Here is a 243,793-nt window from a genome sequence, read left to right as displayed (position 1 = left end):
TGTTGGAGATGGGTGAGAATCATTAATGTAACACTCATACTCGTCCCCATAAAGACCAAGTGTTGGAGAAGAGTGAGAAACATTAATGTAACACTCATACTCGTCCCCATAAAGAACAAGTGTTGGAAATACCTAAGAAGAGTAAGAATCATTACTGTCATTCTTATATTAGTCTCAGTGGAGGTATATAAGAAGAATGAGAATTATAATTGGAGCAGTCCTATTTATCCTAGTAAACAAAAGGATTGGGCATTGAGTAAGGAGAAAGTCTCAAGTTTGACTAACAAGGGAAGAACAGAAGTGTCCCAAGGAAAAGGGGAAATAAAAACAAATACGATTACAAGAGAACAGAATAAAAGGGAGAGGCAGAACCAGTGTGTGAAAGACGCTGTTGAAAGGATGAAGAGTGCAATATCTGAACTATACGACTTTATAAAAGTAGTTACAAAGAACTTCCTATGAATACTTTACTAAAGTGAACTTGCTGAGAAACCAGTACACAGGAGAAAGGAGTCATTCTCCTGTGCCTTAGTTTTTCTAGTGGCAGGGTGAGGTTATATTAGTTGGACAGTGGGCAGCTCTTCCTATTGGATTCACCGACAACTGATGAGTACCCTAGTAGGTTGGTTTGTTCTCCCTCAATATGCACGCTCACGTGTGTTCATCACTGCAAAATAGTTATGCATGGGGTGTTGCTAGGTCTGGAAAAGATCTGGGGCTAAGCTAATGTCGGGACTCAGGGCTAGCTAGCCTTTTGGTTGTAGCCCCTGAGCTTCTATCTGGGGCTACAACCAAAAGACCCGAGGCTATATCCTCCCCCAGACCCTGTACCAGCGCCTCTGATGTACGCCCCTCCAGAGAAAAAATCACATCGCCTCATTACTATTTGGCCTGCCTGATTACTGAGGGTTCATAGTCAGCACTTACTTGTGGACTCAAATATGCAGCTACAGTGGTTGTTGACACCATTTAATTGTCCTCAACTACTGTTGTTGCTACCTTTTAATTGCTCTCAAATTCAGTATTGGGTATAATGTAAAAGACGTTGTTCACCTCCTCTTCTGCAAAATCCAACAGCAATTTGTGCTGTAGAAATAGTAGTTTAGGAATAATAGCTGTAGCACCAGCCTGGGCCCTGATGACTATAGCGCCAACTGGCCTGAAAAGGAGGAGTTGAACTGCAAAATAGTTATGCATGGGGTGTTGCTAGGTCTGGAAAAGATCTGGGGCTAAGCTAATGTCGGGACTCAGGGCTAGCTAGCCTTTTGGTTGTAGCCCCTGAGCTTCTATCTGGGGCTACAACCAAAAGACCCGAGGCTATATCCTCCCCCAGACCCTGTACCAGCGCCTCTGATGTACGCCCCTCCAGAGAAAAAATCACATCGCCTCATTGCTATTTGGCCTGCCTGATTACTGAGGGTTCATAGTCAGCACTTACTTGTGGACTCAAATATGCAGCTACAGTGGTTGTTGACACCATTTAATTGTCCTCAACTACTGTTGTTGCTACCTTTTAATTGCTCTCAAATACAGTATTGGGTATAATGTAAAAGACGTTGTTCACCTCCTCTTCTGCAAAATCCAACAGCAATTTGTGCTGTAGAAATAGTAGTTTAGGAATAATAGCTGTAGCACCAGCCTGGGCCCTGATGACTATAGCGCCAACTGGCCTGAAAAGGAGGAGTTGAGCGTATGGCTACAGCTTGTAGCCGCCTTCTGGGGTTAACAGTGGCATCTGCTGTCTCATCCTGTGTCTGTACATTTGTCATTTTACTGCACCACACGCGTCAGATACCCCCTGCCGTTCTACCGGCCAGTGGATTGTAGCCGAGCCTCTTTATTAGCTATGGGGGGGGGGGGGGTGGCGAGAGAGAGTGCGTGTGTGGTGTGTGTGTGTGTATGTATATATATATATATATATATATACATATATATATCACAAAATCAACAACACTCCAGGTCATTCCAAAATACAGGTTTTTATACACATCTAAAACTAGCACCGTATTTTTTAGTATGCCACACAGCGATACATGCTGAACAATTAAAAGTGCGTTTACATCTTCCTCCTTGAATTCCACCTGTAACACAATTGTGTCACTTTTCAGAGCGCTAGAATCTGCAGATGGAGAATGCCATGAATGTTATTTTAATCTCTCAAGATACAAGGATGTAGACCCAGTCCTTCTAATTTGTGTTATTCGTGGAAAGGACATCTGCAATGCCAGCGCCCTGACTGTGCAATCTAAGCAGGATCAGACTGCAGCAGGCTGCCATAGAATAGAATAACCCCATCAACAGCAGTTGCACCAACTGACAAGCTAACAGCATGGGTGGCAGAAGGGGAAACATGCCCAAAGCAAACAAAGAAACTGCAGTTTCATGCTGACTCCCTCTAAAATATTCATACTTGTTGAAACACATGTTGGTAATGAGTTAAGTAAAATAGCTCAATGAGTTGAGCGCTCGCTGCTGTGATCTTTGTTTGTTCTGCAGGTAGCAGGTTCACATGCCAGCAAGGTCGACTCAGCCTTTCATCTTTCCGAGGCCGATAAAGTGGGTATCAATTTCGATTGTTGAAGTTATTATTTATGTGTGCACTGTTTCCATCGACTAGGGAAATTATTTAGTGGTAATCAGTTCTGGGGTTACAAATGAACTGTTGAATTGTTCTATCATCCAGCAATAGAGTCTCAATGTTAGTTTAAAGATCCAGTTTCCTTGAGATCAATAATTGAGGTGTGGGAAGGCTCGCATCAGAGGAATATTGTTATAACAATTTTAAAGTGTTGCTTAATAACCTTACCCTGTAACTGATGACCTGCTTCTCCCCTTCTGTACCATGATTCACGTTGGCAGTCTTGTTTTGTCTTGGGTGCTCCCTGAGACCTATGGGTGAGTGGCACATTAGACAAATTAAAATAAATAAATAAATGTATTTCATTTAGCTTCTTTGCCTGTCAGTTACCTATTTGAACAATGTATTACGTGCTAATTCAAAAGTGCATACATAATTAGACCAAATACTGACACAGAAGTAGCCTTTTGAGTTGATGCCCTATACCAACTTTGGCAGGTTGGAAGCAATGCAATATCCATTTCAGGAACACATTTTGTAATGTTAACTTTATGCTGGAGTTGCGACTACAATTCCAGAGTATATCTGCAACATGTATTGCCCCGGAGCAGTTGTTTTAATGGTGGTGGGGGAAAGGTGGGGTCCCGTTAACTCTTCCACTGTGTTTTCAAATAAATGCAGCGTCCATGAGATTTAGTAATCGAAGTTAAGACAATTAAAATGTAGCTCATTTTCAAAATAGATATTGCCCCTTTACAGTGAATGAAAATATGGTCTTGAAATGTATACTGAAGGGGAAAGTTAAATTTGAGATGGTGGACAGGGTTTTGGTGTCTTCCTGTTTCTGCCAACATTTGTGAGATCACTCTCAAAGTCCCAGGGCATAGGTGATCTGGCTTAATGTCAAAGAAAACTATAGTGACCCAGGAAACAATGCAAGCAAAAGCGCTTCTGAAAAAGCCACTGAGATGGCTGCAGTCTCACAGCTACCCTACATCCTGGTGGGGCTGAAGAAGCCATTTAGACTGCTGGAGTCTCACACCTGCTCTTCAACCTGAAAGGGTTGATGAAACCTGGAAGAATGTCAAACCATATATCTCCTAAAATGGGAGAGGGGGCTGTCATAAACCTGGAGATTAGTGACGCGTGCATTTGATAGAAGGGGAGAAGAGGCAGACATAAGCCTGCTAAAGACTGCTAAAACTCACAGAGCCCTGAACTAAGATGGGCTAACGAAAGCCTCTAGACAGTTTTGTCTCGCTAATAGCTTCAATGGCTGGAGAACATCTTAACCCATTGTAGTGTTCTAACAAACATTTTGAACAGATAATTCTCTTTATTTATTCTGTGATCTGCCAGTATCTCAATTATATATCTTGTCTTTACATGTTATGTATAGTTATACAATTCATATAATGTTCTTGTAAATTGTAATTGTTTGACCAACTTAATAAAAACCTTGGCAATGTCTGTATTTCCTGCTAACAAACCCCACACCTAAGCACGTGCTGCAGTGCAGTAAATTAGAACTGCACCATCAGTACCTGAAATCAAATATATGCAGGTGTTACCCAGACTCGAGGGCCCTGTATTAAAACATGCCGTTAATGTACTTATCAATACACTGATTATCCCTTCTATGTGGACAAACGGCATTATTGAACTGGTGTTTAAAAGCTGTGATAGCTCTTATCCATTTTGCTACCGGACGATTTTGTTGCTGGATATTCTAGGAAAGACTTTTACGAAACGGCTTGCATTAAGGTGCAGGCCTGGGCTGAATACAGAATTATTGCACTGGCGCAGACAGGTTTTGAGGTGGGGTTTTCTACAGTGGTCCACTGCATAGCTCTGTCCAATGTAATTAGCAAATATGCCCATATTAAGGGAGAAGATGTATGTGTTGCATTTTTGGACTTGACTCAGCCTTTTGACTCGATTCATAGAAATACTGTTTGCGGTACATTAAATAAGCCAAGAATGCCATCTGGTCTCTTGAGGTAAATGCAACTGGCATGTAGCGCCTTAACTGCTATTGTAAGATACGGTAAAGGGATTCTGGAGTAATTTGGCCCAGACAAAAGAGTACATCAGGGATGCTTATTTGCTCCTTTACTATTTATTTTTTATCTGTTGGATTTGCATATCGCATAAGACAAAAGCGTTGTCGCTCCCTCCTAAATTGAATGGCATCAATTATACCTCCCTGATTTATGCTGAGGGCACAGCTTTGTAGATCTAATGACACATGGTTTTCAGTCATGTCTGGGCAACCCCAAGGTATATTTTCTTGCACTTCAGTAAGAATTCAATTCAGTAAAAACCAAGGTTGTCCATGTTGCTAAAAGTACCTGTTCTTATAACTGAAACCTAAAAGAAATTCAGGTGGGCTTGGTTAAAAAGTATGATCACTTGGGTGTCCCTGGTTCCAAAAAAAGGACTTTGGTATGCGCAGAGGACTGACATTAAAAAAATCTATGCAACAACGCACACAAAGTTTATTACATTTTTACGCTAATTATGGTGCTCAGATCCCCATGCAGTGCAATGAGGTTTATAACATTAAAGTAACCTCTGCCCTGCTTTATGATGCAGAAATATGGGGGTTTGCGAGAAATGACGATCCAGAAGTATTGCAAAATACATTCTTACGTTCTGTTTTAGGAGTTTCCAGGGGACTACCTACCTATGGTCTACATTTGGAAACCAGTGTGCCCACTGGCCTTTCAGGCAGAGATTACAATTGTTGATTAAACGTACAAGAGGTTTTCACGTCAGCTAGCCAAACAAAAAACTATAAACATCTTCCCTGAGTTTTTGCAAAACAATCAAAGAGGTGACCTATCAATGACTTAAGTTATTGAAAGATACTATTAATAATTGAAGCCTCCACAGTTTTTCCCACAAACGTGTCAAGAGGGACTTGGCCGGATTAAAATGAAAAATATGCATTGAAGCTGACCAAATGTGGCAGTCTCAGGATTAGGAAAGAGCTTCTAAAATGAGCTCCTTAAACATGTATATTTAGAATAAATATCATTTTGTAATGCAAGAGTACCTAATTAATATAAATTCTTTGGCGTTAAAAATATTCACAATGCTTTGTCTGAATGTTTTCAGTATCGGTGAAAAAACTATGAATGGGGCATCTTCTGGCGACAGACTTTGTGACTATCTAATTGGGGTATGGACGATATCCCATATGTTTTGCTTGTCTCTGCTAAATACATACATCTCTGAATGCTGTGGCTTAGATGTATGTTGTTGAAATACAATGCAAATTCAAGGTCACCAGCAATGGTGAAGAAGAAATCAATGTATTCAGCATTATCTATTAACAATTAATATTACAACATAATAACCATACAAACAGCATTACCGTTTAAAACTTGACCCTATTTAAAACACCAATAAAATGCTCTAAAAAGATCTTACTAGCTTTTTAAAAGCTGCTTTTATGAACATATGGACAATGGAGCAATGGAGTTATTTTTGAAAGCTGAAAGTAGGGAGATAAATTATCAGCTTAGCACTTTTGTAAGCAAGACACTGTTATCAAGAGGAATTAACCTTTGCATTCCAGAATTTTGTGATTTTCAGCTGTTTTAATGGTTTTTATTGTATTTTGTATGTCATCAGTCTTTGCACTTTGTAATGGAAAAATCTGAAATAAATGTTACTACTCGTAGCAATAGCTCCATTATCTTTCGCTATGCCGGGCATAATGTACCTCTTTTCTATATATAAAAGTAGTCGTTTTTCATCAGCCATTTCTATGAGGTGAATGCTTTTTTGAGTTGTGCAGTATCACCGTCAGCCTTTTAACGCTTGCTTGTAAGGAGATTATTTCATCTCTCTGGCATTAGTGAAATATTGCAGGGAAGGACGGATATCCTCGACTGACTCCTGAAGAGCATAGTGAAGTATGTGCTGACTCAACACTCAAGTAGGTTTGAGTATTTATTGTGGATAAAAAGTCTTAAGACTACATAAGTAATAACTTATTACCCGCCGAGATTAGAGGTATCAAATCCCACCTGTGCTTCAGGAAAGCAATAAAAACGATGCTGTTTGTATAAACCCCTCTTGGGCCCTGTCAACTGTACAACCGATGTAATGTCTAACGTCCTTTTTTTTTCCCAGGCTAGGGGTAGATACGATCTTGATGTAACCTCCTCTATCTACCCCTCCTTGCACTGAAACTAAGTCATTATCTTGCAACAGCGCCCCGATGCCTCTGGGCTGTGTGGCGCTTTACAAATGTAAAATAAAATAAAATAAAATAAAATAAAAAGGAACCCCATGGACACCACTCCGTCAGCCTCAGTCTGCAGCAGAAACAACTGCTCACTTAACGGCTCCTTGAAACATAATATTCCAACTCTCATTCCATGACCTCATTCACACCCCCAAATTCTATGCCTGCTGCACATATGTCAGCTGGCTCCAGATGACAACCACTACACATCCTACCCCAAAAAACAATAAAAACATAGCAATAACAGGATAGAAAATATAATAAAACATACGAGAACAATCAATTATAGATAATAACAGAGACATATAATCTGTCGGAACACAGGATTATTTTTTGTGCACAACAAAATCTTTGAACTTTTTTGGTAAACTCTTAATCCTCACACTCTTCCTCACTTCATGAACTCCAGCATGACTTTGTACATTCAACAGTTTGCATTTTAGGATTACACCATCCCTATTGGTATGACCTCTATTAACATCACTTTCTTTCCACAATTAAAAATTCCAAGAATTCCATGTTCCTTCATTACTTTTAGATACTGCCTCACCCCTCCTGTATTTAACAACCCTACTGAGATTCCAAACCGGACCATCCTCCACCTTAACATCATGTCTAAAACACTGCATCACCCTTATGGGGCCAGAGAACTTAGATAAACCTTTTCTAGATTCTCTGCCCTTCTTCGCCTTAATAAAATCACCAACTAACACTGTTTCAATCACTTTACCTGTCCTGTTGATACTAGCTTGTAATTTTCTGTCGTTATACTCCTTGTTTTTCCTCTGCATTTTCAAACTTTTTTCCACCACAAAACCTTCATTTACCCTCTTGATGCCCAATCTCCCATTCATCCATGAAAGTGATAACTTACTATTGGGTTCGCTGCCTCTCATAAATCGGAAAGGTGACACACCAGTGGCACTATGGGGTGTCACCTGCATACTCCATAATAAGTCACTTAAACAATCCTTCCAGTTAAGACCATTAGCCAAGGCCAACTGCATACATTCACTTACCACCCTGTCCAGCCTTTCTACCATGCCATTAGTTTCTGGGTGATAAACAGATGAATGTTTCCAACAGAAACTCATTTTAGCAGCAAACTCCCTTATTTCTTTAGAATCAAATTGAGGACCATTGTCACTCAAAATGTCTTTAGGTACTCCTTTTAAAAAAAATCTTTCCCAGGAATTCTACTACCTTCCCTGATGTCACACTGTTCACCACAGCCACCGCGGGCCAACGTGTGTACCTATGAATACTTACAATCAAAAAACGACTTCCTGACCCAATCCTTCATATGGACCCAATAGAGAAATACTCAAATCCAACCACGGTCTTTCCGGTACAGGAATAGGCATCAAAGGTAACTTGCTAGATGTCATATTCTTATCACAGTCATTGCACGGCACACAATGTTGAAGAATTCTCTCAATTTGAATATCCATTGCTGGCCGCCAGAATTTCTCCCTCACTTTCTTTTTAGTTATCGTTGTACCTGGGTGACCTTCATGTGCCAATTCACAATTTGCACCCTCATTGTTTCTGGAGGTACTATCCTTAAACCACTTAAAATCCAATCATGCTGAATGGACAATTTGTTCCTGATTAAATAAAAACCAACCATCTTTTCCTCTGCTTGTTCTTTTTCCAGCCACCGACTGGCAATAAACTCCTTTACCATCCTTAACAAATCATCTTCCCTAACTTCCCTCTTCCATTCTTCTTCATTCAAGGCCATTGCTGCACCACACTTGTTCCTCTGCATCTTCAAGCTCCTCCCTAGGCATATGTTCCCTCCTCGGCATGCAAGACAGAAAATCAGCAACACAATTTGTCCTACCTGGCAAAGATTCAAATTCACAATTGTACTCAAACGTGCTATCCTCAGTGTGGCCCTTCTCATACCATTGACTGTCAAAACTTCTACTAATGGTTTGTGGACAGTTCTTATTAAGAATGTGTCACCCCATACATATTGCCTATAATGCTCTGCACCCCAACAACACGCTAACAACTCCCTTTCAATCACAGAATATCTCGCCTCAGTTTCCGTTACTGCTCTGGATGCAAACATCACTACCTTTTCTTGATCGCCATCCTTCTGTGATAATACCGCTCCTAACCTTTTACAACTTGCATCCACAGTGATTATCGATTTCCTACTAGCAACAAAACCTCCCAACAATGGACCCTCACATATGCATCTTTTCACACAGTCAACTGCATCTCTGTTTTCCAGCCATTCAAACGTGGCATTTTTCTTCAAAATGTTCTTAACAGGTATGTGATTTCTGCTTATTTCTCAATTAATTTTTGTTGTGGTATTCAGTGAATCCTAGAAATGAATGTAATTCTTCCTTCCACCCGGGTAATGTGCTTTTTCAATTGCTTCCATGGCTTTGAACCTGGGTTTATAACCGCCATTAGATAGAGCGTGCCCTAAGTAGTCTACTTCATTTTGTCCTAATTTGCAATTACTGTGTTCCACTGTTAAACCTTTTTCCCCAAGCCTTCCTAAAACCTTACATAATCTTTCATATGTTCATCCTCCCCAGACCATAGACCAAGATGTCATCCTGGAAAACCTGTACACTTGGTATACCTTCTAATAAATGCGTCATTACCCTTTGAAATACCACTGCCGCTTATGCTAAACCAAATGGCATGCGTAGGTAGCAGTATAATCCAAAAGGCGTTATAAATGTAGCATACTTCTTGGAATCAGGGTGCAACTATATCTGGTGATACGCTGCTGATAGATAAACTGTAGAGAACATATCAGCGTCACCCACTAGGTTCAATGTCTATGATATAACAGGTAAGGGGTATTTTTCCACCACACTTTGTTTAACTCTCTAAGGTCCATAGATATCCTGACTTTACCATTCTCCTTCCTTGCCACTACTATAGGAAAGATCCACTCTGAAGCATCCACCTATTCAATCACACCTTCCCTTCTTAACCTACATAGTTCTTCCACAACTTGTCCTCTCAAGGCAATAGGTATATGTCTCACATTGTGTATCATAAGTTTAGCGCCATGTCTGAGCTCAATCTTATTTGAGTACCCCTTTAATTTTCCAATGTTGTCTGTAAACACTCCAGGGAACATTTCTTTCTCCTTGCCTTGCACATATCCACTAGTATTGACTCTGTTAGGTAATACAATCGATACTGGTTCTATAATCCCTGACCTGAGTTTTATTTTTAATTTAGCTTGGTCTTCTCAACCTAAGACATTTACCCCTTTCCTAGCCACATACACCTTCACCTCAGCTAGTCTCTCCTTAAATGCAATGATCAAGTTAATTGTCAACCCTTCAAATGCTCCCGGATTCCTTATATCAGGCTTCATGAGTTCTGGCATTAATCCTTTCTTGCATAATTCTTCTAACTTTCTTTCGTGATGATGGTATATAGTGAACCTGAGTGTACCATTAATTCAGTGTTTATGCCGTCAATCTTAAAAAGTGCTTTTCTGAGTATTCCTTTTGTTGCTGCGAACAATTGTAACAACCTCCACTTCCTGTTCATTATTTTCATCATCTTCTTCTTCTTGAATCCATTTTATTTGACTTTCTTGCTTTTATTCCTACACACAACACCAAACTGACCCTTAATGCTGCAATTGGAGCATTTCTTACTCAAAGCTGGACAAAACTGGGAATTGGCATAATGTCCTTTCCTACTACAAGGATAGCACTTTCCATTGGTTATTCTTGTTTTTTCTATGTGTACAGTTTCTTCTGATTTTCCCCTCTAGTATAGTCTTTATTTTTGTGCTCCTTGTATTTCAGTGGTGTTTCCTTCACTTCTTTGGTCCTGATAGCTGTGACTTTATCGGATGTAGCCACCTTCTTGTCCTTCTCTTTCAAAGCTTTGGTGCAGATCATAGTTTGCTCCACCTTTTTCACTATTGCAATTGTCTCTTCATGTGAAGGATCTCCACACATCCATAATTTTTCCTGCACCACGTTACTATTTGTATGTATTATGATTTGATCTCTGATAAGATCTTCCTGTGTTAATCCCCTTTCAAAATTGGACGTCAGAGCCAACTTTTTTTTAACTCACTGACATAGTTATCAACTGTTTCATTTGTTTCTTGCTTTCTGGTGTAGAAATAATATCTATTTTCTGCCACATTAGTTTTGGGATGGTTGTATATGTCCAAACCTTTTGTTACTTGTTCATACTCATCAAAGCCATCCCCTTCTCCTATCCTCAATTGTGGTAGTTCTTTGACGATTCTATGTCCTTCAGGACCCAAAGAGTGTAAAAGTAACTTTTTCTTTTGAGCTGGTGTAATGTCTTCATGTTCAATTGTTCCAATATAGTTACCCCAATACTCTTTCCATTCTTTCGATGGAATTGGGGGATTTCCAGCTGAGCTAAAAAAAAGATTGAAGAGGGTGTATGTTTACACCTTACATTTCTCCCCAATATAGAGTGACCAAAGAAAGGCAAAACCAAAAAAAGTAAGCCTTCTAACTTAACCATGTGTATTGTGGATAATCAACAACTAGTGTTGTAGCTTTGCTGAGTAAATCCCTTGTTTGTATTGCAATCCACAATACGATCGTGTTGCTAGTTGAAAACTGTTTGCCACAGTAACCTTGTAATGCAACAAGTCCCAAGATGGCCGCTGCACGTACGCAATGTTGTACGGTGCCTTCTTCGATCCAGAGGAGTGCAGGGTTACTAGCGAACTGTAAACAATGATATGCAAAGGGCATGCGCATGCTCCGGTGCGCACGTGCGCTTCCCTTAATGTTAAAGGCCCAATGGAAAGTCTGAAATGTGGCCCAAACTCCACCCCCAACGCCCTACTTGTGCCGGCATAACGCATGGAACTGCAGCGCTAGTTCCCCCACACGGAGGCCCGTAATGACTTGTCCCTCACTTGCATGCACTGGCTTCTTCTCCGCCCTCAGCAGCTTCTCCCTCGTTTCTGCGCTGGCTTCTTCTCCGCTGGCAGTAGCTCACCCCTCACTTGTGTGCGCTGGCTTCTTTTCCCCGGGTCACCTTTTGAAGTCAGCCCGCTGGAACAGGATCGCCAATGTAGGCGCACACAGGGACACACACGATGAAGGGCAACGGTACGTGGGGTTCTGAGGAGATTAAGGGCATCCCATCCTCGTCGCCAAATGAAGTATGCACAGACTCAACACTCAAGTAGGTTAGAGTATTTAGTGTGGATAAAAAGTCTTAAGTCTACATATGTAATGAACCCCATGGACTCCACTCTGTCAGCCTCAGTCCGCTCCTTGAAAAATAACATTCCAATCTCACCGGAGCCTCACATTCATACACCCATGCAGTGTACTTGTGGATGTCCATACTAACCTATTGTTTCAGATTACGGGCCATGGTAAAGACACTTGCCCGACTGAAGAAGTTAGAAACATTCTAAATCACCTATTTTGTAGGAGCGTGCAGACCCTTTTTCCACAGATCTTTGTTAATAATTGAAATCCAGTTAATCAATGTTTTCTGGATGTTCTCAGTTTACTGTTTTTATAGAATGTGATTATTCTGATGTTTTTCACCCAAGTTCCAGGTAGGGAGTATGATATCACAATTTAGGTTGCCATTATGTGACTATTGATAAATAGACCCAGAATGTGTTTGGGACTGCCTGCTAAGGCAGTTTGTTTGTAGCTTGTCAGTGCCAGTTGATCTAACGCTCATAACCACCTTTCATCATTCGACATATGTGGCTGATCTCAGTTGTCTGGCGAGGTTACTCTTTTTAGGGAGAAGTTGTGGTATTTTTAGATTTTTGCAGACGCCTCAAATCTCACACATTGTCTGTCAGTAACCACACAACAAAGAGAGTATTCTCACTGTGGACTATTTGATGCACTTTCACATCTATGCATCATGTTCCGTTTATGGTAAATGATTGCCCAACACCCTTCCATTTTGACAGTTTTGGGAAAATGTAATTTTCTCTCTTTGGAAGATGTTTTTCATTTACAGTTCTGAGATGGGGCCCCTGTATTTTTCCCCCCAAAATATAGTGTAATGTACAGAGATCTTATACATCAACCATAGACACACATCCTACATGCACCTTAATATAGGCATTCAGATGCCTGCCACGCATTGCAGCTGCCAAAGCGCACCCTAAGCAATCAGCGCCATCTGTAGCAACAAGCTCTGCTCGCAGTGACACTTTTGCACCGTAGCCGATCTCACCTTACAGTCACGTGTCCATATAGGTAAACGGCATTAAAGGCACCAATTTAGGGTGACCAGACGTCCGGGTTTTCCCGGGACAGTCCGGGGAAATCACCCTCCGTCCCGGGGTCCCGAAAGTTTTTTCATTTTTGAAACCGCGTCCGGGGTTTGCATGTTTGGAGGGCTACGGTAATTAAAACCGTAATTATTTTTCACAAAAATAACAGAATTTTTTACTTGGAGGTTTGGCTCGAACCCCCAACCTCTCAGGTACCAGTCAGAACACTTACTTACTGTGCCACAGAGACTGGCTTGCAGATAACTGTACAGCAAGCCACATGATATCAATTAGAGCTAATGCTCGTTTTCAATTAACATGCTACGATTCACAGACAAAACTGCACAAATGAGATTATATACAGTTTATAGAAAGGAGAAGTGCTGGAAATATGGTTGGGGGGTGGTTGTGGGGGCGTGTTGGGAGAGGGGCGGTAATTGGTGGGCTGCAATGGGGTAGTCCCTCTTTTATGTTGTTGGCCGTCCCGGTTTTTTGTTTTGAAAATCTGGTCACCCTCACCATCCACCCAGACACTATAATCGAGCCTGTCGGACACCTGAGCTGTACAGTAACTGCATTTGAATACTAGGAACCAGCACTATGGAGTAGTGACAGCTGTACAATGCAACAAAGCACACTACTCTGTTGACAAGATAACGTCGTTTGCGTGTCGTTCCTTAACAAAAGAACTGCTTTAATGAAACACATTGGCTGTTGGTGGTGTGTTTTTACTAAGAAACCAAACATTCAGTCATTTATGCCTAGAACGTCTGGCATTTCATAAGAGAGGTGTCTAGAGAAAACCGCTCCAGATCGTTAAACCCAGGACAGTGGAAGGCACATAAACAGGGAAGTGAAAAGAGGGAAGGCCCTGGACCGCGACCGTCTTCTTTACTACGAGCTTCTTCACTGCGGAGTCAGAGACTCCGCTTTATAAATAACACCGCCGCTGAATGGCGTCTATGTTTTTTTTTTTTACTACACCGCCTGTACCCTTCAACCTACCCTGTCAAAAGCTTGCGGAGAAAAAAAACATCTGCGTGAAGAGAGAGAGGAGAGTGGGCTTGACTGAGCAGACTAGCCTCAGCCAATAGGATGAAGCGCTAGCGGGAGGCGAGCTGAGTGCCTGGGTGGATTGGAATGCCAATGCCAGCGGCAGCAAGTTAGGGTGCCTCCCCCTGGCGGCCGCACGCGCTGCTTCCGTTGGTAGGTACGTCACGTGTTGTTGCCGTGGAGCAGCCAAGGCGGTCGCTGCTGGCGGCGGCAGCGGCGCTCATGAGGGGACCGGGGTTGAGTGCACCCGGACCCGTGGCTTATTTTGTTACCTCAACAGCGAAAGAAGGGGACCCAGCGGCCTTGGTGACATTTCCACGCCCCCCTGCTTGGTTGTCAGCTTTATTTATTGCTCTTCTATTTATTGCCCCATTTTCCCCAAGTGGAAGCGCAGAGGGCCGCCCCCCGGTGGGTGTGCAGGGCTGTAAACGAAACATGGTGGCAGGATGCGGCTCCACGTGAATTAGTAGCCAGTACCTTTTCTCTGAAGTATTTCCAGAAGCATGGCCAGCCCCCCGGAACCCTCACCGCCCCCGGACGCTGGCGGTGGCTTCTCAGATGTACGCAAGGTGGGCTACCTGCGCAAACCGAAGAGCATGCACAAACGCTTCTTCGTGCTGCGCGGTTCCAGCGCTGCCGGACCCGCCCGCCTCGAGTACTATGAGAGCGAGAAGAAGTGGCGGCACAAGGCGGCTGCCCCGAAGCGCTGCATTCGCCTGGACGGCTGCTTGAACATACATAAACGCGCCGATGCAAAGCACAAGCATCTGCTGGCGCTCTACACACGCGAGGAGTGTTTTTCTCTAGCTGCCGAGACCCCCCAGGAGCAAGAGGGTTGGTACCGCAGCCTGCTGCAGGAACTGCGAGCTGGAAGTCCAGAGCCCGAACACCGTGGTGGTGCCACAACCGGCCCTGCCTTCCGCGAGGTCTGGCAGGTGATCCTTAAGCCTAAGGGGTTGGGGCAAAGTCGAAACTTGACGGGCGTGTATCGGCTGTGCTTGGGCCCGCGCACACTTAGCCTTGTTAAATTGCACGCTGAGGCGGCAGCGCTGGTACTGCAGCTCATGAACATCCGTCGCTGCGGACACTCGGAGGGCTTTTTTTTTGTGGAATTGGGTCGCTCGGCTTCAACAGGCCCCGGAGAGCTATGGATGCAGGTGGACGACGCGGTGGTAGCACAGAGTATGCACGAGACCATTTTGGAGGCCATGCGGGCCCTAAGCGATGAGTTTCGGCCTCGCAGCAAGAGCCAGAGTGCCAAGCTTTGCTCCAATCCCATATCTGTTCCTCTACGGCGCCCACAGCCACCTCCCAGTCAGTCTGGTCTAGGCCGTCAGACCAAGACCGGGCCGTTTAGAGTACGTGCATCCAGTGACGGGGAGGGTAGCCGCCCTGCTTCTGGAGATGGCAGTCCGGCAAGTCCTGGCAGGGCGCACTCCTCGGCATCATGCTGTCCACGGCCACAGCGCCTCCATCCACCCCTCAGCCACAGTCGCTCCATCCCGGCCTCAGCCTGCCGTTGCTCACCTTCTGCCGCCGCCAGCCCTGCCAGCCTGTCGTCCAGCAGCACTAGTGGCCACGGCTCTACTTCAGATGTGCTGTGCCCACGACGCTCTAGCGCCTCAGTGTCTGGTTCCCCCAGCGACGGCGGGTTCATCTCTTCGGACGAGTATGGCTCCAGCCCCAGCGACTTTCGTGGCTCATTTCGCAGTGCCACCCCTGACTCCCCTGGCCACACACCGCCTGCTGATGGATTGGCCTACATCTGCATGGGTCGCGGTCCCCCGTTGCACCGTCGTCCCCCTGCAGTCCAGGACCCAGGCTTCAGGAAGCGGACCCACTCTGCAGGAACCTCCCCACCACCTCCACTTGTTGGCCAGCTGCGCCCCTCGTGCCCATCCTGTGCAGAAGACTACACTACCATGATGCCCCCCTGTCGCCTGTCTGCCTTCTTGCCCCCTCACTGCTATCCTGAGGAGCGGTCACAGGATGACGGCTACATGCCCATGAGCCCCGGGGTGGCTCCTTCACCTGCCCGCCCCAATGATTACATGCCCATGAGTCCTACCAGTGTGTCTGCGCCACAGAAGATACTTCGACCCCGACGGCCCTGCACTGATCCAAGTGGCTATATGATGATGTCCCCAAGTGGCAGCTGCTCCCCAGAGGGATGTGGTGCCCAGCTGTCCCTGGAGAGCGGTGATGGAAAACTGCCCTGTGGGGATTACATGAACATGAGTCCAGCCAGTGGCTCCAGTACCAGCACCCCGCCAGATGGCTACATTCTCCCTGAAGAGGCATCCCAGCCTGCCTGCTCCTACTACTCCTTGCCGCGCTCCTTCAAGCACTTGCATCGGCCAGCGGGGGAGGACTCGTCTTCGTCAACAAGTAGTGACAGCTTGGGTGGCCAGGACCCTACTGGAAAACCTGATATGCCAGTCCCGACCACCACCACCCGCCTGCCTAGGCCCACACGCCTCTCCCTGGACAAGGCTAGCACTTTGCCTAGGGCCCGTGAACACCCTGAACCGAAGAGTCCTGGCGAGTATGTCAACATTGACTTCAACAGTTCCAACTCTCTTTACTCGCCCACCTACATTGAAGGCAGGGTTATCCCGCAGCGTGAGAGCCTGTCTGAGTACATGAACATGGAATTGGGTTCCCTGGGGGGCAGGGACTACATGAGTATGCAACCAGGTGCAGCCACCTCAGACTGTACAGCAATACCTCCTACCTCCAGGATGCAGCATGCTGACACTTCTGTGGGGGTAACTGCAGAATCAAGAAATAAAAATGAAAAATATATGCTGACTCCTACCTCCAGTACGCAAAGTATTAGCAACTTTGGGGCAGTCTTATCTGAATCAGTGACTGGAAATGGCAGCTGCTATTTGGAGATGCCTCCTACCTCCAATGTACAAAGTATTAACAATTGCAGTATGATCTCCGTTGATTCAAGAATTAAGAACTATGTACAGAGGCCCCCAGCTTCTAGGGTGTCGCGTATTGGCAACTATGGGGTAAAGTTGCCCAAATCCAGGTCTGATGCGAATGGTGACTATGTGGAGATGCCTGCTACCTCCAAGGTTGAAAGTATTGGCAACTATGCTGGACTTTCTGCTGACTCAAGGACTGAGAATGGTAGTGACTGTTTGGAGATGTCTTCTACTGCCAGGACACGATCTATAAGCAAAGATTCGGGGATCTCTGCTCAATCAAGAATGAATAAAAACCATGGGGTCTCGTCTCCCGAATTTAGGACTGAGAATGACAGCAACTATGTGGAGATGCCTCCTACATCTAGAGCACAGAGTATTACAAAGTTCGGTGGGATGTCTGCGGAATTGGGAGTTAACCATGACTATTTGGGACGTCCGCCTACCTCCAGGAGTCAAACTAAAAGTAACGTCAACCATCATGAGACCTCTGATTCAAGGAAAGAAAATGACCACAAATATGTGGAAGTGCCCCCCACCTTCAGGGTGCAGAGCATTAACAAATATGGAGTGATTTCTGTAGAGCCACGAATGCCGACTAACTACAACTATGCAGAGATTGCTTCTGTCTCCAGGTTGCAAAGTGCTGTCAATTGTTCTGAGAGCTCCTCTGAATCCAGAATGAAGATACAGAGTAACACCTACCTGGGAAGGCCTCCTCTTTCCCGGGTGCAGAAGGTCAACTCGCATGTTACTGTTGTACAAAGTATTGATTATGCGGAAATCCCAGAAAATATTGTCGACTCCTATGCAGAGCCTCCAAGAAGTCACTCCACTTGTTGCCCTGAGGTTCTCTCCAACCTGATTAATAGGAGCAATGCAGTGTCTGCCACGATATTGACTTGCAGTGATGTGCCCTCAGTGGACCATGCGCACAGCACATATGCAGAAATGGCCTGTGTGAGGGGTCCAGAGAAGGCGCTTTTCCCCAAGCCAACACCCACCCTGGACTTGTCGAGCCCTTCCACTCCTGCTCCGCTTCCTGGGCAAGGCTCAGGCCTAAGTGCATTCACTCGGGTCAACCTGAGCCCTGGTCACAGTACCAGGGTGGTGCGGGTAGACCCACAGGGCAGGCGGCGGCACAGCTCTGAGACTTTTTCCAGTACCCCCAGTGCAGCCCGTGGCCCGCCCTCACTACCCTACACGGAGGACAGCAAGCGGCACAGCTCAGCCTCCTTTGAGAACGTGAGTCTAAAGGCTGATTCAAGTAAGGAACTTTCTGGGGTTGCTCTTCTGACCATCCCCGTTGACACACTCCCTGGTCTCAACAACTCTGAAGATACATCCCTCAAGCTGAATTACATTGACCTGGATTTGGGCAGGGATCTGTCATCCCACCCCTCAAGGTCTCCTGGACAGTCTTGTGCTGCTAGCACCAGCGATGACCTGGGCCCTTATGCAAGGATCAGTTTCCAGAAGTCTGGAGACTTCAGAAGCACTTCTGCAAAAGAAGGTGAGTGTCACTAATGACGCACGAGGAGTATGCCAGTGTACGGGTGGTGACCAATTTGCTCTTTTTGCGCTGGCCTATTTGTTTGATCAAACGAATTTAGTCTATACTGCAGTATACTCGTGGCCATCTGGTGACACCGTATGGTACTTTGATTTGTTGGATACTTTGATCGGGTTTGTGCAGTCGAGAGCTGTCGTAGTTGGGTTGGATGTACTGCTGCTGGCTGCTTAAATAATCCTACGCGCTGAAATTGTGAATGATGTGTAGCATTTCGAAACACAGTAGATCTTTTCGCTCTCCACGTTCTTCTTTACTGCAAGATTTGATAGTTCACTTTTTTTAATGCTTCGTGCTTTATTTGTTTTTTTTAAATGTGTACGGGTAACATTGCTAAATAAGCCTAATAAACCATTGAGTATTCTCGGTCACCCAAAGGGGGTGCTGTAAACGGCTTTAAGAAAGTTCCCTAGATTGGCTGATGGTTTGGGCTTTAGAAGTTACCCCATTTCCATTGCAGAAATAACAGCCTTAATTACAGTCGCAGGACGAGTGAATGCGAATAATTATCGAACGTGTTCTTGTACGCCGTATATTCGTTTTAAGGGGACCTATTGAGCAGAGAGGAATTGAGAATACATTTGATTAAAAAACATTTTTAGTTTAGTCACATCCACCCATGATATTCGTTTTTGCTTCGTAGTATAGTAAATGATGCAGCTTATTCTTAACGCATGGAATGCATTCATAGAAAGGATGCTAAAGAGTTGTGCTACAATAATTCCATCTTGACTGTAAAGATTCCATGGGCAAAAGATACATTAAACTGCCGCACTTTTGTTCTCCGAGCAAAGACTTCCTTGGTGCAAAGATGAAGGAGCACAGCTTGCTATTTTCTTGACGTTTCTGCTTTCATTTACGTGTACAGACTGAAATAAACTGCAAGTACGATGGCTCGGCCCTAATTATCTAGAGGATGTGAAACCCAAAATCGTGAACCCAGCTCATAGATGTGGAGGACAAACTCCTTTCATTGAGACACTACTGAATGGGACTATAAAGCAGCCTGTACAAGGAGCAAGACCTGTTTTTTGCATGGGCATCTTTTTTCATGGTAGTAGTTTATCTTACACCGGTGGTATTCAACCGTTTTCATACAGATTTCCCCCCTCCTCCCTCGCTCCCCCCTTGAGTAAAAATAGTTTCTGCCCACGCCCCTGCCAATCACCCTTAGGGTGCCTCTCGGGGGTCGCCCTAGGCTCATTAAATATGCAGATTTTCCACTGCTTATGTTTTTAAAAACTGTCGCCTTAATCTTTTTTTAATACTAAAAACAGTCATCATTCCTTTTCAAAGTGTCTGGGAACCCTGGTGGGGTGGTGGTGGGGAGGGTAGCGGGGGGGCGGCCTCCCAGTTTGAAGACCACTGACCTAGAGTGGACATGTAGTGTAATATAGTTTTGCTGATACTTTGAAATTATTTCAAATCTCATGCTTTAAACCCACTTTTTGGCAATCGCTGTTGTAATGAGCGAACTTAAAAAGCCCAACTGTAGCCATGCTGCTTTGGTAAGTACAACGTCAAAAGCAAAACGATTGACATGGCAGTAGGGCGTTTGCGATTTGGATAGTTCAGATACGCTTATCTGGCAGACTTTACGGATTGCAAGGGCAATCACTAAGCATGCTAGAAGGAACAGTGCCATCGTGGTTGATATATTTTTAAACACGCCTACCTTTCGATTGGTGTTTGTCAACAATATGCCCACCGTTTGTTATTGGTACTGCAATGAACGGCATTGGTTTGGAACCAATGCTCGCTCCTTTGATGGCCTTGTATGCCAGAGAGCTGGTCTACTGTGAAAGAAATATTTCCATACTTAACGACTGTCTTGTTAATCCTAGTACAATACCATTTGTAAACTTAATGTGTAGTGTGTCATAATGACGCGTGTGCTTGTGGCTCAGTGAGGTCCCCATGGGTTCTGGCAAAATGCTGGTGTGGGGTGTGACGGTTGACAGTTCAGATTGGAAGTGGCTTCAAGGGGTGTGGGGATCCCGGTCCTGTGTTGTGTCCTATTTTCTTACCCAGAGAGTACTGAACCAAGCACAATAAAGTAACGTGGTACTTGCCAAGAGGCCTCGCCAGAACGGGCTCCCCACACCCCTTGAAGCTACTTCCAATCTCAACTGTCAACCGTCACACCACACACCTCTTGTGCTGCACACTTAATTCAACTAAAAAACAGGGACCAGCATCCACCTGTACGCCACACGCAAATGCATACACTGATGATTGCAACTGAACCAGCATGAATTACATATGGGTGATTCACGTTTTCCACCCAAATGTTCACGTAAACTCCGAAAAAAAAAAAAAAACCGTCCGTAATGTTCCGGGACCCCTGACGGAACATTGTCCTTAATGTTCTGTGACACCATAGGAACCCCGTTAAAGTTCCCCCAAACAGTTTCACACCCTGGAAAGTCCTGCAGACCTCGGCACCCCAGCTCCATTCCGGAACCCCGTAATATGTCGACAGTTACCTTCCAAATTTGGAAACCCCGACCCAATCTCCAGGTCCAGTCCATTAAACCCAACCCACCGAACCTGAAAACATTTAAAACATTACAAGCAATATAATTGCCATGAACCTAACATACGCGGCCACAACATACACACTCAGATCAAACGTGACAATGGCCGCCCAATACTAACACCCCCACGCAGGGACCAACGATCCTAACCCAACAAGATACGGGCCGCGAACAGCACAAACACACGCAATCACAAACATCCACACCCAACAGGCCCAAAACGACACCTACCTCCCCAAAGACACTTAAACATCACGTCCTCCTAGATCCTCAAACCTTTTCTGTTCCAAACAGCTTGTGTTGCTCTTCCTCTCCCACAAAATAAAATAGATGAACCCCATATATTCCTACATCCGTCCCCTTTCCTTCGTACTTGTGGGTTATTTCTTCCTTCGGGATGGGACCAGAGCTTTTTGTAGCACCATTCAAAAATGTTCTGTCCTGTTGGTCACGGTCCCGAGCACAGGCCTGGCCACAGGCTCTGCCACTCTGGGCCTCGCACCGCCGTCTTTTTCTCCGCACGGTTGGGCTGAACGTCTCGGCAGCCTAAAATCTTGGGTAAAAATGTAGAACCGACAAAAAGACATTCATCAAAAGGTAGGAAAAGTTAAAATTTACTTTTGCTATTAAAATAAACATTTAACTAGTGAAATTGGCATATGCAGCAATCAGTTCACGTGGGGCTGCATGCTGCCTGAGAGGGACCGATCCTGACCCCCATCCTTCTAGGCAAAACCAAAAAATAGAAAAAAGAGGAGATTGGGTTTTCGAGCACCATGTGTGTCCGATAGATATTACTAGACAGATGCACCTTTAGGATGTGCATTCAATTATTTTTGGATATACATTTGTTTACAATCTTTAAAATCGCTCTATTCTGATGGTCGAATGGAACTAATGTTCTGGACACCTGGCGAAATTCACTGTCCCATCACAAAAACTCTACGGCTCACAGTATGGTTAACCCCAGAGCAACACAGTGCAGTCTGGGGTCAATTGTTTTCCATAGCCGATCTCCCGGTGTCATAAAGTAATGAATCTTTGTTACATAGGCACTCACCCAGTGTAGACCAACGTTTCCTCGGTACCCTATGTCATTTGCTCAGTGTCGAAGCAAAATAACATTTCCTAGAGTCTTTTCAGGTTGATCACACAGTCAATGTGGTGTTTCGGTTTCCTCTGAGTTGGCGCTAAATGTTGCACGGCCACCTTCATCATCAAACCCGTCTTCTAGTTACTATGGAAACTAAGACTATATATCCCATTGCTTTCTGGGGTGGAATTTGCATTATCGTAGCTCATTGAATCGGGTTACTACATACATATACCCGACTTCATCAGTGTTTATTGCTAGCGGTCTCAAAACGTGACCAAAGACCCACCCCAGAAGAGCACAGCAAGGCAAAACTACTCTTCAGCTGATGAATTGCTGCACCCAGAGCATTGTCCCCATTCCTCACGCGGCCGAGAAATATAACCCCTTCCTCACAAGGAAAAGCCCTGCGCATTGAAGCAGCCTGAGCCTGCAAACCTCTGCAGCGCAACTGGGGCGAACAAGGCGAAATGAGTAGGTGGCGGTCAGAGGACTGCGAGAGCTCTGCATCTGCAGTCGCTTGAGCAGCCTGTTAGCGTGATTGTTTGACAACTCCATCAGCGTTCTCGGGGTAGCCGTCAGTCAGGATGCACCAAATCCAACAGCCCTGAGAGGACTTTCTCAGTCTTCCCAACATGACAGCATTGCAACGGCTAGAAGTTGTGCAAAAGGCAGACCAGCTCAGTGCAGGGTCTTGCATGTATCGTGGACACTTAACTGTCCACTACTGTGCCTGCTGCCTCTCGCTCCAGTCTCCTCAAGACCCCGGCTGGCACGCCTCCTGCTGTCGGATTCTGTAGCCCCATACCAACTCTGAGTCGCACCAGTTCCTCAGTGGCTTGGTGGGAGTCAGGATTATGCCTGCGTTTGGTGCGAGTGAACGGGCAAGAGGGTTGCTGATGCAGGGTGCTGATGTTGCGAAGGATGTTTATCTGGTATTAACGTCCTGCGCCTGCCAGGGATGGTGCTTTGCTTGAAAACCGAATACTCTGCAGTAGGGGTGTCACGGTATTAGTTTTATGACGGTATGATAACCTTCTTGCCAAATGACGGTATATCATGGTTATCGCGGTATAGCAGGTGGAGTTAACTAATCTTAACAAATATTTTCTAAAAGGTCATAAATTGTCAGATTTATCATCAGAAACAAAACCAGGAACCCAGGGCCAGAATTGGGCTTTTCAACATAATTTCCACTGAAATGCCACCCCTTGCTTCCACAAAACAACACAAACACATGTGTGGAAAGGACTACGGGTGAGGGGTGGGGGGGGGGCCTGCTGCGACTGGCAAAGCAAACTTAATAGCTTTTCTTAAGTGGTAATTTAGGCTTTTAGGTCCCCCACTGGCTGCTGGTGAAGATGAACATGTTGCCATCTTTATAACCTGCAAGCCACAGATCAATGGAGGCTGATGGTAGTATAAGCCTGTGCGCATACACACACACGCTCTTTGCGTTACAGCCTTTCGCAGTGTGACTTATTATATGTAAATTCAATGATGGAACCAGGGAAATCCCCCCCCCCCATTGTCATATGTTTAGCAAACATTATCCATTATAAATATATAAACCCAAAGCCGCCAACCCAAAGTAAACCCTTTTCTTTCTTGGCACTGTATTTATTCTTCCTATTGCTAACATATTGATTTTGTGTCAGGCACATGTGGTTTATGGAATGTAATTAAAAACTGCACCAACTGAAACTACTTCGCAGATGGCACATCCAACAGTACAAGACCAAGACTGCGCAGCACTTGCTTACTGCAGCCTTTCCAAATCAGATTAAAAAGCACACTTAACGGTATAAACGGTATACCGGTATAAACAATGTGACGGTTATTATTGTTCAATTGAGTGGTTCACGGTATTTTTAACTGTATACCGTTATACCGTTACATCCCTACTCTGCAGCAGACTAAACGTAGTCTGAAAGGAGTTTAAGTGCCTCAAAGCATTGGTGCATACAAATTAAAACAATAAGCGGCATATAGTTCTTGCAGTCATTTTGCTCCTACTTCGGAGCGTGCACAGCCTCCCAGCAACAGCAGCAGTCTGGCAGACGTGAGCGAGAGGGTCAAGGCCCAGATGGTGCTTTGGCCATTTCTACACCATGCACGGCAAGTTGCCATGACAACGGCATACACTGCTCCCGAAGTCCCCTTTCTTTCTTTATTTCATTTTTTTTACATTTGCATTACCAATGTTTTAGCGATTAGGTGGCTCATGCCACCATGCCAAAACCTCAACCTCAGTTATAGACTGTTGCAGACTGAGGAGGTCGTTCTATCTGCCTACTGGCAACCATCTTCTTCAGTTGCAGCGGTGATGTTTGTGAAGCAGTCATCTGCATCGTCAGCTTCTGCGTCCTAAGTGCTCGGCAATGAGAATCGTGTCCCGGAGGGCCTTGGCAAGAAGATGTTTGCTTGCCTCGGATGCAAGGCCGAGTTTGTAAACACCATGCTGCTGCTCGCAGCCACAAACCAACAACTGTGGAAAATTCATCCCTCAAAACCACTTGGACGAGTTCAATGGCAGTCTGGCAGACGCTAGAATGGTCATTCAGGACCTCGACGTGGCTGCAACGGTACTGGCGTTTGGTGGCGTCAGCCAACCCCCCTCTTTCTCATTCTTTCCTCTTTTCTCCCCGATGAGGTCGCTAGACAAGTCCGATCTATGAAAGCCTTGTCAAGACAGGTTTATCCCTGTTCCTCTAAAACCATCTAGGACCACATAGATGCCCTTGCCGATTTTTGCAACCTCTCCTTTGCCTCAGGATCCTTCCCCTCCCCTCTGAAGCACCACAGCTGATCCTTCCTGTCCGGCTAACTACAGCCCAATTTCCATTACTCCCTTTCTGGGTAAACTCCTGGAAAAGCTTGCCATCTCTCGGCTTAACCTTCATTCCGATTCTGTTGGCTCTCTCCATGACCACCAATCGGGCTTCAGAGCTGCCAGAAGCACGGAAGCTTCTCTCCTCAACATCGGTGCTCTCCAACCTAGATTTTGCAAGCTCTGTAGCACATCAACTCACTAGGACCCAGTTCCATAAACTGTTGCTGGCATTTTGTTTCTTTGAAGCTCAGAACAATTGCCATTTTCAAGAGCATGCATAGTCTCTTTTGGCTGCTTAATCCAGTTCACTTTTATATCACTTGTATGTATGTTTGTTTAATGCCCCCTGACTGACTAGTTAGTGGGTTTTCTTTGTCGATGATGCAGACTCTGATTTGTAAAAGTTAATCTTTGTCTCGTTGCCGTCTTCACAAACCTTTAATGTAGCAAGGAAGCCTGTTTGTTTAAATTTGTGAGATGCCTTTTTTCCTCCCACAGGTTCTTTATTCATGCTGATGCTCGGAAATGACAGGCAAATTAAGTTGTTTGTAATTCAAGTTTATGTAATTGTTTTTCTCTGCACATGCTGAAAACGTAGATCTAGAACCTTCTGGATGTAACTTTGAAAATGTGAGTTTCTTAGACTAGCGTAAACACAAATGACGTTCAATGATCTATATAACTTGAGCGTTTTTTTTTACTCTTGGCGTGCCATTGTTAAATTGTTCAAGGCTTTCGTTGACGGTGCTTTAAGCATCGTGGCATACACCTCAAACTTTAGCTTTTGAGGAGTATGGAGTATCTTTCAGAAGTGGTAATTGGTGTTGGATTCGATGTAACATTTTATGCGCTTATCAAGGTTTGAGATTGGGAGCTATTTAGCTCCTGCTTGTAGCCTAAAAGAGCCTAGTTAGCTTGACGCCAAGAGATGCCACAAGCTACTTTTGGCATCCCAGGCCAACTGATTCTGAAAAAACACACCTTTGTGAATTTAACACTGCATTTTGGACAAACTATAAATAAAAATGAGGGCACATTTATAACTATTTTAAGCATACAGGGTCATAAACCATGGACAAAATGATATTTTTGCATCTTATGTGGAAGTTAGATTTGCGGAACACTGTATTTGTTTATCGTCTCACTGTATTAGCTCCTGGTCTCATGTTGATGCGTTGATGCTGGATACCCAGTTGCTGCTTTTTGCTCCTGCTTATCCAGTTTTGATTTTGATCCCTGGACTTGTGTATGCCCTTGTTATTTTAGATCTCATGTTTAGTGCTGCATTTCATTAATGGCCAGTGTAGGCCCACACACTGCTTTCATGTTTGCAAGCATGTTTCGTTTAAAAAAAAAAAAAAAAAAAACAATTTGGCTTGGTATAGTCGCTGGATCCTTTGTGGTGTTCTGATCCTTTGTGGTGTTCTTGCCAGCCCTTCAGATAAGGGGTGTATCAGCCACTTTTACTCCCTAAAAATGGGCTAATACTACCACTAAAAGGACATGTAGAATCTTGCACCGCTGTTTTCACCCTCACAGCTTTGGACCAGTAGTGCATGTAGTACCACAGGAAGAAACTACTATTTTAAATACCCGATAGTGAGAAGTAAACATGTATCTTTTAATGTGCGTGAATAAACTAGTTGCAAAGAAATAATTACAGAAACATTTCTGTTTTTCAGTTAAAACACATTTGTACTTGCTTATTAAATACTCTCATTTGTAATTGGACTTACATTTTTACTCCCTAAAAATCATTCTACTCACAACTTTATAAAACTGGGAGTAAAATACTCCCACTTCATCTGGAGCACTGGTTCTTACTATATATGTTTGAGAGTAACTGGAATAAAGTGAGTAATAAAGTGAGGTGGTTTATTTTAAAAAAAATTATTATTATTTTTTTTTTTTGGTCTATTTTTTAGTAACCAGATCAAATATTGTGTTATGACTGGCGGAGGTCCAATTTGAAAAGCAATTGTGGTAATGTTTGTACTTATTAAAAGCAAAAATTTGGCATGAGTCTAATGTTGGCGAAATTTCAGCCTTTGAGAATATATATTTGGACTTCAATTACAGAAGGTTAATATCTAACCCAAACGTGATCACTGCTTAGGTTGCAATTTGTGGCTATGTGTTCCCACAGCCCGTTTCCCTCCTAGGCAACAGTAAACTCTGCCAAGTGTTGGTAAACGTTTTTATTTCTTTGAATATCAGCACTGTGGGTTTGCATCAAATGGCAAACATTTAGCTCAGTTTCAAAATGTGCATATGCTTGAAAGTTGTTGGGGGCACCAAGCCACTTGGACAAGACATATTAACAACATTTACTCGAATTCATTGAAAAGCCTGCCACATTAGTCCCCATATTTGCGCCATCTCAGGAAGAATGTGACAAAACCCATGTAGCATTCTCCAATAAGATCACTAAGCCAAGGGTATTGATAAGTGCCCAAATAAATAACGCCAAATTTAATCAACCCTCAAGAGCGAATACAGAAAACTAGGAAAATGTTAGCTTTAGGGAGATTACAACAGAAGATGTTAACCACACTGACCTCAATAATGCCCTTGTGTGCAGAGAATAAACTGCCTCCTAAAATAATCCTTGACAATGCTGACATCTTTGCATCATTACTCACAAAAATAGTTAATGCCTCCTTCCGTGATAGTGGTACTAAATAGCATTAAAAAGTTTATCATCACCCCATGCCATGATTCCTGCCCCTCATGTCACCAGCCCTCCAAGATGTCAGGCTGGAGCCAGTCCACGATCACATACATGACCCTCAAGGGCCTCTCCATCACTCCAAAGACCCACTTGGAGTCAGACTTGGCGCTTGTGGCACCAGACTCGCTCCCATAGGATAACATTGGGTATTGGACTTGTAGTGCATTGATGGGGACAAGATGGATGCCCCCACATATTCCGGTTCCCAGAACTGCATGTGCAGTCTAGTCTTTTGGGTGTGGTTCAGCCCAGAGACACCTTGGATACCCAGAGACTATTTAAGCCACACCCAGGCTGAGAAACATGCTTTGTGTTTTCTGCACCTGCAGCGCGACTCACCGTGTTCGGATCGGTCTCCAGTAGGCCTGCATCTTTGTTCTGCGCTCAGCTCCTACAAGGACACAGTTATGAACAGCCTTACCTTGCGGCGCTTCTGCCCATCCATCGCTCCTTCTGTTCTGCGGGCATCTTCGGCAGTGTCATTCCCATCCCGGCACGCCGCTTCCTAAGGAAAAGGGGAAAAGAACAGGAAAAAGGCATTAGTAAGCATTCAGCAAATCTTCGCTTATTTTCAAAGCCTGTACGAACTTCAAACTCTTACCTGAATCCCAGCCGCTCTGCGGGAACTCTGTCTCCGGAACTTTTCATCCATCTGCAAGAAGGAAAAGACACTCCAGGTTAGCATGGAAACACCTAGAGGTGCAGCATACCGCGCTTACTCACAGCATTTCTTCATAACCGGCATCCACGCTGAAAACGTTGCGGCACCTAAGAGACAGAAAAATAACTCAGTTCAATACAAATACTAAAGGGTCGCATCGCGCTCTCACTCACCAGCGCTACTCATCTCAGCAGCACGTCGCCATCCTCGGACGCCGGCCATTATCTAAGGAAGGAAAGGAACAAAGTTAGAGAACTGTTCAAAAGACTCATTATACTTACCTGTCGGACTCTTGCCAGTGAAGTAACTAGGCAGCAACGAGCCCGCATCAATCAACGTGCCCCTGCGCTGAAAGCAGGACGGAAAGCACACTTTCCAAGAAAACAAGGTGAGCTGTGGATCAAAGGGAAGGGTTGGACCCCGGGGAAGAAGGGGTTCAAGCACACAGACAATAGGGAGTTAAACTCTACCAATCCTGTGTTTCAGGCCCAGTCTCCAGTCAAGTAGACTCCAGGGAAGGGTTCGAGGTTGTAAGAGGTCAGAACAGGCTGAGTGATGTCCCCGTGGATACCAGGTGAGCGTTACACCCCGTTAGTGAAGAAGCCTAACCTCGACCAACGAGAGCCAGGGAATCTCAGGCCCATTACCAACTAACTTTACTCTCAAAGTAATGGGTAAGATTGCCACTGATCAATTGCAGTCGTTTGTAGAGACAAACGAGATTCTTTACCAACAACAATCTGGCTTCTGTGCTGCACACAGTACCGAGACTGCTATGCTCGACTTGCAGATACGCATGTTAGGCATAATTGACAAAGGTAAGACAGGACTCCTTGTCCTTCTTGACCTAAGTGCCGCCTTTGACCTCCTGAACCACCAACTACTCCAGTGTGCACTTGAAAAAGTATCTAATTGCTCCAAGGAGGCAATTAGCTGGCTGGCCTTGTTCCTTACTCACAAAGTCCAAGGTGTCCATTGGGGAGATAGTCTCCCATGAATCTGACATCTTTTGCAGTGTTCCGCAAGGAGCAAGTCTATCACCGCTATTGTTTAACTTGTACCTGAGGTTTCTCTGTGAAGTTCTGGACAGTATCAACGCTTAATTCTCTAACTACGTTGACGATACCCAGCTTGTAGTGGAGTTGAGCAGTGATTACGTAAAGGACAGCCAGACAGTAATGGATCTATACAACATCATAGAATCATGGCTGGACCATAACTGGATGTGTTTGAACGGTAATAAAACCGAGCTGATGGTTTTTGGATCGGGCAAAAATATTGCCCCAATATGAACGTTCATGATTAAAGACCCACATATCCAAGTGGTGAGTAAGGTTAAGACTTTAGGCATGACTCTGGAAGCCTCTGAAAGAGGCCCAGGCACTGTATGTGAGCAAGAATTGCTCATATTACCTCAGGCTCCTTGTAGCAAACAATCCTTTTCTAAATGAAGCGAACTGTGCAACTATAGCAAGAGCAACTATCTTCTCTCGCCTGGATTATGGGAATGCACTTTTGCTGGGTGCTAGCAAACAATGCATGGCCAAATACCAGCTAATTCAAAATAATGCTGTAAGGATAGTCGAGCAGAAATCCAAGACCGAGCACAATAGCAATGCCAGAAGGGAGTTACACTGTCTGACAAATACTTGAGTGCCTATATGGGAAAGCACCAGCCTAATTTAAATCGAAGATTGTTTGATTTACCTGCACGTGCACTGAGATCAGAAGCACTGGGACTAATCGTGGTTGAGCCCTACAAGAGAGCTAATGGTTTAGGTACAGCTTTTCTTACCTATGCAGCTTCCAATTGGAACAACCTACCACTGAACCTGAAACTAGAGCCCAAACACCTCATTTGCAGAATAAACTTGAAAACGTAACTGTTCAAATGAATAAAGTTACCCTTCAGATATCTAGAGAAATCCTCATTGTTTGGCTAAGCCAAGTGTCTTGTCTCCAAACATGTCTGTCTTTTTGTTGGGCGGAGATGCCTGCGGGCTTCCGGCTCCATATAAATAAACAAATAAAAATAAATAAATATTTACCCTTTTGGTCCTAATTTAATGGAGACCACGCCCCATCCCAGACCAAAATATGCATGTCCTAATTTTATGTTTGGTCTTGTGCTGTGTGCTTAATGGATTTGGAACAGAGGTTTGGTATAGACCAGGGTGGGAGGGTCGTTGAACATTGTGATTTGTTTTTCAGTCCTACATCAGTTTATGAATCTTGCTCTCCCATGATTTTGTAGCACTTGAATATGCAGTTAACAGCTGGAATACCAATATGGAATACTATTGGGCAGATATTTGTCAGCATGTAAAGCTGAAAGGAGATATGATTTACTGATTAATTGGTAAGCTTAACCTGTGTGCTGCTAGTCTGCATCTTGGTCTTCAATCTACGTTCCAATGCATGTTCGAAGTAGATATTTTGCTATGACCCCCTCATACACACAATTATCTTTTTATATGGATGTGTCTGCAGTGTACACAAAGGGAAGCCATATTTAATGTAAAGTAGTCCTGGTTGCTTTTCTACTCTGTAGACTCAACATCTTTGTCAAGCCTGTGACCTGGTCGACCCTTAAAACAAAATGTATATTGCAGATAATTGGCTTTAAACCATTGGGGTCTTTAGATATCAACATAAGTTGCCATGCGATTATGATGGTGTCGCCCGCCTGTGAAGGTACGGCGAAAGAGAAATGTCAATCTAATATCATTTATGAAAGACCAATGTGATGAGATAATTTGCTTAAATCCAATAGACATGGAGACTTTGAATTTAAGCTGGCCGATCCGTAATACATGAATTTATAATTTAAATTAATAAATTTGTGTTTGGTAAGGTTATTAGAACTAATGTCAGAAATTCTTAAAAAATTAAATCCACCTTGCAAGACCTTAAAATTAGAGAAAAGACTCCCCAGTATGGGCTGGCTAACTGATGCACGAATACATACTTTACCAACCCATTAATCTTTTGACTGCCAATAGCATTACAACCACTATTCTAGACACATAAATTACAATCCTGTAATGTTTAATTATTTTGTGACATTTTTAGTGAGTATGGGCATCAATACCGGTGATAGTAAGTAATGGACTAACGTTGCCATAGGAACACCAACACAACACGAGAGGAAATTAAAATGGAAGCGCGCCCGCAACAGAACGTTGCCGACGCTCGAAGATTGAATGTGAACTTTTGAGGTAAGCCCTAAACTGATCGCGGGCTGCTAATGTCATGCGAGCTCTAGTATCTGCAATACTTTGGTACACATTAGGAGCGTGTAAGATTACTGAGACATCAGTATTGTCAAGCTGAAAGATAGTTTGAAGCACGAACGCCGTGATCTTTAGCATCTGTAATGTCTCTGAAGCGCGCATTTTCACAGGAACATTGTTTTCAAACCAAATGACAGTCAGATGCGCGATCTCCGTGAATAGGAGTGTGCACACTTATCAAGGCACATTAAGAACAAATATTAATGTACAGTAACAAGGAACTAAGTTTTTAAGCGCCATGACTTGAATGAGGGAATGCAAGCCATGTCCTTAAATTAGGTTTTTACCATGGAAAAGTCGTAATGGGATACATAAAATTCAAAAGCTTCTAGAAAAAGTTATAGCGGTAATTTAATTGACTAGTAGAGCTACTGAGCACTCAAAATGAATATAATTAACATTGAAAAGACCACTTACCTTGTAAAATGACAGTACATTGTTTCTCAGGTGGGGTTCAACCTGTTATTTTTGTGCAACAACTACAGACAAAATTGTCAGAAACCTAACTGCTATTTGGTAAGAAATCTTTCTTTTTCAACTCATAACGTAGTGAAACAGGATTTAAAGGAATATTTTCCAAATATGACTAATATAAAATACTTCGTTTTTTCCCCTGTGCATGTGTAATTGTCTCTATTTCCTAAATATCCCCCCCTGTCTCTGTGACGAATACTCATGTGAAAATTATGTTATCATTTGATGTGGGACTTATATACTTATGTTTCTTTTTCTATGTGTTTTGATTTTGTGATGGAACAAATAGCCTTGATTGAAAAAGGCATAGAATTTGCCGAAACACGTCTCTCAAGGGCCATAAATATACATCAAATTAAACATCGAAACTTACTGATCACAATCTTGTTGAGAATTTACTGTGTGGCGCTGCTAAACAAGTGAAGGTCTGATTCCTTTTATTTAACTATATTTCAGATAACCACTTTAAACTGAGGTCTTGTCCACCGCTGCAGTAGTTCACATTACAATAATTTCATCAAGATCCAACTTATCTCAAAGCAGGGTGGAAGGCTCCCGCAACGCACTGAGAACATTCTGAATATCCTTGGGCCAACTGATGGTGAACAAACACGCCTTTGTGAATTTGACTCTTGAGTTTGGGACATTCTATAAATGCACATTAGGACTATATATATATATATATATATATATATATATATATATATATATATATATATATATATATATATATATATATCCTTTGTTCCTCAGTGGTAGCTCCTGGTCACTGATTTATTCTGGTTACCCACGAGCTGCTTTTTAGCTATTGCTTATCAAATCTTAATTCCGATTCCTGCCAGGAGCTTTTTGTTTTGCAAAATTGATTTCTTCTCCCCTTTTCCTATTTAGTTTTGGCAAATAGCTGGCAAAGTCACTATGGACTTTCAGATTACTATAAAGATTGTAATTTATTTTCTTTTCCCTTGCTGGCAGCTCTTCATCAAATTATCCAAAATTTGCCGGCCAGCAAAGTGAGACAATGTCTATTTCCACAGCTGTGTAGAAATGGGTCTGGAAACGGCATAGTATCCCAGTCCCAAAATGTTGATAACCCTCCACCCCTTCGCATAGAAGCCTCAGGGCTTTTATAATTATTTACCTGATAAACAGACTGCAGAAAGTCAGTCCCCTACATTTTAGTTGGTAACATTAACGGGGACATTCTTAATGATAAATCCTCTGGTCCTTGAGCTGTGGGCATGGCTATAAAGGACCATCTGGGCTTGGTACAATTTGTGTCAGACTAACCATGTGATAAAGATCACGTCCTCTAGCAGATCTTATACTTCGAGACCTAACCGCCTATTCAGCACTCGTGTGATCCCTGTTCTGCTTCTGAGGCAGCTAAACCCACCTTCATGACACATTGTGGGGCATAAGTGTGCCTCAAAGAGGCGCTTACATCATGTCTGCTCTGCCTTGTGGGCACTTGTGTGCTTGCCTGCCAATTCAACTCTTATCCAGCACCACCTCCCTGAACACTGCTGCGGTTACAGCGCCACTTGCCCCAGTAGTGGCTGTGATTCTGTCCTGTCGGAGGCTCATGTATGGCCACAGATTTATTTATTTTTTGGATTTGTAAAGCGCACTGCAGCCCTCTAGTCAACGAGGCGCTATAAGTATACTTAAGGAGGCTTGCTTGTGGGTTACAATAAGCGGCCCAATGTGTGAAGCTTAACAACATACAGTTAAATTACAGAGTACAATGTTCTACAGTATAGAGTGTGTCGAGTACAGATTATAACAGTGGTAGAAACATAATGTAAAAAGTTGAAAGGCTCTTTAGACAAAGAGCCTTGTCTTTAGGGCCTTGCGGAAGGCAGCATGGGACTCGATGGATCTAATTTGGTCTGGGAGTTTGTTCCAAAGAGTGGCGGCCATAGTTGGGAAGCTAGATCCTCCAGCACGCACTCTGCGTGAGTGAGGTACTGTGATGCGGTTAGCAAATGCAGTTCTTGCAGGTCTGGAGGCTGTTTGTCTGGAGATCCTTTGCGTAAGGTAACTGGGGGCGAGGCCGTGAATACATTTGTGGGTAAGGGCTAGTGTTTTGAATACGACCCTTTCCTTAATAGGTAGCCAGTGTGCCTGTCTTCTGATCGTGGAGATGTGTTCCCTGCGTGAAAGGCCAGTGGCTGCCCTTAAGGCGTTGTTCTGTGCTATCTGAAGTTTGGCCATGTTCTTTTGAGATGTGCCAATGAAGAGGGCATTGCAGTAATCAAGTCTAGAGCCGAAGAGTGCTCTAGCTATGGTGATACAGTTCTGTTGGGTAAGGAATGGTTTGACAGCGTTAACCAGTTTGGCGTGGTAAGCTGCAGGGGACGCAATGGCGTTGACCTGCCTGTCCATGGTGAGGTTTGGCTCAAGGTATACGCCTAGTGTTTTGATCGTTTGTGATACTGTGATGGGGATATTATCGATTGTGAATGTATGGTATTCTTTGGCAAGTTTATTTAGAGTGAAGGGGGATCCTATCAGCAGGAGTTCGGTTTTGTCACTGTTTAAGCAGAGCCAATTGTCTGCCATCCAAGATTGTATGGTGGAGTAGATGAGGTTGAGGGTGTTAGAGTCAGCTAGATAGTCTCCTGTGAGAAGAATGAGCACCTGGGTGGCATCTGCATAATTAGTATGAGATGCCCAAAGAGTCTAAAATTTTGAATAGGAGTCTGGTAAAAAGGTTATACAGCGTTGGGGCTATGCATGAGCCCTGTGGGACCCCACATTTGATGGGGCTTGGAGTGGCATTGGCCGATTCGGAAAAGACCTTCATTACTCTCTCCTGAAGGAAAGAGTTAATCCAGTCACAAGCCTTAGGAGAGAAGTTTGCCGTGGAAGTGAGATGGTGACATAAGGTTTTGTGCCCAACGAGGTCGAATGCAGCGGAGAGGTCTAGAAGCAGGAGGAGAGCAGGTTTGCCTACAAAGGTCATCTAGACTGGCGAAGTCCAAGAAGGTGATTGTCAAAGTATTTTTGAACTTGCAGATAGGCTGCTTTGCCCAGGATTTTCAATAGAAACGGAACCGTGGTGATGGGTCTGTAGTTCCCTGGTGTCATTGGATCGAGAGAGGGTTTCTTTAAGGGAAGTAGGCACATGAGCTGTTTGGAAGGACGAATTGATGAAAGCAGTAACAAATGGCGCAAGTGCTGGTGCACATTCTTTGATTATGTGAGCCGGGCATGCGTCCCCTTTGCAATTGGAAGGCTTAATGGATTTTATGAGGGCAGTGACCTCTGTCTCGTTCATGGCAGTGAATTCAAATTTGGGTGTCCGGTTGTCAGCATAGCACGTGGGGGGTGCTGTGTGGGAGGCTATGAGGGAGGCGAGGGCTTCTTGATGGGCAAGAATTTTGGTGTGCAAGGTGTCGAGTTCGTCAAGCATGGCAGATTGGATTTGGTTGCACCATGATTGATCTTTGATTGTGGTGGGTGGAGATGAGGGTGTTTCCAGTTCCTAAAAATCGCGAAGATTTCTTTGGTCCCTGATTGTGCATTGTTGATCCTAGTATTGTAGGAATCGGCTTTGGCATGAATGATGGCTGTTTTATGTTCTCTCGCGATCGTCTTAAATGCGGTTTTGTTCAGTTCAGTAGGGTTTCTTTTCCATGTGGAGAGTGATGGCCTTTTTTTTTTTTTTGCTCGGAGATCCATGAGAGCTTGGGAGAACCAGGCATTACTTGGTTTTCTTGGCTTTTTTGGGTGTAAGGGGGGCAATGATATCTACCGCAGTGGTAATCACTTGGTTGAAGGTGTTGGCTAGGATAACAGGATCATTTAGAAAGGGAGGTTGCAGAGCTAGAACTAGAAGGTGCGGTAGGAGTGTCTTTTGTCAGCTTCTTGGAGCTCCTAGAAAGAGTGGCAGGGAGAAGGATAGAGGGTTTGGCGGGAGCTGAAGACGTGTCAATGTGAAAGTTGATATAGAAATGGTCTGACCAAGGTAAGGGAGTGGTGGTGGAGAAAGGGATAGGACAGTTGTGATGTGCAACCCAGTCCAGTGTACGTCCTTTGATCTGAGTGGGCTTGGTGATGCTTTGGAGAAATCCAAGGGTGGCTAGTCCTTTCTGAAGTGTGGATGCACTGGCGTCATGGGGATCGCCTAGGCCAAGATTAAGGTCGCTGAGTAATACTACCTTGGATGTAGTTTTCAAATTGTGGGAGAGGGAGTGGAGATTTCTGCCGGCATCTACGAGTGCATGCCTCCAAGCTTGGTATATGCAACCTATCTTGCTTCTTTTTTTTTTTTTTTTTTTTTTTTTTAAAATATCACTGCCTTTTAGCCAAAACAATGCTAAAGATGATGGTGAAAAGAGAAAGTATGCAGAGAAGCAGACATTTTGGTTGGCATGGCAACTGGCAGTTATTTTGGATGCATCATACATTATGTTGCTTCTGCTCACCATTCTGTCTTTTAGCTATGTCTTAGTCCTGCTTTTTTCATAATTCCTTATGGCCCTTGTCATGTGACTTCTCAGACGATCTTCCTCGGTCTGCTAGCTATCTCTCGCCTTGCTGTTGCTTTCATTTTCTTGCTCTCAGTGGAATGTGGTGCCCATCGGTGGAAACGACACATAAGGAGCATATGAAAGAATTAAAGGCTGCATGGAGAGTTTTTAAGAGGCTGGTGACGGAAAGCCTACGATGTAATTCATGAGAATTAACCTCTGTTACGCTGAACCAAGCCTGCATATTGATCTCCTTGTGCTGTTTCTATAATTATGATGTTTTTCAACTGTCAGACTTGCTTGATCATATGGTAGCTTGAAATTTGCAGGCGAGGGCTGCATCAGCTGCTTCAGGTGTCTGAGGTAAATGGTAAGATGTGAATGCTGCTGAAATGTTTTGTTGCTAGAAATGGGCTTATGGCATTTCCTTGCTTATGGCATTTCCTTGCATCAGTTGTAACTAGCACGTTTACATCGATGATGCACTCTTTGCATGGGAATGGCTGACTGTTAAGCCTTGGTATGCATGAGCAAAGGTAGGCAAACTCTCTAAAGTATGTGTAGGGACTGAGAGTAACTGGAACTAAGAATACAAGGGATGTCCCTCAGATTGAATCCCTGTGTAACATATTAAATAATGGAAATGGATGGATCAGTGAGGTAAATGGGGGGGGGGGGATATTAGAAATGACTATTCGTTAGTCATTGAGCCACAAAAACAAAGCCATATAAGCAAATACATGTGTGGAACGAAGTTGGTTAAAACAATCGTACAAAGAATCGAACAACTTTGCAAAGCATTGCAAGAAAGCAACTGGACCAAGCCAACGCGTATGACCAGAATAATATGTAGTTGGGATTTGACCCATTACATACAACTTGTTTAAGAGGAAGTAATGACAACCTGTGTGGTCTTATTATAATTTCTGATAATGGAAAAACTTTGCATCTAGCCCTGATTTGAGAGGCCGGTGAGGGCCGACACGTGTTATCAAGAGGGCAATGTCCTGGACTTTCTTGCAATTCTTTGCAAAGTTGTTCTATGGTTTGACGGGTTTTCTTGGCTTACCGTCAACCCAGTGACCTGTGACTCTTTGGATTCTAAACGTGTGGAATTTAGGGGTTCCTGTTCCCATTCCGCATTGGATTATTACATTTATAGTAGCGCCCACATCAGAGACTCAATTGTGAAACACGAGTCGCCAAACAGACCAGCTGTACCAATAAGCCTGGCTTCATCTAAATCGTACAAAGAGAAGCTCACTTTCAAAAAACGTACATTAAATTGATCACATTTGAAATTTACAACTGTAAAAGTAAGTTAAAAAAAAAAAACGTTTAGGTTGATTCATGGTTGAAAAATATGATCGTAGACTCAGACATTTGTCTTCTAGGGTAGACAAAGCCCATCCTTCATTGGGACATAAGGTGAACACAAAATAAATAGCCTGTGCCAAATGTTTGTACTGTTTAGTGGCAAAAAGTTTGTTCTTCATGGATACGTCTGTTTTGAAATCGGTATAGGTCATCACGTAGGTCGGTCTAAACCGGTAAAGATGGCTAGTTAATGACATTGGAAGGCCCATCTCAATGTTCTTGGGAACACGTTTAAGGAAACGCATGGGAGTTGCTCAGATGGCCTGTTGTGTTTTTGGTCAGAGGCCAAAGAAACAAAGGCATCTGATTAGTGCAGTTAATGGGCACAAAATGTTTGGCGTCAAGGCATGGCCTAAGTCCTTTACGCTGAAAGCCCAGTCGCCTTTATATTTTGTTACACATTAATTAAATCTGAGGGATCTTTCGGGTCTTGGTATAGCACAGTGTATTCGCCTTGTTCCAAACCATGATTATGAAGCAACATATGCTTTGATGGGCATGGCTTCTTATCGTACATGTCTGTATTATATTGAAACATTCCTATGTTTTAACTCTGTACAAAACTGAAATTACACTGTTCTGTTTGATGTTTACAGTTGTGTAACATTGATGCCATTTTGGATGGTACAGAGATTAAAAGAATTGTATTGGCCTGTGCAGCCAACTGCTGTAAATCGGTCCGCAAACTACGAACTGCTCAGCTAATAGTCCTGTGATGACTGTCACTTATGCTTTTATGTCCTTCGTGGGACCAACACAACTTGAACGAGTGCAGAAATACAACTATTGATTTTGCCAACTTATTTTTGGAATTCTGTGGTGGGACACGATGGAACTCGTCAATCTTGCCATCGCCTAAATCAATATTGTAATACAGGAAATTACCAGGTGGGTTTAACATTTCTCAATCCTGAAAAAGTCTGTGCGCTCATTGTCTGGTACTCTTGTCAGGAAAGGGTTGAGATTTAGAATCCCGGAATCATCCAAACAATTCCATCAACTAGTATTGGTAAGTATTAAATATCCTTCTTGCTACATAGGTAATTATCTTGGCCTTCCACATCATGTGAATAACCCCCCCCCCCTTAACGTATTCCAAATAACCAAAACATTTCCAATATTCTACAGTCAAATCAAGCATCGATAACGCCCCCATGTCAAATTCACATGGGTCCTGTGTACGTTATAATAAATGGAGCATCCAAACAATGTACCTGAATCCCATCAAAACCCTCCTTTTGGCTCGACGTTAATCTGTGATTCTGAGATATCCAAATAGTGTCCTCCTAGATTATACATGCCTTAGTGGTTTTATGATTTAGCCTTCCACTAATTCTAAACTCGACTAATGTCCGTCTAACACATTCTCACCTTTCTCGAACTGTTCATTTCTGTGAATCGCTGATTCGATGTAGAGTGTGCTGCAAAAAGCTCATCTTAAAGACTTCAAGGACTGCCGGGTCTAACAATTAAAATGCAGAATGCATTGGTAATATAGAATGGCTAAAATAGCCCTAGCTCCAGAATCTATAGCCACGTCATAGTTCCATGTGTACACAATGATACACCGGGTAAGTAAACATGAGACTCGCCCCTGGGCTGAAAAAGCCGTTCCAGCTTATAAAGAACATTTTTCATGTGCACAGTCACATATGCAATTATGTATACTTGCTAATTAAACAGACACTTGTGTAGCACAGCTCACTATTTAAATTAGCCTGTTCAATGAAAGTACAGTTTACCCTGCATTTCTCTTGCCCTCAGGGATCTCGCCACCTTCTTTTCCCTGTTCCCTGCAAGTTCAAAGGGGCTAATCGAGACTGAGTGCAACAGTAATGATCTCCTCCACTCTTAATTGACCATACACACATGGTGGCTCTGTGTACTAATGGTGATGAATACCACTTGTGTGTGTAGAAGGCTGGAATGATGTGCTTGGTCCTGCCTGGCTTGAGGTTGAGGTTATTGGCGGCCCTGCCCTTCCCCCGAAAGTGCATCTAACCCTATATTGAAATTCATATCAATGACAGGCAAGGGACATCTTTTCCCCCTGAAGTTGGCAATTTAACTGCTTGCCGCAACCCTATACTACATACATAATCCCATGCTGTGGTTTTCTTTTAACATTGTGGACCTTTTGATTCATGAAACATCTAAACTTCTCTTTGCAGAGCAAATGATGGGTCAAGCATGTGAATCATACCATATAAAGGACACTGCCCTTTGCAAAAACGACTGGACCCAGCTGCACAGAGCCTTGCGCTGAAAAACTGTTTTCGTGGCCTTTATCACTTCTATTTGTCCATTCATATAGAAGATACTCATCTGACTAAGGTCTCACTTCAGCAGTACAAAAAATGCTGTATTGTTGGTCATTTTATGTCTTTGGGTACAAATAACTTCTGGCGACATTACAAATATTGGCTGAAACTTGCTAATCAAATGTTTAGTTACCAAACTCGTGTAGTAATTTTTTGATAACTAATGTATACCTTTCAGAAGCAATCAATTTAAACCTTCTATACATTGTTCCCCTTTCCCCCCGTTTTACAAATCTAGGATGTTCATCTGAAGCACATGCTAAATTAACATAATTTATTTGTACCAATAGTGTGAGGGCAAAGTAATTCTTTCCAGATCCTATCAAGTACTCGTGTGTTGTGCCAGTAGACCCTAGCTAGTCAAAATGGGAAAGATGCAGGGTAGCCCAGAAATGGATTGGCAAAGGAACAGATTGGTGTTATCTCTGCCAATCAAATGCTACCGCGTTCAAAAAATCCACTCCCTATTTTACACCCCATCCATATTAATAAAGCCCTTCCCTACACACCGATAAAGCCATCTGATGGATAAGATGCTTCCTATCTAGCAGTTTTTGAACGTATGTTTATGGATTGCCCCCTATTAAAAATATATATATTTGGGCTAGTTTTTCAAAAGCCATAACATTTTGCGGTATCAATCCCTCTTTGAAGACAATTCTTGGTCGATTTGACCAGTGATCACTAGAAGCTGCTTTCTTGCTTAAAACAATTGGCACTTCCTGAAAATTAATAGAAATTGGAAGAGCAGGGGAGAAAAGACCTTGGAAAAATAACTTTTGGTCTTTTTTTCCTCTAACATTTCCACCACAGGCTTTCGCCCCCAATCCATTCTATATAACAAGAGCTATAATCTTTATAACGTCCTACGACTGAGAAGAATTGCTAGAACTGTAAAGCAACCTTTCAGAAGCCATTGGGAGAGACTTTTAAGGACTATTGTCAAAGAATATCCCAAGACAGCTCTCGAGACACTGTGAGGTAGGCCAGGAGAAAGGGGGGAGTCATGACCATACCTGTTTTGTTAAATCCGAAAGTAGAGCAAAAAGAGACTGAGCCAGTTTACCAGGGTTTTCATTTGGATGCTGAACCCTTGCGTAGATTAGTGGTAGGGTTAGAGTATGTTTTTGCACAGAGGACAGACCTTTTCATTTGGACGCACATCCTGACGGCGAGCACCAGAGTTGATAGTTGTTAGTTAGAGATAACCCTTTAGAGATGGGTAGGACCTTTTTTTCCTTTTATTTAAAATAAAACTTGTTCATTGCACCCCTTAGACTCCACCTCACCACAGATGCCAAAGAGCTTTTTTCTTGGGGAATGAACGTTGGGTTTTTACTAAACGTTTAGAACTACATTTACATTGAGCTTGGTAGTCCATTCAGAGGACACCGCTGAGTCATTTTGTTTCTTTTTCCGTATAAATTGCCCCGTATCAGCAGCCCAAACATCAGATAGGAAAGATCTTTGTCCTTAAGAATCGACGTTTGTTCATAATAAATGGTGAGAAGAACTACATTTCCCAAGAGTCTAGTAGTTCATTGAGAGGAAGCTGACGTGAAATGGAGAGCAACGCCTGTAATTCTCTTTTAAGTGTGTGCAGTACGTGAACACACTTGTATTTCCTTCTGTAATTGGTAAGACACGGGGTGAAGCAGCCTGTAGTGCAACTCGGCTGCTGGATTAATTCCGCGCCGTTGGTTTGAATGGAGGGCCAGATCTGAATCATGTTCGGCCCAAATAAATAACCGTATAACCTCGACTTCTCCAAGTATCATGGTTTTCAGTGTTCCTTTTTAGACTATACATGATCTAATTGGGTGATGGCAAAAGGCGTCACCTTCTGGGCGTCGTCCTTCTAATCGTGAAGGTTTTGCAGTGCGCCCGTGTGGTCTCAAATAGCGATTAGGTGAGAATGGCATATGACTCATTTTTGATAGTTAAAAGGGAGACCATTCTCCCTTGTTGTACTACGCCTCTGGTGTATTTTACTGAATGTTTCATTAAAGGTGCTAGAAGAAGCACATTCGAATTACTGTAGGAATCGGGATTTGGTGGCAGGCAATTATATTTTCATCCGTACATATGCACATTTGTACGTATTCCTGCGCCAAGTATGAGTTTGTACAAGTGTTTCTGCTGTTGCTGTGCAGCTTTTGGGGATGAATAATTTAATGGTGCCATAATATTACAGAAGAATTTTTGATGGAAAGAACATTTTGAACCCCCTGCTGTTAATGTGTGTAAATTCCCCCTGCACTCAGGTACAGAAACATACGTATGTTTGGGGGGTTAATGAGTCCATAGGAGATAGACGTATGCTGTTTTGCAGAATACAGGAAATGGGGACAATGGATTTCTGTTCAGGATAAGAACGAAAGTAGAACCACTTAGTAATGTTCCACCAGTTCTTTGCAAGGTATACATTTTGTTTTTCTAAATTGCTTAGCAGATTTTGCACATTAAAATTGTGTCGATTAGCGAACACTTATTTGATTAGCAATTTGTAGTCATATTTTTAATGTCAACAGAGGTTAGTTATTTGTACCCAAGTCACAAAATGAGCACACGTACAGCATTTTTGTATAACTCTGTTGTAAGACATTAGTGAGACGAGTGTCTGTGAAATGTAAAGGTTAGCTGCATAAGTTGACACAAATTTGACGAAAAGGCTCTGGAAACAGTTTTCTGCGCAAGACTCTGTGTAGCTGGGTGCAGTTGGTGTTGCACAGAGCAATGTCCCATATAGTGTATGCTTGCCGCATGATTTGCTGTGAAAGGAGAAGTTTCATGAATCAAATAGTTCAGTGTTCAGGGAAAATCCTAGTTGGGGTCTGTGGTGTTCCAGCAAGCACGGTGATTGGCAAATTCAGGTAGACAAGATGGCCTTTGCCTGTCATTGATGGCATTGTTTCCAATATAGCATTAAACAACACTTGGGCGGGAGGGCAGTGCCGATCACAGCCCTCAAGCCCGAACTAGGAAGGCCCAAGTTCAGCCTTCCTGCCCTGCGTGCCCACGAAAGTGGTACTTATCGCTATTCTAATTTTTTTTTCCCGCCATTTCTTGGTGCGGATACCTTTTTGCTTGTTTTTAAGGGAACCAGGCTTTGCACAATTCATGCTTCCCTTGTATGGAAATTAGACAAGCCTGTGATTTGTAATGACTATTTCCTGAACGTGGGCCCGAAGGTGAGTGGGGCAGGCTGGAGGACTCTGATAGAGCCGGTGGATCGAGGAAAGCTACTTCAGTGTGCAACGCCTCCAAGGACAAGGCAAATTCTGGGCTCTGACGCAGCATGCCGGCATGAAATGCGGGTGGCTATTTGCGATTTCTGCTTGCATTCCCATCCTCCTGATTGGCCATCTCTCTGCTCCAGGTGCTAATATATAATTCAATCATATTTGTTGAAGAAGGCGAACTCCGAAGACTAACTGCACTGTATGGTATTTCAGTAGGTCTGTACATGTACAGAATGGATCGATCACTACTTTTCGTAGACATCTAGTTAGCTCTGTGTATTTACATTGGAGGAAAAATTAAGGGGCTAAGCAGAGATGGCGTAGCAGAGAACTGGGCAAATGTGGTGTAATATTGTAGTTAGCGGACCTCTCGCTTTCAGGGTAGCTGGTGTAAAGCAACATGATGATGAGCTAGAATGTCAAGGAGTTTGGGATCTGTTTAAGGGTTGAGCAAAAGTTGAACATACTTATGCAACCATCGACATAGGTATCCATCAAAAGCATTTGGTCGTCTGATCATGTAGATTTTCAAGTGTTCAATTGTCAATATGATGCATCTCTCTCTCCCCCCCCCCTCCCCCCATACAATAAAGTGCAGTGGACACTGAGATTTAGATACACTAACCTTAACATTACTAAAAAAGAGAATTCAGTGCTGTAATTGTGCATTATATAACTTTTGAGGAATCCAATTGCAGGAATTGGTTAGCTTAAAGGTATCATTGTGATTACTTCTGCTTTGCAAATATTTGAAATAGTAAGAACCTTCATTGGCTAGAACTCCCACACAGGCCGTTGGCACCTGTGGAGAAGGTGATTACTGCTGGACTCTTAACCCTTTTGAACGGAGAAAAGAGGGTGCAGGAGAGCCCCTAAAACCTGAGGAATGTAAGATGAGCTGTTTTGTCATTGAACAGGGTAAATTAAATAACCAGCTGTGCTGCACAAGTGTCAATTGGCAGACCTTTGAGTTTTAATAGGCCAGAGTGACTATTTCTCCCTTTCCTTTGCAGGTGCTATTTATGCTTCTGATGTATTACAAGTGAATATTATGAATCGGGCAGCATCTGCCAATAATAAAATATTAAAGAAATGGTCAATGGCAAATGCTGGAGTTATAGCAAATAGAATTTTATAACCAGAGGCAAGGCATAGAATAAGCAGTGTCCCATTGCGATTTGTTAATTCAATTGGCACTTGTGTAGCACAGCTAGCCATTTAAGTTACTCTGTTCAATGAAAGCACGGCTCACCCTGAATTCTGATTTTGCCTTTAGGGCGCTCTGATCTTTTCTCTGTAGCTTCAAATGGGCTAATGGAGAAGGAGTGCAGCAGTAATCCTCTCCTCCACTCTTTAATGTCAAGAGCCAGTGTGGGAGTGCTAGGCAAGAGCTTTTCTTCTAATAATTGCAAAACGCAAGTAATCTGGAGGATACTTTAAGCTAACTAAATCCTGTCTAGCAAAGATGGGTATGTGTGAACTTTATTATTCTTAAAAGGCAGTCATGCAATTCCATTCCTAAACATGTAAGTTAACATAATGCATAGTTACAGTATTGCTACTGTAAAACACTGCATTGCCTGCATGATTTCCGGTAAAGTTTAGGTTTGTGTGCACTATTTCATTTTTCTGGGGACGATGAGGAGTCAGCAGTTTTGATAATGTACATGACCAAATTCATGGATGGCAAGCCTAGTTCTGTGCATAAAACACTTGAGCTAATCCATACTCCTTGACATTCTGTCAACTTGTTTCTTTATACCAGTTACCCTGAAAGTGAGATGGAAGCAGACTAAAATGTTCCACCTTGTTTGCTCCGTTTTCTGCCTGCTACACCATCCACTCTGCTTAGTCTTACTTTCTTTCCTCTTACCTGAAGAATGCACAAAGCTAACTAGATGTTAACGCAAAGGAGTGATTAGTTACATCCAGTCTGTACATCTACAGATCTACTGCACTACCATACTCTGTAGTTCACCTCCAGAGCTCCCTTTGCTCTTTGTTAATTGCATTATATATTCGCACCTGTGGGAGGGAACTGACCAAACGTTTTTCAGAGCAGTTTTATCATATCTGTCTTTGTGTAAATTCATGCAGCTAACCTTTTACATACTCATCCAGAACTCGCAAAGTCCTTTCGGCCATTTGCATAGTCTAGAAGACTTTATGACGTGCAAGTAAAATTTCCATGGGTTGTTCGAAAACCTTTATTTAACATTTACTATGAAATTAATGATGTTAAATAAAAGCTTCACTCTGCATGGCTGGCACAGTGGGTTTGTGATGAAGCGCATTCGTTACCATGGGTTGAGTACATTTCCTTTAGGTTGAGTAGGTAAACTAAGTTACTTGACTTGCAGGTCTAGTGGAATTTTAAAGATTTGCAAGGCCCAACTCCTCTCGCTAATGTCTTAGTTCTGCGGTTCACTGTATTGTTGCTCATACTAAATAGCTAATCAAATGGGTTTTGCTAATCAAGAAAATGTTAATTAGCAAAATCTATGACTTTGAAAACTGATTTATAGCTTGAGGCTTAGACCATACTTGTATTTTTTTAGAACTACCAAATGTAATGTTCTGCTATATAACATCATTTTGACATAGGTTGTTGGCTCTTAAAGCTATTTCTCGTGGGGGGTTTAAAATAGTCTGCCTACAGTTAGAAATAATCGGTGCCAGCAGAATAATTGGGAAAGATTAAAGGAATAGTGTGCTAAAAAATATAATTGTCCCAAAAGATGGACAATCATCAAAAATCTGCATTAAACATAATTTTAAAGAAAGTTCCTATATAAACTTTTGAGCAAACGAGGCTCAAAGCGTTTACATGGGAGCATCCATTTTGCCATTTCAGGCAGCTTTCTCAGCTCATATTATGCTCTGCTCTGGTGGCACTAAACACGCAGCAAAAGCCCCCTACTAAGAGCTTTTGCTTACTGCAGCCAGAGCAGAGATGTAGATGAGCCAAGGAGGCAGCCTTCACCTTCATTTTACGTTTTCCGTGCTCCCCAAGCCCAGGGAAGCACAGAAAACATAAAATGAAAGGCAAAAGGCAAAGGCTGTGCAATTATAAATACAACCTTGTATTTGTGATTGCCGTGGTTGGAAAACCATGGCAATCACAAATACAAAACGTATTTCTGACTGCAGCGGCTTTCGCTTTGTCTCCTGGACTCCCCCAAAACAGGGCATTGGAGCAATACAGGAAAAATATGCCGAAAACCTAGTTCTTGCAAATGGGTGTGTACAATCACTAGAAAAAGCCCAAACTGATCTGGACTCTGCAGAGCAAAGGCTACAAAAGAGCTTGGAATCAGAAAATGAAACCAGGCAGTACCTGTTAAAAATAAAAGGAGATCTGGATATCCTGCAGCAGGAGAAGGTAGAGCAGGATACCAAAGTACTGGCGCTGCAAAAAGAGTGCCAAGAAAGTTTGGACTCCCTACTACGGAGCCAACAAAAGCTGGAGCAGCAATTGAACTACAATAGAGTATGTGCAGAGCAGATGGTCTATGCGGTTTTGCAGGGTGACTAAGTAAAAGAAGAAAATAATAAATTAATTCTCAAAGACCTTGACATCCAGTCAGAATTTGATGAAGAGTGCCAGAAAGCTGGTGAAATTCAAAAACAAAGGGACGACTTGGCTGCACATTGGGGTACTCTCATTCATGAAAGGGACACCTTAGGCCAGGAGGTCAGTTATATAAAAGCTCAAATGGAAGAAAATCACCTGGCCCTTCAGGGACTGGGTGAACTTCAAAAAGACCACGAAAAACTGTTAGAGCAGGCCAGGAGGGTGGAAGATGCTCTAGCAAAGAAGGACCAGGCCAGTAAGGACAGGAGTCGGGAGGTAACCCTCCTGCAGCAAAAATTGGCCCAATACTCCAAAATTACCCAGGAAGCACAGAGACACAATGAGGCTCTCTGTGAGAAAAATGGCAGGCTCCACAGACTGGTAGCTATGCAGGAACAACTAATAGAGACTAGTAAGGCATTGATGGAAGAGCAAAAGGGACAGGTTCTTGCATGGCAACAGGGAGCAGGGACTGAGAGAGATAAGGTCAGCTGGGAGAGGGAAACACATGAGCATAACCTCAGGACCCCGGGTACCAGAGACTCATCTCTTCAACTCCATGGACTCTGCCACCCCCATGTCCACTGGCGCACATGAGCCAAGGGCCACGGGGATGGCAGACTTCAATCCAATGACGAACATGGGGCTCATAGATCAGCACCTCCCAGGAATGGATGGGCGGGCATCTGTGTATGGGTTCCCAAGTGCTAGGGCCATCTTCTCTGATCAGGGAGACTCCACTGAGGGGGGGGGGGGGGGATCAGAGAAATGGATCCTCAAATATAATTTACCCAGAGACCAGATGGTAAAATTCGGTGGGGAACTCCATGAGAGTAGGCCCACTAAGGGCATCCTGAAAACTTCTTCCCAGCTAGGACAGTGGGGGGGGTGGGGTACTCAGCCAATCCTGGGAGCAAGGAAGAATCGGAAGACTCTTCTGAGCGCCACAGTACCCAAGGAACTAGGCCCCCACATTCTGCCAGCCATTCCCAAGCTCGCAGAATCCAGGATAGCCTAGAAGACAAGACCCTCTGGTAGCAGAGCCTCGGATTCCGAGGATGAGTGGACCAGGGTTACCCAAACTAAGCAAGCCAACAAGGTCAGGAGGGACTTGCTCAAGGATCCCCTAAAACAAACAAAAGCCATTAGGAGCGTTATCGCGCCCTATCACAAGAATGCAAAGTATTCGGTTTGGGAGCATCTTGAGCTATTTGAACAAATGATGGAAACTTTCCATTTGAAGGACAGCCAAAGCTGCATTCAATATGTAAAGTGGACCTTTTCTCCCGAGTACTCCAGCTTCTTTGCGGGCTGAAGGACCAGAATCATTCCAGATGGTCCACCTATAGGGCGGCCATCCTGAAACATTTTTCTATTCACAGGAATCCTCAGGAGGCTCGCAAGGCAGCCTATAATTTGCAATGTGGGGAAGATCAGGCCCCACAAGAATTTGTTCAAGAACGTGCCTTTGCGCAGACCACTAGGAGGGTGCGCACTGACAGCAAAGAGTTTGTAAACACTCACCTCCATGCTCTCCCTAAGTATATGATGACCCAGCTAGTGAGGGACTTTCATGAGAAAAGATCACTAGACTGGGTCATTGAACAAGCCGCGCGCATCTATGAGGTGCCTGCTGCTGCTAAAGTGGGGGAGGTGAAGGTTGCCCCCATTTTAGATTTAGAGATGGGGGGGGGGGGGTGTCCCAACTAGAGTGTCAGGTCCAGAACATGGCACAGGATCTGGGTTGCATGCTGAGGGCTCAACAGAACCCTCAGATGAGCATGGCAGTGCATAATGCCTGAAATCCAGGACCTGGTGCTCCAGAGCAATGACTGGGGAAGAACCCCAACAACCCTCCCCCGGTTCCCAGGGAGGAGGCACAAGGGGAAGGGGGGTGTAAAGCCTTGGAGGAAGCTTCCTTCCCCACTTGTAAAAAGCCCCTGAAAACTCAGGAACTGGAACCAAAATTGCCTGCCCCCGAGTCTGCAACCCAAGGAACGGGGGGCGGGGGGAGGGGTATAGGAGAAATAAAGAGCCCAAAAAGACACATTTTGATGAGGAGGTACAAATATTCCAGTTTGAAGGAGAGGGTTCCTCAGAGGATCCTGGGAAAAGGATCTTCTCCTTCAGAGATGGGGGGGGGGGGGTACCCCTCCCAAAGAAAAATGGGTCCCAAAGGATCCAAATCCAGACTGGTTAGATGTGGGGACTGAGTTAGCACCGCCCATCATCAAACACCAGAATCACCAGCATGAAAATCCCCTGGTTCAAACCCATCCTGGTGACTGCCTCCAAAAAGGGGGGGCAGCCCAGAATCGGAACCAGAGGAACCCAAAACCTCCCCCATATCTAGCTGTCACCTTTTTCTTTCAGATTCCCAAGACTCCAAACGGAATCCTGCCCAAATCACCTTCCTGTCAATGTCCAAAACCAAGAAACTAACCCACCAGTTGTCCAAAAATGTAAATTATCTTTGCCCCCTTGAAGAGAAGGAGGGAACATTCTATGCCCCTGTCCAAATACAGGGGCAATGTACAATTCTGGCACTGGTGGACACTGGATCCCAAGCTACCCTTCTGTCAAAAAGGGCCTTTGACCAACTGATTTGTAAAGGGGGGAGAAATACCAAATTCCTCTCACCCCTCTTCCTGGACAACTTCAGAACTTCGACGGGAAGGAAATTCCTGTTGAGGGGACTACGGATTTGGACATTAAAATTGGGCGACACAAGGGAATGTTTACTAGGGAATGACATCCTGCCTAGGTTGTCACCCTCATAGATTGTGTAAACAAGGTCCTCTGGGCCCAGACTAACCGACCAATATAGTTAAAACAGAGTGTCAACCAAGTTAGTTTAAACGGCACATGCCACATGGTTGAACAAAAATCTGACCAAATAGAATTTCATTTCCAGAATAATCAAATCCCAGACGTGACAGTAATTGCAGTAGGACAACAAACTGGTGATAGAGGTGCTCTCTATTTCTGAAAATTAACCTTCCTTCCAGTTTAAGGTGCCATTCCACACTGGAAGCAAACACTCTGAAATTCTTTACAAATTCACAATCAGAAAATCCCACTCCTTTAGTCCAGAAAGATGAGAAATCAGCTCAAAGCCTGGCTGATATTCAGAAAATTGGAGAGCAGTTGTTCATCCCTATTCAGTTAATGAGGGGAAGGACTCTGTTCTCGCCCGAGTGTGTTTGAACAATGGTAAGAGCTTCATCAGCGAGGCCATGTTCTGCAAACTCCCAAAAGATCCAGCCATTCCCACATTTAAACTGTTAAACAAATGGGAAATGGACCTGGAAACACCCACTTCCAAACATCTCCTTCCTAGCAGGTGTATGCTCAGAATTTCCATAGGCAACAAGAGCATAGTCCATAATTGTTGGGTTGTGCGAGATGTCCCTGCTGCATTTTACTTAGGCAGTGACATTCTCAATCGCTTTGCCATTAGTTTGGACCTAATAAACTTCAAAGCCTTGTCCCGATTAGCGGGTAATCCCATGAACTTTGATGACCCAGAGAAAGCATTTAGGTCAGCTCAACTGCTGCCTTATGCAGTTGAAATTCAGATTGGAGAGGAAGTCACCATCCCAGAACGGACCCGACAATTCTCACTGGAAGTGAAAGTTAAGAGGACAGAAACTGAAAAACCCTGACGCCTATATTCCGCTTATTGCCCACTCCCAACAGCAAGGGTTGGTGGTAAACCCAACACCACCAGTCAACATAGAACATGACACCATTCCAATAGAGGTGGATAACAGTGACCTAAAGAGTATCACTCTGGCCGCAGGCACCATTATTGGAATGATGGTTGATGACCAACATTTTTCCATAGATTTAGGTAATGAACTGTTAAGACCAATCCCCAAGGACTGTTTTGATAGTGATGATGACGCAACATCTTCACCCAGCATGGGGGGAATTTCCTGGTGTACACCTCCTGCCCTTATGGTAAGGAAGATGTGACCTGTGACTTCAGGAGGGATGAGGTGATCTTCCAAGTCCACGAGGACTGCCTTCCCCACCTGAAGCCATCGGTCCAAATCAGCACTCTGACCAGGGACTTCTCCACCCAGCTGGAGGAGTCCGCTGAGATAGCAAAACCGGAAGTCTTTCCAGGCTTCAGGCAGATGGTTGAAGAGTCAACCTGGCCGATGCATGCGAGACTCTGGAGCAAAAGTTGAAACAAGTTTTCTTAGATTTTCAAGATCTCTTTGCGGTGGACTCATGACTGTGGTCGCACCGACATCCACACAACAATAATTCCCACAGACCTTGGCATGACTCCAGTGTTTGTGAAGCAATATTGCTTGCCTCTCGCATCAATGGAGTCCCTTACTGAAATAATTAAGAACCTCGAGTCCCGTGGGATAATTCGTCCAGTCCACAGCACCTTCAATAATCCGGTGCTGGGGATTTTGAAGAAAACGGCCAGTGGAGTCTCTGTGCTGACCTAAGGGAGCTCAATGGGTCCATGCTTCCCGATGGCCTCTTCACTACATTGACCAAGGGCTGGTCCAGATCCAGGGGTCACAGGTATTCACTGCAAAAGACCTGACCAATGGGTACTGGACTGTACCTGTCAGTAGGGAGGACCAATACAAGCTGGCCTTTACCTTTTTGGGGGGGGGGGGTAGCAATACACATGGACCCGGACTCCCTTCGGATACATCAACTCCGGCAATGAATTCAACATTTTTCTACACAAGGCCATGCCCGACCTGGGTGAAAGGGGTAACCTGGCCTATGTAGATGATGTTTAGTCAAAAGCTCAACTGTGGCGGAACACATAGCAGAGATCCGTTATGTTCTGACACAGTTGAGGGCTGCCAAAGCAAAACTCTCCTTTCAACAGGCACAGTGGTGTAGAACCCGTGTCAATTTCTTGGGGCATGAGATTACTCCTCAGGGTCTCTGTCCCCAGGAAAAGAAAGTGGAGGCACTCCAGGAATTAAGACCCCATAACTCTGCGGGAACTAAGGAGCCTCCTTGGACTAATTACAGTAGACAGTTCATTGAGGATTACGCAGAGATCACAAGACCCCTGATTCATCTTTTGAAGGGGGGGTCAAGTGGAAGTGGGGTCCGGAACAAGCCGAGGTAGTAAGACAACGCAAAAGAAGCTTCTCACAAGTGGCTTGCCTAGCTTACCCTGTCAAAAACAAGGAGTTCTTCTTGGAGACAGGGTTCTCAAATACCTGCTTGACTGCAGTATTATATCAAAAGCATGACAAGGTCAATAAAGTAATTCCTATGCGAGTTAAACCTTATCCTCTGTGGAGGAAAAATGCAATGATTGTGAGAAGGCACTCCTGGCAACGGTGTGGGCATTGAAGAATTACCGCCCGTTTATCCAGGGGGAACACATCATAGTGGAGACTCCACACCAGCCTCTGCAATATCTCCAAAGTGATAGAATCCGGGCTGGAAATGTGAGTAATTCCTGAATTACTTCTGGATTCTGTCAATGCAAGGCTTTCCTGTGGAGGTTAGATATGGCCAAAACAAGGAGTCCCCTCGCGCAAGGTCTGGCTGACTTGAATGATTGTGCCAGAGAAAACTGTCTCGAGGACAAAAATCAAGGACAACATGGAGGCATACCTTAAATTCCCACAGTCTATGAAGACCAGTGTGAGGGAATGTCACTGTCTATGTGGATGGATGCTCCTACCATGTTGACATCAACGGAGAAAAAGAACTTGTGGCCGGCGTAGGGAATGCATGGGTGAATGATGCCCCAGAACCCTCCGCTGGGTACAAAATCGGTCCCCGAAGTAGTCAGGTGGCAGAGTTGATGGCTGTGCATCAAGCCATCCTCACTGCTCTCCAACACCAACTCCACGAACTGGTCATAATCGCAGATTCGGATTATCTATGGAACGGGTTCATGGAGCACCTGGTTAACTGGAAAACCAGAGGCATGCTATGTAAATAAACCATTGAAACATGTGAAATTAATCCAAAATATTGATGATCTGGTCACCTCGAATGGGATGACCATCTACTGGAAAAAGATCAAGGGTCATTCTAAAGTAGAGGGACCAGACAAAACTGGAAATGACCTAGCTGATCAGCTGGCCAAAATCGGAGCCATCCAAGGGGATCTACTTGAGATCGAGTCCCTGTTGGGGGATATCCAGGTCACTGCTATCACTAGGTCCCAGACAAATGCTCACAATGAAACCTCAACTGCACAATGGAGTAAGGAGACCCCAGATGCTGATTTGATTACAGCTCAATAAGGGGATCCAATAATAAACACATGAGGACCCTGAGAACTTTCCCCTGATGGATACCAATTACGTAGGGAAAGAGGACGTCAAAGTGCTGATGAAATGTTCTGAATCCTAGACGGTTTGTTGGTAAGGAGATCCCTAGCTGGCCATGACCAGTGGGTGGTCCCCACCTCATTCCGAAGCCTGATGCTAAGTCACGCCCATGATGCCAGCACAGCCGGTCATCGGGGGTTTCATACAACACTAGAAATCTTGAGAGGTTACATACAGGCAACATATTGGGCGGGCCTCGACCAATACCTGAAGGGGTGTTTTGTGTGTACACAATTTTAGCCAACATCACTCGCACACCGTGCTCCCCTCCAAAAGAGGGGGATGACACTGCCTTGGTCAGATTTACAAGGTGATTATCGGGCCCGTGATTCGCTCCTCTAGGGGGAACAAGTACATGTTGACCGTGACATGCTTGTTCACTAAATGGGTGGAATGTCTCCCAGCCCCAAATTGCAAGGCAGAAACACCAGCTGCCCTGATGATCAACCACATCTTCTCTCATTTGGACTACCCCAAAGGATCGAGTCAGACCGAGGTAGTCACTTCACTAGCGAAGTGATGACCAAGATGTGGGAGATACTTGGGGTCAAAAGGGAACTACATATTGCCTACCGGCCAGTTTCTAGTGGTGGAGTTGAGAGATACAAGACAATTGTGACCATATTAAAGTTTGTGGCAGATTCTGGGCCAAGTTGGGACATTAGATTACCTCTTATCCTGATGGCCATCAGATCTACCCCTTCTTCTGCAACTAAAATGTCTTTGTTTGAGCTCATTACTGGACGAAGGATGGTGCTTCCCCAGCATCTGCTCTACAGAACTCAAGAGCAGACCTTGATCAATGCCTCCACAACTCATGAGTATGTTGAGAATCTGAGAAAACACTTTCAACATGCTTTTGCCTATGCTTATCGGAATCTAGAAAGATCTGCAGACAGTATGAAGACCCACTATGACCTTAGGACAACTAAAAAAGAATACCAAGTAGGAGACCGGGTCTACTTGTACAATTTCCAAAGGAACTAGGCCAAACAGCGCAAATGTTTTCCTAGCTGGCAGGGTCCTTTTGAAATTGTAGACAGAATCTCACCAGTCGCCTACAAAATCCGTATTCCCAAAGGCAGTTTGGCAGAAGGGGTAGATAAGTGGGTCTACATCAACCAGCTGAAGTGTTTCCATCCTAGGTACACTCCGCAGCAACTAGAGGATTCATCTGGAAACCCAGAGGGGGACATTCCAGCTCCCTTGAAAATTCCCACTGTAAAAACCATTCCATCTGTGATAATCAGTAATAACTATAAACAGGAAAGATTGTCATTTATATGTCAAATGTATGCCTCTGCCCCACTACATGAGTAGTGGTGGGGAAATGTCTACAAATATGCTCTGTTTTGTCATCTTTGGGCTGAAAACATGGATCCTAAGCACCAAGAAGGATCACTCAGGGACCGGAAGGAAAGACCCAAGGGGCCAGGGGTATCGCTCCATACTCTGATCCGGAACCGGCGAGGAGAACCTGTCGATCCATCACTGATGGGAGAAGCAGACGAATTTTCCACTTGGACCAAAAAGAAAAACTGAACATCCCAATCTCCCGACTTCCCCTTGACGGGCAGTCAAAAGTCAAGTCGCGAGGGGGGGCTTTGTGGGATGTATTAACCCACTTATGCTCTGCCCTGCGGCATCACTGTGTGCTGATGGCACCAGAATCATCAAAATGGCTGCAAAACCCCTATGCGCTCCAAAACCTATGGAATTTGCACTCTACAAAGTACAAAAAGATGGCTGCCAAATCTACCATGCATGTTGTCAGTGGTGGAACGGAGACCGCACTCCTGAAACATTTCAATGGGCTGCCCAACATATAAAGATGGAGACTGCATGAAAAGCAGTGCTTGCTGAAAGAAATCCAGAATCTTGTTTTTAAATCTTTTCTTGGTTGCTGAAAATACAGAATGCTGGTCCAAAACGCCCACAAACATCCAGTCTTCTTGCTGGGTGTCACATTTTACTGAATTCAAGAAATCTTTGTTAAATTGTAAATATCATGGAGAGCTGAATTGGTCACAAAAACATCCACAGCCAGTTTGCCTGCCTGTGAAATCTGTCAAAATGTGGGCGCAGTACCAGCGGCTGCCTGCATGCTGTTTCAAAAGCCTGCATCAAAACTGTGAACTTGTACCATTAAGATCTAATGCCTAAAATCTAAGTGAACTATTATCAAGAGGAACCTAGGTTGTAACTATTTAATTTCCATGGTTTAGAAGCTGGAATAAGAGTTCTAGCTGCTTGTTTGAAAATTGTAAGTTTTTTGTTTTAAACCAAGAAAAAAATGACATTGAATTTAAGCTGAACTCAAAGCCACCAAACCAGTTCCACAGATTCCCCCAACAAAAGGCATCTCCCTTCTGCTTCCCACCAAGGCCAGGAAATCGCACCTTTGTGAGACTTGGATCAGGGGAGGAGATCTTGGGCAGAAGAGGACAATGGACTTTCTCTGGCTGAAAGGATATGGAGATTGTGAAGTGTAAAAAATGGCATCTACCAGAAGGAAAGGGGTGATTGCTTCATAGCTGCCAAGAGGAAAAGGAGGCGGGGAGAGACAACCATTTGTGGATTTACAAGCACAGAAAGCATATTTTTAAAAAGACTGATAAATGACTGTGCAAATTTGTAAAAATTATACAACTAACAGCATTTTTAATGTGATTTTTCGGGTGCACATTTTAAGAGATGCCAGAACTCTGTGCGATGTTCTGGGAAGGCACAGTGAAAATTCTGGTTTTGCAGAAATGTCAGAAGCATGAAACTTCACACACTTATGCCTATATACAATGCGCACATGTGTACAAATTTTGGATAAATTAGATATTGTTTCCCGGATAAAAAGTGCAAAATTCTTTCAAATCCAGACCCAAGATCCTACAGCGACGGGGCTTAGAGTATTTGCTCCACAAAATGTGATGTATGTTATTGTTGTAAAGATTGCACACATGTAAATGGGCATTATACCAAAAGTAGATTTCATGTTCAAAAGCCAAGGGGAGGATTCTGACTCACAAAACCACATCATCATGGTGACACCCTGTTTTCTCCTCCAATCAAGGGAGAGGGGAGATTCTAGCCTATAGCCAACCTAGGGGGCACGCTTAGAATAATCCAGCATACACACTCCTTTATCAAATGCATAAATGGAGAAAGCTGAGGACTTAGAAACACACAGATTCACCCACCAACCGATTATTGGCGGAACACTTTGCAAGAGAACTTGACATCTTCCCTGCTCTAGACTCCAGAAACTTGGCAAGCAGAAATACCCACTGCTATATCTGAACCACTCTCAGCTAGGTCTTAAAAATTCCAGAAACCAGAATTTACCCCAGACATCTAAGGGGAACCATAAGAACAGCCAGGCTGTGCTGTAAATGCTTTCCTGCGAAGAATTGTCACCAGAATCCAAAGACCCAACCCAGTAGTGCCGTGCTGTGACCAGATAGCTGTGAACCAGAGCCATTGCCGACCCTGTCCAGTCCGGTGTGCCCAGCAGCTTGTCCCAGTCCGGTGTGCCCAGCAGAATTTCTGACCAGAATCCCTGATCTTGACGAACCAGAATTCCTGACGGTTCTGTTCAAACCTATATAGTGAGTATCCTTCGTATAGGACTGTCACTAGCCTATGTACTGTCCATAGCAATCCCTATACAAACCCATCCTCTATTATATTCAGAACTGCATTTTTAGAATATTTTTGAACTGCCTGAACACTCTCATCCCTATTATCTCCTTCTATACTAGTAGTGTTAAACTGATCTTTGCGCTGATATATTTCATCTGAAGAGGGCAAGCGTCTCGGCAGGCAGAATCCTGATCCAGAGGCATCCTGGTCTGGTGGCTGTGCTGTCGTGTAGTATTTGCTTCTTCATAGTCCATCCCTAAGTGTAAAGAAATCCTGTTTTGTCTTTTAAAAGTGCATCCCTGTTTCTCATTGTTGCACCTATCTGAAAAAACGAAGTCCACGAAAACATCCTTAACTTCTTCAATTTTCATGCTCAAAACGAAATGTCTGCTTATAGCTAACATCCTAAGCTTTCCAGAGAACCCAAAACCGCATCTCAAATCCTTAGATCTCTCCTGAGATCGATTACCGCGGATGGAAAAGTTTGCTGCGAATTTTGTCTCAGGCGATTTCTATAATGTGTAAAACCGCTTTTCATTGCACCCGACCTCAAATTTCAGTTTGCACATTGCTTATTGGTGTCAAATCACTGCTAGTGTTTGTCTACAACCAGATAAAGCGGCTCGCATTAGAATTTAAACCATTTCAGTGATTTAGCCAATTTATTGTTTTTTTACCTATTCCATTCAAAGCCAACTTTTAAAACCATTTTGCCAATCAATTCTGTTTCTTTCTTGTGTTTGCTGGAGGGAAATTTGGATTGACATTGCTTGAATTCTGCATTCCTGAAAGCTGTTCGCGCTCCTCCGATCTCTCTACATTGCATATTTGGGGGGGGGGGGGGGGGTTGTTGAGGGGTGTGCAGGGGGAAAGAGTAACCACATTGCTATTTCATTTGAACACACCTCCAAAAGTATTATTGCTGTGCTGCATTGTTTTTGCTCATCATTACTCCTTATGATTAAAGAGATTGCTTAGTGCGACATCACCCCATTGGTGATTATTGTATCCCCATTAAGAATAGTGTGATTATATTGTGAATATATAAATAAATAATTTAACTTTGCAAACCAGCCTGATTCCTGGTTCAATGTGACCGGGGGGGTTCCAAGGGAGGGGCGTGATATAAGTGGTACATCGTTCAGAATAAAATAACTTTTAGACACAAATAAATAAGGATTTCAGTTGAGCATTACACGCTAAGCATTGACTTGGGTGAAGTGCCGGATTGAAATCACTTAGAGCAGAAATCCTCATTTAAAAAAAAAAAACTCTAACCCTATAGATGGTATACCTATGGTTCCAGTGTTTGAAAAAGGGTGACCGAACTGTAAATGTAATAGGCCAATTTCAATGAGCAACGTCTCACTCAAATTATTAGGTTCATTTGTTTTGGAGATATTGTGCATATGGTTTGATGAGTTTATGAGCTGGATCTAATTTCAGATACCGAATTGGCTTTTAGTTCATCTTTTAGAACTACAGAACTGTTTAAACCTAACATTGGTTATAAGCTTAAATATGTGGTGGCGGACAATCCTACTTCTATTTGTCCTTTATGGGCCTATCCACTGCTTTTGATACCACGGATAGGTTTATGCTGTGGAACCCAGTAACGGGACAGGCACTCTTTGAATTGAGTCCAACAAGGGTGTGTTTTTATAGCGCCCTTATTGTTTAACATATTTAAATGGTTTGGTACACTTTTTGGTGCCTTCAGACGTTTAATGGTGTTATTGCCTTGTCAGGGTTACGCCGATATCATTAGCAGGACCCTGTATGCTTTGCAGAAGTTGATAAGATGGGTGTTTCCTTTGTCAAATCACAAAACTAATGTTAATGTGAATACATCCAAAATCATGACACTAGGACTGATAACGAAAAATCTATGTAGTTGCCGAACAGCTTTGGGAAGTTGAAACTTTTAAAAAAATTAGGCATTTGTTTAAAAAAATATATAATCTGAGCAAGTGCAATGCCTAGAAATTCGTCAGTCAAACTAATGCAGGAATATAACGTTTTATGGTTTAGTCATGGCGGTAGTGCCTTTGTTCGTGCATTGGAAGTGTATACAGCTAAGTCATGTGAATTATCACACTTTGGTGTGGAAGTATAGGCCACTACCTCTGTGGAAATTATTTCTAAGCAGAATGAGTTCTTTTCTTTCCTTTTCTTTTTCCTTGCCAGGTGCTAGGAAATATAGCTCATGTGAATTACAAAATCTGGAGTTTAAACCTTTTCGATGCTTCTCTGCAATTTGTTCAATGTTTGGGCAAATTAGAAAGCTAATTGACTGTAGCTGTGTCTTTAATTGATGATAAGGAAATTATGTATTTACTTTCTAAGGGTTTCATACATTTTTATAAGCATTCAGTAATAAAACAAAATATACATTTTCTGAAACAAAGAATGTTAATGAAAATGTTATCTTGTAATACTGAATTATGTATGTAAAATCTACACCTGAAATATGAAAATGCTGAGACCAAGAAATTTCGTTTTAATCAATACCACACTGTCTTAGAAAAAAATATGATTGTTAATTTGACACAATGTGATTGTAACAGTGTTACTCTGTGTCCTATCACCTGTCCATGTCTTTAGGGCACTCCTTAAAATAAGGACTCCCAGCCCTTCATGTCAGGGTAACAAGCCTCCAGGAGGTCACTCCAAGGTCCCAAAACATAACTGGGCAGTGTCCCGAGGGTCCATCAAGACCTCTTCAGTGCTCTACGCCGGTCCACGTTTCGCTGCACAGGCCCAATTAAGTTGCCTTATCAACCTGAGGTTGGCAGCACAACGAGAAGCTTCAACTGTGTATTCAACCACCTCTGATAAAGCGTCATCATCTGTACACTTGTCAATCGGAAAGAGCCACAGAGCCTTCCCGAAGAACCCACACACAGCAAATTGTGGGCAGATCAATGTCCTCTCATGAACCCACAGCCAGTTTTGAATGGGCGGAGAAGTGCCCTGGTGCACCTTGTATCCATCAACCTCAAGCACACTAGGTGTTCAGCCCAGACCAGTTACCTGGTTTCTGGTCTGCTCAACTTGGACTCCGACCGCAGCAGCCCTTCATACATCAGTACAGAGCTCATCAGCTTGCAAAGAGGTTTTTCAAGAGATTTCTGAATCTTGTGAAGTGTGAAGTCCCTCCAATGTTACATATCTGACTAAGAAGGTAATGGCCACAACCTCAAATTCCTCAAGCACCAGTCCCTCCACCGCCTATAGTACCAAATGCACCATTAGATCTAGACGAAAGCCAAGAAGCTGGGGAACCTTCTAATTTCATCTCTAGAGCACGATCCTAGACGATTAAGCAGATTCCTCATTGGCTAAAGCATTTCACTAGGGGCTGGAGTGTTTGGCAGAATTCTGTGGTGTTACTACACCACAGCAAGAGCAGCCAGAAACTGGTGTGTTGGAAGTTTTAGCACTCCAATTTTCAACCAGATCAGGGATACCAATGCAGAAGGACATGTTGGTGGTGGAAAAAAAGCTATGGGCAAAACCTCATTCTTGCCTGTGTGTTAATAAAAAATCTATGTGCATGCTACAGCCAGTATGGGTCTGAGGGACATCTACTTGCCTCACATCCTCAACCACACTCCTCTGTGGTGGCAGCAGCATTTGTATATGTTAAACCCAGTACTGTGGGATCTTCAGGGCAGTCTGAGACATTCTCCACAATTCTAAACCAAGACATGCTGTTAGAATCCTTTTTGAAAAAAGATTTCTTCAAACACAACCCTAGATCTACGGCACGAAAATGCTGATGCATTACTAGCTGCAGAAAATCAACGGCTATGGAGAGAAACCTTACTTTGCTCAAGATCAGCCTGTTAAACAAGCAGCTTTTCAAGCATGCTAGTCGGAAGCAAGGCTGGTAGCACAAGAGGTCGGTCTTTCTTAGGGCAGACAGAGCGAGCAGGGGCATGTGCATAGTGTGGGGATGTGCATACTGTAAGGGTGCAGAAGTAAGAGTCTAACACAGTGGTGGCATGGTGATAACTAAGGAAACGGTCAGAATGTCCAGGTACATAAAGAGTCCACCGTCGTGTCAAAATGCCTACTTCTATTTCTCACAATTGTAACTAATAAGAAAAGTGTAGTGGTTCTTCTTGGCCCAGGATAATGACATCATTATGTTTATTTTGGAGATGCAATTTGTATTCGATAAAACCACATTCTCAAAGGTGCAATGGTAACATGGCATGGGATGTGTTCCTGCAGGGTCTTTGATCTCGCGCTGGAGTGTTGGAACACATTGGCTTTTTATTCAACGGAGCAACACACCGGAAATGGAGGGAAAACCCATTCACTCAGTTAGAAATGTACTGCATCCGAATTTAAAAAAGTAGATCGGCATTAAAGGCACGTCGGAATCAACAGAGGGTGTATCATGGCATCACATGACTTCCCGCGATAACGTAGATGGGGGGGGGGGTAGAGAACTGCAAAATAAAGTTGATTCGACAGGAAGAGTTTAACAAATGTAATGTCTGACTCACACTGAGGACTTAAATGGTCAGTAAAAGTAGAACAGCATTGCAGAAACAGCGGAAATGGCTGCAAGGTGTCATAGTGGACTTGATCATATTAGATTTGTCTTTCCTCAGCAAGGGTGTCTTCATGTGCTGCCATAGTCCGTGTTGGTGTCCCGTTCTCCACCCCCCCACCCCCTCCCTTGAACTCTCACTTGGGGGTCTGAGGGGTAGGACATTAAGAGCAGTATCATGGCTGGTGCCGTGTGAACACAGGAAATGTGATTCATTCACATGAACTCTAAACACATATTCTTGTAGGCTTGATGGCAACACGACCTGGGCTGTTTATGCGGGCTCCTTGACTTACTTTTGAACGTAGGCCCCAGAACTTGTGGATTAATATGTACTCTGCCTTCCTATGACACAAAATGCTTTCTTGTTATGACTGGTATACTAGTGGTTCCATATTATATGGAGTGAGGGGGTTTATCAAATAAGTATGCCATTTTCAAGAAAATATTGAAGGAAAGCCATTGTAACGTGCGCCGTGAGTCCTGATTGCTACAATTGATCTATGCAGGATTGTACTAATTCTCTATTGTCAATGCTTTGTAATGGAATCATATTGTGGGCATGCTTTTATTTTGTTGGAAAAATTCTAATAAGAGTTTGTTTACTGGGTGGTTTAATTTAAATATAAGGTATCCTGCCTTTGGAAGCAACAGATTTATACTTTGACAGTAGTTATGGTAAAACGTTTTTGATAGGGGATAGAACTGCGTTACTTGAATTCAGAGAATGTGTTTCTTGTTGGGGGTGGGGGGGACGGAGGAAAAAAAGGGAAATTAAAACACGAAGCAGTGGTATGGGATATTTCTGATTCGGTATGAATTAATAAATATCAAATGAGAAAGTACTAAACACATATGCTGATTGATTCTAATTGAATTTACAATATAACAATATGTAAGTTACTATAAATGTAGAGTAGAGGGTAATAGAAGGAAGACAATTGACAGTAACATTTTATTGAATTGGGGATAGGCCTTACTGGTATGTATAGTTCGAGACGACAACGTATGTTGTGTACATAAAATGACTCGTAATGTGTCTGAAGTTCGGGCACTACTGTTTGAAGTTTACTTGCATGACTTGTTTTTTTTTCTTGTATAGTTTCACACGTCTTATTTTGAATCTTTTTTTGTTTGTACTATATCACTCTTCAATTCAGAATTAAGGATATTTCTATTAGTCTAAAGACTATAGTAAAAAAAAAAGCAGGAAGGTAAGTTATTAGAACATGAAACCATTGCCTATTTGTTTCATGGAATGTAAAGGGTGTAAATTGTACACACAAGGCAAGTGCTAGCAAGAATCGGGAGAAGTAAAGGAGCTATTGTGCTTATTCAGGAAACTCATCTAATTGAACAATGAGAGGTTTTTAACCATCTCTAGGTTTACGCTAGTTTTATCCAACTGCTATGATTAAAAATCAAGGGGAATGGGCATATTTAAATGGATTAGCTATTAAGATGGAGAAGATAGTAAAAGATGGCTGTATTGTATTAGCAGATATATTGTATGATGGAAAGATAATGACAGTGGGAGTCATTTGTACCCCATGGTCACAGACTAGTCAATTCTTTGAGTAAACTGCTGAATGAAATGCATGGCGATAACATTGTTCCAGGTGGGGATTTCAATTGTGTACTTGATATCCTTGATAGCAAATTAGATAGGACAACACAATGCAGGTTCGTGGGCAAAGGAATTGGCAAAGAATTTCGTAATTTCATTCAAAAATGCACCTAGTTGACATATGGCGGGAAATGCACCCAGTGGTAAGAGAATATACTTTTTACTCACTGGTGCATAATTCACACTCAAGAATTGATTACTTACTCATCAGTGATAGGTTGGTTAATCAAGGAATGTGCTCGGAGATGAAGGAAAGAGCCATCTTACCACGCACTGATAGAAATACAATTGACAATTACAGGTTTAGGGGCTAAAACCATAAGGTGGAGGCTACAAGCAGGGAGACTTAAAGATTCAACAGTTACTACAGGGCTAGATACCTTGATCAATGGATATTTTATTGAAAGCAAAGAGATGGTTTGGGACTGTTTTATAGCCATAATGAGGGAAGAATTAATCAGTAGATCTGCTCATACTAGGAAGAGGAATGTAGAGAATTAGAAGAGAAAGTAAGTGCTACAACTCATTTCTGAAAAAGATGAAAAACTTTAGTCCGGTGGATATTATGGCAGAGAAAGGGATTTATGTGAACTGTTCAACCATTTTTTTATTGACGGGAAAATTATGTGAATCGATGAACGAGGCCTTAATTATTCTAATTCCCAAACCAGGCAAAGATCATAAACTGTGCATTAATTACAGACTGATATTGTTAAATGTAGATTTAAAGATATTTACTAAGATATGAGCTTATAGACTGTATGGATACATGGAAAGCTTGATTGATAAATCTCAAGTAGGTTTTACGTATGGGAGATATGGTTATGATAACAATAGAATAATTCTGGATGTGCTAGAAATTCATAAAGTGTCGGATTCAGTGTTTGCCTTTTTTGATGCAGAAAAGGCGTTTGATAGTCAACTGGAATTTTCTGCAATACATACAACAAAGGATTTGTCCCAGTTTTTATAAAGGCAATTCATTGTTTACCTTGGGAAATATCAGCAAAACTACAAGTTAATAGTTTATTAAACTAATTTCCATTAACAAGGGGTACATTAACAAAGGGTACAAGGCAAGGATGCCTGTTATCACCTTTCTTATTTAACTTAGCCCTGGAGACATCAGCAGCGTGTATCGGACAATATGGAGGAATATGTGGAATCCGACTAGGAGATAATGAACTGAAGATAATTGGCGTATGCAGATGGTATGACAATACTTCTTTCGAATCCTTCAGAAAGCAATGTTTAAAGAAGTAGGGAAATTGTCAGGCATAAAATAATTTGGGACAAAAACAGATATATTTCCTTTCGTTTGTATGTGATAAAGATGGGTTGGTATCTTGGAATTGTAGATGGTCCCCGAATGGAGTAAAATCCTCAGGGATACATATGAGAGATCTTCAAAAAACTGTTCAATTAAATGTAGATAAAATAATAGAGAAGCTTTTAAACAATTTAAGGAAATGGGGAAAGGCTAACTTTGAATTTATGGGCAAAGATAAATGCAGTAAAAATGGTTCTATTGCCAAATGTGTTCTATAATACAATCACTTCCTCTGTCAATCTCAATGAAGGTTTTGCAGAAAATTGAAAGTTTTCCAGATTTTTTTATGGGGGATTTGTAAATGACGACATATCCCCGAAATAAGGTCGGAAGTCCAGAAGGGGGGGATTTGGATATCCAGACCTTTTCAAATACTATAGAGGTGGTCATTATTTTAATAATGAAGATACCCTGAGTCCGATATGGTTAACACTAGAAAGGGATGTTTGTAAACCTTATGCGTTAGACAAATTCTATACAATGGAGAATATATCTGGGGGGGGGGGGAATATGAGATTACAAACAATAGTGGCAAATAAGAAAGCGTTGGTAATGTGGTTTAAAGAGAAGGATCGACATTGCGGATACATTATGATGCTTCAATTTGGCATAATCGGGCACTTGAATTACAAAACAGAAGTCTACATTGGCATAGTTCGATAAAGGGTATTCTCGGAGGGATATTTTAGAAGGAAATGGAATAATAAGTTTTGAAGAACTGCAATGTAGATTTAGTTTGAATAGGAGAATTAAACCGTTTTATATAGAGTTCCGATTTTATTTTTTTGTTTTTTTGTGCAAATTATTTGATGGGATGGAACATGAAGTATCTACCTATATGCCTTTAATGCCTATGCAATCTGATTATGAAGGATCCTGGATGAAATTGAAATGGTCAAATGACATTAATTTGGATATAACTGAGGAAGAATGGGAGGAATTACTCAGAGTAGGCCCTAGGGCAAAGAAGGATACATGCTTGAGACAAAATTGTAGGGAGAAGTTATTGGACGCCAGAAAAAAATGTTCAAACTTAAGCTCATGGATAATGTGTGTTGGGGATGTGGGAAGGACACAGGAACATTGTTACACTTATCTGTAGTTGCTCATGTGTACATACTTTTTGGAAGGAGGTTTTGGATGGAATAGATAACTCTTCCTAGGTCAGCTGCACATATGATCTTATTGTTAAGTAGTGGGTGATGCTCAATTTGCATAAATATGGTGAATGGATTGATGAGGCTTTGGTAGTTGCTGTGAAGTTAATTCTTGGGGTTTGGAAAACAAGGAAAAAACCCACTATGGAAGACTGGATAGCAGAGATGTAAAAAAATGATTTTTGTTGATGGTTGACAACTTTTAGAGGGCTCTTTAACTCTTGGCAATGCGACGTTCACTATATAAAAGGGGTGCCTCTTGGCCTGGGGTATTCTTGTTCTTCTCTAGGTTTAGACTCTTAAAAATGGTAATAATGTCACTTCTGGTTATAATGTTAGATTCAGTCTTTCAAGTGAGAACACCATTAGGCGCACACAACCTTTCTTTATAATAGATTTTCAAGTTTAAAGTATAAGAGAGAATTGTTTCCATTTAACGGTAAAGATTGAATTCTAACTTCCTTTGGGAAACTTAATTGGGTGCATGCGACCTTCCCTTGATGTATTTCTCACTCTGTTACTTGTAACTCGTATATTGTCTGTATTAAGTAATGTGGGAATGGTTTGCCAAGCATTCCTCCTTCTTAATGAAGGACATGCGACCACTCCATTGTTCAACAATTACGTTTCAATGACTTTAGCTCTCAAGTGAGTATCTGGTATTTTATAATATACGCGAGTGCTACATTTCCACTGTGAAATAAGACTTCAGATAAAAGAACACCTTTCCCTTGCGTTGGACCATACGAGTCATTTAGGAGCTGGCTACAGTTACCTGCAAGGTTTGCGCAGTGCTTGAACGCTGTGCTTTACTCACCGGCTTCAGGGACACTGCTCTTGCGGGTTGCACTGCTTTCCCTGACTTCTTCGACCTCTGCTAGTGCTTCTGGCTCGCTGAGGACCCACACCCTTCTTCAGCACGGGTGTCTCCGGTACGGCCACTTCAATTGAGGGTACCCTTTTCTCGGCTTGCTTTCTGCTTCTGGCCTTGCTTTCTGCTTCTGGCCTTGGTCTCTTGCGCGCTCACAGCTCTGCAATCGCAGCAATAACGCTCACATGGGGACAACTAAGCCTCCAGCACGTCTTCCTCTGTAGAGCCTCTGCCATTCAGGTTTTGGGGGAACAGGACTCTCTGCGGTCTCCATGTTCTGCTGTCTCCACGTTCTGCCGTCCCTTCTGTGCTCCCACTTCCTCATGATTTGCCAGCCTCGTGCTTAGCTGCTGCTGCTACTACTACTACTGCCAGTCTTCCAGCTCCAGCTTTCCTGTGGGGGGCATTTATGCCTCACAGGTTGTGTAATAGGCTTCAGGTGTTGGCTATTAGCCTTAATTGCCCGACTACTGCAATGGCTAGTAGACTTAATTACCTAACTGCGACATCTGCATGCCTCTTCATCGTCGCAGTCCCTCTAGGATTCTCGGACTTGTAGTTTGTTCTAACAAAATTAGGTTTTTCTACTTATAAATTAAAGGTAGATTTGATTCTATTAATGCTTTTAGTAGGGAGGCTGTGAGATTTAGCTTTTACAGAGGAAGACCCTGTACCCTTGGGATTGAGGAGGGTATTTAGTTCTAGATGCCAAAAAGGGTCTTTCTTTTGGTATAGTTTGCTCAGATGTTACAACTTAGGGTTTACAATTTCAGATCTACTATAAGGTTGAGAGAAATTAAAATAGGCCTTAACCTCTTTTGGTACAGTGTTCATTATCTTCCTGTCAAAGGGAAAAAAACGGACTCATCCCATGGAATCTCCTCACTACCTTGGGCCCTGCCTCCTCCCAGGTGATCATTCCGCAGTACACCACTCCTAGGGTTGGGATCAGGAAGCATCTGCCTTCCCCTGACCACCTGGCAGAAGACTTTAGGCAGGGTTTCAGTGAGGGATCCTTAGGATTCTTCACATACTGCTTCCTTCTCCTGCGGTTTCTTGGCTTCACTGTTAACAAGGGCTGGGCGGAATGACTCCCTTCCCCCAGGTCCTCCTTAGACTTTAGCATGCAGTTCACACTGCCAGCAGGAATGCCTCCCTTCCCCTGGCTTATTTGCCCCTTTTGACTTTCACAATTCACAGTTCAATATTACCAGGCAGAATGCCTCTTCCCCCTGGTTTGTTCTGCACTTCAAATGTTCACACTTCGCATGAGCTCCCAGTCTTGTCGGTGCAGGTCCCAGACCGGTCTATTCTTCCTGTCTTTGTGCAACAACCTTGAGTTCAATATCCTGCCAGGTACGGTGACTATGAAGACTTGGTTACTCTTCATTAAAGGGTGCTGGTCCCTAACCCATGTTCAAATGCATGTCAGTTCTTCTGGAGGCCCACCACTTTCCCGGCAACCTAGGTGCCTTAAAGAACTTGCCAGTGTTATTCGGTTGGTTGCGGGTCTCCTTTGGGGCACTTGCAGCCCCTGCTGCTTTCTGGTGTGCTGCAGAGGCTCTGCAGTGTTTGGTTCCTTGCGGGCTGTGCGTCTCCTGACGACCGCGAGGTCCAGCTGCTCATTGTGTCGGGACACCGGCTTCTCCATGGCTTCGTCTCTCCATGGCGGATTGGATAGGGACAGCTCTGCTTGCAGGGCAGCGTCGTCCGCAACTTCTCCTGTTCTCGTCTCTGGTTAGCTTCCCCTCTTGCTGTTCCTCCAGGTAGGGCTTTGCATCTCTTCCTGGTTTCCCTCTTCAGTTTGGAAGGGGCTCTGACAAATTAGGTTTTGAGAGAAAGTATTCACGTTCTCTTAAGTGCTCTGTACGCTTCTGTACTTCTCCGTCCCAGTACTGATCCTGAGGTCTTCCAGGGAGTCAATTGGTCTCTTTCCTCATCTCAGTATACATGTTCCTTGAGGAGTCCACACGCTTCCTCGTCCAAGTACTTCCTATATTGGTGGTATGACAAACATATAGGAACACTAGGGAAAGTATTGGTGGAAAGAGGGGGATAGAAAGGTGGGTTAGGTGGGCTATGGGTTGAATACAATGTTCTCCCAATGTCATCTCTAATCCCATATTATAATTCATTTAATCATTATAATTGGTTATTTATAACATGCTTAATACCCAGATGTTTCTAAGCACGGGCCCAGGGATAGAACCTGTAATGCTCTGCATTGTCTTGTTTCCAAGACAAGCGTGTTGCCCCTGAGCCATCTTCTCGAGCTCCATCAGGCTTCACTTTCCATGAAATCCACCCGGTGAGTACCACCCCTTGAGGGACTATTGGGTAGCAGCCTCACCTTCTTGGCCTTATGAGTAGGACTACACCCCAGAGGATTCGGCAAAATAGGTATTGATATGATCTGCATGGATGCGCATAACAAAGTTCACAAGTGATGTACAAGATGGAATATTGCACCTTCCTTTTGAAGGTTGAAGGAAGCAACCTTTTCCATTCATCCAATTATGATGAATAAACCACAAAGAAAACTATACAATGGCTTAGTTATTGCCCATCCTAACTAAACCAACTTTAAAAGGCATTTATACAAAACCAACCCAGATTTGACTCCAGGTCAAGATCGTTTGGGGGATTTAGAGGCTTTCAAGAAAGGAGAGGTAGGCAGCAAGATGGATTGCCTAGTACTCGCATGCAAAATAAACGCATCTTACTCTGAATCTAAGGAACCATATTGTCCGGGTCCACAAAACCCCATAGGGGTTGATTGGCTGTACACAAGAAGCATTGGTATCGTTGCATCAAAGAACCCTGGTTAATTTTTGTGGTTTCGAACAGATTTTACTTATCTATTCCCTCTTCTCCATCGTCCCAACCATTTCGTCCCAAACCAGATAGGCTTGCCAACACTTCTCAGGGAAGTGGAGAGCTTGGAGTCCAGAGCGATAGAAACTGTTCCTCTAATCAACCAAAGTCAAGGGATTCTATTTGATCATTTTTGCTATTTCCATGAAGAACCAACTTTGCCCTAGAAAGATTCAAGGTGCTGACCCATGCCCAGATTGTAGTTTGTCTTTGAGGGGGGTGGACTGGCTATGTGCCTTGGACCTGAAGGATGCTTGACTATATGTGCCAATTTGGCATCTCGCGCCTTCAATTCCACAGCAATTTGGAAGGATTTACAGTACAGTGTCCTTCCATTTGGACGCAACTCAGCGGCCAGAGTCTTCACAAAAATGCAATAGCCAGTTTTTGCAGAAACCGGGTCAGCATGTCTACCCCTATTTAGATTAGCAGAGTCAAGTCACCGGAGGAAGCACCACAAACGCTACATGCTCTAATGAACACAACAAGTCAGAACTCTGACTACCTCACGTATTTCCAGTGGGACACAATTCAGGCCAGAATATTCATGTCAGACTGGCAGCATGATATTTTAGCAGCAGTGACGCATTATTTTATTTTTCGTGAAAACATTTTTAGTTCAGCAACTGCAAGTCTGTGCTGTGGTATCAACATCTGGGTCTACCGACTACTTGTATTCACACGGGTCCCCCTTGCAAGACTAGAGATGAGAAGACTACAGCTTCAATTGGCATCTTCATGAGATCAGTTTACAGGATATCAGCTTACAGGATATCAATATGGCCAAATATTGATCGCAATGTCACTGAAAGAGTATCTACTGGGAAGAGGATGGAGAACAACTTGATGTTTCCTCGTTCCACCAAATTTCCTACACCATAGTAGTTAGGACAGACACTTCTCTAGAAGGCTGGGGAGCTACACTTTGAGTACATAAGACTGCGTCTTTATTTCTCCATTGATGGAGGCATATCAATTACCTCAGAGGCCATATTTCTCGCATGAAAATAAACGGACCAGCTGTTAATATTGTACTCCTACTCCATAGTCCCTTTTCCTCCATATGCCCCACCTAACTTCCCCCTCATGACGTTTAGGTAGGACTGTCGTTCCCCATGTGCTCATAAAGGGGCACTGAAGTGTGGTGCTGTATGGCAGGGTTAGCTTGTGCGATGGGGAAGTGCATATTTTGCAGTGCAAAAGGCCCTGATTCCGTCCCCAATTCGGTGACGTCCATACAGAATGTAGTAAAGGTGACTATGGACTAGGAGAATAGTAGTCTTTTTCTTTCTTTGTAACACTGCAGGGAGACCCTGGTTCCCAGGTTACAACCGCCTATCAAATGTCACCCTACTACTGTTGCTACATGAAGTGTGGCAGGCTTGAAATGGGGAGAGCGTGTCACGCTCCAATGTGACGTGTGTTCAACACCCAGGTACTCTTTTCCAGCTATTCATATCTTATGGCCAAGTAGTACCATTATGGCAGTGTCTGGCAAATGTCTATCCCATCCCTAGAAAAAGGAAAAAACTTGGCTTAGTGTTGTAATGGAACCTTGGACTTGTTGTCTTCCTTCCATGTTTCCAGATTCCGAGTCGGTTGCTTGAAAGCGTACGGAGCCGCAGGGTGCTGGAGTTTGCTGCAAATAAATTGGTTTGTCAACCACCCGATGTTGTCTTCATAATTAGCACACTGGTGATGAGGATACAATTCCAGCTGAGAACTGTGCTTGCAGAGCGAGCAGCTGTTTCCCAGAGAGGGAGACCACCGGAGGACTGCCGCACCGGACCAGGCAAAGAGTGCAGGCAAAGTAAGGATCTGCTCCACCACAGGAAGCGGAAGGTGGTTGAGCGCAGAGGACCGTGAACTGCACCCCTGCCGTCGCCGTACAAGGTAGCAGGCAGGCAAGGGTGCGCAGAGTATTTTTTCGTTTCCGCGTGCTGCCTCTGTACTTCCTTATGCTGAAGGGGTTGGGGGCCGAGGCCAGCGATCTAAAAAGGAAGGCAGTCCCGATAATAGTGGCAAGTGGCGAAGGAAGTCCTCGCTTGAAAGGCCAGAGAGGGAGGTTGCCAAGGCAACGCAAAGGAAGGCTTTGCTTGGAAGGCCAGAGGTTGCCAAGGCAACGGCAACGCTTCGTGATACACACTGCCACGGGATCAGAGCAGGCCATTTCCAGAAGAGACATTCCGAATAAATGAGTGCAACATCACAGTCATAAGCAGCATGCTGGAGGCACTCTACCCAGAAGGGAGAAAGAGATTTACTCCTACGTCCCGTCCCCTTTCCCACATACTTATGGGACATCCCTCCGTCCTGTGGGACGGGACCAGATCACTTTGTAAAAAGCATCCAAAACATTTGCAAACATTTTTAGTCCTTCCTCTCTTTCTGCGTGGGGCCCTGCACGCGGCCGTAACCCCGACCATCTCGGCTCCGCCACGCGCATCGCCCATCAGTCCTTTTCTCTGCTTGTTCGGGACTGGACCCACTTGCATTCCCAGAAGATTTTCTTCCCTCTTTTCCTCTCTGGCTCTCGCTAGCGATCGTGTACTAGTCTGTCGTTCAAACTAGAATTTTCAGATTGTTCATCGTGTCACCGACGCTTCGCGAGGGCAGCCCCCATCCTCTTTGTCACAAGTGTTTGGGTCAGGACCACCGTTGGGACTCCTGTTTTTACTGAGATTCCCTTTTGGTCTGGGAAATTCAACCTCAGTTGGAGCGCTGGGAGGAGGTGTTTCGACGTACTCCTTTGCATTTTCAAGCGTTTATCGACGAAAAGAAGAAACACCTGGTAAATGTTTTTACTTTTTAGAGCACCCCGGCCGGGAGATACCTTTCCGGGCTCTTTCCGAGCCGGGAGGAGCGTTAGCCGCTCTTGTCCTCGGGGGTTGCCCCGAGGTGCCTTCTGGGCCTAATAATTGTATCAGAGTTTTCTCTGAGGGTCTCCGTAAGGGGCCTGTGGATACTGGAGTTCACTCCAAGGCCCCTCCTGTGGGGGCTGCTTGTAGAGCCAGTTCTACCGAGTCTTGGGGTACCGGAGCTAGCTCTGAGGCCTCTATCGGCTTCACTCAAAAATAAAACCGGGGATGCGCCACGAGGCCTTGGTTGGGTTTGGTGTTACCGAACGGATGTTCGAGGCCTGCGCTCGTAAGGCTGTTACCGGACCTGGGTCCGAGGTCCCTCATACAGAGGCTAAAGTTACCAACCGTTCTGAGAGGCCTGAGAAGGCCTCGTCGGTGAAAGCAGTTTCTCACCGTTCCCGCTCTTGCGGCGACACCAGACCTGTTGAGTGGGCAAAGAAGCAAATTTCTTCTTTTACCGGCAGTGCTGAGGTCCTTCCTTCGAAGGCTAATTTGGCGGTTGGTATGTCACAAAAACAATCCAGGCGCCTCAGTACCGGCTCTGCCGAGGTCCCTTATGTTAAGGCTAACGTTAAGATGCCTGATCCATCGATTGGGGGGGGGGCCCTGCCTCACTTCCTCATGTGCCGCAATTCCCCTCAGATGAGGACAAAATGGCACCTGTTCACGCCACGACCGCGGCGGCTATTTTGGGTCCTACCCCTACAACTACGCCATTGGCTTCAGGTGTAGGGCTTGGTCCCTTGGGTGAACATAGAGTCCCTTGTGCGCATCCTTATCGGCCAGTTTATGACTCGGACGCTCGGATCCCTCTTCCGCACAATGTTTCGTTGCCTGCAGGGTCGGCACCATTGATTTTTGTGTATGTCAGTGGAGGGGTCAGTGTGGCACCCTTCCCCGTTACGTCCCTGGATCTGTCCACCTCATGAGAGGCCTCCTCAGGTTCCGAAACAGTCTCCGGAGGATGCTTTTTTCGGTAAATTTCAAACGCTTATGCGTACCAACCCCATGAGGGAGTATTTCAAAGGGCTCTTTAGGGAGACCTGTTCTCATGCGCCTCCGGCTCCACCTGTTCCTCCGGTGGTTCAGTCGGCGTCACCCTTGCCTACGGTGCCTTCCCCGACTCTTCTGCCTTTGCCCCCATTGTCCCCTGTGGACAAGGCAGCGCCTGACACGGTTCAGCAGGATCCTGATCCGTCAGATGACGTGCAAGGCGATGGACAGCGAGGACCTCCCCTGCTCTATCCGAGCTTTTCATGACCGGGTACTGGACATGATGTGCTTCTTAGATGTTCCAGTGCCCGAGGCACCCGCTCCGCAGGAGGGCGTGCTTTCTGGGGCGTTCACCCTGTCTCCCTTGTAGCGTACCGGCCTGTTTTTGCAAAAGGACGTTCTGGCCGAGGTCCGCAGAGTCTGGGAAAAGCCACACTCTGGACTTTTTGTCAATAAGAAAATTGATGTGAGATACAGGCTGCATTCTTCAGACGAGGTGGCCCTGTTGTCTTGTCCGCCCACCTCCTCCACAGTAGTGGTTGCGGCCAATTTGCAGTCCAGGCCTGCAGCATCCTCTTCCACGACGGCTACTCAGGTTCTGGGAAAGGAGGACAAGCTCCTCGACTCCCTCGGCATGCCAACGCTGAATTGATATTAGCGGGAGCTAACATGCGGATGTGGAAAGGTCTGTCGGAGTCTGAGGAGTTTATCCCAGTTGAGAAGCTGGAAGACTTTAAAGGAGGCCTATCCGACGCCAGGGTCTTGGCCCAGGATCTCCTGGAGGCTGCGGCTCATCACATAGACACCTCGGCTCGGGGCCTTATGCTGGGGGTTGATACCTCACGGCAGGCGTGGCTGCATGCAACTAAATTCTCAAAAGAAGCGCAGGACAAGGTGTTGTACCTTCCGTTCGATGGGAAGGAGCTCTTTCATTCTAAAACAGATGTAGAGCTCACCAAGACGAAGGATAGCACTCAGACAGCTAAGTCCTTTTCTGTCCTAGTTAAGGCTCCTTTCAAAACCCAGAGACGGTTGTCGCAAAGTCAACCTTCCTCTGGCTTTAGGGGCTTCCTCGTCCGCAAATCTCGCAGAGTGGATACCCCTGCGGGGAACAACCGCCGTAGGCAACAACGGACGCGGTTTTTCTCCTGCTCCTTAGCCGCCTTCTCAGGTTCAGGTGGCACCGCCACCGATAAACCTACTAAATGAGGGTTTTCCGCGTTCGCACGAGACCCCAGTGGGAGGATGCATTGCATCTCCTTGGGAGGCGTGGCAGACCATCACAGAAGACAGATGGGTCTTGTCAGTCACTCGAGCAGGCTTCCGCTTATCCCTACGCCCTAACTCACCCCTCAACTCTCCTTTTCAGCTGTCGGGCTCGCCCTCCCTCAAAGCCGAAGTTCAGAAACTTCTGGACCTCCGAGCTGTGGAACCCGTTCCCCTTGGGGAGCGAGGGGAGGGCTTCTTCTCCCGGCTGTTTACGGTGCCCAAACCCAACCAGGCTGGCCTGCGACCTTTCCCAGTTCAAACTTTTCCTACCCCAAGAGAAATTCAAGATCACCCTCAGCCAGATACGGTCCTCCTTGCAGATGGGCGATTGGCTCAGCTTCGTGGATCTTCAGGATGTGTACATGCATATCCTGATTTGGAACAGACACAGGAGATATCTCCCACTTCTCTTTGGGAGAGGAGCACTTCCAGTTTCGAGTGCTTCCTTTTGGCCTCAGCTCGGCACCGCGTGTCTTCACGAAGATGTTGGTGATTGCGGCCTCTCCGTCTCCAGGGTATCCATGTGTATCCATATTCGGACGACTGGTTCTTACGCAGCCCTTGTCCCCTGGCAGCAGCGGGCAATCTCCAGTCTCTCCTTCAGCTCCTGTTCCATCTTGGGCTGTCGGTGAACTGGCAGAAATCTTCCATGACGGTCTCGCAGGACCTGATTTTCCTGGGTTTTCGCTGGAACACGATCGACTGCAGAGTGTACCTGACCGGGGACAGAATGGCGGATCTGTTAGCCACGTGTCAGTTGTTTGCGCAGTCGGAGAGCATGTCGGCCTGGTGGTTCCAGAAGCTTCCAAGCCTCGTGGCCTCATGTGTGTGCTGGCTCTTCCTCTTGCTCGTCTCAAGATGAGACGGACCCAGATGGCTCTTCAGAGTTCTTGGCATCAGGCTGTGGACCTGGATTCCAGGCTGATAATGATTTCCGGCTTCCCTGAGAGTGGACCTGGAATGGTGGTCATCTCTCAGCAACCTGTCGGTGGGGGCGGGGTTTCAGGACCCAGCTCCGATGGTGACGATCACGACGGACTCCTCCCTCCTGGGGTGGGGTGCGACATTAGATCTTCTACAGGTCTTGGACCTCTGGTCGCCTCAGGACAAGCTCCTTCACATAAATCATCTGGAGCTTCTGGCGATCTTCCTAGCGCTCAGGGCGTTCAGACCGATCATTGCCAACAAGGTGGTCCGCATACGCACGGACAATTACCAACAAGGTGGTCCGCATACGCACGGACAATGTGGTGTCTATTACATCAACAAGCAAGAGGGGAACAAACTCCCCCCCCCCCCCCCCCCCCCACCCCCCTCGTGGACCTGTCCATCCAGATTTGGGAGTGGGCCGTGCTTCATGGGGTCTTGCTACTTGCAGTGCACATCCCGGGCCGGTTGAATGTCACAGCGGATGCCGGCAGTCAGCGGTCGGCTACGAGTGGGAGTTGAAGGCGGAGATCCTCTCATGGATCTTCTTGCGTTGGGGCACACCGGAGGTGGATCTCTTCGCTACGGCGGTAAACAAGAAGCTTCCTCGGTATGCCTCCAGAGGGGGGTTGGGAGCCTCCTCTCTGGGGGATGCTGATTCCATGGCACAACATGAGAGCTTATGCCTTCCCGCCTCTGCCTCTAGTCCATTGAGCAATTTGGAAGCTAAAGAACTCTGTGAACTGCTCCCTTCTACTCATAGCCCCCTGGTGGCCGGCCAGGTTTTGGTTCTCAGAACTTCAACACCTGTCGGTGTATCCGCCGATCAGGTTACCAGTGACCCCTAATCTTTTTCATCAAGGGGAACAGCAGATGTGACACCCCTCCCCACAATCGCTCAGCTTGGCGGCATGGTGCCTGAGTTCAGGTCTTTAGAGCATCTTAACTTGTCTGTGGATAACATGCGTATTATCCAGGCAGCCAGGAAACCCTGGCTGCCTGGGTAATACGACCTGATCCCAATACAGGAGTAAATGGCTCAGGTTCTGTCATTGGTGTTTGGAAAAGCAGTTAGACCCAAGGGTGGCAATGATTGACACTGTGTCGTCCTTCGTGTCCTCCCTAGCAGAGTCGGGTGTTCACATTCTGTCATGCAAAGTTACCTTTCAGCGGTCTCCTCTTATCTTTCTACAGACCAATGTTCCTACTCTGAGTACCCTGGTGGTTAAGAGGCATTTTGCAGGCTTGACACGCCTCTACCCTCCAGTTCGTAGTCCGCACCCGCTGTGGGACCTAAATGTAGTCATGACGGCGCTGTGCCATAAGCCTTTTGAACCAATGGCCACGGTGGACCTCAGTACCTATCCTGGAAAGTGTCCTTTCTGGTCGCTGTTACGTCAGCGACGCAGGTGAGTGAGCTCCAGGCCTTGTCAGTGGAGCATCCCTTCTTGGTCTTTCACAAGGACAAGGTAGTCCTACGACAAACCCGGCCTTTTTACCGAAGGTGGTAACTGAATTCCATCTGAATCAGTCGATCTCCCTGCCGGTCTTTTATCTGAACCCTACCTCAGTCATAAAGGATTCTGCACTGTCTTGATGTCAGAAGGGCTCCTAAGTTCTACCTTGACAGGACTTCCGAGCTTAGGAGTTCTCAACTTTTTGTGATTTACGGTAACCCTCAGGGTAAGGAGGCATCCAAGGAGATTATTTCTCAGTGGATCGCCGCCTGCATTACAGAGTCTTTCACCGTCCAAACGCTGAAACCTCCTAGAGGTATTCATGCACACCTGGTGCGGGGCAAGGCAGCTGCGGTTGCTTTTCAGAAGTGTGTCCCCTGGAAGTCCATCGCTAGGGCAGCTAATTTGGTCTCCCCATCCGCTTTTTGTAAGCATTGTCTTGACATGAGCTTGAGAGCTGATGCTCAGTTTTGTCAGGCTGTGCTGAAGAACCTTTTTTCAATAAGGGGTATTTCCATCCACCCGTAGTTCCTGTGAGGAGTGCTTGGGAATCTCCCATAAGTATGGAGGAAAGGGTACGGGACGTAGGAGTATAACCAGGTTACTCACCGTAGTGACCACCTTACTCCTAGTCCATAGTCCCCTTTCCTCCATACGCCCGCCCTCCCACTCTAATAAGGTTCCTCTGTTATTGCTAATAGGTCTCTGACCTGGCCATAGAAAAGGACTGATGGGCGATGTGCAGGGCGGAGCCAAGGTGGGTGGGGCTACGGCCACGTGCCGGGCCCCAAGCAGAAAGAGGAAGGACACATTTTTGAAAAAAAAATTTGGGATGCATTTTACAAAGTGCTCCGGTCCCGTCCCACAGGACGGAGAGATGTTCCATAAATATGGAGGAAAGGGGACTATGGACTAGGAGTAAGGTGGTCACTACGGTGAGTAACCTGGTTAAAGTTAAGACCCCTGATCCATCGATGGGGACCCTTGCCTCACTTCCTCACGTGCTGCAGTTCCCTTCAGGTGATGGCAAAATGGCAGCCGTTCCCGCCACGACCACGGCGGCCATTTTGGGTGCTTCCCCTACAACTCCGCCATCGGCCTCAGGTGTAGGGCTTGGTTCTGTGGGTGAACATAAGATTCCTTGTGCGCATCCGTTTCGATTTTTGTGGACACGGGCCTGTGTGAAAACCCTCCCCTTTGTGTCTCTGGAATTACCCTCCTCATGAGAGGCCTCCTCTTGTAGCTCCAAAACAGTCTCCGGAGGAAGCTTTTTTTTTTCAGCAAATTTCAGATGCTCATGCGCACTGACCCCATGAGGGAATATTTCAAGGGTCTTTTTAGGGAAATTTGCCCACCTGCGCCTCCGGCTCCACCCGCTCCTCCGGTGGTTCTGCCGGCGCCGCCCTTGCCTATGGTGCCTTCCCCGACCCTTTGCCCCCATTGTCCCCTCTGGACAAGGCAGTGCCTGACACGGTTCAGCAGGATCCTGACCAGTTGGATGATGCGCAGGGCGATCAGGACAGCTAGGACCTGCTCTGCTCCATCAGAGCTTTTCATGACCGGGTACTGGACATGATGTGCTTTTTGGATGTTCTGGGGCCTTGTCTCCTTTGGAGCGTACCGGCCTGTTCTTGCAGAAGGACGTTTTGGCTGAGGTCCGTAGGTGCTGGGAAAAGCCACACTCTGGACTTTTCGTCAATATGAACATTGATGTGCGATACAGGCTGCATTCTTCGGAAGAGGTGGCCCTGTTGTCTTTTACCCCCCCACCCCACCCTCCTGGTCCACAGTGGTGGCTGTGGCCACTTTACAGTCCAGGCCTGCAGCATCCTCTTCTACGATGGCTGGCTCCGGTTCTGGGGAAGGAGGACCAGCTCCTCGACTCCCTTGGGAGGAAGATTTCTCCAACTCGGCCTTGCAGCTCCGGCAGGCCAATGCAGAACTGGTGTTAAAGGTGGTGAATATGAGGATGTGGAAAGGTCTGTCGGAGTTCGAGGAGTTCATTCCAGTCGAAGCTGGAAGACTTTAAGGCTGGATTGTCCGATGCCAGGGTTTTGGCCCAGTATCTGCTGGAGGCCACGGCTCATCACGTAGACAGTGGGGTTTCAGGATCCAGCCCCGATGGTAACGGTCACGACGGACGCCTCCCTTTTGGGGTGGGGTGCAACGTTGGACCTTCTTCAGGTCTCGGATCTTTGGTTGCCTCAGGACAAGCCCCTTCACATAAATCTGGAGCTTCTGGTGATTTTCCTAGCGCTCAAGGTGTTCAGACCGATCATTGCCAACAAAGTGGTCCGTATCCGCACGGACAATGTGGTGTCCATGCATTACATCAACAAGCAAGGGGGAATCAAGTCTGCTCCTCTCGTGGACTTGTCCATCCAGATTTGGGAGTGGGCGGTTCTTCATGGTGTCTGGCTACTTGCAGTACACATCCCGGGCCAGCTGAATCTCACGGCAGATGCCCTCAGCCGGCGGACAATGGTCCGCTACCAGTGGGAGTTGAAGGCAGAGGTTCTCTCATGGATTTTCCTGCGTTGGGGCACACCGGAAGTGGACCTCTTCGCTACGACGGCAAACAAGAAGCTTCCTCTGTATGCCTCCAGAAGTGGGCTGCGAGCCTCCTCTCTGGGGGAGGCTCTCGAGATTCCATGGCACAACATGAGGGCTTATGCCTTCCCGCCTCTGCCTCTAGTTCATCGGACGATTTGCAAATTGAGGAACTCACTGTTTTCTTCTACTCATAGCCCTGTGGTGGCCAGCCAGGTTTTGGTTCTCAGAACTTCAACACCTGTCGGTGTTTCCGCTGATCAGGTTACTGGTGACCCCCGATCTTCTTCACCAGGGGGAACAGCAGCTGTGGCACCCCTCCCCACAATCGCTCATCTTGGCGGCATGGTGCCTTAGTTCAAGTCTTTAGAACATCTTAGCCTGTCTGCAGATAACGTATTATCCAGGCAGCCAGGAAACCCTCGACTAGGTCCCAGTACAGAAGCAAATGGCTCAGGTTCTGTCATTGGTGTTTAAACAAGCAGTTGGACCCAAGGGTGGCTACAATTGACACTGTACTGTCCTTTGTATCCCACTTGGCAGAGTCGGGTGTTCACGTTCTGTCATGCAGAACTTATCTTTCGGCGGTTTCCGCCTACCTATCTACGGCCCAATTCTCTTACTCTCTGTCTAACCCAGTGGTTAAGGCATTTTGCAGGCTTGACGCGCCTTTATCCTCCGATTCGTAGTCCGCACTCGGCGTGGGATCTAAATGTGGTCCTCACGGCGTTGTGCCATAAACATTTCGAACCAATGGCCACGGTGGACCTCAAGCACCTGTCGTGGAAGGTGTCCTTTTTTGGTCGCCGTTACTTCAGCAAGGCGCGTGAGTGTGAGCTCCAGGCTTTGTCAGTGGAGCATTCCTTCTTGGTCTTCCACAAGGATAAGGTGGTCCTACGGACACATCCTACTTTCCTACCGAAGGTGGTCTCTGAGTTCCATCTGAACCAGTCATACTCCCTGCCTTTTTTCCGAACCCTGCCTCAGAGGCAGAAAGGGTTCTGCATTGCCTGGATGTTTAGAAGGGCTCTTAAGTTCTATCTGGACAGAACATCCGACCTTAGGAGTTCTCAACTGTTTGTGATCTTTGGTAATCCACAAGGTAAGCAGGGCTCCAAGGCGATTATCTCTCATTGGATCGCTGCCTGCATTACGGAGTCTTACACCATCCAAGGGCTGAAGCCTCCTAAAGTTATTCATGCACACCTGGTGCGGGGCAAGGCAGCCGTGGTTGCCTTTCAGAAATATGTCCCCTGGGAGACCATCGCAAGGGCGGCTACTTGGGCCTCCCCATCTGCTTTCTGTAAGCATTATTGTCTAGACATGAGCTAAAGATCTGATGCTCAGTTTGGTCAGGCTGTGCTGAAGATCCTTTTTCAGTAAGGTTTTTTTTTTCCATCCACCCATAGTTCCTGTAAGGAGTGCTTGGGAATCGGAGGAAAGGGGACGGGACGTAGGAGTATAACCAGGTTACTCACCACCTTACTCCTAGTCCATAGTCCCCTTTCCTCCATATGCCCGCCCGCTGTCCCCTCTAATAAGGTTCCTCTGTTATTGCTAATGGGTCTCTGACCTGGCGATAGAAAAGGACTGATGGGCGATGCGCGGGGCGGAGCCAAGGTGAAAGAGGAAGGACAAAAAAAATTGCTAACTTTTAGGATGCTTTTTCAAAGTGCTCCGGTCCCGTCCCTCATGACAGAGTATGGAGGAAAGGGGACTATGGACTGGTGGTCACTACGGTGAGTAACCTGGTTAATTTATTCCCTTCTCCGTACATCTGAGGATTGGATCACAAGCTGCGTGGAGAAGAGATTATTCATTCTCTTTCCCAAGTGCAAGTTGTGTGTTGGAAGGACTCTAACCTCCCCAAGCACGGATCTGGCACAGCAATCGTGGTGCAACTGGTAGTGCATTTAGCAGAAGTGCTGAAGTCACACTACAACACAACAATATCAACATGCAGCAGAGCAATGCTCTCCCTCCCACCCCCACCTGCGTTCTTGTCCCGTCCAGAGGAGCCTCCCATTGCATGGGACTTGTGGCTAGACACCTTCAGAGTGTACCTGAGGGTGGCCGTGGTGCCAGATAGGATGAGGAGACGGCACTGTTGAATTGCCTGGGAATGGGGGGTTTGTGTTTAGGCACCTTCCAGGAGAGGATGTGCGAATTCGAGGAGCTGGGGATGGAGAGGCTGTGGTGAGTGCCTATGAGACCGCACTCAAGAAACTAGAAAGATATTTCTTAAGGGCCTAAGGCGTGGACGAGGGGATAGATGCAAGTCATGATGAAAACCAGTAACGCCAAAGTAAGAGACGCCCTGGATTGAGAAGGACCTACCAATTGAAAGTGATTGTGATCGCAAGGGCCATCGAAGAATCGCAGATAAGCGTACGAAAAGTGACTGAGGGGAATGACAAGGAAGGTCAAGGTACAGTTGTACATGCAATAATGCCCAAGCAGGGTGTGGGTGAACCTAAAGGGAGACCGAACAGAGGAGAGTATTTCCCCACAAGAGAGAATAAAGGGACGTTTACGAGGCATGCAGAAGATGTGGTTGGAGAGGACACACGGTAGGAACCAAGGATTGCCCAGCGTGGAACATGGAGTGCAGGAGATGCAAGGGAAAAGGCAATTCTGCACGCATGTGCCGGAATTTCTCTGAGGGCATGCAAACTGTGAGGATGTTGGATCCAGATGGGGATCCGGCAGTGTTGTGGGTTATGTCAGTGAGGGTGTGCAGGGCAGAATGTTGCATAATAGTTTGCATGAAGGAGTGTGGGCAGTGCGCAGAAGAAGCCGCTGTGGGCAAGTCTGACAGTAAATGGAGTTCAATTGCAAATGCTAGTAGATTCAGGACCAACTTACACAATGTCGTCTCCAGAGCTTTATGCCAAGAGGTATGGTAAGGAGGTGTCTTCACTAATTTCTTCCGACATCTGTGTACGGCCATGTACCCATAAAGGTATTGAGCTATGTGGGCCAAAATTGTATTCAAGAAACGTACTGTAGAAGGGAAGCTTTGTTGCCCACAAGGTTGGCCCTGTCCTGGGTCCACTCTTTGGGGCAGTTCTGCCAGGCAGTCTGGGGAACCTGTAATTATTACACTATCCGGTCCCAGAGAACAGAGCACATCCTTGGCAGTATCAGTTAATGGGTAGGTGTGACATTGGCCCTGCTGCCAAACTGCAAACTGCAAACTGCTTTGACAAACTCCTGGGCCTAGCTGGGATGATTTGTCTTTTGGGGAAAAAACACCATATACATATTTTTGCAGCTCCTCTGCCCATATGTAAACTTGTGTTTCTGTGCAAGCCACAGTCTTATTTCACATTTAATTTTACAATTGTCATTTTTCTGCTTGGCAAAAGCAGGTTTACATGAGTTCTTTTTCTCGCCTGTTACTGTCACAAAATTGATTTTTGTTTTGCATTAACTTTCTGAAAGGCTCTTTCAGATCTGGTCAGTTTCTGGACACAGATGTGCTGAAAATAGTTTCCTGGTAACTGACATGATGCAAGGGAGAGAATCTTGCCTCTGAAATACTTTGCGTGTGTTGATTTACTTCAAAAGGTCAATCCAAGCCGTGCAGACTTGATGCAGAATTATTTTGCTTTTCATGGACTTTACAACAGTGCCGGTCAGTGAAGGATGGCCTTATTTGATAGTTTTCACGTGCAATAAACGACAGGGCTGTGTTTTAGATAGACAAAACTATGTGATGATGGAAATTAAAGGAGTCACCAGTGCAATGCAGTCTGGAATGCAAGACCTTTTCTTGTGCTGCCTTGAGTTTTTGAAATGACAGAAGAGCAGTGCAGAGCCATTCTGCTTTGGAAGTTATTCTCTCTGGTTTCACATGAAGGAAACAAACTGCAGCCATTCTTGGGGTGGCTGTGTTCAAATCTAGCCCCCCCCATGTGCTTAGCTGACACAAGCACAGCTGTTTTTGGGTGACTGCTGAAATGCAGTTTTTGTTGTACAGGGGGTCTGCGTTAGTCCTTAAATGTACCCCACACAATGTAATGGTGTAAATGTGTGATATCCAGTGACATGGGGGTTCTGTTTGACCATTGTGAAGGGGGAAGCCGCACTCCTGCACTCATCTCTCTTCATTACCACCAGATGGTATTAAGAGGTGGTAGAAGATCAGTAGTACTCATATCATTATTCCCCTTGCTTCCTCTCCCTAACCAAGTCCAGTTGAAATTGTTTTTGGAAGGAGTGGTCCACTATGGAGCTACTTGAAGACCTGCACCAGCCTGACCCTGTCCACACCACTCTAATTTATTTAAAACTTTGTTTATTGCCATTTTCGATATGATTGTCTGCTTTTTCCACCAGCCAATCAAACGGGCCAATAAAACTGATTAACAAAACAACCCTACCATACAAGTTGGACTCTTTCGCTTGACTGGAGTGGGGTGGTCCATTAATGCAGTGGCTGTAAATACACTTAGTGGTACTAGTCTACAAGAGGCATTTTGCCCAGCAGTTTAGCTCTGGTTTGCGAGGTCCTGTCTGCCTCGTCATTTATAGAACTTTAGCTATTTACATCCCCGCAAGTACGGTCTTGCAAATGCAGCAAGTCCTAGGTGCCCAATTGGTCCAAGGGGAATGATCTTGGTACAAATGTCCCTGCTTTATACCAACGGACTCCCATCCAAGCCCCATCTCATTAATACAAGCAAAGGCGGGAGAAAAGCCAAAGGCTTGTATATATCAATTGGGTTAGGGAGAGCTGATGTTTTCTTTGATTTTTCAGCCAGTTACCTTTTGCCTCTCCTTTTTTGGCAACGGATCCAAGCTCTGTTATCGAATTTGCATGTCCTTAAGAGATTCCAGACTCTGGGTGCGGCTGAAGCTTTAGTCCCATGTCACCATCGGCCCCTTGCCCCACCCACTCCCTGATGGATAATGCTTTCTGTTCCGTTCCTTTCAATTAATATTTTCACATCAGCTGAAAGACCTGTTATGTTATCACCTGAATGCTCCTGTTCGCCTACTCTTTCTTTTTTGGCTATGGTGGCCTTCTCAATGGACTCTACATGACTAAACGCAACAGGATTCCTCTCCGGAAGGGGCGATTTCGAGTAGTGACAAAGCAGACTGCTTTATTTTTTCTTGCAATATGCCACACAAACCCCTCCTATTCTTTTGGTAACTGACTGCAACAACCTATCCCCCATGTCTTCTACCTTTTTATAGGGTAATGGATGGTCCATTTGAAACCAAACTTTCTGATAATGTGAGAATTGGACAAAAGTCTTTTTGGGCTAACAGAACCTCCAACATCATGCAGATGCAAATATCTGGGTGATAATGTCACATGACCAGTTCCTTCTGCCCCCTCCCAAAGTGACCATGCCGATTGTCTGTTCAACTGTCACATCATGTAATCTAAATCTAACGACTTCCTTGAGTCATCCAGGGTTCTAAATTACGATTTGATGAGCAGGAGCTAAAAGCAGCTCAAGAGTGTCGGGCATCACTCAATAGGCAGGAGCTACTGCTGGGGAACCATGAGTGGTACACATCGCACTTCAATTCTGACTTCCACATGAGGTGCACGCTTTAACTTGTTGCCCACTGTGTATGATCCATTTTAAATTCTAAAACACTGAAATGTTAACATATGCATGTTTGTAAGGCACCAGTTGGCCATGGGTAGCCGAATGTAGCTCCTGGTAAGTTAGTGAACCAGGCTCTGTTAATTATAGAAGCAGGAGCTAAATAGCTCACAGCTCCCCTCGATTTCGAACCCACTCCTCGCTTGGTTGAAAATGACAGCCAGGAAACTGTAAGACATCCTTTTTTTGGGTTGGTGTCAGCATGTCCCAATGTTCTCTCACAAAGAAGCATTGCCTAAAGTGCAATTTATAACAGTCACCTGGAAAGAAAAACTTAAATCTAGTATTGAAGTTGGCAGTGCCATGTGTGAAGCAGAAATCTGTTAGTCATGTGCTATAGAAATAACACTGCCCTGCTCCCACACTTGCAATAGAACAGTGTTAATGATGTCCAACCATGTATTCCTCCTCTCCCTGATAAAAACTTAAATATGGTTTCATGAGAACCAGGTCTATGCGGACAGATGCGACCCTGCTTCCCCTCCTGCCCCCCGCCCCTTCTCCCCTGTTCAGTCCACTTAAGCAATATGTCTGGTACTTGACAACTTGGTCCTTTCTCCTGGTCTGCAGATATTACCGTTTTAATATTGTTTCTAAGCAATACATGTAGATCTGCTGGCACATCTTCACGGATCCTCACCAGCTGACAATTTACAAAGTGCTAGACTTCTGCGAAAGCAAAGGCTTGCCTTGAAGCAGCTCTGACATCCCAGTGTTCTGAGAGTGTTAAGATGTAGAACTGAGAGGAATGTTGAGTTTACCAATCTTGACATCCGTGCTTGCGAGCTCTGCCTCCTCTCCCCAATAAGCCCAGTGGTTCAGTCCGACCCAAAGAAGTCATTGGGGAGATTGGCCACTATGCACACTCCATGCTGCAGGGGCTGTATTCACTCGAATCCATAACTTGCCCACCAGCTATTTTTGAACAATGGTGAAACAGAAGTTACCTGAAAAGCAGGTAAAGGCAGTGACTAGGTGAAGGTACCAAAATATGTATTTAGAACGGTGTCCCTTTATCCTGTTCTATCTTGCGCTTTGCTTCATACCAAATTCACTCTTCGGATTTTACAGTTGCGCGTTTGAACTGTGACATTCATAACATGGGAAACTGACAAGTGAACTATAAAACGGGCGTAATATCATGGGTGTGCCCGATGGTAGCAATAGAGATAAGGCCTGTGGACACGCATTCTTTCGACTGTAGTCTTCTCGGAATCTAAATGAGTCACCAAATAAAAAAATCATACTGATTAACTTCACGTCAAGCTTCGATCTCTTCTCTGTTTACATCGCACCTAACAGAGAATGCAACCATGTCGATCCCATCTGTGAAATTGTTTCTTCCAGACTTTTATCCCTGCAAGGTGCGGGTGTGGGGCATGGAGGGGAGCGGGCGGGGTCATACTTAAAACTGTTACTTGACCAGTGCCATTACTATACCAATTTATAATCGTCCCCTTCTGCTTACAATCAATGAAATACTGGTTGCAAACACAATAAGAAAACATTGGACAAGTAGTGTATAGGCCACCTTGGCTCACTGGGGTTGTATATGATATGATAGGTTATTTACATTGCGCTCAATATCCAGAAGGTTCTAAGCCCAGACTCGGGATCGAACCTGTTCTGCTCGTGTCGTCTTGCTTGCAAGGCGAGCACGTTGCCCTGGAGCTATCCTCGGGAAAGAGACAATAACGATCATCGTAGGAGTTTGGTGGACAGGAGCAGCTGTAGGTGGCAGTTATGTGGCTACAGAGACTTTATCACAGTCTGTCGGACAGTTAGGCAGTGCATGAAACTAGTAGACAACCGATTGCCCTCAGACTTGGTCGATGAGGGGAGAAATCTCAGAAGCAAGTCTTTCCCATTACACCCCACATCGCAAGTGCTACCTTGCCAGGACATGACATTCATCACCTCCTGTGATATAAAGCCTGTGACTTAATATCTGATATAGTTGCTGAAGTTAACTCATTTTGTCAATCTTGTCTCTACAGTCCTCTGTGTTCATGACTTGGACTAATTCAGTCACTTTTCCCAAGATGCAACACCCCAGTCGGTACACTAATCAGTAACCGCCTTTTTATTTATTTTTATTTTTTTATCATTCGGTGCATTTCTACGTTTACAATTTGAGGCCAGCAACTGGGCGGTGATCTCCAACATTGATGTCATTTTAGTAACTGGAACTTTAATTGAAGGGTCCGTGCCATCTGGGTGCTCATGCCGTCTTATTTTTGAATTCTCTGGCCATAAATGTATTCACCAGGCTGGCGAGTGACATGCTGCTTCCGGTTCTTTAAGCAAAGTTTTCCGTACCTGCATATGAATTCGCTTCATAGATATTAGCCTGCAGTAATTCAAAAGGAAAGACGTAATGAGGTGTATATTAATGCGTGCACTGTACAAAGGTGGCCATGCAGGCGAGCATGTCGGACGTCCACAGAAGCACATCGTTGGGCCTCGGTCCCGTTCTTCTACTTGGAGAGTACTATGCATACCGAATAACACCAGTGGCAAAACCTTGCGCACAGCTTCGGCAACTTATTCTTCACTATCCAGAGACCAGCTGAGGAGAACAAACGCTGAAATGCACAGCAAACCCACCAGGGCCTACACCCAGCCCTACAGATTAGGGGTGGATCGGCCAAGTTTACCTCCTAAAAATAGGCGAATGCTCCCAAAAAATAAAAATTGGGTGTAAAAATAGTGCCAGCAAAAAATAGCAAAAACACGTATGACTGTCTACCCCTTCTTACGCACACATAGCTACATGGAAATGTTTGGACAGCGCACATATTACCACAGGAATAATTACTATCATAACTGCCTGATTGAAATAAGTAAACGTGTATCTTTTTAATGTGCATGAATAACCAGGTTCAAAATGAATTACAAAAACATTTCCCTTTTCCAGTAACTTTTACTCGCTTATGGAGTGGTACATTTGTACTCCCTAAAAATCATTTTAATTAACTTTAAAAAAAATGGAGTAAAATACTCCCACTTCCAAATTTGACCCGTATCGCTGCCTACACCCATAAGATTACTGAGCCACAAATACCTGAGGCAAATCTTCAATTACCCAACAGACATGGAATCTGGCTATGTCATTGCTAATGGGATTGTCCAACCGGCAAGCCATAAACCCATGAACCATGGGCAGCCAAGAATTAATTTATCCTTGAAAAAGAGGTCGAAACACTTGTTGGCTGACCTGCCTAAATCACTGATTAAATCCTTTACATTAAAAACTTTGTGTACCTTATCAGCACAAGAATTAATGGGTCCAACGCTTTCAACTTATTCTTTAGGATGCCATTTCATCTCTCCACTACATCCTGGTGACTGCAAGTGTTGTGGGCAGTGAAGCTTATGTTGAATATTCAAGGCTGTGCAGCGTTCCTTTTTGTAAGCTGGCTGATAAGGTGGGTGCCTCGTTATTCATAGGGACTCCAAACCTAGGTATAAAATCCCAAATTCGTGCCTTTCCCACTGCAGTAGTGTCTGTTCATCGACATGTGAATGCCTCTATCCAGCCGTCAATTTGAGCAAGAATGCACTGAAAGTTATTACACTTTGGCAGCAGGGCAACGTCTAGTACACACTGATTTTTCTGGCATTGTCGTTGGAAAATGATGCATTGTACACACTACGCTTCGGCCATAGCAGAAAAGTCTGGAGCATGCCAGTCCTTGTTTCTAATGAGCACAAGTACATGATTAGATTCAAACTGGGTAGGATAAAGAATTCGGTTTCAAAAGGTGACTGCTCCTCCTTCCACAGGGAATCCTTGCACAAGAGACAGCCTCTCTAGAGCAAGTCTTTTCTATCTCTGGTGCGGCTTCCTGTATCTGTCCCAAGGGGAGCTTCTGCTGCACTTTTTTTAATCGTAATTGAAATTGAGCCCGAGAGCCGGATGGGGCTGTACTTAGCAGTGGAGTATGCTAAGGCATTACAGCAAGCAGACCTAGTCATTCAGGTGTTTATGTGCTATGCATTTTATCATGGCCAACTGTTAATTGCTACCAGAGGGTTTGCTACATATGTGTTTTTCTTCTTTGGGCTATCTAGATGAGATCCGGAAGCTCTGCTTCATAACTGACCAAAATTGTGCGCTACGTCAAGGCGTATCTAGAGTTGTGTAAATGTTTACAGTTTGTTCTCTGCAAGTTTGCATGCGCGGGTTAGTGCTACCAATTCTTGATTTGGACTGATGTCCCTTTGTTTAACTTTGCACAATCTACAACGAGCTAACCTTCGTTATTCATGGAACAAGATCCAGCTAAGAAGTATACTAATCTGCATTGTGCATTTGCTGTGTCAAAAAGGTCATTCAATGGTGTTATGGCTACACAGTATTGTTCCCAGTCATAGAGTTCTCCATCGGTGGGTAGCGTAGGCAAGGATGCTTGGTTTGATACTGGGCGTCTGGTAATGGTGACATTGGAGTTCAATAATATAATTTCGTATTTGACAGATTGTTTTTACCAGAGAAACTATTAAACAGGGAACAGCTGTTTCCAGGTGAAAACGAGTACTATATTCTTGCCTAGTAGAATTGCAAAGGCTACAGCCTCCAAACGTTAAAATGGAGAAATTCCAGCAGTGACTGGATCCAGGGCTGTACTATAATAAACTATGGTCTCTGATACTGTATGTCTGTGTGAGCACTGCTAATGAAATCCGTTTCCCTTGTGGCAATAATGTACACATGTTTTGTAGTCTGGCAAACCTAAAGCTGGTCAGTTTGTCAAAACTCTTGAACTGTATTGGGTCTCTGGTGTCCATTGAAGGTTTTCTGGGGTGTTTACTCTGGTGTAGTGTTGCAATGGCTTATTTACTAGTTCAGCATAACCTAAAACCCATAAACGACAATACACTGCCACTACTGAAATTGCTCTAGTTTGTGGTCTGTGGCTTGGACATTTTTGGAATTGCATCCATACATGGCCGAGCTATACAATAGGTGTCCTAACACATGCCATAGTGTACCCCTTGCATGCAAAGTTGCAATTTCTGCTGAGTTGCCTTATGTTCTTTTATTAGCTAATGCAGTGAATAACAACTGTCTTGTTTGCAAGCTTCATATGAGGGGGATAGTAACCGATCTGCCTAGTGGACCAAGACTGACTGCCCAGGGAACTTGATGTCTTGATCCTTCAGTTGTGAATATCACATGGGGGATTGTGTGTACCCTTGTAGGGGATTCTGTGTACGCTTGTGGAAGCCTAATCCACATGTACTGAATCCCATAATATGAAAATGTGAAGAGCTACTAAGTGTATTGGGATTGAGAAAAATGCTCAACATGGGTCTTCTACAGTGAAGTGTATAGCTGCCTGTAGAAGACTAGGAGGACTACAGCATTAACTTCTCTTAGGTCTTCAACAGAACTATGTATCGCGACCTGGCATTTTATGGATTATTCCATGGGCTAGTTGTAGTTACTAGATATCCTTGTTTCAACAAGGACTCTCATTACCGGAGCTATGCCCTCCTCAGCTTCAGGACGTAAGGGATGCAGAGGGATTCGGTGGTAATTTTAGACTTGTCTACCTTCATGTTAACAGGTTTAGTGTTTATAATGCAGCTTACTTTGCCATTTGTAGTCCACAATCTTCTTAAAATAGTTTCTATTCGTTCTTCTAGATCTGGGGGACCAATGCACATTTTGTTATTGCTCCGGTCATATTTGCAACACATGTAGTGGCTAAAACTACTTCTACATTTCCATTAGGGACATATAAAAACAGTCCATCTAGAGTACAGTGGTGTGTTCTATGCAGTTTGCATAATGGGGCTCTACCCAGTAAATGTACCATGGCAGCGGGACTTAATAAGACTGGTCTTGTTTGGCCATAGAGTAATAGACATTGGCTTTGTGACAGTGCGGAACTGCGGTATTTGAAATGCCCAGAGCATTAACTATTTCAGAAGATAAGGGAATATATGCGAACAAATCTGATCAGATGGTTGATTTACTAGCTCCTGTATCGACTAAACATGAAATCTTCTGTCCATCAACTGCTCATTGGGGCCATATTGCTCTGCAGGGTAAATGGTATCTGGCACGGATTTCTTAGTCTATTTCAGTATTATTCTTCTGTCTGCCTGTGTGTCTTAGTTAGTGTACATTTGGTGCATTTAGGTTTGAGACCGAACCTTGTCGTGGAGGGGGAAGTGAATTGTTGTGCTAGGGTCTATAGGAGCACCCGTTCTTTCCAGTATCTGGCCAGCTTTCAATTATTACAGGCTAATGTTTGGGAAGTCCCTGGGTTAACTAGTTTGCCCATGTACTGGCGCTACTCTACCCCTTCCCTGACCTCTGCCTCGTTCTCCTCCTCTGAAAGCCCCTCTCCCTGCCAGGAGTCTCTGCCCCTGGGGGTTCAGTCTGTAAGGCCATAACCTTACCCTCTACAGTATTTCTTGTGCTTCTGAAACTCTACAATTTCCCTAAATCTGACAATGGGTTATGTGAATGCTCTTCAAGTGGGCTTGGAATTTGGGTTGGATCCCTGTGACTTGTGGGACAAAACTGCCGTGACCTCAAGCGTGCGGATGCCACCATCCACAGACCCTCACTGCAGATGTAACGTGCCAAGGCAATGGGGTTTGCTATTTCCGGGTCATCTACTCATTCGGAATCTGATATTCCCCAGGGTCACTGTATGGCTCTAGCAACTGACCAAGTTGGCAACCGATATGCGGGCAACGACGAATAAACCCCACTCCACTGCTTCGGAATGGATCTGCTTAGCTGTCAGTATCTGTGCACCCCACAAGTGACAAACGTAGCTGTTACTATCACAAGTGAGCCCTGCGTTCCTTAGTCATAGTCTCACCCTGCAGGTGTTAGTCCAGGAACATACTGCTCCACATTTGTTCATAGGCAAGTATCCATAAATGCATGGACTCGGCCCGTCTATCTCTCATACTTCTAGCAGCAAATGTCTGCAGCGGTCATAAACTGGCCCCATAAGCAATGCGCTACCCCTCTCCCTTCTCATCTGTGTAGTAAGTTCCACTGTAGCTCACCACTGACGGGCCCGCTGTGCAGTATTCCTTCGGGTCTGGCACTAGTGGTGCAAGGTGTGTGCTTTGCTGCACCTTCTGCTCCCAACGTCAGTAGGGTGTTCCGTTATCCCTACAATGTTTAAGTTTCATCGCGCCAGGGGCTTTCCTCAATGCCCTGCATACAACTTTCTGGGCTGCAGTCTCACCTCTTGCTGCCTCAGTCACTGCAGAGCACCCAGCGCTGCGTAGTCGCATGATGCCAGTTTCTCTGCGCAGCCAAGCATGAGCTGCCGCCCACTGTCACCGGTTCCTGCAGCTCTTCTCCAGCCTCAGCAGAAAGCTGTGGGATTCGTACCCCGGTTGCTCTTCGCTGCACGCTCCTGGCCAGCAGATCAAGGGATTGGGCACAGTGAAGGATTTATTTAATATCTGGATGTTGCCGGGCTAGAGCTCTCACCCTAGGCTGCTATTTTCGTTGCTGCTCAGCAGCACCCCCACCCCTCAGTACATCTTTGCCGCAGGTTGACTCATTACTTTCAAAAGCCTTAATGGAGACCTCTCCTGCTAGAACCCAGGTAACCTCTGCTCCAGGTTCATTCTCTACATTCAGCAGCTTGATCTGTTGTAGTTCCAGCTCTGCCACTACTTTACAGTAATCTGAGGTCAGGTGGCACGCTGGCAGAGGAGCCACAGATTCAACAACTGTATTTGAGTGGATCAAGATGGATTAGTCCTCGAAGTAGGGACGGGCTGGAGAATAGGTGGCAAATGTTCCTGGGTTAGCTACTGTTTAAAGAGGTTTTCATAGGCCTGTAATGCATTGGGTTCTGAAAATGGGCAAAAAAGCAATCTTCAGTCTCTTGTGCGCCTTGACTGCAGATGAGGCCGCTCATGTGACCTGGCGGAGGAGTTGACTGATGAGGTTTGACATGACAATGTTGTCCCTCAAGGGTTGAACATAATAGTGTTCAGCAGACGATGACGGTGGTGGGTGGGGCAACAAACTTGCATTGGAGCTGACCACTCCACAAGAGGCGCAAACTGATTTGTTCTCAGCGAAGTGCTAGATACGGAGCGTGGTGTCGCCTCAGACATGGAGTTTGCTGAATCTGGAAATGAGGATCAGCCGTTGTCGTTCATTTATTCTCCCGTTTTTACTCACGAAAGGAAGTGCATCACGCCTTCATGGCAGGCTAACCGTATGGTCCTTGCGCCTCTGAGCTTCGGCACTCTTTAGCCCTCTAGATAAGAGGAATCTTGAGAAGAATCACCCAGTTTTATTAGCTTCTCATTGAGATCCTATGGTGAGCTGGTGACAACTTTGGCTGTACAGGAAAAATGCTCCTGGACCGGGAAACATCTGCTGAGCCAATAGCTGAATTGTGTAAAAAAGAAGGGGTGAGGCGCACACTCTAGTTCCCAGCTTAGATACCTGCTGAAATTTACTGTGTTCTTCTCCTCCAAGCGCTTTCATGTCTGAGGCAGTCTTTTCAGGTGTTGCTATTTAGTGTCCATTTTGTTCTCAAAGGATTCTGGTAGCTGAATTAGCCGCATAACTGGGATCCTCATATTTCTGGTGATCCTATATCTTGCTGGTGCATTTAACCCCTTTGTGGGTAACCTCTGTGAAGACTTCGGTATACTTAGTCCTGCAAGGCGGTACCTCTGGCGCAGGCCTCTGAGCCAGAACTTTGAATCTCTGACCCGGGTTCCCTGAAAGAAAATCGCCTATCAAACTGTGTGGTAGGTCAGAAGGAGGAAACAAATTTAATAGGTGCCATTTTCAAAAGGATTATTGGAAAATAATAAAGAAAATGCCCATCGTTCCCTAGCTTAAGGGTTTCTGGGGTGCTTGTCATCGGTGGTGACGGCCACAATCCAAAGTCAGTCCTCCGTCCGAAAATAACCTTGGCTGACCTACCACTATTACTACACAACAAAAGACCAGGAGATTGACTCCCTTCCCCCGGATTGCTCTTCAGCAAAGTTTTCCTTAATGCAGGATCTTCAGATAGCAAGAGACTATATCCCGTAATAAGTCCTTCAGTTCTCTAAAGGGGCTTTTCCAAGCCTTTGTATTGTGGTTCCTTTGACTCTACATATTCCTCTCTAGAGTTCCTCTGATTCAAGTCTCTGAATATATGTTGTGCTTCACAACCCAATCTTCTTTTTTATGACAAATCTGTTCCTGGAACAACCCTCTTATGTTATTTCTTAATGCCCCAGGACTGCAGGCCATTACTGCATAAGGTAATGCTCCCAGGGTCCATAGTTGGAATGGGAGAAGGGACTACATGTAGTCCCTTTGCTCCTTCCATGGCGGCCATTGAAGTAAAAATCACCACCATGGAACAGGGAGAAGGGACTACGTGTGGTCCCTTCGCCCTTTCCATGGTGGCCTGAAAGAAAAAAATGAACGAAGACTGGCGCAAGGGACGCACAGCAACGTGTGTGGGCTTACAGTGAGGTAAGGCTCGCAAATTCACCAATCTGTGAAAGTAACCTGCGCCGGGTACTAATGTTTATCTTCTCACTGAAACAAGTAGGCTGAGTATTTGACTCTTGCTCTTTTTGTGATCTTGCCATTCACTGAGCCGAAAATGATAGTCCCTGAGTGATTTTCATTTTGTAAAATAATCTTGCCGTTCACTTGTAGTAGGATTGCTCCGATCTTTATATTCCGATGTCCGACACACAAGTATGACTGTTCCATTTATCTTTCCCGCCCCTTTCCTTGGCTCTCCCGCTCTCCCCTTTATCTTTGGTGTAATGGGGCTGCGTTACCAGGTCAGCGTTCTTCTTGGTTTCCATTCCATTTCCCGTAAGGACGGCTTGGCTTTCTTCAGTTTTCCCCTTTGACATACTTCAGTGTCCATGTGTGGCATCGTCAATGCAAGGGGTCTTCACTCTCTCCCCTTCCTGGCCACCACCTCTCGTGCTCTGTTCCCTCTTGGGACACTTTTCAGGTCAACGGACCAATCCCGGTCTGTCCTTGGCACACTTGACATCAGGCACGTCAGGGTTTGGATTTCTCACCAGTGCTGTTTGAATGTCCCTCCAGGGACCACCAGCCTCTGGACAATTCTCCAATCTGTTCTCCAGATAGTGCACTTTGTGTCTCCTGTTTGCCGATGCGGAAACCAGTGTTCGCCCAGAGTTACCAGCTTCCCTCTGCTAGCCAGTTTAAAACTCCTGGTTCTCCTTTATGGTTCTCTTGGCCCTCCCACCTTTATTACGCCACACTGGGGCTTCTCAAGATGGTCCTTCCTTTGTGTTGAAATTGTACTCTTTATAATTCTTTAAGGTTTCTCCGTCGCAGTGCTGAATCTGTGTCCTTGGCCCTTATGCATCTTCGGGGCCTTGACATCCCACACCAAATCTTCATCAGTGATTGACAGGTTCTTTATCACTCCTATGTTCTTACTCTTCATATACCAATAACCTATGCAAGCGGAGTCTAGTTTAACTGTCAGTTGATAGGGTATAAGGACAAGGGAGTTCTTAATTGAAAAGGAAGTGGTTATCCCCAAGAGGTCGTCCTCTGTGAGGTACCACTTACTGCAACCTCTATGTGGAATGTTGCGTAGCGGGCTCACCGTCCTAGCCTCCCAGGAATGGGCTCTCACCCACACCCCACCTCCTTTCGAGAAGTGACTGAATCCCTCGATTCATCACATGTTTCTTGATCTCATGTTGAAAGTGTTGGGTTGCTTGAAGACCTCTTCCCACAGTCAGGAGTCTGCACATAGTGTCACAGCAAATGCACCATGCATAAATGTTCTGTCCTATACTTGTCGCAGGCCGTAGCATATGCTTGGTCACAGGCTCTGCCTCCCCAAGCCCCCACCTCCAGGCCTCATACCTTTGTGGGCAATTTCTCCTCCACCCCCACTTTCTTCTGTCAGAATTCTTTCCCTTAGTCTCCGGCGTTGATGGCCGCCTTATGCTGGGTTAATAGAGGTTTGCCTCCTGTGAGTTGTATACTAGAAGTTATTCTGTCTCTAATCTGTACAGACTCTGCATTTAGTGCCTGGCCCGAGAACACAGGTGGGACACGTGATTCGCCTGGGACACACAAGTTCAGGCCTGTTAGGAAAGATTTCGTAATTGTAGGGAATTTTCCTTCCATGTGGCAACCCCTAAACTTTTTGCTATTGTTTTTAACCTTGTTCTTGACTTTGCCAGAGAAGTACAGCCTTCTGCCGCACTTCTCTGGGCTTTCGCTCCTTTTCTTACGGGGAAACTGACATGCCCTTAAGACAGTCAGTACCGGGGAACGTGGTTTCCCGTAGTTTCTTTAATCGTGTCGCCATTTTAGTGCAACACGACACAAGAGGGCACTGTAAGCTAAGTTACAGCTCTCTTGGGTCTCTAGCCTTCTACAGGCCCTAGATACTCTTTTAGGATGGTATTTGATCGGTGCAAGTCATTCAGGGACTCGAATGGTGGCAGCGATCGTTTTGTTTATTTTGAGCTCCTTTTGGCGTTCTGAGCACGTTTTTGCCCTGAACCCAAAATGGTGGCCTGGCTCTCCAAAATGGCCAGACCACGAGGCTCCTTTGTCTTGTCCACTGACCGTCTTGCTCCCTTCACCTTCCCCAGGTCAGACGACCCGGGGCCTTCCTTATTTGGGCATGTACTTTCCCGCGAAACGTGGTTGCTTTCGCGGGCTTCTACATGTCGTTTGTGTGCCTCCAGGGTGTGGGCTGGGATGTCTGGTCCCAATACACATCCTGGGTGCCAGAGAGTCTGGGGTGGTGTGAATGCCTGGGACCACCGTGGTCCGTGATTGGTCCACGTATGGTATGTGTTTTGATGAGCGGATCTCCCATTGGCTCCCCTCCGTTTTGGCGCGAAGGGAACCGTGGATAAGAGGGAGCTGGAAACACCACTGCCATGTCGATCTCCTGAGTTCTCACGAACGAAGGAATACAGGAGCCAAGTATCCTGCAACCCAGAGGCTGGACCGAGGAATCGCTGGTGACCCGCTGAAGGAATCCTCCTTTGCACTGCTGTCGTCCTGTGAAACCCTTTTCCTCCTTGGATCGAACCAGAAGGCCTGTACTGGTGCTTCGACCTTTGGAATAGCAGGAACAGCTATTCCCGGCGACTTCATCATCTCCTGCCAAGTAAGCCTTCGGAAGTGTCTCTGGGCCATCCAGTTGACTGACCAGCTTACAAGGGAGTCCTGCTCTGTAACTGCCGCCAGGTTGTGCTGTATTTCGAGTCCTTGTCACTCTCCCACGCTTCGTACGCTTGGCGTCCCCAGGTCTGAAGGGAGGAGTGTACATTTGGCTTGAATACACACAGCCGCTCCGTTGTCCTGCTGCGGCAACAAAACTGTGCTGGTTTCGTCGATTGGGACGTCTTTTTGCTCTACACGACTACAAGGCGTTCCCTGCTCTTCTGAACCTGCCAGCTGCTGAAACTAACATGGAGAAGCCTGGGTCTGCTTGCTTCGGGGACCGGTGAGTAGCTTAGCTAGGATCTGGTCGCCCTCCTGCAGTATCCCATTGCTTTTCCCTGCTGTGTAAAAACAGCACCCTTTTGGCCGTACTCGCGCTCTGCTTCTGCCCGCTGTGGAGGCTGCGCTTGAGTTGCGGAACCTGTTCTCCTTCTGCTGTGCACTAACCCGAACTGCCTGACTTCCTCCGAAGAGCTTCCCCTTTTGCCCGTTGGCACCGGCGTGGCAGGTACTTTGAGCACAAGGCTCCACTCTTCGCAGGGCTCGGACTTCCATCTAGTTAGGTGCCTCTAAAGGCGAACTGAGTCAAAAGCGTTATCGCACTGCCTGTTTTCCTTTCCTTTCAGGTGGACTACATATTTCGTGCTTTAAACGCTTGCGACTGTGTATTTGTATATATATTGTGTTGATATGGTATGTGTTGGTTTAATACTGTGTTATTGTGATTTTCTCGCTACGGTCGTTGTTTTAAAGGCCTTAAAATAAATGTGTATCTATTTTTGATATAACAACTGTTTGGAGTAGTTTGTAAGCGCTCTTGCTTTGTGTGCTCATTGCGGGCTTTCAGTCACCCTCACCCCTCTTGAGACCTAGTCTTGACCGCCGCGATCGCTACCTTGATTGGTCTGGCTTGTCCAGAGGTTACCCTGTTCCAAGTAATTAGGTTGGCCTTCTGAACTTCTGCGCCACCAGGACAGAGTTCAGAAATCCGTCTTAACAAGGCCCACACTTGATGTCTCCAGCACTGGAATGAAGGCTTAGTCAGGTAGTGCCGGTGCACATTCGAGAATTCGTCTCAGTGCAGAAACATTGACTGGTAAGTAACTTCCTTTTTAGGGTAGCCTGAGCTGGCGGTTCCCCTTCAGAGACCCATGGGATTGGCCGGTCACACCCTTGCAGTACTGGAACTCGTCCCGAGGCCCTTGGGGCTAATTTGGATACTGGAGCTCGCACTGAGGCTCCCGACTCAGAGTTTAACTTTCATACTGGCAGCGCCGAGGTTCCCCGGTGGGGGCTAAATGTACCAGGGTCCCCCTCCGAGGTTCCCTCTAAGAGGGCTATACTCGGAACCAGCAAGGCTGGGGTTCCCCTGCGGGGGCTACATCTACTGCTGGTCTCCCTGAGGTTCCCTCCAGCTGGGCTAATCTTCCTGGTAGTGACGCAGCTCCTCTGGGAGCTGCATGCACCGGGATTGTCCGCAAGGATCCCTTTTTGAGGGTTAAGTCTGAGACCGGCATCGCCGAGGTTACCTAACACAACAAGGTTCCAACCACCAAAAACCAGTCGGTGCGGTCGCAGCTCAAAATGGAATCTGCCACCTTGGACATTTCGTTTTCTCTGACTTAATAAGAGTCTTCTGCGCCAAAGGAGCAACCCAAATCCACTCCTAGTGCATCATCGGGACATGATACTTTGGGGTTGGTTCCACAGGCTTTAGGGGAGAATGATTCCTTTGCTCTCCGGTTAGAGGGGTCGGCTACGACTAGAATGTTTGTCTTTACTCTCTTTGCCGGTAACCTTCTCACTGCTATCCGTGGTTGTGCAGGCCCACTTTGTAGCCAGTTTCTACTGAGTCATGGTCACAGCCTACTTCATTTCAGAGACCTACTCCTCAGCAAAGGTTGCATCAATTGGAGGAGACCTTCTTTCAGAGGCTGCACTCGCTGATGCATTCAGACCCTATGAAGGGGCATTTCAAAGGCATCTAGAGATAAAGCCAACCCCTTCAATGATCCTGGATCCATCTCCGGTGCAGCCCCAATCTATGCCACCACTCGCATGTGACCCTGCGGCTCCTCTGATTCAGGAACCGGCTCCTCTGCCGGCACCAGCCTTGCAGGCCCGAGCAGGTATATACCTCAGAGGAAGGGGAGGGAATCCCACCAACAGCTTTTCATGACAGCTCATGGACCTTATGGGTTTCCTCAGGGACACATTCACTCAAGAGGTCTGACAGAATGGGGATTGTCCTGCACAAGGACATGGTAGCATAGGTGAAGAGCATCTGGAGTAAACCGCATTTGGTCACTCCCACAAAACATCTACTTCTGTTTATAGGCTGTGCAGACAGAAGAGGTTGCGCTATCGGCCTGCCCACAACTGTCTTCTGTTGTGGCTGCAGCGTTGATTTTTGCGAAGCCGGCATCTGCGTTGTCCTCTTCTGCGTCATAGGAGCTCAGCAAAGAGGATTGTGTCCTTGAGGTCCTGCGCAAGAAGGTGTTTGCAAACTCTGTCTTGCAGTTTAGGCAAGCCAACGCCATTTAGCGCTGCTTGCAGCCTCCATTCAACTGCTATGGAAAGATCTCTGAGTTTGAGAAGTGCATTCCTCAGGACCGCTATGACGAATAGAAGGGCGGTCTGGCGGACCCTAGAATGGTTGCACAGGTCCTCCTTGGAATGGCTGCGCACAATGTGGACACATCAGCTAGGGGTGTGGCGTTTGGCACAAACGTTTGCAGTCAGGCTTGGCTGCACGCTAACAAATTCACAAAGGAGGTGCAAGATAAGGTGCTCGACCTTCCGTTTGATGGTGTGAATCTATTCCACAGCTCGACAGACTGGCTAAAAATAGCTAGTACCCTAACAACAAAGTTATTGGTGCTGACAGTCTGACCCTTTCGAAACAAGCATCTTTGTTCCGATTGGAAGTGCAATCCAGGTCTTTTTCTGGATTTAAGGAATTCCAGGAGCAAAAGGCGAGAACGTCCAGTACGCAGCGGAAGAAGCAGCAGAATTCGGCAAACGGGGTTTTTTCTCCCACCAAGCTACATCAACCAGCTCTTCCACTGTCGAGAGATCCAAATCATGGCCTTGCGCGCGGTTCTGACCCTTGTCGACTTCAATTTGTTTCCTCCCACTTCAAGATGATTACCCCATGCAGATCTGGTGTGGCTTGCAGCAGGAGGACTGGATCTGTGCAATGGATCTAAAAGATGCTTACCTGCATATCCCTATATGGGCCTCATTGGAAATGTTAGCGATTCTCTGGGTGAGCACCATTTTCAGTTTCAAATCCACCCTTTTGGTCACAGCTCACACTCAGTGTTCCCATAAAGTATGGGCGATGTTGCCTCTTTCTTCAGTCTCCAGGGTATTCAAGTCTACCCGTACCTGGCTGCTAAGGGGGCTATCCCCGTAAAAAGTGAACTCTCACCTTCATTACCTCCTTAACATACTTTGACATAGGTCTTTCAGTCATCTGGAAGAAGTTAAACCTGACCCTGTCAACGCTTGGTCTGTATAGGCTTCTTCTGGGACACTCAGGAGGCCAAGGGCTTTCCCGAGAACTTCCTACTCGGGGAAACCAGCTCCCTTTTTTTATTTTTTTTATTCCAGCAGCGCCACAGCATGGTGTTTTCAAAGGCTGTTGGGGCTGATGGCCTCCGGCGTCTAGGCATTCCCGCTAGTTAGTTTGAAATTGAGGAGACTCCTGACGTCAGGGCTCTCCCAGTGGCAGGTTGTGGATCATCAGTCAGTTGATACATATTCCTCAGGACTTGACTCAAGACCTTCTCTGGTTGGCAGATCCCCAGAATGCATTGCAGGGGCACCATTCCACGACCCGTTGCCCCAGATGTAGATTATGTCAGACTCCTCCCTGCTGGAATTGGGGAGGCAGTGCTGAAGGATCTCAAGGTGTTCCACCTGTGGACAGGGGTGGTCCATTCCCATCGCATCAATTATTTGGAACTGAAGGCCATCTTTCTGACAGTCTTTTCTATCCAATATTCAGGGCAAAACTGTCTCTGTTCTGCATCAACCAGCAGGGGGTCACCCGATCTCCTCACCTCATATGTCTAGCTCTGGAATTGTGGGAATTGGCAGTTCGCTCATTCTAGTTGCACCATGGTGGCCAGACCGGTTCTGATTTTCGGACCTAGTCAACCTGACGAGACAGACGCCAGTATCTTTACTGCAATTTGCTGTCATTGGAGGAGGGAAAGATTCTTCACCCCTCGCCACAATCGCTGAGCTTGACAGCCGTTCATGAGGTCAGATGCCTAGGTCAACTGGGACTCTCGGGCGACAATGCAAATCTTGCAAGTGGCCCGGAAGGGTTCCACCAGAGCGCAATACAAGAGCAAGTGGCTAAGATTCTACCACTGGTTGTTAAAACACAAAAAACCTTGATCGGCCTCTTTGGATGATATGCTTTCCTTTATTTCTTACTAGGTGCAGTCTCGCAATTAGCCCGACACCAGCAGAACTTACTTGACACTACTGGGTGCCTATCTGAATTCAGACAGCCAAATCTTCTCCATCAGGAACCTGGTGAAAGGTGTCATTTTGAGGGTCTGCGCAAGTGGTTTCCAGTGGTCCAGCCGCCTCATCCCAAATGGGATTTAAATGTTTTAAACGCCTTGTGTTACAAACCGCCAATGGCGTCACCAGATATACATTTTCTGTCTTCCAAGACAACATTCCTGGTGGCTATTCCATCAGCTAGGAGCATAAGAGAAATACAGGTCCTAGCGACAGATGAGCCTTCCACAACCTTTCACTGAGACATGGTGGTGTTACGCACACACCCTTCGTTCCTTCCCAAGATCTCTGAATTTCATGTTAACCAGGAGAGCCCTTAAGTTCTACCTCGACAGGACTAGGGAATTTAAGAAATCTCAACTGTTACGTTCCGAGGGACAAGAAAGGGCACATTCGCTTCAAAAGCAACCATTGCCAGATGGATTGTGGCAGCCATTCTGGAAAGCTATTCCATACAGAAACAGCTGCAACCAAAAGGTCTTCATGCCAACCTGGTTGCAATTCAAGCAGCCTTGGTGGCAACACAGAGGCAGCAACCTGGGCCTCACCATCGTCCTTCTGCACTGTTTCCTGGATATGCGCTCAAGAGAAGACGCTCAGTTTGGTCAGGTGATATTGAAAAATCTCTTCGGCTAAATTAGTAAGATTGACCTTCCACCCTTTGGGAGACGTGCTTGTGAATCTCCCACAAGTATGGAGGAAAGAGGACGGAACATGGGAGTAAGGAAATGTTGCTCACCGTAGTGACTACTGTGCTCTTAGTCCATAGTTCCCTTTCCTCCGTCCCCTAACATGTCCTCAGTTACGTCGTACCGACCTGTGCTTGCCTAAAAGGCGCTAAGGTGCAAGGCCGGAAGGTGGTGTTTGAGGAGCCGGAGCGTGTGGCAAAGCATGCGCTCGGGTCCGCAACATAAAAATAGACAGAACATGTTTGTATGGTGCTACAAAAAGATCTGGTACCTTCCTGAAGGACGAAATGAGCCAAAGTATGGAGGAAAGGGGACTATGGCTTAGGAGTACAGTAGTCATTACAGCGAGTAACTTTTCCTAATATTGGCATAAGCATTGGAGGGAAAAAGACACTAACGGGGAAACGGGAGGAAAAAAGGAGGTGACAAAAAAAGGGCGAAGTGTTGCGTACTGACTGTACATGGAGACACTTGATGTGCAAAGCCACGGACTGAGCTGAGAAGGGGTCATGGGTACACATGTGCCTGGCTTTGCATCAGAATAAAAGGAAAAAATGTTTTTGCTGCTCAAAGCCATTTGGTCCTATCCCACTGTGAAGGAGTGCCATCTGGCAAGGGTATAGCTGGATTTTTAAAATTTGTATTAAATATAAAACTATGCAGGGAATCTCTCTGAAAAGGTGGCCCGCTGATCAGGACCCCCACCTCCCACCGTCCCCAAGCTACATGCTAAATGCATAGTGTACACCTGGGCACTGCTGAATCAGTAGCCAGATCTGCAGGGTCTGCTCCCCAGTGGCACAGAGCAGGTTCAGTGAGCACAGGTGCTCTCAGCTGCAGGAAAAGCTAAGTAATTGATATGCACTCCTGTTCCCAAAACCACATAACTATGAGTTAACTCTCCTGATGGCAGTTTTTCAAATTTTGAATGTAAGTTTTATACCAGAGTTTAAGATCTGATGACTAGTATCAATCATGCTTTGTACAGCCAGATCACCTGTGGCAAGGTTATGTGCATTCTGGTTCGACATCCTGGCCCTACCAAGTGACAGGGCAGGAGTCTTGATGGCTATGCCTCTCCTTTTGTTTCTTGAGGTCTCCCAGCAGGAGCTGGCCTGGGAAACCGGCATCAAAGGGCACACCCATCCTAAAAGGACTAGCCTCACACCAGTGTGCTGCGTACCAGAAGGGCCTTTGATGCTAGCGACAAGGTAAGAGGGTGGAATTAGTGAAGAGGGAAGGAGCTCAGCATAGTTGGAGGGCAATTCCACCATCTTTTCGCTCTCCCTCCCTCCAGTTCTTTACTTCCTTTACCCTTCAATTCATTTAGCACACTGTACCTTGGGTGTGATGTCAGAAGACAAAGACCACTTGTCTTGCAGTGATAGTACCCTGTAAAGCTGGCTTGCTTTAGTCCAATCACCTGTGGACTTTTGCCTTTAAAACAAGGGGTATCCCACTCCTTTCTTGATTCACCCTTGAGAGTTGACTTTCCATAGTCCTCCACCAGTGAGTTGATGTTTTGCATGTCCAAGGGATAGGCAAGCACTATTCTATCCATCCTTGGGGAACCCTAGACTGGGGACTTTCAGCTCCTGAGAGCCAGGACAGAATCGCTGTAAAACCACTGTGCTGTGGTTCAAGCGCGTTCAACCATATCTGACCAACAGGGACCTCCAGTGCTGCCTTGGCCACTCGACAGATCTTTAAGCCGCTGTCTTGCGCACCATTTCAAGTGCATCAACTTGAAGCTCCCAGGTGCATCTGCTGCTTTCGAACTGCCAGCATCCTCACTGCCCACCGACAGTCGAACTAACCCCGGTGGCTTGCACGAACAGCGACAATTGAAAGCTGCGTTGAATTACCCAACTCGGTATGTGCATCAAGTTGCCAGCGTTCAACATTGAACCGAGGTTTGAATCGACCCGGTTGGGAGTGCTGCATTGAACCAACTGCATAGAACAATGCATGTCACTAGCATCGTCTACATTGATCTGACTTTCATGGGCCTCAGAATGCATCCTATTTCAAGCATGGTTTCGATCAGCAATGACAGCAGCCGTTTTTAGTGTTTACGTGCCAATCATGTAGTATGTGGTTTGAACTGATCTGTGCGTAGAGCCTTCCATGACTAGGGTCATATCACCCAATATTGAGCCTGATTCACAGAAGCGTTTTATAATGGCAAAACCCCATTGGAAAACGCTCTGTGAATAGTGAATTGGGGCCATAATGTCTCCTTTGCATATGGATTTAAGAGTCTTAAGGAAAGAAAGCATGCACTCTTCTTCTGCTATGTTGGGAGTCCACCGTGACCCTCCTACCCTGAAAGTCCCTTTTGACCATACAGCTTCCTGTGGGGTATTTTTTCACTAAAAGATTGCTTGAAGGCCATCTCCTTATGAAACCGAAGGGCCACGCCTGCTCGCTTGCTTTCTGCTGGGGTGTGACATTGGACAGGATAGTCCCTGTCGCAATCTGAAGTGGTCTGTGTGTAGCAGGTAAATCCTGTAAAACTGCTACATTGGTATGTATACGATGCAATTCCCTAAATAATTGTAGCCTCTTATTGGGCGTGTTTAACCCCTGTTAGGGAACCAAAGACATCAGCCATTATCTCCCACCCAACACCCCTCCCTCCCACCCCCATCTTCCTCTCGATCATTACCCCATGAGTCCCCGGTCTAATAGATTGATTTAGTTGCCATGAGACTTCGAAACGCTAGAATTCAAACAAAATAGAGCATCTGAGACAGAGTTTCAAAGTTGCAAGGCAGTATTTTAATATACACATACAATACAATCTGTATGTTCTACAATGAGCTCTTTATGCTTGCCTGTTTTTGCTACCTATGTAACTAAGCTCTGTTTGCTATCTATCTAAGTTGTTGACCTCTGTTCTTATATCAATGTAGCCAAGTTGTCACCCCTCACTGTAGCAAGCGCCGCAATGCTCCTAAACTGTTGTGCACTATACAAATCCGAATAAATAAATAATACACTTGAGTGGACTTCAGGTACAACCATGACCAGTATTTCATGGAGAAGTGAAGTACCTGAATGGTTCATAGTGTTGCTTTTCATACACACTGAGACTACATCAGCATAGTTAATTTGTTATTCTTTTGCAAAAGATATTAACGCAAATGTTTAAACTACATATACAACAATTCAACCAATCCTGATCGAATCTCAAGTGGGTAAAACAAACTGTGTATTCGGCAGATGTTCTTGCTATGTCAAGTGTTTTTACTTTGCTAATGGCTCAGTTATGTACTTTGTCCACCAGTTCACAGTCAGTGACTTATGTTTGAGGTCATTTAAACATAAACTCTGGGGCGTGGCCTGAGCACAGAGTAGAGGCGCCTGGGTTGAGCTGCTGTCGTGATCCTATGAGATCCTGATTGCTAGCAGTGAACTGTGATTTACGCGTTGCCAAGCACATCTAAGGCTGGGCGAAGCAATTCCCTGACCCCGCTGTGTAAAACTGGCGAGAGAGCAAATCAGTGCGTAAGTGGGTGCCCCGGTGCGGGCAAAATGGCGGACGCTGCCGCGGTTGGTCAATGAGGAGGAGGATGCGCCGTAACCAGAGCGGAGCCCGCACGGCCTGAAGCCATGGAAAAGGGACCAGTTTGCCGTCAACTTGAGCGCAGCTTCTGCGAAGCAGGTGCTGGCGAGCACGAACCAAAGCGGTCTGTGAAGGTCCGCCGATGGGGGAAGCGGCGACATACTGTAACAACCCTAACGGTAGTCTCATTCCTTGCGGCGTGTCAGGAGAGGCTGCTGGATGAGACAAGGCAAGGATCAACAGCTGAAGGCAGACAAATGGACGTCTGTGAGCCGGACCGATTAATAGTGAATGCTGAGGCAGTGGGTGCATCGAAGGACGAGACGAGCAGAGTCGTGGCATGCAGTGGAAGAAGCAGCCCCAGTGTAGTAGAGACTGCGGTGGTACTATGGCAGTGAGTGCCCCCTGATGTGTGGTTGGGGGTGGAAAGACCCGGGAAGTGCGCTTGGCTCCGGAAACAGGCACCACTGGCCCTAGGATGCTGCAAACAACATGGAGGTCCCGGGAACACTGGGTGCTGTTCCCCGGGTGACTGCCGAGGTTCACGGAGTGAACATTGTTTGGGGGTTAATTGAACTAACGGCTGGCGCTGAACAGGGCAGAACACACCCTGGGACGGCCTGAGGCAGCCCGCGCCTGTGTGCATACGTCCCCGCACTGGGTCAGCGTAACTGTACTGGCACCCACGGTGGTGCTTTGTGAAGTAAGCAGCGCCACCACAGGGCCTCCTCTTACAGTCAACAGCACACCCCTGTGAACTTTCAAACAGAACGGGCTTGAGGACAACATGACAAAATAAAAGCCGGCGATGCCGGGATAAGGGCGCACGGGTGTGCTGAGCATCAAGAAGCCAGGCAGTGCTGGAAAAACCCAGAAGTGTTGAAGTACAGTGGAGAGTCAGCTACCATTGCCACCGGGCTGAATATTGCAAAAACACACGGATGCACGCGGGCGCAGCAGTTTCAGGAGTGGTACGGTCAGTACACTGTGCAACCTGAGGCCCAGGAGTTAATAGGAACAAGACGAGGCGATCCACAGTGGCTGGGCAAGGAGTGAGGGCGGCCCAGCCACAGCGAGACACACTTAGCCTGGGGCGCTGGGCCTGAATGCACAATATCATCCAAGCAGGAATGACTGGCACACGGCTACATGGCGCTGAGGGACTGGCACTCCCCCCGCCCACCACCCTCCCCCTGGGAGTGGTGGCAGTGCCGCAGAGAACTCGATGTGGCAGAAACACCTGCAGACCCACGCAACTGGTGGAGACCACGCATGGACTGCAACCACTGAGGGACAATTTAAGGGAGGAACCGGATACCGGGCCTAGACTAGCTTAGGCCAGTGCGGACTACTGGGCTGTGAGGGTGAGGGCACGCTGCCGTGCCCAACAATGGGGACAAGCTTCTAGAGAGGAGCAGACGGATAGCCCAGTGTGAATGCCCTCTGACGCTTGAGGCAAGCGGCTGGCCCACTGTGAGTATGTGCTGATGCAGAGAGGAGAGACTGTGGAGTAGGCAGGTCCACGAGAACTGCATTTAGAACAACTGGAAGACAGTGAGTCGGCAAGGAAAGCGCCCAGGATCACAGGGTGAAGGGCTGGCAGTGGAACTGTGACTACCGCACTGGGAAGCCATGCAGCCGGAAAAGCTGGTGCAAAAACGGCACTAGCACCTGGTTAAGTGTGACCTCAAATTGTCATAAAGGCTGTCTAGCGTATGGAAATTGAGAATACAACACAGATTGATTACGTCCCTGGAGCATTTTAGTCTCACATAAGCAGACAACTGCACAACAGCAAGAAAGACCAATGCCAGGCTACAGTTTGGAGCTTCTTTCTGCGCAACTGCAAGCAAAGCAGGGCATGTCCCCATCCAAGGGGAAAAGGAAGTCCACAATCATGGACTCCTTTTTAACGCTGCCAGACCCCGCGAACCGTCGCAAGGCGATGCTGTGATGCAAAATGAACAGAGGACGCTGAAGTCGGGCGGTAAAGATAACCAAGTGCTGGAAGCAATTGCAGTATTACGATCTCTTATGGACCCCATTGAAGAGGTCAAAGTAGACATGCAGCAGATGTGACAAGATATGCACAGCCTGGCAGAAACGGTTACGCCCACGGAGACTGGACTATAGGAAACCACAGAGTACGAAGGACCTGGGAACCAGGTTGAAAGACCTGGAGAGGAGGAACGCAGCGCTGGAAGCACACTCAGAAGATGCTGAAGGGTGCGCCCAGCGAAATGTGCGCTTACTGGGTATTACGGAGCGGATGGAGGGCCCCAACCCCACGAGATTCGTGGAAACCTTATTACTACAAGAAATTGGTGCTGGCCAGCTTTCGCAGGCTTTTGTGGTGGAGAGGGCTCACAGAACCCTTAAAGGAATGGTTCGGTAACATTTTTTTTATTGCCCCTACGGATATTGCCCCTACGGATCTGCCATATGTTTTTAAGCCTAAGTCGCTCGATTTTAGAAAAATTTCCTGTGGACCTTACCCGAGTTTTCGTCCATTAAACGCACGCGAAAACGGGCATCAGGGAGCTGCCATTTTGTGATAATCCTATCACTTGCCGCATCGCCCTGGCTGACCTGCTTTTGCGGCACTAAATCATATCCCCCGCCCCTGAGCCTGACATTATCAAAACATTCATATTCCCCGCCTCTCTCCGTGGCGTTTCTGTGCTGCATAGGCAAACGCGCCCAGTCGTCTTCTACGTGACTTCACACATAACCCGGAAACCAACACAGATCAACTCGCAACACAGCGCACCACAATTCGGAATATGAAACTGTACTTTAAAGTCAAACGGCAACACGGTACATTTGGTAAAGTACATTTATTTGACATTAAATGTTTATAGAATATTCAGCAATTGCCATTTAACTCGGAATGCCATTTATTTTCTTTTATCTCTATCCGCAAAAACTGTTCCGTTTTATCGTGAGTCACGCGCTGTTCCTTTATGGTGCACAGGGTGTTGGTTTTCGTTAAAAGAAGCACTTTGGTTGCACGGTGAACTGCAAGGCTGTTCCATCAAGTAGGCACTAGGCCAGCGTAAAGGTTGATATGTTGCTTCTAGCCGCTAGTACCGCGTATGGGCATATGGGCCCTTGGCGATCGTCCCATAAGATCGTCAAAGTGGTGCAGTTGTTGACAAGAAGCTGCAGCTGGCGGTTGAAGAAGCAGTCTGCCGGGGTCTGAAACTGGTGGCAGTAGCAGTAGGGAAGGATATACCTGTTTTGAAAACATAAATTATAATTAGTCTCGCCAGCCGATCTTTAATAATATTATTCATTTTATTTATTACGGCCGATCTGAAACCATTTGCTTTCAAGGATAGTGCAATGGAGTATGTTCGACTCTAAAATCAATGCGAAAAGTAACAAAATAAATCGAGGTTAGCACACAATGAGAAATTACTGTTTGTCTACATGCATGTGGAATGTGGACCTGCATGCCCATGTACCCGCTACAAGGACGATCCCACAAACGTTTTCCTAGCTCTTCATTCATTTATTCATGCATCCATTCATTAATTCTTCATTCCGGTATAAAAGTGTCTAAAGAGTTACTTACATTATATTTGCAATTTCCATTGTGTCTCTGCGTAATGCAGTCCGTAAATCCCACTGTGCTCTTGACAACGATTTTTCGTATACTGAACTGACATGAAACTCGGTCTAGTTTCAGAATTTTCTGCCTTATCGTCTCTTACGTTATTGCACCCCCTCTCCCTTCAAATGAAGTTCTTTCGGCATGGTCTCGGTCTCTCGAGGTAAAAAAACAATAGAACCTTATACTGCCAGTGCGAGTTGTAGGCCTCTTCAGGCCGCGAGCTGAAAATCAAAGCCGCTGACCTTCACTAGAAATGAGCATACATTCTTTCTTTGCGACATCCCGTAGTAAAGCCATCTGTGAGAACTTGAAGTTTCGAATCCATCTATGTACTGCGCCTCAATGTGCAAATGTGAACTGGCTTCTCTCCGATCTGCAACGGCTCGCTTGGCGCGTTCTAAGGCCCCCAATTTTGTCCTCGTTGTCTGCGAGCTTTGCAGCCCCAAAGAACCATAACTATGGAGAGATTTAATTTTTGGGGGAAGGTCAGGGAAAGTATGAAGTACCCGAGGAGTTGAGTTGAAAGTGAGATTTATTGTTTTTTTTATTATTTGCAATACGCAAGCCTCCGCTCGGTTAACAGTGCGCAGCATTTACATGAGATTGCGACAATTAGTTACATCAACAAAAATATATACATACACATATAGACAAGGTCAGCAATATGAGGTGTATAGAGAGAGAATTCAAAGATGACACCCAGGTTGTTCGCCACCCAGGATGGTGAAGGTAGGGGTTAGGGTTAGCATACTTTGTATGTACACTGTACAATAACATTTATTTACAAAAAAGACAATCGTATTACAATTATTTAAACCGGGATTTGTACTTCACAACCAGCTCTCCTTTGGGTGGACATGGCAATGTTTGGTGGCAATGGATCAGTGCTCTGCACAGAAACGTTCAAAATTCCATATCTGTGCTTCTCTAATACAGCAACAATAAGGCTTTTGACAAAGTCGAACTCCATTTCCTCATAGACTGGTTTGATCACCCATTGCTCACTTCTTTTTGAAAAGGCCTTAGTGTAGCGAGGCATCCTTACATTACCCGTAGTCCTAGATTGTTCACGGCCGAGATTCTCGTTATAGGCCAAGACGGCAAGTAGAGTCCTATGTCTCATGCCCTGCATGCTGAAATGCAAGCGCTTTGGCCTGTACTTTAGGCACATATTGTGGAACACCTCCAAACCTCCTGTGTGACAGAATTGTCTGTCCCCACAAATCTCTTGATAGTTTTATCGAAAATAATCTTCTCAATGGCTTTGTGTGTCGGTGAAGATGGAATCAACCACTTCTTCTTCCGTGCCTCCACTGGGGACAAAGGGCCATGTTCACATTGGTGGAAATGTAGGTTTTCTGACCAGTGGTGCACTTTGGTACAGTGGTGTATTAGTGACCGCCATTTTTCAAGTAGTATTTCCACTGACCCTTCACAAGTTTTGGAGTTCCACCAAAGATGGTTGCTGATAGACTGGGACCGCTCTGAAATACTTTCCAAACCTTTTTTTTCCCCCTGCAGCCGAGATTTTCTTATTGTTTGATTTAGCAAGATGCCATACGTCAAATTGATGATTAATATGTGGGAACTGCTCTCATTGTCTTGGCAATTGAAACGTGTCTGTTCGTGGCTATGAGGTCTATGTGCATTCCCCCCGATTGTAGATATTCCACTGATTTTATAAATCCTAGTTTCTCCATGGCCACTGAGGATGTACATTGTGTTACCTGCACGACCACCGAACTCACAATTTTCTTACTATCCATGTCCTGAAAGTGGTAGGTGCAGTACTTGGCAGAAAATCCAGGGCTGTCGCACTGTCCATCGCCGGCTAGCCTGAATCATTTGCCTTCGAATGTACTTGCTAGAGACAATAGTTCAATTTTCCAAGCATCACTAATGGCCGGAAACAGATAATCATGTTTGTATTTGTAGTACTGCGTTTTTTAAATGAAATGGAGTCCCAAAAACTGAAAGAAAGACTCTAACTTTCTAAAACTGGAGCCACTAAAAAGTGATGCAGACCATGAACGTATAATTTAATCTACAGGCGGCATTTATTTTGACGTTACTGCCTTTTTTTTGACGAGTGACATGAATCAATGGCTTCCCACATACTTTCCCTCTAACGGAATGCCCGCATTTCAGTATACTTATAATATTCATCAAACAACTGTCGAATACTATGTATTTGCCCTCTTTCATTAGACTGTCATCCGGCGTCAAAGTTGTTTCGGCCTGTGACGTTGAGGACATATCACCACATTTGAAAGAAATATCGCAGCTATCAAGTTCTGATGCGTCGGTGAATGCTGCTGCTGGTTCATTCTGTCATTTCAACATCTGCTACTTCAACATTGATGGGAGAACACAACAATGTCGACAGCTTTTTGGTGGCAATTTTTTGGCGGGTGTAGATTGTGTGAATTGATCTGCGACTACTTCAGAGCTATCTTCAATACATCCAGTATCCTGTTGTGGTGGTGCGGTCGCACTGTAGCAATGGTCCAATACAACTTTGCTGGATTCCCCGGACACATTCATTTCATGTTCTGGCCATTGGACATGGGCATCTCGAGTGTCAACACGCTGCGTCTGAATTAATAGTACCTCCATAGTGTAAATGGTCTGGCAAGCAACATCTCTCATTCGCTTCGCTTCACTGTCTGTGTATGTATAGTTCGGACACCCACGGGTAACTAGAGGATAGATTGGAAAAGGGATGTTCAGGTTAAACACAAGATAAAGTATAGTACAATTGACTGGAAAAAACATAATGGTCCCCAGCACAAAAACATTTCTAAAGTTATGAACTGTTTGTAACTAACTTTATTTTTGTTTCTTTTCTTTGCAACTTTTTTGACTCGACCTTCAACATCTGCACGCTGTAGGTCCAATTAGTTTCTGCATCTCTTCCCTTCCTGTTGCGCTGCAACGACTATATTTTCTGTATCCGCATAGACTGCACGGAATGAGGCTCCATCGACTCCCTGAAACATAGTACTTTCATTACTATGTATCAAAATATTGTTAGCGTAAAATGCACGCGAGGACAAACACACATGTACATCTCAATAGCCAAACACGATTTAAACATTGTGTGGAACAATCAAAGGACAAGTATTCAAGCTCTGATGACCTAGTTCAATGGAGCTGTCAGTATCCATACCTCTGGCTCTGCACGGACTGCCACGAATGATTGTATTGAAGAGGATGCATCAGCAACTACATGAAACACAGTACTTGCGTTAGTATGGTTTTTAATATTGTAAACATACACGCACTTGGGGTCGACGGCACAGGTACATCTAAAGAGATAATCACAAATGATGCATTGTCTAAAAGAATCAAGGAATATCTAAATATGATCAGATTTCATCAATTTATTTCTCCGATTTCTTTACATCTGCATCACCTACAAGGGATGTTGTAATTGTAGAGGAAGCTCCGTCGTCTCCCTGAAACACAGTACTTGCGTTAATAGGGAAGAAAGTATAGCAAATGGAATCACGTTATATGATCACGCTCGATGGAGCTGTCGGTATCCATACCTCGTGCTGCTGAAGAATATCTATGGATGTTGTAAATGTGGTGCGCACATCCGAAAGCTGTTGCGCCGAGTCGTATCCGCATGGTCCCGCTTCCACTTCCCCTGGAATTACTTGAATGTCAGGCTCTGCATCAAGTGCGTGTGCTGACATTTCAACAACTGCCTGAAACATAGTATTTGCATTAGTAAGGATTACAATATTCAAAACACAACACACACTTAGGGTCGACCGCACAGGTACATATCAATGGCTAACCACAAATGAAACGTGGTGTAGAACAATCAAACGACAAGTGTTACAGACCTGATGATCACGGTCGATGGAGCTGTCAGTGTCCATACCCCGTGCTGCTGAAGAACATCTAGGGCTGTTGTCAATGTGGTGGACGCTTCATCATCTCCCTGAAAGACGGTACTTGCATTAGTATGGATAACACTAATTATAACTGAAAACAAACACGAGGGGATGGCAACTAAGGTGTATATCAATTGGAAAGCACTAACCAAACAATTGGTAAAATAATCACACGATACATACAAACTATTACTTGACATGCATAAAAGTCTGTAGCGGAATAGCCAAGTATGATTACCTGATACGCTCTAGATGTGGTTGATAACTGCGGGCACGTCACAGATGTAGAATGTTCTTGCTTCAGATTCAGTGGATAGTCCAGCAGTTGTAAAGGTAAATTATTGTTTGATAATGAAATGCAAATATTAAAAAATTGCCATGTAAACCGACAGAATACTTGAGAATAATGCTATTGAAAAGGCACAATATAGTACAGTTCCCTGTGCCCATAAATAGATTTCCTTTGGGGGTTATAAAATCGAAAAATAATTCATTGATAAATGTCATTATTCAAAAAGCTATATACTCATATCAATATCGAAAGTATTACAAGGGAGTATTACAAGGGACACAACACCTAAAATATCAATTAATCCATTCGGCTACCTACACACTACCGCAAGGCCTAAAGCTAAATCCGGACACTTGACTCACCAGTGGCGGAATATGGACGAATAGAGTTGGAATAGCATTTGCGAGCAATTTTCGTGTCGTTCGCCGTTTATTCTTCTTTGTTACCCAAGATGTGGCGTCCATGTTCGAGGAAAAGTGCCGGCTGCAGATGCAGTATCGATCACCCCATTTGTCCTCTAAGACTTGTTGGACTCTACTTTCCAGCTCATCCAGTGGATATCCGCAATGTTTGACCCATTCTCTTATCTGATCAACAGTTTTCGGGAATACATGCATTGTAGTGCCTTCAGATTTAGCATGGGTCTTCGAAGAGCAACCGCTAATCGAACAGGCAGGCATTGTTGCAAATTCTGAAAAGTAAATATCAAGATTATTATAAAACCTTGATGAATAAAAATGTAAAAGTAAATGAACCATACCATGTTCAATGCAAGGTTTGTTTTGGTCGCCGGAACTATACCAGTTCATCATGTGCGGCTTAGTATTTGCATAAATTACAGACATTTTTTAAATGATGTGACTAAACTCTGAACATGTGACTCGTCCCTGGGATTTTCTGTCTTGCACGAAAAGGAAACGTGCTTACATTATAGTCAGGACCCCCGAAGGATGCAATTCGATGACAATTGACACAAATGAAAATAAATAGATCTATTGGTAGCATAACAATTGAAACTCAAGTCAATAGCAATGAGACCAATGACCATAGCTCTATTGGGTACTGTAATCGCAAATAGATAGAAATGTAAAAAGGACCGAAATATGACTAGGATACATGGCCTTATCTTGACCAACAAACAGTTGGATTCAGCAGGCCGAGCAGTATGTTGCAGGAGAACAGGTAGATGGCCACAGGTAGCACACTGACGAGTTTGCTCGAAGCGGTCACAGATAGCACGACGACGAGCAGATTAGCATAGATCTCAGTGCTTCTCAGGTAGAAGGTTCAGAAGTTGACTTGCAAAGCACAAAGATATTCTCATGAGACGTATCAAGTGGTTTATAAAGTATTAGAAACAGGGGTGTGTTTGTGAATGAATGACGTGTGTATGTTGTGGTATTATGTGGTTTGCAGGGGGGCGGCCTGCCTCAGGGGAGGCCTGCCTGGAGACACAGGGTCTGAGGAGGCCATGTGAGCGATGGCCCCTGGGCATGGGATACCTTTTGAATTGTACATGCTGTTTGGCACCTTGGCCGTTTGCGCCTGTGACAGCCCCCCATGCCAGCGCTCATCCCTGGGTGCGAACCGCCTTTGATAGAGGGGGTGGGATGGATGGGCCGGTGGGCATGCAGGCAAGTGTGTGGGAGCGAGGGGCCGTCAGGCCCCTCTCATCCTTTATTTCTCAGTAGAAACTCGGACCACGTGCCTCCATTCGCCCCTTGCCCTTATGTGATGTTAACTTTGGTTGACATTCGCGTAGATGGGACCACTGAGCAGGACACGGGGCATCCATTTTTGTACCCCCTTTCCACTCCATCTTGGTGACCATGCCTCACTGCGCAGAGCACATGGCCCCCACCCTCGTTCCCACTCTGACTGGAAAACTCCAGAGGTATTTGCAACAGCTAATAAATGTAACACATCACTCTTCCTCTGAGATCACTGTCCTGCATGTGAACCAGCCTGAACTAAGCACATAGCTCGTTCATCTCCACAAACGTGTCCTTGCCCACGCACCCTCGCCACAGGAAACTTACTGCCATTCTGACCCTGTGTCCCTGCAAGGTATTCTCTTCATGTGCCAGACAACTGACCACACCATGATGCCCACCTAGCAGATCCCCAACTAACATTAGACCCCTACTGCAGTATATCGTTGCCTATCAATATGTAGTGCCACATACCGGAGATTCTTGTGAGCACAGACCCACACTTCAAACAGTGTATTATAGTGGTCAAGACCCTTAACCTAAGGCCTGTATAATCCAATGTTGATTGATGGTATAGATATGTGTGACTTTTATAGAGACATAACCGACTGAAAGACTTTGAACAAGTGTTATTTAGTGCATGCATTATTGAGAATATATTATGTTAGCTTAGATAGTGACCACCCTGCTTCACAGCGTCCTGACCTTCACCCATTCGGAGCACAGATGTCTGACGTCCATCCTTGAATGGAGACACACTTGATTCATTTAAAAAATCGAAACGACCGTTGTAAAAATATGTGGCGTTTTATTATGTATCTTATTTTGATGACACAAAAATACAAGACTTTACACATTGTACAGGTCAGGTTGCAGCACAGCGAGAGAAAATCCCCTGTACTGACCGCTGTCACTCGGGAACGTTTCTCTTATGGCACGAACGGCACAGGCGGGTATTACTCTTCGAACGCGGTGTCCAAGCCTCCCGTGAAGCCACCATGTAAAGGAACGATAGGCCACCAGCCTGTACCACCTGTGAAAAGGAATGAAACTGTTTTTAAATGACCAAGATAAGTTTAATAAACTTTTGTTTTCAATGACAATTCTTGTAACTAATGGCATTGTGCTTGGACATATGCTATCTAGACACTGCACACTAGTGAACGACTTTCATGCTTTACAATGATATGTATGTGTAATTTTGGATATAGTAGAAGACCATGAAACAGGAGTGGCATGACAAGCAGAGTATACTTACTCGTTACTCCGATTACGAGGACGAACAGTTGCGCGAAGTTCGTGCATAAGCACCATCATTATCCTCAACACAGACCGTGTGAGGCAGGCTGGCCTGAAGTCTGGCAGCTCGGTGATGCATTGCGGTCGTGGTTCGCCTTCCGAAATGTAGACCATGCATCCCGAGTTTTCACAGCAGCAGCAGTTCTCGTCCTCGGTTGGCATTAGCTCGCACCGATTGCATGTGCACCAGTTGGAAACACCGTCCATGCGACTAGGTCCAGACTCTTCAGCTGTTGAATCGTCCTCCCAACTGCCGTCCGAAGACCCATCGTTTTCGCGTGTTTCCCTTTCCAGTAGTTCCTCCTCTGTATACTCGGGCTCGTACATGTAGGGCATTATTGTAGCCATTGTGTGTTAAACAAACTAAAATATTTTATAGCGGTGGTACTGGTATCTGTTCACACGGGCTACAAGCAACGAAGGTAGCTGACCAGAGCACAGAAACGAGTCATAGAATACTCAAAGTAACAGAGGAATGGAATCGAAAATCTGCTGCTGTGTTGGAGGGGCGGCTGTTGGGGGACCTGGGGGGCGGGGTGGGTTTTCTCTTGGGGGGAAATGCATGAGTACATGGAAAGTAACGTGTGCAGCGTAAAGGATTTGAGCACAGTATGGGAGGCAATGAAGGTTCCAGTGTGCCCAAGAAGACATCTGGGCACACTGGAAGAAATGGGTCTACCTTAACTGGGCAAAACGCAATGTACAGTGCTAGAGCGGGAGATATCAGCTGTAGACATAAGCAAAGCTATTAGATCACTGGCTACAAGCAAGACTCCTGGGAGCGACTGACTCCCTCTAGAGTTCTATAAAACGTATGAGTCCATTTTTACTCTGTTGCTAGAAGGCTTCAGGGAGACATACGAAAAGGAGGTCCTACCAGGGAGCATGAGAGAAACACTAGTAATCCCGATACCCAAGCCAGGGAAGGCCACGAGTGAGTGTGACTCATACAGACCACAGGCAATGTTAAATTATGACATCAAGATTCTTACGACTATATTAGCCAAGAGGCTATCCAGGGTTATTGGTGACCTGGTACACAAGGACCAAAACTGCTTTTTCCCAGGCAGCAATACGGCCATGAACCTGCGCCGACTAAAGCATGTTATGGCAGACAAAAGGGAGCAATACGCGATTATCTCGTTCGATGCAATAAAAGAATTTGACTTGCTATCTTGGGAGTGGTTGCTAGCAGTACTGCGGTTGGTGAACAGTTTAAGTGGGTCAGGATACTGTACACTGTGCCAGTGGCAAGGGTCAAGTCTGGGAGGGTGGTGTCATTACTCTGGGACATAGAGGGGCACAAGGCAGGGGTGCCCGCTGTCACCCAGGCTGTATGTGCTATGGCTGGAGCCGATAACCATTTACCTTCGAAAGCAGTTTATGGAACCAGGTATTCTGGTGGGAGGCGTGAGCCACCTAGTGTCGCTATACGTGGATGATGTACTATTGTACTTGAGGGACCCGCACCACAATGTCCCAGTGATTCTGGAGGTGCTAGATAATTACGCTAGGGTCTCTGGGATCTGCTTCAGGGAAAAATCCTGCATATTTCTGCTGGCGGGCCTACGGGGAAGAGATGTGGAAGAACTGACAGCCGTGGGGCTCCTGTGGCAACTGGAAACTCAAGTATCTGGGAGTGCGCGTATCGCACACACCGGAGCAAATGCACGAGAACAGCACAGTAGCATTTGTAAAGGGCTTAAGGAAATCCATGGGGTTCTGGTCTAGGCGGCTGTTGTCACAGATGGGTAGGGTGGCCATCACCAAAATGATAATTCTGCCAAGGTTCTTGTACCACTTTCATAACGTCCACTACCATATTAAAGCCTTCATTTTCCATTTGCTGGAAGTTATGCTACGCAAATTCTTGAGGGGTGCAGCCAGACGCAAATTGTCCCTCGCTACGCTATGCCTACCTTACAGGAGGGTAGGGTGCAACTGCCAGATCTTGAGAAATACTATCTAGCAGCTCAACTTAGTTTTGTAACCAAACGGCGTTCAGATTATGCTACATCAGAAACGGAACTACTGCAGCGACTGGTGGCCCCGGTAGGCTTAAAAGTAGTAGTATGGGTACCACTGGGCTGCTTGGGGAACACTCCCATGATTGTAACATTGGGGAGAAAGGTGTGGCATAGAGTCATGATGCTGCTGAAACTTGACCATCCCTACTCGCTTGAGATCCCGATCGCAGCGGATGTCTGCAGGGATAGAATGGACCTAGCAGTGGTGAGGCATTGGGAAAGGTGGGGCATTTGCACTTGGGGACGTGTATGAGGGAGGTGTCTTCAGAGAGTTTGAATCCCTCTGGGAGAAAGATGGATTGGCCAACGGGCAATTTTTGTGGTACCAGAGAGCCCGAAAGGTGGCTAGTGGGGAAAAAGGGCCTGAGGAACCGGTAGCAAGCCCCTATTGACTCTAATGTACAACCTATGTGACGGCTGAAAGCTGATGACTAGATTATATGGCCTGTTGGTACATGGACCAAACCGTAAAGGTGCGATGCTGAAAGAGAGGTGGGAGATGGACCTGGGAGTGGACATAACGGAAAGAGAATGGGAGAGGATACTGATGTACTCTCGAAGTCTCGAGGAACTCCAGATTTCAGCTGATCCAGCTGAATGTCTTATACCACACGAGATGGCCAAATTCAACAAGGGCACATGGCCGCAGTGTCCCTGGTGTGGGGAGGAGGAAGCAAGGCTGATGCACATGTTCTGGGGATGTGTACAGGAACAGTGGTTCTGGGCACAGATGGAACAGGCCTGCATGAAAGCTGGGGTAGTACGATATGATTGGACCCCGAAGGAATGCTTGCTGGGCGCATACCCACGAATCAGCAAATTCCAACATGTGGTCAAATTTATGGACATGGTGTGCATACTAGCCAATGGCCAAAAGAACCATTGCAATGGCTTGGAAATCGGCTGGATGCCAGAGGTATGTATGCTGGTACAAGGAACTGGAGCGCTGGGCAGAGGCAGAGACTGGGGTGTGGGGGTAGCCAGATCAGAGGCAAATGTGAGTGACACTTATGAAGCCTGTAAAATACTCATATGGGACATTTTCCCTCCATCCATCCGATGATAAACCCAATGAATGCCTATGGGCTTTTTCTGGGACAGCTAACTTTGATGAGAGCAGCACACAGTTGGCGCTGACAGAGAGGGTTGCCCCTAATGGAAGACCGTAAGTCTCGCCTAGTACCCCGCTCACCTGTAGAAGGTTAATAACATCTAAAAACATGTGTACTGTCAAGTGGAGAAGTTTCCTGTTTGCTGTTGTGTTTTGTTGTTAATAAGTCAGTTTTTGTACATTCGAACAAGCAGCAAGTATGATGCACTTCATATATATGCAATTGGAGTTACATAAATGCAATAAAACATTTTAAAATAAACACAAACGCGCATGCCCTTCGTTCCAAACAATGGTAATCCTATTGGCGCAAACATTCAAAGATACCTTCTATACCTCTGATAAGAATGGGGAAGGCTGAACTCTGATTCAGTGTGTAATTGACCCCTGCTTGGTGCGGTCAGCCTTTATATAGTTAACCAAGAGAATTAAACCATATTGAAACAAGCTTCCTTCCTCCGCTAAATGTGAGGACCTGCCTTTAATCTTATTTAACCTAAGTTCATCAGCGAATTGTAGAGACTAAAATGTACATTCCACACAGGCCCAGTCTTTTCTTGTAATACGTTCTTGCGATGACTAGAGGAAAAGGCCATGAATATATTTCTATTGAGTCGTTTGGTGAAATTGGCAAATGCAACCCTTTTTGGGCATCGCAAGGAAAACCGGGTTTTGGTCGCAAAAATGTATTAGTTTAGGGCTAAACAAATGCACACATTCTCCAGCATGGGGTCTGGCATGGATTCACATGCTCATGAATAGACCCATGCTGGAGAACAACAGTTACAGGTAAGTAACTTGTTCCTTCTATTCTAACAGCCATACATAGTTCATATTTCTGCCTTTTTGTGTTTTACATGTTGTGATCAACAATGTAGGGCCCCCCGATATTGCTTTGTTCTAGCCGTGCCATGGTCCCCAAAAACATATCCTCCCCAAAGGTGTCAACCTTGGCAGTGGCTATCTGCCCCTACCCTAGTGTCCCTTCTGGTGGGATCCTTCCAGCTAGAAAGCAAGCGGTTTTACCAACAGTGCAAATGTCTTTCCATGACGTGAATGGGAGGTGGGGGTTAACCACCCCCCCTTTTTATCATTCCTCTGAGTTTGGAAGAAGTCTTCCATGGGCTCTGGGTCCATTTTGTCCTTGTGAAGACCCACATATGCAGCGCCACACATCTTGGCCTGCAGTTTTCCTGGCAGGTTTGCTGCGCCATGGTTCTCGCTTCCGCCCCTTGTCTAGGGTGCTCTCTTGCTTGACTTATCTTGCTTCTTCTGTATTCTGTGAACTAAGACCCAAAAGCTTAGAGCCCTCCTCAGCCGCAAAGGCTGTGTGTATTCTTGAACTGCAGCCCAAAAGGGTCTGCGCACTCATATAGATATCCCTCTTGCTGAGCTCTTCTGTTACCAGTTTCATTAATCTCATCTTCGTTAAGGTGATCTACGTAACATCATACTATCTTGATAGGATATCCGATTTTTTTATACGCTTCCCCCAAGATACTTTCCTTGACTTTATAGTTGTGCATTTTGGCAACGAGGTCTTTGAGGGGCTTGTTCGTAGGATGGCACTGTCAATCCTGATTGGACCTACACTGAAATCTCTTTGATATTCGTTTGAGGAGCTGGATCATACATGTTTCAATATGATCTTTCGTTGCCTTCCTTCAGGAATCGTATGCAGAGATTATCCCTCCTGGCCCTATTTTTCAGGTCAACCCACTTCATCTGGAGAATTTTGGTTGTCTCTCGCAGCAATGCTAGTGTCCCGTTCACCGTGGGTAAGTCGGCCTAGAGCTGATTGAGGCTTCTCTCATTATGGTCAACCCGTTCACTCAGACTTGCAATGTCTCTCATATTCTCGACAATGGAATCTAGCATTTCGAATGGATTGTGTCCTCTCACGTATTCCTTAACTTATGAGATCTTTGTTTTCAGCTTCAGTTGCTTCAGAATTATTTCTTTTTCTCTCGGCACAGGGTGCTGTGTATCGAGAAGGTCGACTCGATGTCCCTAGAGGGATTCTATCTCGGCTGACGTCATTGTCGAAGACATATAACACATGCAGTACCCGTTGGCTTCAGTTCTGTTTTTCCGTGAATGTGTTTGCTTTGAGAATTACGGCAGGCTCGTTCTACAAAAGACGTTGAGATGGCCTCATCTTTGACTCCCGACTACTCCGAAGATGGGCTTCAAAAAGTGCCTAGATTGCAGCGCAAAAATATCCATCACGGACCTGCATAAAATATGCATCTTGTGCCTGGGTGTCGAGCTTAAGACCGCCAACTGTCGATCCTGTCAGTCTGACAGGTAAGGCCTTAAAAGAGCATAAAAGCCAAGCTGTCAGTAGGTAGGACACTCCCCAAATCCCTTTCCACGCCTTCAGAATTTGGCTCACCCGGTCACGTTTCGCTCCCATTCCTGCCACTCGGGGGCATGATTTGGGGTTTATTCCCTTCTGGACTTTCCTTCTGAACCTTATGCTACAGTGCTGTGGTGAATTGGGAGCGCTAAACTTTTATTTTCTGATATTTGGCCCTGAATTAAAACAAACCTGTGGAATAAAATGGCCCATGTATGTATTTTCATCAGCCACAAACCCCTTCACATTGCTAGGTAATGGCAGGCTTTCCTTCAACAGTTTAAAAAGTAAACAGTCATTTTTCTCCTTTAGTTTTGCCAAAGCCCATTTTTACACGTGTTGAAAACTGCTAGCATTTCCTTTTCAAATTCGATTTTGCCATCGGACTTCCCAATATTGCCTCGCAGCCATAGTTATTTTCTTCTAGGCAGTAGTCTATCTGAAGCACAGATGCATTGAAACTGACATGGCTCAGATAGCTGGAGTCTCTTTGAACTACTGAGATTCGATACATTTGTAAAGAAATTAACACGTTTTTCCTGTGTGAGTAAAAGTGAAGTTCCTTGTTGATTTCTCTCAGAGTTGGTTTGACAGTGCCTGTCATTCAGAAATCATGCCTAGTTTTGCTGAGGCACAATAAGATACTGGGCATGGCAGGGCCTTATTAATCACAGTGATTTAAACAAGAACAGATTAGCGCCAGCAGCATTATTGTAAAGGTGAAAAGTTTCCTTTTATAATGGAGATCTTGGGCTTTCAGCAAAGCAGTGCTGCCTTTTCACTCCATTTCTTGTGTACAGGTAAGAACACACTGGCACGCTCCCTTAGTGTGTCCCCTTGTTTCATCCTTCCTCTGTGTGCTTGGCAAGAAGGTGCAGCTATCTTTTTGTTGTGGCTGCAAAAACGCAGTTTTGAGGCCATAGCGCTCACAGGAGCCAGCACAGCCATTTTGCTGTTTCTGCGCACATGCAGCTTGGCGATGTAGGGAAATACTGTTGAGTGGGTCAATAAATACCACAATGCTGGCGGTTGGGAAAGGGCCATTTTGCATGGGAGCAAGCTCCAGGCTCTTCAGTTTGGCGAAGGAGTGGGGGGATGAGGGGTGGGTGTCCAATTAAGAGATGGATCCCCTCGGCAGAAACTGAATTCTGTGAACTAGGAGTAGCAGCTTCACCCTCTTGTGGTCCAACACCAGTTATCCAAAGGGTGCTTTCCCATGGTGGATCCCTTTTCAATTTCAAGTCTCTGCAATGTGCTGCTTAACTGGGCAGAAGTTTAGGCTTGCTGTGGAATGGTATAGCGTTTCCTTGGAAATCTCTTCATCACGTGTTACCTCATATGCTCGCCCCTCGCCCACTGTCCCCCATGTATCAGATAATTCAGAAGCTCTGGGGCACACAGCTCTTGCCTGAAGATTCTAGTGCCTGCTTGGTGCACAGCCAGATTTGGGTTTTGGACCTCAAGATCATAGCTGTACTCGCTCCTCTTCTGAAGTGCATGATTCAGCACCCTAAAACACTCACTTAAAGGATAGTTCCGGGACTTTTTTTTTATTGTCCCTACGGTTCGGCCATGTGTTTTTAAGCATAACTCGTTAGATCGTAGAAAACTTTCCTATGGACCTTACCCGACTTTTCGTCCATTAACGCACTCGAAATCAGCCGCCATTTTCTGATAATCCTATCATTTCCCCCCATCGACCTGGCTCACCTGCTTTTGCGGCACTAAATCAAATCCCCCGCCCCTGAAACAGACTTTATCAAAACATTCATATTCCCCGCCTCTATCCGTGACGTGACTGTGCTGCGTAGGCAAACGCGCCCAGGCGTCTTCTACGCGACTCCACACAGAACCCGGAAATCAACACAGATCAGCTCACAACACAGCGCGCCACAATTGGGAATATGAAACTGTACTTTTAAATCAAACCGCAAGATTGTAAATTTGGTAAAGTACATTTATTTGACATCAAATGTTTTGAGAATATTCAGCGATTTTCATTTTATTTGCTCACGTTCCAAAAAGTTCGTTTTGAGGCACGCGATGTTCCTTTGCTGTACACAGGGTCTTAGATCATCTCACAATACAGCGCCACAATTCGGAATATGAAACTGTGATTTAAAAGCAAACGGCAAGATTGTACATTTGGCAAAGTACATTTATTGGACATCAAATGTTTAGAGAATATTCAGCGATTTGCATTTTTCTTTGCTCTCGATCCAAAATAGTTTGTCTTGAGGCAAGCGATGTTCGTGTGCAGTACACCGGGTGTTGGTTTACGATAAAATAAGCTCTTCGGTCGCACTGATAATCGCATGGCTGTTCCAACAACGAGGCACTAGGCCACCACAACGGTCTGTATGTTGCATCTAGCCGTTAGTACCGCGTAAGGGCATACTTGTACTTGGCGATTGTCCCATAAAATGGTCAGGGTGGTAACGTTGTTCACGCGGAGAAGCAACTGGCGGTTATAAAAGCCATCCGCCGGTGTCTGGTACTCGTGACACATACAATAATGAAGGATGTACCTGTTTTAAAAACATAAAAAATGAAATTAGTCTCACCATCAGATCTTTATTAAAATTATTCATTTTATATATTAGGTCGGGAAATTATTTCATAGCTAGGACAGTGCAACTGGGTATTATACGTCATTTGCAGTAACCCACCCCCTCTCCTCCGCCTTTTTCAGAGCCGCCTGAGCGCCAGTGGACCACTTCGTCACTGATATGATATAATATGGCATTTGCAACGGGTTGACAGGGAGGCAGTGCAGGTGGAGAGTGGAAGGGCCCAGGACCGAGGTCGCAGACAGTGGACCAGTTGTAGCAGGGGAGAGGGAGAGAGCAAGCAGAAGCAAAGAGGAAGGTTTTGAGTTGCTTCCGTAAAATGAGATGGTTCTCCTCAAGATAGTGCGCGGTACAAAACAATATGCCACATAGAACGTACAAGTACAACTTAACCCGTCTTTAAAGCTACTGTATAGTAATTAAATTGTGGTATAAACTCATCTAAAGAGTTACTTACATTATATTTGCATTTTCCATTGTGTCTGTGCGTAGGGCAGCCCCGAAATACCACTCCTTCTATGCCGACGTTATTTCTTCTAATGAACGAACATTAAATGGCTATCGTTTCTGAAATTTTATTCATTATCGTTTCTTACGTTATTGCACCACACCCCCAAAAAGAAGTCTTTCGGGATGGTCCCGGCCTGTCAAGGTCAAATAACAATAGAACCTTATACTGAGTCGTGGGCCATTCCGGCACCCGAGCAAAAAATCAAAGCAGCTGACCTTCACTTTGAACGAGCACACATTCCTAGTTAGCTACATTCAGTGTAAGGCCATCTCACAGGACTTGAAATTTACACTCCATCTTTGCATTTTGTCTGCGTGCTTTGCAGCCCCAGAGAACCATAAATACGGAGACATTCTATATTTTTTGAAAAATGATTTATATTACTGTTTGGTTTAATTTAATGCGCAAATGAACAAGGTTGGATAGACACATTGCATGTACACTGAGCAATCACTTTCATTTACACAATACATAGCTACACATATTCAATGGGCCTGCGACATGAGGAGACTCGAGAGCAGAGTCACAGGTGACACCCGGGTGGTTCGGACTACTGCACGGTGAAGGGAGGGGCAAGGGTGGAGAGACACATTGCATGTACACTGAGCAATCACTTTTATTTACACATTACATAGATACACATATTCAATGGGCCTGCAACATGAGGAGACTCGAGAGAACAGACAATCAAATTACAATCGTTTAAACTGTGATGTGTATTTCTCAATGAGCTCTGCTTTAGGTGGACATGGAACAGAGGCAATGTTGGGTGGCAATGCAGTTGTCCCCTGCACAGGTTCGTTCACAACTCCATGTATGTGCCTATCTAGGACATCAACAATAAGTCTTTCAATAAACTCATATTGCATATCCTCAAACACTGGTTTGATCACCCATTGTTTACTTCTTTTAGTGAAAGCCTTATTGTAGCGAAGCGTACCTAAAGTTCCGGTCGTCCTACTTTGTTGACGGCCAACATTATGGTTATGTGCCAAGACCGCTAGAAGAGTCCGATTTATCATGCCCTCCATGCCAAAATGCAATCGTTTTGGCCTGTACTTTAGGCACATATTGTGGAACACCTCCAAATCTCTTGTGTGTCAGAATTCCGTGAGTCCCCTCAAATCTCTATTTATAGTTTTATCAAATACAATCTTTTCAATGGCTTTGTGAGTGGGTGATGAAGGAATCAACCACTTCTTCTTCCGTGCCTCTTCTGTGGACAAATGGCCATGTTCACAATTGTGGAAATGTTGGTTTGTGGTCCAGCGGTGAACGTTGCTACAGTGTAGCATTACTGACCGCCATTTTTCCAGTAGAATTTCCAACGACCCTCCACATGTTTTTGAGCTCCACCAAAGATGGTTGCTGATTGACTTGGACCACTGTGAAATACCTTGCATATCTTTTTTTTTACCTGCAGCCGACATTTTTTTATTGATTGTTTTTGCAAGATGCCAAACGTCGAATTGGTGATTTATATTTTTGTACTCTTCTCTCATTGTCTTGGCAATTGAAACGTGTCTGTCCGTGGCTATCGGGTCGATCACCATTCCCCGCGATTGTAGTTCTTGCAATGATGCTACAAAGCCAACTTTCTCCATGGCCACTGAGGATGTACTTTGTGACACCTGCACGACCACCGAACTCACAATTTTCTTACTTTCCATGTCCTGAAAGTGGTAGGTGCAGTACTTGGCTGAAAATCCTGGGCTGTCGCACTGTCCATCACCGGCTAGCCTGAACTGTTTGCCCGCGAATGTACTATCAATAGACATTTTTTCCATTCTCCAAGCTTCGCTAATGGCTGGAAATAGATAATCGGTTTGGTATTTGTAGAACTGAGTTTTCGCAATGAAATGGATTCCCACAAACAAAGAAAGACTCTAACTTTTTAAAACTTGAACCACTAAAAAGTGCAGCCGCTGCACAAAGTAGATTGCCTGCTGGCAGTTGCCCCAGCATGGGTTGTGCAGACCATGAGAAAGGATGATATTTTGTACAGGTGGCATGTATTTTAAGGTTAGTGCCTCGAATTGCACGAGTCACATTAATCAATGGCTCCCCACATACTTCCCCACCAACCGAATGCCCACATTTCATCCGAATAATAATATCAATCAAACAACTATCGAATACAATGAATTTGGCCTCTTTCCTTATACTGTCACTCTGCATCCCAGCTGGTTCGGCCTGTAACGTTGAGGACATGTCACTCACATGAAAGGTAGAATCTCTGATATCGTCTTCCGCTATGTTCAGTGATATTGATGGTGTTTCATTGTCGTCCACTTCATTCTCTTCCATTGCAACATCTGTTCCTTCTACGGCGGTGGGTGAATTAAACAATTTCTTCAACTTTCTCACGGTCTTAGTTTTTGCGGGTGTGGATTCTGTAAATTGATCTCCGACTGCATCCGAACTACCAGGAGGACATTCACTATCAATGGCTGGTGGTGGTATAGCTCCGTTGTCAATCACTTCATATTCTTCCCATTGGCACGATGCATCTCCAGTCTCAAGTCCCTGCCAAAAGGTTTGACAAGCAACATCTCTCGTTCGCTTCACTGTCTGTGTAGATCTAGTTCGTACACCCACTCGCAACTAGAGGACAGATTGGAAAAGGGATGTTCAGTTTAAACACAACTTACAGTATTGAACTATTAACAGTGAAAAACAACATAATATAGTGACCAGGACACTAACCTTCTTTTGCTTTCTTTTCTTTGAAACTTTCTTGCCTCGAACTTCAACATCAGGACGCTGTTGCTCCGACTCGTGTGTGCATGTCTCCACTTCCTCTTGCGCTGCAACGACTATATTTTCATGATAAGCACATCATCACGCATTGACGCTCTATCAACTCCCTGAAACATAGAACTTTCATTAGTATGTATAATAATATTGAAAACACAAAATGTACTTGGGGACCAATACCCACGTACATCTCAATAGCAAAACACGAATGAACGCTTTGTGTAGAACATTCAAACGACAATTATTCACGCATAGTTGATCTAGTTAGATGGAACAGTCAAGATCCATACCTCGGGCTCCTCATAGACTTCCATTGATATTATTGAAGATGATGCTTCAGTAACTCCCTGAAACACATTAATTGCATTAGTATGGTTTTCTATTTTGTTAAAAAGAACATAAACTTTGTGCAGGCGTCAACGGCTCATCTAAATAGACCTGCACAAATGATCAGTTGTCTAAAATAAATAATGGATATGTAAATATGATTCGATTTGCTCGATCGTTGGAAGTGTCACCACCCAGAGATCTGCATCAACTACTAGGGGTGATGTTCTTGTAGAAGAAGCTCCGTCATCTCCCTGAAACATAGTACTTGCGTTAATAAAGAAGGAAGTATAGCGGATGTAATCACGTCATCTGATTTCGCTTGATCGAACTGTCAGTATCCATACCTCGAAATGCATAAGAACATCAAGGGACGATGTAACTGCGGTGCACACTTCTGCAAGCTGTTGCGCCGACTCGTAACTGCATGCTCCCCCTTCTTCTTGGACTAATGCTCCATCGACTCCCTGAAACATAGGACTTTCATTAGTAATGAACACAATATTGAAAAAAGACACATAGGAGGGCGACGACAGAAGGACATATCAATGGCTAAAAACGAAAGAAACATTGTGTGTAACAATCACGCTACAAGAATGCAAGATCTGATGATCTCCATCGATGGAACTGTCCGGAAACGTACCTCGAGCATCTGAGTGACATCAACGGTTGTCGTCAATACGTTGGACTCCTCAGCATCTCCCTGAAAGACAGTACTTGCATTATTTTGGATAACAATAATTATAACTGAAAACAAAGACTAGAGGACGAGTACAAGGGTGTACCATTAGGTAAAATAATTACACGATAAATTAAAACTATTAATTTACATGCCTAAAACAAGTCAGTGGCAGAATAGCCAAGTAAGATTACCCGATAGGCGCTTGAAGTGGCTGATGACTGCAATAACGACACGGATGGAGAATCTTCCGCCTTCATATTGAGTGGATACATAAATGGGGAAATTATTGTTAGCTAATGCTACACACTACCGCAAGGCCGAGAGATAAATACGTAAACTTGACTCACCAGTGGAGGGATGTGGACGAATAGAGTGGGAATAGCGGTTGAGAGCAATTTTCGCCTCGCTCGCGGTGTGTTCTTCTTTATTAGCAATGATGTGGAGTACATGTCTAAGCTAAAGTGCCTGCTGCAGATGCGGTATCGATCACCCCTCTTGTCCGCAAAGACTTCTAGGACTCTACTTTCAAGCTCAGACGGTGGATATCCGCAATATCGGACCCATTCTCTTATCTGATCTATTGTCTTAGGGAAAACGTGCATTATAGTACCTTCCGATTTATTATGGGTCTTTGAAGGGCAACAGCCAATGGAACAGGCAGGCATTGTGGAAAGTTCTGAAAAGTAAAGATCAACAATTCTCTATGAATACCAATGTGTTAAAAAATTAAATGACACATAAAAGGTTCAATGCAAGGTTCGTTTTGGTTCTTGGAACTATACACGTTATTCACATGCGGATAAGTATTTGAATAACTTTAAAAAAATATAAAAATAATTTGACTAAACTCAGAACATGTGACTAGTTCCTTGCATGTACTGTCTTGAACGAAAAGAAAACATGGATGCAATTTGATGACTACTAGCAAATAGATATAAATTAAAAAATTGGACGCAAAATGATTATGGTACATGGCCTTACCTTGACGAACAAACAGTTAGATGCAGGGATCAGAGTAGTTTCTTGTCGTAGAACAGGGAGCAGTTCACAGGTTGCAAACTGACGAGTTTGCTCGAAGTGGTCACGGAAGTTCACAGAGACGAAGAGCAGATAACCAGCACCTTCACGGGTTGACTAGCAAAGCGCAAAGAAGTTCTCATTAGAAATATGAAGTGGGTTATAAAGAATTCGAAACAGGGGTGTGTTTGTGAATGAATGACGTGTATATGTCGTGGCATTATGCGGTTTGCAGGGGGCCGTCCAGCGTGAGGGGGGATGCTTGGCAGGAGACACGGGGTCTGGAGGTAGACATGGGAACAACAACCCATGCTCTATAGACCACTTTGAAGTGTACATGGTCTTTGGCACCTCTTGGCCTTTATCGCTCCCTGACAGCTCCACTTGCCAGCACAAGTACCCCGGTGCGAACTGCCTTTGATAGGGCGGGGGGTGGATTGGGGCGGTGGTCGTGCAGACAAGACACAGGAAGACTCGTGAATGGAGACACACTTATGTGGATTGCAGGGGGCCGTCCAGCGTGAGGGGGGATGCTTGGCAGGAGACACGGGGTCTGGAGGTAGACATGGGAACAACAACCCATGCTCTATAGACCACTTTGAAGTGTACATAGTCTTTGGCACCTCTTGGCCTTTATCGCTCCCTGACAGCTCCACTTGCCAGCACAAGTACCCCGGTGCGAACTGCCTTTGATAGGGTGGGGGGTGGATTGGGGCGGTGGTCGTGCAGACAAGACTCGTTTGCCGCAGGGCCTCTCCAAGGAGAGGCCATCTAACTGCATGTAAGAGGCAGGCTGCAGGATCTAGTACATGGAAGGCAGGGGGGTGAGTTTATAAATACCTCACCCTCCCAGGAGAATATATGGGTGCAGTTCACCCTGGAGACCCTGGATGCCTAGGCAGTTAGTCAGCAGCAGGCTGGCCTGTGGTGGCAAGGCGGCATGGGCCAGAGGGGGTCATCTCTGTACCCGGTGCCCAAAAGGATGATTTATTATGATCAACCATATTGATTATTTACCTATAACCATGTTTTGTATCAATAAAATCCAACGGCCTTTTATTGCCAACGCTTGAACAAAGTGGTGTGGTAAGTATTTTTGGGGGAGGGGGCAAGGCCGGGAGGCTTGATGCCAACCCGCAAAATAACATATGTATGTCTGCTGCATATGGGTTCAACGGTTATGTGGATTGAAGGTGGGCGGCCAGCGTGAGGGAGGATGCTGGCCGGAGACATGTGGTGTGACAAGACAAGGCACAGGAAGACTATTCAATGGAGACACACTAGATTCATTTAAAAAATCAAAACAACCATTGTTAAAATATATGTTGGGTTTTATTTTAGATCTTAATTTCAATTGAACATAAATAATAAACATTACACATTGTAAAGTTCCGGTTGCAGCACATCCAGGGAAAATCCGCGGTATTGTCCACTGTCGCTGGGGAAATGTTGTCTAATGGCAAGTACCGCACAGGCAGGTATTACTCTCCGAACGCGGTGTCCGAGCCTCCCGTGAAGCCACCAAGTGAAGCAACGATAGGCCACCAGCCTGTACCACCTGTGAAAATGAAAGATGCAAACTGTATTAAAATGACAAAACTTTCTTATCACTGTCGATTCAGGTAAAAAATGTCATTCTGCTTTGAAAAAAATTCTATCTAGAAAATGCACAATATGGAACCAATTTACATGCATTCGAATGATATGTAGATGTAATTTTATATGTGGGAGACGACCATGAAATAGCAGTGGCATCACTGACATCACAACCAGAGTATACTTACTCGTTACTCGGATTACGCGGACGAACAGTGCTGCGAAGTTCGTGCATAAGCACCATCATCATCCTCAACACGGTCCGTGAGAGGCAGGCTTCCCTGAACTCTGGCAGCTCGGTGATGCATTGCGGACTTGGCTCGCCTTCCGAAATGTAGGCCAAGCACCCGGAATTTTCACGGCAGCAGCAGTTCTCCTCCTCAGTTGGCATTAGCTCGCACTGATTGCACGTGCACCAGGTGGAGACGCCGTCCATGCGACATGGTCCAGGCTCTTCATCCGTTGACTGGTCCTCCCAACTGCCGTCCGAATCCCCATCGTTTTCGCGTGCTTGCCTTTCCAGTAGTTCTTCCTCGGTGTACTCGGGCTCGTACATATACGGCATTATTGTAGCCATTGTGTGGTAAAGAAAGTAAAATAATTTACAGAGATGGTACAGGTGTTGACAAGGCCTAGAAGCGGCGAAGGTAGCTGACCAGAGCACAGAAACGAGTCACAGAATACTCAAAGTAACACAGAGAGAGTAATGGAATCGAAAATCTGCTGCTGTGTGTTGTGAAACGGTGTGTTTATACTTATTGAGGAAAGAGGCGTCCTGCCATTTCCATGGCGACACTTCATTAGCTGAGGCGCAGCGATTGTTGACACGAAACGTGCTTTGGCGTTGGGAAATGGGCGGTACGCGTCTGCTGATGTCAGGCTCAGGGGCGGGGGATTTGATTTAGTGCCGCAAAAGCAGGTGAGCCAGGTCGATGGGGGGAAATGATAGGATTATCAGAAAATGGCGGCTGATTTCGAGTGCGTTAATGGACGAAAAGTCGGCTAAGGTCCATAGGAAAGTTTTCTACGATCTACCGAGTTATGCTTAAAAACACATGGCCGAACCGTAGGGACAATAAAAAAAAAAAAGTCCCGGAACTATCCTTTAATTTTGTGGGCCTGGTTCCTGAGCTTTTCACGTTTGGCCATCTCGATGGCTCTGAGAATAGCCGGAGGATGATCCCAGGAAGTCTACGACCATAGATCACTGTAAGAATAAATGTACTTTGTTACTGACTGTCTAGGCTGCACTGCCTAGCTAACACCTGTTATACGAGCAGAATGATGTTATTTTGTCTTGGATTTGGTAAACTGAAATAGTAGTTGACTTGTGCAGAACGTATTTTTCGGCCTTGGCAAAATACATGAGTTTGAGAAAAGTACTTTTCTTTTGTATAGACCATGCGATTAAGCAGCATTTTAAAGCAATCTGCTCTTTCCGCCTGTTGGGGCACTACACTCCTCTGGGATCTTATTGTGGTATTTTCACCGAACAGTTGGACACTAGCTACAGTCCACATACGTCTCTTGTCCAAGTAGACTACTTTATTGCTGACAGTTGCATCAACCAGCCGGGGCACAGTTTTTCCACATAGAGGAAGTGGTCCAGCACACTGTTTTTGGACTTTGCTGTCGTTTGTCTCTTCTAGCCAAGATAGACTCCCTGGCTCATCTCTACTGATATTGTTGAGCGCTCTCCGCCTACTTCTCACCCCTGCAGCCCTCCTAATGGTAGTATGCAGAAGACTGCCAGGGGTTGGAACACTGGTGGAGGGGGCATGGTGCGTGTTTGGGTGTGTCTGCATGTTAAGTGGGCACAAACTTGCAGGGGCTCTTCCAACTTTTGGCCCTTGTTCCACATGCAAGGGTGGAGCTGCATTTTGATGGCCTCAGTCAAGCATATATGTTGGTACCAAAATATATTTGCAAATAATATTTTGGTTTAAATAGTGATCCATTTAAATCAAAATATAAAAAGGCATTTTCTTTTAAAAAATCATTTTTAAAAAAAAATAATTATTAAAATCAATTTTGTTTTTTTAATCGTCACCCTTCTGCCTGGCCCATCATCCCTGTTGCATCATCAGTTCGAAACCGATCAACAGCTTGTGAAATTGAGTTTATGTACACCGTTTTCTGCAAGTATTGTAGACTGATGAAGAAAGTATGTAGAGCTGTCTTCCCACTTGCCATGCTGTCTGTGAAGCGCACACAGGCAAAACTGATTTGAGCGCACACTCTTAACAGAGTTCGTGGTGATCTGACCTGTGGGTGGGTGTCAAAGAAGAAAAAGAATAAAGGCACTGGCTATCAGTAACAGCCGAGAACTGAGAGGAATCTCCAAATTACAATTACTTCAGAGCAAAGGCAAAACTATTTCCTTTTAGGCAGTCCTGGCGGTTGGTGCCAGATGTGCGGAGGAGGGAGGACTGTGGGCATGCTCCATGCAGGTTTATATGCACTAGTTTACCATTTCTATAATTCACAGTGGAGTGCTTCCTGGGAACAACATCAGACTACACATTGGAAGCAGACTACGTTGAAGGTTCCATATGAGGGTCCTTTTGTGAGGTGCTTTGAGAGTTTTCACATCTTAAGAGGAACCCTATGCCCTGGTACTGGTGAAGACAGCTGCACAGAGGGACCTTTTTCATGGCTGTGGTAGCTTTATTCAAAGCCTGGAAGCAGTCCTCTTGGCAAAGGCCAGTAATGGTCTTGATTTGTGGAGCCAACAACTGCTATGGACTCAATGCCGTCTAGAGTCGTCATTTTTGTTATTGGGGCTTGAGCAAGTAGAGACCTTGAGGCGACAGGTCACCACCTCAGTGACCAATTCAGAGTCCCAGTCAAGCCCTCTGTGCCCGTAATTCCTGTATTCGACTCAACAGGGGTGGTGGGGGGGGTTATACCTGTTATGGCAATGATCATTCACCTTCGTACCCGGTGGTTCCCTCATGAGTCTTATTGGGCATGGGAACACATCACAGTTCATAATATTCTATTAATATTTATATAGCGCAAAAGAGACAAGCCCGAAGGCATCCGGGCGCTGAACACAAAGGACTGCATCTCTTAAACAGGCCTAGCGACTCACATTGCCGCAATTCTGGGGGAAGGGCATTCCATGGTTTAGGTACTATAAGATGGAAAGCCCCTTCACCAGTAATAGACAAATTTGCTCTTGGTACCTTCAACATGTTGGAATTTTAATCTCTGCGCTTTTCTCAGAGATGATCTGGCATAGTCTTAAAAAGGCATTTGTGAGCCTCCGTGAGAACGCGAAAGGCTACTCTATCCTCCACTGGGAGCCAGTGTAAGGCTTTCCTAGCTTGGGTTGGAGGATCACTCCGACCCAACCCAGTTATCGCTTGTACTGCACTGTTTTGAATGTTTTGAAATGTACTCATTTCAACGTTTCCTGTTCTCAACAGTAGTTTACTGCACTAACCAAGTTTGGCACCCACTATAGTCGTTGCAATACTGGGCGGACTCTGTTCTGATTTTTAAACCGCGAAGTTGACATAATAGCCTAGGTAGAGACCTCATTGTTACTGTTTTAGACGGAAGGGTAAAGGTTTTTCTTTGCCTGTGCAAAGACCCTGGACTAATTTGGATTGCTGTGTAAGAACTCTTCGTAGTGCTTGAAACTGCTCCCAAAGCTTTGACAAGAGCGCACAGCTTTGATGCATGATCCGTATCTATTGCTTTACTGTAGGACTGGCAAATATGGAAATCTGCTACACGAAGCACAAGGGAATTGATCTGCTACCAATCTCCGGGCAGGAGGCTGACCGGAGGGGTGTGAAAGAAGTCTGCCCTAATGCTATAGCATTCGTTCTATGCAAAGTACAGGACTGACTGGTGTAGTTTAAGTGTGGGGGCATGTGGAACAGGGTCGGGTGGGTGGGTTGCCACACGTGACCCCCTAATTTACATTTTTGTATGAAGGGATTTTTTTTGCGTGTGTTGAACGGCTCTTCGTTTATTCCTGTTTGGGCAGACATACCTGAAGTATAAAGGAATAGGAAGTAGTTGTACTATCGATTATACGTTCATATAGCAACATTACAATAACAAGGCCGAAAAGCCTAATTCTGAAAACTATTTTTCTTTTTTTTTTTTTTTAATTGCTGGAGTGACTGCCAGCCAACCAACCACACCTTAATTTAAACCCTTCCCCCACCCCTTATCTATTTATTTAAAAAGGGTACCAAAATGCAGCTTTTTTTTTTTTTTTTACGAGGAATACCTTACTATCATATTGAGACATCTACAGCCTGTATTGGCAGATCTCATAATAAACCGACTCTTTTGGTCAATTTCTCCCTGGCTAAGCAGACATTTTGAAGGATCTGCCTGACTCTGGGGTGCTGAAAGGCACTCCTCGGAATGAGAACATATCCTCTAGCATTAAGGAATGGGAAATATCCAGAGTGCTCCATATATTTCCGGCGAACAAGAGAGACAAAAGAGCAGCAGTGCACGCCATAAAATCAAAACGGCTTTACCCACGTGCGAAACAAACCTGTCGCAACGGAAGCACCAAAATGTTAGTGAAAAAATTACTGCTGTTTGTTTCATGAAGGATGTTCTGCGGTTTTTCCTCTGCAGTGTCTGGTCGCTTTCAAACTGAGGCCAGGCCCTTCTCCATTCTGATTTGTGCATGGAGTACAATAAATTAGTTCGTTGCTTTGACGTGTAATACTGCAGAGGCAAATTTGTCCTCTGTCACTACAATACTTTTGAACGTCTGCTAGTCAAGGCGTTTGGGGATCTTCTCCTCCTATCCAAATTCAGTGTAGATCACATACAAACACGCGTTTTGGTTACTGTGAATGAAGAAGTGAGTTACCAGGGGCTTGATCGGGCAAACCATACCCCATTTTCAGAGGCACTACCCAGTCAATCTACCCTTCTGAGCTAACTGGACACTGCCAGCATCATCTTGGTAAGTTGTGCAAACCTTGTGATCACTCGTGGGTAGAAAGCAGAGTAATTCAGTGGAATATTTTAATTAAATAATAAAACGTTTCTCCTCGGATTACTTTGCGTCCTGAAATTCAACCATTAGAAAAGCATACATCTTTTGAAAAAATAAATGGGACTATCGGAAAATAATGTCCAGCATTAGCATACAATTCTGTGGTGTTGGATAAAGGATACACTGATGTGAAACGTCCACGTCTCCCATGTAGATTATGCAATGTGGACTTAATGTTTAAATTCAACTGGCCCAGTTGATGGGCAACATAATTTGGACCTAAAGAAGATTAACTAATTTCTTCCGGCTTTAAGTTGCCAAAACATAAATTGTGCATCCTAACTTTACACATGCTAAATCTGGCAAACCACCTTAAAATCGATCGCATTGTACGCTTAGAACTTTTTATATTATTCATAAATTATCGACAGTTTTAGTTGTACATTAAGTACACGTTCCCAGTGTTTAAGTATGGGCACAATCATTTTGTATCGCGTAAATGTTTGCTGAAGCACTGTGACAATTATTCTCCAGCTTGTGCGTATTGGGAAATAAAGCAACGTGCTTAACTTTTTGCCTTTGAAAGGAATCGATATGTTGGGATAAAGTTACACTGAAGGGGGCACCCTGGTCAACCCCTCCTTTAATAGCTTCTCGCCCACTTCTGAGTTTGAGCTCTCGCTGCCAGCTTAAGTCACTGACGCACTACATTCTACAACACTATAACAGTGAAGCCCGTGTGACAGCAATTTTATTTTTAAACTCCTATAGCTGTGAAATGGGGAAGTGACTTAAAGTTCTTATACAAAAATGAGTTCAGAACTCCAGTGATGTTGGAAGAATAGTCATACTTCCAGATTCGTGTTTTAATGGTATTAAAAGCATTAAAAGCTTCAACCCCTTCCAGTGGAGGTTCCCTTTCGTACATACTCAGGAATGTGTACATAATGATGATTGAAATATGATAGTAAGTTTCAATAGCAGTGCAAAATATTACTCTCCAGAGATTTGTGTTGTAAATATGGATAGTTAATTTTTTGTCGGTGTGCTTAATAGTAAGTGAACCACATCTATTTTTAGGAAGTGCTACGATGTTTTTCCTGACGCATTTATGGTCTGTGTCAAAATATAGTAAACTCATGACCAGTTCTAGTGCTCCAGATGAGATTGAGATTAGTATTTTACTCCCCATTTTTAAACTTTGAGAGTAAATGTGATTTCAAGGAAGTAAACATTTATTTGATCCTTCACAAGAGTAAAACATGTGGCATCCAGCCGACACATGCAAAAAGTAAACTGTATGAACATAATTATGTGGCCCACATGGCAGAAAAGCAGGGTTCTCTCACAATTAACAGGTAAAGCACAGTGGGCAGTAGCACAAGCACCCTCTCACAAATGGAACAGGTGAGCACAAATACTCTGAACTTCCCCTGCATGCAAAGAATGGGTACAACAGAAGCATAATCTGCTTACCGCTTGACACAGAACAGATCAGCTTGATGTAGGAGCCGTTCAGGCTTCTTGCAGACAAACAGTAAAGGCAAATCAGGATAACAGCAATGCAAACTTTCATCATGTAGAACAGGTGGAGTGAATCTGTGCAAGGCAAAGCAAGGGTAGGAGATACCCACACGGAACAGATAAGGAATGGGTCTCTGCAGTAGAAGCTCCCCTCACACAGAACAGGTGCAACATTATTCAGGAGCGCATACTACCTTCCTTAGTATAGAAAGGGTATGCCATAGGCCTGAACTGTAACCATACAAGATTAGTACAGATAAGTAATCGGTCAAGGCTGTAGATGTGCCACTCTTAGAGATGGAACTGCATGGGGTGGAGCTGTGCAAGCACCCCCACACTAAACAGGTAAATGAAGGGAACCGACCGTAAGCCCGTACGACTTCGTAGAACGGGAACAGCATTGGCCTCAGTAGTCCAAATTCCCCTCACAAAGAACTTGCCTAGCAGGGGCTAAGCGATCCAAGCTCCCCTTCACATAGAATAGGAATAGCTTACTAGCAGTGAGAGCACCACCCACATAGAACAGGAACAGTTAATTGCCTCTGCAGTACAAGCTCCTCACCGATATAACGAATATTGCATTGATAGTGACTTGTTCAAATAAGGTTAACTCTGCTCTGAGAATCAGAAAAAACAACATAATAGAAAGTTAATTACATTTGTGGAAAACCTTCTCTCCCACACTAATATGTATGAACACCCCACCGATCGCTGCTTCGATCTCTGAATGATCTGCATGTTGCAGGTTCGAATCTCACCTTCCATCTTTCTGATTTCAATAAATGAAAATCAACTTCGATTGGTTAATTGTTAGTAAATATGCTTTATGCACAGTGGTGTGGCGGAAGCACTATATAAATGAAACAATTGCCATTATCGTTGATGATCAATGCATACAACACAGGAACTTCGAATAATACTTAGCTGCAATGCAAGCAAGCATTCAATAAAAAACATAATTTGTCCATTAAGTTTTCCATCTTATTAATGCAAAAAATGCTACGACAAATTCATGCATTATGAAGTTCATCATTTTCATTAGCATCTACAGACGCAAAACAGAAGTTGGAAAGAAATTCACTGTGCGCTATTCTTGACCGGCTTGCTGCACTGCAGCTCAGAGAAAAATGTCTGAACTGGCCAGCAACTTCATCCATGCAGAGATAATAAAAGATGTGTTCTGTTTTCTATCAATTCATTTGCCCTTTGCATTGAACTCTGCTCTCAACAGGTGCATAGAAAGATAAAAGGGTGTCTTACACGATTTTAATGTGTAAAAAGGCCCAGTAGCTGAAGGCCTGACCAATTCTATAGAATATTGCATATTTGTGTATCCTTTTGTAGATCGCAAACTCAGATTTCCTGTTCTTGTTTCTATCGGGTTCTGCCACGATATCATGCATGGCTAACATTAAAGAGTTCTTTTTTTTTCACATGCCAAGCGATCTTATTATATATGTAGTTTACCGTTATCTGAAAGTAAACCTGAACTTCCACAACTTGTGAACATATCTGGATAATGCAACGTGCCAGCTGTCCTAAGTCTCTCCTTAACCCCATAAGTGCGGAGGACGAGATAGCTCGTCCTCCGCACTACTCACTTCTGGTGGGGGGGGGCAGATGCGACCCCCAGGCTGTGGAGAGGAAGACCTCCCCTTCCGTGCCTAGTGGTCGGGGTGAAGCTGTGATGACGTTGGTGCACGCTACGTGTGCCAACATCAGGAAATGAAATTTACATGCTGAAGCCAAAAGGCTTCAGTGTTTCATTTTCGCAGACAGGCTTTTGGGTACTGAAAGGGCTTTTTTGTCCGATCTCCTTGAGTCGGGGCTCGTCGGAAAGGGGGAGACCCCTTTCCAGCAAGCCCTCTTGGCGAGATTATTGGTCAAGGATCATTCGATCCTCGACCAGCAATGACCACCAGGGCATTGATTTTGGGGGTGCCCCTCCCCCCCAACCAGGCTGAACAGCCCCCCACCAAAAAAAGCCACAATGTTTTGCCTTCTTTGAGGGGCAGATGGGTGCTGTTTTGCCCCCAAGGAAGGCAAAACATCTTTCATAAAGGCACACTTGGGGGCATTAGGGGGCTGGCCCTGTGCCTGTGGACAGCCCACCACAATATGATCTTTGTGGGGGATGGGGGGATTGGGGTGTCCCAGGCCAATCTGCCCCCCTCTCCCCCCAGAAAATGCCAACCAGATAGCGTTTAGCAGCCTTTGGGGGCAAATTAGTGCAGTTTTGCACTGATTTGCCCCATGCAAGGCAAAATAACATTACACTCCACATATAGTGGAACGCTTGGGGGCCATCAGGCTGGCCCCGTACCTGTGGGCCAGCCCCCTTGCTGCTTCCCTGAGTGGGAGCAACACTGGGGTTCTGACCCCATTTTGTCACCCCCGGGAAGCAGCAAGGACCACTAGGCCACCAGCTATATTATCTTAGGGTGGGGCTCTCCGGTTGCCCCCCCAGCCAATCCGCCCCACCTTCAATGCCAACAAGATGGCATGGTTTTTTTGCCGCCATTGGGGGCAAATTCGTGCTGTTTTGCACCCAAGGAAGACAAAACAGGGCAATTTTACCAGAGGCACATTTGGGGGCATTCTGGGGTCTGGGTCTATGCCTGTAGGACCAGCCCCATGGGATTCCCCTCCACACCCCCGCCCCCCTAAGGATGGGCATACCCTTGCTGCTTCCCTGGGGGTAAAAACTGAGGGTCTGTTCCCATTTTGCCAACCCTGGGAAGCAGTAAGGCGCACTAAGCCATCATGGATTTTGGGGTTTTGGGTGGGGGGGCTTTTTTTCCCCTTTGCAGTACCCCCGCTCGTTCTGGCTCTCTGGCCGGGCCACGTGTGAGCTTTTCCTTCCGGGGAAGGTTGGGGACCCTGTGTGTGCGCGCTCACTGGGACTGCTGCTGGGCTTTGCAACGGTCGAACTGCGTTACAGATGTTCCCTCTGGGGAGGCATGGGGACCCTGCTGGGGCTCCCTGGGAATGTTGCTGGGCCTGGGGCAGGCGACTCACCTGGGAGACAGGGGCCCAAGACCGGGGGCAGTACCCTCTGCTGCTCTGGAGCTCTGGCCATGCCGCGTTAGTTTTTCCCTAAGGGGAGGGACAGGGACCCTGCCAGGTTAACTGATGACCGCTGCTGGGCTGAGCTGGGGTGCAGTCTACCCACGTGCAAGGAGACGCCAAAGGCCTGGGGATGGCACCACCAGCCGTCCTAGAGCTCTGGCTGGGCTGCATTATAGCGTTTCCCTATAATGATTGGGAACCTGGCCAGAGCTCTGTGCGACTGCCGCTGGGCTTGGGGGGGGGGGCGGGGGGGGGGTGGTGACCCCACAAGGGAGACAGCCGCCCTAGGCCGGGGGCAGCACCCCTGGCTGTCTTGGAGCTATGGCCATGCTGCAGTATAGTTTTTCCCTCCAGGGAGGCATGGTGACACTGTCGCTGACTTGGGGATGGTGAACCCTTTTTCTTTTCCGTCCAGGTGAGCACACCCACGCATGTGAGGTACCGATTTCGTGGCACATGAAACCATGGAAGTTTAAAAGCGTTGAAAAATGTACTTCCCATACAGGTTGTTAACTCCCAACATTGGTTTTCTTCTCAACCAAGATAAACACGTTTTGCAACTGCAAAGACAATGACATTGGGCCTCATTACGAGTCCGGCAGCAGCCGTGCCGGAAAAACTGGCAGGCTGCCGCCGGACCTCCAAATAACATTCCTCCTCCGTGATTGCCGGAATCACCGGTGCATTACAACCCCAGTGACCCGGTAATTCTGGAGGCGGACTTCCGTAATTCCCCATTCCCATGGAGTCTTATTGGACTCCATGGGGATGGGTACAATGGAAACACTGGTACAGTCTATGACCGAGCCAGTGTTTCCATTTCCGCCTACAGGCGGGTGGTGTTACTCCCGCCTGCAGATCTCTGAATCACCCGGTCCAGAAACAACGGTGACAGCGGTTTTACCACCACTGTTGTTTCCGGACCGGCAGGGTCATGAGGCCCATAGTCACTCTTTGCATAAGGTGATGGTGTCTGCTGTAGACTTTATGCCATGTTGAAGGAACATATCTTTCTGGTACATTTTGCAGCATTGTGTGTGTGTATATACAAAGACTATACCAGGAGAACATGTTTGTTTGACTGACCCAATTTTTACAATGTGTGCATTTGATTTGGTTGGGTCCCATTTGTTTAGCTGGGTAACCATAAGGTACCAAATCTAATGTAGAGGGAACACAGTACTCTTGATTTCATGGTATCTAAAATAATGTTCATATCCAGAAGTACGTTTTATTAGACCAATTTGAATCTGTATTTGGGACTCTCATTTCCCTTGCTGTCTCCGCAGCGCAATCCCAGAATTTTTGCTTAAATGTTTCGGGTGTAGATGAGTCAATCCTATCCGGTGAGACAGAGTTCCATGCACCCATTTGAGCTAAGGGTTCCATGAACATTTTGGAACCATGGGCGTGCAAGGCTTCCATCCTGATGGAGTAAATTGAGGGCCGAGTCCAAGGATGTAATTTAGGGGTCGCGATGGAGACCCCTGTGCTCTCCCTTGCTACCCCGGTGGTCTCTGTTGCTATCCCTAAAAAAAGGAATAGAAAACAAACTAACTTTAAAAAAAAATATATATATATATATATTTCTGAGGCTTGTGGAATCTGCTTAGATCACATGCTGTGCATAGGCCGACATCTAGTGTGAGCTGCGGAGTATTACAGTTTGTTTTTCGAAGACGAAAAATGGGCGTCGACACAGGGCGTGCCAGTAATACTATCCCTAGTGTGACGTCCCCTGTACCCATGATCCCTCACGCGTCTAGGATCCCCAGATTGTTTTTTTCCGCCATTCTGGTCGGAAGCACTTCATCGGAGTTCCCTGGCTTTGCCATATTTTCACTCTAAACTAATTCTAATTTGCCCCGTTTGGCCAACCTTTCGTCGATCAACATCTCGACGCCGAACCGGGGAGGAGATCAACGTCGAATACCCGACGGATTGGGCCTTGAGGCTTCCGCCTCGGCTCGGGCCTGGGCCGCTGGCCTCGGCCCTACAAGTAGGGAGAGTGGGGGTGGTACACTTCCACACTCGACACCTTATTACCTACACACACTTGCCCGCTGCCCACAGGCGCGTATGGAGGGTACGCCCTTTCAGTTTTGCCCCAAGTGTAATAAGAAATACCCTTGGGTAGATAAGCACGCTACGTGCAACCTTTGCCTACCCAGAGACCACCCCGAGACGGGTTGCAGGGCCTGTAATAGGTTTAAGGCCAAAACTCTTAAGGACCGCTCCACCAAGCGTTGGGCCCACCACGCCAAGCTAGCAGCTATGGAGGCGGAGGGTACCTTCAGCGACGGCAGCGACGCCGAACTTTCGGACGGCGAGGGCACCAAGGCGTCGAAGGACAGCCGAACGCACGTCCCCGGCCTCGGAAGGTCGTCCGTCCCGGCGACTATGGGGAAGTCCCCCGGCGACAAAAGCGTTACACATACACACGCTAAACACAAAAAATCCACCCGAGATTCGACGTCGTCGAAACCTCGGAAAGAGGCACAGAAGGAGCGGTCCGAAAGGACGTCCTCTGGGCGGTCCCGGTCGAGGTCGCCGCACGACGTCAGGCAAGCCTCCACACTTGCACAGAGTGCCTCGACCATTAATATCCCGGAAGATCAATCGTCCGGAGACGAACACGACTTCCACCCCCAGCCTGCACCCCAGGAAAAGGGTACATCACTTGGGAGTAAAGAGGGGCCAGTTTCGAAGGCTAGTTCGAAAGACAGGGATTCCACCTCCGATCCTCGACGCCAGGCGTCGAAAGATAAGGGAAAGGGGAAACACACTTCCACCCACGGGGAAGGGGGTAAACAGCAAAGGAAACAACCCTTGCAGTCCTCCACTACAAAAGAACTGACCAAGTCTTCTCAGGGCCAATCCATAGAAAGTCCCAGCAAGGTCACCCCAAGCTCAAAACTCTGGTCATGCGAGGACATTGACAGAGTAATGTCAAGGATGTCTTCCTTGGCGAACTTTTTCGAAAGACACCCTGAACAACTCCTAGCTTTAAACCCTCAGGAAGATTCTCCCTCGGGGTCAGGGGACCCTATCCCCTCAAATAAAAGACCCCGGGTCGAGACACCATTTAGGCCTTTAGACCCCATCGAGGTCCAACCCTATTCTTACCTCTTCCCTACAGACCAAGGAAACTCTTCCCTGATAGAAGGTCAGGAAATTGACACGCCAGAAGATCCTGCAGGATCAGATTATTACGGCGAAGACGAAGACGAGGATGAGCCAGAAAATAACCCAGATATTTTCAGAATGGACTCACTAGTCAAAAGGGAAGCCCCAGTGTCTGACTCCCCAATAGATAATCAGCCCCTCCTGAATGAACTGCTCTTTCGGGCAGCTAACCACTTCCACATAGACACACAAGGTGTCCAGGAAGAAAGGGACTTTGCGGAAGAACTAATAGGGGAAAGGAAGCCAGTAGCCCAGACCATTCCCATCCTAAAATCTGTTCAACGCAGAATAGCACCATCCCTTGTCAACCCAAACCTGACAAGACCTGTAAATCCGAGAGTGGAGAAGCTGTTTAAAGCATGCCAGTCGGACCCCCTATATATTAGAGGTCAACTTAAGCCAGACTCTCTAGTAGTAACCAACACCCGCAAAAGAGCTGGTACACCATTATCTTCCTCTGAGGCTCCCCCCGACAAAGAAAGTAAAAAAATGTATGGTTTTGGCAGGAAAGTAGCTTCCACGGCAGCCTACCAAGCCAGAATCGCGAATTCCACCACACTGTTGGCTAGCTACAACTGTCACCAGTGGGAAGAAGTGGCAGCACTAATAGACTCTGCTCCCGAACCCCTTAAAAGCCAGCTAGCTCGCATTTGTGCGGAAGGAAGGAACGTGTCAGGCTGCACTGTAAAAGCAACTCTGGACGCCGCTGACAATGCGGGTAGACTTATAGCAGAGGGGACTGTCATCAAAAGGCATGCTTGGTTGAGGCAGTCGGGATTCAAAGCAGAAACACAAGCTGCGCTCTTAGACAAACCAGTGGAAAGTGATCTCCTGTTTGGTAAGGCAGTCGAGGACGCTCTAAAAAACGCTAAGGAAGAATTCGACACCCTCAAATCCCTTGGCCAGTTAACTACCAAACCACCTAACCAAAGAGGGAATGGCAATTTTCGTCGCCCCCGCGGCCAAAATTCCAATAGAGGAAATAGCTACTCCCACACCCAGGGTACACAGTGGAACACCAGCTCACAACAGTCTACCCAGGCGTATGGTAGGGGTAGTAAAAGAGGACGTGGTAGAGGCAGAGGCAGCCCCAGTAAAGGAGGAGGCACGCCTCCACCAAAGCAGTGACGCTCAGTTCAGGGTCCCTTCCCATGCAACCCCAGTAGGGGGACGAATATCAAGTTTCACCCAGGCATGGGAAGGGATAACATCCGACAGATGGGTGCTGTCAACAGTATCCAATGGGTACTGCATAGAACTACTGCAACGTCCCCTAAACCATCCTCCAAGACAAAAAGTCCACTCTTTACAACATCAGAAGATCCTCCTCGAGGAGATCGCCATTCTGCTAGAAAAGGACGCGATAGAACTCGTCCCGGGACACCAGGTAAACAAGGGTATCTATTCAACTTACTTCCTTGTGCCAAAGAAAGATTTAACAATGCGTCCAGTTTTGGACTTACGGCCTGCCAACAAGTATGTCAAGCCCCAAAAATTCCGTATGACCACACTACAAGAGGTAATCCCACTCCTAAAAAAGGGGGATTACATGGCAACCTTGGATATGAAAGATGCCTATTTTCATATTTCCATGCTCCCGGCGCACAGAAAATACTTGCGCTTCAAGGTGGACAGTCGCCACTACCAATTCAAGGTACTGCCCTTCGGGATAGCTTCTGCACCAAGGGTATTCACCAAGGTACTGGCGGTGGCAGCTGCACACCTACGCAGGGAGGCAATCCCAGTGTACCCTTATCTGGACGACTGGCTCATAACGGGGGAAACCCCAGGAATCTGCAGGTCAAACATTCAGAGGACCATCGACCTCCTCCACGAATTAGGCTTCTCCATCAACGAGAAAAAGTCAAGTCTGGTGCCAAGCACCTCAAAACAGTTTCTAGGAGCTATCCTAGATACTCAGAAAGGATTGACCTTCCCTTCGGAAGAAAGAATTCGGAACATACTTCTGCAAATTCCGCATTATCAGTCAGGTCAACAGATAACAGTACGCAAAGCTATGCGGTTACTCGGCATGATGGTGTCATGCATTTACCTGGTCCCCCACGCGCGTCTGCGCATGCGTCCCATGCAGGAATGGTTGGCGAAACAGTGGTCTCAGGCAAGTGGTCAGTGGGACGATCTAGTGGTCGTTTCGCCAACACTCGTACAGAACCTACACTGGTGGACAAGAGAGAATCTCGCAAAGGGGAAACCCTTTTACGATCCCGAAGTACAGGCAGTGGTGACGACAGATGCATGCCTGACTGGGTGGGGAGCTCACCATCTCCACCACACAGCTCAGGGTCTCTGGTCTCACTCAGTAGCCAAGAACCACATCAATCTGCTAGAGCTTCTGGCAGTATTCCGAGCGCTGCAGGCGTTCGAGCCCCATCTACTAAACTTGTCGGTGCAGATCAGGACGGACAGCACGACAGCCATGTTCTATCTGAACAAGCAAGGAGGGACTCGTTCGCCAAATCTGTCCAAGCTTGCCCAGAAAATATGGATATGGGCACTCAGACGGAACATCTTCCTGTCATCGCAACATGTTCCAGGGGAGCTCAATTCCCTAGCGGATGCTCTAAGCAGAGACTCCCTCCCAGAAGAACACGAATGGGTCCTGCACAAAGACGTAGTAGAAGATCTCTTCTCTCAGTGGGGTTTCCCCACTGTAGACCTATTCGCCACAAGCGAAAACAAACGATGCCCAGGATTTGCATCCAGGTTCCCACAACCGGACTCCCAGGGGAATGCCCTGTGGATGAACTGGTCAGGGATGTTTGCGTACGCTTTCCCACCAACTCCTCTCATCAGGAAGGTGGTGTACAAGATGAACAAGGAATCGATGACGCTCATCCTAGTTGCTCCCATGTGGGCGAGACAACCATGGTTTCCACACCTACGCAGGATGGCGGTATGCGAGCCCATCAGACTCCCAGCCTGGTACAACCTTCTGTCCCAGCAACAAGGTCAAACAGTGCATCAGGAACCCAACTCTATGAACCTAGCAGCATGGCTCCTGAAGTCATAGAGTTTGGACATCTCAAATTACCACAGAGGTGTATGGACATTCTAAAAGAGTCCAGGAAACCAAATACAAGGCACTGTTACTTTGACAAGTGGAAAAGATTCGTTATCTGGTGCCAGAGTAAACAAATCAACCCGGTTGATTGCACTCCTTCCAACGTTGTAACATACATGCTCCACCTGCTGGATGCAGGGTTGGTTTTTAACTCTCTGAAAGTACACCTGGCAGCCCTCTCAGCCTACACCACATCCCATAACAAGGTTTCGTGGTGGAAAGTACCAGTGGTTAAAGCCTTCATGGAAGGAGTAAAGAGACTTCACCCTCCTATCTCGAACCCACCGCCAGGATGGGATCTCAATGTGGTGCTATCTAAGCTCATGGGGCCCCCCTTCGAACCCATGCATAAAAGTAGTCTCAAACACCTGACTTATAAAACGGCCTTCTTAGTAGCCATTACCTCCATAAGAAGGGTCAGTGAAATTCAGGCTCTGTCAGTGCAAGATCCTTTCTTTACTATCCACAAGGACAAACTGGTTTTACGCACACACCCTAGATTCTCACCAAAATTCATATCCAAGTTCCATGTAAACCAGTCCATCGAGCTTCCGGCTTTCTTCCAAAACCCACAAAGCTCAGCTGAGGTGAAACTACACACCCTAGATGTGCGTAGGGCGGTCTTATACTATGTAAATAAAACCAGACCGCTAAGGAAAACAGATCAACTGTTTGTCTCCGTAGCTACAGGCAGAGAGGGGGATCGCGTCTCTAAGGGCGCTATCTCAAAGTGGATTATCAACTGTATACAGCTGTGTTACTCTCTTTCTGAAAAAACTCTGCCTTTTACGCCAAGGGCCCACTCTACCAGAGGCATTGGGGCCACTCTGGCTTTCATTGCAAATGTTCCCCTTGACACCATTTGCAAAGCAGCTACTTGGAGCTCTATTCACACTTTTACTCAGCATTACTGCATTGACACTCATTCCAAGGCAGATACACAAGTGGGACAAGCGGTTCTAAGACACCTGTTTGCTCATGACCCTTCTCACATCCCACCTCCTTCTTCTGGTACTGCTCGCTAATCTATGCACAGCATGTGATCTAAGCAGATTCCACAAGCCTCAGAAGGGATACATTACTCACCGTAATCGTATTTCTGATGCTTGTATCTGCTTAGATTCACATGCGACCCACCCTTCCTCCCCTCCGAGAGAAGGCGCATGGTTGCTTGTAGTCTTACCTTTCTGTCTATCTGCTTGGACTATCTGTACTCACGCTACTCCTCATGCTACCTCATGTCAGGAAAAACACAATCTGGGGATCCTAGACGCGTGAGGGATCATGGGCACAGGGGACGTCACACTAGGGATAGTATTACTGGCACGCCCTGTGTCGACGCCCATTTTTCGACTTCGAAAAACAAACTGTAATACTCCGCAGCTTCCACTAGATGTCGGCCTATGCACAGCATGTGAATCTAAGCAGATACAAGCATCAGAAATACGATTACGGTGAGTAATGTATCATATATATATATATATATATATATATATATATATATATATATATATATATATATATATATATATATATTTCTGAGGCTTGTGGAATCTGCTTAGATCACATGCTGTGCATAGGCCGACATCTAGTGGAAGCTGCGGAGTATTAGTTTGTTTTTCGAAATCAAATGGGCGTCGACACAGGGCGTGCCAGTAATACTATCCCTAGTGTGACGTCCACTGTACCCAAGATCCCTCACGCGTCTAGGATCCTCAGATTGTTTTTTTCCGCCATACTGGTCGGAAGCATTTTGCGGAGTCCCCTGGCCTTAACCATAGTTTTGCTAAAATATTAATTTATTTACATCCTTCCCCATCCCAACGTCGAACTTCGACACTCGACGCCGGCTGGAGAAGAAATCGACCGTCGGCTGCTGCACGACGGATTTGGGCCTCGGAAGGCCTCTGGCCTCGGCCCGGGCCTTGGAAGGCCTCTGGCCTCGGCCCTGCAAGTAGGGAGAGTGGGGGGTTGTACATACTCTACACTCTTGGTATATAGGTACACCTTATACATTTCCTACACTTAACAGCCCGCTGCCTCAAGGTGCGTATGGAGGGTACCCCTTTTCAATTCTGCCCCAAGTGCAATCGCAAATACCCTTGGGTCGACAGGCACGCCACGTGCAATCTCTACTTGCCGAGGGACCACCCCGGATGCGAACTGCAGAGCGTGTAGTAGGTTTAAACCTAAGACACTTAAGGACCGTTCGACGCGTTGGGCCCACCACGCCAGGCAAGCGGCCATGGCAGCGGAGGGCGCCTTCAGCGACGCTGTACTTTCGGACGGCGAGGGCATTGCGGCGTCGAAAGACAGCCGAGCGCAAGTCCCCGACCTCGGAAGGTCGTCCGGCAGGGCAGCTATGGGGAAGATCCCCGGCGACACAAGCGCTTCACGCACCACACACACTAAACACACAAAGTCCAACCGAGACTCGACGACGTCGAGTTCTCGGAAAGAGGCACAAACAGAACGGTCCGATTCGGTGTCCTCTGGGCGTTCTCGAGCGAGATCCCCGCATGACTCCAGGCAATCATCCACTCTTGCCAAGAGTGCCTCGCTTCCTAGGCTAAAATAAGTTCGATCGTCGGAGGACGAAGACGACTTCCACCCCCAGTCCGCGCTCCAGGAGTCGGAGCCCGCAGACAAAATCAGCGAGGCCCCACGCTCGAACGACAGGGACCCTACCCCTACCCCTGATCCTCAACGCCAGGTGTCGAAAACCTCCGGAGCCACAAAAGGACAGGGAAAACATTTGTCCACTCACGGGGAGGGGGGAAAACAGCAGAAGAAGCAGCCTTTGCACTCTTCCACACCTGTGAAACACACCACTCCCCCTAAACAGACAGACAAGACCAGGTCTGCTGATATGTCTAAAACCAGCAGATCTACTCAAGATAAATCCCCGAGACTTGCTGAGAGAGTCATTCCCAGTTCCAAAAAATGGTCCAGTGAAGACATAGATAGGGTCATGTCAAGGATGCCTTCTTTGGCTGATTTTTACGATAAAAATCCAGACCATTTCCTTTCGTATGATCCACAAGGGGCGACACCCTCAGGCTCTAATGATCCTATCCCCCCGAGTAAGAAGCCCCGGTTTGAAACACTGATGAGGTCTACAGACCCCTTCGAGGTACAACCATACTCAAGACCATACTCACTGTATCAAGGAGAGGCTTCCTTTGATGAGGACCAAGAATTTGGCATGGTAGAAGACCAACCCGGGTCGGGATACTATGGGGATGATGACCAAGAAGAGGAAGAGGAAGACCCTGAAACCTACAGAGTAGATTCCCCAGTAGAAAATGAAGCCCTGGTTACCGACTCCCCTGTCGATAACCAACCCCTCCTAAACGAGGTTCTCTCACGTGCAGCAGAACATTTCCATATTGACACCCATGGTGTCCAGGAGGGGAGGGACTTCGCAGAGGAGTTAGTGGGAGAGAGGAGGCCTGTTGCCCAGACCATCCCGATCCTTAAGTCCATTCAGCGAAGAATAGACCCGTCCCTGGTGAACCCGAACCTCACCAGAGCAGTCAATCCCAGGGTTGAAAAACTTTTCAGGGCAGCCCAGTCTGACCCTCTCTATATAAGAGGACATCTGAAGCCAGACTCCCTAGTTGTCACTAACACTCGTAAGAGGGCTGGAACACCCTTGTCATCGTCCGAAGCTCCTCTCGACAAGGAGAGCAAAAAACTATATGGTTTCGGCAGGAAAGTAGCCTCAACGTCTGCCTATCAAGCAAGGATTGCAAACTCCACCACCCTGTTGGCCAGCTACAACTGCCATCAGTGGGAAGAAGTCGCGGAACTCATAGCCTCTGCTCCTGAACCTTTAAAGGGCCAGTTAGCTCGGATTTCCGCAGAGGGTAGAGCCGTGTCTGGTTGCATTTTGAAAGCAACCTTTGACGCTGCGGACAACGCAGGCAGATTGATAGCAGAAGGCACTGTTATCAAGAGACATGCGTGGTTACGGCAGTCTGGTTTTAATGCAGAAACCCAGGCATCATTGTTGGACAAACCGGTGGAAGCCGATCTGTTGTTTGGTAAGGTGGTCGAAGACGCACTGAAGAATGCCAAGGACGAATACGAGACACTCGAGTCCCTTGGCCAGTTAACCAATAAACCCCCTAACCAGAGAGGGAATAGTAATTTTCGTCGCCCACGCGGCCAAAATTCCCAGAGAGGATCTAACTATTCCCAGGGGCAGGGTACACAGTGGAACAACAGCCAACAGTCTACCCAGGGTTACGGCAGGGGTAATAGGAGAGGTTGTGGTAAAGGCAGAGGCAGCCCCAGCAAGAGAGGCGGCACGCCTCCACCAAAGCAGTGACGCTCAGTTCAGGGTCCCTTCTCACGCAACCCCAGTAGGGGGACGCATTTCCAACTTCACCCAGGCTTGGGAAGGGATCACATCAGACAGATGGGTGCTGTCAACAGTATCCACAGGGTACTGTATAGAACTACTGCAGCGTCCCCGGAACCATCCTCCACGACAAAGAGTACACTCTTTAGAACATCAGAAGATTCTCCTCGAGGAGATCGCCATTCTGCTAGAAAAGGACGCGATAGAACTCGTCCCGGGACACCAGGTAAACAAGGGTATTTATTCAACTTACTTCCTTGTGCCAAAGAAAGATTTGACAATGCGCCCAGTATTGGATTTACGGCCTGCCAACCAGTATGTCAAGCCCCAAAAGTTTCGTATGACTACGCTACAAGAGGTAATCCCCCTCCTAAAAAAGGGGATTACATGGCAACCTTGGATATGAAAGATGCTTATTTTCATATTTCCATGTTCCCAGAGCACAGAAGGTACTTGCGCTTCAAGGTGGACAGTCGACACTACCAATTCAAGGTACTGCCCTTCGGGATAGCTTCAGCACCAAGGGTATTCACCAAGGTACTGGCGGTGGCGGCTGCACACCTACGCAGGGAGGCAATCCTGGTGTACCCTTATCTGGACGACTGGCTCATAACGGGGGAAACCCCAGTAATTTGCAGGACAAACATTCAAAGGACTATCGACCTCCTCCACGAGTTAGGCTTCTCAATCAACGAGAAAGTCAGGTCTGGTGCCAAGCACCTCCAAACAGTTCCTAGGAGCAATCCTAGATACTCAAGAGGGGTTGACCTTTCCTTCAGAGGAAAGAATTCGGAATATACCAGTGCAAATTCCGCATTATCAGTCCGGTCGCCAAATAACGGTACGCAAAGCAATGCGTTTACTGGGCATGATGGCGTCATGTATTTACCTGGTCCCCCACGCGCGCCTGCGCATGCGTCCCATGCAGGAATGGTTGGCGAAACCGTGGTCTCAGGCAAGCGGTCAGTGGGACGATCTAGTGGTCGTTTTGCCAATACTAGTACAAAGCCTTCACTGGTGGACAAGAGAATCTCGCACAGGGGAAAACCCTTTTATGATCCCGAAGTACAGGCAGTAGTCACTACCGATGCATGTCTGACGGGGTGGGGAGCTCACCATCTCCACCACACAGCTCAGGGTCTCTGGTCTCCCTCAGTGGCCAAGAACCACATCAACCTGCTAGAGCTTCTGGCAGTATTCAGAGTGCTTCAAGCGTTCGAGCCCCACCTACTAAACCTGTCAGTGCAAATCCGGATGGACAGCACAACAGCCATGTTCTACCTGAACAAGCAAGGAGGGACTCGTTCGCCAAATCTGTCCAAGCTTGCCCAGAAAATCTGGATATGGGCACTCAGACGGAACATCTTCCTGTCATCACAACATGTTCCAGGGGAGCTCAATTCCCTAGCGGATGCTCTGAGCAGAGACTCCCTCCCAGAGGAACACAAATGGGTTCTACACAGAGAGGTCGTAGAAGATCTCTTCTCTCAGTGGGGTTTCCCCACTATAGACTTATTCGCCACAAGCGAAAACAGACAATGCCCAAGATTTGCATCCAGGTTCCCCCAACCAGACTCCCAGGGGAACGCCCTGTGGATGAACTGGTCCGGGATGTTTGCGTACGCTTTTCCACCAACTCCTCATCAGGAAAGTGGTGAACAAGATGAACAGAGAATCGTTGACGCTCGTCCTAGTTGCTCCCATGTGGGCAAGACAACCGTGGTTCCCACACCTACGCAAGATGGCGGTGTGTGAGCCCATCAAACTTCCAGCCTGGTACAACCTACTGTCCCAGCACCAAGGTCAAACAGTGCACCAGCAACCCAACTCAATGAACCTGGCAGCATGGCTCCTGAGGTCATAGAGTTTGGACATCTCAATTTACCACAGAGGTGTATGGACATCCTAAAGGAATCTATGAAACCAAACACAAGGCACTGTTACTTTGACAAGTGGAAGAGGATCGTTATCTGGTGCCAGAGTAGACAAATCAACCCTGTTGATTGCACTCCTTCCACTATTGTTACATACATGCTCCACCTGCTAGATGCAGGATTGGTTTTTAACTCCCTGAAAGTACACCTGGCAGCCCTGTCGGCATACACCACTTCCCATAGCAAGGTCTCGTGGTGGAAAGTACCAGTAGTTAAAGCCTTCATGCAAGGAGTAAAGAGACTTCACCCTCCTATTTCAAACACACCACCAGGATGGGACCTTAATGTGGTGCTAGCCAAACTCATGGGCCCCCCTTTCGAGCCCATGCATAAAAGCAGTCTCAAACACCTGACTTCTAAAACGGCCTTCTTAGTAGTTATTACTTCTATTCATTCATTGCAAATGTACCCCTTGACACCATTTGCAAAGCAGCTACTTGGAGCTCTATTCACACTTTTACTCAGCATTACTGCATTGACACCCATTCCAAGGCAGATACACAAGTGGGACAAGCGGTTCTGAGACTTTTATTTGCTCATGACCCTTCTCAAATCCCATCTCCTTCTAACACTGCTCGCTAATCCATGCACAGCATGTGATCTAAGCAGATTCCACAAGCCTCAGAAGGGATACATTACTCACCGTAATCGTATTTCTGATGCTTGTATCTGCTTAGATTCACATGCGACCCATCCTTCCTCCCCTCTGAGAGAAGGCGCATGGTTGCTTGTAGTCTTACCTTTCTATCTGCTTGGATTATCTGTACTCACGCTACTCCTCATGCAACCTCATGTCAGAAAAAATACAATCTGAGTATCCTAGACGCGTGAGGGATCTTGGGTACAGTGGACGTCACACTAGGGATAGTATTACTGGCACGCCCTGTGTCGACGCCCATTTTCGAGTTTCGAAAAACAAACTGTAATACTCCGCAGCTTCCACTAGATGTCGGCCTATGCACAGCATGTGAATCTAAGCAGATACAAGCATCAGAAATACGATTACGGTGAGTAATGTATCCCATATATATTTATTTAAATGCAACCTCCTGCCAGCGCCATGTGGCTTTGTTTCCCGAGTGGCTGGCTTTCTTGTTCAGGCTTCGAAGAAAAGAAAAAAAAAAACGGGTTCCACAAGTCTAACGCTTTCAGCAGTGACTCTAAATGAAGAACAATAGGAATACCAAATTTGTCTTTCTGGAATTCTATACAATAATTGCTAGACTCATTAAAGGTTTATTTCAGGCACATTTAAGGGGGTGATTCACTGATTTATTATGTTCTTAAACGCCTCAACTCAGCCTTTCATCCTTCTGAGTTCGCTAAATGAGTACCAACACAGGCTGGGTTATATTGTATGTATATCTGTTCTATATAAAGCTCTTAAGCGCTGTATAATAAATGCATCATTTGGCCATGGACGTCTTTTTGCATTCACAGTAATTTGGTAATATGGGCCTATACACACTGATCTTAACGATGCATATGGCGATCCATTCTTGAATGGAATGTATGACATTATAGTGATATCGTAACCATATTTTTCGTAGTGTACTTAGGAACAATGCTATGTGATGCCACTTTTTGTCAAGGGGTAAAGGTAGTGTTCCATCGCTTCCTGTGGTATCACTTCAGGGTAGGGTCAAATGACATCACTTCCCGCTACCCCTGGCATTTTGGTGAAATGACGTCCCTGAAGATTCCCAGTTGTGGTGTGCTCCCGCTTAACCAAAAAAGAAAGGTTTTTAAAGCCACTGATTGGTCAAGTTATTGAAGTCTCAGTTCTTCGTGCAATAAGTATGGTCGACGTCCTACCCAGAATAGAATATTAATTTCAGATGAACTCCCTTAAAGCTGTACAGCATTATACAATATAAAAGAGACAGAAGGGCTATTGCTCTATTTAGACGTGGGGCTATACATACCTCTTCTGCTACATAAAGCCACAAAGTGTTTCTGCTGTTGCACAGGTTAACAAATGAGGCAGATGTGGGTTCTATTTCCTCCACATCTTACGTTTTTGCTCATAATACTTCTTACCAGAATTGGCTTAAAGTGACTCCCTGGAAAGTAACTTAGCATGCTCCCTGTTAAGGGGGCCGGCAGGGATAATTTCAGAGGCAATTCCTCTCTGTCCCCACAGCGACTTGGAAGTAACATGTCAAAACCAGTAGATTAATGCATTTATTTATAGCTAGCAATTTGAGCACAGATTGGGGATTATTTTAGAATTGTACACAGCTTCCATAAGCAGTCAGTTCTTTTATGCTTCAGTGGTACAGTGTAAGGCAAATGTCATCTAGGAAAAATACAATGTTCTATACATTGTGCTAACGTTTATTGGAGCCCATGATTTAATATCTATTTTCTTGACATCAATATTAATTTAATCATGCACTTCAATGTGTGTTGATTCGCGTTTGTCATACTTTTTTCTAGATTTTTTTTCTTCCTCATGCTGCTTCGTAGGACAGAGGCAAGCACCTGTTCTCTGCTACAGCAGTTTTTTTATTATTTTTTTTTTTAGAACTTTAACAGATACGGAATTAATTTGGCAATATTCAGACTCCTCACATAAAACGTACTTGCACCTGGTGAGGATTTATAAGCGGTATGGCATAAAGATTTTATCTGAAACCTATAACGGGGTGTCAAGTGGCCATGCTGGATGCACACGAGTCTGAATTATCAATCCAGGGTCAGTCTTTTATTGATCCTTTAGTCAATAAAGATGAAAACCAGTCCAGTCTCACACAGGGTTTGATAATGTCTCGCCTCTCATAGGGGTTACAGGCTTATAGTGGCCTTTTTTCTGACCACGTTCCTTGGGCGCACTGTATGCAAGTAGGACCCTCATGGACGATTTGGTGGTATATCTGCAGTATCTCCAGGGTGAGTCCAGGGGTTGCCATAGCTGAATGTTGCAACTTCAACTCCCCAACATTCTGGTGTCCTTCCTAAAGTCTGGGGGCCCGTTAGGCCGCCTGCTCTTCTGGCCTCGTTGCTTCGGTTGTGATCTTTTCCCCACCCATTGGTCTGCGTGGCTTGGGTCAATTCAGCCTCCCCATACCTACTCAGTCTTTCTGGTTACGGAGATGCTTCCCCCCTTTCTCCTCATCTGTTACCCCCACTTCCTCCACTCTGCCACCACCTTCAGTTTTTTTCATATCTTTCACTCTGCCTACCAATTTCTATTTTCTCCACTAACCCCTCCTCCAGTGTCTTTTTCCCCCTCTGCCCTCTTACCCTCCAGCAGCCCCTTATTGCTTCTCATATCAATCTCCCCACCACCTGCCAGAGATTTCAACCCACTCTGAGCAGCTAGGGCTGTCTGCTCGTATACCGTGCTCTCCCTGCTCCTTGGTGGGACTCCTACTGAGGGCTTGTAATTAGGTGAGGTGTGGGATTGATGTCCCAGAGTGCCACTGGGTCTGCTTTGGGTCTAGGAGTCTAGACCAACTCCAAATGCATGTCCACAATTTTGACGGTAGGTTTTCTTCCTCTGACCCACACTGTGCTAGATTTCTTGTGTGCTTGTCGCATGTGAATTAACGTGATAAAACAGACCGTACAAGGTCTGTAATCTTTTATAACCAGCGTAATACTGGAGAACAGCCAGGACAGGGATTTGAACCTGTGTTGCTCTGTGTTGGCTTGTTTCCAAGATGAACACCTTGCCCCTGAACTATCCTCTTAGCCAAGTACTATAAACGCTTAATTTCCATGTTCATATTGGGCAGGCAGTCCAATTAAAACATTGGCTCCTCGGAAGGACTATCTTGTCTGGGAACACTGCTTCTGTAACTTGGTCCTTGTGACTAGTTCTCAGCGTGGCATTTTACCATTGTAACGCACGGCTTCACTGCTGGTTCCTCAAACAAACATTTCTTTGTAGTGGGTGGAGCTGAAACTGTATATCCATGCATGCCACCTGAGTGGAGGGGAAGTAATTGTCCAGTAAAGGTGTTTTTCTTTTTTTTCTTTTTTGCTATGCTGTAGCTTTGGGTCTGCTTAGAAAGGACTTCACGGTCTGGGTTTTAAAACCTTTTTTTTATACACTGAATTAACCATTTTGGCATACAATTCGGAAAAACTTGTTTTTAAATCCGTTATTTAGGGGAATGTACGAAAAACTCCACTAGATGTCAAGTCACAAACAGTGCACAGGCTCGTTTAGCAACATGTTTTCATGCTGGCTGTGTCGAAAGAAAAATCCGGAGGCTCAGCTCAAGAATATACCTCCACATTGGCTGTAAACACATGTTTATGCTGCCACTACCCAACAATATAAAATGTTTTGCCCTGTAGAACGCATTTTTAATGCATCCTGTGCCTAATGTAGTCCAATACTGCCGCATCCCATTTTCATTTTGCCCTCGCACTAATATGACCAAATTGCCCACAATATGACTGAATTTCCAAGTGAAATAGTTTTGCATCCTAAATGTTTGTTCCCAGGCTCTTCCTGCCAGACCCCTTCCTTCCAAGCAAAAACATGCCACTGTTGTCTGATGTACAACTATTATTTTGAATCTTTCTTGCATGAAGGCCTTCGCCTGGCACAAGCTTCCCTGGTCAGGCTCAGCAGTATGATGGGCTACATCGCAACAACGGAAGACGGGAACACATACTCGGGCTGTTGGTCTTTCCCCCAGTTCTGCCCCAGACGGGGCTTCCTTACTAGTCCTGCCATGAAGGGGAGTGGTGTAGCACTGTGTTCCTCTACAACTCTCCTTCCTGCTTCTGCCCAGGTTTCCGACCACCGCACCCGTGTCAAACTGGGTAAGGGAAGAGGATCAAGATCTTCCTTTTTTAATCGGGGCATGGGAGTTGGGATCTGGCACATCTTCAATTTTAGTACCACTCCAACTCTGTACTTGTAATGTGCATTGTATGGCATGGACGACCATCTTCAGCACAGAGTGCACTCCACAATACAGAGTACAAATGCCCATGCGCCAGAGATGCAGTGTCAAACCTCTTGCCACTCATCAACTTTTTCTCAGTGTTGGGGACTGCAGGGTGGGCACAGCCCCTTCTTCCCTTAGGGGCCAGCTGCAAATTAAAGTTTCTAAGAAGGTTCAATGTAGTTGGCATCACTTTCCTTTTTAGTCTAAATATTTCTCCAGCATTGGATCTTTCATGGATTCAAATGTTGTAAATATTTCCTGTCAGGCTGGGAAACCTCAGTAACTTTCATGTAGCAGTTTTCCTATGGAAAACGCCGACACTGAGTGTCTTATTGACGTCTTTATGGGTGCTTTGGTCTGCACCAATAGGACGTCCTGTATAAGTAGACCAAGCCCCGTGGCTTCCCTTCAGATTTCCACCATCTCCAAACTGTTGGGATCACCTCGTGTTGTCTCTTGTGAATTTGTGCTCTTCGTATTTTCTACGGCTTCGCTGCTCTGGTGTGTTCCAGGCCCATCATGTGTTAATGACTCCAATCAAGCATTCCCACTAAGTCAGTGCCTTGTCTGGGATTGCTCAAGGGAAGCCCTTATTTATATATTTTTATGACAAGTTATAATCTAGATGATGAACCCTTGTATAACGCCCCTCTCTTAGAATCCCCCTAACACCACTGAGCCAAGAAGTAGGTTTGTTTTGCAAATTAAAAAGGTTTATTTGAAAAATTAAACCATAGATATATATCACACTGTTATAATAAATTAATATTTGATATCACACTGAGACATATGACAGTGATCAACAATGGATGATGTTATACTAGCACAATGGTTTAATTACTTAGGAGTAGTATAGAGGATAAGGTAGCTGAGAATGCTTTATGGTTTCAAGGAGATGCAAAGTTGAATAAAAGGCAGTAGAGAAATAAACTTGATATGATTTCAGCAAAAGATAATATGATCACTTTTTCTCTGACAATTCACTCTCCCCCTAAACAATGTAAGAAGAGGGAAGTAACAGTCTTCAGGAATACAATCACAGTACAATACGAATTCAGTTCCCCTCTAGCAAGCTTATAGCACCAGGGATGATTTTGAAACGCAGACGAAAGACTTTCAGGGTATTTGCAAGGGAGTGAAATATGCTAAAATTGATTTAAATTCCCTCTACAGGTTCAGGGTGAGTGAGAGATACTTTAAATCAGTTCAGGTCCACACTAACAATGATTAATGAGGGATTATCAGGTTGAAAACGGATTTCAGTAATGGAAGCAAAGCACAGATCTGTCTACACGTGGTTGAAATGAAGCAAAATGTCAAATCGCGGCACTTTTTTTCGAGTGTGTCGAGCGCAATTACGGAGGCGTTATATAGCAAGTTGGTTTAGAGCTTGTTGGAAAGCTGGGAATCTTAGCTTTACCATTAAAAGTTAAATTTCGTTCCTAGGATGCACGGTTCCAAAGATACAGACGATATTGTAAAGGCAGTTTTTCAGAAATGAAATTAGTTTCGGAATGACAGATGCGCTTTGAAAGGTTTGAATCAACAGGAGGAACACACAATTTCTTATGATGCAGTTCTAAACGGGTTCAAATGTTTTGAACGAGATTATTTTAAGCTAAGAGATGGGTTCTGCACAGTTCTAGCTGGGTACTCGCACTATAAATTTGAAAGGAATGGCCTCGTCACGGATCTGGTCAACCAGTTTAGCTGCGGTTCTCTCTGCTCGGTGGGTCAATCAGGCACCGTTTCTGTTCACAGCGGTCTGGTCTGGGTCTCTGGTTATGCTGGTCTGGATCAAGTGGATTCTAGATACCGCACTGCTTTGTGGGTACTGGTTCTGTTCTGGATACACAGGACTCTTAGCAAGCAGCAAACCGCACAGCCCGGCGGTTGAATAGTTTGCAAAAGATTTTGAGGCCTGCTGAAGAGTTCAGCTCTTTGGAGTTTTTGTTCTGGAGTTAGTCTGGATCTCTGGAGTTCTGGATTCTGGAGTTCTCCGTCGGCGTGCTACGCAGGAATTCAGTTGAAGGTTGGAAAATTAATGTCCCTGTCCGGCTTCCAGTGGCTCTTTATGTCTTTTGAAAATGGGTGTGGATGCTAACTTTCTATGCCCAACCCACTCATGATTTGATAGGTCAAGGATTTCTCTTTGACCTGATTTGAGAAGGGAGCAGTGAGTCATCCTATGTCATCAGGTGTCATGTTTATGGCTCCAAAGAAAGAACACTCCCCTTTGCTTTTACCTTAGAAAATCATTTTCATAACTAAACATATTTCCCAAATACACAAGTGGTTGACATTACATGTACATATCATATATATTACTTCGGATAGGTCTCTGTTCCAACTCTGTTTCTAAGAGCCAGGGTTCAAAAATGGCAACTTATTTTCGTTTTTAGTTGGTTTACCAATATTGGATTTTTAACAAAAATTACACAGATGTACACCGCCTTTCTACACATATTCCAGTAAATTTTCATTTTTCTAGCATGAACCCCGTGTCTGCAATCTCCATAATTCATGAGGTTTTGCCTCAGAACATGGTACAGTCCTAACCCCTCATAAAATGTGCACAGAAAAACCACAAGAATAATATTAATTATATAATTTTGACAAGTCCGTACTATGAATTATCCATCTTTTTTTTAAAAATTATGCTCTGGCCCAGAGGGGTGTGGTTTCCAAAACACATGGTGGAATTTCTGGTTTGTCCACTTCCTCCAACTCAAGTTGCTCACAGAGGCACTGCCCCTCCCCGTTTCTCTCAAGAGGAAGCCATTTACGATCCCCCCCCTAATTTAACATTTGCCTGTAGGTGCTCCTCCCCTGATTCAATCAGGGAGGTGTCATCTCCTTTTGGTGGGGGCAGCAGAATGCAGCCAGGCCTGGGAAGAGTGGCTGAGCAAGTTTCAACTCCTGTCGGGGGTAGTTGCCGGGCAGAATTCAATCTCTTTAAGCCAGGCTTCAGCTAAATGTCACTTTTGTTCCCAGTTTTTCTTCATCCAAATCAAACTTACAATTTTTACACATGCAGCTAGAACGCTGATTCTAAGTTCAAAACTATGACATTTAACAGTTGCAAACTAGGTGACACAACAGTAGGTCACTCATTTATTTTAAACATTTAGATTTTAGTGTTTTTCAGTCCAATTTAACTTAAGCTGCTGATATCCACAGCTCAGCCAGTTTCATTATGAACATTATTTTAGGCTCTTTGTTTTCCCAGATTTTGTATGCACACAAGACTACATTCTGCCAAATGTCTGCTGGTGTTGATTGAGGTTTTTGAATATCTTGCAATGTTTAAAATGGAGGTCAGTCAAAATCTCGAATAAAATCTTGAATGCCAATAATGCCGAAAAAAAAGAATCGAAAAAAAAGAATCGAAAAAAAAGAATCGAAAAAAAAGTCAAATTACTAGTTTTTTAAATTATATATTTATTTTTGGGGTCCGGGATAAAAAAATAGGTAAAAAAAAGGGGGGGGTTTGGGGGGGAACCCCCCCTTTCGAATAAAAACGGCATAAAAAAATGCGACTTTTTTACTTTTGTTTTTCAACATTTTGACTTTGGAGATTTTAACTTTCGATTTTATCACTATAAACCGTTTAAAATAGGCATTTTTAGCTTGCATTTCAGAGAAACAAAGGTGATTTCAAAGCGCTTTTTGAGCTAACAGGCACTGCTGTTTTTCCTTTGGCATGCATTCCACTCATGGCACTCCTGGCCCATCACGCTCGCACTGGTGGGTGGTAGGTCAGGCGACCATTTTGGTGTGTGCAAAAACTGTGCGGTTTTCCTGGATCCTGGCGCAAATGTGGGCTTTTCCGCCATCTTGGATTTCCTAAGCCCACAGCACCAAATGTTGCAGCATAATGGTCTAAACGTGGGTCAGGACACCCAACACATGTCATCTGTGGTCCCGAAGAAGTCGGCCATGCGAGACCGGCCGTCTCAAGAACGTTTATGAAGGGGACAGTCATGCGGACTGTCTGTACTGCCTGTACCCCAATCACTCTGTGGAGAACTGTGAGATTTGCCAGGGGTTCTCCCAGAAGACGCTCAAAGACCGTAACCGGCGGCTGATTTGCTGCTTGAACAAAGGGGCCTATCTGGGATTGGAGGTTGGTTCAGCCCGCGGGGGCAAGTCTTCTACTTCTTCGGCAAAGGGGTCTGCTTCGCGCCAGAGGGCACAGCCGGCGCCAGAGAAGCCCGGCTTCGGATTTTGGAAAGACCAGTGAGTCTTCAGTGGCAAGGCCGGTGCAGACTGGCATGTGGTCCGGAGGTCCTGGTCCAGGCACGCCTGCGCCATAGGCTGAGAAGTCGAAGGATTTGAGTGGCCGGCCGTAGAAGCTTGCGGATACATCGCGCAGGCCCTCGTGTTGGGACAAAGGAGAAGTCGCAGTCACATTCGTCCTCGTTGACTAAGAAGTTGTCTTCGAAGGACCAGTGTCATTCGCCGTCTGGCAAGGAGTCTCCCAGACACCATTCCAGCTCCGCTCCCAAGTGGTCATCTTCGCCAGCGAAACCCAGGCCACCGACTGGGGCCTCTGTTCCACTGACAACTTGTCAACGAAGCTACCCCTGTTGACTAGCACTTTGGTGCTGACGAGCCATTCCTCCACCTTGCTGACGACAACCCCGGCTACGGCCTTGCTGGCGAACACGACGTTGACTGCCTCGTCAACGTCTGTTTTGGTCATAGTGGGACTCCTGAGTTCTGCAGTTCCGCTGGGGACCGATGGTGATCCATTGGCTTCTGGGGAGGTGCCGTGGCAGTCTGGGACCGGCTTTGCACCTTTGCCCCCAATGGAGATTCTACAGCAAGATCCCTTGACCTACGATTTTGCATAGTCTGGAGGAGTCACCACATCAGTTCCTCGCCCCTTCGGCGTTGGGCCTACAGCCGGCAGTTCCATCCACATCGGGCAGCCTGGGGGCTGTTTCGCCTCAGTATCCGTTGTTCAACCCGCAATCCCTGCTCTCAATGCAGGTGCTGACTACACTGCAGTCGCTCCTCGACAGTTGGATGACCAACTCCCGGTACCTAAAACCCCAGTGGGACCCTTGGGGCAGGAGTTACCGGCAGTTCCCTGACAGAAGGGTGTGGTGGGTGCCCCTTGCCAGGGTCCACCATGGAAGTCTCCCCAGGTTCAGCCATCTGTTTCATCACCTAGGGGAGTCTGAACCCGATAGCGTCCCGCAAGACACGCTCTCGACGGTTTTGTCCTCGTCCAGGCGGGCGGATACCTGGGATACGGACCCAGAGGTGGATCCCCTGAGCAATCCAGCACAGCCCTCTTCCCCCGGACGATGTGGGCACTTTCCATGCCATGATAACCAAGGCTTGCCAGGAGTTTAGCCTTACTCTGGAGGCGGAGAGAAAAGACTGCTTTTTGTTGGATCATATGGGGAAAAGGCAGTCTTCTCTATCCCCATCTTGGACCACGTGTGGCAGAAAGGGCTTCAAACGATGCGCCATCCCTTCAGACCCTGCGGTCAAGGGCCGCTTGGAGAAAAAGTTTAAGGCGCCTGAGTCCACGCCAAAGTGCCTCACGTCGCAACCCACTCCGGAGTTAGTGGTGTCAGCGGCTGCCAGTAGGAAGGGGTGTAGCCAGCATAAGTGTGAGACTCCAACAGACAATGAGGGCCGTAAGCTGGATGCTTTTGGCAAGAAGGTGCTGACGGTGTGGGCGATGACAGTGAAGGCAGCCAACTCACTGGCCATCATGGTGCGCTATGACAGGGAAATGTGGCACAGATTGGTGCTGCTGCTGGACCATCTACCTGAGCAGCAACAGAAAGAGGCAATGGTTCTGGTTCATGAGGGGGAGGATGCCTCCAATCGTAGCATTAACATTGCAGTGGACCTGGCAGAATCTGTTTAAACAGATAAATAATGGGGTCCTCCAGTGGCAGGCATGGTTGCGCTGTACCGATTTTTCGACCTGACGTACTGTAGTAGACATGCCTTGCGAAGGGGAGCAGCTGTTTGAGGAGAAAATTGACGAGGCTCTGAAGCTCCTTTTCGCTTATTTCAGGAAGCCTTGGGGAATGCCAGGTTTGTGAGATCCTGCGACAAAGGCTACAGTCACTCCAGCTTTGCTCAAGGGTTTCGTCGATCTTACCAGTCAGCTCAGCGGAACAATGACTATCAAAGTCAGCGAAGGAAGTGTTTTGCCTCCTCTACTAGGGACTGCCAGTCCAAGCCTCAACAATGACTGCCACAACAGCAGTCGACTTGGAGGGACAGTGCACAACATTTCGACGAGTGGTGTTTGATTACGACTTGCCCGACGGATGTGTGCTGGATGCAGTCCATTACGGCCACTCGTAGTTCCAGCGTCCGCCACTCCCTATTCCACCGGTGAAGGTATCACAGCCGCATCTACTGGTCTTGCGGCAGGTGGTGCGCCTGTTGCTGGAGAAAGGAAGGGCTATAGAAAAGGTCCCAAAGTCGGAAAGAGGACAAGGAACCTACTCCCGGTATTTCGTCAAAAAAACAAGCGGAAAATGGCACCCGATTCTGGACTAAGGCCGCTAAATAAAAATGTGAAACGGCAAAAGTTCAGGATGCTACCGTTGCAGGATGTTATTCGGATGGTGCAGCCTGGGGAGTTTCTGGCATCATTGGATCTAGAAGATGCTTATTTCCACATCCCAATGCACCCCTACCAGTTTCGGGTTCTCCCTTTTGCCCTCAAGTCGGCACCCGGAATGTTCAAGTCCCTGGCTCCAGTGGCAGATTACTTCTGCATGGAGGGACACCATGTTTATCTGTACCTGGACGACTGGTTGGTCGGGGGGGCGACTTGTCAGCGGGTGTCTGAGTCTTTCCATATGGCTATGCTCCTGTTGCAGCGTCTGGGCTTTGCAATGAACTTCGCAAAATTCTGTTTGATGCCCTCCAGGGACTTGGTTTTTCTGGGGGCCCATTTTCATATGCAGCTCAATCTGGTGATGCCATCTGTGGAAAGGATAGAGAGGCAGGTTCCTTTCTGCCGGAAACATCGATCACAGTCCGAATATACAGGAATCTTCTCGGCACCATGGCGTCCTGCATCCCACTCATCCCGAATTGTCAGCTGTTCATGCGGCCAGTGCAGGAGTTTCTCGCTTCAAGATGGTCAAAGGTCCTCGGTTCCTGGTCCAACAAGGTTCTCGTATCCTGGGCGCTGGAAGACACCCTGCTGTGGTGGACTCTACAGACAACATAGTGAGGGCTATGCCCCTGGTGGAGCCGGATTTTCAGTACACAATTGTGACGGACGTTTCCCAGATGGGTTGGGGAGCTCACCTCAACCATTTTCAGGTCCAAGACTTATGGTCCTCCAGGGAAGCTTCATTGCACATGAACGGTCTGGTGTTGAGGGCAGTACACTGGGCACTGAAGTATTTTCTGCCCCTGATTCAGGGCTCGGTGGTACGGGTTCTTGTTAGGCAGAATCACATGCAGTACCCTTGGAACACTGCATGCAATTAAGACTACAAGTGTCAGTGCAATTTCACCTTTGGTACAAGCCTGTACTCTAGTATGTGGTAGCAGTGGCTGAGCAGCCAGATTTATCTCAAGAGCTGAGTGAGCAGTAGAACAAGTTACACTAAGGGCCAACCAATAGAGTGATTCAAACGAACACTTCCTCAAGGTTTTTTGGTAAAAGGTGTAAAGGCTCACTCCCCGACTTATCAATACAAACTTATAAGGTATAACACATCCCAGTAGGGAATGAGACTAGGAGAACAGATTGCAAGATTTATAAGCCGCCTTTTTTTAAAAAAAAGTTGGCATCCAGGGAACTCGGCTGCATCGAGAGCGCTCTGGCAAACAAAACACGTACATGGAATTATAAAGAAAAACGGCGTCATCGGTGATGTCATTAACGTAGGGTACTACATTAGTACAGGATTGGTTGGGGAGCGATGTTACATATATTCCTGTAGGCACTGCTTCTTCCGGGTAAGGCTGCCCAGTTGGCGGGAGGGTGAGCGTCACGAGGTCCAGATGCCTGTATTCAGGAGGGCTGAGGGTTAGGTCACGGCGAGGTAGAGTTGATACTAACTAAGCTGGCATGAGAACCTACCACTAGACATGTAATAAATGACAATCCTTAATTCACCTTTGAGTAAATCTTTGCAAACCTATAAATTGCATTCACGTGATTGTATCGTCTTTCATTGAGACTTTTATCAGACAGAGGGCTTAGGGGTCTTGTCCCTCGTGATAACCTGGGTGGGTCTTGGCACATCAAGGCAAGTGGGGAGTTTAATGACCTATGTTAGTTTTGGGACACTATATACTGCGACAGAGGTCTGGATTTAGTGGGGGCACTCTAGGGTGGGCCGCACAGCAGGGTCAAACGTCTGGTACATCAATAGAATATCTTAGGCGGGCACAGGGTTACATTGGCTGTAATTTTCCAACAGCAGGGGTAAGAGGGTAGGAGCAGGTTTGTGGAGATGGATGAGTTGCAAGTCATGGTCCGAGCCGGTTCACACACAGGACAGTGATCACAGAGGAAGAGTGAGATGATACATTTTACTATGTGTTTCAATTATCCCCGTTGCATCTGTGAGAAAGGGATTTCTGACGCTTTCAGACAGTGAATGAAAAGGTGGGGGCCATGAGCGCGTTGTGCGCGGCGCTGCTGAGGGGAGAGAAGCCTTTTCATAGTATCGGAGTGCAGCCTAGTCCAAAGATGGTTTCGCGGGCACACAGAATGGAAACCAAGTGTATCTCGCAAAAGCCCCACCTATGCTGATGTTCGCATAAGTGCAATGGAGGCGTCCTCCGCCAGTGCGTGAGCAAGTGGTTCGTTTTGTGTAGAATGTATGAGGGGGGCCCAAACGGCCCTTCACTCCCAAACATTCCCCCCTTTCGTTACATCTAAAGTAAGACTAATCCTTACGATTATTTTCATTCCGATAGTACTCTGCTTCGTCCCATGCGGGAGTCCCTTGGATTGGCAAACGTTTAGTAAGCTCTGACCTCTTCTGGCATAATCAGGTGTACATGTCATGTATATTCCCCCATCTCTATCCAGGTCCACCCAGACCTCTCTATACCATTGTATTTCTTGTGGTGTGGTATAAGTTATCCACCCTGTCCCCAGGATGGCGGTATACTGCCTTCATGCGATACTTAGAGGGACCTGACTCCCCAGTTTGGATCTGTGCATCTTTCATATTTTGTACCCTTGTCGATTTGCCCATTGTTAGCATCATCATTGTAGAACTAGGCATTGACTTTGCACAACATCGAATTCCCCCCTGGCACCAACAGGAAAACTGAGTGGGACAAACATTTTCATCATCCTGCTGAACCAGGACGGTATCCAATTGAAGATGTCGTCGAACCAGTTGCTTGGCTCGATCCCTCCCTCCTTCCTTCCGCATTCTTTCCCCCAAACTATGCACGAACGAGATGACGGAAAGGGTCCCATTGTCCGCATCTTCAGAAGGTACGAGTGTGCAGCAGGCACTCCCGATTTTACGGCAAACGCCGCCGTCCATTGGTATCAGGTAATATTATCCCCATATATATGGTCGCCGTAAATATCATCACCGGGAAAAGGTTGTGGCGATATTATATGGGTGACCATATATATGGGGACAGGGGCAAAAAAAAAAGTTTGGGAGTTGCGGGGGTGTCCCCCGCATGTTCCATGCAATAATGTCGCCACAAAAAACAGCCATTTTTCGGCGATATTTTTGCATGGCGAAATTTTTGTGGCAACATCATTACATGGAACCCGTCCATTGCTGTGAGGAGATCCAGGACGTACCGGTTCTGCATGGTCATCAACCGCAGGGTGCAGAGTTCCACCTTTATCACGGTAAATCCTTCAGTGTCGTTGGCCAGTTGGATCAGCTCCCAGCGGACGATCTGCAGCCATTTGGCGTTTGTTCGCGCCTGAAGTCCTGGCACCAGGAGGGAAGCAAAGCACGTTTTGGCAGAGTTGAAGAGCTTGTATTTATCTGGAATTTCAGCCAGGAGGTCTGATGACTTGCTGGAGATGTAGTTGGATGACCTTCTTTTGCGGGACACTCTTGTAGTTAGTTTTCAGACAGAATGTTGTATGTGGAGGGCTATGTTGTTGTTGGCTGGGGTGCTGCCAATATGTCAGCCATATTTCTCCCCCCTTGGATATGGCTTTCTGGAATCGCCATCAATGCCGAATGCAGTGTGGCCATGGCACAGGTACCCATCCACGATGGCGGGAGATGCAGGTATGCTTGCTTGCCACATACCCAATACGTGTCCCTGAGTGCTACTGTACCCTTTTTCATGTGCAGGATGATGATCGTTTTGTTGCATTGTCTGTTCAAGCCCATATGTACCTTCCCTTAGCCATGGAAATAAAGTTCATGTGCAATTTCTTTCGGTGTTCTGATGGGTTTTTCGAGAGCTGTAACCCACGTGAGTTTTGCGATGTGCTGGGACCAGACCGGAGTGCATGTCTCTTTGACCCATTGAAAGTTCTCTTCTGTTAGACCTCGCAATGCCTCTGCTTTGCACGTGATTGTCTCATCATGCCATTTGTTTTCTGTGAACCGTGTCCCTTTGATAACAAAAAATGGTTCCTTGATGTAGATCACTCCTTGTGGCTTACTCGTGCAGGATTTTTCATTTTGCAGCATTTATATTGTAACTGTGTGTGATTGGAAGGTGCTTCGAATCCTACACAATACTAGATGAACCAAACATTGGGCATCCGACAAGGGCACTTCTTGAGGTATAAGAACTTTGGGTGTGCCAGGGGCATGGGGAATGAGAGAGCAAACTGAACAGCTCTCATTGGTTGCTTGTTTGGCTGTTGCGCTCATGTGAGATTGATCCGGGTGGCAGGGTTCTTCAATCTCGACTAATCCCAGCCCATGGTATGCATCATAACTCTTCCCACCTGCCCCTCTTTTTCGTCTCCTGCTCCCTCCTTGACCGTTATATAGCATTTTTACTCTGATACTTTATAGGAAAAATGTTTGCCCATGTTGCATCACTCCGTTCATTTGCATTTTGCCACGACACTAGTACTGAGGGATCTTGGGTGGTTGGGGCATTGGGGCTAAAGTGCATATCGGTGCCATATGAGGTAGGTTCTGTAGTGGCATGTGTTTGTATATGTCAGGTCAGGCGTACCGAACGGGGAATAATCATCATATTCATTGGTTTTATCATCACTATCGAAACCCATAGCAGCGTATGTAAGAACAGGTGTTTTGACAATTCGGTTTTGATACAACGTTGTAAGATTATCATTTTGGGAGGCATTATGTGACTAAATTGTCTTAACTCCAGCCCATATAAGGCTTGATCCTTCTTGTCAGGCGTACCCCACTCCCCCACTTTCATATCTCCAATTATGAAAGTCAAGCTCCAGTAAATACCAAGGCAAAATAACATCACAGAAAACACTATCGCTACAAAGCATAAACCACAGTCATAGTTGTAATATTTAACTCTTATTATCTAACTTATCACTATCTAAATTGGAGTCGTTGTTAGTGAGGGCCCTCCTCTCCGTCATATTTCCACCTGAAGGGGCGATATAAAAGGGTTAATATATACATAATTTTTTTTCTTTTCCATTAAAACGCACATTAGCATTTACACATTTCTTACTAATACCCTGTAAGTTAATTCTAGAAGCAAAACCTTTTTAGTAGGTGCTGACCTAATATTTCTCACTCACTTTTCGAATTTTATTCTTTTAACTCTTATTACAATGCAGAAAGATAATCGGAAAAGGTAAGTGAAGAGGACATGGAAAGATGGTGAGAGACGGAAAGAGAGCTATAATGTTTACTTCTTTAAAATCCTTTTATGTACATTGCTCATTTTTGTATGTTTTTCTTTTTTCGTGCTATTTTTAATCTCTTCATTTTGTCTGTTTTCCATCTTCCCATTTTGTGCCTTATTATTCCTCTTCTCTCTTTTAGGGAATTGCAGCGTCTTGGTTCTGCTGCTGTTCACTTTGGAGTGTTGTACTATTGTGTGCCCTTCTCACATCTGAGAGATGCACCCAGTACTTCAACCCCTTAACTTTTACTGGGTTGGGAATGCACTAAATTACCTCGTATGGGCCATGAAATCGCGGGGAGTGCCACCTCTGCACAAAACTACCCCCCCCCCCACCACCCCACCAATGTGAATGCTGCGAGATAATGACAACTGGGGTTGACTGGCACTGAGAAAGGTGTTTTTCAAATGTACAACTGTGAAACAAGTGGCCTCCTTTGAGATACTACACAAAATTGATGCAAGGTTAGGTACTAGAGGGAATTTTTTCTGTATGTCATTAAGTGGGCGAAGGTCCTGTATCATCCGCCAAGCCCCGCGCCTTGCCTTCTTAATGGAGTAAATTGCTGTATTGCAATGTGAATTTGATGGCACTATTATACCTTGTTGTAATAATGTGTTTATAGTTTCTTTTATTACTTACTCTGCTTCTCTTGGTAATGGGTATTGCTTCACTCTAGGTGGGATTGCACCGGGTTTCAGTTTTATTTTTATGGGCGTGACCTTTTGCAAAAACCCTACATCGTGTGGGCCTGTTGTCCATAGTCCTGGCAGTACTTTTACCATATCATAATCAAATATAGTGGGTGGTGCACTAATGCTGGCCATGAGGGGGTTGTGCATTTCTCTGTGCTGGATCATTATGTCACAAGGTACACTTATTTCCATTATAATTTCCCCATCAGTATCATTGTCGGTGAACAATCCCTCATCAGTCAAATCACGCAAGGCTACATTTGGATCTATGCACAGCACTGTTCTCCATTCACATCCATGTGTGTCCAGTCCTAATACCGCAATACGTTTACTTGAAACTTGTACCCCTTCCAAATCAATAGACGACATTGTACCTGGCACATCTGAGTTCACAATGGAGCGGAACACAAAATCAGATGGCACGCTCCATTCTTTTCATGTCATCTCGGGCACTACTCTAGAAAGTACCTGTATTCCCTAAATGAACATGTCTATATCTATGGGAACTCCCCTTACTGCTATTTCGTTTGTCATAGTCCTTATCATTAACATAGCTCTTACTGGGCATACCCCTGGAGTGGAGCACACTATCCCTCGTTCTGTGAAGGAGATGGTCATATTCAATATGCTCAGGAGGTCCCGTCCTAACTAATTTATTGGCGGGTCTTCATGATATAGTAGGGGTGCTCGCACTGTCTTCCCCCACCGTTATGTCTAAAACGTTTGTGTACAGACATTTCTAAATAGCCCCAGAAAACCCCTGCATTTCCAAATGTTTTCCTGAGTGGGAACTGGCCTTCCATGAGGCATGATTTTTCAGCTCCCGAATCCACCATGAAGATGAACTGTTTTTTTACCTATCTCCGCACCCACCAGTGGTTCCTCTTCTGCACGTAGGGTAGTTGATAGGACTGGACACGCAAGTGTTTTCTGTGGGCTGTCCTAGTCTGGGTATGTCTCTGTTCCAGGTACTGAGAAGACATTGTCTCCTACCACTGCTGTGCCACGGAACAGTGCCGGTGCACCATTGGCAGTTGTTGCAAAAATGTTAGTGTTAGCACACCAAAACACAATGGGAAATGCAATCTGTTGCATACATTGCTGCTGAGGTTGCTGTCTGGGTAGATTTTGTTGTGCTCTCTGCAGGTACACATTCTAGCACTGTTCGTGCTTCCCACTCCCACCCATTGGTAACTCATAGGGACTTCCTGGATAGGGTGACCAAATTGTTGCTCGTTTCCCATGGGAGGTGGCCCATGGTAATATCCCATCGGTCGCATCCGGCATTCTCTGGAAACATTTCCCCACTTCCCACAATTCCAGCATGACCCTTGCGGTCCTCCCTTCATTCCTTGTCCTCCAAACCTTCTATTTCCCATCCCCCCCAAATCCTCCTCTGTCCCCGGTACCCACCTCGTCCTCTTGCGGGTCTGCCCTGCCATTGGGGTCCTTCGTATTGTTCCTCTCCCGCCCATTGCTCTTGTCCGTTTGCAGACCAAGTTGCTGCTATCCTTGCTGGTGTATTTCCTGACCCCTCCTCTCCTTCCCCCTGCCTTTCAGTGGGTAGCGCTGAATTGATTGCCGCGACCTTCACTTATTTATTCTCAACCAACTTTGCTTCGTCTGCCAACCTTCTCTATGCTATCTCCTTTTCTCTCTTTGATCCTCCTGCAATCGTGTACTCTTATGCTCTGGATCTCTGGCCACCCTTTGGCTTCTATCCCAGCTATTTTATCCAAGGCCTTCTGTACCTCCTTTGGGAGGCCTTGCTTAATTAAGTAAAAAAGGGCGGTGGATTGGTCCCACGCCGTGCCCATTTCTGATCTCCACATGTCCTGCACTCGAAGAATGAATTGCGCAGCCTCTTCCTCCTCTCCCATAGTGCATTGGATTACTAAATGCAAGTCTAGGGTGTCTGGGAAGGTTCTCCGCAATGCATCCCACACTTGTGCCCTCACATTGTTGAAATACGACCCATCATGGCGGTCAGTTTGTTACTCCCGGGAAACCGGCCTTCACCCACACCCCATCTGCTTGATCTCCATCTCCTGACACTAATATATTAAATGTTTTACATCCGCTATAGCCAAGCGTACTCCTGCCATGTTCTCTTCGAATGCATGTATCCACTGCCCCGCCCCACCCGAAAGTGGAGGAAGTAGTTTCAACAAGTTATTTTTGTCCATCTGTGCCCATGGTATGCAGTGGGGTCTACCTGCTCCCTTATGTATCAGAGGCATCTGTAGTTTGGCCTTACCTCTTTTTTACTTGGTTACCTTCTTTGCTTTGCCTAACAACATAGTTCCTACTCTTTGCCTCAGTCTCCCTTGCCATCTTGGGAGCCCTCCCCCATCCTCTGGGTCCCCCCGCAATGGAAGCAAATATCCTGCCGCGGCTACCCCTTCTTCGTATTGATCTAGATCACTCCATACTTCATCTTACTCCCTATCCGAATCTCCCTCTCCTTATCCCTCTCCTGCCTGGTCATCTGCAGCTTCTACTCGCACTATTCTTATTGGTCTTTCATTTTAAATGGAAGAAGAACTCTCCTGATTGCCACTCATCTCCTGGTCCCTTGGGCACTTTTCCATGTGGTGACGGGGTGTGTGTTGCCCCCCCCCCCCTTCTTATGATGGGTGGAGGCGTCAAATCACTAGCTACACTGGGTGGTACCTCTCCTCCCCCGGGCAACAACTGTCCCCTATCACACAGTGCTCTTAGTCATGTTATTTCCATTTGTGTACTGGCAAGTTGTCTTTCTAAATCCCCAGTAAGCCGCGCTATGTCTACCGGAGGGGCACTGGTGGACCCGTATAGCCCTCTTGGGTCATAGGGTGGCGGGCCGTGGCAGCTGGGGTTGTCGGGGCACTCGGCACAGGCACATACCTGGGATCACTGTATCCTGCAGCGGGCCTCGTTAATCATGGGTAAAGCCTGGTGAGGTCATTTTCTCCTGTTTTTACTGTACACTCCTCTGTGGTTACTCCCTCCTCTCCCGTTGGGGCTGTAAGCCCTTCCCAGGACCCCTCCTTATTTGCGTCACTGCTCGGGGATGTTTGAAGAAACATCCTCCATAAATCTAGTATTTCACGTCTGTTTTGCAGTTGCTTACCTCGGTACTTTGCTAACAAATGGGTTGCTACAAGATCTAACACACTTTTTCTCGAAGTATCCTCCTTCCGGCCATATTTGGGACGAGCCCTCTCCTTTTATCTCTGTAAGCCATTGTTCATGGTATTTCTGTATGTTTTTCACTGTACCAGGGAAGGTGTTGACAAATATGTGCTAATGGTGTATTCCCTCCCATGACGTCTTGTCCCTCTTATACTTTTGTGTATTACACAATGCAACTTAAACTCTTTTCAGTACTTTTCAATACCTTTTGACCCGCACCAAGTTGAATGTCAATAACTTTTTATTTGCTTACACCTTGTTTCAGGAACCACAAAACACATTTTTCATCAATGCTTTCATAAATAACATAGACACACATGCTTTTGTCGACAGACCAACACAATTCACTTCAACAACATTGAACATGTAACATGTACTACCCTCTGGTGTGAATCGCCCCTTTATTTTGTTCTAGTCTTTATTTTTCTTCTTTTCTCATTCACTCCCCACCTTTGAGCCCCTTTAGGCTGCCTCCTTGAAGAATTCTGCTCACACGGAAAAAAAATCTTCTAAATTACTACTCCGAGCCTACTAAATATGAGACTCCTGCATTTTTTCTTCATCTCCACTTAAATCCTGCACTGGTCGAGAAAATGCTACGCAGCGCCGCCTTTTACCCCCTTTCGGAGCTAGGATCCCGTATTCCTTTTTATCTCTTCGTCCACAGGAAGCCGTGCCCGCCTCGGCGAGCAGTTTGGTATTTGCAAAGATGACTGGGACCCTTGGAACCTTCCAGTTTGTGCACACACTGGTCAACCGCGGAGGCAATGGTTTTGCTGGGGGGTGTCCCGGATCTCGCTGCACGGCGCGGGGGGGCTCTCTCGGCACACCCTTCTCGATCACGTTGCGGCGGTCACCAAATGTAAAGGCTCACTCCCCGACTTACCAATACAAACCTATAAAGTATAACACATCCCAGTAGGGAATGAGACTAGGAGAACAGGTTGCAAGATTTAGAAGTCTTTTTTTAAAGTTGGCATCCAGAGAACTCTGCTGCCTCGAGAGTGCTCTGGCATACAATACACATACATGGAATTATAAAGGAAAACAGCATCATCCATGATGTCATTATCCTAGGGTTCTACATTAGTACAGGATTGGTTAGGGAGCATTGTTACATATATTCTTGTAGGCACTACTTCTTCCGGATAGGTTGACCAGTTGGCGGGAGGATGAGAGTCACGAGGTCCAGCTGCCTGTGTCCAGGAGGAGTGAGGGTTCGGTCACAGCGAGGTAGAGTTGATACTAAGCTGGCATGAGAAACTACCACTAGACATGTAATAAATGACAATCCTTTATTCACCTCTGAGTAAATATAAATTGCATTCACGTGATGACATTGTCTTTCATTGAGACTTTTATGAGACACAGGGCTTGGGGGTCTTGTCCTTCGTGATTACCTGGATGACTGGGTGGGTCTTAGCACATCAAGACAAGTGGGGAGTATAATGACATATGTACATTTTGGGACACAATATATATAATGTGACAGGGGTCTGGATTTAGTCGGGGCACTCTAGGGTTTGCCACACAGCAGGGTCACACGTCTTGTACATCAATAGAATACCTTAGGAGGGCACAGGGTTACATTGGCAGTAATTTTCCAACAGCGGGGTTAAGAGGGTAGGAGCAGGTTTGTGTAGATGGATGACTTGCAAGTCATGGTTCGAGCTGGTTCACACACAGGACAGTGATCACAGGGGAAGAGTGAGATGATACATTTTACTATTTGTTTCAATTATCCCTGGTACATCCGTGAGAAAGGGATTTGTGAAGCTTTCCGACAGTGAAAGAAAAGGTGGGGGCAATGAGCGCGCTGTGCGCAGCGCTGCAGAGGGGAGAGAAGCCTTTTTGTAGTATCGGAGTGCGGCATAGTCCAAAGATGGTGTCAAGGGCACACAAAATAGAAGCCAAGTGTATCTCGCAATGGCCCCACCTATTCTGATGTTAACATAAGGGCAATGGAGGCATCCCCTGCTAGAGCGTGAGCAAGTGGTTCGATTTGTGTAGAATGTACGAGGGGGGGGCCCAAACGGCCCTTCACTCCCACACAAAGGATATGCATTTATTTACACAGTCAGTTTGAAAACATTACACTAGCAAGAGCAGCTCAATATCATATACTAATATACTACAAATAAACAACCAATAAGTTACTGAACAAGTTCAGCTTCCCTGAAGTGGGTGCCCGCGAGGGGCCTCTCGACACCGGATTACCATCTGAGGTTCACCAATCGGGTGCTAATAGCCAGCCCAGTTGTGCTGAGGCTTTGGGTACCGGAGTTCGCTCAGAGGTCTCCTTTAGAGAGTCCCATACAGACACCGGGGTGCGCCCTGAAGCCTCGATTGAGGCATTCTGTACCGAACCACGGGTCAAGGCCCCTCTCTGGGGAGTTGTTCGGCCTGGACTCTGTTCCAAGGTGCCTCTCTTTGAGGCTAAGGTGTGTACCGACAGAAATGAGAGACCTGTTAGGGTCTTGTCTCTGAGGTGGATTCCTCAACATTCCCGCGCTGGCTGTGATACCTGTTCTGTTGAGGGGGCAAAGGGAAAGGTCTCTGACCGTTACTCCACTGTTACCAGCTTTGCCGAGGTTCCTCTCTTAGAGGCTAATTCAAGGGGCCACGTCAGGATGTCCAGTAAACATCCCAGACCCCATAGTACTGGCTCTGCCGAGGATCCTTGTGTCAAGGCTGAGGTTTTGATCAAGTCCCCTGACCAGTCTATGGAGATGCCTCCCTCATCCACATATGTGACGCAGTTCTCCTCAGATATTAACAAAATGGCGGGCCTTCCCGCATGGTTACGCTGGCCATTTTGGATTCTTCCCTCACACCAACGCTATTGACGGCGGGTGCTGCGAACCATCTTTTTGGTGGACAGTGTGAATCCGTTCCACCCCCCCCACCCCCTTATGACTGGTGCGCTTGGATGCCACTACTGCTTTCGCTCTCGCTTCCTCCTACTTCTTCCCCATTGGTCTATGTAGACCCAGTTGGTGGCAGGCCCTCTTGGCCGCCTTCCTCATTATGGTTGTGTGGGTATGCCCCCCATGAGCGGCCTCTGCCTACTCCAGTGCCTAGAACCTTGGCAGAGGTTGCCTTTTTTGGGAAGTTTCACAGTCTTCTGAACTCTGATCCCATGAGGGAGTACTTTAAAGGGCTTTTTAGGGAGATGTGCCACATCCTGCCCCAATAGATCAGTGACGGCACCTGTCGCTCCGGCAGCAGTACTGACACTACCTCTTGGCCTGCCTCCCACTCTTACGCTTCTGCCTGCCTTGTCTCTGGTTGACAAGACTCCATCAGAGCGAGAAGTCAATTTGATATCGGTCGCATCACAACCGGCTGATCTGGACGCCCCGCTCTGTCAGCATTCCATGACTGGGTCCTGGACATGTCTCCTTGACATTCCAGTACCTGAGGCACCCGCTCCGCAGGAAGGGGTGCTTTTGGGGGCGCTCACATTCTCTGCAGGAGCGCACCGGCCTGTTCCTTCAGAGGGCCGTTCTGGCGAGGCCCGCAAGGTCTGGGATAAACCCCACACTGGGCTGCATATTAAGAGAATTGCCGCATGTTACAGGCTTCACACCTCCGAGGAAGTAGCCTTGGTTTCATGTTCACTCCATTCCTCAACGGTAGTAGCGGCCGCCACTCTGCGATCCAAGCCGACCTCTGCGGCTCCAGTTCTTGCCAAGGAAGACAAGATATTCAATTCCTTGGGCAAGAAGGTTTTTGCCAACTCTGTGCTGCAATTGCGTCAGGCTAACGCGGAGCTCATTTTGGCGGCAGCGAATATGAAACTGTGGAGGGATTTGGCAGATTTCCAGGAGGTCATTCCTGGGGACATGCTGGAAGACTTTAAAGGCGGTTTGTCAGAATCCTGGGTATTGGCGCAGGATATGCTAGAGGCTGCTGCACACCATGGTGATAGCTCAGCTTGAGGCCTCATGTTGGAGGTAGACACCTCTCGTCAAGCTTGGCTTCATGCAACAAAGTTTTCGAAGGAGGTCCAAGATGGAGTTCTGGACCTGCCTTTTGACGGCAAAGAGTTGTTTCATTCCTCAACGGATGACTAGCTTACAAAGACAAAGGCGAGCACGCAAACTGCCAAGTCTGTCGGTGCTAGTGAAGTCCCCAGTCTAAGCTCAGAAATCTGGATCCCAGTCTCTGTCCTCCTCAGGCTTCAGAGGGTTCCAGGGCCGCAGGTCTCGCAGAGCTGATCCTCCGCCAGGTGGCTTCAGTCGGAGGAAGCAACAGGGTCGATTTTTCTCTCGGTCTTCAGCCTCCTCCTTCAGGTACAGGTAATCTCTCTGCCGAAAAGTCTGCAAAATGATATTTTGTGGCGCTCGCACAGGACTCCGGTGGGAGGACAAATCTTGTCTCATCTGGAGGCGTGGCAAACCATCACCGAAGACCGGTGGGTTTTGTCCATGGCTCGGGCGGGCTTCTGCTTGCCCCTCCCCCATACCTCACCCTTCAGTCCTCTCTTTCAGCAGTCGGGGATGCCCTCCCTCAGAGCCGAGGTCCAGAAGCTTCTGACATCAAGGCGGTGGAACCTGTTCCCCTAGTGGAATGAGGGGAAGGGTTTCTACTCTCATCTGTTCACGGTGCCCAAACCCAACTAGGCTGGCCTGCGCACCATCCTCAACCTTTCCTAGTTCAACCTTTCTCTTCCCCAAGAGAAATTCAAGATGACGCCCTGCCAAATAAAGTCCTGTCTTCGGAAGGGCGACTGGCTCAGCGTTGTGGACATTCAGGATGCATATTTGCATATCCTGATTTGGAGCCCGCATCGGAAATATCTGCGGCTCTCTGGGAGTGGAGCATTTCCAATTCAGAGTGCTCCCTTTTTGGTCTCAGCTCAGCGTGTCTTCACGAAGATGTCGGTCATCGTGGCTTTTCTTCGGGTACAGGGTATTCCTGGGTATTCATACTTGGACGACTGGCTTCTGCGCAGTCATTGTCCAGTGAAAGCCTTGTGCAACCTTCAGTCTCTCCTCCAGCTCCTATTCTACCTTCGGCTGTCTGTGAACTGGTGGAAATCCTCCATGACACTCTCTCGGGACCTGATATTTCTGGGTTTCTGTTGGAACACGATCGACTGCAGGGTGTACCTGACTGTGGACAGGATGGCGGATCTGTTGGCCATGTGTCAGGTTTTCATTCAGTCAGATAGCATGTCGGCCTGGTGGTTCCAGTGGCTTCTAGGCTTCATGCCTCGTGCGTGCTTGCTCAAGATGAGACACACGCAGATGGCTCTTCGGAACTCCTGGCTTCAGGCAGTGGACCTGGATACCAAAATGATGCAGGTTCATCCCTGCATGATGACAGATCTCCTATGGTGGTCATCTTCCATCAGTCTGTCGGTGGGTGCTCCTTTTCAGGAGCTCTGCCCCCAAATGACCATTACAACAGACTCCTCCCTTTTGGGGTGGGGCGCGACGTTGGATGATCTTCAGGTTTTTGACCTATGGTCACCACAGGACAGACATTTTCACATAAATTATCTGGAGTGTCTGGCGATTTTTCTGGCGCTCAAAGCTTTCAAGCAGTTATTGTGAACAAAGTGGTCCGCATCCGCACAGACAATGCGGTATCCATGTTTTACATCAACAAGCCAGGTCACCCCCACCCCCTTGTAGATCTAGCCATTCAGATTTGGGAATGGGCCATTCAGCATGGTGTTTGGCTGCTGGCAGTACACATTCCGGGCCAACTGAATGTGACTGCAGACTCTCAGCCGATGAGCGTTGGTCAGCTACGAGTGGGAACTGAACACTGATATCCTCTCCGACATTTTTCGCCATTGGGGCACTCCAGAAGTGGACCTCTTTGCGACGTCATCAAACCGGAAACTTCCTCTTTATGCTTCCAGCAACGGACTCAGAGCTTCTTCCCTGGAGCATGCTCTCGAGATTCCGTGGCACAACATGAGGGTCTTCGCCTCCCCGTCTCTTCCTCTGATTCACTGGGCGCTATGCAAGCTCAGGAACACATTGAATTGCACTCTCCTGTTCATAGCCCCTTGGTGGCCAGCCAGATTCTGGTTTTCGGAGCTTCAGCATCGGTCGGTGTGCTCCGTGATCAGGCTCCCACTGATTCCTGACCTGCTTCACCAGAGCGATCAGCAGATGTGGCACCCCTCCCCAGAATCATTCAGCTTGGCAGCCTGGTGCCTAAATTCAAATCCTTAAAAAGTTTCAACTTGTCCACGGATAATATGCGTACTATCCAGGCAGCTAGAAAACCTTTGACAAGGTCTCAGTATAGCAGCAAGTGGCTCAGGTTCTGTCACTGGTGTTTATCTAAGCAGCTGGACCCCAGGGATGCTACCATTGACACGGTCCTGTCTTTCGTTTCTCATCTGGCAAACTCGGGCATTCATGTCTTGTAGGACGTATTTGTCAGCTATCGCCACTTACCTGTCCACGGACACCTGTTCCTTTTCATTGTCAAACCTTGTCATTAAAAGGCATTTTGCAGGTCTATTGCATCTTTATCCACCTGTGCGCAACCAGCATCCAAAGTGGGAGCTCAATGTGGTCCTCACTGCCTTATGCCATAAGCCTTTTGAGCCCATGGCTACGGTGGACTTGAAGTTTCTTTCATGGAAAATGGCTTTTCTGATTGCGGTGACTTCGGCAAGGCGTGTGAGTGAGCCTCAGGCCTGGTCTGTAGAACATCCATTCCTCACCTTTCATAAGGATAAGGTTGTTCTCTCGACTAATCCTTCTTTCCTTCCAAAGGTGGTATCCGATTTTCATTTGAATCAGTCTATTTCGTTACCTGTCTTCTTTCCTGACCAGGCCTCAGATGCTGAGAGGGTATTGCACAATTTGGATGTCAGAAGAGCTCTTAAGTTTTATTTGAACAGAACATCTAAACTTAGGAACTCTTCCCAGATTTTTGTGACCTTTGGAGATCCAAAGCCGGCCTCGGAAGCAACTATCTCTGGATGGATTGCTTCCTGTATATCAGAGGCATATACCGCTCAGGGCATTCAGCCTCCAAAAGGAATTCATGCCCATCTTGTGTGGGACAAGGCACCTGCCGTTGCCTTCCAGAAATATGTTCCCTGGGAAACCATTGGCAGAGCAGCTACGTGGGCTTCTCCATCAGCTTTTTGTAAGCATTACTGCTTAGACCTGAGCTCCAGAGCCGATGCTCAATTCTGTCAGGCTAATAAACCTCTTTCAGTAAAGGAGTTCCATCCTGCAGTTTTCCTGTGGGGAGTGCTTGGTAATCTCCCAAAAGTATGGTGGAAAGGGGACGGGAAGTAGGAGTATAACAGTTTCTTACAGTAGTGACTACCTTACTCCTAGTCCATAGTCCCCTTTCCTCCATATGCCCGCCTGCCGTCCCCTCTAATAAGCATCCTCTATTATTGCTTAACGGTATCAGACCTGGCGATAGAAAAGGACTGAAGGGTGATGCGCGGGGCGGAGCTAAAGAGGGCAGGGTTACGGCTGCATGCAGTACCCCACATAAAAAGAGAAGGACACCTTTTACAATTTGCTTTTTTTTTTTTTATACAAAAAGTGCTCCAGTCCCATCCCAAGGTCAGAATGTCCCAAAAGTATGGAGGAAAGGGGACTATGTACTAGGAGTAACGTAGTCACTATAGTGAGTAACTTTATTCTCCAGTGTTGGTATCTTTCATGGATTCACATGGGCCCTCCGGCCTCCCCCTTCAGGCCATGTGTTTCGGGTTCCTCCATTTTGGAGGGGTTAAATTCTGAAAAGACTACGCAGGGGCAGTGCTATTTTTATACAGAAAGTCCTATTGGTGCAGCCCAGAGCACCCATAAAGACATAAATAGGACACTCAGTGTCGACTTTTTCCATGGGGAAAACTGCTATATGAAAGTTAGGTTTCCCAGCGTGACTGGAAATATTCACAGCATGTGAATCCATGACAGATACCAATGCCGGAGAAATGGAGTTCCAGTTAAGAAACTGCTCCCCTCCTGTGCATAGTTCCCATGCAGCCAATAGCCATGTAGCCGGGCAGAAAAAGAACAGGTTAGTCTATTACTGGCAGGACATTTTTCCCTTTTGAGGTTGATGAAATGAGTTATAGAGTTTGGTAAACTGCCATTAGTTATCCATAATACAAAACACTAGCCTCTCTTCAAAAAAGCTCTGTATGAAAGTTTGTGTTGGTAAATTGTTTATTAAACCAGTTTCAATGTAAACCCTGCAAGCTCTCTGAATTAATATAATTCTGTGTGCATGTTAGTTTGGTTAGCCAATTTGGTCAATGCCTCGGTTTGACTGTCTACACAAATTCTCCAAATGTCTTCTGAGGAATGATCTTTGACAGAATTGTTTAAAAGAAGTCAGTCGTATGGAGACTGACTGCATACTGATTTTTAGAATTGTTTCCGACACATCTGGGAGCCAAAGGTTGCAGACCCCTAGAGCACTTCATGGAGTAGTTTGTTTATAGCCCTAGCTAACTCATTTAAAGAATAGCACACATTGTGTATCTTTACAGTTGGCGTTCAGTAGCTATTCAGAAAAGTGTATTGACACTGTAACTGCTTACTACTAGCATTTGTAAAGTGACTTTGTGATTTACTTTGAAGCAGCAACAGCATCCATCACCGAAGGCGTTGACAAATTTGGGGAATATTTAGCAAACCTGTAGCATTGCATAGCAAATTATGATGGAATTACTAATTAATGTATGCATTGAGTTTGTAATGAAGTACATTAGTATACAAATAGTGTAGTCCGTTTTATAATCTTTTGATATCGGCCCAGTAAATCTGCCCGAAATTCTTCAACATCTTATTCTTATTTTATTGTGTAATTAGTTCTACAACTTTAACACAATTTAAAGTAAGAAAAGTATGATATTGAAAAGAGAAAAATTATCACATAATTTCCTCCTTAGTCATTATATACACCTACACATCTATGAATGTACCTCTAAAATACATAAACATGCATAATTCTTAACTTCATTTCATCACTAAGATTTCTTAATCAAATATCACACTCCTATATAACTTAAGAGACAAAAGAAAATCATCCCATTTATCAAATGCATAGAATATAGACCATTGCCAGCAGATAACACATTTAAGGTTACGTAAAAGCATTCAGTGTTCCGGGCTCGTTTTTTGATGCTAGCACATTCGATAACGGTGTCACTGCTATCAAGCTTTTACTGTATCCTGACAGGCAATGTAACCAACATTGAGTAGATTGTATCATATAAAGTTCTAAATAGGTCTTGCCTAATAGGTGTGTCTCAATCCTGAAGTCAATACATGTATAATAGATTCAATTTCATTGGTCTCAGCACATATACAACAGCCACAAATAGCCCTACGTATACCTAACCAGGCACCTTTTACTTCCATCACTTCCAGCCAAAGTAACATTAAATGTATGCCTCAATTTAGGAGAAGGAGCCAGCCTGATATAAAACTGAGGGTACTTATATGTGAAATTCAGTTGTGTAAGCGTCGCCAACGATTTCAATTGACCAATTTTTTTCAAAATTGGTAGCCCAATTCCATTTTTCAGCAGTGTTTTGTAGGGATTTTAACAGCCAGCCCACACCCTCCTCCCACATTGGGGACCATGAGATATTTTCAAAAATGTTTACATTCATTACCTTAAGGTTCTGCAGGGCTGTAGTACTGCTATTTGACATAGCTGTCCTGATATTAAGTGCCCTTCATTGACATTAGTTTCACACATGCCGCCAGCGGGGATCCATTGTTTGTGAATTTCAGCACCCCTCGAGGGCGAAGAAGTTTCCAGAAGGCCATCGGGCCTACTTCGCGCCCTTTGACCATGTTGGAGAAGGAGGGAAGGTCCCTCTTCAAGCCCTGTTCCAAGTGTGGGCTATGGAACGTGTTTGTGGAAGATGAGCACCTAAAATGCCTGTATTGCCAGCACCCACACCATAAGGAGGTGGAGTGAGATAAATGCAGGTGTTCTCCAAGAAGACTAAGGACAGGCACAGTAGACTGGCATCGTGGCTTAATGCTAATGCCTTTGCCCCGTGCCCCGAGCATGGTCATGCCTCACCCAGGACCGGCTGGTCTGAGGAGCAGTCTTCGAAGCCCTTTTGATGGCGCCTCAAGGCAAGGCCAAGAACCGCAAGTCCCGAGTCCACCGGGGTCACCGCAAAAGCGGGTCCCAAGGTGGATAGGGCATGATCAGTCACCCTCCGCTTCCATTGCCAGCAGGCAATCAAGCCCCTCCTCAAAAAGGAAATAGTCTACCCCGGCTAAACTACAGGAGAAATCAGATAGGCCGCAGACTGAGGAGAAGGCGAACTGCAGAAGCAAGCCCAATCGGCACAGGCTAAGACTTCGGCGACGGTAGTCGGTGGTGGCTGTTCTAACGACGACTAAGGGAGCTGACCCTGAGAAGGTAGCCCCTGCAGCGTAGAAAGTATCCTTTCCCCCTAGGCGTGACACAGCCACAGTGACTTTGGCAAAGTCGGAAGGCACGCCAGAAGGGGGGATACCGGCTCAGGGCCCACAGGGGGGGGGAAGAAGTGGAGGAGGGGGCACTCGAGCCATTCGGGTCTAGTGCAGACTACGAGGACCAGGAGTCCTTGCACACGGTTCGCAAGGACAGGGAAGAGGACAGAGGTGACAGCAGAGACGGCCCAGTTTTCCAGTCACGCCAGCTCAGCCGAGGTATCTGTCTCTGGACATTCTGTCGACCCTTCACAACTTGGTGTCGGAGTTCCAGAAGAGGATGCCACCGGTCCCTGTGGTCCCCCAGTCCCCTGCTCGCCTCCAACTAAGAGGAAGCGTCATCAGACACCACCATTTCAGCCTCCACATCCGCGTCGGGCCCTTTCTCCCCTAGCAGGCTGAAACACAGGGATGGACACGACCAGGGAAGACAATACTGCAGCGGGCGTCAAGTCTCCACATTTGGATGTGCCACCTAGGGCGTCCCCACCGAACGAGCTGGGGTCTTTCCATTTCATGATCGGCAGAGCTTCCAAGCTTTTTCAGCTTGTGCCCGAAGAAACCAGGAAGGAGTGTTTCTTATACCAGAGGCGCTAGTCCTGGAGGAAGACTATCATGGCCTGGAGCCTGGACCTCGCGCCTTGAAACACTTGTGGTGTATAGGCACATTATAAATGCCACATCATATATCATATATAAGAACCCTTGCACGTCTCCGGCCAATTCAGATAGACTGGAGTAGAAGTAGCAGGTCCCGGACTCCGCACCCAAGTGCCTGAGGCCACAACAATTGCTGGATTCGGTGGTGTCGGCGGCCGCGAGGAAGTGGTCGGCTAACCCGTCCTCGTCTACGATCCTTCCGGACAGCCAGGGTAATAAGTTGGACGCCATGGGAAGGAGGGTGATTTACACCGCAGCGTCCACTATCAAGGCGGTCAACGCGCTGGTGATTGTTGCCAGGTACAACAGGGTGCTCTGGTAAAAGCTGGACCCTATTCTGGAGTTTCAGACGATAAGAGGATGGAGGCAATCGCTCTTTTCCAGGAGGGGGTAATTTGCGTCTGATCATACCATTACAGTTGCATTGGACGTCGCCGACATGGGGTTTCGGCAGATGGGAACAGTGTCTGCCTTAGTCAGCACGGCTGGATGAAGGCCACGATTTTCCAACAGGCAGTCCAGGCGCCGGTGTTGGACATGCCCTTTGACAGAGAACTTGTTTAAGAAGGTCATCTGAGTCCTTCCAGGCCATCAAGGTGGATACAGAGACGGCCCATTCCTTGGGCACTCTACTGCGGCAGCGCTCTCCTTTTCGCTCCTCCAGGGGAAAGTTGAGCAGGTCTTCCGAAGGCTTTCCTCTTCGTTCTGCCAGCCTTCCAGATCCATGAGCCAGGAAGCCTATAGCTACATGGGCAGTTTCCAGGCCTACAGTAGCGGAGGACAGCGTTGCTGTTGCCCACAAGGCAGGACGCCAGCTCCAAAAAAGGCCTGAACCGGCCAGGATGTCGGGCCCCCACGTGTGCACCCCGGTGGGTGGTTGGCTGACTAGGTTCTTCAGTCAGTGGAAGATCACCACCAACAGACCCACACTGGAGTCTCAACACAGGTGTGCGCGGATCCCTCTGGTTACCAGTCAGGAGCAGCATGTTCCTCAGCTCCTGGAAGAGGTACGGGCGATGCTGCAGAAAAAGGCGATGGAGCTAGTTCCCCAACTGCTCCAGGGCTCTGGAGTCTATTCCAGATACTTTCTGGTCAGAAAGAAGACGGAGGGAGGGGTGTGAGACCCATCCTAGACCTGTGACGTCTCAACAAATACTAAAGTCCCAATAGCTCAGGATGGTCACGTTGCAGCACATGCTCGGCCAACTGGATGAAGGAGACTTGATGTTGCTGGACCTGGAGGGCCCCCATTCACAAGGCACTTCGAAAGTTCCTGCATTTGTGTTGCAGGGCCAGCACTACCAGGCCCTAACTTTCGGATTGAAGTCTGCCCCCAGTGTGTTCATGAAGTGCCTGGCACCAGTGGTATCCCATCTACGTCTGCAGTGTATACCCGTACCTAGACGAAGGGCTCATCCGGGCCCACTCGCGAGAGTTGGCAGTCGGACACACGGAGGTGATTGTCAAGCTACTGATGGATCTGGGATTCTCCAACCTACACCATTGCCGAATCCGCAGTTCCTAGGAGCCAGGCTCAATACGGTGTCCTGCCTGGCGTCACCCTCAGAGTTGAGGGTAGTGGCCATTCAAGCGAAGGTGCAGCGGCTAATGTCCATGAAGACCGCCACGGTTTTGAACCATCAAGTTGTTGCTCGCATTATGTCCTGCATCTACCTCATCCGGCCCTGCAGGTTGAAGATGCAACGTCTTCAGGAGTTCATGGACGCTTGCTGGATACAGGTGTCCAGAAGCTTTGCAGACAAGATCACACTGGACGATGAGTTCCGTCGGGCGATAAGGTGGTGGGGTGTCCGCGCCAACATTGCCCAGGGTTTCAAAACCCTCCACATCAGGAGGCGGTCACCACGGATGCTTCCTGGAAGGCTGGGGAGCCCACACTGGACGTCTGCATGCCAGAGGCCTGTGGTTGCCGGAGGAGAAAGATCATTTATCACACAACGGTACTCCCACTGTGTATACAATGCCTTCCTACTGCGTGGGCGCCACTGTTGATGCTATAACAAAGGAAGGTATCACAAAGTGTCTCCTCAATCAATATCTTCAATGAACCCCAGGGGATTTCAAGAGTCCTGGGAAAAAAAAAAAACTTAATTTGCTAAATCTTCACACATTTTAATACAAAATACTCCTACGTCCCGTCCCCTTTCCTCCATACTTGTGGGACATTCCGTCCTTCGGGACGGGACCAGAGCACTTTTGTAAAGCATTAAAAAATGTGTTTTTGTCCTTTTTATTTTTGCACATGGCCGTAACCCTGCCCTCGTGAGCTCCGCATTGCCCTTCAGTCCTTTTCTCCGCGTGGTCGGGGCTGGACGCACTAGCATCACCAGGAACTTTTTTCTTTTTATTTCCTTTTGTCCTTCCTGCTCCTGGTCCACTGTCATCTAGTCCTCCGTCTATACCGAAGTGTCTGAGATTCGTGTCCTGTTCTTCCTGCGAACAACGTTTCGCGAGGGCGGATCCCCACTCTGTGCCTGGGGTGTTCAGGCCTGGAACATCGTTGGGACTCGTGTTTTTATTGGGACTCCCTCTCCGTCCGGGCACTCCAGCGTCGTCGTCTTTGGTGGGAGGAGGTGTTTCAACTCTTTCCTCCACCACATTTGAAGCTCTTCATCAACGAGAATAAGAAAACCCCAGTAAGTTTTTACTTTTTACGGTGCCTTGGCCAGGGGACTCCTTCCCGGGGTCTTCCAGGACGGGAGGGGCTCAAGTAGCTCTTCTGCCAGGGCCAACCCTGAGGTGTCCCACAAGGGGCTTAATAGGCGCACCGGAGTTACCACAGTGGGCCTGCCAAAAACTCCTCAGAGGTTCCCCGTTTGGGGGCTAAAGTTCAGCCCAGTTCTTCTGTGGCCCTGGATACCGGTGTTTGCCCTGAGGTCTCCATTTCTGGAGCTTTCCATACCGACACCGGGGTTCGCCCTGATGTCTCCATTTCTAGAGCCTTCCACACAGAGTTGCGACTTGAGGTCCTATTGAGGGAGCCCGGGGTTCCATCCCGAAATTCCCCTTCTTGGGGCTAAATCCAATACCAGCAGAATCGAGGGATCCTCTTTGAGAGTCCTGTCGGTGAGGATCATTCCTCAACCTTCCCACGCTCAGTGTTGTGGTGGTAATGGTTCTGTCGAGGGGGCTAAGAAGACGGTCACGTTCCACAGGCCTTCGAGTACCGGCTCTGCCGAGGTTCCTCCACTGGAGGTAAATTCTGTGGCAGTCCCTAAGGTGTCCAGTAAACACCCAGATCTGCTAGTACCAGCTCGGCTGAGGGTCCTTGTTTCAAGGCTAAAATGTCACATAAGACCCCTGACTCCCCTCAGGAAGAGCGTTGCCTCACTTTTTTCTGTGATGCAGTTCACCTCAGTTGTCGACAAAATGGTGGCTCAACCTCCACGGTCCACAGCGACCATTTTGACTACCTCTCTTAAACCAACGTCACTACGGCTGGTGCTGGGGACATTCCTTTTGGGGCTGAGCTGTTTTTTTCCATGCCATGTGGATAACAAAAGCCTGTTTGCCCTTCAGTTGATTGGTGTGCTCGGGCACCACTGCCTCATACAGTCTCGCTCCCTCCTTGTTCCGCACCCCTGATCTATGTGGACCCAGCCGGTTGTGGACCTTCCTGGCAACCATCCGCATTGCTTTCATTGCGGTATGCCCCTTCCGAGCAGCCTCTGCCCACTCCAGCACCTAGACCTTCGTCGTTTTGGTGAAATTTCAAACGCTCATGCATTCTGATCCCATGAGTGCGTACTTCGTATCCTGGACCTCCTGTACCGCCTCCTGCCCCGGCTGATCCTATGCAGGTCCTGTTGGTGCCACCTCCTCCACCTCTTCCTGCTGGACCTCCTCCACCACTTCCTCCTCTGCCTCCACTATTTCAGATAGAAAAAACATTGGGTGCTCCGCCAAATAACACTTTAAAACGTGAGGTGCCACGTGCAGCGGACCAGTACAGCGATGAACAGTCCTGCTCTATTAGGGCATTTCATGTCCATGTGCTTGGTACATGATGGCCTTGCTTGACATTCCAGTGCCCGAGGCCCCCACTCCACAGGAGGGGGTGCTTTCAGGAGCCTTCACTCTATCACCTCAGGAGCGCACTGCACTGGCCTGTCCCTCTAGAAGGACGTCTTGGCTTGGGTCCGGGCAGCATCTCAACAAGAGGATTGACACTCTATACAAGCTTCATGCCTCGGAAGATGTAGCCTTATCGGCTTGTCCACTTCCATCGTCAATGGTGGTGGTAGCAGCCATCCTCCACTGCAGTGGCCCAAATCCTCTCCAAAAAGGACACACTTCTTACTGCCACTGGCAAGAAATTTTTTTCCAATTCGCTGATCCAACTTCGTCAGACTAACACCGAGCTCATCCTGGCAGCGGCCAATGTTAAGCTGTGGAGGGAGCTAGCAGATTTCCAGGAATGTATTCCTTCGGATAGGCTAGAAGATTTCAAAGCCAGAGTGTTGGCACAGGATCTACTGGAGGCTGCGGCACACCAGGTAGATACCTCTGCTCGAGGCCTTATATTCGGGGTTGACGTCTCCCGCCAAACGTGGCTCCACGCAACCAAGTTCTTGAAGGAAGTGCAGGACAAAGTGCCAGACCTTCCTTTTGATGGTAAGTTGTTGTTCCAGTCCTCCACAGATGAGGACCTCGCGAAGACTAAGGTGAGTACTCAAACCGACAAGTCTTAGTCCTGGCGAAAGCTCCAGCTAAGGCCCCACACAGAGGTCAGGGTCCCAAACTGCCCTTCCCTGGGTTCAGGGGGTTTCAGGATTGCTGTGCGTTCCGATCTGAAGCTCCGGTTGGCGGGCCCCGCCGTAAGCAACAACGGCAAGGTGGTCGGTTTTTCTCTCTGCCATCAGCCTCCTCTCCGGGTACAGGGAGTCTCCCTGCCGACAAATCATCCGAATTATATTTTTTGTCGGTTGCACAAGACTCAGGTGGGAGGACGGATTTCGTCTCATCTGGAGGCATGGCAGACCATCACTGAAGACCGATGGGTTTTGTCTATTGCTCAGACGTGCCTCTGCTTGCCCCTCAGAGCCGAGGAACAGCTAGACCTCAGAGCGGTGGAGCCTGTTCCCCTCAGGGAGCAAGGGGAGGGCTACTAGTAATGTCTGTTTACAGTGCCCAAACCCAACCGGCTGGCCTGCGCACTATGCTCTTTCCCAGTTAAATCTATCTCTTCCCCAAGAGAAATTCAAGATGATCACGACCTGCCAAATAAAGTCCTCTCTTTGGGAAGGCGATTGGGTCAGCTTGGTAGACCTCCAGGATGCATACATGCACATTCTGATTTGGAGTCTGCATCAAAAATATTTGCGGTTCACTGTGGTAGCGGAACACTTCCATTTTAGAGTACTCCCCTTTGGTCTCAGCTCAGCAAAGCGTGTCTTTTTACGAAGATTACAGTTATCGCATCATTCCTCCGACTGCTAGAGGTTCATGTATATCCATACTTGGACGATTGGTTCCTGCGCAGTCCTTGCCCACAGATGGCTACGGCCAATCTCCAGTTACTCCTTCAGCTCCTGTTCCATCTTGGGCTGTCAGTCAACTGGCGGTAAACATCCATGATGGTCTCTCAAGACCCGATCTTTTTGGGTTTCCGTTGGGATACTGTAAATACCAGAGTGTTCCTAACATTGGACTGGATTGCAGACTTGTCGACCGCGTGCCAAATCTACCTCCAGTCTTCACCCATGACGGCTCAGTGGTTCCAGAGACTTCAGGGCCCCACGGCTTCTTGCATGTTGGCTCTACCGCTTGCACGCCTGAAGATGAGGTGCACTCAGCTTGCTCTTCAGAGCTGCTGGTCCCAGGCTTCGGATCCGGATTCCAAGATGATTCCAGTTCCATCCTACATGACGGCGGATCTACAATGGTTCTCTTCCGCCAACAACCTTTCAGTGGGAACCTCCTTCCAGGAGCCCTGCTCACAAGTGGCTACAGACTTCTCCCTTCTGGGGTGGGGAGCGACGCTACATCCCCTCGAGGTGTTTGATTTGTGGACGCCTCAAGAAAAGCAGTTCCATATAAATTAACTGGAACTCCTGGTCGTGTTCTTGGCGCTCAAGGCTTTTCAACTATCTGCAACAGGGTAGTTTGTGTTCACACGGACAATTCTGTTGCAATGTTTTACATCAACAAGCAGGGCGGGACCAAGTCCCTTCCCCTCGTGGATCTGACTATACAGATTTGGGACTGGGCCATCCAGCACAATGTTTGACTCAGGCAGTGCACATCCTGGGTCACATCAATGTGGCTGCAGATTCACTTAGTCGCCAGTCGGCAGCCAGTTATGAGTGGGAAATGAACAGCAAAGTCCTCTTTAACATTTTCTATCAATGGGGCACCCCAGAGGTGTACCTCTTTGCAACTTCAAACAAGAACCTACCTCTTTATGCATTGAGGGCCGGGCTCACAATATCTTCCCTTGGAGGGGAGTCGGGGGGGGGGGGGGGGGGGTACGCTCTCGAGATTCCATGGGACAACATGAGAGTTTATGCTTTTGGAACACCTGGGCTCTTCCTCAGCTTTTTGTAAACACAATTGTCTTCCGCTCGGTTCTCGAGCGGCTGCTGAGTTTGGTCAAGCTGTTCTTGGGAACCTCTTCAAGTAAGGTAGTTCTCCCATCCACCCAGTTCTATGCATCAGTTTAAGTATGAAGGAAAGGGGACGGGGCATAGGAGTAAAACTAGTTACTCACCTTAGTGGCTAAAGTGCTCCTAGTCCATAGTCCCTTTTCCTCCATACTCTTGCCGACCTTCCCCAATAAAAAGTTCCCGATTATTGCTAAATGTCTGTCATGGCCACTTGCCCAGGATCACAGGAGCCTGCACCATCAGGTTGTGGGAGCAAGGGATAGCATGGTTCACGCACGTCCCGTTGGGATATTTATACACAGTGGGCCCAGTTTGACTCAGTCCTGGTGCCTTTGGCGCCAGGCTCGTGGAGGAACATAAGCAAGACTCTTTATTATGGGCAGGAGTGCTTTTCAGGAACTTTCCACGTGTGTGTAGTCAGTCCGGGTGTGGCTTTCCTTCTTGAGCTGCATGTGCAACTTTCCATCTATAAGCTGCACATGCAACTTCAAGGAGTGGTAGGGTGTGGCAAGCAGAACGGAACTAGTGGGCATGGCCTTAAGAGCTCAGCTATAGAAGCCAACCCAACCCCAAGGCGCACGCTTTGTGTTAATCTCCATTCGCATGCAGCGTAACGCTCACCCGCCACCTGAGATAAAGCAGCACTTACCTTTGGGAATCCAGTCTCCTGCCCATGGCGCCCATTCTTCATCCTCCGGCACGCAGGACTTCAGCTCTGGGCACCGCAGCACATCTTCATCCACGAAGGCGGACCCTGTGAAAGGACAAGAGGCAATGTTAGACATTATGAACTTTCAATTTGAGGTCGCGCTTGCAAAATCTTTGTGCTTATCCTTAAAAGCTCACTTACCTGCTGCCAGACCTCTGCAGGTTCCTCTGCTCCTCATCTGGAGCAACCTTGTGCTCTGTATCGCTGCTGGGCCTCAATCACACCTATTTGGGAGAAAGATACATTATTAAAGAGCTGACGACAGGCTGTGAGAAAGACAATACAAATACTTCAAGACAAAGAGAAAACTAAAAGACACTTACCAGAAAGGCGTGGAATAGTCGCAGCTGTACTGGACACCACGTACGAAGGACCAGTGAAGGATCTCGGTCCTCATACTAAATGCGCCCCTGCCAGAAGTAGGACGGAGAGCTCGCCATTAATAATCTACAGGTGAGCCTTAATGGGTCTATGCATGCTCACGGAAACAACGCTATGGGGAGAAGGGTTTTAGAGGGAATCCACTCACAGTCCAGCAAACTTGCGTCCTCTCATAATCTACGCAGGAGCAGTGTTCCAATTCATTGCAGCAGCCCACAGCCTATTTGCAGCGGGAGAAAGCGGGCAGGGGGGTTCTACTTCCTGGGAGGGGTGCAACCGTGCCCCAACATTCCTGCAGAGACCAGGTGAGCGTAACAATGTCTACCGTCCTTGCCAATTTAAAAAGGACAAAGGAGCGCTGCACTGTGTTGGGTTCAGGAAGGCGGGGCTAAAGCCACACCTTTTTTTTTCTTTCGATGCGATCAAAAAGTGCCCCGTACCTGTCCCAGTGGTCGGACTATCACACGAGTATGGAGGGAAGGGCCCTATGGCCAAAGGAGTACATTAGTCACTAGGGTGGGTAACTGTTTTTCTTTGTAACGACCTCTACTTCCCCTAACCTCTTCCCTTTGCCCTTTTCTATTGCCCTCCTCCCCCCCTCAGGTTATACTCATGTTTCCCCTGGCAGAGGCACAGTGTGATGCACATCTGACAAGCCTCAGTGGAGTTAAGACCACTACAGTGTTATGGTGCAGTATAAAAGATGAGCAACATGAGTTGTGAAGCAACTGAAATTTTCTAAGCACCATGCCATACTGAATCACGCTGCAGAGCAGAACCGGTTCAACCAGTTTATGCGTTCGAATTTAAAATGCAATTATAAGCAATCTGTTTTCTGTGATTGCAGTCTCCCACAGATTTCAGTCTTGCTTGCCAATTTTACCAATAGTCTCTGGTAGTTGGCACAGATAGATAATGCAAGGAGTATCTTCAAGTTATTCACCTTATTGTGTCTGACTCCTACTTTTAACGCCCCCTTTCCATTAAGCCATCTACATTTTCCACGATCTACTTGTGCTAGGGAAGGGATGAACATGGAAACCACGCTCTCATACACCCATTTAAAATGACCTCCATTGCAAATATTGAACTATAATTTCTCCATTTGTTAATTTACATATTCAGGCAGTCTTAAACATAAGAAAATAATGATGCGCACGTTTATTGCCCTGTGGCATTTTATTTCAACATTGATTTCGCAAATCTAATCCCAATGAAATATTGTGTCTGCCCAATATATTAGCAAAGAAAGATAGTTTTCCTTTCTTAATCCCTCTTCTTTGGTCATTGAAAATGTATTTTTTCAAATGTTCATATATCTTAATCCTTAGTTACTCCTCTGATGGATTCTCTTGAATTACATGAATTGCTCCAATCCAAAGATCACAAATCCAAAGTCTCAACATAGCACAGACCAGTACTAAATTAAAAAAATATGGACAGACATTCAAAAACATCTCCAAGTCTTTTAATGATCTATAATCAAGCACACAATAATTATAAGCTTTATAAAACCTATACAAGAAATTTCAAAATCCGATTTGACCACTATGAAATTATCACCAACAGAAGGAAACTACAAATATGTCATAGCTGCCCTTTGTACGTTAGGCTCAAAAACCGAACTGAAAACACAATTCAAGGAAGCAAGGAGTGCACAATTTGCAAGAAAAACTGTTTGATACATGCAAATTACAGCCGGCAGGTCAGTCGGCTCCTTGGAACCCAAAAACTCTCTCGATCACCCACATTGAATTAAAGTATTTAAGGACAAAAAACACAAAATTAGAATATATTTCAAATAGCAAGCACATGTGAATCCCACGTTCCCTATTGGCTCTCGCCTATAAAGAGATCTAAACACAATATGCATTTATAACCCCCAATGGTTAGTATACTACCCGTGACCATCCTAAGTGCAGCCCCTGATGAATGTCTTAATTGTTCAATCTGCAAAGATTGACTGACTAACTTTGACTAAAATGGCATTCCATCATTGGTCAAAACAAGTTTGTTACTTCTGATGTGCAGTCCAACCAAAACGACCCAATCATGTAGTGGGTGTGCACTGCGAAGTCAGCAAATTAGACACATCGATTATCCTCTCCCATGAACTCGGCCTATTTGGCAATCCCAGGCAGTTCTCAGGCCTGGAAGTGGTTTACTTCTGCAACACTTTTTGTAGCTCCTGTTTAAAACATGTTGTTATCCCTAGCACACACCATTCTGTCGGCTATCTCTTCGGAACCAGGTGGTTTAATAAATGTAACTGAGGCTCCACACCGTGGAAATTAATTTCTCTTATTTATTTGTTCTACCAAGCCAGTCTAATGCAGACCCAATTGTCTCAACACTACCTAGCGGACAGTATGACCCCGATCTAGTTTGGATGCTTTGGCAATATCTCTACTCAAGGCTTAGTTCACACCAGAAGATGTCCTTCACAACTATGGTAGTTTACCTTAGTGAAGTGTAGAATCACGGTTTGCATTCTCAAAGAACTCCTGAGAACAGCTAGGCCCAACAACAATAACTCATGTTTGCTGCACCTCACCCTTCCTCCACGGACCCTGGCATGCTGAAAACGTGCTATGGGAATAAAGTTTAATTAAATGGAAAGACAGAGGCTCAGAACTGCGTCCTAGCGCCCGAAGTAACGGAACGCTACATATTCTGAAAGCGCCCTGTGTTCAGAACGGCATGGCCCTGACTAATGTGTCAAGAAACCCTTCTACTAATGGAAACCAGTAACAATATATTTGCTGCCAATCATGCTCTCACGTGCTTGGTAGTGTAGTGCTCTCTAAAATGTGGCAGGACTGAAGCTAAACTAAATCCCATCTGAAAATGACCTGAAAAGGTGCGTCAAATGACCAAAAAACGAATACTAAAAATGACCCAATCGCCATGCTAATTCATGCAGTGTGTACTCCCCCCCCCCCCCCCCCCCACACAATGAGGGTGTTGCACCTGTATCCCAGCACTGCTGATGGACAAACAAAAGTATGGTACTAACTAATGGTAAAATGCACAAAATAACCAGATTTATCAACTAATACAAAATATATTGTGTATGATGTCATGTGTCTGTCAGAAATGGTATATAGGAAGTACTATTTGCAAACTAAACTCTAATTCAGGAACATCCAAGAGCCATCAAGAATGCAGACACTAAGTACTCTTTCACAATGCATTGGCAACAGGAACATTAAGGCCAACGTGTAGAAAATCTAAAATGCATGGGACTAGAAATTGTTACTTTCAATGAGAGGAGGCGATACAGAATTAGGTCTAAGACAACAGGAAGCAAGATGGATCCACAGTATGGATTCATGCTGCACAGGAATTAATCAAGACAAATAATCTTATGCATTTCTGTAATGGAGACCAGTATACAAATGTGCCTTAAACGTTAGAATCATGGTAAAAAAAATCTAATTTGCAAACTAAATAACATGCAACATCTGTACAATTCAACAAGTTTTCAATACTTTGAAGTCCACAATCTTAAAATGCATACTGGGCAAACTAAACCCAAATTGAGAATAAGTTATTTGTACTATTCATAAAAATAAGATATCAAAATTACTCTGGTTGAAATGCAGGAATGCAAGAATGATAAAGGATTGGTTGTTTGCATTTGAAGTAATAAAATGTATATAAAAAGCAATGCTTTTTTATCTAATTCAATACACATTGATCTATTAGAATGAGAAACAAGATGGCCGCAATTTTGACGTCACTGTGTAAAAACGTCTGCACAATGATGTAATTGGCGTCCACATAAATAGTTGCCATTTTGCCATTTTGAAACACCAAATGCGTGAATTCAGCATGCACTGAACTCTGTAATACTGGATGATTGCTTTGAGTACTGTCCTAAACCACCAAAAAGTAAGATGAAATTTGGTGGTTTACCACTGTTATTTTTGACCTTTAGAATACATTAAATTGAAATTGCTGCATCTCAAAGGTGTTTGCTTAAACTTAAATTACTCAACAGCTGATAATTGAATTCTTTCTTTCACATATTCACAGAGCAGTGAAACAATGACACAAGAACAAAGCACTTATTACATTGATGCAAGTCGAGCTTCAAAAACGTATACACCAGTAACTATATTGTTAAAAGTAACCATAAATACAAGGGTTTAACAATGTTATGGCATACTATATAGTGCATTTGTTTAAATCATGTAAAAAAAAAATTTCATTCTATATTTAACTTTTGATACCCTAGAAATGTGTATCCTCCTAAGGAGCCACGCCAAGTGGTGAAACGCGTTTAGAGGATTAATTTAGAAGATTAACTGAGTGGATTAACTAGGACTAATTGCAAAAGAATGTACCTCATGCAATTAAAGAGGAGAGCTTACAAAATAACATAGAAAATATGATTTAATGGATCATCCCAAAAAGGGATTAAAGACATTGAATGTATTAAATATATTTTTGCTGTGAAGAGTAGGAAAAATGAAACATTATTTTGTAATCCATTTGTTTGGCACATAATCTTTCAGAAACGTTCTTTCTTAAACAAGTGTTGGTTCAGACAGGCTCGCTTAGGAGCCCTGTGTGTTAACGGGCAGGATTTTCTTTTCTTGATAATGGCATAGGCCAAGTGACATTCATTTTTTAACCTTGAATCTCTATTGGAAGTCAGTGGTGGCGTTTTATTGTCGGCCATTCCCAATTTAATTTGGAATTCTAGAACTCTTGCCAGTTTAGCACTTTAGGTGCAAGAGATGCCTGCTGGTACCATTCCCCCCACCGGTTTTAAAGGGGGTCTGAGTCCCTTGAGCATATATCGGGCAGTGCCAAATGAGCACCAGTAGACAAATGTGACAAACTGCATCTAGGAAGCCCAGGTGGGAATTTTCTGTTTGTTCTGACAAACTGAATCCTAGTGCTATGAAGCTGCTGGCTAGCAATATTATGTTATTATGTTAATATGCTTTTAGGCCTCTTTAAATCAATATTGTAATGGTCTTGATCTCCTTGGTTTGCCTGTGGAGTGATGTACTATGCCCCCACCGGGTTTGTCCAGTCACCTGTGAAGTGTTTTTAGTGTACTACTAAAAGCTAAATTGGCTGTTTTACCACAGTATTTCACAAGCAATAGAACTCTGTGTAGAGACGTAGCAAGTTGCAAAATTAGGTTTTATTTAATGTTTGCATTTCCGTCTCTCTCCAGAGTGGGCAAGAGAACAAATCTACCTTGCAGCTCCCATATGTCCCTCTCCCCGCAGTCAACATTTCACGCCAGATCCCGAGCCTTCAGCTGAACTACCTTTTGTGCGACATGCACAATCGTAACTGGTCCTCCTTCCATAAACGATATAACCTACTCTTTACATACGTCCAGGTCCATGCCTATATTCTAAAGGACTATGATAGAGAAGATAATGGAATTAAATAACTTTAGAACAATATTAATAACACTATAATGATGTCAATACAAAAGAAACTAACAGCACATAACCAGAATCCCTTAACAAGTATCCGAAAATCAGAACTACACATTTTTCCTTTACCGGGATATAGAAAGGGTTACCACAGCACCCATTTCTTCTGATTCCATGTCACCTAGCGTTTACTCCAGCACATGGTCTTGCAAATGCTGGGGAAGTCTGCGTTACACTATAATCACACGTGCACCAAAATGACTAAATGGCTATCGTGCTCTATTGGTTCTTACTGGCCAGGTGCTGCACAACTCTCAAGCTTAGCACTGGATGATGGCTCATCCACAGGAAGGCACCCGTCATCGTAATCCTCACCCCCCTTCCCTCAAATGCTTTGGATGATTGTGCAACACCAACCACACAAACTACTGTTGACAACGACTCCTATGGTTCTCAAACATCCACCCCCGACCAACCCTAACAATCATCATGGGGGAAAATATTTTAGCTGCCTTTTTGGCCATTTGTGGCGATTCCCTCACCTGCACATGACCACCAACCTGTACAACCACTTTCTTCACACACTGTTCTGCATCATCATACTGCTTATATTTCAGTTGCTGCTTCCTGATTTTCTTCACCTCAAGAGCCACACTGCAACCTTGATCTCAGGATACCCATACTGGACACAGTTTATTTGGGAATTTCTTACCTTGCATCATGACAAACTGTGCTAGTCCTGTTGCCATATTTGGTGTCTGTATACCATTGTAGTCCAGCACTAGTTGCCATTCCAACCAGCTGGCCAAGAATAATTGCAGATTATCCTTTGAGACCGTTCACCCTCTCTACTTTGTCATTATTCTTGAGATTGCCGAGTGAACAAGGCAGTGTACAATAAACAACGAACTGTTTCATCACCCTGGATGCGAGCTGAACTCTATTTTCGCCAAGAATTGTCAAATACCACCTTGCAGTTGAATAATGCCTGCAAAATACCTGTGCTCCTCGTAGTCATCCCTGTTATAAACTCCACCTGAAACCACTTCAATGTGTAGTCTACCAATTCAATTGCAAACCTCCTATGCAAGCATGTCCATAGGTCTCATCACGTACAGTGCCTTTGGACCGCACCCTCGCTGGTTACGGAAACCACTGTCATGCTCCTAACCAAACACTTGTTGCTTCTTGCGCATGTTACATATTCATTGACTATCCATTCCACCTCCGTATCCATGGCCGGTCACCAATACATCTTTCTAAGGCAATTTTTCGTTATGCTCCTTCCTAGATTTCCGATTTTGGTTAACTAGTCCTTAATCACAATACAGCTCCTGTTGCAATCTGGTTGCGATGCCCACCGTTCAGAAAAATACTTTCTGACCTTTTAACTGTTTGCCCTCTTAATGGAGAAGAACTTGCCACTTTGTTGCCATGGCGTGTTAATACTCGTGTATGGAGACCACCCACACCTCACCATCCTCTGTGCACCCAACCTGGTCCTTGCATGGTCTCTTGAGACCAGAAATCTGTTACTGTATCTTCCTCCCAGAAAACAAATTGCTATCCACCTGGTGTTGCTCTGTTAGACCCTTTGATTATAAATAACTGTACTAATGCTTGTGACCTGATCGGTGTGTGAACTATGAGCCCTCAAGCCCCCCCCACCCAGTCCCCCAAAATGAATTTCTGAATAGATTGTTTCCTCCCGTGTATTCCTCATTTTAAGAGAATTATCTCTCCAGCTTTCCTGCTTCGGAAACATTTTTAGACAGAGCGTTGAGTGCAGTGTTGAGTCGATGTCCCTCAAGGGCCTCCTTTCGACTGTCTAATTCACCATCAGTATAAGTAGCACACACAGCACCAGTTGGCTTCGGTTACGTTTTCATGAGCTAATGCTACGAGTGAATTATGGTGCACTTCAGTAAAAGATGTTAATTATAAAATGTCTTCTATGACTCCATCGGTGCCCATGTCTGGTTTAAAAAAAGTGCCAGGACTCTGGATCGAAAAAATGTCTGACTGACTCCCACTGCGTGTGTCGGTGGTGTCTGGGCTCCAGGCACCATGCTGCCGACTGTGGTTCCTGTAAGGCGATGACAGAGAAGGCTCTTGGGGAGCATAAAGGTAAACTAGCAGTGGGGAGGTTAGTGTCAAAGTCACCTGCGAAGAGGGAGAAAAAGACTGAGTCAGGATTCTTTCCAACACAAACATTCAAAAAGGTCCCGATCGAGGAGTTGGTCACGCATTCTTCTTCTTCCTCTAAGAAGGCCAAGAAGAAGCTTTCTAGGTCACCTTCGACCTCCAGTGATTCCTAGACATGTAATTGGGTGTCCTACGAAGTCAGATTCCCCTGGTAAGTGGGGCGCATTTCATAGTTGGATGATGCAAATCTTTGAGAATGTAGACTCGACCCCCCTCGAATTAAAAGCAAGGGAGCCATGCCCCACTCGCCTCGCATAAGGACGACAAGGGGAAGTCTGAGACTAAATCTTCAAAGCCAAGCTTAATGCCGGTGTTACATAGAGAGTGTTCTTGATCTGATGAAAAACCGTTGAGAGCTTGGACGAGTTGAGAACCTAGCCCATCTGGGTTTCCGTCAAAGAAGCACAAGGCATCAATCTTCACTGTTTTCGCCAACCCCATCAGTGTCGGAGCCATCAATGTCGACCCTCACAAAACCGGCACCGGTTTCAAAGCAGTCGACGACTTCGACTACTTCGACATTGTCGAAGTGTAAAGGCCCAGTCCCCGTCTTATACGTGCAATGCAAAGAAATGACACACCCCACCGGGGAATGAGACTAAGAGAACAGGCTGTGAGAGTTAGTTTTCTTTTATGTAAAATTGGCATCCAGAGAAGTCTGCTGCCCGAGAGCACTCTGGCAAACATCACAATTACATGAACTTATCAAGGCAAAAATCGTCATTGGTGACATCATATAAGGGACTACATGGACACAGGATTGGATAAAAATTAACATGTAGCTGTAGGTGCTGCTCCCTCTGGATTGGCTGTTTGTTTGGCGGGAGGGTGAGCGTCACGAGGTCCATCTGCCTGTGTCCAGACAGGGTGAGGGTCAGGTCGCTGTGAAGCAAGGCAGGCACTAACTAAGCTAACATGCGAAACTACCATTAGACATGCACTAAATCGTCACTACAGCTCCTTTGAGCAAATCATCATAAACCTATGAATTGCATACATATAATCACATCATCACTCATTGGGATTTATATGGAGTACCTGGCTCAGGGGTCTTGGTCAGTGTGATCACATTGATTGTGGGGTGGATCTAAGCGCATCAAAGAGACTATGGGGCATGCTGACATTTTAGTTCTAAGGTGCACTATACTGTGACAAAGGTCCGATTTTAGTTGGGGGGCACACTGGGGTGGGCTTCGTAGCAGGGTCACGTGTCTGGTACATCAAGAGAATACCTTGCGGGGACACAGGGTTACACTGGCAGTAATTTTCCAACAGCGGGGGTAAGAGGGCACAGGCAGGTTTGTGGAGATGGATGTACTACAAGGCATGGTTCAAGCTGGTTCACACATGGGACAGTGATCTCACAGGAAGGGCGAGATGTTACATTTGTTTTGTTGCAATTGCCTCTAGCTTAAGCGTGAGAATGGAGCTGCAAAGCTTTCAGGCACAGTGAGAAAAGGTGGGGGCCATGAGCGCGGTGTGTGTGTGTGTGGCGCTGCAGAGGGGAGAGAAGCCTTTTCGTATTATAGCAGTGAGGCCTAGTCCAAAGATGGAGTTGAGGGTGCACAAAATGGATGCCAAGTGTCTCTCGCAACAGCCCCACCTATGTCAATGCCAACATAAAGCCGACGTTGGCGTAAGGGCAATGGAAGCGTCCGCCACCATTGGAAGAGCAAGTGGTCCATGTCATGCTGAATGTATGAGGGGGGGCCCAAACGACCCCTCGCTCCCACACATTTCCCCCCCTTTCGTTACATCTAAAGTAACAAACTACTTATTCTTATTCTCATTCCGATAATACTCTGCTTCCGCTTCATCCCAAGCAGGTGTACCCTTTATTGCTATCCAAGCCCTACATATGCTTCCCAGGCTATGCCTCCCTTTTGCATATTCATCAGGTGTGCACGTCATATATATTCCTCCATCCCCATCCAGGTCCACCCACACTTCCCTGTACCATTGCAGCTCCCTTGGTTCCTTTATGGTAGTGTGATATAAATTGTCCACCCTATCCCCATTTTGGCAATAGACGGCTGTCATACAATATTTTGGTGGGTTTTGTTCGCCAGTTTGCATCTGTGCATCTATCATGGGGGCTACCGTTGTCTGTCTGCCCATCTTTACATCATTGTTAAATTAGGAATAGATTTTGCACAGCATCGGATACCTAGTTGGCACACACAGAAAAATAGAAAAATAAAAACTATGACCGGGACAAAGATTTTCATCATGATGCTGAACCATGATGGTATCCAATTGAACATGTTGTCGAACCAGTTGCTTGGCTCTATTCCTCCTTCTTTCAGCATTCTTCCCCCCCCCAGGCTGTGTACTGCTGAGATGACGTGGGAGAGGGACCCATTATCAGCGTCTTGAGAAGGTACGAATGTACAGCATGAATTCCCGATTTTTCAGCAAACACTGCCGTCCATTGCTGTGAGAAGGTCTAGGACGTACCGGTTCTGCATTGTCATTAGACGCAAGGCACTAAGTTCTACCTTGATCACGTTGAATCCCTCTTCAGTGTCATTGGCCAGTTGGATCAGCTCCCAGCGGATGATTTGTAACCATGTGGCATTTGTTCGCGCCTGAAGTCCTGGCGTTCGGAGCGAAGCAAAGCATGTCTCTGCAGAGTTAGTTGTATTTTGTGGGAATCTCAGCAAGAAGATTGGATGATTCGCTGGAAATAGTTTGATGACCTCCTTTTGCTGGACAGTCTGCATTTTAGGTCACTTTCGGACAGAATGTCGTATGAGTAAAACTCTGGTTGCTGGTTGGGACGCTGCCGATGTGTCAGCCGATTCCCCTGTTGCCGATCTGCCAGCCGAACCTCCTCCCCTATCCCCCCCTGGCTATTGCTTTCTGGGATTACCATCAATGCTGAATGCAGAGTGGCCAGGGCGCAAGTACCTCTCCATGATGCCGGTAGATGCAGGTAGGCTTGTTTGCCACACACCCAGTACATATCCATTAGTGCAGCTGTACCTTTTTTCATATCTGGAATGATTGTTTTGTTGCATCGCTTGTTGGCACCCATCGGCACCTCCCCTTCATGTGAAATTTCTTTTTGGGTTGTTTATAGGTTTTTCGAGAGCGATAACCCATGTGAGTTTTGCAATGTGCTGGGACCAGACAGGAGCACACGTTTCCTTGACCCATTGAAAGTTTTCTTCAGTTAGTCCCCTAAGTGCTTCCGCCTTGCACTTGATTGTCTCGTCATGCCACTTATTGTCTGTAAATCTTGTCCCTCTTATGACAAAATGGCTCTTTGATACAAATTACTCCTTGGCGCTTGCTCGTGCAGGTTTTCTCGTTCTACAGCATTTCTATTGTAACTGTTTGCCTGGAAGGTGCTCCGAATCCTACAGAATACGAGATGAATCAAACATTGGGCGTCTGACAAGGGCACTTCTTGTGGTACAAGTATTTTAGGTGTGCCTGGTGCATGCGGTATGAGAGAGCAAACATAGCAGCTCTCGTTCGTGGCTTGTTTTGCTGTAGCAATCGTATCCGAGTACCATTTGTTTGACTGGTCTGGGTGACGGGGGTCTTCTATTTGATCTAATCCCAGGCCATGGTAGATATCATTTTTTCCCTCCCGCCCCCCTTTTCCGTCTCCTCCTCCCCCTTCCCTGACATTGATCATGTTTACTTTTCGATAGTTTATGGGAAAGACGCCTGCCCATGTTGTCATTGTTTTCATTCGCAGTGTACCAGGCCTGTGGTTCTGGGGTCTCTTTTGTATACTGGTAGCAGCAAGATTAAAGTGCATTATAGTGCCTTGTGAGGTAGGTTCTGTGGTTGTCTGTACAACAATATTTATCAGATCAGGCTCATTCTCCCAAAAGTAATCCCCATCATATTGATTGGTCTCGTTATCATTACTTGGTCTGGTAGCAGCAAGTGGAAAAAGGGGGGCTGTTGCTGTGCGATTCTTATGCAATGTAGTGAGGTTTGTATTGGCAAGTCTCCACGTAGTTTTCACACCCGCCTTCACGTATTATTAGGTTTACCCCGCTCCCCCCTTCTTTCATATCATTAATAATGAAAGACACAGTATAGTACCATGCCATAAAAAATAACCTTGCAGAAAACAGTATTGCAGGATATTCTATACCACATTCTAGATTATAATATTTCTCCAGCATTGGATCTTTCATGGATTCACATGCTTAGAATATTCCCCGTCGTTAGGCCGGGAACCCTCTTTATATTTATAAAGACCTTTCCTATAGGAAAAAATGTCGACACTTCTGTGTCCTATCTACGTCGTTATCGGGCTGCTTACGCTTGACCCAATAGGACGTGGGATATAAAAAGCCCCGCCCCTGCGGCTCTCTTCAGATTTCAACCGTCTCCAAAGTAGCGTGAGCACCTCATGTTGTTTCTACTTTGTTAGAAGGTTGAGTTTCTACTCTGCTCAGTTGAAAATGTCCGGAAAGGCGTTATTCCGTCCGTGTGCCACCTGTGGACTAAAAAAAGTTTATGAAGGAGATGGGCATATGGATTGTTTGTACTCTCTGCACCCTCACCACTCGGTGGACAGTTGTGGGATCTGCAAAGGCTTCTCACAGAAGATGCTAAAGGATAGGAATAGACACCTGGTGACGTGGCTAAATGAAGGAACCTATCCTTCATCAGAGGTGGGGTCGGCCCCAAGTCATCCAAGGCGGAATCTCCTCCGAAGAAGCCGCGTTCGGTATAGACGCCCGTCAGAAAAAAATCAGGCAAAAGAATCCTTGTCGAAACATGGAGAAGATCGCCATCAAGGAAAGTGTTCATCTTCATCGAAAAAAGGCAAGGACTCTTCGAAGACCTCCTCCTCAGGCAACCATCACAGGTCGTCCTCGAATAGAGAATCAACGAGGCATAAATCTGGCTCAAAAAAGGCGGGATCGCCAAAGGAGTCTGCGTCACAGCCTGTATCATCGTCTACAGAGTCTCTGTCGCTGATGAGTGTTACCGTTGCTGCAGGCAGTGCCTGTAGTGGCCTTGTTCAATACAAAGGCGACGATGGACGTATCCACGTTGACATCGTCGACAGTAGAGCCTCCGGGGGCGTGGCAGCCAGAGGTGTATGATGCGGTTCTGCCGGAGACCCTACTACAGCCGGAGGCGGCCTTCTCAGTATCATCCATGGAGGAGGATCGAGAACAGATTGCGGTCCAGCAGATCTGGGGCTGCAGGGAGTGGCATTGTCGACGAGTGCGCAAAATGTCCCTGCTTCGTCGTTATTAAATCCTCAATCTATATTATCCTTGCAAGTGCTGTCCACTCTACAGTTTCTCTTGAAGCAGCTCGATGAGAAGTTACCCCTCGTAGATGCACCTTCGGGGATGCTGACGAGAACTACCGACGACAAACCAGGTCCTTCAAGAGTTACGGAATCTCCAGCTTCCCGACCAGTGAGCGAAGAACCACTGCGCCCTTACCCAGAGGAAGGGGAGCTACAGGATTCAGATTCGGAACCTAGACTCTTTTTCAGAGGTATCCTCATCCCCTTCGAGGGATCCTAAATGGGAGTCGGAGGCAGAAATGGAAGCACCTAGGAGCCCGGCTCAACCATCAGCACCGGACGACATCAGCGCTTTTCACACAATGATGGGCAAAGCCTGTATTGAATTTGGTCTGAGCCCAGAGGAAGAAAAGGAGTGCTTCTTGTTTGACCATATGGGGAAAAGGAAGTCGGTCTTCTCAGTTCCCATTCTAGACCACGCCTGGCAGGAAGGTTTGAGGACTGTGCGCCATCCATTTTCAGAACCAGCGATTAAAGGGCAGGTTGGAGAAGAAGTTCAAGGCTCCAGACTCTACGCCTAAATGCTTGACTGCTCAACCATCTCCAGAGTCAGTGGTGTCAGCTGCAGCTGCTAGGAAGGCCAGATCGAAGCACAAATGTTCTACCCTGCCGGATAACTAGGCTAGAAGACAGGACGCGTTTGGCAAAACATTTCTGTCCGTAGGAGCGACGACAGTTAAAGCAGCTAACTCGCTGGCAGTTATGGCAAGATATGACGGATGTGGCATCGTTTAGGCCCTATCCTAGAGCACCTTCCTGAAGAACACAAAGTCGGCCATGTTACTGGTCCGCGAAGGGGAAGAAGCGTCAAACCACTAGATTAACCTTGTCGTGGATTTGGCGGAGTCCGGGTTTAAGCAAATAAACAACGGAGTGGTTTTGAGAATGCAGGCCTGGCTAAAATGTACTAATTTCAGACCAGAAGTTCAGTACAAGGTACTCGATATGCCGTGTGAGGGTGATCAACTGTTCGGCGAGAAAGTCGACGAGGCATTAAAAGGTATGAAAGAGGATACGGATACGGCCAGGTCGGTAGGAGTCCTACAAAGTGGAAGAGCCTTTCGTTCCTTTCGTCCCTTCCGCGGGGCATCAGGAAATTCCCGTTTTACTGCATCAAGAGACCGAAACTTCAGCAGACCATCATACGCCTCCCAAGGTTATAGACGAGCGGTCCAGGCAATGAGAAGAGGCCGAAACTACCAGACTTCGAGAAGAAAAGGATACTCATCGTCGTCAAAGGACAGGCAGTCAAAGTCACAACAATGACATGTTACAGGACGTCCTGGGAGGAAGGGTGGCCCGTCGCGTCGACGAATGGGAAAGCATAACAGACCGCTGGGTATTGGACATGATAAAGCTAGGCTACTCTCTGCAGTTCAAGGAAACGTCGTCACAGATGCTACCCGTGTATTCGGCGCAACCCCATCTTCACATATTATATCAAGAAGTGGAGCTTATGCTGCAGAAAGGGGCTATAGAATTAGTTCCAGTGGCCGAGAGGGGTCAGGGAGTTTACTCTTGTTACTTTGTGGTCAAAAAACCCAATAGCAAATGGCGGCCTATTCTGGACCTTCGGACCCTCAACAAGACCCTAAAAAGTTCAAGATGCTTCTACTTCAGGAGGTCATCCGGTCAGTACAGCCGGGGGATTTTCTGGCATTGTTGGATCTACAGGACGCATATTTTCATATACCGGTGCGTTGACGATACAGAACATTTCTAAGGTTCGTAGTAGGTCGAAGCCATTACCAGTTCAAAGTACTCCCCTTCGGACTAAAGTCGTCTCCCAGGACGTTCACAAAGTGTTTGGCTCCAGTGGCAGCGTGGTTGCGAAGAAGAGGTCATCATGTTCACCCTTATCTGGACGATTGGCTGATAAGAGGCTCGTCTCCGAGCAGAACTCAAGCAAGTCTAAAGGCCACCATGCAACTTTTGAAACGCTTGGGGTTTGCGATAAACTTCGAGAAGTCCTCACTTTCGCCCTCAAGGAACTTAGTATTTCTGGGAGTGGAGTTCCAAACCCAATCAGGGCTAGTGAGGCCCTCAGTGGAAAGAATCCAGAAACTGACTCAAAAGGCAAAGGAATTGAGAGTGGGCAGTCAGGAAATACATGTCGCTGCTAGGAGCCTTAGCATCTTGTATTCCATTGAACAATTGCCGTCTCTTCATGATATAAGAGTTTCTGGCAGACCGGTGGTCCCAGAGACGGGGCTGGTGGTCGGACAAGCTGACCATCAACCATGATCTGTGGCAGGCACTTCAGTGGTGGCAGCTCTCCAAAAACCTTACAAAGGGTATGCCCCTGCAGGAGCCGGATTTCCAAGCAACGTTAGTGACGGATGCATCGCTGAAGGGATGGGGAGCTCATCTAGGCCCCCTGCAAGTTCAAGGTCAATGGTCCGCAGCTGAGCCCACTCTTCACATAAACGTGCTAGAGTTAAGAGCGGTCCGTTGGGCGCTGAAGTCTTTTCTGCCGTGCATACGAACGTCGGTTGTCAGACTACTAGCGGACAATACAACAACGATGTTCTATCTCAGGAAACAAGGAGGCACACGGTCCAGAACTCTCTCGAGCGAAGCTCAGAAAATATGGGGCCCTTGAACAGAATATCACCATAATGGCTTACCATCTTCCAGGGGTAAAGAATATAAAGGCAGACTCACTCAGCAGGGAACTGAACCAACTACACGAATGGGAGCTGGACGACGGTCAGCTAACGAAGTCTTCAGAAAATGGGGTCATCCACCTTTGGATCTATTTGCGACACGAGCACGATTGGCAAGCAGGTGGCCACAGCCTGAGTCGATGGGGGAGGCGTTCTCCTTCCCGTGGACGGACAAGTTTGCTTACGCGTTTTCTCCATTTCCACTCATCCGATGGATGCTCCAGTGGATTCACAGGTACCCGTATCGGGTGATTGTGGTGGCTCCTTATTGGGCGAGGCAGTCATGGTTCTCAGACCTACTGCAGCTGTCGATAGCGGAGCCAGTGAGGTTCCAGAAGATTCCGAACCTTTTATCTCAAGACAAAGGAGCGGTTTGGCATCACGATCCAGACTCCCTCAACCCGACGGCCTGGCTCCTGACTTCTCAGAGTTCGGGGACCTGAACATTCCCTCAGAGTGTCGACGAATTTTACAGGCAGCACGAGCTCCATCCACGAACGCTTTGTATGCAGGTAAATGGAAAAGATTATGTATTTGCTGCAGGGATCACCCGGGAATAGAACCCCTGAACGTTGAAGCAGAGCAAATTCTGCCATATTTGTTACACTTGGCAGAGCAAGGATTGGCTTTTTCCTCTATAAAAGTTCATTTAGCGGCCATCTCTAGATTTACTCGAAAGACATTCAACACCTCTTTTCAGCGACCGACTGGTGAAACATTTCCTGAAGGGCCTTTTTCAGACTTTTCAGCCAGCTAAAAAGTTTCCACCAAACCGAGTCTCAATATAGTACTGTCTGCACTAATGAAGTGTTCGAGCCAATGTCATCGTCGTTAAAATTTTTGGCATGGAAAATGGCCTTTTTAGTAGCCATTACGTCGGCAAGAAGGCTTTCGGAATTACAGGCATTGGTCATTGATCCGCCATACTTGCGTTTTTTCAAAGACAAGGTAGTATTAGCAACCAATCCTCACTTCATTCCTAAAGTGCCGACGACATTCCACAAACATTCTTCTATTGTTGTTCCAACATTCTTTGCTACGGCTTCTTCTGTGGCAGAGAAAACTCTCCACACGTTGGATCTAAAAAGAGCTTTGAAGTTCCATCTCAATCGTACTCAAAGTTTTAGAAGTTCAAGGCAACTGTTTATAGCTTATGGACCTTCGGTGAAGGGGAAACAAATCTCCAAGCAAGGACTGGCCCGCTGGGTGTTGTCGACTATTGCTTTTTGTCACTCTAAAGCAGGAAAACCATTGGAAAGACGCCCAAAAGCTCATTCAACAAGATCCGCCTTGTCATCGGCGGCGTTCTGGTCTGGCATTCCATTGGTGGACATCTGTCAAGTGGCATCAAGCTCAGTGCCGCACACATTTACTCGGCATTATTGCCTAGAGCAACAGCAGCCGGAAGATGGGGCGAGCAGTCATTCGGCATCTGTTTCAGTAAGGTAAGCCCCATATCGGGGTATACATACTTTTGTCATTATGCCATATGTTTAATTGGTTGTCAATGTACCTTAAGGATTTTTTTTCGCATGACAGACTGAATATGTGGCTTGGATAGTTAAGTTTGCATTGCACACCTCCATATTAGGGGTACTGCTGTATAATATATTCTAAGCATGTGAATCCATGAAAGATCCAATGCTGGAGAAGGGAGTAGTTTCTTACCTGTAACTCCATTTCTCCAGCGTTCGTATCCTTCATGGATTCACATGTGCCCGCCGGCCTCCCCCTGAATGCAAACTCTAGATGTTCCCTCTACTTTGGGGTTTAAAATCTGAAGAGAGCCGCGGGGGCGGGGCTATTTATATCCCTACATCCTATTGGGTCAAGCGTACGCAGCACGATAACGACATAGATAGTGTTGATGTTTTCCTATAGGAAAGGTCTTTATAAATATACCGAGGGTTCCCGGCCTGACGACGGGGAATATTCGATGCATGTGAATCCATGAAAGATATTAGCGCTGGAGAAATGGAGTTACAGGTAAGAAACGACTCCCTTATTAACTCTACTAACTGCCCTATCACTAACTAAAATTGTATCATCATCAGTAAGTGTACTCCTTTCTGCCATTGTTTCACCTGGAGGGGCGATATAAAATGGTTAAGTGACATGCATACATTTCATTATTTATTTCATCAACTTAACCATTTTACCGTCATATCAACTTTTCCACTAATATGTATAATTTCTTTGGTGTGCACACCTTAACACTATTCTTCTACTTTTCTCTTAAATTTCATCAACATAAACTTATTTTGTACTTAATGTTTTCTTTCAGTAATGAGAATAATTTTTCGAGGGGATTGGGTCCTCCGACGTATTCCATATCTATGACAGGTAATCACCACAGCTGTGCTGCTTCGGAAACTTTTCTGCGTCCTGCGTCGATGCGCCGTCGTCGAGGACCTCCTCCGACGTCATCTGATGTGATAAGTAGGACGCACGACGCCCGTAGCCTCAGTTCCGTTTTTTCCGCGAACGTGTTGCTTCGTGAATCTCGGTTAACGCCTCGACTCTTTGGAGTTCTGTTCTTCTCGGTTCTTCGAACCTCTTCGTTTTTGTGAGAATCTACTTCGTGTGAAGATGTCTTCTACTTCGTCTTCGGCCCCGTGTCCGGGCTTCAAGAAGTGCGGGGAGTGTGGGTCCAAGATGTCGGTGACGGACTCGCACGACGCCTGCCTCTGGTGCCTCGGGGAGGCCCACGACACGGATGACTGTATCGACTGCCAGTCGCTCACGTCCAAAGCCTTACGTGAACATAAGAAGTTGTTGCCGGTAGGTCGGGTGTCCAAGCCCCGGAAGTCGAAGTCTGCGGGGCTTTCAACGGATGATTCGAGAGGAGACTCTCCACGTCGTCGGAAGTCTCGTGGGTCTCCTTCTAGGAGTTGGTCTTGCCACTCCTCGGCCTCTTCGAGGACAGCGGTCGTCTTCCAGGTCCTCTTCTGTGGACTCTGCCCGGCACGTTGCTTACCCCACCAGCCGTGCGACGCCGGAGGAATGGGCTTCCTTTGGGAAGAAAATGCTGGCGATTCTCGAGTCGCAGGGTACTAAGCCGTCCGCGCCCCTGAGTGGGGTCGGTCGTGAGAGGTCGAGAGACACCGCTCGCAAGAGTGGTCGGCACGAGTCACGGGAGAGGTCCCGTTCGGACAAGGGGACTCGTTCTCGATGTACCCGTTCCAGGTCCCGGTCCTCGACACGTTCGAGACCGTGTGCACCTGTGATGTCTTCGAGGAAGACATCGACGTCTGAGGCGTCGAAAGGCTTTCTCGAGGCGTTGAGGGCGTCGACAGGCTTTCTCGAGGCTCCGAGGAAGTCGTCGAGGCCGTCGACGCTCAGGTCGTCGAAGGACGCGCTCGGAGCTCCGGCTTCGAGGACTGTGTCGACGCCGTCGATGCTGGCGGCGCTGCATCTGACGTCGACGCCGATTTACTCGGCGCCGATGCCTGTTCTCTCGACGCCGGCGCCGATTCACTCGACGCCGGGGTGTCTGAGGTACCCCGTGGCACGGGGGAACCCCCTAGGAAGGCTCTGGTTAAGAGCAAGCACTCTCGGGTGCCTTCTTTTCGCCACCTGGAATATATTTCGGAGGTGGATGAGGATTCTGATGGCCTGGTTCCTAGTCAGGTTCCAGATGGAATTGTCTCGGGCCATAGTCAGTTTGACGATTTAAGGCAGTCACTGCATGATGCCAGTGGACTGGACACCTCTCCGGAGGTGGAGTTTTGTAGGCCTGAGCCTGGCTCTCATGCCGATTCCTCGTACCGGCGCCTTATGGCTAGGGTTTCCGAGTACTTGGGATGGTCTGCTCCCCCAGGGGAGTTTGTGCAGGATGATCTCACAGACATCCTTGATGTTGGTCCCCCAACTGACCCGGTACTGCCGTTTCATATGGCTCTACAGAGAAGGGTGGCGGCGGCTTGGACTGCTCCGGGGAGGTCCTTGTTGCGAAAATACCGTCCAGCCAGTAGCGACCGCTGCTACTTGACCAGGCACCCCACTCCGGAGAGTTTTGTGGTGCAGGCGGCCACGGCCCCGGCAAAGCAGGCGTCGTACCCTACCATCCCTCCTGATGGGGACGACAAACGTTTTGATGGCTGGGCGAAGAAAGTGTTTTCTTCTGGTGGTATGGCGCTTCAGGCGGCCAACTCCATTTGTGCCTTGTCTCGTTCCACACACACTTTGTGGAACTGTGTTGCGTTAGCGGCTGAACATATTCCCGAAGGGGACGAACGGGATGGTTTCCTTGCTATGGTCCAGGATGGTAAGGATGCCATGTGCGAGTCAGTTCAGTCGGGTTTGGACATGGCTGAATGCGTCAGCAGGTCCATGGCGGCGAGCACCGTGATACGCAGGTTTGCGTGGTTGCGGTAGTCGGGTTTGCTCCTGATGTGCAGTCCCGGCTCCTCAACATGCCCTTTGACGGTGAACACTTTTTTGGCAGCAAGGCTGACGAGAGCCTTGAGAGGTTGCAGACCTCGAAAGCTGCAGCGAAGTCGTTGGGCGCTGCAGTTCGCCAACCTCCGCCTTTTCGTCCTAGAAGACAGCAATGGAGGGGTGGTTCCTTTCGCTATTACTCGTCCTTCAGTAAAGCGAGAGGAGCTGGCAGTCAAAGAGGCCAACGCAGGGGTATCAGAGGTGGACGACAGGGTACCCGTGGTGCCAAGGCCGCTCGGGCAGTTGCCTCTTTGCCCTCAGGTAACGCCGCAGCCGCTACCACTCAGTCATGAGGCCATGTCCCATGGTTCGCCGGTTGGGGGAAGGCTGGCGCAGCATCTTGTAGAGTGGCAAGCCATTACTTCAGATGTGTGGGTTCTGGAGATCATAACCCACGGCTACTGTCTTCCCTTTCGGCACAGGCCTCGTGACAATCCACCGGGGAACCTCTCTTTGCAGCGTCCGGATCCGCTCCTTGCGCAGGAAATTCAAGCCCTGCTGGAGAAAGGCGCCATAGAACTGGTGCCTGTAGCGGAGAGGAACAAGGGATGGTATTCCCCTTATTTTTTGATTTCGAAGAAAGACGGGGGATTGAGACCCATCATGGACTTGCGCGTTTTGAACAAACTCCTCAGGAAGGACAAGTTCAAGATGGTTACTCTCTCTCAAGTCTTCCAGGCCCTTCAGCTTCAGGACTGGTTGGTGTCTCTCGACCTCAAGGATGCTTACTTCCATGTGCCGATCCATCCCAAGCACAAGAAGTACCTGAGGTTCGCGGTTGGCGACTCGCACTTTCAGTTTCGGGTCCTGCCGTTCGGATTGACCTCAGCCCCGAGGGTTTTCACCAAGCTCATGGTGGTGGTGGCAGCGCATCTCAGGCAAGGGAGGATTCACGTCTACCCCTACCTGGACGTTAGGTTGAGCAGGGGGAGCTCTCCCGAGCAAGTCCTGGATCATCTGTCCCTCACCTGCCACTCCCTTCACAGGCTGGGCTTCTCCCTCAATTTAAAGAAGTCCCATTTGACGACAACACAGCGGCTCCAGTACATCGGAGCAGTGCTCGACACTTCCCTGGGGCAGTGTTTTCCTCCCCAGGTGAGGGCTCTTCACATTCAGCAGATGGTGCACAAGTTTCAGCATGCCCAGACGCTCCCAGTGTTCGAGTTCTTGAGGTTGCTCGGCCTCATGGCATCCTGCATTCTTCTGGTGCCAGAGGCTCGCCTGCGGATGAGATCTTTGCAGTGGGCACTCAAGATGCAATGGTCGCAGTCCTCCGGCAGGATGTCGGACCCGGTTCAGGTGCCGCCCTCGGTCGCCCGGGACCTTCTGTGGTGGGCCGTCGAAGGCAACTTGATGAAGGGGGCTCCATTTTGGCTTCCCTGGCCGGAGGTGACGATCGTGACGGATGCATCCCTCACGGGATGGGGAGCTCATGCCAACGGGCTGACAGTCAGCGGTCGTTGGTCTCCGTCGGAGTCCAGACTCCATATCAATCTGTCGGAGCTGAGGGCCGTCAGGCTAGCCCTGAAGGCTTTTCTGCCGACTGTGCGAGGAAAGAATGTCCTGATCCTGACGGACAACACAGTGGCCATGCACTACCTCAACAAAAAGGGGGGGGGCAGGGTCACTTCCTTTGTGCAGGGAGGCGATGCAGCTCGAGTTCTGGGCCATCCAGCAGGAAGTTTCGATCTCGGCAGTTCATCTGGCCGGAGACGAAAACGTGACGGTGGACGCTCTGAGCAGGCAGAGCACGATCTCTCACGAGTGGGAGTTGGCTCAGGAGATTCTCCTGGAGATCTTCGCCCTTTGGGGGACCCCTCAAGTGGATCTCTTCGCCTCCAGTGTCAACCGGAAGTGCGAGAGCTTCTGCTCGCGGGAATTTCCTCCAAAAGGAGCCTTAGGAAACGCGTTCTTGGTGGAGTGGTCATTCCCGCTGCTGTACGCGTTTCCTCCAGTCCCCGTCATCCCGCAAGTGCTGCGGAGGTTACGGAACATCGGTTCCCGGATGATCCTCATTGCTCCGGCGTGGGCTCGGAGGACGTGGTACCCAGATCTTCTCGACTTGTCCATCTGCCCTCCACGTCGTCTTCCCTACTGAGACGATCTGCTCTCACGGGAGGGGGGGTCAGGTTCTCCAGCCAAAGGTCAGATCCCTCAACCTTCACGCTTGGCTTCTGAAAGGTTGAGGTATAAGGATTGGGACCTCCCTGAAGACGTGATGGAGGTGTTGCTCTCGGCCCGAAGGCCAGCAACAAAGCCTCTGTACCGTTGGCGTAAGTTCTGCGACTGGTGCAGAGTTCAGAATGTGGATCCTTTTGCATGTGACATCCCCATGGTTCTGTCCTTTTTACTTTCTTTGGCCCACAGGGGCTTGCAAGTGGGTACCATTAAAGGTTACCTGGCGGCGCTGTCCATCTTTAAGCGCTCGTCTGAAGCGTGTTCCTACTTTAAAATCCCTTTAATTTCACAGTTTCTGAAAGGGCTCACTAATGTGTTCCCTCCGTCACCTTTCCTGGTGCCCGGTTGGGATTTAAACCTTGTTCTTAAGTTTGAGCCTTTGCATTCTTGCCCTTTGAGGCTGTTAACTCTGAAAACTGTGTTTCTGGTTGCGGTTACTTCCGCTCGCAGAGTGAGTGAGTTACAGGCACTTTTAGTTAAGCCACCCTTCACTGTATTTCATAAGGACAGGGTTGTCCTTAGAGTTCGTCATTCTTTTCTTCCGAAGGTGGTTTCGGAATTTCATTTCGCCCAGAAGGTTGTTCTTCCGGCATTCTATCCTCCTCCGCATCCTGGTAAGGAAGAGGAGAGGCTCCATAGGCTTGATCCTAGGAGAGCTTTAAGCTTTTATGTTTCACGCATGTCCCGGGTCAGAGTGGACGATCAACTCTTTATTGGTTACGCTGGAAAGCGTTTGGGACAGGCTGTGACGAAACAGACTTTGTCTCGCTGGATTATTTTGGCCATCTCGGAGTGTTACCGCTTGGCGGGTAAGGACCCGCCGGCTGGCTTGCGGGGCCCATTCTACCAGGGGTATGGCTGCATTTACTGCCCTGCAGAGGGGTGTTCCTATTCGCAACATCTGTGATGCAGACACCTGGGCTTCTGTACATACATTTGTACGTCACTATTCCCTCGATTCCATCCGGGGACAGGATCTGGCCTTTGGCAAGGCGGTCCTTTGCTCTATTTGATTGGCGATTCTAAATTTTGATTCTAAATTCTTTCCCTCCTTCTTGCTCAGGTACTGCTTTGGGAGTCTGTCATAGATATGGAATACGTCGGAGGACCCAATCCCCTCGAAGAACAAGTTACTTTCTTACCTGGTAACGTTCTTTCGATGGGATGGTCCGACGACGTATTCCATATCGCTCCCTCCCTGCCTTCCCCGCTGCAGAATTTCTTTTACGATTGCAGCTTACGTTCCGCAAGGCTTTGTCTGACTGGCAGTTGACTGATGTCAGACGTTCTGGGGGGGAAAAACTACAACTGAGGCTACGGGCGTCGTGCGTCCTACTTATCACATCGGATGACGTCGGAGGAGGTCCTCGACGACGGCGCATCGACGTCATCGATGCAGGACGCAGACGCCGAAAAAAGTTTCCGAAGCAGCACAGCTGTGGTGATTACCTGTCATAGATATGGAATACGTCGTTGGACCATCCCTTCGAAAGAACGTTACCAGGTAAGAAAGTAACTTGTTCTTCTACACAAGCCGTCAATCAAATTTCTTGTAATTGATGGAGAGAGAGCGCAAACATGAGCAAGAGAGTTCTACTTAATCTTAATCATTGCTCTCGATTTTTGCTTTTCTGCAATTTTTTCTTCATACCTTCTCTTCTACCCACTACGATGGTGGCGCTTTTTTCTATTGCGAAGGCCGCTGCAGCGAGAGCTTGTTCGCATGCGAAGTGGCCCTGCATTACTGAGTCTAGTGTACTGCTGTAATAGGCCATTGGCTTGTGACCTAGTGATGTTTTCTGTGTCAGCACTGCAGTCATTAAAATACCATTGCACTGTGAGAATAGGTAAAATTCCTGATCATAATCTGGGTTCGCCAAAACTGGTGCGTGTGCAATGAGATCTTTCAGTTTGAAATATTGTGTCATCATTTCATCTGTCCATTTTAATGGGACATTATTCTTTTGCGCTTCCTTTTGTAACAGTGGGCGCGTGTATGCTGCATAATCAAGTATCCATGCACGGCAGGAAGTACAGATGGCAAGACATTTTTGCATGTCCCTCACTGTTTTTGGTATGATCAAATGGCGTATTGCTGTTGCTCTGTCGGGTAAAATTCTCTTGCCATCTTTTGAAATTAGCTGTCCTAAATAGAGTACTTCTGCTAGGCAATATTGCAGCTTACCCTTGTCCACCTTGTATCCTTTCGCGGCCAACAAATTTAACAATATTATTGAATCAGCCTTGCACTGTTCTTCACTTTTACTGCAGACAAGTAAATGATCTACGTATTGTATTATCGTGCTTTCTACTTCAATGTTTCCAAGATCTTCGTACAAAATTCTATTGAAAATGCTTGTGCTTTCAAAATACCCCTGAGGTAATCTACAATGTTCATATCAGTTCCCCCCTGCCGTGAACGCTGTGAGATACTGAGAGTTTGGGTCAAGTGGTATTGAGAAGAAAGAAGCGTTCTTCAAATCCAATACTATGAAACACGTGGCATCTTTAGACATGCTGCACAATATTGATGCTGGATTAGGTACTAATGGGAACTCTTTCTGTATGACATCATTAAGTGGGCGTAGGTCCTGGATCATCCTCCAAGCCCCGCCCTTTGCTTTTTTGATCGAAAAAATCACTGTTACATGGTGAATTAGATGGCACTATTATCCCTTGCTCTAGTAGTGCGTTTATTGTTGCTCATATTCCTTCCTCCGCCTCCCTTGATAATGGGTACTGTTTTACTCTAGGGGGTATGGCAACTGGTTTCAATTTTATTCTGATTGGCGTAACTTCTTGTAATACCCCTACATCATGGGGGCCTGTAGTCCATATTTCTGGCAGGACCTTTTCCATATATCTTCCTCAAATATAGTGGGTGGCACATTAACACTAGCCATGAGAGGGTTGTGTATCTCCCTGTGTTCAATCATGTCGTCACATGGTACACTTATTTCCATTATTATCTCCCCATCACTCTCACCGTCGGTGAACAGTTCATCAGTTAAATCACGCAACATTATGTTTGGTTCTATGCACAGCACTGTTCTCCACTCGCATCCATGTGTGTCCAGTCCTATCACTGCAATACGTTTCCTCGAAACCTGTACCCTTTCTAGATCAATAGACAAAATTGTCCCTGGCACAATATCTGTATTCACAATTGGGCGGAAGACAACATTGGAAGGTACTTTCCATTATTTTCTTGTTATCTCTGGCACCACCCTTGCTAGTACTCTGACACCATAAATGAACATATCCATGTCAGTGGGCACCCCTCTTACCGCAACTTCATTTGTCATTGTACTGATCATCAACATTGCTCGTGCGGGGCACACTCCTGGGGTGGAACAAACTATTCCCCTCTCAGTAAAGGAGATTGTCATGTTCAATTTACTCAGGAGATCTCTTCCCAACAAATTTACTGGCGAGTCTTCGTGATACAGTAGGGGCGCTTGCACTGTTTTCCCCCCACCGTTATGTCAAGATCTTTTGTGTAAGGAACTTTTAAAATAGCCCCAGAAATCCCTTGCATTTCCACATTTCTTCCCGAGAGCGGGAACCAGCCTTCCATGAGGCACGATTTTTCAGCTCCTGAGTCCACCATAAATATTAACTGTTTGTTGCCCATCTCCGCCCCCACTAGTGGTTCCTCTTCTGCACGTAGGGTAGTGGATAGGACTGGACACGCAAGTGCTTTCTGTGGGCTGTCCTAATCAGCATGTGTCTGTGTTAATGGAACAGAGAATACATCATCTCCCACCACCGCGAAAAGGTGCTGGTGAGTCATTTGCAGATGTAGCAAAAATATTAGTGTTTGCATTGCCCATAGTATTCTGCCTTGCCATTTGTTGTGGCATACCTCTTTGCTGTGGTTGTTGTTGAGGCTGCTGTCTTTGTTGCATTTGGGGTTCATTATAACATTGTTCGTTCTGCCCATTCCCTCCCATAAGTAACTCATAGGGACTGCCTGGGTGTGGTTGACCGTACTGCTGTTCGTTTCCCATGGGGGGCTGTCCTTGATAATAACCCATAGGTCGCATTCTGCACTCTCTTGAATAATGCCCCCACCTCCTGCAGTTCCAAACATGACCCTTGCGGTCCTCCCCTCATCCCAGGCCCTCCAAATCCTCTATTTCCTATTCCTCCGAATCCCCCTCTTGATCCTCTGTACCCACCTCATCCTCTTGCTGGCCTCCCTTGCCATTGGGGCACTCCGTACTGCTCCTCTCCGTCCCACTGCTCCTGTCCATTTGCAGCCCATGTTGCGGCCATTCTTGCTGGCGTATTTCCTACTCCCCCTTCTCCTTCACCCTGTCTGTCAGTTGATGTGGTATTCAGCGCCGCGACCTTCACTAATTTATTTTGCACTAACTTCGCCTCGTCTGCCACCCTTCGCTGTGCTCTCTCCCTTTCTTTTTCTTTGATCCTCCTACAATGGTGTACAATTATGCTCTGAATCTCGGGCCAGCCCTTGGCTTCTATCCCAGCTATTTTATCCAAGGCCTTCTGTACTTCCTTCGGGAGCCCTTTTTTTATTATAAAGTAGAACAAGGCGGTGGATTGGTCCCACGCTGTACCCGTTTCACTTCTCCACAGGTCTTGCACCTGGAGGATGAATTGCGTAGGCTCCTCCTCTCCCATAGTGCATAGCATCACTAAGTGTAAATCTGGAGTGTCTGGAAAAGTTCTCCGCAATGCGTCCCATACTTGTGCTCTAATGTTATCAAATGATGACCCATCATGGCGGTCACAATTCATTGTCCCTCCCGGGAACCCCGCCTTCACCCACACTGCGTCTGCTTGATCACCAACAGCGGACAGCAGCAAACTTTTCACATCCCCTATAGCCAATGGAACCCCTGCTGTGTTTTTCGAATGCATGTATCCATATCCCTGCCCGAAAGTGGAGGGAGAAGTTTTAACAAGTTATTCTTGTCAATCTGTGCCCACGGTATGTAGTGGGGCCTCCCTGCTCCCTTGTGTATCAGAGGCATTTGTAGCTTTGCTTTTCCTCCTTTCTTCCTTACCGTTCCCTTCTTAGTTTTACTCACCAGCATGTTCGCTTCTTTGTCCAAACCTCCCTTGCCTTCTTGGTGCAGCCCTTTCATCCTCTTGGTCGAAGTGGAATGGCAGCGGAGATCCCACCGCTGCCGCTCCCTCATATTCATCTAAATCACTCCATACTTCCTCTCCCTCCTCCTCGGACTCCCTTTCTCTTTGCCCTCTCTGGCTGTCTGGTGTTGTAGGTCGTATTATTCTTACGGTTTTGCCATTTAAATGGAACAGGAACTCACCTGATGGCCACTCTTGTTCCTGCCCTTTCGGTATTGGTGGTGGCGGGGAGGGTGTGGATCCCCCCTGCAACACTTGGCGGAGGTGTGAGGTCAACCATTGTTAAATGTGGTACTTCCCCCGCCCCCGGGCAACATCTGGCCCCTATCACACAAGGCTCTTAATCGTGTTATCTCCATTTGTGCATGTGCAAGTTGCATGTTAAGTCTCCTGTTAACCGCGCTAAATTCACTGGAGGGGCATTAGTTGGGCTGTATAACCCTCCCCTTTCTTACGGTGGCAGGGCGTTGGCTGATGCTGTTGCCGGGGTAGTTTGTATGGTGCACGCTGGCACATACATGGGGCTCACTGTATCCTACTGCAGATCTTGTCAATAATGGGTAGATTCTAGAGGTCATTCTCTTTTGTTGATGTCGTGCATTCTCCCCCTGCAGCCCCATCTCCTCCCTCCGGGGCCTTCTCTTTCTCACTTACTGTGTCTTTACTTACCTCGCCGCTGGGCGCTACTTCTTCGAACATCCGCCACAAATCTAGCACCTCTCTTCTGCAACTGCTTTCCCCTGTATTTCGCGAGCAGGTGTGTGGACACTAAATCCAATACCATCTTATCAAATGACACTCCCTCCGGCCATATAGGCAATACTGTCTCCTTTTATTTCCACCACCCACTGATCATATTATTTCTGAATTTTCTCACTATACAAAGGTGAACCGCCTTGGCGAGCAGTTTTAGTTGGGTATTTGGAAAACGAACCCTTGGACCCTCTCGTTTGTGCGCACAAACTGGTCAACCGCGGAGGCGACGGTTTCGCTGGGGGACGTCTCGGATTTCACCGCACGGCACAGGGCCTTGGGGCACTTGTCCCATTCGCGTTGTGGGGGGGTCACCAAATGTAAAGGCCCACACCCCGTCTTATACGTGCAATGCAAAGAAATAAGACACACCCCAACGGGGAATGAGAATAGGAGAACAGGATGCGAGAGTTAGTTTTCTTTTATGTAAAATTGGCATCCAGAGAACTCTGCTGCCTGAGAGCGCTCTGGCAAACATTACAATTACATGAACTTATCAAGGCAAAAGTCTTCATTGGTGACATCATATAAGGGACTACATGGACACAGGATTGGATAAAAATTAAGTAACATATCTAGCTGTAGGTGCTGCTCCCTCTGAATTGGCTGTTCGGTTGGTAGGAGGGTGAGCATCACGAGGTCCATCTGCCTGTGTCCGGGCGGGGTGAGGGTCAGGTCGCTGTGAAGCAGGGCGGCCACTAACTAAGCTAACATGAGATACTACCATTAGACATGCACTAAATAATTGTCACTACAGCTCCTTTGAGCAAATCATCATAAACCTATAAATTGCATACATATAATCACAACATCACTCATTGGGACTTATATGGAGTACCGGGCTCAGGGGTCTTGGTCAGTGTGATAAAATCGATAGTGGGGTGGGTCTGAGCGCATCAAAGAGACTATGGGGCATGCTGACATTTGTTAGTTCTAAGGTGCAATATACTGTGATAGAGGTCTGATTTTAGTTGGGGGCATACTGGGGTGGGCTGCATAGCAGGGTCACGTGTCTGGTACATCAAGAGAATACCTTGCAGGGACACTTGGTTACACTGGCAGTAATTTGCCAACAGCAGGGGTAGGAGGGCACAGGCAGGTTTGTGGCGATGGATGAGCTACAAGGCATGGTTCAAGCTAGTTCACACACGGGACAGTGATCTCAGAGGAAGGGCGAGATGTTACATTTGTTTTGTTGCAATTACCTCCGGCTTAAGCGTGCAAATGGAGCTGCAAAGCTTTCAGGCACAGAGAAAAGGTGGGGGCCATGAGCTCTGTGTGTGTGGCGCTGCAGAGGGGAGAGAAGCCTTTTCGTATTATAGCAGTGAGGCCTAGTCCAAAGATGGAGTCAAGGGTGCACAAAATGGATGCCAAGTGTCTCTCGCAACATCCCCACCTATGCCATGCCAGCATAAGGCCAACGTTAGCGTCCCCCACCATTGGAAGAGCAAGTGGTCCATGTCGTGCTGAATTTATGAGGGGGCCCAAACGACCCCTCGCTCCCACACAGAAGCTATTAACGGTCAAAGACGAGGTTTACAAGCCTTTACCTAAACAGACTATTTTCAAGTCTGTCAGCTATATATGAGGGAGAAGAACCCTCTGATGACAATACACTACCTTTTGGTCTACAGTTTGGCATCCCCAATGTGCCAGAGGTACTTGTATGCGACGAGTCCAGGCTAAGAGATTTATGCAGTAATCTCCAGTTAGCCAGTGGTTTTGATACCTTGCCAGAGTTGGAGTTTGGCAGGCCTGACCCCTCTGAGCATGCTGACTCATACAGAAAACTTGTGGGGAAGGTTATTGAATTTATGGGATGGAGTAGGCTTACTCCATCTTTCAAGCAAGAAGATATGACTGACCTCTTGGACCAGGGTCCTCAAACACCCAATTTTACCTTTCCACATGGTACTACAGAAAAGAGTCTCTGCAAATTGGGAGACCCCAGAAACTGCAGCTGTAGAAAATAAAAACTTTATAAGGAAGTACAGACCATCCAGCAGTGACCCGGAATATCTTACCAAGTATTCCACACCTGAAAGATTGGTGGTTCAGGGAGCTACGTCTAACAGGCAGGCAGTCAGCTTACACATCCATCCATCCATCCCTCCTGACTGGGATAAGAGTGGATGCCTGGGTGCGAAACGTTTTCACTGCGGGTAGTATGGCTTTCAAATCCACTAATGTCTAGATTTGTTTACCCTGTGGGACTGTGTTGCAGTTGCAGCTAAACGCATCCCGGAAGGTGAAGAGACAGCTTCCTGGCAATCATTAAGGATGGTAAGGAGGCAGTGAGTGCATGTCTCCAGTCTGGGTTGGATACTACAGACAGCATCAGCAGTGTTACGCAGGTTTGCATGGTTGAGGAAGTCATGCTTTGCGCCAGATGTGCGGGCAAGACTACTCAACATGCCCTTTGACAGCTCAAGGTTGTTTGGCAGCAAGGCGGATGAGAGTTTGGAGAAGCTACAGACCTCCAAGGCGGCTGCTAAATCCCTTCGCGCCGCCATTAGACAGCCTCAACGACCCTATTCAGGCTCATCTTCTTGGAGGGGTAAGTCCTTTCGATTCTGCTCCTCAATTGGAAGAGGACAAGCCGGTCAAAGAAGATTCCCTCGTGCTGGACGAGGGAGAGGTGCGAAGTCAGCCCAAGCAGCAGCAACTTTACCTTCAGCCGCTGCTTCAGCCACCTCCAAACCACTATGATGCCTTGACCCACAGGACCCCGGTGGGAGGCAGATGTTCAGTATCTGAATGATTGGAAAGAGGATGTTCGGGTTCTCCATCCAGAGGTCAAGACACTCTTGGTTTCTGAAGGGCTGAGATGCAAGATTGAGACCTCCGGGATGACTTGATGGACGTTTTGCTTTCAGCCAGAAGGCCAGCAACTGAATCTTTGTACCGTTGCCGTTGGAACAAGTTCAGCAACTGTTGCAGGGATAAGAATGTGGATCCATTTCAATGTGACACACCTACAGTGCTTTCCTTTCTGTTACATTTAGCAAATCTGGGGCTCCAGATTGGAACGATTAAGGGTTACCTAGCAGCGCAAGATCCCTCTGTCCAATTAAAAGGACTTGCTAATGTATACCCACCAGTTCCATTCAATGTACCTGTATCTGACCTCAATCTTGTTAGTTTTTAACATGTATTCCCTTTGGGCCCTTACACTCATGTCCTTTAAGACTCTTGACATTAAACATGGTTTTGCTTATTGCAATAACGTCACCCCGCAGGGTAATGGTTGCAGGCTCTTTCTTGCAAACCTCTCATGTTATTCCATAAAGACAAAGTTATTCTCAAGGTAAAGCCGCCTTTTTTACTGAAGGTAGTCTCAGACTTCCACTTATCACAAGAAATTACCTTACCAACTTTCTATCCACCTCCTCATCCAGGAAAGGAGGAGAGATTACATAGACTGGACCCAAAAAGGGCTCTGTTTTTATATTTCCAGAATAGCTCCTTTTCACCAAGATGACCAACTATTTATTGGCTACACTGGTCCCAAATTGGGCCTTGCTGTTACGAAACAAACAATATCCAGACAGATCATCCTGGCTATTGGCAAATGCTACATATTAGCCGACAAGGACCCGCCAGGAGGCATAAGGGCTCATTCCACAAGGGGCATGGCAACCTCTGCTGCTCTTCAGAGGTGTCCCAATCAATGATCTTTGTTCAGCTGCCACTTGGTCGTCTATCCATACATTTGTAAGACATTACTGTCTGGATTCCTCTTCCAGTCAGGGAGGACATTTTTCAAAAGCCGTCCTCCATTCTGTCAATGATTAGATCTAAATTTAATTGGTACTCACACCTCCTAATTATTACTGCTTTGGGAGTCTATAATAAGATGAGCAATACGTGGGAGGACACAATCCATTTTTCAACATTTATTTTTGGAAGTGTGTGCCCATCTACCCATAATGGCCTTGTTTAGGTCCCACAAATCAATGTACATTCTAATACGCTACCCATGATTGGGTGATGACCACCTGCTGGATTCAATGGGTTCCCTTACCTTTTAGGGATCGAAATTGGGGTTCTATGAAAAGCCGCTCCTGGGTATGTATTTATTCGTATTTTTAAAGCACACAACAGCCCGAGGGCATCGTGGCGCTGTTACAATTCTGCATAACTGGATACAAGGGAAAGCATAGTGGTTACATAGACATTAGTTTGGTATGCATACTTAAAGGTTACAATAACATTTAGCAATAATGTAAATATACGGGTTCCAAAAGAACATATGGTCATATACAGTGTGGCTAGTGATCTCACCTCATGAGATCTGGTGAGTGGTGGGAGTTATGTGAATAGTGTGATTGAGAGATTTGCGAAAGGCGAGCAGGTATGGTTCTGCTCTGTGCGCTGGGGAGGGTGTTCCATAGTTTGGGTGCTATGTGGGGGAAACCAATGGCGCTGGCGTTGGCTCTTCTTATGGGAGGTACACAGAGTTGGTTAGCGAGGTGGCTCCTTGTGAAGCTGGCCGAGATGTTTTTGGTTATAGTTTCTGATAGGTAGGCTTGGGCAGAGAGTTTAATGCATTTGTGAGTAAGGGTGAGAATTTTGAAGTTGATTCTTTCCTTGACTGGGAGCCAGTGGGCTTTGCATCTGGCCTGGGAGCTATGGTTGATTTTAGGTGTTTGTAGTGCTGCTCAGAGTGCGTTATTTTGAACTATTTGTAGCCTGTTGATGTTTTGAGTAGAGGTGCCTGCTAAAAGGGCATTGCAGTAATCAAGTCTGGCTCCTACTGTGGCTCTGGCTATGGATTCACGATTTTGGGTGGATAGAAATGGTTTAATGGCAGTTATAAGTCTAGTGGTGATGGCAGAGGCTGAGGAGATGGCGCTAACCTGTCTTGTCATGGATAAAGTAGAGTCTAGGTAGACTCCAAGGGTCTTTACTGATGATAAGACTGGTATATTAGTCTGGTCAATGGTAAAGTAGGTATATTTAGTGTTGAGTTTGGCGAGGGTTTTCTTTGGGCCTAGAATGATGATTTCTGTCTTATCCCCATTTAGGCAGAGACCATTTATAGCCACCCATGTTTGGATGGTGGCATATATCTGGAGGAGAGCTTCTGCGTCACGGTCGTAGTCACCAGTAGGGGGGAGGAGGACTTGGGTGTCGTCGGCATAGTTCGTGTACGCTATGGCGAGCGTGTCCAATAGGTCAAAGAGTGGTTTGGTAAACAAATAGTAGAATGGGTGCTGTGCAGGAGCCCTGGGGGACTCCACAATTTATGGTGGTAGGGGCTGCGTTGGCGTGGTCTGAGTACACCTGCATAGTCCTTCCTTCCAGGAAGGAGGTTATCCAAGCAGAGACTTTGTGAGAAATGTGCTGCATTGGACAGATGGGATGTGAGGATGTCATGGTCAACAAGGTCGAACGCGGCGGAGAGATCGAGGAGGAGAAGGGCAGATCTGCCGTTATCCATTATTTTGGTGGTTTAGTTTTTCAGATCTAGGAGGGAGGTTTCTGTGCCATGTCCTTTGCGGAAACCTGACCGTCTTTTGCCTAGGATGGCATTGGATTCCAAGTGTTGTTGCATTTGAGTGTGGGCAGCTTTATCCAGGATTTTGAGGAGGAAGGGAACGGTAGTGATGGGGCGGTAGTTTGGGCAGAAGGGTTCGAATGTGGGCTTTTTTAAGAGTGGGCGAACCAAGGCTTCTTTTAGGCTTTGAGGTACTATGCCAGTGGAAAAAGGCATTAATGAATGCTGTGATGATGGGGGTGAGAGCGTCTGCGCATTCTTTGACGATAGTGGGTGGACAGATGTCCCCTTTGCAAGTGGATGGCTTGATATGTTGGAGGAGGTCAGTGACTTCCAACTGTGTGACGTCTCTGAAGAGAAAGAGAGGGGTTTGGGGCGCGGTTTAAGGGGAAGGGGGTGCATGTGTGATGTCCTGGTTGGGGAGGGTTTTGCTTTGGGCTGATATTTTGTCTTGGAGCATTTTTACTTTCTTGATAAGTGCATCTTGAATGCTGAAACACCAAGCTTCGTCTTTGATGATTTCATCCTGCGTGGTGGCGGGGGCCGTGAGTTCTTTGAATATGGAGAACATTTCTCTGGATTTAGAGTTTGCTTTGGATATTCTTTGGTTTAATTATTCAGATTTAGCTAGGAATATGGATTTTTTTGTACGTGTAAGATCTCTTTGAATTGGTTAAGCGAGGATTGCCATTTGGCTAAAGCTTGACGCTTCGTGGTGCAAATGCTTCAGTAAACCAAGAATTAGAGTGCATGGATTTTCTTTCTTTTTTTTGTCTTTTAAGGGGGCTATGGATTCAACGGCTTGTGTGAGGACTGGTGCCTAGGTGTTCGCCAAAAAGATGGGGTCTTTTATAAATGGAGGTGAGAGTTCGGGGATATCGAGAAGTGGTGCAAGGTTGATTTTAGTAGGTTTTTTTTAGAGCTTCTAACTTTAGCGGGTGGTGCAAATTAAGGTATCTTATGATTGGGTATGGTAGGAATAGCAAATTGTAGAAGGTGATCAGTCCACGTGAGGGCTGAGATGTTGGTGATGGAAGAGGAGCAGTTGTGGGCTGCGATCCAATCAATTGAGCGTGTCCTTTACAGTCTGTTGGAGTGGAGTTTTTGTTCAAACACAATGTGAGTGATTTCATTAGCTAGGGAGGCAGCAGCTTTGTCCTTGGGGGTAATGTAGGTCTAGGTTAAAGTCACTGAGATGGTTGGTTTTGGTTGAGCTTTTTAAATTTTCTTATGATTTTGAGGAGGAGCTTTTGATAGTCTGGCAGTGGGCCAGGCGTCCTGTAAGTAATTAGGATATTTATGGTGCAGTTACGGGAGAGCGACAGTTTGGTTGAGTGGAGGTTAGCGTTGTTTTCCCAAGAGGAGCTTGAGTTGCATGGTCTGATGGAGAGTGTGTCTTTGAAGATGAGTGCTACACCGCCACCTTTGATGGTTTTTCGATCTTGTCTGCGGATGGTGTATCCGTGAGGGAGGGCAATGAAGAGGGCAGGGCCTGATGCTTCGTGAAGCCAGGTTTCGGAGATGGCTAGTAGGTTTGGTTCGTGGGTAGTGATGAGGCTATTGATTTCCAGTGCATGTGCTATGAGGGAGCGGGCATTGATAAGGGCGCATGTGAAGGTGGAGTGTGTGCTCGTTTGGCATCAATGTTATGGTTAGCATATGGGGGTGTGGTGGCTAAGTGATTGGGAAGACTAGGGTGGTTGGAACTGTGTGTGGTGCAGTGGTAGCGAGTGTGGGTGTTGGGTGGTGTGAAGGAAGTGTATATGTGGACTGTGTTGGGGTGCGGGAGCGGAGTCTGATGGTTCTGAGGTTGGTAGTAGGTGGAGTGTTAGTGTGTTATGAGTATCCAGCGTTAACCACTGATCGAGGAGCTACCTGGGGAATGAGGACCTAGTATGTAGCGTGCTACAAATCTAATTTTCACGTAAGATGCAAACTTTGTTTCCATTCTTTCCAACACCTAACGTTTGTTTATAGATTGTGCACAGGGTTAAATTCCCATAGGTGTGTGTGTTTGGCATTTGGCATCAAGTTTGCAACTGGAGCAAACCGTAGCTCCTCCTAGTTGTTGGTGTCAAGTTACCCAGGCTCTTCTAGGCTACAAGCAGCCAGATCTAAATAGCTCATAGCTCCCCTCAATTTCGAACCCCACCTTTTTCCTCAAATTTGTTTCAGTTCAGCAGTTAGCTTTTTCTGAATAGATACAGGCACTTAACCGTACCTCGGGCACTACAGTGTTTTCCCCCTCTTTGAAATGTTGTGCATGAATCCCTTCAGCTCAGCTATGTGTTCAGAAAACTCTGGGAAACCTGTTCACTACCTCTCCGGGTTCTATTGTCACCACAATTGTTTGTACCTGCACATCAACTCCTGACTCTTACTTCATTTTCAAATCCACTTTGATGCCACCCCAGAAGGCTGCCCCCATGCTATTTACATGTATTCTTCAATGGGGTAGCAGCCATAAACGTGCAGTTCGATATCTGGCCTGATCAATATTGATGCTATTCTCTGAACTTCTCTTGAAAGATGCTAATGCAAATTGACATTACGTGGTGTCCATTTCATCTCAGCCCAGGATGCTCTGTACTGCTGTGCTTCTGTAATTTTGTAGCACTACTTGGCTGTTGTCTATGGTAGTCTTCTATCAGATCTACAGTTTTCCTCTTCATATCCTCTGTACTAGCTCTGCATACTCTAGCAAAGTGTCCTTTTTTTATTGCTAGTTTACCATGTCACCTTGGCTGCAGGGCCCTCTTTGGAGGTGACAATGTAACTGCGTTTCTGCACCTCAGCAATACCAGTGTTCGATCTTCTTTGCACTTCTGGGAACCATCCTGCTCTGAACAACTCTAACACCTAGTGAGCCAACCACATTCACCCCTTCACCTCTCCCAGCATCCTTGGCATTTGTTAAACATCTGGTGGATAGTTCCACTCCCCAAACCAAAATGTTGTTGAGAATTAGATTCTTTGTGGGTCTTTGCCTCCCATGCACTTTGTGAAGTCACCATCATAAGCTGATCCCTAATGTAGACCCCCATCTTTTCGTGTGAAGATAATTTGACTGAGGGCCCGAGATCTGTCCTAACGTTGTCCACTCGCTCTATGCTATACTGATGTTTGGAGAAAAATGTGTAGAGTTGCAAAACCGTGTTAAGCAATTTGGTCTTTTTCCCCCCCAAAAAAAAGCATCTCATAGGTGCTCTGCACTGCACTGGTCCAGGGTCTGGTTCAGGAACCTGTTTATATACACGCACTTTTCCCCTTCGGGTATGCGTGCTCCACCACTAGCACGCATGTAAAAAGTGAACATATCCTTCCAATCTTGTAGTTGTGGGATCTCGGAGTTGGCAGGAAGCAAGGTGGAAGGATGAGGATTCTTCATGATTTCAGTTGACTTGTGAATATATCTAGACACCAATGTATTAATCCACTCACTTAGTGGGGTTTATACTAAAGCTTCTGACGTATTTCCACTTTTCACCCCTAAATATTGCTGCTCCCTGCACTGCATTTGTTGTACTCTGCTGAGAACCCATCTTGCTTGCTCTAGTTTTGTTTTGCTGGACATGTCTACACGCTATGCATGCAATATTGGCTTACCGTTATTGGGGTCTCTCACCTGGCCTCCGTGCTGTTCTCCCAACTGATTCCTGCTGCTCAGCATCTGGCTAAATCACAAGGTTGAGCTGGTTGCGGCTTATGCAATGCTGGTTGCTGCTGGTGGTGTGGTGAAGAAGTCAGTCGCCCCCTCGCCACTTGCTGTAAGCCAGAGTAAGTTGCAAGTTTGTTTATTTAATTTTTGCACTCTGGATCTCTTCTGTGCAGGTGAGAGAACTTCATCTCGAAGCGCCCAAGCCTTCAGCTTGAGGACCCGTTGTGTGACATGCACAATTACAAAACACTCTCAAATTGTAAAAACCTGCCAGCCACCTGCCTCACTCCTCAGAGTGGCCACTTTGTTGTGCTGCCTACTTGTACTTAAATAACGCGGTGTTCATAGTGATGTGCTAAATGTATAATTTCTTCTCACATTAAAGTGTTTGCACGGGTGTGGGGGGTGTTGCAGATGGGAGTCTGTGCACAAATGTACAGTTTCTCCTAGTCCTCTATCGCTCATACAGTAAGCCTGATGAAACTGTTTAATGAAGAATGTGTAGTTGCACACTAATTTAACTTGCACCGTCACTTCACATTATAACAGACCAGTTTGGGGAGTGCAAGGGCCCACATCTCCTGCATTTCATGATATTCCTCATAGAATGAGCGGATTCATACAGAATGTGGTTCATGTGCTGTCAATCATGCTAGTCGTCCTTCTTTCAGATTGCTCATTAGCACTGAGGGCAGGGGGAGCTGCCAATCGTGTTCCATGAAACATGGGCTGAAACCGCTAATCTCAGCCTGCGTTCCATGGAATCTGCAGGCTACCGCCTTTGCCACCTTCTCCTTTTATTTTATTTTTTCTTTATACTTTTTTTTTAAAAAACCTCCCCAGTCCCACTTACACGATTGTTGCGGCGGCACCCGCTGCCACAAAAGCAGCTGCTCCTCTCCTCGCTTTTCCAGCCTCCATGGTAATCGAACAAGGGGGCACCGTACGGTGTCCCAGTCAAGGAATAATTTTTAAGAAAAAACTGCTTTGGTAACCCGGGTGCTAATGGGGTTAGCACACCCTTCCAAGGGCTGTAAAGGGGAGTGGGGGGGGGGGGTGTAACGGCCTCTGCCCTCAATAACCACCGTTGTTTTGTTTGGGCTATGAACTCAGAGTGCAGGGCCGGTAAACACCCCCCACCCCCATTTCCAGCCCTTAGATGGGGGTGCCAACACCACAATAGCCTCAAAGTTAACTTCTCTTCAGTGTAGCCAGCTTTGCTGAATATAAGGAAGTGAAGGGATATACAAAACCTAGACCAATGCTTAGGGTCATTGCTCCAGATACAATTTTTATGTGGGAGTATTTTATTCCAACTTTTTTTCAAAGTTGGGAGTAAAATGGTTTTTAGGGAGTACAAATGTAAGTCCATTTCCCAATGGGAGTATTTTATAAGAGTAAAACTATCTTAACTGGAAAACTGAAATGTTTGTAATAATTCCTTTGCACTTAGTTATTCCTACACATTAAGAGACCAGTTTACTACTTCAAATCAGGCAGTAGTAATCGTTTTTTCTTGTGGTAGTACGTGCACGACTGGTCCAAAGATATCCATGGAGCCATGTGGGTGAAAGCCGGGGCACATGATCCTACATGTCTGTTTACTATTTTTTGTTAAGAGTATTTTTACTCCCCTTTTTTTTATTTTTCGGGAATATTTAACTATTCTTTAGGGAGTGCAAGTGGTGGATGCACACCTTATCTGTAGGGCAGCTTAGGATGCTTTGCCTACTACTTTGATAGTATCTAAAGTACACACTGGAGTTATCCCTAGAGGAAAGTGATGCTAACTTACAGACCTTGCATGTTTCTTCTCCTAAAGCCAACTAAGGGCACTTAGTAGAACATAAGGAAACCTAAAGAACTTCAGGAAACCGAAGTACATATAGATAATTCAGTGCAGGTTGGATTAAAACAAATTGATATAAACATTGTGATATGAAAATAAAATAAGAGCAAAACAGTGAGTCATAGAAGACGCCATTTTGGATGTGCAGTACTGGTAATGCTAAAATATTAGGGTTTTAAATTTCCAAACCCCAGACAGATGTTGACCTGTATCAGTGGAATAGTATGTGTTTGGATGTTTGAGCATGACACTGAACATATTGTTTCCGTTCACTAGTAATTGTATGAAACCCTGCTGTGGCTTCAGCCAGATGCCACTTTTGAGACAAGATGCTAACCTGTATTCTACTTACTCCTACGCCCTGTTCCCTTTCCTCCATACTTATGGACATCTCTCCGTCCTGTGGGACGGGACCGGAGCACTTTGTAAAAAGCATCCAAAAAATGTTTTCAAAATGTCCTTCCTCTTTCTTACGCGGGGCCCGCCACGCGGCCGTAAACCCGGCCACCTTGGCTGCACATCACCCATCAGTCCTTTTCTCGGCTCAATCGGGACTGGACGCACTTGCATCCGCAGAAGATTTTTCTTCACTTTTTTCCTCTCTGGCTCTCGCTAGCGATTGTGTACTAGTCTGTCTGTCGTGTTACAGTCCAGGCCTGCTGCATCCTCTTCTACGACGGCTACTCAGGTTCTGGGGAAGGAGGACAAGCTCCTTGACTCCCTTGGGAGGAAGATTTCCACCAACTCGGCCTTGCAGCTCCGGCAGGCCAATGCAGAACTGGTATTAGCGGGGGCTAATAGGCGGATGTGGAAAGGTCTGTCGGAGTTCATCCCGGTCGAGAAGCTGGAAGACTTTAAAGCGGGGTTATCCGACGCCAGGGTCTTGGCCCAGGATCCCCTGGAGGCTGCGGCTCATCACATAGACACCTCGGCTCGGGGCCTTATGCTGGGGGTTGATACCTCACGTCGGGCGTGGCTGCATGCCACCAAATTCTCGAAGGAAGTACAGGACAAGGTGTTAGACCTTCCGTTTGATGGTAAGGAGCTCTTTCATTCTACAACAGATGTAGAGCTGACCAAGACTAAGGATTGCACTCAGACAGCTAAGTCCTTGTCGGTCCTTGTTAAGACTTCTTTTAAAGCACAGAGGCCATTGTCGCAAAGTCTACCTTCCTCTGGCTTTAGGGGCTTCTTAGACCGAAAATCTCGCAGGGTTGATACCCCTTTGGGGAATAACCACCAGAGGCAACAACGGACTCAGTTTTTCTGCCGTTCCTCAGCCTCCTCCTCAGGGTCGTGTGGCAACGCCACTGAAAAACCTGCAAAATGAGGGTTCTCCGCGCTCGCACGAGACCCCGGTAGGAGGACGCATTGCGTCTCATTGAGAGGTGTGGCAGACCATCACCGAAGACAGATGGGTCTTGTCAGTCGCTCGGGCGGGCTTCCGCTTACCCGCTACCCCACCTTCCAACCCTCCTTTGCAGCTGTCTGGCTCGCCCTCCCTCAAAGCAGAGGTTCAGAAACTTCTGGACCTCAGAGCTGTAGAACCCGTTCCCCTCGGGGAGGGCTCCTACTCCCGGCTGTTTACGGTGCCCAACCAAGCTGGCCTGCGCACCATCCTAGACCTTTCCCAGTTCAATCTTTTCCTACCCCAAGAGAAATTCAAGATGATCACGCCCGGCCCGATACGGTGGTCTTTGCAGATGGGCGATTGGCTCAGCATGGTGGCTCTTCAGGATGCGTAAATGCATATTCTGATTTAGAATCCAAACAGGAGATATCTCCATTTCTCTTTGGGAGATGAGCACTGCCAGTTTTGAGTGCTTCCTTATGGCCTCAGCTCCGCGCCGCGTGTCTTCACAAAGATGTCTGTGATTGCGGCTTATCTTCGTCTGCAGGGTATCCATGTGTATCCGTATTTGGACGACTGGCTATTACGCAGTCCTTGCCCATTGAAAGCCGCATGCAATCTTGAGTCTCTCCTTCAGCTCCTGTTGCATCTTGGGCTGTCGGTGAACTGGCGGAAATCTTCCATGATGGTCTTGCAGGATTTGATTTTCCTGGGCTTTCGCTGGTACACGATCGACTTCAGAGCGTACCTGACCGGGGAAAGAATGGCGGATCTGTTGGCCACGTGTCAGATGTTTGCGCAGTCGGAGAGCATGTCGGCCTGGTGGTTCCAGAGGCTTCTGGGCCTCATGGCCTCGTGCGTGTTGGCGCTTCCTCTTGCTCGTCTCAAGATGAGGCGGACCCAGATGGCTCTTCGGAGTTCTTGGTGTCAGGCTGTGGACCCGGATTCCACGTTGATGATGATTCTGGCTTCCATGAGAGTGGACCTGGAGTGGTGGTCATCTCTCAGCAACCTGTCGGTGGGTGCGGGGTTCCAGGACCCAGCCCCTACGATGACGATCACGACAGACTCCTCCCTTCTGGGGAGAGGTGCGACGTTGGATCTTCTTCAGGTCTAGGATCTCTGGTTGCCTCAGGACAAGCTCCTTCACATAAATCTGGAGCTTCTGGTGATTTTCCTAGCGCTCAAGGTGTTCAGACCGATCATTGCCAACAAAGTGGTCCGTATCCGCACGGACAAAGTGGTGTCCATGTATTACATCAACGAGCAAGGGGGAATCAAGTCTGCTCCTCTCGTGGACTTGTCCATCCAGATTTGGGAGTGGGCGGTTCTTCATGGTGTCTGGCTACTTGCAGTACACATCCCGGGCTAGCTGAATCTCACGGCAGATGCCCTCAGCCGGCGGACGATGGTCCGCTACCAGTGGGAGTTGAAGGCAGAGGTTCTCTCATGGATTTTCCTGCGTTGGGGCACACCGGAAGTGGACCTCTTCGCTACGACGGCAAACAAGAAGCTTCCTCTGTATGCCTCCAGAAGTGGGCTGCGAGCCTCCTCTCTGGGGGAGGCTCTCGAGATTCCATGGCACAACATGAGAGCTTACGCCTTCCCGCCTCTGCCTCTGGTTCACCGAGCAAATTTGGAAGCTGAACAACTCGGTGAACTGTTCCCTTCTACTCATAGCCCCCTGGTGGCCGGCCAGGTTTTGTTTCTCAGAACTGCAACACCTGTCGGTGTACCCGCCGATCAGGTTACCAGTGACCCCCGATCTTCATCAGGGGGAGCAGCAGCTGTGGCATCCCTCCCCACAATCGCTGATCTTGGCGGCATGGTGCCGGAGTTAAAGTCTTTAGAACATCTTAACCTGTCTGCGGATAACATGCGTATTATCCAGGCAGCTAGGAAACCCTCGACTAGGTCCCACTACAGAAGCTAATGGCTCAGGTTCTGTTATTGGTGTTTGAGCAAGCAGCTGGATCCAAGGGAGGCTACAATTGACACAGTGCTGTCCTTTGTAGCCTTCTTAGCAGAATCGGGTGTCCATGTCCTTGCATGCAGGACTTACTTTTCAGCGGTTTCCGCTTACCTTTCTACAGATCAATGCTCTTACTCTCTGTGTAACCCAGTGGTTAAGAGGCATTTCGCAGGCTTGTCACGCCTTTATCCTCCGGTTCGTAGTCCGCACCTGCCATGGGACCTGAATGTAGTCCTGACGGTGTTGTGCCATAAGCCTTTCGAACCAATGGCCACGGTGGACCTCAAGTACCTATCTTGGAAAGTGTCCTTTTTGGTCGCCGTAACGTCAGCAAAGCGGGTGAGTGAGCTCCAGGCCTTGTCGGTGGAGCACCCCTTTTTGGTCTTTCACAAGGATAAGGTAGTCCTACGGAGGAATCCTGCTTTCCTGCCAAAGGTGGTATCTGAATTCCATCTGAACCAGTCTATCTCCCTGCCGGTCTTTTTTCCGAACCCTACCTCAGAGGCGGAAAGGGTTCTGCATTGTCTTGATGTCAGAAGAGCTCGAAGTTCTATCTGGACAGAACAGCCGAGTTTAGGCGTTCTTTGTAATGGTTTGTGACCTTTGGTAACCCTCGGGGTAAGCAGGCCTCTAAGGCGACTATTTCTCGATGGATCGCCGCCTGCATTACGGAGTCCTTCACCGTCCAGGGTTTGAAGCCTCCTAAGGGTTTTCATGCGCATCTGGTGCGGGGCAAGGCAGCTGCGGTTGCTTTTCAGAAGTATGTCCCCTGGGAGTCGATCGCTAGGGCAGCTACTTGGGCCTCCCCATCTGCTTTTTGCAAGCATTATTGTCTTGACATGAGCTCAAGAGCTGATGCTCAGTTTGGTCAGGTTGCGCTGAAGAACCTTTTTCAATAGGGTTTTTTCCATCCACCCGTAGTTCCTGTAAGGAGTGCTTGGGAATTTCCCATAAGTATGGAGGAAAGGGGACGGGACATAAAGTATAACCAGGTTACTCACCGTAGTGACCACCTTACTCCTAGTCCCCTTTCCTCCATACGCCCGTCTGCCATCCCCTCTAATAAGGTTACTCTGTTATTGCTAATGGGTCTTGAACCTGACGATAGAAAAGGACTGATGGGTGATGCACGGGGCGGAGCCAAGGTGGGCGGGGTTACGGTCAGGTGCCGAGGATCAGCGTAAAAAAGAGGAAGGACAACATTTTGAAAACAATTTTTACAAGGTGCTCCGGTCCTGTCCCACAGGATGGAGAGATGTCCATAAGTATGGAGGAAAGGGGACTATGGACTAGAAGTAAGGTGGTCACTACGGTGAGTAACATGGTTAATCTGCATGTTTGAGAATGCATCTGTTCTGGAATAAAATGCAACTCAAGCTGTGTTGAAATCTGTATTCTAAAGTTGACTTAATGTCCTTGTCGTCTATTTTTTTCAGTTGCATACCGCATAGGAATGGATTATTTTTTACTCTCCACTTGACAGACCATACAAAGGGCTTTTTGATTCTTGAGCAATGAAAAGGCACTGCACAGGACCCTTTCTTTTTTTTTCAACTTTGTTTTATTGGCATTTTCATAATATAACGAAAGGGCGCAGAACATTTTTACAGATTGTGCAAGTAACAGGCCCAAACCCCCCCCCTCCCCCACCCCAAACATCCCCACCCCCCCGAAAAAGGGACAAACCAAAAAACTTAGTCCTCATAGAGCCGTTCTGCTGGGGAACCACTATGTGAGCTCCGAGAGTCTGGAGCCCCAGGAAGAGCGAGAGCATTAGCACAGGACCCTTTCAATTATTTTCCTTCATTGAGTTGGAGGGAAATGTTTCGAGGAATAGTAAATGTATTGCGTTCATTCAGTTTAGGCCTACATACGTAGACTTGGTAGACCTATCAAAAATGTGCTGCAGTATTTGTTTAGATTTTTCCAGAATTGCTTAATATAGAAAGTAAAGTGTGTATGGACACTTTAAAGAGGAATTAACATGCTTGCCTTTTATAATCTCAGAAACACTGTTCACTATTCAACATATTATGCTTCTTATCTTGTACCACTATTTTAGTCTAGGTAGCCCTAATATTTCTGTGCCAATAAGTTGACTTGCACAATGAAAATTGTAATTTAACATCTGTTTTTTTTTTTTCTTCTTTTCAGAATGACCTCTATAACCTCAAGTAATTAGTCTATGGACAGTATAAATATTTCATACATCACAACTTGGACCTCACAATTTCTTCCTCAGTATATGGTACGGCGCATCCAGTTCCATTTGTTTACTTCACACACAAACCTCAGGAGTTCTGACTGAACTGCACATTCTACATTGTGCCAATCAAGAAAGCACTGTGACACCTGACAAATGAGTCTTCTATTTACTCTCTTCTACCATACATATGGACTTAAATTGTTGCCTCCCTCCCCTAATCCACCCTCCCCATGTCTTTGGTGAGGAGGGGTTCGAGCATATTTACACATCACATTTCATTTGCTGCTGAAAAACGTGTTACAAATCACTGTTGTAAATTATTACATATTGAGCTGTTAATAATGTTTTGGGAGTATTACATATTTAACATAGGTTTTGATTTATACATGTACTTTGTAATAAAAATGTAACTGTCCTACATCACATCCTTTTTTTGATGTGGAACCGATGTGTATTATGTTCTGTTGTGAACAGAGTGGGGGCGGGTTGCTTAAAACAAGGCCAATAAGAATAGAGTAGGGTACTATTCTTGTTTTAAGATTGTACTTAAGATAATAATAAGAATATTTGAACCTTGAGCCTTTAATGGCTTTCTTGTACAGCCTTATTTACTGTTTGTCATTTGTAACATAGCCCGAAGTTCAGCTGAATTTGTCCCAAAAATACATTTAACTCTACAAAGATTGGCTCTTTGAAGTATTATTGTTGAATATGGTACTTGCAAGTGTCAACCTCGCTCATTAATTGCACAAGAATGTGAAACAAGAGAACTCTAATCAAAGTCTTCCTTTGTAAATACTGTTAAAAAAAAAGAGAAAGATGAATGAACTTTCAAGTTAAGTCTCCCTGGAATGAGCAACGTGGGTGTTTGTAAATTCTGGAAAACTTTCTAAATGTAATAAACTAGATGCTGTTAAATTTTTCTGGTACCCTGCTGTAACTGTTTTTGGTCACCTGATCACTATGTATTCATAAACGTCGGTTGAGGCCGGAGGGATATTTGGAGCCTATCATATGGTGATCTGGATCATGCTTTCTGAAATACTCAGTTCTACAGTGCAACACTTACTTGGCCATTTTTTAAGTTTTAACTTTTTAGTTTAAAAATAAAAAAAAAGTACACGCATGCATATATTTTCTTTACAGCTTGAAAAATAAACAATTGAACACCCCTCCCCGCCCCCCCCCAAAACAGGTACTCCTTTTTCCCTGTCTGGACTGATTTTTCACTAAAACTCCCTCAGTTTCCAGCTGTGGTTCCATTAAAATGTATCAGTATTTCATTGAACTGCTGCACTTCAGAGTTTACAATTGTGTATCCTGCAGTAAGGCTTAATTGAATCCAAACTCAACCACTGCAGGAGTCTAAAAATGATTGGCACGTAATTGAAAAATGTCAGCAGAATGGTAAATTGGGGCAACCTCTTTTCTGAGGGATATAAACATATTTTTAAATCAGTTGCGTTTGTCGAAGGTTCAGTATTTTTAAAATAAAGTGAGGTGCCATTTTTATTCTAGGATTACTACCAAGGTTTCGAGCTTGGTGGTGGGAGTAAATTCTTTCCATTTATAAAATGGAGTGCTTTCTTTAGGGATAGTGTATGTATACCTGTGCTAAACGATGGAACTATATTTAATGTAGATGTTGGGACAAGGATGCTACAGCAGGTGCATTTTCTCGCAAGGCGGGCATGTAGTGTGGGGCTAATTGGACACCTGTCCCTATCTGAGGGATGCATAAGGCACATGTAGATCTAGATGCAGAGGTTGAAGAGACCATTTTGATGAGTGACCACTCATTCTGCACTTAGGTCAATGCTCAGTGCCTGCCTCCACCACTCTCGATCTCCTTCCCCCAAACCCCCGCCTCCTACTCTGGGAACCTTCAACATGCACCACTTTAATGTACCTGCCTTGCCTTTAATTTCATGGAAGAATTCAATTAAATGTAAAGTGCTGTACCATTTAAAATTCGACTTTTATTCCAAAACATCTACTGTGAGGAACCAGAGGGCTTCTTCACTTTTCCCCCTGTAGCCTCCTCTCTGGTGGCCAGGCAAAGGCCATCACTCTTGGATCCCGATCTTGGGGCTCGATATGTGAGGGAGGATCACCTCGGTGAAGGAGATGTCTTGAGTGGGGAGAGGACGGCTTTAGGTGAGACATGGTCTTCCCCCATTTCCTTTTAGTAATGAACCCTGTATCCTTCAAGCCTTAGGATATCGGCCCTTTCCCTATCCCTCCTTTACATTCCCCAAGAAACACCAGTTTGACACTTGGATGAAGAAAAGACTGACTAGAAAGAAACACCCTCATACGGACACGCTAGCCTCTTTTTGTTAATTCAGACACATCAACCTCTGCTGTACTGGGGCGAGGAGGAGGATGGCACGAGTAAGGCAGGATTGCCATTCTAATTGTGAGTGGTCTAGTCTTTCTGTAATCAATATGGTGGCAGGAACTTAGCTGAGATCCTTTTGGAAATGAGGTCAGCTGTGCAAGTGTAGCTACAGACTGGTGTGCAGCCAGACCTCTCGGGATAGGCGGTGTGGTAAGTGGAGCGCTCAAGACCCATTCAGGGATGCCGAGTTTATGCAGCAGGAAGCGGAGCTGAAGGACACTGGAAGCCGAAGGCAGACCACTAGATGGAGGACCATACGACCGAGCAAAGCGGTCGTAAAGATCCCGAGCTGCAGGTGGAGCATCGCCGGGTAAGCAGAGCCCACAGGAAGCCGCTGGAGGAAGAGTGCAAGGTTTGCACAGCCCAGCAAAAACCTGTGGTTGTGGAGGACCTTGCACACTAGCTTTAAGATCCAACCTGTGATTGAACCAAGATGGGGGAACACCGGGCTGGCCTGAGCATATGAAAAGGAACATTGATTCAAAGCGAACTGAAAGCATTTACAAGTACAAGTTCTTTTGAATAACCAAACCAAATGAAAGCAAGTAATGAGTACTTTTACCGAATAGAGAGTATGCAAGTGTTGACCATTACTAAACATTGAAACATTAATTCAAGGAGCTGCATATCATGAAGAAACCAGCCATGACCGTGTCATCAAAGTGCGACACAGGTGAATGAATCAAGCATCACTCTCCAGTTCAAGCAGTGGCATAGAGTTGATGGGACAACAACCAAGAAGAGGCATCAGCGGCGTGACCTGTAATTGGTGGGCGCTGTGGTTGGACAACTTCACCTAGACGGAATGTGCACCTGTATGGAAAAACCACTGAAATCACCTATAACAAAGCTTGTGTTTTACAGTAACCTTGTGTGGTTTTGAAGCTGAAACTGAACTGCCTATGTGAACTGGTGAAAAGTGACAACGTTTTAAGAGCTGGGAAGTATCCCAGGGAATTGTTTTGAAAAGCTGGAAGATTTGTACTCTTGGGGAAGGGAACCTCTGTGCATTTCGAACTATTGTGAACTTGGGGAAGCTGATAAGCCTAGAGCTGGAAGAAGCTTTGAAATTTACTTTGAACACAGTTTTGTTTGTACTCCTACATCCCATCCCCTTTCCTCCATACTTATGGGATATCTCTGTCCTGTGGGACGGGACCGGAGCACTTTTGGAAAAAGCATCCACAAATTTTGTAAAAATGTGTCCTTCCTCTCTTTCTTGCGCGGGGCCCGGCACGCAGCCGAAATCCCGCCCACCTTGGCTCCGCCCCACGCATCGGCCCTCAGTCCTTTTCTCTGCTTGTTCGGGACTGGACGCACTTGCATCCGCAGAAGATTTTCTTGCCTTTTTTCCTCTCTGGCTCTCGCTAGCGATCGTGTACTAGTCTGTCGTTCAAACTAGACTTTCCTGATTGCTCATCGGGTCACTGACGCTTCGCGAGGGCGGATCCCCATCCTCTTTGTTTAGTGTGTTTGGGTCCGGATCACCGTTGGGACTCCTGTTTTTACTGCGATTCCCTTTCGATCCGGACTCAACGTCAGTTGGAGCGGTGGGAGGAGGTGTTCCGACAAACTCCCCCTTCGCATTTTCAAGCGTTTATCGACGAAAATAAAAAGCGCCTGTTTAGTTCTTTACTTTTCAGAGCACCCCGGCCGGGAGACACCTTCCCGGGTTCTTCTCGTGCCGGGAGGGGAGTTGATCGCTCTGTCACCAGGGATTGCCCTGAGTTGCCCGTTGGGCCTAATAATTGTACCAGAGTTTTCTCTGAGGATCTCCGTAAGGGGCCTGTGGATACCGGAGCACGCTCCGAGGCCCCTCCTGTGGGGGCTGCTTGTAGACCCAGTTCTACTCAGTTGTGGGGTACCAGAGCTCGCTCTGAGGCCTCTCTATCGGCTTCCCTCAAAAATAAGACCGGGGTGCGCCCCAAAGCCTTGGTTGGGCTTGGTGTTACCCAACGGATGTTCGCGGCCTGCACTAGTAAGGCTGTTACCGGACCTGGGTCCGAGGTCCCTCGTACAGAGGCTAAAGTTACCAACATTTCTGAGAGGGGTGAAGTTTGTTTCTCACGGCTCCCGCTCTTGCGGCAACACCAGATCTGTTGAGGGGGCAAAGAAGGAAAATTCTTCTTTTACCGGCAGTGCCGAGGTCCTTCCTGGGAAAGCTGATTTGGCGGTTGGTACGTCACAGAAACATTCCAGGCCTCTTAGTACCGGCTCTGCCAAGGTTCCTTTCGTTAAGGCTAATCTTAAGACCCCTGATCCATCGACGTGGACCCCTGCCTCACTTCTTCACGTGCCGCAGTTACCCTCAGGTGATGACAAAATGGTGGCCGTTCCTGCCACGACCGCAGCAGCCATTTTGGGTGCTACACCCACAACTATGCCATCGGCCTCAGTGTAGGACTTGGCTCTGGGGGTGACTGTGCAGAAGGGGCATCCGAGCATTCCAATGTTTTGTTGCCTGTGGGGTCGGCGCCTTTGATTTTTGTGGATACTTCGGGAGATGGGCCGGTGTGGCAACCTTCCCCGTTACATCCCTGGAATTATCCTCCTCATGAGAGGCCTCCGGTTCCTAAACAGTCCTCGGAGGAAGCCTTTTTCTGCAAATTTCAGATGCTTATGCCTACCGACCCCATACAGGAATATTTCAAAGGGCTTTTCAGAGAAATATGTCCAACTGCGTCTCCGGCTCCACCCGTTCCTCCGGTGGTTCCGCCGGTGCCCCCTTTACCTACGGTGCCTTCTCCTACTCTTCCGCCTTTGCCTCCATTGTCCCCCGTGGACAAGGCAGCGCCTGACACGGTTCAGCTGGATCCTGACCTGTCGGATGACGCACATGGCGATCAGGACAACAAGGACCTGCCCCGCTCTATTAGAGCCTTTCATGACCGGGTACTGGACATGATGTGCTTCTTGGATGTTCCGGTGCCCGAGGCACCCACTCCGCAGGAGGGTGTGCTTTCTGGGGCGTTCACCTTGTCTCCTTTGGAGCGTACCGGCCTGTTCTTGTGGAAGCATGTTCTGGCCGAGGTCCGCAGGGTCTGGGAAAAGCCACACTCTGGACTTTTTATCAATAAGAAAATTGACGCGCGATACAGGCTGCATTCTTCAGAAGAGGTGGCCCTGTC

At 46.4% G+C, this 243,793-nt stretch overlaps 1 protein-coding gene across 1 annotated transcript; it reads left to right on the top strand.

Moving 5' to 3' along the window:
- The first annotated feature begins 14,285 nt into the window (after window positions 1-14,285).
- IRS1 (insulin receptor substrate 1) lies at window positions 14,286-239,186 on the top strand. The gene is made up of 2 exons (XM_069618182.1): window positions 14,286-18,585; window positions 238,213-239,186. Exons 1-2 carry the CDS (start codon window positions 14,640-14,642, stop codon window positions 238,215-238,217), a joined length of 3,951 nt encoding a protein of 1,316 aa, XP_069474283.1. The 5' UTR covers window positions 14,286-14,639; the 3' UTR covers window positions 238,218-239,186.
- Window positions 239,187-243,793: the final 4,607 nt, after the last annotated feature.

The sequence above is a fragment of the Ambystoma mexicanum genome, chromosome 10, assembly GCF_040938575.1.
Source record: "Ambystoma mexicanum isolate Mex_15411 chromosome 10, UKY_AmexF1_1, whole genome shotgun sequence".
NCBI lineage: Eukaryota > Metazoa > Chordata > Amphibia > Caudata > Ambystomatidae > Ambystoma > Ambystoma mexicanum.
This window is presented reverse-complemented; position numbering and strand designations above follow the sequence as displayed.

What these genes read in the sequence shown, in the direction of transcription:
- IRS1 (XM_069618182.1), top strand. Translation starts at nt 14,640, where the DNA reads ATGGCCAGCCCCCCGGAACCCTCACCGCCCCCGGACGCTGGCGGTGGC.